The sequence below is a fragment of the Pinus tabuliformis genome, chromosome 4_2 (assembly GCF_031772625.1).
Source record: "Pinus tabuliformis cultivar Carrire ecotype Pingquan chromosome 4_2, CPIR1, whole genome shotgun sequence".
NCBI lineage: Eukaryota > Viridiplantae > Streptophyta > Pinopsida > Pinales > Pinaceae > Pinus > Pinus tabuliformis.
The window spans coordinates 397,179,083-397,445,815 of NC_142304.1; the positions used below are offsets into that span (position 1 = coordinate 397,179,083).

The window sequence follows — 266,733 nt, forward strand, 5'->3', positions numbered from 1 at the left end:
CCGTCGCATGCCGGGAAAGAGCCTGAGGTCCCCTCCAGCGCTCCTCCATCCAGTTCTGGTCCACTCCATATCGAGAGACCTAGCACTGAGACGCCCATCCGACCCCCTCCAAAAGGTGTACTCCGGAAATCTTCTTACAACCCTAATGCTCGTGCTGCCCAGCACTACAGCATCGTTGAGGACTTAGCTCAGGCTCCGTCTGCTATGTCCGCCCTAGAAGTACTCCAGAGCTGCCCCTCTCAAAGGAAGTCCTTGCTATCAGCCATCGGTGGCATAGACCCGGCCGACTCGGATCTGATTACTTTTGACCTGGAAAGCCATACACCGAGACTGCCTCACCAAATCGCCTTCCTCATACAGGTCATTATCAACACCAAAACGATTCATCGTACAGTCATTGATGAAGGTGCTTCAACTTGCATCATGTTTGTTGCCTGTTGGAAGGCTATTGGTTCTCCGACGCTGAGCCAGTCTCCTACAACCTTGGAAGCCTTTGACGGAAGAGAGTCTCGCCCTTATGGTATACTCCAACGTTTGCCCATTTCTTTGGAAGGGAAGACGGTCAAAGTGGAAGTTGAAGTTGTTGATGCTAATCTTACCTACAACCTCCTCCTCGGACGTAGCTGGACATACACCATGCAAGCCGTGGCTTCATCTCTTTTTCGTGTCATTCATTTCCCTCATCAGGGGAAGATTGTCACTGTAGACCAGCTCTCCTTCTTCGCCTCCTCTTCCGAAGGCAACGTGCCTTTTGTGGAGCATACCTCCAAATCATATGAGAGTGTGGGAGCTGGACTTTTTAAAGATCCTGCCCTGATGGGTGTCTTTTCCCTCCCACCTCCTAACCTCGCTCCTATTAATATGATTTTTGTTCGCTCTGATCCGTGGGTTCTTCCCCCCGCTGATCAGATAGAATCTTGGGGCGATATGATGCCGTTGAGTCCTGCCGAGCTCAACTACGTTGAAATCGTTGCTGCATCGGCTCCCCCTCCTGAACCTGCTCCTTCGAGCAGGGCTCCCGACTCGTATGTTCATTCCCCTTGGCTTGGAGATGACGCTTCTTCGGATCCTTTAAAGGAAATATTTCCTTCTGATGAAGCCATTATCGAGACCATGTCTCTCGAGGAACCTCCTTGGTCTGATTATCACCATCGTTCCTCGTTTCTCCCTGCCCATCAGGAAATGCTCACCTGTCTCGAGCGGTTTGCTCCTTGTCTCCCATCTCAACCCCTTCAAACACCTATTCAAGTTTATCAAGTGTCCTCTGAAGGAAATATGGGAAACATCATGCAGACCCAACCCATCGACATCTCTGCGAAACCAGGGATTGTCGAGCACATTCACATTGGAGTCACTTGCACTCCAGAGGAAATTCAGCTCTATACCGATCTTTTTTGCGAATTTCGTGATGTCTTCGCTTGGTCCTACGAAGAAATGCCTGGCATTGACCCTAGCATAGTGGTGCATGAGATACCTACGTATCCAGGTGCTAAGCCTGTTCGCCAACGTCTACGCCCCGTGCACCCCCGAAAGGCTGCAGCCATTAAAGCGGAAGTTGAAAAGCTTCTCAAGGCTGGTTTTATTTACCCCATTCCACTCACAGATTGGGTTTCCAATATCGTCCCTATGAATAAAAAACAGGGTACCATTCGAGTCTGTGTTGATTACCGTGACATTAACCGAGCCTGTCCTGAGGATAACTTCCCCACACCCTTCATTGATCAGCTCATTGATGAGTGTGCTGGGAGCAAAATGTATTCATTCATGGACGGTTTTTCTGGGTATAACCAGATCAATATTGTGCCCGCTGATCAGCATAAGACTGCCTTTATCTGTCCTTGGGGCACTTTTTCTTACAAAAAGCTCCCTTTCGGTTTGAAGAACGTCGGTGCTACCTTCCAACGTGAAATGTCCTATGCTTTCCATGACATCCGTCACATTGTACAACCGTACCTGGATGATCTACCAGCTCATTCAGTCAAACGCCAGGACCACCCCACCCATCTTCGTGAAATCTTTCTCCGCTGTCGACACTACCGCATTAGGCTTAATCCTCATAAATGTGTCTTCTGCGTTGAGTCAGGCAGACTGCTTGGGTTTATCGTCTCCCGAGAGGGCATCCGTTTGGATCCCCTTAAAGTCGAGGCTATTCTGAATCTTCCTCCCCCTGCTTCTTTGCAGCAATTGCAGAGCTTGCAGGGCAAAGCAAATTTCTTAAGGCGATTCGTTCCAAACTATGCCAAAGTGGCTAAAGGCTTTACATGGTTATTGAAGCGAGATACCCCTTTTCATTGGGATGCCATCACTCAAGAGTCCTTCGAGCGTCTCAAGGGTCTCCTTGTTTCTACTCCATTATTGCGTCCTCTGAATTACCATCGCGATTATACTCTGTATTTGGCCGCTGCCGATACCACTATCGGCATGGTTCTCGTGCAAGACGACGATGATGACACTGAGCATGTCATATATTACCTCAGCCGCAATCTTTTAGATACGGAAACTCGATATGCTTACGTCGAGAAGTTGGCATTGGCCGCTATTTGTGCCGTCCAACGTTTCCGGCATTATATCTTGTTGCATACTACGACCGTGATTTCTGATTGCAACCCGATGACGTACATTTTGTCACGTCAGTTGCTGGGGGGCAAGTACTCAAAGTGGATCGTCATCCTCCAAGAGTTTGACTTGGAATTCACCACTGCCAAGTCTAAGAAGTCCCTGGTCTTTGCTGAGTTACTTTGCTCTTTGCCATCCCCTACCGCGCCCTCTCGGTCAGAGGACCATATCCCGGACGAAACTCTATTCCTAATTAGCACCCTCGATCCCTGGTACGGGGATATCATTGTATATCTGCAGACGTCCTCTTTCCGTCCCGCTGTGTCCAAGGATGCTCGGCGACGGATCCGTCATCAGTCTCAGCCCTATCGTATTATTGGGGACACCCTGTACCATCTCGGCGCTGACTCTGTCCTCCGCCGATGTCTAACTCTCGAGGAAGCTGAGCGAGTTTTGAATGACTGCCATTCTGGTGCCTGTGGTGGTCACATGTCCGGATATGCCACTGCTCAAAAAATCCTCCGCGCCGGTTATTTCTGGCCCTCCATATTTAAGGATTGCATTCTTGTCGTCCGCTCCTGTCACGAGTGCCAGATATACCAGCGGAAGATGCATGCGCCTCCCGCTCCGTTGCACCCTGTTGTTACCGTTGGCCCTTTTGCAAAATGGGGCATTGATTATACGACCTGTAACCCTCGCTCGGCCGGGGGGCATGGGTATATTATCGTTGCCGTCGATTACTTTACAAAATGGGCTGAGGCGATGCCCACATTAACTGAAGACGGTCACACAACGGTGCAATTTTTGTTCAACCATGTTATTTCACGGTTCGGAGTTCCTCAGGCCATCGTCACGGATCACGGGAAGCATTTCCGTAATCACATGATGACCGAACTAACAACCCAACTAGGCTTACGACATGATAGTTCGACTCCATACTATCCTCAGTCCAATGGCCAGGTTGAAGCCGTCAACAAGGTTTTGGTTACGATGCTTCAACGTACCGTTGGCATGCATAAGTCTAATTGGCATTTGATGTTGTTCCCCGCCTTGTGGGCCTACCGAACCTCTGTGAAGGATGCCACCGGTTTCACTCCATTTCAATTAGTTTATGGACTGGAGGCTACCCTTCCTATCGAATGCGAGATCCCTTCGTTAAAATTGGCCGTCGAGTTGCTTCCCAACACTACTCCGGTAGAGGAACGCCTTCTTTACCTAGAACGGCTGGACGAGACCCATCGGCTAGCCTCTCTAGCTATCGAAGCACAGAAGAAGAGAGTGAAAACTCACTTCGACCATACCATCCACCCTCGTTCCTTTGTTGAGGGAGATTTAGTCCTGCTATATGATCAAGCGAATGATAAGCTGGGGGCAGGCAAACTCGAGCCCATGTGGCTAGGCCCTTATATTGTAAAGAGAGTTTTGCAGAAAGGGGCATATGAGCTAATTGACTACGAAGGTAATCCTCTCGATAAGCCCCGAAACGAGCTGTACTTGAAAAAGTACTACGCGTGAATTCCATGCACTTCAGTTTGTACATGCGTGTGTTTTAGCAGGTGTGTTGTGTGTGTGTGTTTTCATGTTTTTGGCTTGGTGTGAAGGCGTGATTGCCGCTTATTGTGTCTTTTGCTTCTTGTGCAGATGTCTGATGCACCTTATGTTGGTTTTGCTGATGGTGCCTGCTGCAGCACTCGCAATTTGTCTTCTGCGGCATGGGTGATCTACGATCCTCACGGTGAGTTGATAGATCTTCAAGGTGTGTGTTTAGGTTGCACCACAAACAATGTCGCCGAATATAGTGCTGTGATTGAATTACTGGCCGAGGCAATTAATCTCAATATTCGTACATTGGTTGTGAACCTAGACTCTCAACTTGTCGTCCACCAGCTCAATGGGCGATATTCCGTCAGAGACCATCGCATTTTAAGGTTGTATTTACGTGTTAAATTGTTAGAGAGGAATTTCGATTTCATTACATATCAGCATATTCCACGACGATTGAACACGTTATCTGATGCATTGGCTAATCATGTATTGGACAGACATTTGCGTAACATATAATCAAAACATCATACAAGCAAGCACATAAAGCACAATAATAGACCATAGGAATATGTATATATATATATATATATATATATATATATATATATATATATATATATCGTGTGGCGCACCGAGGCGCTCAAAAATAAGTGTACATGTCTAAATAGAGTCTGTGTTCTCTGTACATCTGAGACACGTGTCTCTCAAAAAATCACCAGTAGGAAATAAAGACCTAGGTATCTACTGCGGCGGGTTGTGCTCCCTATACTGCACAGCCGCTCGTGCCACCTGCCTCAACAGGCGGTGCATCCTGGGTTCTACTCCTACTGTATGGATCTAGGACGCTATGGGGACCTCCTCTATGCCCATGTAGTCTGGAATCCCTGTTAGCAGGCCCTCAAGGTTCCGGATCACTGTCTCCATCGTGTCATCTCCCAAAGGAGCCAGGGCTAGAGCTCCAATTCCCTGCGCGTCCCTCCGCGACTCTGGAGCCAGTCCAAGGGGTCTCGCCGGTCCTACATCTGCATACCATAGCGTTCATCATTAGAACATGTACATGAAAAAATCAAAAACATCATAAAAATCAAAAATCAAAAAATGAGATCAAGTGTCTTACCACCGTCATCCCACTGCTCTCCAGCAGGCAGCAGCATGTCAGGATCTCCGTGGAAGTCCAAGCCGGCATACGGCCAATCCTCCATGAAGATCGTCTGTCGCTCCAACCACTCTCAAAAATATGTCCCCCATGCCACTGGTCGGCCACCACCTCCTCGTGGCATAACGTGGGCCCATCGTGTGGCCCTCGTCTTGCGTGGCCTGGGTGGGTCCAAAACCATATCCTGCAACTGCAGTGCCGGCACCCACTCCAGCATGAGCGGGAGTAAGATCGATCCATAACCAAACTGTTTCGTCTCACAGCGACGACAGTTGGTCAGTTGCCTCTTCATGTTTGCCGCTACTGCCCCTGCCCAGTTAAACATGGTGGGATTTAGGCATTTGAGGGCCAATCGGAGATGAGTCTTCGAGGCCTCATGTTGGGCCTGGGAGCCCCGTGATACCATGAAAAGCATCGCACGAAGGATTATGTCCTCCACCGTTGGGATTGCCACCTTTCCACTCCTCGACTTGCGTGCTTGTGGGCACACCTGAGCCATCAACATATCTAAAGTATCACCCCCGGGTCGTTGCCCCTCCAGAATGGGCATCTCACCTCGACGGGACAGCCCGATCAAAAAATAGATGTCTATAGAATCGAACTCAATATCCCAGCCTGGGATGACAAATTTCCCATCTGTGGGATTCTAGGCCCTGATCAGTAGCTCCAGAAGGTCAGGTTGTGCCTGTAAGTGTGGAGTTAAGAAAAATTTGAGTAATCCGCACCCCCGCAATGCGTTTCGGCACCCGGCATTAGCAAAAGCCGCTATATCATCGTTATCATGAGCGCGTTCTTGCTAGACGAACGCCATTATAACCCTGCATGACCAAAAATCTCATTAGTGCCCTGCTTGCAAAGTTTCAAACGTAAATTTTATCAAAAATTTGTCGCGCGACATCATCGCGACTGTTTTTAAAACAGTCGCGCGACATCATCGCGACTGTTTTTAAAACAGTCGCGCTGACAATGGGTGCCTGTGTTATTTTTCCCGGGTCAGCGTGGAAGTACATCACTTTTCCGCGCTGATCCGGGCGCGGCTTGTGGAAATTTTTATCAGTCATCGCGAACCCGATAGCGAAATCCGCGATTACCAAGAGCGGAATGCAAATTCAAAAACCGCCCAAATAACCACATCCCGCCGTCAAAATGCAGTAAAAAGACATCAAAACAGAGCGTAGGGCAATGTGTGTCTACCTGGAACTGGTTTCGGGATGAATGATGCACGTACGGGGCTGAATTTCGTTCGCCAACCTCAATGCTCCAAGTCGCTCCACAAAGGCTCAATGGTAACAATGGTAAAAAATATGGTTTAACCCCCCCTATTTATGGTAATTTTGTGAAATTAAATATTATTTTCCATAAATGTTGGTTTTTATCATGGTTTTTACTATATGCATGGTCAAAATATGGTTTTTCACTATGTTTTTATGCGCATTGTTTATATTATCTTGAACGGGTTTACGTGTGCAGTGTTCTTTGTGCAGGATCTCAGATGGTGGAATTACGACAGTTTTATACGCACTTGGTCCCGAAAAGTCGTCTTTAAGCTCTTTTCCGACATGAAACATGAAAAGATAGCCGAGTTTCCCTCTCAACTCGTTAAAAGAAGCGAGAGGCGGTCGCCTTTAAGCTCTTTTTTCGACCGTTTAAACTTAAAAAGATCGTCGGGTTTGGCTACAAAACGACGTGCTTCTGACTTATTTTTTACTTTTTCGGGTCGAAGTCACTAATTATGAAAAATACTCCTCGATCGTAATGGTCGGGCGGTTCTTTCATGCATTGTTTTATACTTTTTTGGGCTCGAGAGACACAACTCTATGAAAAAGGACCCCCCCTGGAGTTTACTTTTCTGCTGTCTTTTCAGACTCTCTAAACATGAAAAGACGTCGAGTTCTTCCTTTGTCAGACTCGTTAAAACTTAATGACATCGGATTCCATCGAAATGACGCCTTTCAAGCATATGCTATCCCCGTCAAGCTTGTCATCAAAAAATAACCGGGGTACTCGCCAGCAATGGTGGGGAAAATGGAACCACACTCATTGTCGTGTCGGCAGTATGTCGCTCTTGAACATGGCACTTGTCTGCATCTGTGTCTGGGTAGGGACATCTCATCTTGTTTTTACACTTGTCTCCGTGGGTTTGGGTTATCCTGTTTGACCTCTCATTTGCTCATTGCCCTGTCACCATGACCCCTGATCATTTAATGTCAAATATTGCCAAGTTCACTGTCGTGCCGCCAATATGTTCAAGAGAAGTTGACCTCTGCAGAATACTCAACCTCCCTCTGATACCTCACACAAAACATCTTATCCTTCTCTGTCTCGTGTCGATGATGTGGGAAACATTATGGCCCACCTTCGATCAAGGTCACTTCCTGTCGACATCAGCTCATTATCCAGGAAGTTGACCTAGAGACTCCCTTCAGGTGCCTTGGAGCCTGCATGCCTCAATGGCATGTTCTTCATGTTCGACGCGAGGTTTTCATCATTGGCCTCCGATCGAATGATTCTACGGGTGTTCGATGCCGGCTCACTGATTCGCACGTCGTAGATTGTACCTATAGTACCTTGAGGACCATTGTCATTATTGGTGGCACCTCTCGCGTCTGTTAACAGTTTTCATCATTGACTGGTAATCAGACGATGTTCTTGCATGTTCGACTTCGACTCCCATATTCGCATGCTTGAACTTGTACTTTGTTCAGGTCGATATTGAGCGCAAGACCCTGGATTTTGTCTGTTGAGATCCAGGTTGCGATTTTGTGGATTATTATGATCATTACATTACTCATTGATGTATGGCTACAACCATACCTGAGTCTTCATGGATGGTTGCGACCATACCTTTGTTATCATCATGGTCTCATTAGCTGGGTGGCTGCATCCATACCACAGACCTATTTCGTATGTCTTTTGGATGGCTGCGCCCATGCTTAGACTACATGTAATTCAGAGATATCAGTTGTACTTGCGTGCAGGTTCTTCCAGGTGGTGTTCCAGTTCAGTCAGTTTCATAAAGCATTTCACCCCTCCCGCTCTCTCAGGCTTCATAATTTAGGGGGCATCTGTTACACAGTAATTTGTCACTGCCTTCATCCCAGTCTTCCTACTGTGTCATGAATACAAATCATTCATGCTCATGCTCTCTGATGTTGCCAAATGACCCACTTTGCCAAAGTTTCTGCATCATTGCGACTGTTGTCAAAATAAACGCGCTGATGAGCACTCCAAAACAGACCATACGCGCTGCCATCACGAAAGTACACGTGATTCCCGCGATGGTCGGATTTCATGAGACAGCGCGACTGTTGCTTATATTTGATCACGATGACATGACCTTCTCCGTTATGCAGTAGCGATGTCAGCGCTCCAGTATAGTTATGTACCCGCGATGATCCAGTCTAGGCGAGTTTGTTCTAACAGCCGGCCTTCCAGATGACTCCAGACCTGGTTGTTGGCCTTGTTTATGTCGCCCTCCCTTCTCTGGCATGACTGTTCCGTCATTTGAGCTACCTTTCTTGGAGATAAGCTCATCTTCCCACCATTCATGGAGACTCCTTCTCCTATTTAAGCTTTTGCCATTGCTATGAGCTGCTAGTTTGGAATTCTTAGTCTTTGGAGTGTTGTTGATAGTGTTGTGAGCTTGATAGGTCACTGGTGTGACAAGTGTGGGATTGTGTGAGAGCTTGAGGAAGTTTGTGAAGTGTTTTGATCTTGTGTGAACTTGTGAGTGAGAGAGATTTGTTTTGGGAGATCTATCTTCAAGGGTGAATGCTTGAGGAACTTACTGGCTGGACCCTCTTGAGAAGGATTTGACGCCAGAACTATGGTTGTATTCTTCTTTGTTTATCAATAATAGACGACTATCATTATGGTTCCACTCTTATTGTCTTTGTAATGATGATTGAGTTATATCCTTTCTGACTGATATATAGTTGCATCTATTGGATTTTATGCTTGTGTTTGTGTCATTCTTTGCATGTGCAGGTGTCTGTTCATGAGGATCGTAGGGATTGTGACCAGCCGGAGCAAAGGAACGGGAGCGACGACTCTTCTACAAGTACTAGCGTTGGAATCCAGGTAGGCCCTCATCATCGGTCTTTACTTTTCAATTAGGAACCTGCGTGTTAGCATTGTTTGATTGTTTCTAGACCCCATTTGGGCTAGTAGGGATTGCCTCTGTCCGTAGAGGGGATTTACCTCCACAACAATATATATTAGTGGCAGATTGGTGGAGGAAAGCATAACAAAAATCTTCAAGTAAACGAGCAAGCAAGAAGTGCGAGCTACAGTGATGCAAGAGCATAGAGCTCAATAATTTCATTATGTTCCAGTTAACTTAGGGGGTCTTGTGTTTTCAAGGAAGTTGTATTCCTATGTATGTAATTATTAATGTTTTGAGTGATTAGAATATGAATTAATTTGATATTTTGAGGATATTTGTAAATGTTCTCGAATGTAGGAGAACATGAGTGATGATGAGTGATGACGAGAGAGTTGGAAATCAATTATAAGTCTTAGACTAGGAAGTGGTGTCATGATTCGTGTAACCAGAGAGGATTCTTAGGGATTACTGGAGTTAAAAGTAGACTTAGAGGATATTCAGGATTTAGTTTAGCAGATTAAGGATCTGAACCAGAATTGGTTAAACATAACCTTTTGTATAAATGTAAGCCTAAAAGGCATAGTAGTGAGGTAGAGAGTAAGCCAGTCAGTCAAGAGTTAGAGAGTCAGTCATTTAGGCCTATGGGCAGGAAAGGAAAGGCCACTGATATTGAAAATCAGGTCGAGGAAGAAATTCTTGTGTAATGGTTGTTTATTAATACAGATAACTCGATTATGAGTTTGTGTGATGCGTATTTGAATTATAATTTGTGTGTGAACTTGAGTAATTCTGCGTAACGTAGATTGCAGGTGTGCAGAATCAGTGAAGAAGTGCAGAGAGGAGTGTTATTGTTTTACACACAGACAGTATTGGAGAAATCCTTTAATGTTACAACGAAGGTGAAGGAAGCATAAAGGTGTGAGCGGAGATCAAGATCAGAACAAGTGAAGATCATGAGGCGAAGACAAATACACAGGCAGAAAGCCGAATGGGTGATTATACATTAAGAACCAAAAGAACGTAACAGTGTTCAGGAACCATTGGATCCATCAGATCAACGGACGATTTGGTGTGCAATAGACGACTAATATTAAGTCGTGCAAAATAAAGTTAAGAAGATGAACGGCGAAGATTAAACCCACATGCTTGAAGAAGGATGAAGTGGTATTTGCAAGGGGTAAGCAGTTTCTCGCACGCTGTAAAGACTATCTATGATTCTATAATGATTTACTGAATTGTAAATATTGTAAAGAGTTTCTGTAGAGCTATCTATCCTAAACAGAGTATGAGACTTTAAGAAAACTAACTATTCTAAATTTATGCAAAAACTTCACATGACTAATTACTGGCTTGGATGATAAGTACTTACTTGGTCTGCTGGGAATGTCTGCTGCAGATGAAAAATGTTTCAGGACTCCTCTAGTTTGCTTCCGTTTACCAAATGACCGAAACCAACCAGCCAAACTGAGTAGAACCTCGCTACTCAGTCCAGTAAACTCCTCAGTTCGAGCAAACTATTTCCCCCATGCCCAGAAACCTTAGAACAAGCAAGGCCCAACTGTTCTTGATGATTAACTAACTCTGCATATAAGCTTTTCTCCCATTTCTCCCCCCTTTGCCTCCCACCGTCCCTTCCTTCTTATAATTTTCTATTTGCCGACATCCTCCATCGTCGTGTCAAAATTATGATACGTGTCGATTTTTATAAACAAAAATCTGATTTTATTTTATTTGCATATCTTAACTTGAAATAAAGTTTATTTATTTATTTTAATAATTTAATTTTAATTTATTTAATTTATAGTTTATTATTTTATTAGTTTTATTTAATTTCATAAATATTAATTTATGATAAGTGGGTCATTACACGCGCCCTAAAGGTGGTAAGCGGTCTTTCAAAATTTCACGCGATTACCTTTAGCGGCTAACATGTAGAAACCGCTGCAGAGAGAAAACCACTTTTCTTGCGTGCTTCCAATATGATATCGATCATGCAAATATCTGCGCGAGATTGCGCGATAGCCGTTGGATCAAGCGAGATTGATCAACGGTGGAGATCAGCCAAGCTGGTTGGCGATCGGGTGACGCGACAGCCGTTGGATCGGATGAGACAGATCAACGACGGAGATCAGCTAAGCTAATTAGCAATTAAGTGACGAGATAACCATCGGATCGAGGAAGGAGATCGACGACAGAGATTTAACATGCTAAGGAGAGCATTGATGTATGTGAAAAGGTCTGTGGAATGACGAAAAGGTAAAGTTTTAAGCGTGGTTATAAAATATATCTATTTTATGGGAATTATAATAGACATAAGCGGGATTAATGTATTATGGGTTAAGTTTGGGTTTTAACCAAACTCTAAAGACCATGGTATGGCTGACATGTGCGGTTAATAAAATCAATCGAAGGGTTGAGTTATAAGGATTAAGAGAGAACCGAATATATTTCCGCTTAAAGACTTAAACTTTGATAAAGTGGGTTTTCACCATTGATATTGGTGTTTATCTTGGGACACACATAGTGTGACATGCAATTGTATTTGCATACTGTGGGTATATGAGGCTTAGGCTACATCATTGGGGTATATGCAGATTAGGCTGGTGTCATTTGGTATCAGGGAAAAACAAGGAAATTTTGTATGTAAGAATTCTTTGAGAAAACTTAGAACAAAGTTATGTTTTGAAGGTGTGTATACAAGCAAGAGGAGATCAGATTTTAAATCTGACAAACAGTAGGCACACAGAGATAAAGTGTAGCAGAATTTTCAGATGCAAAAGAAACAGAGAACAATCCATTCAAAGTGCAGGTGAATGTGAAGACAAGATCATGCAGAGGTCATGAAGATAGTAGGTGAGAATATTGCAGCAACCTAGAGCAATGAGTGCTCAATTGGTTCCAGACGAGAAAACCAGAAATATGTTAAAAGACTAAGCTTAGAGGAGAGAAGCTTAGTGAGGTATTGTGTAGCAAGAAGGAGACTTGTCACTGCAGAAGTATTTTTGCAGCTCACAGAAAGATCATAAAGGAAAATCCATAGAGGATGTGGGTAGAATTGCTAAGGGATGAAGAAGCTGGTAAGAATTTCTGAGTGAAAGAAAAGGTGTTCAGAACCTAGTATTTCATTGTGATTGAAATACAAGAGGACAGTTGTGTTCTTAAAAGGTGCATATGAGTTGAAGCCTAGAAGGAACAAATAGAAGTGCTCAAAGAGGTTCAAGAGAATAGAGAACCAAGTGCTTGCCAAAAGACTAAGTACAGAGGAAAGCTTGGTGAGGTAAATGGAAATAGGGAGGACTTGCTGTTGCAGAGGCTTTAATGTAGCTCATAGTAAGTGAGTGAGGAACTCATGAAGATAGAGAAGAAGATGACTACTGATAGTCATAACAGAGGTAACAGAGGTTCTGAGGAAGACTGCGGTACAAGAAAAGTGAAGAAGGAGGATTCCAAGGCAAATGGCAAGAGAATGAGTCAAGAGGAGTGTGACAAGAAGATTGTAGAGTTAAAAGAACAACTTAATGTATTAAGGATGATACTAGAGAAAAACCAAAGACAAGGTTGGGTCTTGAGGAAAAAGGCAGTGAAGTGGTCTGAGTTATAGAGAAGGCTACAATAGAGGCAAGTAAAGTGGTTGGTGGAAGAACTCAGAGAAGCTGAGTTGGAAAAGGAAGTTTCCATTTGTGAAGCAGAATAGGGTGAAGTTCTGGGTGAAGATAAAGACTGGAGATCTATTGAAGATCTTATGAATTATTGTATTGCAGGAGAAAAGAAACTTTGTGAATATGTCTTCAGAATAGATACAAATCTTGAAGTAAAAGGTGACAAAGAAAATTTTTCAGAAGAGGAAGAATTTCACTGGTTACAATGAGAAGAGTCAATGGATGAGATACTTAATGGGAGATGACAATCGTTTGAAGTTGCCATAGAGGTGGAAAATTAGGATCTTATTCTGATGAAGAACGAAGAAATATTGTCTCAAAGAGGTAATCTAATGAATTTGATTAATGTTATTGATGAAGGACAAATGCAGATGATGAGACAAGGATAGCTCTGGAAGAAGGGTTACAGAGGGACAGCAAGGCAAAATGTATTGAAGAAGAAGGACATCTACTAAAAGATGTTAAGAAAGAATAAGTCTATGCTAAAGATTTAGCAAAGGGAGAAAGGACATTTGATGATTGGTCACTAACAAAGGAAGGTTTTGCAGAGGATAAGCAGCCTTTTGAAGCTGTCAAAAATATGGAAGAGTGTCTTTTAGAAGATAAATACTCTGAAGTAAAGAATGATGGAGAATGTCTCCTAAATGGAAAAAAAAAGTGAATTATTGCAACAGAAAGAATTTAGTAATACATTGATGTTTGAAGTTGTTACAATCTAGGAACAATTTCTTGTGAAAGAAGGAGATGAGAATCAGTCTGAAGCACTGATATGTGAAGCAATAGTTGATACTGTTGAACCTTGTAATTTTCAAATTGATAATTTGTGTATAAATGCAGGAATTATAAGTGATGATGAAGTACTTATGAAGTGTCAAAGAGAAATTGAATTGTTGGAATATTTGCTGGAAAAATCAGAGTATGAAAGTGTGATTGCAGAGGAAGGAGTTCACTAAAGTGGACAAGAGCAGAAAGACATCATTGAAGCAGATGGTGTGGAAAAGGCTGACAATTTCAAGAGTCCTTTAGATAATTCTTTAAAGAGGTTGAATCAGCACATTGATGTGCTGATAAAAGAGGAAAAATCAGAGCGACATACTGAGACATTGCCAAGGAAGGAAAATGTAATGAGACCTTATATTTTTAATTCTGATAATTATTTTATGATTATAGGATTTGATGGAAATGAGACAGACATGTTTCAAGTTGAAGAGTCAGTTTTAGAACTGAAGAAGACTGGAAGTTTCCAGGTCAGACATACTGATGAGGAAGATGAAATGCATGAAGATATTGTGCTTGAAGAAGTTAAATTGATTGTCAGAATCAGTCAAGGAAGCGAAGGAAAATTATTGAGGGTTGTCAAGGAAGAGAAAGGAAAATATGTTGGAATTGATGAACAACATAGTGATGTATATGAGGAGAATCAAGTACAAAGGAAATTGAAGTACAATTTACTTTTTGAAAGTAAATTTACAGATATTGAACAGAGGTTGTTTGGAAAGCAAAAAGAGGGTAAGGATCAAAGGGCGGTAGTAAGGATCCAACAACTTCAAAGAGAAGATAATAAACAATAATTTGAAGATGAGCGGACAGAGTACAACAACAAATGGAAAAGTAATTATCAGTCAAAAGATAAATTGGGCATATAGATTGAAATAATAATAAGATTGATGATGAAGGTGCCTCAGAAGAAAACACCAGTAAGAAGGTCAAGCAGCAGAAAGAGAAAGACGACAACAGACTATGAAAGCATAGCTAGTGGAGCAAAGCAACATAAAGTGTGGAAACCTAGAGAACAACAACAAACAACAGCAACAACTAAAGACAAATCGCAGAACAAAGTATGGGATCCAGGAAGACAAAGGTCGGAATGACATGATCAGGATATCATGATTATCTTAACCTTGGGAGTTTGATGAAAGAGCATACAACTCAAAAATTTCATTATGTTCTAGTTAACTTAGGGGGTCTTTTGTTTTCAAGGAAGTTGGATTCCTCTGTATGTAATTATTAATGTTTTGAGTGATTAGAATAGGAATTAATTAGATATTGTGAGGATATTTGTAAATGCTCTCGAATGTAGGAGAACATGAGCGATGATGAGTGATGACGAGAGAGTTGGAAATCAATTATAAGTCTTAGACTAGGAAGTGGTGTCATGATTCGTGGAACTAGAGAGGATTATTAGGGATTACTGGAGTTAAAAGTGGACTTAGAGATATTCAGGATTTAGTTTAGCAGATTAAGGATCTGAACCAAAATTGGTGAAACAGAACCTTTTGTATAAATGCAAGCCTAAAAGGAATAGTAGTGAGGTAGAGAGTAAGCCAGTTAGTCATGAGTTAGAGAGTTCGTCATTTAGGCCTACGGGCAAGAAAGGAAAGTCCATTGATATTGAAAATCATGTCGAGGAAGAAATTCCTGTGTAATGGTTGTTTATTAATACATATAACTCGATTATGAGTTTGTGTGATGTGTATCTGAATTATAAATTGTGTGTGAACTTGAGTAATTCTGCGTAACTTAGATTGCAGGTGTGTAGAATCAGTGAAGAAGTGCAGAGAGGAGTGTTATGGTTTTACACACAGACAGAGTGGAGAAAGCCTTTAATGTTATAGCGAAGGTGAAGGAAGCATAAAGGCGCGAGCGAAGATCGAGATCATAACAAGTGAAGATCGTGAGGCGAAGACAAATACACAGGCAGAAAGCCAAATGGGTGATTATACATTAAGAACCAAAATAACGTAACAGTGTTCAGGAACCGTTGGATCCATCAGATCAATGGACAAGTTGGTGTGTAATAGACGACTAAGATTAAGTTGCGCAAAATAAAGTTAAGAAGACGAACGACGAAGATTAAACCCATGTGCTTGAAGAAGGATGAAGTGGTATTTGCAAGGGGTAAGCAATTTCTTGCGTGCCCTAAAGGTGGTAAGTGGTCTTTCAAATTTTCATGCGATTACCTTTAGCGGCTCACATGTAGCAAATGATGGAGAGAGAAAACCACTTTTCTCGCGTGCTTCCAATCTGATATCGATCGTCCAAATATCTGCGTGAGATTGTGTGATAGTCGTTGGATCAAGTGGGATTGATCAATGGTGGAAATCAATAAAGCTGGTTGGCGATCAGGTGATGCGATAGCCGTTGGATCGGATGAGACAAATCAACGGTGGAGATCGGCTAAGCTAGTTAGCGATTGGGTGACGTGATAACCATCGGATCGAGGAACGAGATTGACGACGAAGATTTAACACGCTGAGGAGAGCATCGAAGTATGTGCAAAGGTTTGTGGAATGACAGAAAGGTAAAGTTTTAAGTGTGGTTATGAAACATTCTATTTTATGGGAATTATAATAGAAATAAGCGGGATTAATGTATTATGGGTTAAGTTTGGGTTTTAACCAAAGTTTGAAGACCATGGTATGGTTGACATGCGCGGTTAATAAAATCAATCGAAGGGTTGAGTTATAAGGATTAAGAGATAACCGAATATATTTCCGCTTAAAGACTTAAACTTTGATAAAGTGGGTTTTCACCATTGATATTGGTGTTTATCTTGGGACACACATAGTGTGACATGCAATTGTGGATATATGCGACTTAGGCTGCATCATTGGGTTATATGCAGCTTAGGCTGGCATCATACAGGCTTGGGTGAATTGGGTGAAGGGTGGAGTGCAAGCGGTGGCTAGACCAAAGCACATAGGCAAGGCAGGCGCAAATGTGTAGAACTGCAGGACGGCAGGAAAAGTTGAACGCAAGTCGGTGGGTGAGCGTGACCATAGTTCAGGCGAGCTAACCGCAGGTTGGGTGGACGGTTGAACGCGGACGTGCGGGCATACACGGAGGTGTGGATAGTTGAACAGAGGGCGCGCGATGAGTTGGGTAGGGCGACACCCCGGGCAGACGGTGCATCCACAACTCATGCACGCAATAGTTCGGCGAATGGGCAATAGTGCCCGAGGTAACAAACGGGCGACTCGCGAGTTGGTTGACATAGTAGTTCGGCGAGCGGGCAGGAGAACCCCGGGTGAAACAGGCGAGCGACCCACAAGTGGGGTGAAACGACGGTTGAAGCTCGAAGTTCAGGTTGGCATGGTGTAGGCAGGCCGCGGGGTGTGCGCCAGGTGGGCGACATGACCGGGCAGCGCTGCACGAGTCAGCTGAACAACGGGTGTGGGCGAACGAAGGTTGGCTGACGAGTTGTGACCGGTGAACAGTGGAGGGTGGTTGTGGGCACCTCTGCCCAGTGAAGGGCGAGGCTACACAGTGGTGCAACCTGGTTTGTAATATTTGGTGATTTTGAGAGTTGGAACTCGAGGTTCCTCTCCAACTGTGAATTTTATGTAAAATTGAGATTGTCATTATTATTGTGGGCAGATTCATATTGCAGGGAGTTGCCCCTCCTGTTATTTATCCGTTGTGCACTTATGTTGAAATGATAATGATGATGAATGTTTTATGAATGAATGTTTTCCACTGTGATTACTAAGATAATACTTGGAAATTGAAAAATAAACTAAGTATGGATTGTTAGGCGTAGTCCACACATGTGAGTATTGTTAAAAATAAAACAGGCAGTGGTGCCACACCCCCTTCGTGCAGTTGGATGAGTACCACCAAGGTAGGGGCGTGACAAATGGTATCAGAGGCTACTTATACGTGACGAAGAAGTCTGAATACTTGGCATTCGTGGAAGGTGGTTTAGGTTTGCAGGTGATAGTGGTTTATGGTTTATACTAGATCACAAAGAAGGCAGATGGCAGAGATGGCATAAGAACCTCAAGTTGTGACGAGTGAATCTGGCAAGGATGCTGGAGAAGCTTTCTTTGATAGGGTATTGGATCGTATGGAGGAGTTAGCTTCTGATATGGCTTCGATGAAGGCCAAGAACATGCAGGTTCAAGAAGGCTATGCGAAGGTGAAAGGGGAGCTTGAAGACCTCAAGGTCCGGTACAATTATACTGAATGGTAGTATACACAAATGGAAGAAGAAGTCAAGAAGATTGGTGAAGCAAGAGATCAAGGTTTGGCAGAAATCTTGAAATTGCAAAAAGATCTTGAGGATGCTCAGAATGAGATCACAGTTTTGAAGAGGGTTGTTGGGCACAACTCAGGTGGAGGTGTGGCTCATGTGAAAGTCAAAGAGACGGATTCTTATGACGGGACGAGGAGTGCGAAAACTCTTGGTAACTTTCTATGGGATATGGAACAGTACTTGGAGCGTTTGGGGATGTCCGATGAGGAAACCAAAGTCAAGGTAGCTACTCAATTCTTGATGAAAGATGCTAAGATGTGGTGGCGAAGAAGGATGGACCAGATTGCCAATGGCAATGCTGTAGACATTACTTCGTGGGATGAAATGAAGAAGGCTTTGCAAACTCATTTTAGTCCACAAGACGAAACATGGGATGCAAGGATGAAGATAAAATACATAAAGAAAACAAGGAGTCTACAAGCTTATCAGCAAGAGTTCTCAAGTGTAGTTTTGGAACTTCCAGACGTGTCAGAAAGGGACAAGGTGTTCAACTTTATCATAGGGCTGAAACATTGGGCGCGGAATGAAGTGAAGAGGCAAAAGATAAAAACACTTGAAGAAGAATTTGTTGTTGTGGATTGCTTGGTAGAACACTATGATGAAGGATCTGATGAGAAGAAGAAAAAGAATGACAAACCGAAAGAAAAGTCTACAAAAGAGGAGCCTTCGAGATCACATGATAAGACGAAGATGAAGAAACCGTTGAAGTGTTGGATTTGTGAGGAACCACATATAGTGAAGAATTGTCCTTCAATGCCAAAAGTGGCTACCTTAGCACAAGCCAATGCGAAGAAGAAAGAAGAAACTTTTGTAGGGATTATGCAGATTTTGGGAGCTGCAGTGGCTACGGAAGCTGTCTCACGAAGAGACCCGGAAAGAAACAAGTTAGAGTATGTCGAGATGAAAGTTGGGAGTGATGTTGTACTCACTATGGTGGATAGTGGGGCAACTCACAACTTTATGAGCGAGGATACTGCGAGAAGGATTGGACTGAAATTTGTACTAGTGCAGCACAAATAAAGGCAGTGAATTCTCCTCCAGATTCTGTGATCGGTGTAGTTGAGAGAGTGGATGTGACACTTGGTGAATGGACAAGGAAGGTCGATTTCACTATAGTGCGGATAGATGACTATGAGGCTATATTGGGCATGGAGTTTATGAAGCAATTTGAAGCTATGGTTGTTCCCCATATGAAGAAACTGTACATTTACAACAACGAGAGGATGTACCTATCAATGTTCCAATTGTAGGAGTAACTAGGGCCGAGTGTAAACTGACATCGATGAATATGGAGAATGAGAAGCGAGATGAAGAGGTCTATAAGCGGTTGTATTTTGCAGAGGCAAAGCCTATGGAGCAGTCACAGGTTATCAGGACATTGTCAGATCGCATCTTGGATCTATCTAGGAGGCCAGAGGCAGTGGATGATGATGATGATGATGATGAGGATGTTAGATTGAATTTTCAGACGGAGGATCGGGAAGCATACTTGCAGAGATTAGAAGTGGAGGATCTGAATAGGTGGATTGAGTTGATCAGTGAGGGAGAGACTTCACGCTCTACTCCCTCCTTATCTTCCTAGACTATCAGGGAGATGAGGCTCAATGTTAGTTGCTCACGGCAGTGAGTCTCCAACATTTTGAGCAGACATCTAGGGGTGAGATGACATAGATTGACAAGTAGCATGCAGTGGAGAGTCATGATGATGTAGGAGCATGAGTTCTTATGGAGGTGATGCATGGTTGGATTAGCTACCCAACTAATCACCGACATGAGGGGTACTAGCACATGATTCCTTGTAGAGCAGTGGCATATCTATGGCGTGAAGCAGGTCGAGAGGTGGACACATATGGATTACCCATACACACAGTTTGTGTGGTTTGATGATCTTGGTGACGGATGGTTGCTGGGATGGAGAATTGCCGAGGACGACAATGACTTTAGGTGGGGGAGGATGTAAACCCTCGAGTCATCATCACAAAGTTAGTGAGTCGGGCGTGTTGGGCGAGCGCGTTTAACCAACGAGTTGGCCGAGTTGGTGGGCACGCGACAGGCGAGACGAGTTGGTCACACATAACTAGCGAGTTGAGGGGCATGTTTGAACGACGAGTCGGGCCAACCGAATGAGCCAAGGAGCGTTGCACGAAGTCATGTGCAAAAATGACTAAGTGTTGGCGGGTGGCAAGTTTATATGGGTGGGTGGTCTCACACATGGGCGCCCCACACCATAGGCCGACGTTAGAAATGGTGAAACGGTGGAAATGGAGGGTTGACTTGGCAGTGGTCGAAGCCCCCACCATGGACGGGTGGCCAAATATATTAGCGGTGGATTGGTGGAGGAAAGAATAATGAAAATCTTCAAGTAAACGAGCAAGCAAGAAGTGAGAGCTACAGGCTTAGGTGAATTGGGCGAAGGGCGAAGTGTAGGCGGTGGCCAGGCCGAAGCATGGAGCCAAGGCAGGCGCAGACATGTAGAATCGCATGACGGTGGGCAAAGTCAAATGCAGATCAATGGGTGAGCGTGACCGCAGTTCGAGCAAGCTGACCGCAGGTTGGGTGAGCTGAACGCAGGCGGCGAGCGAGCTAACCGCAGGTCGAGCGGACAGTCAAACACGGACGTGCAAGCGTACAAGGAGGTATAGACAGTTGAATGGAGGGTGCGCAACGAACTGGGGCAGGGCAACACACCAAAAGGGGCAGTGCGCCCACAGCTCGTGCATGTAGTGGTTCAGAGAGCGGGCAGGAGCGCTTGAGGTAACAAATGGGCGGCCCACGAGTTGGTTGACACGGTAGTTCAGTGAGCGGGCAGGAGCACCCCGGTGAAATGGCCAGGTGACCAGCGAGTCGGATGAAATTGAAGCGTGGAGTTTGGGTTGGCAGGGTGTAGGCAGGTCGTGGGGTGTGCGCTAGGTGGGCGACACGACCAAGCATCGCTACATGAGTCGGTTGAACGACGGGCGCAAGCGAACAAAGGTTGACCAACGAGTTGTGAATGGTGAATGGTGGAGGGTGGCCATGGGCACCTCTGCCCGGTGAAGGGCAAGGCTACACGATGGTGCAGCCCGGTTTGTAAGATTTGTTGATTTTGAGAGTTGGAACTCGGGGTTCCTCTCCAACTGTGAATTTTATGTAAAATTGAGATTGTCATTATTATTGTGGGCAGACTCATATTGCAGGGAGTTGCCCCTCCCGTTATTTATCTGTTGTGCACTTATGTTGAAATGATAATAATGATGAATGTTTTATGAATGAATGTTTTCCGTTTTGCTTACGAAGATAGTACTTGGAAATTGAAAAATAAACTAAGTATAGAATGTTAGGCGTAGTCCACACTTGTGATTATTGTTAAAAAGAAAACGGGTGGTGTTGCACCCCCCTTCATGTTGTTGTTGGAAGAGTACTGCCAAGGTAGGGGCGTGACACATGAGGTGTAGTCCTCCCTCTAAAAGCTAAGTGCGAACCATCCTTGAGCCAAGGTGGTAATAGTCGGGAGCTCCTTGAGAATATTCCCCCAAATTTCCATGACCTAGAGGTGCAATTGGGCAACAATGTACGCTCTTCCTCTGACTCTGCCCACCAAAACCTTATTTGTTGTATCCACAACATCCCCCATTTGCACCCCTTCACCAAAACAGAGGGACAAATCCTTACGGGAGGCTTTGACACACTTCAATTTATTGTCTTTGCTGGGGTAGGGAGCTGTCGGTTGGTCCTGAAGGGGATCCTGTGTATGCGGGTATCCTTCTGAGATTGAGGGTTACAGGTCCGAGGGTTCACAACCGGAATGTTGAAGCACTCAGACAGGGAGGTAGATAGACCGGGCTCAATGAAAGAATGTAGGAATGGGGGAGAATTCGATGGGAGTGGTATGAAGTTTGCTACAGATACAAATCCTACCGATGAGGGAGAGCAGAGGAGGGAGCAGATGCGGAGAATCTAGAGGCAATGAATCAAAGGATGGAGAAGGTGGGATGCATGAAGCAAGGAGGTGTAGAGTGGTCGGAGAAAGGGGAGGGCAGTCAAGTCTCAGAGAAGCGATAGAGAGAGCGGAGAACGTAGACTGGGCACGGAAGGACCAGGGTTGGAATGGACATGCAACAATCCCGACTGCAACAGAAAGGGCATTCCTAGGGACCTAGTAATCGACACCTTCGACAAAGTGCTAGGGCTTGGCTAGATGGACTCGTAGGGATTTGGATCCGTCGAATAATTGACCACGTCCTCATGCATAGACAACATGCTACAGTCAATCCCGGGGACGGTAAGAACAGACCATGGAGCCAGATGACAGCGATATCGGAATGGATGCCCAACAGACTGTGACGGTGTAGTTGCTAATGCAGTGGGGGTGGTAGCGGTGCTGCAATAGTGTCTACAGTGAGGGCTGATAGGCAAACCCTAATCGTGCTCCTTCAGGGTTTCAGATGGACGCGCCATCCTTCCCCTTTATTAATTGGTTAATTAAGTATATGAAATATTTCATTAGGAAAACTTTTATAAACACTTTAAAATTATTATAATCATTCTTCAAGTGAATTAAAACATAAAAATAAAATCTACTTTTAGGTTACCATCATCTCTTAAAATTTATACTATTTCATATGACTTAAGCCAACTAAACTGAATATATTAAAAACATATTATTTTTTTGATAATAAAACAAAATATGTTTTTTCATCTCTCCATAGTCTCAAAATAATTTGTTTTTGTCACTCATATAATCTTTATCTTGACTAAAATTTATAATCTTGACTAAAATTGTGATTTTTTATTGTTTAAAATGTACCTTCATGTACAAGCTAAAAGTTTTATAAACGTTTTAGATTAAAATGTATTTTTGAATGTATAAATTGATTCAGCACAGTAAAAACTTTCTAAAATTCTTAGGAATCATCAAAACTTTAAAAATTGAACCACTGAAATCTATTTGCTTAAAAATCTCTACTAAATTTGCCCAAAATTAATGAGAAAAAATAAAAAAAAACATTTCATATATCAATTAATATATATATATATATATGAAGTTCAACCATATTCCAGTAATGATTTATTTCACAGTAGTACAATACTAGTAATACCAGTAAGAACACAAAAGAGAACAGAGTGATCAAATGGCTTGTATATTTCATATCACAAAATGATAATGTGCAGAAACAATTCCGGTACAGGCTTTTTGATATATTACTAGAACTACTGTATATATTCTATATTGAACGTTAACATGCGGTGTCCATCCTGTATAACTTGCAGAGGATCAGATATTCACAGAGTATACAAGCAAAACAGCTTTCTCAGACTATCTGATTCATGGACGGATTGACCCATCTCGCAGCAGAGGCGGAAGCATCCACGGCCTCCAAATTCGGGAAACGGGAAGTCGCAGCTGTTCTGGCGACCTTATGGACAGAAGGAAAAGGAGGAGGAGGATACGGTTGGTTCAGAGTTACAGCATTCAGTCGGAGAAAATCGTTCCAGGAGCCAGGCAAGGGACTCTGAAGCCCATAATACTGCGGAACAGCACTGTAATTACTGCAATTGTTATAATTAGGGGCCAAAGACAAAGACGGAACATTATAGTTATGAAAGTATTTAGAGTCCCCCTGAAGGGGCTCAGGAACAGAAGGGATCCCCGTGAATTCTTGCACCATGGAACGGAAATTGGAGGCGTCCGTTCTCAGGACGGTCGTGGGTGCGCGCCTAGAAGCCCTGGAGCGTTTTTTCCCCACCTTGCCCGATGAAGCCGAGGGCCCATAACCAGAACTATTAGAAGAAGGTGCAGGGTTAGGGCTCTGGACCCACTCTTGGCTGCTACTGGTGGGCATGCCGGAACAGGAGCTCGGAGGTAGCAGAGTCCCCATTTGCGCAGCTTCCTTCGCGGCCAAACTCTTCACCTCCATGTTTCTGATTGCCATTCTCATTTATCCCGGCTCTGCCACTACTTATGTGAAAAAAACGGAGGCACCAGGCAGGCCAGTCCTCTGTCCCAGTCGCCCAAAAGGTGGGCGCCGTTGAACGGCTTTTCCACGTCGCTGTCAGGTGACCGTCCAGTTGTACAATTCTAACTTTCTGGATTGATGAGAATTTAACTTTAAGTGCTTTTAAACTTTTAATAGTAGGAAAAATTTATTATAAATTAATTATCAAATTAGTAGTGGAGACGGTCATCATTGGCTGTTATTTATCAGCAGAGTTCGACTCATCATTGTTATTAGTACTTCAAAACAGGTATAGACAAGCTGAACTATGAGATTGGAAGACTAAGAAAACCCTATTTGGTATATTAGTGATGCTAGTTATCCTTTATGGTTGCGAAAAATGGGGGGCAACATGTCAAGCACAAATGTGAACAAATAGAAAGAATTCAAAAGCCCCTGATCACAAGTAGCCTCAAAATTAAATCAATGGTCCCATATGATATGCTTTCGCTGACGCTGGTATGTTTCTAATTGAGGCGCCATCGATCATTCATCTGTTTAGTTACCTGAAGAAGGTTGAAAATATGGATAAGCATTAGTGGCCCAAATTGGTTGTTGAAGAAGAGCTAAACCGCCGGAAAAAGACATGGATGAAACAAAACAGAAAGTGGTTAGGCAAATGGGACATAAATCTGCATGATTACCCTCATGCTAAGGAGGAGATAAAAAGGTGGGTGTTAGAAAAAATTAGGATTGCCATGTGGACAAACAGACATGCAAAAAGAAAGCATATTATGTCAAAGAATTTAATCCAACATGGAAACATGATGATAAAGAGTATTTTAGTTCCTCAATCAAAGGAACAACTAAACTTTTAATTGCTCAGCTGAGGACTAGCTCATATCATCTAACATGTGACAATGGTAGATGGGTAGTCCCTAAAAAAGATTAGGAAGAACGAACTTGCATTTTTTGCAACAAAGGGGTGGTAGAAACAGAATGACATTTTATCAAAGAGTGTGAAGTTATCCGTCGTCAATTTGATAGCAGCCTAAAGGTGAACAATCTTAGTGAGCTTTTTTAGGAGACTAGGCTTCACAAAACAACGAATTTCTTATTCAATATCCATTATAGCAGAGCTAGCCTAGAAAAAAATCTGAACATGGACTAAGTGATAGTGGGTGGTCCCTTAGACCGCGAGGTCTTGTAGATGCCATTAAAAACCATTTCATTTCATTTAATTTCATATGTTACTTATAATTACCCGTTGGTGGTCTATAAGAGACAGAGTTTTATTCGTGCCAGATCCCTGGAGGTTTTGGGCTGTTAACTTGTTTCCTTATGTCTAAGGAAGACTAGCTCTTAGCCAAGCAAAATCAGTTTTAAGGTATCCTCTTGGCCATTTAGTGTTGTCTTAACTATTATAAGGTTTGAACATTTTTCCCATAATTTGATGAAATTTTTTGGGTCAAATATTTATTTTTGTTGTTTAAAATATGGTTTTTTTAACTAAATATATAGATTGATAAATAGCCAATAAATTAAAGCTTCCCTACTAACTTATTGACCCTCTGTTATACAATTCTCTTTAAATCTATCAAAATTAAGCTTTTGAGAATGAAGTTGGAAATATGAAACCCCTTTAAATAAACCCGCCTAAAACCATTACTTAAAAAACAAATATATAAATTCAATACTTTGAAAAACGATTAGAAACTCAACTAAGGAAAAACAAATATATAAATTCAATACTTCGAAAAGATTAGAACCTCAACTAAAGAAAACCAAATATATATATTCAATACTTTGAAAAACTATTAGAAACTCAAACTCATAAGTCCAAATTTGGCAATTCCTTACATTAAATTGGGCAGACTTAAAATCTTCCGTTTGTCCGATTCTAACCGTTGAACATTCTATATTCATGGAAATCTGGCTTACTGTAATAAAGTTTGGGCTTCTGCGGAATTTAGGCCTGAGGTTGTTGCACGTCGAAATCGAGGTCGTGACAGACGAATCCCTGCACGCCACGTGCCCTGACGTAGACAAACGACCGACCCCTTCACTCCGCCCAACTCCCAACGGCGCGGCCCGTGGAGTGGGTCAAAGCGCGGGGCGTTGAATTTTGGCAAAAGCAGCGCATGTGCACTTTGCCCTGTGGGCTCCACCTACACTCAACTGCAAAAGACGACGAGAGTTACCCATCGAGTTGCGGGGAGGTTGTCGCCACGTTTCCAACACTATCGACGGAGCAAATCGAGGGTTGTGGGCCCGCCTTACCAACCACTAGTGCTTGTCGCTTGTTGGACTCGCATCTTCTAGAACAGATTATTTTATTATTTTTATTGAAAAATTAAATTCCATCTTTATATTAAAAGTTAATTGTGATCTTTTACGAATCTATGGGTCCTTTTCCTGTGTGCACATTACGCATGGATGTGGGATAATGTACACTCAAAGTATTCCTTTTTTAAAGTCATAATATTGTTTTGAATTTGGGTCGTTGTAATTTTTTCAGCATATGGGTCGCAATTTTAGCAATTTAAATTTGTAGTTTTATCCATGGTAAATTGTGATTAGATGTGATTGTGATGTAAGGGTGTTTTTTTGAATTTTCAATTGAATTAAAGAAAATTTAAAAAATAAAAATACATTTTTAATATCTTTACATAAGTTAAATTTATATTTCGTACATATTTCAAGTATCATTCAAATATATTAAATTTATAGCTTACTGTTTTAATCTCATGGCCTGAGTTTGTCTTTACCTTTGAGCTCTTTTCTTGTTCAACATCTCTTATCCCATGTCAACATAATTATTAATATTCACAACAAACCTTGTAGATATATTTACCATTAATATGTGCACACGTCAATAGTATTAGCATCCTTCTAAAAGATTATATTATTAGTTATGTTATTGACAATTCAATTTCAATGTGTATCTTCTTAACCATCTTGTACAACTTTAAGTATTAAACTTTCCTCTATCCATCCACCTTCCTCAAGCCTACACTATGCACTACCTTACACTATTCCTTGTTTTGGCTTCTTTTGTTTTGACTTCTCCATGTGCATCCTATCTATATCTTGTACAATGTTTCCACTTACATGCAGTTTTTCATATATGCACTTCTATGCATTGTTACCCTTCACAGGAACTTCTATTTACACACATGTTCACACATTCCTTCACAAATGTCCTTACCATATGTAAGCACATTATGACCTATGACCTTATGACCTTCGCACAATACCAAATATTCATAGGAATGGCTCCACCTTGATGTATTGCAATCACCAAGCAAGGGCACTCAACAATGAATGAACACATAAAGGAGGAAGCTAAACATGGCGCAAACACAACACATTTAGCACTATGGTGCTTCTAAAACTAAGTGCTTAGTTGTTTATGACCTCTTACACAAGGAACACATGTGCCTAATAACTCTAAATTTGCACAAGTTGGTACTTGTGCATGTTTCTTGAGTAGCCCATGGTATATGACTAACCATTCTTGCACTCTAAGAATATTTATATGGACATTCATTAAAACTATCATATGTAAAACAATTAAGGAAAAAAAATCATTTGTGCATAATGCTATAAAACTTAATTTTATTAAATTCAAAAATAATATTATCAAAACACCAATACCAATTTGCTTTATTAGATTTTCAAATAAAATCATTCATTGTGGATAATTTTATCTAAAAACCACTATCTCTTTTCCCAATTAAAATTTTAAATAAGAACATCCATTCTAATTCATCTTATTAAAATACCACTACCAATTTATTCAATTATATTAAAATACTACTACCAATTTACTCGATTAAATTTTTGAATAAAGTCATTCATTCTTTACTATCTAAAAAAAAAAAAAAAAACCTAACATTGAATAAAATTATTTTAAAAATCCATCTACCTGTATCAATCAACTTTTAGATCTTTCCAATTAAAACAACTTATTTTGTTGAATCCCTTAAAAAAAATACAAAAAACTATCTGAAACTATCTCTAAATTTTTAAATTTAAAAAACATAATAAAAAAATTCCACATTCCTCTATTTTTCTCCGTTAAAAAACAACCATTTCAGTGCATATTTGTGATTCTTACAAATCCATTTAATTATAAAAATTTATAAATTCTAAAATAACAAAAAAAAATTGCAAAATTTACATTAAACTAAAATTCTATATATATATATATATATATATATATATGATGATGATGATGATGGTGGTGGTGGTGGTTAACGTCCACTAAGACCAAACTTTGGTCTTTCAGACCTAAAGAAACGAATTATTTAGTTTTATTTAAGATTTTATTCTTATGCTCAAAAAGCTTGGAGAGAAACCTCCCGAGTTCACTATAATTTTGACAACGTAAAAGGCTAGGAAGGTCAATATTGCAACAAAGATTTTGAAATTGATATCTAATGTGGTTGTACGCGGGGCACTCTAAGAGGAAGTGATTTTCATCCTCGATGTTCATATTCTCACAAAGATGGCAGAACCTTTCCATCCATGGTGTTTTAGGAACTGCCCAATGACCCGTTTCACTATGGAGCTCATGAGAGTTCGTTCTAATCTTGGCTATATTAATTTTCTTCTTTGAGCTAGATAAAATAGAGAGATACTTTTGATCTTCTAGGGTGGGGTTGATGACCTCCTTATTGATATGTTTGAAAGTAGTAGTGATGCCAGAAAATTTGCTTTGAAGAACAAATTGAGTAGCATTCGAATGGGAAAGCATGAGCCCATTATTACATATCCATACAAGTTTTCACAAGTGAGGGATGCAGTTGGAGATGTTGGAGATACAGTTCCACCAACAGAGTTTGTGAGCCTTGATCTTCTTGGGCTTCACAAATCTTGGCATAGTTTCCAAGATGAAATGAATGGTAGAGATAAGCTCCCTAATTGGGAGAGACTGTGATCAGATCTTGTGAAGGAAGAGATAAGAAGGAACAAAAGGGATGGAGTATCATATGGGATAGAAGATGAGGAGAACTTTGCTTTACCTGGAAAAGGGAATAAATCCAAGGGTAAGAAGGCCCGAGGCAAAACCGAGTCTAGTCAAAATTAAGGCAAGGAAAAGAAGGATCTTATCAAGATTAAGTGTTTTCATTTCACGAGTTTGGAGATTATGCTATAAAATGTCCAAACAAGAAATATAGAAAGCATGTTTCATTAGCAGCAAGAGGTGAAGCACTCTCTTCTCATTTTGAATTGGATTTATACTTGATATCTTGCATGACAAGCTAAGTGCGAGGTAATGTGTGGCACATTGACTCAGGGGCTTCATTCCACATGATAGGGAAAAAAATATATCTTCAGCAGTTTGGAGGAGAAATACATGCAATTCCATATCGAGCTTGGAGATAATGGTATATACTTGACCAAAGGATTTGGTATAGTGAGCTTTAAGGGGGAGTCTGGTTCCATTCTCCATCTCAAGAATGTGATGTATGTTCCAATATTGAAGAAAATCCTTGTCTCAATAGCATCCATTGAAGACAAAGAGTATGATGTTATATTCAACAAAGGGGAGGCCTACCTCAAACATTTTTCTTCAAGACAAGTCAAGAAAATTGGGTTCAGGATTGAGAACCTATACAAATTGGAGGTTGATGCATGTGCAACATGAGTTCCCATAGTAGAGAATCTATGATGGTTGAGCAAGAGCATGATAGAGTTCTCAAGATGGAGCCTCATCTAGTATCTCAATTTCAGTCTAAGTTAATTGGTAGTTGGGTTGACAAACATGATGATGATGAGGACCATAGGCTAGGGTGAGTGGAGGCGTCCACTCAGTTAGAGACTTCTAGTATAGGGAAATCTCGAGCCAAGTGGGCAAAGGATTTGGTTAAGGAAGCTCGGAAGAGAGTTGATTATCCCAACACCAAGAAGAAGACACCTGACCGCAACAAAAGAGAACTTGCTAGAGTTGAAGACATATCCAGGTGGACGAGGTACTTTCAAGAAGCCTTTCCTCGCTAAGAAGGACTGTTGAAAATGTAGCAAGGAATAGATTCTTTGACTTGCGCCTTAGTCAAAGTTGCTAATTCGAATTCAATCTCATAGATATTTGAGTTAGTTATCAGTTAACATGTGTGATGTGGCCGATCACTAATTTATTGTCAATTAATTCGAGTTAGATGGCTTTCATTGTGTTGTGGACAAGTTGATGCCTAAAATTAGCTATCTATTGGAGTTATCTCTAGTGTCTATAAGTTAACTGATCTCGAGTTGTAGAATAGAGATAGATTTGAGTTTAGTTGAATAGTTGACTTTGTTTTAACTCAACTTACTCTCATTGAACTAGTTGCAGTTGCTAAAATTATCCCTAGTAGGTCATGCAATTCGAATTTTCTATTGAGATTGAAAGAAGGCACAAATTGTATTTATTATCATACACAAGTTTTTGTGTGCAAAGCTTGAGAATCAAGAAGAGAAATTATGTTGAGAATTGCACAAGGAAATAAGAGAAATTCCTATTTTTTAGGGGTAGATTTGTGCTAGGAAATAGAAGCTCGTAAAAGGCCTTATTTGCCTAAGTGTTGGAAAAGTCTTGTAGAGAGTTTATCAGTATTGCAGGAAGCTTCAGGCTTGAAGCAGTTTCTTTGTAATAGATCAGGTTTCTCGGTTAATTTAATATAAGAAATAGAGGCTTTTCCTAGTTGGGTTCCCCTGATAAATTATTGTGTTCTATGTTTGATTGTGTTTCTATTCATTGTTTTCTTTTTGAAAAAAATTTGGTAGAGAAATCTCATGTCTTTTGTGATCAACTTTCTCTCATTAGAAATTGCAAGGTTTTAAGGATTTTCTACATGGTGGGTGGAGGTAAGTTACCTCTCGAATCCTTGGACCAGCCTAAAATAAAATACTTTCATGACTACCTCTGAAATCCCTGGAAAAGCAGTTTGTTTGTGGTTGGGAGGAGAAATATACACCCTATCCTTGTGCCCATTAATTTGGATATTATAATGAAATAACTTTGTAGGAGAAACAATGCCTAAGCAAGTTTAGGTTTGCTATATTTGATGCAACCTTCTTCTACAACAAACAAATAATGATTGTACTGTAGTATGGATGTAGTATTCCCGAGTTTTGCATTCTTCTCATAATTCAAAGTGGATTAATTTCAGTTCTATCACCTTGGCACTGGTTCTTGTATTCCTTTTAATTCTTTAAGGGTTTGTTTTATTTATGATGAGGCACTTCTTACTGTAATAATACATAGAGATAGGTTGTAATTTTTTTATGAATGACAAACTTCGAATGCTAGATATGTTAACAATGCAGTTATGTTGATGCACTTGGGCGTTTACCCCCGCGGTCAGGACGGACGGCTTTCTGCCTCCCCACCCAGGTTCAAACCCACGCTGCATGCTTCCAACTGTGTCGCAACTATATGTTGACTATCTTGCTTTGCTGCTATGCAGCATATTTGTATCAATCAAGCTTCTGTATATATGTACATTGCGAATTCAATCAAGCTTCTGTAAATATATGTAAATTGTGAATTTCGGGTTAATACAGCTTCTTCTAGAGGGACTCACCCCCCTCATTTTTTATATTAATTAATTATACAAATAGACTTGAATGTATTAAAAGGACGCTCGATTGGACTATATGACTTGTAGCAGGGATATCAAGAATTATACGTTTGCAGTCATGGAAATTATGCATCGTCTCCTCTGGTGTGACACCAAAACTCTTCTCACAATCAATAAAATAATTGTGGCAGAGACTCTCTCTCTAAATGAGAAAAACGATAATGTTTCCCTTGAAAGACTGATTGCTCTGTTTGTAGCCATGAAAAGTATAAAAATACTTTTGTGTGATGTAGGGGAGTTTGAATGTTGGAAATACTACTTACCTCATCGTATGAGAGTAGGAAGACTCAAAGAATACACATAAAGGAAATTATGTTTGAAGGGTCTCATAATATCCACAAGATCGGTAATAATTGAAAACCTTGTCCTATTTTGACTACTAACGAAAAAGCAATTTTTCTTTATGATAAATATCTCATTAAATCTGAGTTATACACTTGAAGATAACTTTAATCAAGTATTGTCAAATTCTTGCAAAGTATTTTGGAGCACATTGCACTGGTGGCTATAAGTATTCTTATATGGTGATCGATCCTTAACTTATGTTTGAATACTTGGACTTGGATCCACCATAGAGTAGGGATCATGTATATGTAGTACGAGTATGGTTCCACCCGAATTTGATACTCACTATTCGACAACTAAGAAAAAAACCCTAACCCTATGATTCTTTGCACTAATGAAGTGATACCCTAAATTTAGTTCCTAAATTGATCAATTTTATCCATGTTGTAGTATCAATGTTGGAATCATATCATGTATGATTTCTTTAAATTGTTCTTTGCAATGATAAATGATTAAATTTCTCTACAAAGACTCATATTTAGGAGATGTGATGTATCTAAGAACAACGTTGTAGACATAAACCTTAAGAAGCAAGGAAGCCTTTGTCAATGTCATGAATTGTTATAGATAGGAAAAATCCACCTCTATTGTTCACATGTTGAATTCTATTAGAAGTTTGAAATATATGACTTTGGCATTTTATTTAAGATGACATTTAGAGAGGCTTCGTTCTACGTTTTGTTAACTTTGTCTTAAGCATAACTTGTGAAGAATTTTACATAAATTGGGGAAGTTTTAACTAAACTGAAAATATCCAATTCGATACTTCCATGATAAGAATCCTAATTTCAGATAGTCTGCCAACAATGGCATTTACACTTCATTGATTTTCTGGATTAAACTAGCAATTTAGGTTGTTCTAGTCTCTTTTTCGGTGCTGTAAAATTTCCTCTTTTGAGGTGGACTAGTGTTATCAAAAGTTGACAACAGAATCTAAAATTTTTATTGTCTAAGTTGCAAGGTAATCTTTACCAAGGTATAGATGTCGTCAAATTTAGTTAATGAATTATACAAAATGGAGAAGCATACACCCTCAACAAAAAAAATGGTCTAAAACCCTAAATACATCACGAATAAAAAGTCTAGCAAGAACCATAGTTGTTGAAGGTTTAATCATATACATGTTGAGTGTGGCATAAAGATGAGAGTCAACATTATTTGAAAAACTAAGATTAGTTTTCCAAATGCAGTATACCATGCATGTGTGCATGTTAATTTTTTAATATGTACATAGAGTTTAATCAATCCATGGTAACGATTATTTCCATTAATGGTTGTCAAATGTCAAGATTTTATTTTTCATCATTCGAATCTAAATATGTGTGTTTTATTGAGTGTGCATATTCCACCATGTGCATTAAGACTGAATTACATCAGAATTGTGTGCATGCATGACTATGTTTATGTTATACGCGCATGTCAAATATGATGAATACCTATTATAGTCACCTCAACCTTAGAAATGGTTTGTCAGAAGTGGTATTAGAGTCATGTTCCAAAATTGGACCTCACTGTGAAAAAAAATGATATATGATTGGTTGATCATACACATGCATAGACACACTAAAACCCTAATACTTTGAGCTAGTAACTATGAGTCTATAAAATAATTTGATGCATCTCTTTCTGATGTATCTAACAGTGATATGATGTTATTACATCACAGACACCCACAGATAAAAATGAGCAACCAAATGGTTGAGTATAGTTTTGAAAGATCCCATCATGAGCTAGAAGAAAGATCATTCTAATGGGAGAGGTCGTTGAGTAGCATGGGGAGGCAGACTCTCTCGATTGGGTAGACACACTTAGAAGTATGAAGGCCTAATTAAGAAGTTACAAAGTTGACAATGAAAAATTGGTCAAGGCATAAGAAAAGAAAGCGGATGTCAATGCTGCTATTTTGTAGATCCTTTTAGAATTGCAGAGGCATGGGCAACAAGTATTGGAACCTAATCTTGGAAGTAGGAAGAGACATAGGGAAACAAAGGAAGAGAAAAATGGAGCAGATGAAAGCTTATATAGGAAGAGACATAGATGGGAAAATGATGATATAGTGAGGGGAGGTATTCTAATGAGTTCCCTCGAGATGGGAGCTAGTACTTATAGACAACACTTTAATTATTCTCATGGGAGGCCTCATCATCAACAAAAAAAGGAGGAAAATTGCATAATAGAAGAATTTAAGAAGGATAAACAACCTACTTTTGATGGTGAAAGGAAAAGGTCTGAGGATGCAGGAGCTTGGTTACTAAGGATGAAGAATTCCTTCAAAATTCATATTTATTTTGAGAATATGAAGGCCAGGGTGGCCACATTCATCTTAAAAGGAAAATTTGATATATTGTTGGAGGACGTGAAAAATGTGAAAGGAATGCAAGAAGAAGATCTAACCTGGTGTGAATTCGAAGATGATAGTAAGATAAAGGAATTCTATGAGCTCATGATGGGATAAATGTGAGATGACAAATATGTCAACAAGTTCCTGGAGCTATTGTGATATGTACCCTACTTGAAAGATGAGAAAGAAAAATTCTAGAGGTTTGTTAGTGGGCTACCTTGGTCTTTCAAAGATCATATTGAATTTCATGAAACTCAGACACTAGAAGATGTCATTAGAAAATTAAAGCATTGCTATGAATAATTAAGACATGGACCAAAATTCAAAAATGGTTGGAAGTTAAGGGGTAGGGGGGAAAATAAAGAAGGATGGTGTGATAAAGGAAGGAAAATAAAAATTACAGGTAAAAAGGGAGTTGTACACTCAAGAAGTACAAGCCAACCTCAACCAAAATTCAAACCAACAAAAAAAGGACATGTATATCAACCTATAGAAGGACATAATAAAATGGAAAACAAGAATTCATTGAAATGTTGGACATGTGCTGAAAATCGCTACAAGATAGACTACCCACATCAAAAGGACATATGGCCATATATATAAAACACATAAGAAGCTCGTACGGTGGGGAAAGTAGTACGCAATATCCTTAGGATATATGTAGCCATGGACAATAGACAGTTCGACCATCAGGCCTCCATCATTGAGATGGAAGGTAAGATTTGTAATCAAGTTGTTTCCATTTTAATTGACCTTGGCTCTAACTATAGCTATATTAGTCCTAAAATTGTGGAACATAACCATTTAACTAAAGAAATTCATGCAGAAGCATGGCTAGTTTAATTAGCTACAGGGACAAAAGGAAGAGTAAGTCAATAAGGGAAATCATGTGCATTTGAGATTAATGGCATGCTAATAGTAGAAAATCTCAATTTTCTCCCTTCAGGTGTATATAATATGTTACTAGGTATGGATTAGCTATATGCCCATCAAACAAAAGTAGATTTCTACGAGAAAGTTATTGAATGCCTAGGGGAGACCGAGGTAAGAAGAATATTCCAAGGCAAAAATAAACCCACATCAGTGAGAACAATTGCAGCTATGCAAGCTAAGTGTAGCCTTAGAAAATGGTGTACCCTATTTGCACTATATAATTCTAGTGATGTCGGAGCTAACAATAGGGAAGGGAAGGAAGATAATGAGATCCTGAATAAATATCATGTTCTACAGCAATACCAAGATGTATTTCCTCCAGACATTCCTGGGTTACCCCTCATAGGGAGGTAGAATTTTCTATTGAGTTGATGCCAGGAACAACACTGACATCAAAGGAACCATATAGGATGAGTACTCTTGAATTGGTAGATCTAAATTTGCAATTAAAACATATGATTGATAAGGTCTACATAATACCAAGTGTATATTTGTGGGGAGTGTCAATTTTATTTGTAAAGAAAAAGGATGGGACAGTCAAATTATGCATTGATTAGAGGTAATTAAATAAGGTGACCATCAAAAATAGATACCCATTACTGCTCATTGATGAATTATTCGAATAGTTGAGGGGAGTGATGATATTATCCAAAATTGATCTAAGATCAGGGTATCATCAAGTGCACATCAAGGAGAAAGATATCTATAAAATGACCTTTTAAATAAGGTATGATCATTATGAGTTTGTAGTGTTTCCCTTTGGACTCACAAATTCCCCTGCCACGTTTATGTGTCTAATGAAAAACGTTTTATGCCCTTATCTGGATAAATTTGTGGTGATTTTTTTTGATGACATATTGGTTTATTCAAAAACCAAGGAAGAACATGAAGAACATTTATATGCATTACTATAACTATTAATTATTCGGGACAGATAGTCTCCAAGGATGGAATAGCAATGAACTCAAAGAAAATTAAAACCATAATAGAATGGCCAACACTAAAGAACATAATAGAAGTGAGATCATTCATGGGATTGGTTGGCTACTATAGGTAGTTTATCAAAAATTTCTCTAAGATAGGCCATCCAATCACCACCTTACAGAAAAAGGGAAATAAGTTCGAGTGGACAACTGAATGTGCTGTAAGTTTTGATCAGTGGAAGAAATTTCTTACCAATGCATCGGTCTTAAGGATTATTCATCCAGACAAGGACTTTGTGGTTTGTACTAATTCCTACAAATAAGGACTCGGTGGAGTCTTAATGCAAGAAGGGAAAGTGGTTTTCTATGAGTCACGAAAGTTGAATGAACATGAATTAAACTATGTGACTCATGATCTTGAGCTAGCCACCATTATCCATGCGTTAAATATGTGGAGGCATTACCTCCAGGGAAGAAGATTCACATTAGTGACTGATCATGGAGGTTTGAAGTACTTATTTGATCAGCCTAAATTGAAAGTGAGACAAACTAGGTGGCTGACAACACTTAGCGAATTTGACTTTGAAATCAAATATATAAAGGGAAAGGAAAATAATGTCACTGATGCACTTAGTAGAAAAGTGCAACTAAACCACCTAACAGGATTAAGATGTTATGGAACTGAACTTGGAGGATGAATTAAAAATATAGGACAATATGATGAACAATATCAGTATATAAAGGAAGAGTTACAACAAGCTAACAAGAGAGAAAATAACGAGGAATATGACCTTTCAAAAGATGGCTTGATTAGCTTTAGAGATAGAATCTATGTACCAAACAAAAGTGAATTGAAGAAGATCATACTAAAGGAGTTTCATACCAAAACATATTCTGGCCATCCTAGATATCAGAAGACCCTCATGAACATCAAGAAGTTTTGTTTCTGGCCTAATATGAAGAAGGAAGTAGAAGATTTTGTTGCAAAGTGCATGGAGTGCCAACAGGTGAAGGTTGAATGCAAACATATAACATGATTATTACAACTTATTCCCATTCCAGAATGGAAATGGGAAGTGATATCAATGTATTTTATTATAGGGTTCCCAAGGGCATCCAAACAACATAATGCGATTATGGTGATAATTGAAAAATTGAGCAAAGGGGCTCACTTTGTATCAGTCAAGTCCACCAATTCAGCCAATGAAGTAGCCTAAATATTCATCCAAGAGATTGTGAGACTACTTGTATTTCCCAAGAAAATCATCTCTGATAGAGGTGCTATGTTCACCTCAAGATTTTGGAAAGAACTCTTCACAGGAATAGGGATAGAATTAACCTCCAGTACAAATTATCATCCGCAAATGGATGGACAAACATAGAGAACAAACAAGATCCTCAAGGATATGTTGAGAAAGTATGTAATGCACCATCCAAAGAAATGGGAACAATACCTCCCCCTTGTAGAGTTTACATACAATAATGGGTACCAAGAATCTCTGAAGATGAGCCCATTTGAGGCACTGTAGGGGCGAAGTTGCAACAATCCTATTATTTGGAGCGATCCAGTGAGTAGGGTCCTAATTGGACCTGAAATGCTGAGAGAAATGGAATAGGAAGCACACACCATCAAGAGAAATTGAAAGGCGGCGTAGGATCGATAAAATAATTATGTGGACCAACATAGAGTGCATAAAAAGTTCCAATTTGGGGAGCGTGTATATTTTCACGTTAAACCCAAGAAAATCTCCTTGAGGATCGGGTCATTTCTTGGAACCACAATTTTGTGGACCTTTTGAAGTAATAGAAAGGATTGGACCAGTGGCTTACAGATTGGCCTTACCACCTTAAATAAAAATTCACGATTTTTTCCATGTTTCATTGCTTAAAATATATGTATGATATCCTAATCATGTCACTGATTGGTTTGTTCTAAAGGTGGAACTTGAGGGAGAGATCTAACCCAAGCCATTATGCATCTTAGAGTAGATGAGACTCACACCCCGGAATTGAGAAACAGAGCAAGTCAAAGTGCAGTGGAAACACTTTGGACCCGAGGAAGCCACATGGGAAGGAAATGATTAGTTGGAGGTGATATATCCTTTTTTTTTTGCTAGATAAAAATAAATATGAATAATGTTGAAATATTGTATAGAGCTATGTATATAAAGCTCCATGAACAATATGTCTAGATTTTACTTTAGTGTTTATGGTCATAGAACATCGAGGATAGTGTTCCCTTCAAGGGGGGAGGGTTGTAATGACCCCAACCATTTTGCAAGTATGTGGACATGATGATTGTTCTGGTCATAATGCACTCATATAAATAATATAAGCATTGCCCTGGTTACTTTACATTCACATAGCCTTGGTAAATGTTTTCATGGCTCTGTAAGATTAAGAGTAAACAATTATAAAGGTTTTCATGCTCAATTTCATAATTAAGGTTATATGTGTGTAAACTTTGGATAAGTAATGTTAACAATATTGTGAAGGTGACTCATGCATATAAGGGTTATTATAAAACATATAAAATAAATTAATTATATATATATATATGTGTGTGTGTGTGTGTGTGTGTGTGTGTGTGTGTGTGTGTGTGTGTGTGTGTGTATGTATGTATGATAAATAAATATATTGGATAGGTGATAAAAAAAGTAGGACTATTTTTGGTTGGGCCACAGCCTAATTAACTATAACTGAGACCTTAACTAACTATAGAGACCCTAACTACCTGCATACTATAACCAAATAGCATAAAATAGGGCGAGGGAGGCAAGTGATGGCATGAGGGAATGAAAGGAAAAGGAATAAGAGGAAGAAAAAAGGAGACAGATGCAACAAAGAGAAAGGTACCCGTAACAGAAGAACGAAAACTCAAGTTTGGTTGCAACTAAGGTATGCACTTAGCTCCATGATTTTTGGTTGAATTTTTGGTTTAATTGGCTCTTTCCTTGTCTTCAAGAGCTGGTTGAATTCAAAATTATTCTAGAAGTGGTGTTAAGCGTTGGTTCTATTGTTCTATGTTTCACTACAATTCTTATAATATAATTGGACTTGTTTCCCTTCCTACTACATTTTTTCTATAACCATGTATGAGAATGAAGTTCACAACTTTGTAGTGGGTGGAAGATTATGCCTATGGAGTCCCCTAATAGCTAGTGGATGGAGGTTTCAAACCTCTGGATACCTTGGAATATCTAATGTTGCAGTAAGCTTTGGACTCCCTACATTGGGTGGAGCTACTGATCTATCAACTACAAGGTGGAGGTTCCTACCTATGGAGTCCCTGCACTAAGTGAGGGTGGAGGTTCTCTCCTTTGGAGTCCCTCAATGGATACTGGGTGGAGGTTCCTACCTATGGAGTCCCTGCACTAAGTGAGGGTGGAGGTTCTCTCCTCTGGAGTCCCTCAATGGATACTGGGTGGAGGTAAGTTTTTTCTGGAATCCTTGGACTAGCCTACAATAAAATAGTTTAATGACTACCTATAAAACCCTTGACAAAGAGGGTCGTGGGACATTCTTTCAAAGCTTGGGGGTGACAACTTCCTGAAGAGTCCACTAGCAGTCTATTTATGGTTGGGAGGAGAACTATAAACCCTGTCTTTGTGCCCATTAATTTGGATATTATAATGAAATAAATTTGTAGGAGAAACAATGTCTGAACAAGTTTAGGTATACTATATTTGATGCAAGATTATTCTACAACAAAAAAATAATGATTGTAGTGTAGTATGGATGATAAGAATCTCTAAGAAATTATATTCCTAAGTTTTGTTCTTATCATAATTCAAAGTGGGTTACTTTCAGTTCTAACATCTTGACACCAGTTCCTATGTTACTTTTAAGTCTTTGAGGGTTTGTTTTTATTTATGATGAGGCACTTCTTACCATAATAATACATAAAAAGAGGTTGTAGTTCTTTTGATTAAGGCCAAACTTCAAATGCTAGATATGTTAACGATGCAGTTATGTTGATGTGTTAGTAATTAATTATACAAATAAACCTGGAGGTATTAAAAGGACACTCAACTGAACTATGTGACTTTTAACAGGGATGTCAAGAATTATATGTTTGCACTCATGGCCATTGTGCATCATCTCCTCTAGTATGACACCAAAACTCTTCTTACTGTTGATAAAATATTGTAGCCATGATAGAGTATACAAATACTTTTGTGTGTCGTAGGGGAGTTCAAATGTTAGAATCACTATTGACCTCATCGTATGAGAGTAGGAAGAGTCAAAGAATACACATAAAGGAAATTTCATGCAAAGGGTGTCTGATAATATCCACAAGAACTAGTAAGAATTGAAAACCCTGTCCTATTTTGAATACTGATGAAAGGGAGTCTTTTTTCTCTATGAGAAATCTCTCATTATATCTGATTTATACAGTTAAAGATATGTTTAATTAAGTATTGTCAAATTCTAGCAACTCTTGCAAATTATTTTGGAACACATTGCACTGATGGTTGTAAGTATTCTTATATCATGATCGATCCTTAACTTATATTTGAATTCTTGAACTCATATCCATTATAGAGTAGGGATCAGAAATACATAGTACGAGTATGGTTCCACCAGAATTTGATACTCGTTATTCCACAGTTAAAATGGATGCTAAACAAAATGCTGAACCTATGATTCTTTGCGCTAATGAAGTGATACCCTAAACTAAGTTCCTAAGTTGATTGATTCTTTCCATGTTGTAGTATCAATGTTGGAATCTTATCATTTGTTCTTGCTTTAAATTGTTTTCTGTAATGATAAGTGATTAAATTGCTCTACAGAGACTCATATTTAGGAGATGCGATGTAACTAAGAAAACAGTTGTAGAAATAAACCTTAAGAAGCAGAGGAGCCTCTGGCAATGTCATGAATTGCTATAGATTGGAAAACTCCACCTCCTACTATCAGAAGTTCAAAATCTTTGACTCTAGAATTTTATTTAAGACCACATATAGAGAGGATTCATTCATTAGAGAACTTTTGAGGTCTAAAATGGGCCTCCTAAGAAAAATGTACAACCAAAATAAACTTTATAAGAACTGAAAGGATTCAAGATGATGATCTCAACCATGGGGGATGATTCACTATTTTTGGGGTAAAAATGTAAAAAGATTAAAAAATAATAAAATAATAAAACTACTTTTTCAACTTAACTCACTAAGGTTTTACTCAAATTTTAAGTGGGAGCACTCATTGGATGCAAAATTTAATTTCTCATCCAAGAATTACCCAAGTTGCATACTTTTGATTGACCCTACTACATGAAAAAACGGGATTGCAATCGCGTTTTTCATGTATTTCTCATTTTTCGTGTAGAAGTGTCCATCAAAAGTATGCAACATGGGCAATCCTTGGATAAGATATCAAATTCTGCATCCAACGAGTGTTCCCGCTCAAAATTTGAGTAAAACCATAGGGAGATAAGTTGAAAATACGAGTTAAATGTAGTTAAATACGAGTTAAATGCATTTTTTTTTTTTTTTTTCCATCTAAAATTTGATGATGTAATCTAATCTTATTCTATTATTTCCACTATTATTTTATAGTTTCCTTAGGATGCCCATTTTAGAACTCAAAATTCCCCTAATGCTACATTTTGTTAAGCTTTGTCTTAAGCATAACTTATGAAGAATTTTGTATAAATTGGGGAAATTTTTACTAAATTGAACATATCCAATTCGATACTTGCATGATAAGAATCATAATTTCAGATAACCTACCAACAATGGAAGTTACACTTCATTGATTTTATATATTAGATCGGCAATTGAGGTTGTTCTAGTCTCTTTTTTTAATGCAACAACATTTCCTCTTTTGAGGTGGACTAGTGTTATCAAAAGTTGACAACAGAATCTGAAATGTTCATCGTCCTAGTTGCAAAGTAATCTTTACCAATGTATAGATGTCATCAAATTCAGTTAATGAATTATACAAAATGGAAAAGTATACACCCTAAACAAAAAAAATGGCCTAAAACCCTAAATGCATCACAAATAACAAGTTTGGAAAGCACCATAGTTGTTGAAGGTTTAATCATATGCATGCTGAGGGTGGCATAATGATGAGATTCAACATTATTTTCTAGAATAAAATTGATTTTCTAAATCGATTACACCATGCACATGTTCATGTCAAATGTCAAGATTTTATTTTTCATCATTCACATCTAAATATGTGTGTTTTATTGAGTGTTCGTATTACACCATGTGTATTAAGAGTAAATTACATCAGAATTGTGTGCATGCATGAATATGTTTATGCTATACGTGCATGGAAAATATGATAAACACATCTTATAATCACCTCAATATTAGAAAGGGTATGTCACGTGCTACCTCAAACCAATGAGGAAGAATCCTGGGGGACAACTAGTGACATGGAGTTGTAAGTTGGTGTAGTGCTTTAGCCTTGGGAGACTAGTAAGTCGGTAGCGTTGTTTTCCTCTCCACTTCTTTTCCTTCCTGAACAAATTTGAGTTTCATCTACAGTGCAAGGGAACCTATTTTCAACTAGTTTTAGTATGTCTACCCAAATTGTGTAAGTTGACCAAAATATAGGGTTTTTCTCAAGGAGATCTATTTTTGGGTGCTTTCTCAGGGGGTTTCACGGATTTCAAACAAACCCTAAGTGAGGAGGTGATGGATAGTAATGGGTTTTTCGAACCATCAGACCTTGTTAGAGGAAATACTATGGAAGGGTTTGTGTTTAGTCAAGGGTTAGGGCAAGATGTGGTGCCAATTTTTTCCCTAGGGTTTTCAGGGGATAACTCAAGGGAACCCTATATCCCTTTGGCTACTCTAGTAGCTGAATATGATAGGCTATATTGACTTGAGGAAGGGAAGGCTCATCCAGAAGAAGCCATAGAGGTGTAGAAAATCCCTAAAGGAACTCAACAATCGGGAAGGAAGCGGAAAAAAAAATAAAAAATAAAAAATAAAAAATAAAAAATAAAAAATAAAAAATAAAAAATAAAAAATAAAAAATAAAAAATAAAAAATAAAAATAAAAAATAAAAAAAAGTACCAATATTAATACTGAAGATGAGAATATGGTTCTAGGAGAAGAGGTTTAGATGGGAGAGGTTATGCAAGCATTCATAAAAGTTGTAGTTGGTTGGGCCAAAAGAAAAATATTCTTGGTTGAGCTCCTAAAGACATGGGTTGAAAATGAATAGGGAAAAGAGGTTAGGGAACTTCCCAAGGTTAGTAATCTTACTAAAGGAAGGTTCATGTTCAAGTTTCACTTAATAGAAAAGGCTCGATGGGTGATGCAAAAAAGATGGAGAATTGATTTGATGTTGGTTACTGAAAATGTCGAACCCTCTTTTTGATGCTAGATGGGAGAATTTGGGAAACACTCTAGCGTGGGTAAGACTCCCCGATTTACCCCCTTAATTTTGGTCAATGGTTGTCTTTAGACACATTGGGAACAAAATTAGCACTTTTTTAGATGCAGACAGATCTTATGCATCCCGTGACAGTTTTGGGATGGAAAGGATACTTGTTAATTTAGATGTGTGAGAGGGATTATATGTTGAATTCAATATCATACATCGAGGTTTGGAACTCAAGTGTATGTTGGATTACGAAGGTATTCCTTTTCAATGTCATTAGTGTCATAAGAATGACCATGTTCCGAGTGATTTCCCACTTCCTTTCAAGGGTAAAAAAGATCTGAATCTTTCCATGGGGGGAGTTGTTAGGAAGGAGGCAGGAGCCGATATAAAAGAAAAGTAGGCAAGGAACCCTCTTCCAAAACATCAATAATAAGATCCCGAGAAAGTGATGATGGATTGGGGAGAAACTCATATGGGTGATTTGGAGGAAATTATTGGGCAAAACACAACTCTAGAGGGAAATCCACCTTCATCTGGAGCCTTAGCACCGGGTATTTTATCTCCTCCCTTACCTGTTTCAAATATTATTATTTCTTTATTTTCACTTGCTATGAGGTTAGGTCATATGTTCAAGTCTTCTCCTTTAGCCTCTATAGCCCCTTTTCTATTCAAATTAGATTATGTATCTTGTTCTATTCCCTCTATCCCCCTATCATTCCCATATGTTATTCCATTATCTTCTAGGACATGGACTTCTTCCTTTAAGTTTTTTTCCTGATATAATGTTAGATCCCATAAGAAGAGTGAATTTGTTCTGGTGTCTTTGGGCGTTTCCTCCCCCATCAAGTCTAGTGGGAAAATGAGGGGAAAAAAATCAAATATTTCTAGATCCAAACAAAATGCCATCTTGGATATCAGAACTAGAATACAACAGTATATTATTGGGGTGCTTAGGCAACCACAAGCCCTTGGCCTCTCTCCCTCATGATTTTCTATTTTTCAACTGTAGGGGTCTAACTAGTCCCTTAAAAAAAGAGCTCTCGTGAAGTTGGTTCTCTATGAAGTATCGATATTATATTCATGTTGACGCGGTTTTTATGACCTTTTTCAACAAAGGAGAAGTGACCCAGACCGGAGCTCTTTAAATAGCCCAAGTTATTTTGGGTGGTCACTCTCGATGGGTTTTAAGGCTCCATTGGGCTTTCACCTCTTCCTCTTTGGAAGGAAAAGACAAGGGGTGTTATCCTATCACTATCCTATGGTTAATAAGCTATTGCTTATGGTAATTTAACTATTCTATTAATTAAATGATTGATAAAATATGTTACAAATTAGTATAGCGTATTAGAACATATTATACAAAATATAATACAAAAAAATAACCACTAGAAAACACTGTAACTAGCGATAATCTATAAAAATGAATGTATATTATGTTGAATGTTCAAATATAAACTGATTACTAATTCTAAACTTCAAATACAATAATAACTCTATGAAATGTTGATATTTCTTGATAGTATAAAAAATAAAATATGAAAACTACAAATAGGTAAGCCTTCAACTTTTTCAAACAAAGACAAATCAAAATAGTCTAATTTTAAATAATTAAACATCAATAATTATCATCAAATGCAATACTAAATGATTAACTAACTAATGCTAACTAGTTTGTAAGAGGAAAGATAACTATAACGATTTCCAAAGATTAAAAAATATTTTTATTATTTATTCATGAAGAAATTCAATAAATAAATAGTGAAATGTAACTACACATTACAAATTATAACTGCAATGCATATGTTAATTCAATTTATACAAAGATAACATCCTTTATAATCTGAATTCGTGGACATAATTCATAGGAACCTGGATTGAAATAATGTCCAGATCGGTGTCAACCTCAGGATACAAATCAATGAATGGAGATATGATCAATTATAAGCAAATGAAATTAAATTAACGAAGATGAAAATAAATGTAAATACTTTCATAGTTCGTTCACGGTTCCACGCCATTGAACAACAATTGTTTTGTCTCCCAAAACTTTTGAGAATCAAACCACAAAATATTAAGAAATACAATAAACGAAGTGACTATGGAAAGGAAAAGTCATATAAGTATAAATCAATTGAATAAAACCAAATCAACCACACTTACCTAAGGTTTTAAATTAAAAGTTCCAAAGTAACAAGAATACTATCCATCATTTCCTTTCAATATTCTCCTCCCCAAAACATTCAAAACTAGGGGTTTATATAGAATTACGTGAGCCTAACCATTGCCAAACTAAATCTATAAAATATAAACATTTTTACAAAAATACATATCATTGTTTTCTTAGCCTACTAACTGAATATGTGACTTATAAAAGAAATAGAAAAAATAACTAATAGGAGTTCCTCGTGGGATTTGCAACAGCTTCGTGTTTATCCAAACTAACTTCTTTCGTGAAAAGCCAGGCCAGACCACCATTTAGAAAATATGGAAAAACTATTACAAAGAAACAAAACAAAATTAATAATTGATATCATTGTCAAAAGAGGGATACTACAGAATTTCATATTCTATAACATCCTTTTAAATTTAGCAACCAAAATCATAAAAAGAAAAGGCCTTAAAATATAGATACTTGAAACATAGATAAAGGATATAATCTTTATTTAGCAAGACTCAAATCATCTAGATATGCAGAGATTATAAATTTAACTTTTGATGACTTAACAATAATATTTTCGTTGGTGGACTGTGTTTTCCTTTTTGGGCTATAATATTTTTGTTCCTTTTGCTTTTCCCTAACTTGATTTAGTGCTCTAAGCCGGTTATTCTCTTGAACAAGTTGATTAATGTGATGTTCCAAATGAGGAACTATCACTAAATATTGTTGATGCCAATACATGTTTAGCAAGTTTTCATTAGGATCAGCATTATCCTGAGAAACGCTTCCATAGTTACTATCAACACCATGAGTATTTACCATCATAAAAAAACAAAACTATCTTGAGTTTTAGATTTAGTATTCTTTGGTGAAGGCTCAATATTTGTTTCCAAATCAACAAAAACTTCTTTAATTGGGATTTTTTTTTCTTGTTACGCCTAAACCTGGATAGTTTTCTTTCTTTCTGTTTAATTTTATCTCTAGACTAAGGATTAAACTGACCATATTTCTCTTTTTATGTAGGTTCTGAGTGAGGGTTACAATCTGAGATATTTAACTCTTCTTTTTCCCTAAATTTTGGCTTCAATTATGCATAATGGAATTGAGTATTTTTATGCATACTCTTGGTGACACAAATAGGTGGGTTATTAGGGTTTTGAACTCTATCATTGACGTAAAAATCTAATTTTCCATCATGAACAGACTACTCATAGCTATTTTCCTCAATGACATGAAGACCAGATGAGGCCAGGTTGAGAGATGGAGGATTTTGTGAAACCCTTGGTGCTGCATCAAGTTGTTCAGAAGCCAGGGGTTTTTTATAACCATTTTGAAGAAGGAAAGTCTCCCATACATAGTTGGTCTTAGACAAACAATGTTTCAATAAAATGCATATGAGACCATGATGAAATGAATACTTGTCAGGGAATCTACACTCAACCTAGTATTTCTTTGCCATTTTGGCTAGGATTTTATATAAAAAAAATACGAGATATTGGGCTTATAACAATTGAAAGCCATTAATAAATGAATATGGTATAAATAACAGGCCATAACGACCTTTATAGGTTATATAGAGACGCAGAAAATACAACAAGTCTTGCCATTTAGGTTTAATATAAGATATTGACATGCCTTTAACACTGTAAGCATAATCCTTGTGTGCTAGGAATTTTTGCCATGGTATGTCACAGAAAGAGAAATTTTTTTTTCCAATGTTCACCGTCTATGGAGAGATGGGTGACCTTTTCCATAAAATTAACATCGACCAAAATTTCTAGATCGCCAAGCTTTGCTCATTTCCCATCGAAGGTGGAATGCCTTCACCACTCCTTCATTAAAACCTTGGAAAAGTTGGACAAACTGCCACTAACCAATTTTTTGGAAGAGAGATAGATGTTCATCGTAGGACTTGATAATGTCACTCCCTACGAGCTCAGTCCTAATTATAGGAGGCATGACCCAAACCCTAGTACAATTTTGACTAGAATTGAGTTTGACAAGAGGAGGACTAAGCAAACAGAGGTATGAAACCTAAAAAGTTTATAGAGTGAAATGGGAAATTAAGAATAGAAAATGAGATTGGAAAAAATATAGGGGCGAAACCCTATGGAATTATCACAATCAGAGGGTATTATGACCTACAGGTTTGAGTTATGGAAACAATCCTCAATGCAAATATATGTCACAAACCGTGGTTTCCAAGTCAAATGCATAGTACCATGTTAGTGAAAACAAATCCCATTGAATCTAATTCGTACTTCCATACATAATTTCATGGATAGTAAATCAAGAAACTTCAACATCAAAATCTAATCGCATACAAAGCCATATGTTATGTCATTGAATATGGTATAAATTAAACCATATACATGGATGTAATAGAACCATAGGTTTAATAATACAAATTTATGAAATGAATGAGTTTTTCATGGTGGGAAATAACCTTCGAATCACATGTTATGGCAAGACCTACAACCAACACATTAATCAATAAACCAAGGCGATATAAAAATTATGACTCATGTGCCAAAAACCATTGCAGGGGAACGTATAAATCATAATGAATATTAATATCAATACGTTGGCTAGGTTGAAGAGGTTAGGCCATATTATCATTATAGGAAAGAGAAAATAACTCCATATGATAGCAAGACTAGCAACCATAGTAAAAAAATTGAAAAAAATTGTTTTATATTCTTAATGATCATTGACACGTTAATCATCAAATAAAAATAAAATGATATCATAATGTCAAACAAGACATGTTCATAAACCATTATTGTTATTTCAGTTCAAATCTATAACCTCTGAAACTTGGAATGCTCCCCCTTGTCCTTGTGTGCCTTGTCCCATTTAAGAACTAGGTCTCCTACCTCAATGCTTCTGTCAGAAGAAGATCTTCCATCAAACCAGCGTTTTACAATCTACTGATGTTGATGCAGTTTGCATTTTAATTTTTCTCTTTATTTTTCCAATTTAACCAGGGCGTCAATTTGATTTTGCATAGCAGAGGATTTGACCTTTTTTACTTGCTGAGACAATTATAGAGAAGGTAAGAAAATATTAGGAGGTAAAATTGATTTTATGCCATAAAAAAGGAAAAATGGAGAATTCCCAATTACAGCTTTGGGAGTTACCCAATCAACACATAATGTGTTAAATAGGGAAACATGCTAGTTTTTGTGATGATCTGAAACTGTCCTTTTAAGGATTTTTATTAGGTTTTGTTTGAGGACTCAACAAGACCATTCCCCTGAAGGTAGTAGTTTTTTTAGTGCTCAATTTTAATCCCTTTATATGAGGCATAAAGATCTAATTCATGAGAAGAAAAATAAGACACATTATTAAACACTAATGATTCTATAATTCCAAAAAGAGTGACAATGTTAGAATCTAAAAATGATATTAACTGTTTGGAATTAACCACTCACGAAGGATTTACCTCCACCCATCTCATAAAATAATAAATAGTTTTCATTATATATTTATGTTTTTTAGAGTAAGGAGGATTCATGGGACCAACAATGTCTAAGCCCCATTGTTGAAATGGAGCTTCAATAGTAACAGGCTAAAGGGGCAACACTAGTTTTTTAATCCTACCAGCAATCTTTTGGGAAGTCTCACATTTTTGGACTAGGGCATGGGCATCTCTAAATAAGGTAGGTCAATAATATCCAACCCTCAATACCTTGTGAGAAGTGGTGTCTCTTCCAAAATGACCATCAACGAGACTAAAATGGAGCTTATGGAGTACATTATGAGAATCATCTTGTTCTAGACAATGAAGTAATACCCCATCGTAATTCTTATGAAACTGAATGCAATTTATCATTTGATAATGAGTAGATTTGAGCCTTAATGCTCTTCTCTTTTTAGCTTATAGATGGGGTGGTGCAGTACCATTCAGTAAATAAAACTTGATATCATAATTCCAAGAATTAGGGTCATTTGGTAAACACAAAACTTCATTTTCCATTAAAGATATTTTGTTATCAGAGCAATGATTCAGCTTGGGTGAGTTAACAGACTGAACGACCAAATTACAAAGACCTTGACCTTTCACTATTTTAGAAGGTTTGATTTCCAAGTCATACTCTTTGAGGGATTTCATCCAGCGGGTCCTTTTTCTCTTAATTCCTTTTGAACTAATAAATTTCTCACTACTGGATAGGGAACAACTACTTTAGTTTTAGATTTTACCAGATATGATCTGAAATGATTTACTACCTTAAAAACAACAAAAACTTGTTTATCTACCACTAGGTAATTTAGCTCAACTCCCTTAAAATAAAAGCTCATAAATGTAACAGGAATTTCACTATTAGGCTCTTTTTTCTATGTAAGAACAACAACATAAGCATAATCCAAAACAAAGATATAGTATGAAATCTCTAGAAAAATATGGGCTCATCAGAATGAGATCCTTAGAGATGGCTTGTTTCATAGTTACAAAATATTTTTTCTTAGTCTGTCCACTTATAGTTAGAACTATTTTTTACCAGACCTTAAGGTGGCTTAACGATTTGCGAAAAAATTGGGATGAATCATCTGACAAAATTGATTTTCCCAAGGAAAGACTGCATGGCCTTTTTAGAGTTGGGAGTGTTGGCATTATGATACAGGTATTGTCCTTGATGGCAACTCACTTATATGAAAGATCACAGTACAACAGGCTAACAGCAAAGAATTACAGATCAGTCTACATAGAATGAAGAAAGAGAAGTATATGCAGGTTCACCTTGACCAAGGTGTATATACACGGAGGTTCACTGACCACAAGTAACGTATACGTACACACACACTTTCACAAAAGTAAAAGCACGTATACCTTGGAAAACTAAGTTTCTGGTCTGAAGTATTTGGTCCATGATATTTTGATCCATGGTATTGGTCCAAGGTATCTGGTTCGAGGTATTGACCCTAGGTATTTGGTCCAAGGTATTGGTCCTAAGTGGTTTTGGTCCATGGTATTGAGAAAGGCCTAAAACTATAAAAGGAGGAGAAGATCATTAGGCCAATGTGTGCAAGTATCGAATATCTGATGAAGTATGAGATCTAGTATGCAGGTTATTGGCTTATGGTGCTGTGCTTGATCTAAACCAGGGATGAACCTTAGCGGTTGATGGAGGATAAGATCTAATGATGGATCGAGATCTTAAGGCTGAATTATATTTATATGCTTTGATCATGTTTATTCTAGATTTGTATACTGACACATGTGTTGTTCTGTAAATATTATGATCTAGGTATAATTGAAGTCTGGAATAGCTGCAGAATTATGAATTAATATTTGCAGATGTATACGCTAGTTGGCTTTGAGAAAAGTGCATATACACACAGGTTTGACACATGGAAGTAGCGGATACCTTATAAAATATGTTTCACTTGTTTCAGTTTGCTGTTGCAGAGTTCTAGGTTCTAGTGACAGTATTCTGAATGATCAGATTGATGGGTTGTCAAAGTGATTGATTGATTCGGTTGTGGTTGTTTCAGAAAGTGATTGATTGATGCAGATGTATTTGATTATTGAATTACAATAATAATGTTGTTGATGGATCCAGTCTGAAAATTTATGAAACGTGGTCCTTGGAGGAAGAAAGAAGGTCGTAGCCTTTTGTAGGTCGCAACCTACATACTAGTAAACATATCAGCCAGTACAAGAGTTAGGGGGCTGTAGCTCCCTTCCAGGAGAAGCTGGATAATGAGAGAAGGTTGTAACCTTCTGCGGGTAGAAGCCTACGTACTGGTATAAGTCTGCACCAGTACAAAATTGTAAACAGATTTTCTTATTATTAAAATAAGACAGAGACAATAGTAGTAGGTGGTTTTCACCCACATTATGTTTCCACCTTATATCTTGGTGTTCGTGTGTATTTCTTATGTTTGATGCTTTATTTCTGCTTTTACTGCACTGTCTAATAAATCTCTGATATACTGGTTAAAGTTCAATGCATGACAAATTAGGTAAATCAAAAGTTCTCTGCATATACGTTGGTTTCCTTAAGTACAGTCGCTTATACACGCTAGTTCACTTAGCTGAAGTAGCATATACAAATCTGTTTGAAAATTAAATTATTGATCTGATAATATTGATTCACCCACCCTCTCAGTTTTATTTCCAACAATTGGTATCAAAGCAAGTCCTTCATAAGAAGCTTGATCACTTGAAGGGGGATCCATCATCATGAGTAATCAAGAAAGTGTGGGATCCATCAAACTGCCAATCTTTGATGGGAGCAACTTTGTTTATTGGAAGATAAGAACCACATCCTATCTACAATCACTTGGAATAGATGTCTGGGAAATCGTGGAAGGAGGATATACATTTCCATTAGCAATTCCTACAGATACGGCAGGTAAAAAGCAATATGAAACCAATGCCAGGGCTGTCAATACATTATTGGGAAGTCTGTCACAATCAGAGTTTGTCAAAGTTATGCAGCTCAAATCAGCCAAAGAAATATGGGACAAAATCGTTCTAAGCTACGAAGGAGACTCTCAGGTAAAACGTGCTAAACTGCAAACTCTCAGAATTCAATATGAAACTCTTAAGATGCACAATGATGAAAGTATAGCTAGTTACTTCTTACGTATAGATGAGGTTGTTAATTGCATGAAGAATCTGGGTGAAGAGATAAAGAAATTTACCTTAGTTGAGAAAGTTTTAAGATCCTTGTCTGCTAAATTTGAATCAAAAGTATCTGCCATAGAAGAAAAACAGGATCTACAGACTATCACTATGACAAAACTTCACAGAATCTTAACTGCCTTTGAGATGAGAAAAGGAGGTCCATCAGATATGAGAGAAGCCACATTTAAAGCTTCAGCAAAAGGAAAGGAATAACTCAGTGAATAAGGACATATTTCAGAAGAAGAAGACGAAGTAAACTTTGTCAAGAAGCTTCAACGGGGTTCCAGAAGATTTAGAGGTAAACTACCTTTCAAATGTTTTTCCTGTGGTAGAGTTGGTCATTATACTGCCAAATGTCCTCATAAAGATAAATATGAGAAAGGGAAGGAATTTTCAAAATGGAATAGAAAACAAAGTGTAAGTAAAAGAGTTACTATACTCATGAAGATAGTGATGGTTTATCAAATAGTGATGAAGATGAAAATAGTAATGACTATAGATTTCTAATGGCTTATGATGATGATAATTTTTGGGATGCTTTAGAAGAAGATGACCTTCATGAAGAAATCTCTAAACTCAAAATATTTTTAGAAGAAAAGAATATGATTATAGATACCTTGACATACCAACTTGTTGAAAGAGAAAAACACAATGAAAAACTAGAATGTGAAATTGTGGGTCTAAGAAAGGATCTTGAGAAAACAAAATCTCTCAATCTTAGATTTGCTAAAGGATCAGAAACCTTAAATGAAATTATCAAAGTGCAGTGTTCTCCTCTGATAAAGACAGGTCTTGGATATACTAAAGAAGCATCTCAATCACAGAAGCTGACAACCTCCACTAAAAGCTATCTTGATGCAACAAAGAACAGTGAACAGTATGACAATCGTCAGCAAAGGCATAAAGCAAATCACCAGGTAAATTAGTCTCAATTTGCTTCATGGATGAACAGAAACCACAATCAACCTCAAGTAAATCATACTCAATTTTCTTCAAGGATGAATATCAATAGAAACTACAATCACCAGGTCAATAGACTCGATAATCGCAGGAACTTCTTTAATGGTCAATGTTTCTCATGTCATAATTTTGGACACAAAGCTGCTCAATTTGTTGCTTACAAAACCATCATGACTAGAGAAGCACGAAATCAAAGGAATGTGATAGGGATCAAGAAAAGTTCCTATAATAACTTTTCTCTTCTTGAAAATGAAACAGAATGTTCAATCTGTAACAACTTTAGCCATGAAGAATCTGAATGCAGGAGTAAATTTCGGCAAATATATCAAAAGGAGAAAACTCCATTAAATCCCAAAATATGGAGAAAGAAAGAACCTCAAACAAAAATATGTGGTATAGCCTTGTATGCAGAAGGACAAGAAAATCGGTGGTACATCGACAGTGGATGCTCAAAGCACATGACATGTGACAAAGAAAAACTTCACTCGTATAATGCCTTAGAAAAGGAAAAGAATGTATCATTTGGAAACGACACTTCTTCTATCATAAAAGGTAAAGGCTCTATTTTCTTGAAGGAAAAGGTTAAAGCTGGGAATGTTATGTATATAGATGGTCTAAAGCATAACTTATTGAGTTTCAGTCAAATGTGTGATCAAGGAAATGAAGTAGTGTTTCGATCAAATGGATGTCTTGTTCGTGAGCTTGATACAGGAGAAACTGTGATCAAAGGTACAAGAACTCCAAACAACTTATACATTCTCAAGGGAGGACAACAATAGTGCTATCTAAGCAAAAATAATGAAAACTAGCTATGGCACAGAAGATTGGGACATCTAAGCTTTTCTCAAATAAGAAAAGCATACAGATTCCAGGTTGTTTGTGATCTTCTAGATATCAACATTCCTGAAAATACAATGTGAAAACCATGTCAATTTGGTAAGAAAACCATATCTCACTTCATTGAAAAACAAGGGTCAGCTAGTAAGCCTCTTGAACTTGTTCATACTAATTTATGTGGACCATCAAGGAAAAAGTAACCTCGTGGAGAAGAATACTTTATATTGTTCATTGATGATTTTTCCAGAATGTGTTGGATAGGTCTTCTAAATCATAAAGATGAAGCATTTGAAAAGTTCAAAGCCTTCAAAGCTTTGGTTGAAAATGAATCAGATCACAAAATCAAATGCCTCAGATTTGATCGAGGAGGGGAATTTACCTTGGATGAATTCTTTGACTTTTGTGAAAAACATGGAATAAAAAGGTAGTTCTCCACCACAAGGACTCCTCAGCAAAATGGAGTGGTAGAAATAATGAGCAGAACTGTTCAACAAATGGCTCGAGCTATGCTAGATGATTCTAGAACTCCTGCAACCTTCTGGGGTGAAGCTTTATTTGCCATCGTCACTATTCTCAACCAAGCAAATGTTCAGGTAAACAACACTCAAACTTGACATGAAATTTGGTATGGTAAGACTCCCATTGTAAAATACTTTAAAGTTTTTGGAAGCAAATATTACATCAAAAGGACTGATGAAAAAATTGGTAAGTTTGAACCCAGAGTAGATGAAGGTATTCTTCTTGGTTACTCTTCCTGAAGTAAAGGATATAAATGTTATAATAAAAGACTTGGGAAAATTATTGAAAATATTGATGTTGTGGTTGATGAAGCATGCAAAAATAAAAAACAGATAAAAACCGAAGATTATGAGAATGAAGAAGATGGGGATTATTTTCCCACATCAAATCATACTGATTCTAAAGAAGAAACAAATGAAGCACTAGAAGAAGAGATAATGGTAGAAGAAAAGACTCAGTCCAGGTATGTTCAGAAAAATCATCTAGAAACTCAAATTTTAGGGGAAAAAGAGGCAAGTGTACAGACAAGAAGAACTATTACAGAAACCTCAAGATATCTAGCATTACTATCCTCCACTGAACCTCAAAATGTAAATGAAGCATGCAAAGGTGAATGTTGGGTCAAGGCCATGAATAAGAACTTGAGAAAATTGAAAAGAATAATACTTGGGAATTAGTTCCTAGATCTCATGATAAGAACATCATATGAACTAAATGGATATTCAAAAACAAGCTGAATGAAAATGGAGAAGTTATTAGCAACAAGGCCAGACTTGTTTGTAAAGGATATGCTCAACAAGAAGGTATAGATTTTGAAGAAACTTTTGCACCTATTGCTAGACTCGAAGCCATAAGGATGTTTCTTGCTCTTCTAGTTTTCAGAAATTCAAAGTATACCAAATGGATGTAAAATCTGCCTTCCTTAATTGAGACTTAGAAGAAGAAGTCTATATTGAACAACCAAAAGGATTCATTCTTGGAAATGATGCAAAACTTGTATGCAGACTCAGAAAGGCTCTCTATGGTCTAAAACAGCCTCCAAGGGCTTGGTATTACCGTCTTGACAAATATCTCCACCAACAAGGTTTTTCAAAGGGGCCAGCAGATAGCAATCTATATACAATGATTGACACTGATAAATTGCTAATAATTGTTGTTTATGTTGATGACATCATTTTTGGTAGCAAAGAAGTATCCATGAGTCAAAATTTTGCTTCAGTAATGCAGCAAGAATTTGAAATGTCCTTGCTTGGTGAGCTTACCTATTTTCTTGGTCTACAAATTCAACAAAATAAAGATGGTATTTTTCTTTCACAAACCAAATATCTCAAACGGATCTTGAAAAAGTATGGCATTGAAGATTCTAAACCAATATGTACCCCAATGGTAACAGGATGCAGTCTCAACTCAAATGATGAATCAACAACAGTACATCAACCAACTTACAGATCCATGATTGGCAGTCTGCTTTATCTAATAGGCACCTGACTTGACATCATGCATGCAGTAGAAATAGTTGGAAGATTCCAAGAAAATCCAAAGGAATCACACCTTCAGGCAGTCAAAAGGATTTTTAAATATCTTCAAGGAACACAAAACTTTGGTTTATGGTATCCTAGAGATACATATCTTACTCTTCATGCATATACAGATGCAGATTGGGCAAGAAGTGTTGATGACAGAAAAAGCACTAGTGGTGGTGCATTCTATATGGGTTCCAGGTTAGTGTCTTGGTTCAGCAAGAAACAAGGTTCAATTTAATTATCTACAACTGAAGCAGAATATGTGGCTGCTGCACACAACTACTTTGGATGATGCAAACCTTGCAAGACATTCAGATCACATGTACTCCACCCATCTCCATTCTATGTGATAATACAAGTGCCATCAGTATTTCAAAGAATCCAGTCATGCACTCCAAGACCAAGCACATACCCATCAAATATCATTTTCTACGTGAACAAGTGCTTGAACAAAAGGTCAAATTGGAGTATGTTCCCTCCAAAGAACAGGTTGTTGATATATTCACTAAACCACTGCCCATAGAGACATTTGAATATCTCAGACAAAATCTGGGAGTAGTTGCTGCATCATCCTGCTGTTAAATCCTATTCTTCATAGAAAGGTTGTTATACGCGAGTTTCATAAAGTGTAGTCACGTACATACATGGTTTTCTGTGGGAACAGTCGCGTATATGTTGGTATGAGGAAAATCAGTGGGCCAGACTCAGGAAAAAGGGGTTTGATGTGGTTCTATCAATTATCTGCTTTGTTTGATGATGGATACAATCTGCTGATAACATTTGGAAATATGTTGGTCCTCATAAGTTGTTGATAACTTGATATATATCTGATTGATGATGATGCCTTGATATTTCTTACTGATATATGCAATAATCAGATCTAATAGTGAACATCTGACACATGTTCAGGGGGAGCATATGCTTCTAATGCATTGTTGGCATTATCTTAGAATATCTTGGTACAGATCCGCCTAATTGTTTTGATTCAAGTGACTCTTTTGATGATGGAAATATACAGGTTGTTGATCTTGATGTTGCTGATGGTGCAGATCATATATGGTGTATGATAGTTGCTGATGACTATCATGGTATTGTTTAGATCAGTTGTCCTTATTATAAATGTCATGTATATCATTTAATGTAAAGGTCATGAAAAGACCTAATTTGTAACCCCACTATGCATGGGATGGATGATGTAATATTTCTTGTTTTTGTCATGTATAAACAATTGGTATATCCCCACTTGGTTGGGTGGATGAGTCAAATTTGGTATATCCCCACTTGGTTGGGTGGATGAGTCAAATTTGGTATATCCCCACTTGGTTGGGAGATGGATGTATGTATGAGTCATTGGTGATAGGAAGGTCATTAGTGATGTATGTATAGAGTCATGTTTATAGACTTTGCTTGTGCTCAAGGGGAGCATGGACTCAATCATGGGAGCTCAATTAGTACACTTCAGCATATCAGAGAAATCAACATGTACTCAGGGGGAGCATGACCCTTTGCCCTTGATGTCAAAGGGGGAGAGTGACTTGGTGTTCTTGTTGCCATCAAGTCCAAAGGGGGAGATTATTGGCATTATGATACAGGTATTGCCCTTGATGGCAACTCACTCAAATGAAAGATCACAGTACAGCGAGCTAATAGCAAAGAATTACAGATCAGTCTACACAGAATGAAGAAAGAGAAGTATACGCAGGTTCACCTTGACCAAGGTGCGTATACACGCAGGTTCACTGACCACAAGTAGCGTATATGTACACATGCACTTTCACAAAAGGAAAAGTGTGTATACCTTGGAAAACTAAGCTTTTGGTCCATGGTATTTTGATCCATGGTATTGGTCCAAGGTATTTGGTCCGAGGTATTGACCCTAGGTATTTGGTCCAAGGTATTGGTCCTAAGTGGTTTTGGTCCATGGTATTGAGAAAGGCCTAAAACTATAAAAGGAGGAGAAGATCATTAGGCCAATGTGTGCAAGTATCGAATATCTGATGAAGTGTGATATCTAGTATGCAGGTTATTGGCTTATGGTGCTATGCTTGATCTGAACCAGGGATGAACCTTAGCGGTTGATGGAGGATAAGATCTAATGATGGATTGAGATCTTAAGGATTGAAATGAATTATCTTTATATGGTTTGATAATTTTTATTCTAGATCTGTATATTGACACATGTGTTGTTCTGTAAATATTATAGTCTGGGTATAACTAAAGTCTGGAATAGCTGTAGAATTATGAATTAATATTTGCAGATGTATACGCTGGTTGGATTTGAGAAAAGCGCGTATACACGTAGGTTCGACACATGGAAGTAGCGTATACCTTATAAAATATGTTTCAGTTGTTTCAGTTTGTTGTTGCAGAGTTCTGGGTTCTGGTTATTGTATTCTGGTGACAGTGTTTTGAATGATCAGATTGATGGGTTGTCAAAGTGATTGATTGATTTGGTTGTGGTTGTTTCATAAAGTGATTGGTTGATGCAGATGTATTTGATGATTGAATTATAGTAATGATGTTGTTGATGGATCCAGTCTGAAAATTTATGAAACGTGGTCCTTGGAGGAAGAAAGAAGGTCGTAGCCTTCTGTAGGTCGCAACCTACGTACTAGTAAACATATCAGCTAGTACAAGAATTAGGGGGTTGTAGCTCCCTTCCAGGAGAAGCTGGAGAACGAGAGAAGGTTGTAACGTTTTGCAGGTAGAAGCCTGTGCATTGGTATAAGTCTGCACCAGTACAAAATTGTAAACATATTTTCTTATTATTAAAAGAAGACAGAGATGACAACAGCAGGTGGTTTTCACCCACATTGGGTTTCCACCTTATATATTGGTGTTCATGTGTGTTGCTTATGTTTGATGCTTTATTTCTACTTTTACTGCACTGTCTAATAAATCTCTGATATACTGGTTAAAGTTCAATGCATGATAAATTGGGTAAATCAAAAGTTCTCTGCATATACGTTGGTTTCCTTAAGTACATTTGCATATACGTGTTAGTTCACTTAGCTGAAGTAGCGTATACAAATCTGTTTCAAAATTAAATTATTGATCTGATAATAATGATTCACCCCCCCTCTCAGTGTTATTTCCAACTGGGAGGTGATAAGTTATCAATGGCCTCGATTCTTTTTGGGTCAATCATTATGCCATCTTTAGACATGATACACCCTAACAATTTTTCTTCAGTGACTGCAAAGATAGATTTCTTGGGATTTAAGTAAATGCCAAATTTCTATCATCATTCAAAAAGTTTCTGAGATGTGAAATATGGTCATATCTCTGTTTAGAATAAATAATGACATCATCAATATATATGACAACAAATTCGTTTATAAGCACCTAAAAGGAAATATCCATTTCCCTTTGGAAAGTTTCCCTAACATTAATAAAGTCGAAGGGCATGTTTCTGTAGGTGATTTTTTCCCATGGAGTTCTAAAAGAAACTTTGAGTTGGTTAGAAGGAGACACCATAACTTGGTTATAGCTTAAGAAACCATCCAAAAGAGACAACATCTCAGAGCCTGAAACCGATTGAAGGATTTTGTCCATGTCATGTACTAAGTAATTATCTTTGTCAGAGGCTTTGTTTAAGTTTTTGAAGTCTACACAGAGATGGATGTCTTGATTGTTTTTTCTCACCAGGACTAAATTCACAACCCATTTTGCATGGAAAACAGGGAAGATAATTTTTGTTGCTAACAGTTTGTTGAATTCACTCTTGACAATTGGCCCTAAACTTGGGTGGATTTTCCTCAACTTTTGTTAGAAAGGCTTGGTGTGGGGTTTTCTGGGATTAGTGTATTGCATGACATTGGGGTAAAAAGTTTTTTAGGTCCTCATAGTTCCAAGTAAATACACCCCCATATTCCCTAAAAAGACAGATACAATCCACCTTTTCCTGAGGGGTACAATTATTTCCTAGGTTAATATCGTATGGAGTCTTTTTTGTTCCCAAATTTATGAGTTTGTACTGCATAATTGGACTATTAGTTTTGTAATCAACAACTTTTTTAAATTTGTCTTCTAAGTCATAAAAATTCTCAAGCCTAACAACAAGTTTATGGATAGGGTTTACCAAGTAAATTGCTTCATCCACTTAATATTGGATTGGAATCTGAGACAAGGTGGAGAGGTACTCCTCGTGAGTTAGCTCATCAATTACAGTGTCATAGAAACTATCTTCAAAGTGTAGGAACTCAAGTGTTTGTTGATCATGATCAAAGACACATTAGTTAGTGACATGATTTGGTATTGATGGTATAAACATTAATTTAGCAAAAAACGAATTAGGCTGAAATCCTTTATCATGAATTAATCTAGATGCCACATTTGCTAGTAGACCAGCTTCTTGATTAAGAGATCTAGGAATAGAAGTAATATTAAATGCTGCAAATTTTGAAATTAAGTCCCATACCTTTGTTTGGTAATTTCTCAAGTGAGCTAAAATGCAGTGTATAACATTTCTTATCTACTTAATGATTATTTCAGAATCACCATAGACCCTTAAACATTGGATTCCAAGGTCTAGAGCTTTTCTAAGTCCTTATATGGGTGCCCCATATTCTGCATTATTATTACTACACTCAAACTCTAATCTACAAGCAATAAACACTTTATTACTTCTTGGATCTAAAAGCAAGCAACCTACACCTGTACCTTCTTTTGATTTTGATCCATCAAAATATAAAGACCAAAGTTCACATTTTGGAGAAGAATTAACATCAAATAGTATTTTATTAGTTATTACTAATTTATTAATAGTCAAAAGTTTAGATTGTTTCTCGCTGTTAGTAAAAGGAGAAATTCCGACAGGAAAGTTTCCAAAAACTGAATTTCTTCAACATGCTTCATATATTGTTCTCGATTGACTTTAATTTTATTGGGTTCCCCTTTCCAAGTTAGCCACAAGTGAGTTAAGTTTGTATCCATAGATGCTTTTAGATGCTGCATCCAATCCCGACCTAGAAATATACCATATGCTTGTGGCATGTCTACAATAACTATGTCAATGGTTTGGTGAACTCTATGATCTGAGGATAGTGTGATCAACACATCAATAGGTTCCTTGACCACTTTTACATTTGTCCTATCAAGTTGCACATTTTTTTCCTCGGATGGCTTCATTTAGACATTAAGTTTCTTGCATATAGAGAGAGGCATGACATTTGAGGAGGCTCTTGAATATATCTTGCAATTGTGAACATTGCAGTTAAAAATATTGAATGTAAGCAAGAAAGGAGGTGGTTTTTTTTTCTATATAGGGGAATTTTTTGAGGGAAGTTTTAAAGTATGCACATGATCATTTGAAGACCTTTCAAAACTGAAAATATTCATGTCTGGAGGAACTTTATTTTTAATATAATTTTCAACAAAACGTTGTTGAACTTTTTGTTGTATTAAGGGACTTTTAAGTAGCTCAAACAATGAAATGTTAGCTTTCTGTTTTTTCTTTTTAAATCTTCGATTGGATCATATTCTAAATTTAAAACAACGATTTTTTGGGTATTCTTTGGCTATGTTTTGGAGTTATTTACCTTATTCGAAGGAGGAGAATCTTGTTGGGTGATTTAATTGTGAGTTAAATCCCTGTCATTAATTGTCAACCCGGGGTTTGTAGAACTGACGAGGTATACATGTATTTTATGTACTAGGTAGTTATTTCTCATAATAGATTAATCAAATGCAATTAAAGCTAACTACAAAGTTAATTAAATAAATCCAATCCAAACCAAATGAAACATAAAGAAGTTGAAATCACACTTGCATAAATGAAATCACACCACACTTTCATAAATGAAATCACATTTGCAGAATTGAAATCACACCACACTTGCATAATTGAAATCACACTTGCTGGAAAGTAAATCACACCTACTGAAATGAAATCACACTTGTTGAAAGTAAAAGCACACTTGCATGAAAAGAAATGAAATAACAACACTATACTATGTTACCAATATATACAAATGTGTGCAAACTATGGTTGATGGGGGCCCTCCATTCCTCAGCAAGCACACTGAATCAAGTATCACATCTTGAAGATCAAAGTGGCAGTATGTATTTCATAAAATAAAGTTATAAGATATCACAAGAATTCTTTATCCTCACTTTACAAATTACATCTAGAAATTGGAACCTCTAACTAACAACTAACAACTAGAAAATAACACTCACAACTTCTAACTTGCATCTAACAACTTGATAACCCTTTGTATGAAGGGTGCACTCCTATTTATACAAAAATTGAGGATAACTATACAATAAATATAGATCCTTAGATCTCTCCCTGAATCCACATTTATCTCTTGTGGTTACAACCAATCTCGTAAAAATGTAAGATACAATTCTTCTCATCCATGATTTTTCTTCGTTGGATGTGCATAATTAATGATCGACATCTTCTACAATTATTCCACAAATCCTCATGAGTTGGAATATGAAATTCGAATTTGTGGTTGGATGGCCAAGTAGGACCCTTCTAGAATCTCCAAGTAGGCCTACAATTTCACAAAAATCATAACACTTTTAGATATATATGAAAATATGTTAATTTCCTAATATTTAATCACAAATTCACTTATAATACTTAAAATCAATGACTTGGAAAATAATACTTATAAACCCATGTAATGATGAAAATGGTTACTTAATGTAAGGTTATGAGGCTATAGAGTTACTGAATGAGGGTAAAATGATGGAAATGAAAGTGAAAGTGGATGAAATTTTGGAGACCCAACACTTGTTTTTCAATTAGGCCTTTGTCGTGTGCATTGTATTGGTGTTTGTTTACAACAATTTAATCATAATCATCTTCAAACAACATGTCTGAAAATGACCCATGGCAAAGGGTGGCTGATTATCATCTTCTTCAATATCATTTTCAGCCTCCTATGTATCATTATCATCAGAGGTAGAATCAACTATGATTTCCTGTAAAGTATCTAATAAGCCTTCAGTAGTAAGGCCTTCATTTGGGGAAACAAGTTTATTTTGAAATGACTTCCTATAAGGATTTTTAAATTTTTTTCTATTAGAAGTTCCTTTTTCTAATTTTTTTTAATATTAGATAATTTGTTAAGAGCTTTCTGAAGGCTTTCTAGATCAAAAGGTGATGTTTCCTTCTTTTTGGTAGGTTTCTTTATTGTTGATTGAGATTTTTCACTAGAAGATGGGGTTGGGTCACTTTGTTTATCAGAATTAGATTTCAAACTAAGAATATATTTCTATATAGATAGAGCTTCTTCAAAAGCTTCTTGTAAAGTTGCCTTTTGGGCCCTTCACCCACATAGCAATCTCGGTTTGTAAGGCTTTAACGTAGTAATCCACTATAAAAGTCCGAGTAGGCATAAAATCATTGGGAATTTTGTTTTTTAATTAAAGGAACCTTATGTTAAAATCCTTTACCTTTTCTTTGTTTTCCATTTTCATATTTAATAACTCCATGAATAGGACTTCTAGGGTCTTATCATCTCCAAATTTATCTATGGATGTAGTTTCAAATTATGCCCAAGAGGTAATGCTTTGAGGGGGATGCACGAAGTACCAAGTTGTAGCCTTTCTCTCAAATGTGTAGGGAAACAATCTACAAACTACATCTTGTGTCAGACACTTTTTTATCTAATAGCCATCATAGAAGCTTTAATATGATCTTTAATTAGTTTCTTAGCATCTGGGTCAAAATTGGGGAGAAAGTTGTGAGGGTTTTTGGGCAAAGGATGTTGCACATCAGGGACAACGATAACATGTTAATTAAGCAATGGAGAAACATGATTATTTGGTTGGTTACCTTGATTATTTCCTAGGTTTCCCTGATTATTAGCCACTCTTGGGTATCTCTCAGATTCAGATGACTCAGAAGAATCTTTTTCACTATAGCAATCTTTAAGAGAATATGGCGAGCTTGGTGGAGAAGGAGGAGGACTAGAATCTCCAAAAAGGGTAGGTTTCCTAGATTCACCAGCAGGTGTTTTAGATGTTGATTGATTAAGATCAATGATCCTACTAGTTATGATATCATGCAATATATCATTAATGAGAGCAACAATATAAGGATTATCTGGGCGGGGATCTAGTACTGAAGGTTCTTGTAAGTCAAAATCAAGAGGTGTATCAATATGTTGAGACAATCGCCTTTCAATAGACTTTTCTCGTTCCAATCTCTCTTGAGTTTTGAAAAGAACTTCATGAGACCTTTGTAGACACTCGTCTATCTCAAATATAACTTGTGAATGTGTTGGAGTTGAAGGTTATCTCTTTGTATTTTCAGGTTGAGGTTGAGAACTAGAGGAAGTCTCAGTAAGGGGAGGGTCCGAATGACTTCTCATGACAATAGGGGACTTAACAGTTTGTCTCTTATGGCTTCCCATAGTAATTTAAAGTCGAGTATGCCCTCCTTCTAGTGTCATTTTGTTGAAGTGGATTTTGTGACCTTTGTCAACAAAGGAGAAGTGACTCGAACTAGAGCTCTTTAAATAGCCCAAGATGTTTGGGTTGGTCACTCTTAACAGGTTTTAAGGCTCAGTTGATCTTTTGATTCTTCCTCTTTTGAAGGAAAAGACAAGGATTTTTGTCCTATCACCATCATATAGTTAATCTAAAACTATTGTTTACGTTAATTTACCTATTCTACTAATTAAATGATCAATAAAATATGTTACAAATTAGTATAGTATATGATATAAAATATACAAAAATATAATACAAAAAGAATAAGCACCAAAAAACATTGTAACTGGAAATAATATATAAAGATGAATGTATATTATATTGAATGTTCAAATATAAACTAATTACTAATTCTAAACTACAAATGCAATAATAAATCTATCAAATGTTGATAGTTCTTGATAATATAAAAAATAAAAGATGAAAACTACAAACATGTAAATTTTCAACTTTTTCAAACAAAGGCCAATCAAACTAGCCTTGTTTTAAATAATTAAACATCAAAAATTATAATAAAATGAAATACTAAAGGATTAACTAACTAATGCTAATTAGTCTATATTTTTTCGGCCGAAGTAAAAGAGGAAAGATAACTGTAATGATTTTCAAATGCATTTCAATAAATAAATAGTGAAACGTAATTACACATTAGAAATAGCTACATCACATATGTTAATTCAACTTATACAAAGATAACATCCTTTATAATCTAAATTCCTAGACAAAATTCACTAGAACCCAGATTGAAACAATGTCCAGATTGTGTCACCCATAGGATACAAATCACTGAAGGGAGATATGATCGATTATAACAAAAGAAATTGAATTAACAAAGATGAAAGGAAATGTAAATGCTTCCATTATTCGTTCAAGGGTCCAAACCACTGAACAACATTTACTATGTCTCCCAAAACTTCTGAAAATCAAACCAAAAAAAATTAAGAAAGATGATAAACAAAGTGACTATCGAAAGGAAAAGTAATATAATTACAAATAAGTTGAATAAAACCAAATAAACCACACTTACATAAGGTTTTAATTTAAACATTCCACATTCACAGTGATACTATTTAGCATTCCTTTCAGTGTCCTACTCGCAAAAAATTTCAAAACTAGGGGTTTATATAGAATTACGTGAGGCTAACCACGTTTGAACTAAATCTATAAAATATAAATTGTTTTAAAAAAATACATATCATTGTTTACTTTCCGTCTTGGTCGAATCTCTACTGATAAAGGAAATAGACAAAAGAACTAATAGGAGTTCTTCGCAGGATTTGCAACAACTACATGTTTATCCAAAGTAGCTTCTTTCGTGAAAAGAAAGAACACCATTTAGTAAATAGGAAAACCTAGTATGAACAAAGAAAAAAATTAATAATTGATTTCGTTGCCTAGTTATAGATTCTTAGATTGGGTAACAACATTTTAAACTTAGCAATCAAAATCATAATAAGAACATAACTTAAAATATTTGAACCTGAAACATAAATAACTGATAAAATATATTTAGAAAGACTTAAATCATATAGATCTAGAGAGATTATCACCTTTATTTTTTATGACTTAACAATAATATGGGTGTCGTTGGACTATGTTTTCCTTTTTGGGCTGTAATATTTCTAATCCTTTTGCTTTTCCCAACTTGATTTAGTGCTTTGAGCTAGTGCTTGTCTTGAACAAGTTGATTAATGTGATGTTCCAAACGAGGAACCACCACTAAATATTACTGATGACAATACATGTTTAGCATGTTTTCATTAGAACGAGCATTATCCCGAGAATCTTTTCCAGAGTTACTAAAAACATCATGAGTATTATTACCATCATGAGGGAAAACAAAACTATCCCGAGTATAAGGTTTATTATTCTTTGGTGAAGGCTCAGTATTTGTTTCAAATTCAAGAAAAACTTCTTTAACTAGGAAGTTTTTTCGCCTGTTACACCTAAGCTTGAATATTTATTTTTTCTATTTAATTTTAACTCTATACCAAGGATTTAACTGTCTATCTTGCTCTTGTTATGCAGGTTTTGAGTGAGGGTTATAATATGGGGTATTCAACTCTTATTTTTATCTAAATTTAGGTTTCAATTCTGCATAATGGAATTGCGTATTTTTAGCCATACTCTTGGTGACACGAATATGTGGAGTATTAGGGTTTTCAACTCTATCATTGTTAGAAAATCCAACTGTCCATCATGAACAAACTGCTCAAGGATGTTTTCCTCAATGACATGAAAATTAGGTGAAGCCAGGTCGAGAGATGGAGGATTTTTTGAAACGCTCGATGCCACATCAGGTTGGTCAGAAGCGAGGGGTTTTTGATAACCATTTCAAAGAAGTCTCCTAGACATTGTCAGTCTTAGACAAATAATGTTTCACTAAAATACATATGATATCATGATGAAATAAAGACATATCACGGTTTTTTTGCTCCTAAGTTATAAAGACCTTCACAGGTTATATAATGACATAGGAAATACAACAAGTCCTTCCACTTAGGTTTAAGATAGGATATCGACATAAATTTAACACAGTAAGCATACTCCTTGTGCACTAAGAATTTTCACCATGGTATGTCATGAATAGGGAAGTTTTTTTACCATGATTTTCTGTCTATGAAGAGATGTGTGGCCTCTACTATAAAATTAACATTGAATAACATTTCTAGATCACTGAGCTTTTCTCATTTCCCATTGAAGGTGGAAGCAAAGGAATTCACCACTCCTTCATTAAAACCTTGGAAAATATAGACGAACTACCACTAGCCAACCTGTTGGAAGAGAGACAGATGTTTGTCGTATGACTCAATAATGTCGCTTCCCACTAGCTCATTCCTAATTATAGGAGACATGACCCCAACCCTACCAGATTTTTGGCTAGAATCGAGTTTGACAGTAGGAATATTGGTAAAAAAGAGGTTTGAAGCCTAAAAGATTTGGAGAGTAGAATAAGAAAGTTAGAACAAAAAATGAGATTGGAGAAAATATAGGGACAAAACTCTATGGCATGACTTGGGTGACTGGTATGTGCGCTTCCAGAATGTACCAAAGAATAATAATCACAATTAGAGGGTATTACGAATTGTACGTTTGAGTTATGACCACAAAACCCGATGCAAACTAATGTCACAAATTGTGGTTTCCAAGTCAAATGTGCAATTCCATGTTACGAAAAACAAATCCCATTGAATCCAATTCACACTACCAAACATCATTTCATGCATAGTAAAGCAAGAAACTTCAACATCAAAATTTAGTCGTACAGAGAGCCATATGTTATGTCATTGAATATGGTATAAATTAAGCCATAGCCACAGATGTAATACCACCATAGGTTTAATAACCCAAAGTTATGAAATGATCGAGTTTTTCATGGTGGGGAATAACCTTTGAATCACATGTATTAACATGTTATGGCGAGACCTGCAACCATCACATTAATCGATAGACCAAGACAATATAAACATTATGACTTGTGCAACCAAAAACCATTGCAAGGGAACATATAAAACAAAAGAAAACTTAATATCAATAAGTTGGCTAGGTTGGAGAGGTTAGGTCATATTGTCATTATAAGAAAGAGAAATGACTTCATATGACAGCAAGACTAGCAACCATAGTAAAAAAATTGAAAACAAGTTTTCTAGCTTCTTAATGATCATCGACACATTTATCATAAAATAAAAATAAAGTGATATCGCAATCCAAAAAAATACTTGTTTAGAAACCATTATCATTATTTAAATTCAAAGTTGAGTGTTAAAATCAAAACAAACAAGAAAATAAAGGAGGGGCCCATTTCATTTGAAAAATGAGAGGGGCGTTTGTTGGGTAGCCAAAAATTCCTTGAAGAAACTTTGGACAATGGGGATGTGGTCATCTGGACTCTGGAATCTCTCCTTCTGAGGTGGAATTTTGTAGCTTTTGATGCGAAAGGCAAATATAAAGGCCTAGCGGTCGGTTTTAACCAAAAAATTAATAAGGTTATAGGTACCTAGGGGTCTGACTTAGTTCTAGGGGTTGATATATTCTCTTCAGAGGTTGGGAAGGAGCTTAAAGTTGTCAATATTTATGGACCATGTCAGGACAAGATTATTTTCTAAGATATGTTAATGTCTCGCTCTTTTATGAATGTAGATAATTTAATGGCTGGGGAGGCGGCTTAAATTTTTCTCTCAGTGAATTAAACATTTGGGGGCTGTGTGCCCATTTGGATCCTTTATCTGATTATTTTTTCCATCTTCTAGGGGATCGCCACTTATGCAATGCAGATTTGATAAGGTATAAGGCCAACTAGAGAAATAGGAGGACTAGACCGATGCAGGGGTAGCAAGAAGAATTGACCATTTTCTCATGGAAGACGAGGCTTATTGGAAAGGATTCCATTGTTTCAATAATGGATTGGGGTGGGGGGTGAATTGGATCACCATCCAATATTCTTGAATGTGAAGCAGTGGGGGCGGGTGGGGTAGGTGTATAGAAAACTTGGTAGTCCTTTCAAATTTAATGTTTCCTAGTTAAATGATGAAATTTTTCATAATATGGTGGCTGAAAATTGGTCTCCCTACAACCTTGATGGGGAGGAGTCGATAGTGGGTCAATTTTCCAAAAACCTCAAGAGGATGAAAAAAAGTACATTTGAATCGTCCATCCTTAAAAGACAAATAGAGGTTGAAGCATTAAAGGAAATGGAGGAGGAATTGGGGAATATGGAAGCCCCTTATGGTGGGAGGGGGATATTATTCTAAGGAAATAAAGCAGAGGATTATACAATTAAAAATTACCAAAAGGATAATTTTCGATGAAAAGGAGGAGATGTGGAGACCAAAAAGTCATGTTATATGGCTGAAAAGTGGAGGTGAAAACAAAAATTTCTTTTAATTCAAAGGGTCATTAAGCAGAGAACACCAATTGGGATCTGGATGATCCAAAATGAGGCATAGTTTCATATTTTTAAGACTCAATTAAGTAATTTATATGAGGCCCCTTCGGAGGTGACTATTGTGGAGTTTTAGTCTTTGGCCCTAGTTTTCCATAGGTTTTCTAAGCCTGAAGATAATATAATTTTGATGGAAATTGTATATGAGGATGAGTTATAGAAGGTCCTCCACCTTTTTTAGAAGGATAAAATCTTGTTAGTTTGTGTAGCTCAAATAGGTGTTCTAGTCTCAAGTGGTGGCAATGAGGCTAGGAACACAAGTGGATTAATTATCTCCAAGGGAAAATGTCTCAATTAGATTTATTAACCAATTTTTAATTATTTTCCTAAGTCTAACTTAGGGAAATGGGTTAATTAATCAATATTAGTTGAGACAAGTTGATTTCTCTCTAGTGACTTGATGGGGTTAAGATGATATTGGTCATCGATTGTGATTAGATCGTGGTCATTTATTCATTAGGGAGAGATTATAAGAGGAAAATGGGACACTTGGAAACAAAATTTGAGTAAGAGAGCAGTGACAATGTGGAAGACACCAACAATAAGGTTTAGTAGTGATTGAGATCAATTTTCTGGAGATAATTTCTTCACAATATTTCTAGTTTCTTAGTCAAAAAGGGAGATCACAATATTCTGCATAGGTAAAGTTTCTCCAGGTGGTACGAATTGACAGAGAAAGGCTGATTTGCTAGACATTAGAGAAATTTTGAGGTATAAAATGGACCTCCTAAGGAATATTATAAAATAATAGAGGAAATAATAAAATAAGATTAAATTACCTCATCAAGTTTTGGAGGGAAAAAAGAAAACAATACTTTTTCAACTCATATTTTTAGCTTATCTCCCTATGATTTTACTCAAATTTCGAGTGGAAGCACTCATTGGATGCAAAATTTAATTTTACATCCAAGAAGTACCTATGTTGCATACTTTCAATGGACCCTGCTACATGAAAAATGTGAAATACATGGAAAAACGTGATTGCAATCATGTTTTTCCATGTATTTCACATTTTTAGTGTAGTAGGGTCCATCGAAAGTATGTAACATGGGTATTCCTTGGGTGAAAAATTAAATTATGCATCCAACAAATGATCCCACTCAAAATTTGAGTAAAATCGCAGGGAGATAAGCTGAAAATATAAGTTCTAAAAAAAAAGTTTATTATTATTATTTTTTTATATTTTTACCTTTTTACTCCAAAAATGGTCACAATCATCCGCCATGGTTGAAATCATCATATTGAATCCTATTGGTTCTTATAAAGTTGATTTTTGTTGTACAATTTTGTTTTGAGGCCCATTTTTGACCTTAAATTTTCTCTATTGAAGAGGTCGAGTTTCTAGAGGAAGAGAGAATTTTCCAGAGTGATCAATTCGTAGGAGAAAAGTTGAGTTTTCCAGAGAGATTGATTTTCCAGTGGAAGCCAAATTATTCTGCTAGGGAGTTTGAGTTTCTAATGGATTCTCTAGACCGAACATGTGGCTCGATTCTGGGTTGTACAGGAGGGCCAGATTGATTCAACGAAGTCAAATATCTTCCAGGAGGTCAAAGTGGCTTGCAAAGTGAAGAAATTAATTTTTTGATGCTTTGCTAATTTACAACAAGTAGTTTATGTATTATTTCAATTAAAAATTTGTTGAAGAATAAATAATATAAACCCTCGTCTACAAAATTGGTTTTCCCCACCTTGGGGTTTTTTCTAGGGACAATTTGTCCAAAAATATTGGTGTTCATTTTATGTGTGATGTTTTCTTAGTTCCTGTGATTTATTATTTGGTGAAATTTGTAATTGTGTTTTTATTCAGTATTTGCAGAAAATTAATTTACTGGGACAAATACTCTAAAAGATAGGAGAATAATTACTAGATTAATTGCAATACAATTTTCACATGGTATCAGAGTAGATTTGAGGGTAGAAGAAGCTTTGCACAGGGTACAGGACGAGAATATTGAGGGCTTAGAAAACCCAATTTGATTTATTCCATATTTACTTGGGGTTTGCTTATATTTTCCAATGGTTTCAGATATGGCTTCAGTTGGATTAAGCAGTCATGATAGGCTTGATCGTGCATCAAACTTTGGTGTCTAGAAATATATAATTTTTTTGTTGCTAGAGGAGCATGGATTGGAGGAATATGCTATGATAGTTGTTGGCATACCAAATGATCCAAGGAGGATGCCAAGGCTAGGAATATTATCCAGGATGGGGTTAAATATCATATCATACCCCATATCACAAAGTTGGATACAACTAAGAAGATGTGGGATGCAATCCTAAAACTTTTCCAAACTTCTAATGTTAACAGGAACTATTCCTCAAAGTGAAGCTAAGAAACACTAGGATGAATAAGGGAAAAGATTTAGTCAGTTACCTCACTAGAGTCAGACTTTTCAAAGATGAGTTAGCAGTTGTTGGGGAAAATATAGAATATGATGATCTCGTGAAAACTTCCTTGAAAGAGTTCTCAAATTAATGGGGCATGTTTGCCAAAGTGATCAATGGATGATAAGAAATACTTAATTGGGATAATTTATGGAGCGATTTCATTGAGGAAGATCTTAGGTTAAGTTTTGTTAGTGCAACAATAGTGAACAAAAAAGTGAGGCAAAACTAGAAAATGTGGTTCTTTGTAGGGAAGAACAAAGAAAATAAGGGATCCAACAAAGGGTCCAACTCCAAGGGGGATAAGAAGAAGGGCCTTTCAAAGGTCAAGCGCTACGACTGTCAGAAGTTTGGCCACCATGTCAGAAATTTCTCACAAAGGAAGAAAGGTGAAAAGAAGGGAAAGAAGAAAATAATGGCTTCAACAAATGAAAATGAGCTTTCTAGCAGGATGGAACATGAGTTTGCACTAATAACTTGCCTAACTAGCTCAAACTCACTGGGTGTCTAGTATATACACAGTGGGGTATCATTACATATGACAAGAGTTAGGGAGTGCTTGTCTAGCTATAAGGAGGAGGACAACATATTCTAGATTGAGATTGGGAATAGGGCCAAGTACAATCTAGTTGGGAGGGAGACTATTCTATTTTTGAGGGAGTCTGGTAAGCCATTTCCCATCCATGATGTGTTGCATGTGCCTAGAATGGGGATGAATATGATTTTTATATCTATTCTTGAGGATAATGGGTAAAATGTACTCTTTAGAGGAAAATAGGTGTTAATAAAATACCAACAGTGGAAGTCGCCCATAGTTATTGGACTTAGGAGCAACCAACTTTACAGGTTGCAGTTAGATAATCCAAAGGCACTAGTGAGAAGCAATGATCCTAGAAATCAGGGAGAGCTATGGCATAAGAGGATGGGCCATATGAACAATGGGGCACTTAATTGTCTTTGGGAGACACTGATAGGTGTTCCATATGTGAGCACAAAGCACAATGATGTATGCAAGGGATGTGTGTTGAGGAAGTTTGCTAATGCATCTTTTCCAAGGAGTGACACCAGATGCAAAGGTGTTCTTAATCTAGTACATTTTGATATATGTAGTCTGATGTTGACAAAGTCTCTCAGAGGGTATGAGTACTTCATTACCTTTATTGGTGATTTCTCCAAGAAGACCTAGATATACTTCTTGAAGACCAAGGATGAGGCCTTCAGTCGCTTCCAAGAGTTCAAAGCCCTTGTGGAGAATTCGACAGGCAAAAAAGTGAAGGTTATTTAGTAACAAAATGAAGGTGAGTACATAAAGAATGTAGGTTTTAACCCTGTACAAAATTTACCCAAAAAATAATTCTTAAAAAACAGAAAATATAAAATGGCGAGAACATAAAACAAATATACACAGAGATTTTCCCTTAAATCCCAAAATCGAGATTACTAGATTGATTTTTCATTATGTTCATTTAAATGTTACAACACACACACACACACACACATATATGCCAAAGCATTCATAAACCCTCATCCATAAATCTTGGATTAGAACATAAGCGTAGTTCCCTTGACCGGATCCACAAAATTCCATGGGCAAAAAACCGTCATGCCCAAAACCATGAAAAAAACCATGGGTAGGTCCACCCCCCATCCTTGGATCCACATATATATAGGAAAAAAAATCCCGGGAAGTGGGGGGCTACCGTCCCCTTAAACCCCCCGACATGGGGGGCTTCTGCCCCCCTTGTGACCCCACTATTGTGCCCAATGCAATGAATAGGGGGGGTTTATTGCCCCCCCATGCATATGACTAGTTGTTGAAAAAATATAACACACACCCAACATTCTCTCACTTTTTGTTTTCTTTCCACACAGGGGTTCACATGAGAGATTTTCCATTGGTCCAATCCTACAATGTCCATTGTTTCTCTACACCAAGAAAACTTCTCAGTGCTCACAAACTTCATCAATTACATTTGCAACATTCTTCAAAGTGTCCACCTTTACCAACAACACCTTTTTGTCCTCAACCATATCTCTCACAAAGTGATACTGAACATGAATATGCTTTGTCTTCGAATGATAAGTAGGGTTCTTTGCCAAGAAAATTTCACTTTGGTTGTCACAATCTATCCTTATAGCTCGTTGTACCAACCACATACTTGAAAACAATCTCTGCAACCAAAATGCTTCCTTTCTTGCATGAATGGTTGCCCTGTATTCAACCTATGTAGTTGAAAGATCCACTACATACTATATTTTGTTCATCCAACTGATTGCTCCTCCAAATAGGTTAAACACATACCCACTTGTATATCTTCTCTTATCTATATCTCTATCATAGTTTGCATCAACAAAGCCACTTATGTCTAAAAATTTGTCTAATCCTCGTCTTCCTTGGTAGCACAAACCATAATCGCTAGTGCCACGAAAATACCTGAAAGCTTGCTTCACTGTTGTCCAATTCTCCTTCCCTAGTTTTGACATAAACCTACTCAATACTCCCACTACATGTGCAATGTCTGGTCTAGTACAAACCATTGCATACATCAAGCTACCGAATGCACTTGAATATGGAACACAGACTTTTCCTCTTCCTCTTCTTATGTCTTGGGACATTGTTCAACAGATAACATTACACCTATAGGAATAGGAACCTTCATTGGTTTACTATCCTTCATATTAAACCTTTGCAATATTGTCTCGACATACTTCCTCTGGTTTAACCATAACTTCCTCTTTGCTTGATCTCATTTACTTTCCATGCCTAAAATATAGTTTGCAGCACCAAGATCCTTCATGTTGAATTTGGAGGACAATTGGTTCTCCAAATCATGGATAATTTCTTTATCATTTCCAATCAGCAACATATGATCCACATATAAGACCAAATAAATATCATAGACACCAATTAATTTAAAATACACACAATGATTTTCTTTGCTTCTAGTGAATCCAAATCCCCGTATATATATTGTATCAAATTTTTGATACCACATCCATGGTGACTGTTTTAACCCATACAAAGAATTTTTTAACCTACATACCAGTTCGTTCTTACCCTTCACTGTAAAGCCTTCAGGTTGCTTCATGTAGATCTCTTCTTCCAAATCCCCATGAACAAATGTTGTCTTCACATCCATCTATTCTATTTCAAAATCAAAATAAGCAGCAAAAGATAAAAGTAATCTAATAGAAGCTAACTTGGCAACTGAAGAAAAAATATCACCAAAATAAATTCCCGACACCAAGGAATAACCTTTTTTTACCAACCGAGATTTGTATTTCTCCACCTTTCCTTCTGCATTCATCTTCTTCTTAAACAACCATTTTCTTCCAATGGGTTTCCTTCCAGCCAACAAGTCCACCAGATCCCAAGCCTCATTTTTATCCAAAGATTCCATTTCATCAACCATGGCCTCTTTCCATAGTGCCATCCTCTGAATCTATTGCCTCCCTGAAAGTTTCGAATCATCATAAGTAATATATAAAGAAAAATTTGAATATAAAGTAGATGGACTATACCTTTCTAGTTGCCTTCTATCTCAAACTGATGTTCTCAAAGCTAGAGTTTGTGGCTCTTCCTCTTCTGATTCTTGTTCTTTTATAGAGTCTGATTCTTCCTTCTTTAGCTCAAACTCTATATTCTCAGGTTGCTTTGGTAGGACCTCATGTTTAATAACATATTTCACCTCTTTAAACACCACATCTCGATTTTACACAAACTTCCTTGTTTCTGGGTTCCAAAGCTTATAACCTTTTAACCCATCCTTATACCCAATAAAGATGCACCTTTCAGATTTACTATCCAACTTGATTTTTTTCTCATTTGGAACATGTACATATGCATCACATCCAAAAACCGTCAGAAATGAAAGGGAGGTTTTCTTACCAATCCATACCTCATGTGGAGTCTTATCCTCCAACCCCGATGAAGGTGATTTGTTAACTAAGTAACATGCAGTCTCCACTACGTCTGCCCAGAATTCCTATCCTAACCCGACACCACTCAGCATGCTTCTTTCATTTTCCATCAATGTACTGCTCATTCTTTCTGCAACTACATTTTTTTGAGGTGTGTATGAGGTAGTCTTATGTCGTGCTATACCACACTTCTTATAGAACTCTTCAAATTCCTTCTTGCATAACTCTCCACCATTATCTGTCCTCAACACCTTGATCTTCTTCTCGTCTCATTTTCCACTAGAGCCTTAAATTATTTAAACCTATCAAAAACTTCAGATTTCTTCTTGAGGAAATATATCCATGTATTCCTCGAGAAGTCATCTATAAATGAGACATAGTACACAAATTTACCTAGTGATGGAACTGACGCAAGTCCAAACAAATCAATGTGCATAAGTTCTAATATCCCTTTCGCCCTCTTAGCACCAGGGGGGAAACTCACCTCATTCTGCTTCCCATATACACAATGTTCATAGAAATTGAAACACATAGAGTAATTAGACATACCTTCTACCATACCATTACCATGTAGTATTCAAAGGTCCTTCTCTCCAATATGTCTAAGCCTTTGATGCCATAACATGGTCTTTTCTCCAGAGACCACTAGATTTTCTACTCCACTTTCAGGAACCACGGAACTATTGCACCCATGAATAAAAGTGCTACCCAAAAGCTTGTATAGAGTTCCAATCCAAACTGCCCACATCAATACCAGTACTCCCTTAACCATCTTGTAGGTATCTTTCTCAAACACTGTTTTTACACCTGCATTGTCCATATTGCTTACAAAAATTATATTTCTGGCTAATGCAGGAATATGCAACCTTTTTTGGTCCAATGATTCTGGCCTTTCTATCATCCCCTAAGAAGACATCACCACCATCATATTTCTCATACTCGCAGAACCACTCCCTATGGGGAGTGAAGTGAAAGGATGCACCTGAGTCAATCAACCATGCCTCATGATATACATGTGTAATTGAAGAAGAATCCAAGTACACATCTCCACCTTCACCTGAGGTGGTTTTCGCCTCTGCAGAAGGAGAATCATCAGATCCCTTTCCTTTCATAGGAGCTTTATATCTACTGTCCTTTTCTTAGTGTCCTTCCTTTATGCATTTCCATCACACCCTTACAGGTTTTCTTGGAGATTTATATCTCCATCTAAATTTAGATCTCCCACTTGAGTACTTATTTGTGTTTCTGTTATGGGATCGTCCTCGTAGAGACAATGCATCTTCATTATGGCTCTCCATATTTTTCCATATCATCTCCTCCGACAACAAGGATGAGACTATTTCATCATATTTCAAGGTAGTTGTATTACTACCTATTGCAACAACTAGACTATCCCACAAATTAGGTAGAGAACATAGAAAACTAATGCACTTATCTTCTATTGAAATTTTTATATCAACAGATAACAATTGGCTTACCACAATATTAAAGGCATTCAAATTCTTTGTCATTGAGTCTCCATCCTTAATCCTCATTTTATATAACTTTTTTTGCAGGAACAATTTGTTCACTAGAGACTTAGATTGGTGCAAAGTCCCTAAATTGACCCACAAATCCTTCATCGTAGCTTACCCTGATACATTCAACAATATTGAATTTGAGACACACAATCGTATTGTTCTCTTTGCCTTCCAATCCAACTTCGCCCAGTCTCCTGTTGACATTGTCGTTGGTTTAGTACCCAGATCTATACCGATCCATTGATCTTTATCCACCAAAAGATCCTCCATATAGAACTTCCAAAACTCAAAACTTTGACCATTAAATTTTTCAATCTCTATCTTTTCATTTCTCGCCATCTTCTTTCACAGCAAGAATCGATCCTGCAGATCTCCCACTGAGCAGGGTCTACCACAAACCCAGGAAAAATCCCTCAAAAGCAAAGGTGTCCCCTTGAATTTGAAACAACTATGATACCAAATGTAGGTTTTAACCTTGTATAGAAATTACCTACAAATGAATTCTTAAAAAATAGAAAATATACAACAACGAGAACATAAAACAAATATACACAGAGATTTCCCCTGGATCCCAAAATTGGGACTACCAGATTGATTTTTCATTATTTTTCTTTCCATGTTAAAATACATATATATACATGTTTAAGCATTCATAAACCCCAATCTGTTATCCCTATGTTATAACATAACTGTAGTTCCCTTGTCCTAATATACAAAATACCATGGGAAGAAAATAATCATGCCAAAAACCATGTGCAAAACCCATGCACAAAACCATGGGTAGGTCCGCCCACCATCTTTGGGTCTGCCCCCCATCCTTGGGTCCACATATATATAGGAAAAAAAATAATTGGGGTAGCGGGGGGCTACCACCCCCTGAAACCCCCTGACAAGGGATGTTTACCCCCCCGTGATCCCCCGTGCAAGTGACTAGTCGTGGAAATAATATAACACACACCCAATAGGGAAAATGTTCCAAGAATTCTATACCAAGGAGGGGATCAAGAGAGAGTGGACGGTTCCTTACAACCCGTAATAGAATGGGGTTGTTGAGAGGAAGAGTCATTTAGTATCAGAAGAAATGAGGGTGATGTTGTATGACCAGGATATGCCACATTACGTCAACCACTAGTATTAGTGGATTATGTGGGTGTGCCAAAATGTGAACCATTTAACTACTCCAATCAATTATTGGCTTTTGTGGGTTAATCAACTACCCATCAAGTTTGATTGTGGTAATTTCTCTTGATTTGACTATCATCCTATTGACTTGATGTCAACTTGTCTTCTCATCAACTTGACTTTGACAATTCCATTGTCTCACTATCCCAGTCAATTGTTTCAATCTAAACTTGTTAAGGTTCATTCCTGGTCATATCACCCAACCAATTACTAAATATGGTAAATTTCAATTGGCTAAAATTACCTACAAAAAATACAACACCTCATCAATATTTTGTTTAAAACTTAATTAGATTTTAAAAATTTTGTGACCACCCCTCCCAAATCTACCCACTTTCACCAGCCTGCTAGAATAAACATGAGATGAGGGCTAATATGAAATGAATCAAACTCCTAAGTACAGTTAAGGAAGTGGAATCGACAAACCAAAACTTTGCTAACCTTCCTCGTGAGCTACAAGATCCCGAGGAGCTAAACCACCCCTCTAGGTGCCCAAAACTTGAGTTAACTTTCTTTTTCAATGATCTAGACTCCTATGTGTAGTAATAACACTGCAAAAATTTGATTGTATTCCTCAAGTCACATGCACAAGCCTGTAAGGTAGTGACTGCAGCCTCATTTTCCCAGTTTTGTGCCAACGACAGTGGAATCTGGGCCACCTTTTCAGGGCTAGGCTCCAGACCACTACCCAAAACTTGATGAGACTTTCCAGAACAATAAATGACATAACGACAAAGCCTTTCACACAAAAATTAATCAATAATTTGACCTCACCAATATTAACCATGGCAATCATTTCGTCAAACATATTGAGAACATGTAATCTACATATCATGAATGCATATATGAACATAGGGGTATGATACTTATCTGAGAATCATCAAAAAGGTCTAATGCCCTCTCATAGTAGTTGAAATAAAATTGATTAGCTCATGCATCCATTAACCATTCATCATCAAATCAGACATATAGATAACCATAACTAAAGTTTGTCATAAAACCATGCTTATAACTAGCATATAACCAGAATAATAACAATGATAGAACAACCATCAAAGCCACATCATAACAATTAAATTTACTCATGAAATACAAGAGGAAAAGAGCTCTTATTAACATATGAAAAACCAACGAGTCAGGGACTTCCACGTACCACCCAACTATAGATTGGGCTGAACCAAGTGTTTATTTCAGCCAATCACCCCCATGCCATATTCCAAGCATGAATGTGGGACTCACAACAAAACAACCAGGGTTTCTTTAGGCTTTACCACATATCCTACCATTATCGCTCAAGGGATTTCTTAGCCAGAAGCAAGAACCTACCCAACCAAGCTTTATTGCAATCCCACCATTACCGGTCAAGGGATTCCTAGGCCCAAACAAAGAAACATACACTACCAAGATCTACCACAATATTGCCAAAACTAGTCAAGGGATCACTAGGCCCTAAACAAGCTTAGTTGCCTCCAGATTTCTTCACCAATACCTTGAGGAATTTTCCCGTCTCCACCCTCAAGATTGACCATGTGTCCCACCATTATCGGTCAAGGGATTCTTAGGCCCTTGGGAATTTTCCTGAGACCACCTCACCCGATTCCATAACCATTCGATGATCCATAACTCAATGAAATGAAAGAACCCCATCACACCATGGCTATCCAAAAATGGCAAGGCAAAGTTGAAACCATTGTCACACTTGGAAAAACCCATGTCAATGACAACAAAAGAACCAAATACACACATGCATATACCATGCATGCCAAAACTAGCAAGGAAATCATACATGCAACTCAATACTTGCCAACCAATCCCACCGTAGCCGCTTGATCCAACTCTTCCTTACTTGATCCTTACTTTGTTTTTATAACTTTTCCTTCCTTTCTCCAATGCTAGAGTTATCCAAGAATGCTCTAAGTGTGCTAGAGTAAGAGAGAGAGAGAGCTCCAAAATGGAACTGAAAAAAGCCATGAACTGATCCTCATAATCCTTTTTATTATTGAGGCCTCTATTTTCTTCAATTTCCATTATTTTTCCTTCAATTTCCTCCTCACATACAACCTGTGACCTTTCACCTTCCTTTTCTCCTATTTTCCATTTTTTTAATAAATAAAATGCCAATTAATGCCTCTTTGCCTTTTCAATGCCTTTTCCATTTCCTTTGCCAATTTCCCCTTAGCCATAATAAACCAAATGAACACCCACTAGGATGTTTTTCCCAACATTCATCTTGGAATACATGTCACATGACCTTGGTCTTATTTTTCCTTTATTAACTTTATTACATGAAATTTTAACATAGGGTTGTTACATGCCCCTCCCCCTTAGGGGAACACTGTCCTTGGTATTCTATGACACCTATGACCAACAAACTGTTGAAAATAAAACATATTGCCTATGGAGATTTATAACCCATCTCGTTGTAGTATTTGCAATGACATCCTACTGAACACATGACAATCATACTATTTACTGGAGCTTTATAACACAACTCATTACAGTATTTATAATAAAAATCATACATAAATATGTACATATACCAAAACTCCTTTTCCTCAACCAGAAAATAGTGAAGGATGCATAGCCCACATCAACGACAAGGAATCCAAAGGCTCACACCCCTACCCTCAAAGTAATATCATGATTCACCTCCTTCCTAGGAAGTTCAGAATCCACTTCCAAAGTCAAAGTCCACATCGAATATCCAACGCTACGATCCTTGCACTACTTGTTCCCTCAGTGAACAGTTACTGACTCATTGTTCCATGGCACACTCCCAATGTGCATCTGATTCCATCTAGCAATGTTAATAACAAAAAAAAATCCATTCCCTAACCTTCCCTTCTCTGCTACACAGTCCCTCGAGTGAAATGGTCACCCCTTTTCATGAAGTCACTCACCTTCCAAGTTCCCTAAAATCCCCTTTCTGGTGAGATCCATCCCTTGGAAAGGTTTCCTTGCATCGAAAGGTCTAAAAACCAAGGCATATCCCTGCTTCAAAACTATCATAGTGGTCATAGAATGCTCATGGAAATCAATGGACACTATTGGGTACCAGTGTCCCATGATGGCCCTGCTCCTAAAGTGCTTTACCAACATATTGTTGCATGTTCCAATTCTTTTTTGTTGTTGTTGCTAATTCTCGTAGTTAGTTTCAACCACCAAAACTGGGCATTTCCCATGCTTTCTTGTACCAGGCACATAATTGTCATTAGACTCAAAATGAATTGAAATAAATTCAAATCATACCTCATTGGTAGCTCATCAATAAGGTACACCTGCAGCTTTTCTTACTTCTTGTCACAACAACTCAAACTAGTTCTTTGATCAAATCACCATGAATAAACATATCACATCCAGTTAGCTCAAAACACAACCATCATAGATCAAAATCATGAACTGCATGCAATCATCATAAACCATAATCATAGGTCACATGTAAGGATCATAAATCAGGTTCATAGATCAGATGAATAATAAAACTAAAGTAAAATACCAATATTTATCCTTTAATCAGTCCTTGCTTCTGCCTTTGTTATTTATGTACACACACCAGATCGGTTGCCACACCCATCATGAACCCAATGTCTTCGCTTCTCTTCAATCACATACACATACACATAGTGTACACCACACACATACAAAAACACATGGGATGAACACATACACCTACACCCAGCATACAACACAACACATACACCCACACCCGACATACAACACAACACATACACCTACACCCAGTGTACAACACCACACAATAAACGTAGACAAGCATGGACAGTGGGACAAGCATGGACTGCTTTCATTTCGTTGATGTATCCTTCAGCATTACCTATCCATAACATAAACATAGACATAGTATAAACACAAAATGTCAACCATATCCACATGATACCTCATAAACAAGGAACATGTTCATGCCATTCACCTGCATATGCAATCATTCATCCACAGGAATGATACCTGGTGACCCCATCAAATACCTACATACATACATATATATACATGTAAACACTATCATAAAACCATCGTAATATTTGACGACCCTATTAGCCAATGGAATACATACATATATATACATGTAATCATCAAAATAACCATGATCACAACATAATTACCAAATATCATAAGATCTAGGTTAATAGAACTCCATTCATCCATGCACAACATGCACAATATTGAGAACAAAAATTCCCAACATAGCCAAGGCATCTGACGCCTCAAATCTATTTACTTCACCTTTCCTGTTACATCTTTGATGATTTTCATGTCATCATCCATTTACCACAATGGACCCCACAAACGAAGTGGCATGATCATGTACCAGGCATAAACAAAACTGAAATTAAAGCACAAACAAATCACAAAAGGGTGAAAGCACAAAAATCTCAATAGACACCATGACTCAATCCCCATGTGTTCCCAATGCTTCCAAGGGAAAGCTCAACCTGAGCCTTCTTCAATATTTCATAGAAGTATCTTTTTCCATGCAATCCCCTACATCATATTTCCATAAACACATAACTATCAGTGTTTAAATAAATATAAAAATATACCAATGATCTTACCTTGTTGTGTAAAGAACGTTGCTTTGTAACTGAACACATCCATTCTGTCTCTCAAGGGACTCCAATTCCCAGACGAATCCAGCCATAGCTGGGAAATAACTATTATACCTGTCAAATACATGTTCAAAAATCTACCACATATCCATATAATGTTAGACAAAATAAAGGTTAATAAGATTTCTTATATTCATGCAAATCACTCATTAGTTTGGAGTTGTAGTTTCCAAACATATCCAAATGAATTCTCACCCAATTCCTTTCTTTTAAGTTTTACCTTACTGTAATTGAGTCTTATTAGTTGCTATCAAATCACCCAACTATTAGTTATATATACAAATCAATTGTTACCTTTTCATGCTAATACCAAGCATGTTGCCCTGACTCTGTTCATATATGTCAGTCACATGTTCCAAAGATAAGTAAATCATGTCTATTAATTTGAAATCAACATTTACCAATACTAACATCCATTTCATAATCAACTGACATTCATTATTCATGATACTATGACTAGCACCCACTTACACTCAAGTACATATCAGTTGTCTCAGCACATATTGAGTTAGTACAACCATCTTAAAACAAAATCATTCCTTCATGTAATATTATAGACACATACTCATATCATGCAATTAATCAAAAAATCAAACAACTTGTAAACACACCAGGTTAGATAAACCAAATAGATGACATAATCAAACTCATACCTCAATGTATCTCAGGGGAGGCTATCACATCTGCACAAGTCAGTCCAAATTAGTACGACACAATATCACAAATATATCGACTCATACCTGAATATCATAACCATGACCATCTACACAAACCAATCCAAATTAACATGATACATAATAACATCAAGATCCTAGCTGCAATGATCATAATCATCATGGATATGACCATAATGCATATAACAACAAGTTAACTACCATGCATGACTATCTACACATGTGCATATGACCGCATTGAACAACTAGCATTTATCATGCATGTAACCACAACAACAATAGAATGACAACCATGCATATAAAAACCATTAATCATCATACCTACATGCCAAACATACAATACCTTTATGACGATCTGATCTTACCCTGAGGTCCAGTGCCGCAACCTCGCTCTGATGATCTGCATCTCCTGCTCTATCTCAGCCAACATATCAACATCATAACATACCAATAACATCATGATGACATAACATTAATACAATGACTATCACAATGCATGTAACAATCACATAGACAACTAACTTGCATCCATTACAAACACATTACGCCCATCCAATCCAAGTATTGAACCATGCTCTAATACCACCTTATGGTATCAGATATCACCTAAAGAGAATGGAAAACCACTTTGATACCACTTTGTAACCACCCCTGTCATATCTACCCACTTTCACCAGCCTGCTAGGGTAAACATGAGCTAAGGGCTACTATGACATGAATCATCCTCCTAAGTACAATTAAGGAAGTGGAAATGACAATCCAAAACTTTACTGACCTTCCTGAGGAGTTACAGAACCCCCAAGAGCTAAACCACCCCTCCAGGTTCCCAAACCTTGAGTTAACTTTCTTTTTCAGTGATTTGGACTCTCAACTGCAGGCATAACACTACAAAAATTTGACTGTAGGCCTCCAGTTTCATGCACAAGCCTGCAAGGTAGCAGATGAAGTCTCATTTTCCCAGTTTCATGCCTGCGACCATGGAATCTGAGCCACCTTTTCAGGGCTAGTCTCCAGATCACTGCCCAAAACTTGATGAGACTTTGTAGAACAATAAATGACACAAAGAAAAAGCCTTTAACACAAAACTATTCAAGAATTTTACCTAATAAAGATTAACCATGACAGTCATTTCGTCAAACATATTGAGAAAATGTAATCTACAAGTCATGAATGCATATCTAAACATAGGGGCCTGATACTTATCTAAGAATCATTAAGAAGGTCTAATTCCCTCTCATAATAGTTGTAATAACATCTATTAGCTCATGCATTCATTAACCATTCATCATCAAATCAAACATATAGAGACATAACTAAAGTTTGTCATAAAACCATGCTTATAACCAGCATATAACCAAAATAATAATAGAGATAGAACAACCGTCAAAGCCACATCATAACAAGTACATTTACTCATGAAATACAAGAGGAAAAGAGCTCTTATTAACATATGCAAATCCAACCAAGTCATGGGATTCCATGTACCACTCGACCATAGATTGGGCTAAACCAAGTGTTTCTTTTAGCTAATCATCCCTGTGTCATATTCCAAGAAAGAATGCAGGACTCGCAAGAAAAAAACTAGAGCTTCCTCAAGCTTTACAACATATCTCACCATTATCAGTCAAGGGATTTCCAGGCCAAAAGCAAGCACCTACCCAACCAGGATTTATTGCAATCCTACCATTACCAGTCAAGGGATTCCTAGGCTAAACAAAGAAACATACATTCCCATACTTTACAACAATCCTACCAAAATTGGTAAGGGATCACTAGACCGTAAACAAGCTTGGATGCCTCCAAACTTCTTCACCAATAGCTTGAGAAATTTTCTCGTTTCCACCCTCAGCCTTTACCTTGTATCCTGCCATTATCGATCAAGGTATTTTTTAGGTCCATATAATACTAGTGTATCCCCCTTATTGTAATTTTTGTGCCCATGTAGCCCCCATATTGTTATTGTTGTGCCCCATAGAAGCCCACTATTGTTATGTCGTGCCTTTACATTATTATTTTTATGTAGGCTCCAATTATATTGTGACCCCTTAAACTCCTATATATACAAATTAGGTATTTTCATTTGTATCATCAAAGGAGGTTTCCCCCTTGAAGAGGATAATTTTTAAGTCGTTGATATATCTTTTCTGTGAGTTGGTTGCATAACATTTGGTATCAAAGCTTTGGATTCTAGGGTTTTGCTTCTTCAAATAGGACATCTTGGCATTTTCTCTATAATTGTTTTTCTATGAGGCTTCAGAAGCTGAAATTTTTACCACATGGAGCCGAAATATTGGTGAACTTCGTGTAAACATTTCAGAGCTTGGTTCACTATATTTTCGGAGATATGATCTGAGGAAATTAGGGTTTTTGCAGGCTCCAAAATTCAATCTCAAACAGGTGACCTAGGGAAAATCGTCATAACTTTCGTTTCAGGCATCAGATTTGAATTTTGTAAAAAGTGACTGAAAGTGTAAAAATTTTGGTTTTTCGTGTATCAATTTCAGAGCTGATGGTTGAAACAGTGACACTTGGCATCCCATACAACTTCGATCTACTGAACCATTCCATAATCAAGTCATCGTTGGAGATTTGGCATAACTCTCTCTTGAAGAATCTGATCTTGATTAGAATTGTGGGGTTGGAAAGAAGACTTGGAGAGATACCATAGGGAAAATTTTCAAAACTTGGAGATAAGAAATTTCAGAGTTAGAATGTTTCAACATTGAGAACCTAAAAGAAATAAAAAGGTGCGTATGTTTTTAAAAAATTACATAAATTTTTGTTTAAAAAATTAGTTTGAAGTGATTCCAAGGGCATATTGAAGCATAGATATTAGTATTGGGTTCTAAAATGCCTCCTATGAAAAATAATTCTACACCCATTAAGCCCTCAAAAATCTATTCTATGATGCATGAAGAGAAAAAATTGCAACATGATATATCAAAATTACGGGACCAAGTGCAACAAATTTCGCTCTCACAAAGAGCAACCAAAGATGAACTAAAAGGCGACATGGATGGTTTAATAGAAGACATGGAGGGTTTTAAGAATAACATGGAAGCTGAGATGGATGGCTTGAAAGCAGACATAGAAGGTTTGAAGGAAGGTTTGACAAAATTATTGCAAGAAAGGCTTCCCGGTGGTGACAAGGTAATCCGTGAAAATCATGATGAGGAAAAATTAATATGAATTACGATTTTAGAGACTACAATGTGGGGTTTAAGAACCACCACATTCCAAAGATAGATATGAGGAAGTTTGATGGCAAGGATCTGGTAACATGGATACTACATATGGAGAAATATTTTGATCTACAAGATGTGCAACCTTGACAAAAGGTATGTATTGCATCTTCATATTTAGAACCCAATCAGTTTGTATGGTATAGATGGATTTGTTCTCATAAACCACTTGTCACCTGGTGAACTTTTACGAAGGAAATGATAGCACATTATGAAGATACAAAGAGAAACACCCTCTTTATCCAATTGATAAATCTCAAACAAAAGGGTTCAACATTAAAGACTTCTAAAAATTGAATATTAGGGTAACTGATATTCGAGAAGAGCATATGATTGATGCCTTCATAGGGACTTTAAAAGATAACATCCAATATGAGGTTCGCCTTTGGGAACTTGATTCATTAGAGAATACATTTAGGGTGGTAAGAAAAGTTGAAAGAAAAATCATGGTAACAAGGAAGTCTACTACTCACAACTATAAATATGGAAGTGTTGTTTCCCCTAGTCTTCCACAATCTACAAGGTTGACACCACAACAATTGGAGGAAAAAATAACAAAATGGCTTTGTTACAGTTCTGATAGAAAATACACTAAAGGTCATAAGTGTTATGAGAATAATTTATTCTACTTAGACTGTGAAGAGGAGGAAGAAAAGGAACAAGAAACATCAAAAGAGGAGGATATACACTAGGAACCAACCCCAGAGAAAGAAGAAATGAACCCGACCATATCTTGTAATTCATTGGAAGGAATTACCACTCCTCAAACTTTCAAGATAGAAGGATATATCAAGAAGAAAAAGGTAATAATGCTGATTGAATAGGGTAATACCTATAATTTCATTCATTGTAAGATAACCAAGGAATTGAATTACTTCCTATATCCAGCACCAGAGTGTCAAGTGATGGTTGCAAATGGAGGAACTATAAATTGCTCTAGAAAATAATATCAAGCTAACCATGGGGAAATATTTATTAAATAGTCTAATGTTTTCCATTCCAATGGGTGGTGTCGATGTTGTACAAATATTTCAATGGTTACAATCTTTGGGGACGATATCCTTCAATTTTCAAGAACTTTTCTTGAAATATTTTTGGGAAGGAAAGGAAGTTTAATTAAGGGGTATTGCAAGGAAAATAGGAAAGATAATCAACTCTAATGGCCTAACAAAGCTTTTGAAGAAAGAACAATGGGGCGTAATTTCATAATTATGCTCTCTAGGGGTTCATACATCGAAATCATATATTTATCTAGATCTCCAAAAAATCTTGGACAATCATTCCAAGGTGTTTGAGAAGCCCAAAGTCCTCCCACTTATTCGTGATCATGATCATGTGATTCACTTGATTCTAGGAAGGGTTCCTCCAAACATCAGGCCTTACAGATATCCTTATGCCCAAAAGACTGAAATTGAACGTATAGTTGCAAAAATGCTATAGGTTGGTATAATTCAACCTAGTTAAAGTTCTTTCACTGCTCTAGTAGTATTGGTGCACAAGAAGGATGGATCATGGTGTATGTGTCTAGATTACATGGGGCTCAACAAGCTCACTATTAAAGATAAATTTCCCATTCCTGTCATTGATGAATTAAATGGAGCAATTTACTTCACCAAGCTAGATCTTCATTCAGGATATCATTAAATTAGAATGAAGACTAAAGAAATTCCAAAACCAACAATTAGAACTCAAGAGGGTCATTATGAATTTTTGGTCATGTCTTTTGGCTATCCACATTTCAAGGTTTGATGAGTTCCATTTTCAAACCCTTCCTTAGAAAATTTGTGTTAGTATTTTTTGATGATATACTAATTTACAACAAGTCTTGGAAGGATCATGCTCAACATGTTGACAAGGTGCTCAAAATATTAGAGGAGAAACAATTATATGCAAAAACCTCCAAATGTTTCTTTGGAGTACAAGAGTTGAAATATTTGGGTCATATTGTATCTCATGAGGGTGTTAAGGTAGACCATAACAGAATTAGAGCCATTAAGGAATGGAAATCCCCACAACCATAAAGCATCTTCGAGGATTTCTCGGGTTGACAGGGAATTATCCGAATTTTGTTAAGAATTATGGGAGAATATTGGCACCTCTAACTTCATTACTGAAGAAAGATGCATTTTCTTGGACTCCAGAAGAAATAAATGCCTTTGAACATGTTAAAGAGGCAATGTGCCAAGCATCGGTCTTAGCTACGCTAGACTTCACAAAAAACTTTAATTGTGGAATGTGATGCTTCATGAAATGGAATTGGTGCCATTTTAATACAAGAAGGAAGACCTGTTTCTTTTGAAAGTCGTCCAATCAAAGGAAAGTATTTACATAAACTTATTTATGAGAAGTAAATTTTGGCAATACTACATGCACTAAAACAATGGCGACCTTACCTAATGGGAAGACACTTCAAGGTAAAAAAATATCATGATAGTCTTAAATACTTTTTGGAACAAAGATTATCTTCATAAGAGCAAAAAAAATGGGTGACAAAGATGTTGGGTCGTGACTTTGAAATCATCTACAAAAAAGGGAAGCAAAACGTTGTTGTGGATGCACTCTCAAGAAAGGATGATGATGTTGAAGCATTTTGTTGAGCCTCGAACCTGCACTTTCCCATACACCCTCTCAGCCTTCTTTTCCACTCATTTTATCCACCAAGTTGATTGAATCATTGCATTTTAGTTTAAAAACGAGCTTTTGACATGGTTTTCTAACTACGCTGATGACTGTTGTTTGGTTTAGAATTTTGCTCAGATAGCTGCGGAAGCTTCTCAGTTTCTGCAGTCGATACAGGTTTCCGCAGCTGACCTAGGTTTCTGCAGCCAGCACAGGATTCTACAGCTGTTTTGTCAAACACCATGCTACAGGTGTCCTCTCAATAAATGAGCCACATGGGCAAGTTACAGGAGTCAAGGACATGGATCGTGTCCTTCTAGATCATCCGGCACAGCCATAAAAACCCACGGTCAAACAAGGGGCAAAGGATAGTCAACGGAAGTGTTCAGTGGTGGCACGGCTCTGCGTAGCTCTGTTTTTGAGCACATGAAGCTACGTGGCAAAATCCTTAGCCACGACGACATCCTGATAGCGTGAATCCAACAGCCATACCTCTCAGATTTAATAAACATGATGACAGTTACCTAGATCCGGGCTGAAGAGGATTTACGTGTCTCTGGCAGCATGGTTAATAGCGTAGATTTAGTTAATCTGTTTTAGCTTTCTTTCCTTATAAATAATGCGTCCATGAATGCTGTACAAGTTAATCTTTTTTTGGTAATGTAATCCGAAGCTGTTGTATTTCCCCACTGCACTTTTACATTGCTGTTTAATATATGAGAAGACTGGTTTAAATTTAAGCTTGTAGCTGTTGGTTGAATCGGTTGAAGTGGCAGAGGGCCCCTGCTTACTGAAGCCTTGTACAGTTGTCTTTTAACTCTTGCATTACTTTTTCATGTTCATGTATATTAGCTGTACAGTTGTCATTTAAATGCTGCGTTTTATTTCAACATGTATATTAGCTGTACATAACAAAGCTTTTGATTTCTGTTGATTTACATTTTCGTTGCTGCTCTTTTATGGTTACAACTGATCAGTGTTTTTGCAGGTGTTCTTAGGCAGCCCGGGGCAATTTTTCACCTTTTCTTTTCATAACTATTGGCATACGAGATCATCTTGTCTTTGTCGCTGACTCTTGTTTTCTGAAGTTTGATTTCCAGTACTGTCATTTCCTTAAGTTGTACATTTATTTTCTGCTCTTAGATATCATGCTATTCATCTGCTAACGGTTCCTTTCTATAATCAAATAACTTTATTAGGAACCAGAATATCACTCATTATAGCTTGATTTAGTTTGCTTTAGATCTCACATTGCTTGACTTGTTCATGACTGTTTCTCACAGGGTAAATTAAGCTGAAAGGCAAAAGGTCAAGAAAGTTAAAGTAGTGTGATTAGTTTAGTTTAACTTCTTTGAGATTTCACATTGCTTAACATTTCATGATATCTTCTCACAAGGAAGATTGAGTTGAAGAGTTGAACTAGTGTGGATTAGTTGTTCTTACTTTTAATTGAGTTTAGTGTAGATTTCACTTTCATTTTCAATCAGCAACAAAGATACTGGGCCGATGTCATAGTTCATTGTTTGATGTCTTTATTTCTTTTGAAGAATTGATTTCATTTCAGTTATTTTAAAGCTTTCTTTCTTTTAAGTTTTGAAAACCACTTAGAGATCACCATAATCATCCACATTTCACTTGCTTTATCACCTTTTCATCATCTCACAGTAGGGAAAGATAAATTTAAAAACAAACTTAAAAAAAACTAAAAACGACAAAAGACTAAGGAAATGGTTATCTAGTACATATAGTACACTTCATTTCGTCAGTTTACGAACCCCGGGTTGACATTATAAATAGCAATTTAGATCACACTAAATTGACCAAACATTTTGGCGCCGTTGCTGATGAGCCCCAATTTTTGGTACAATTTGGGCTCATTTGGCCTACTTGCTCTGCTCAAACCATTCATTTTTTATTGCTTATGCATTCATTTCTTGGTTTATTCGTGTTGTTTGTAGGAAGAAGGGTAGGCATTCTATCCACGTGACTAATACATGATGATTTCAGGTTTTGGCATTAAAAGGGAGCAAAGATCACGAAAAAGGAGACAAGGAGACAATGAGGTGGCACTGCTGGTTTTTAGGAGAGGATGTCCACAGTCTTGGGGACCTTCCTCGTGATTCCCACCATAGCTCCGAGCTCCAATCCATCTCCCCACCGAGCTTAGAGGCAGCCAACTGTTCTACAAGAACAACAGTTATAACTGTTCTACAGGAACAACAGTTATGACTGTCCTACAGGATCAGCAGTTTAAACTTCAGTTGGACAGCCGAGCTCCTCAAATCAAGGACACCTGTTGTATGATCATTTTGCATAAATACTGAGGCCGTAGCCTTGGATAGGATCTTTTTGAACTTTTGTATTGCTCTTGTAATTTGGAAGTACGAGCTACATCTCGGTTTTTGTAAGCCATTTTGGCATGTCATCAGACTTTCGTTTATGAATAAAGGCAGGCAGATTTTGATCTCATTCTGAGTTTCTAAGGGAGCTATAACTCTCAGGTTAGGGCCCAACCTGAGAGCAATAGATCTCCTCGGTGTTGTAATGTTATTTGCATTTCGTTCCAGCACTTTTAGTTTTTTTACTTTCACATGCAATTCGAATTTACAGTTTGTTAATTTAGTCTTTTTCATGAGCTTAGATAGGATTAGTTTATGGTGAATTTGTTTCAGTTGTTTAGATTCGATAGGAGGATAGTTATAAATTATTGGAGCTCCAACAAAAGGTTGTTAAGGCTCACTGCCATCTCTGTTAGGGATTGGGGTGCAGTCCATAACCAACCACCAAAAAGAAACGCAGTTCTTCTCACTTCCATGCAAGCTGCAACATAGACATTTTCGTTGAAGATCCATCCATGCATTTTTGACATTGAACCATACTTCTACTTTCCACTTCCACGCATAAGTTTCATTTCTTGGTTTTCCATTGCTGCTCATAGGTTTCATGGCACAGTTATCATAGGTTAATGAATTTCTCGTTTTTGGTGCATAAGTCATTTGTTTCATTTACGCTGCTCCTTATCAATCCACTTCCTTCTTCTTCTTCTTGATCTCTCCTCAAGCCCTACTCAGCCTCTGTCCAGCTCATTTACCTTCCAGCTCTCCCATTTCTCACATAGCTCCATCTACTTAAACTTTCGTTGATCCCATCCTTCCAACCATCAAACCACTGCATGCACTCATCCTCCCTCTGACTCCTCTGCTCCTGAGCCATCACCAGCTCCATCTCCATCTCACCTATCCTTCCACACCACTCCAACACTCCACCATCTCCCAAAACTTCCACGGCCAAACATCCTGTAGAATTGCACAGACTTCCTGTAGAAACCCCTGAGTTTCCTGTAGGATCCCCTGCAGACTTCCTGTAGAAACCTGCAAACTCGGTTGCTGAGCATCCGAACGTGGTAGGCTTCTGTGGACTGATGCTGGAGACCCTCTGGGACCTCCTTTAGCCATCCTGACCTTGCCCATGCTTTCCTTCCATTCCAACCGCTCCTGCACAACCAAACCCTAATCAAAAGCATCATCACAATAAATCCAACCACTTAATGAAAAAGTACAAAAACATGACTTTTCAGATGCAAGTAGCTTAGATGCATGTATTTCAGTTCACTGCAAGTAATGGCATTAGTGTTAATAGTTTCATTCACAGTTTTGCATTGTAAGGGTCTAGCTAGTCAAATTAGGGTTTACTAGGGTTTTCATGCTTTCAGTTTCTTTCTGCAGTTAGACTAGTCTCCTTTGAGTTAGCTTTCGTCCATCATTCATAAAGCTTCTTCTGTGAGCATATAGAAGTTGGCTTGAGCCCTAGCGGACTTGTGCCGGCTGACCAAGTGACAACTGCGACAAGAGCTAGTACTTGTGCATACAGCACCGTCGCTTCCAAGTTTGTACGAACTACCGGGTTGATAAAATTAGAGATAGGAAGCTCCAGGGGTTGTAGCATTATTGCTACAATACTGGAGCCCAAGGATAATTTTAGGGGCGAATGTTCGCCCTTTGGCGAAATTAAGGGGTTTTAAATTTTTAGTGGGCGAATATTTTGTATCATAGTACATTTTTACAAATCACCTCAAATAGCCCACCTTATTTTAAGGGAGAGGGTAAAAAAGGTAAATTTAGCCCTTGAAATTAGGACTTACAACCTTCCATTCGCCCATTTTCAAGAATAGGTTTTATTTAAGTGAATCCATTCGCCCATTTTCAAGAATAGGTTTTACTTAAGTGAATCCTATGGGCCAAATACCATATTTATAAAAGAGGTATGGTAAATTAATAAAAATATAAATAAATGAGAGGTATGGTAAATAAATAAAACATTTTTTATATTTACTCCATAAGTCACCTTATATACATGTAAGGGTGTAAACAAATAAAAATATAAGTAAAGTGGAGGTATGGTAAATAAATAAAACGTATTTTTATACTTACTCAAACGGTATGGTAAATAAATAAAAATATAAATAAACTAGACGTATCGTAAATAAATAAAACCTCTTTTTATATTTAGTCCATAGCCCTCGTTCTATTTATGAAGGCTCAAGAAAGAGGTTTTATTTAAGTGAATCCTATGGGCCAAATACCATATTTGTAAAAGAGGTATGGTAAATTAATAAAAATATAAATAAACGAGAGGTATGGTAAACAAATAAAACATTTTTTTATATTTACTCCATAAGTCACCTTATATTTACCAACACTCAAAAAATGGGTTATATTTAGGTGAAACCTATGGCTAAAATACTATGGGACAAATACCATGGACTAGATTGTTATTAATACCATGCAAAAAACCATTATTAACCCTAATATTAGAATTAATAAAAATAAAAATGGCATATGGTATTGACCCATGGTATTCACCAAAATGGCACATGGTATTGACCCATGGTATTCACCAAAATGGCACATGGTATTGACCCATGGTATTCACCAAAATAGCACATGGTATTGACCCATGGTATTCACCTGGAATGTAGCCTATTTAAATGGGGCAATTAAACCAGCATGTAGCCTATGCTAAGATTCACTAGGACTTTACGAAGTTTTATTATTTAGTAAAAGACTCGCGAAAATCTTACAAGATTTTATAATTGAGTAAAATATTCGCCTGGTGAGAGATTCGCCAAAAAATTATATATACATATTATATTTTTGATAAAATCGCCTTCCGTTTTTCCTATATACCATGGAGATTCGCCCATTTATTATATTTATAAATTTAGGGGGGGTTCTTAAAATTTTCCCTGCTGGAGCCCACCATCTTTTTGGCGCCGTTGCCGGGGAAGCGTCAGAGTATTAGTAATTGTTGCTTTTCTTCTACTTCCTTACTCTTGCCTTCTGCTAAGTAGTTTACTTCATTTCCGTTCTGCAAAAGTAGCATAGACATTTCCTGCTTTCATAGATTAGCATTTCCTGCTTTCATAGATTAGCATTTCCTACTTTCATAGATTAGCATTTCCTTTCTGCAAGCGTAGACTAGCATTTCCATTCTTGCAATTTCCTTTGAGCAACGTAGATTAGTTCTTTCCTGCTTTCAGTTTAATTTCGCATCTTTCATAGTTAGTTGTAGATCAATCTGTCTCAGTTTTGCAGGTACCAAAAGAAAAGCAAAGCACAAGCAATCAAAAGAAAAAGAAAGTCTTTTCCATTTCATGCCTCGTAGGAACCGAGATAGATCAGGCAAATTCCTACCAAACACCCCCACCACATCACTGAGTCACCCTTCTCTCTTCTTTGGTGACAGTGACCCAGAAGAACCTATAGGTGAACATCCTGAGATATCCAAAGACCCTATAGTAGAAGAAGAGTTAGAGACCACTCCATCTGAAGCTATGGCTGACAATAGAAGAGAAGATGAGAGAATAGAAGGTGCCTTTCCCATCCGAGAGACCAATGGAGAGATGAAAATGAAGAACATTAGCCCCTCCGCCTTACCTCACTTCCATGGGCTGACCACTGAAGATCCAGATACCTTCCTGTTTGAGTTTGCTGTCCTTTGTAGAACCTATGACTATACTGAAGATGAACAAAAGTTGAAACTTTTCCCTTCCACTCTTAAGGATGCAGCACTACGCTGGTTCATGGGCTTACCTGGGAATAGTATCACCACTTGGGCTCAGATGCAGCAAGCTTTCAACACCAAGTACCGGGATTACTGTAGGTCCAAGGAAACAAAGGGGGAAATCTTTCGGATGTCCATGGGAAATGATGAGTCCTTAGAGGATTATGAGGAGAGGTTCCAACTAAGCTATAAGCGGGCCAGGTGCACACTTGACCCTGAATCCCTCAAGTTGGTCCTGCTCCAAGGAGTCCCTGAAGACCTCTTAGATACCCTTCACATGTTAGCTGGGGGGGACATTTACCAACTGCCTTATGAGGACATCAAGACTGTGTTTAGAAACCACTCCAGGGCAGCTCGGAAACGAGGTAGAGGAAACCACCTCTCAACTAGTGTCCCTTTCTCCAAACATGAGCTTACAAATCAATTAGAAGATCTTAAGAGTGAGGTGAGACAAACCATTGCCATGCAGCTTAACACATTCAGGATTCAGCAAAAGAAAGAAGAGGTTGAGAGAGCCTTGCCTGTCTTCTGCCCTAGGTGCACAAGGAGGCACCCTAAGAACGAATGTCCATTACATTCGGTTGAAGTGTGTTTCATTTGTGAGGAGGACCATCCTACAAATCAGTGTCCAACCTTACCTGGGTTTAAAGCCATGTACCAAGGGACAGAAGCTCCCACAGAGCCTCTCTATTACCTCAACCAAAGGAGGCCACAGGGATCTAGACCGTATCAGCAGGGGATGCAAGGGGCATCTCAAGCTTATTACAGCCCCAACCAATCGACTCCTATGCCTTCCTGGGGTCCCCCTGCTCATCCTTCATGGTCCATGCCTCCTCCATGGTCTTATCCACCTCAGTACCCCACTCAACCTACTTCTCATTCATATCACTCACATGCCCAGCCACAGCCTCAATGGAATGCACCTCAGTCGGGGTGGAGGCCCCAATACAACACTCCTCCTGCCATCTTGCCTCCACCACCAGTTCAACCTCAGCCATTACCTCCTGCTCCTCCAAGGCAACCTCAAATGCCTACTCAACCGAATCCGAACCCCAACAATAGACAGGCCCAGCAGGTATACACTGGGGAAACCTCATGCCCTACCTATGCTGTGGAGATCCAGGAGATCAATCTTCGATCTGGAAAGACTCTACCAGATCGCCAGCCTCCTCCCCCAGAGGATGAGGAAGATAAACAGGAAAGTGAACCAAAGGCTATTCCACCCTTTCCTGAGAGACTAACAGCCACCACACAACCCAACCCAGAGGAGGATGAGCTTCTGGGTGAGCTCAAGCAGTTGTGTGTAAAAATACCACTTCTCCAAGCCATCAAGGATGTGTCAATATACAACAAGCTGGTTAAGGAGAAGTGTTTCAAACACCCAGGAAGACGGAAGAAAGATGCCTCAACTATCAATGTCATAGGACAACTGTCTGACCTTATGTTAGGACAAGTCATCTGCCCAAAGTACCTAGATCCTGGGAGTCCTGTAGTAGATGTTCACATCAATGGCACCATTACACCTCACACCTTGATTGATTTGGGTGCTGCCATTAATGTGATGACCAGGGATACCATGCTTAAGCTTAATCTTCAGGGTTCCTTGAGGAAGACCTCGACAGTACTGCAATTAGCAGATCGCTCCACCGTGGCTCCCGAAGGGATTGTGGAGGATGTCTTGGTCTCTATTGACTCTTGGGAATACCCTGCAGACTTCCTGGTTCTGCAACCAAAGGCCAAGCTTACTGGATATCCTCTCATTTTGGGAAGGCCTTGGTTAGCTACTGCAGATGCTTACATAAGTTGTCGTGCAGGAAACATGACCATCAAAAATGGTCCCATGTCCAAGCAGCTAGTCCTATACCCTCCTGCCCAACCCTCCTTGGAGCATGACTTACCACTCTGGTTGGAAGAAGGAGAGGAAGACGAGGTGTACTCAGCACCTCTGTGCACCTTAGATACCACTAGAAGAGACCCCCCAACCGAGGATGACTTGATCGAGACCTTGATCCAGAATCCACCTTCCAGTGCACTACCCTTAGAGAAATTGGTGGAGGATGCCCAAGCTAGCACCCTAGTGGATCTTTGTACAACCAACCCTGTTACTCCCAGAGTCAAGAATGTGGAGTTCGGCCCTGAGAAAGCATTGAAGATCAGCTCCTCCCTATCTCCTTCCCAGGAAAAGGAGCTGTGTAGTCTGTTGGCCAACCACCTAGATGCTTTTGCTTGGAGCTATAAGGAAATGAAAGGAGTCCATCCTTCGGTCTGTACCCATCATATATACATCAAAGAGGATTGTAAACCAGTTAGGCAACCTCAGAGGAGAATGAATCCAGTCCTTAAGGACATTGTCAAGGAAGAATTGCAAAAGCTGTTGGATGCCGAATTCATCTACCCCATCTCAGATAGTGAATGGGTGTCTCCTCTAGTGTTGGTTCCCAAGAAAAATGGGAAATGGAGAATCTGTGTGGACTACCGAGAACTGAACAAAGCTACCAAGAAGGACCATTTCCCTCTACCTTTCATAGATCAAGTGTTGGATGGACTGGCAGGAAAGAAGTTCTTCTCTTTCCTGGATGGGTTTAGCGGGTACAACCAAATCCAAATCAGCCCGGAAGACCAAGATAAGACCACCTTCACTTGTTCTTGGGGTACCTTTGCCTATCGAGTCCTTCCCTTTGGGCTATGCAATGCTCCTGCTACCTTTCAGAGAGCTGTTTTGAGCATCTTCTCGGAGCTGGTCCATGATGCAGTAGAAATCTATATGGATGACTTTACTCCTTATGGGGCCAACTTCCAGGAAGCATTGTCCAACCTGGGAAAAGTCCTAACCAAATGCACCGAGATGAACTTGTCCCTTAGTCCTGAAAAATGTGAATTCCTAATGACTGAAGGGACCGTGCTAGGCCATACCATTTCTTGCCAAGGATTGCAGGTGGATCCTAACAAAATTGCTCTCATCAAGAGGGTTCCACCTCCTCAAAAGGTCAGGGATGTCCGGAGTTTCTTGGGATTAGCAGGATACTACCGGAGATTCATTAAAGATTTCAGCAAGCTAGCCTCGCCATTGTTTGGCCTGTTGGCAAAAGATGTGGAGTTTAATTGGACTGACGATTGTCAGAGGGCTTTAAATGAATTAAAGGACAAGTTGGTGTCAGCCCCAATCCTGAGAGGTCCAAACTGGGCCCTACCTTTCCACATCCACACTGATGCCTCGAACAAAGCCATAGGTGCAGCTTTAGGACAAGTTGAGCAGAAACTTCCATATGCCATTTACTTTGTTAGCAAAAACTTGTCCAAAGCTGAGCTGAATTACACTGTAACCGAGAAAGAATTCTTGGCTGTGGTCCATGCATTGAACAAGTTCCGACATTATATTACTGGTTACCAGACCTTTGTACATACTGACCATGCTGCTATTAGATATTTAATGAATAAACCAGATGTGAATGCTCGTATTATTAGATGGTTACTTTTATTGCAGCAGTTTGATTTGACCATTGTTGACAAACCAGGTAGAGAAAATGTTGTTGCTGACTTTTTATCTAGATTGGATTTGTCTGCAGATGAGGATGGAACAGTGGACGACCAGATGCCTGATGAACATCTGTTTGCTATTTCAATACTCTCTCCATGGTTTGCTGATATAGCAAACTATCTTGTTTCAGCACAGTTCCCTCCACACCTATCTTCCAGAGAGAAGAGCAGAATCATCAGAAAAAGTGCCTCATTCACTTGGATCGGGGGCAATCTGTTCAAGCTTGGCCCCGATCAGATCTTAAGGCGTTGTGTAAGGGAGGAGGAAGTCTTTGATATCCTCCTCACTTGTCATGATGGGCCTTGTGGAGGACATTTTGCAGCAAAGAGAACTGCCTTCAAAATCCTGCAGGCAGGCTACTATTGGCCCACACTTCATCAAGATGTCAGAAGATATGTCAATCAGTGTGACCAATGCAGAAGAATGGGGAAACCGACCCAAAGGGATGAGATGCCTCTCCAACCTCAAGTGACTCTTGAGCCATTTGAGAAGTGGGGCATGGACTTTGTGGGCCCAATCAACCCCTCTTCGAGGCAAAGGACTTACATCATTGTGTGTACTGACTATTTGACAAAGTGGGCAGAGACCAAAGCAATCAAAGCAGCAACAGAAGAAAAGGTGGCCGAGTTCCTAAGAGAAAACATCTTCTACAAGTTTGGCTATCCAAGAGAGCTGGTCACCGATCAAGGGAGCCAGTTCACCTCCAACCTGGTTGAAGATCTCCTGGCTCATCACAAGATCAAGCATAGGACTTCCACCCCTTATCACCCTCAAGCAAATGGGCAGGTGGAAGTCACCAATAGAGCATTAGAAGGGATCTTGACTAAAGTGGTGAGCAGCAATAGAAAGGACTGGACAGATCGCCTGGTTGAAGCCACATGGGCTTACAACACCACTTGGAAGACCACCACCGGCTTCACACCGTATGAGCTGGTCTATGGGAAGAGAGCTTTGCTGTCCATTGAGTTTGAATACAACACTTTGAGGATGGCAGCTCAGCTGGACCTAGATCTCAGCCATGCACAACAAGAAAGGCTACTGCAGCTGAATGGCCTGGATGAGCACCGAATGCAGGCCCTCCTTCACTCAGAAGTGGTTCAACTTCAGAGAAAGGTGTGGCATGACCAACATCTCCATGACAAGCAATTTTAGCCGGGAGATTGGACTTTGTTGTATGACTCCAGATACAAAGATTTCAAGGGGAAGCTGAGAACCAGATGGCTAGGACCATATGCAGTGGAGAAATGCCATGACAATGGATCTGTCCTCATTCGAACCATTGATGAGGAAGCCATTCCCATGCTTGTCAATGGGCATCGTTTGAAGATCTACAGGAGACCTCTCTCAAGACAAGAGTTCATCAAAACTATAGAGAAATCTGTATTGGTCATAGAGAAGGGTTCTGCCTCTGCCTCTGGCATACCCTGAAGGAAAAAATACAAAAAAAAAAAAAAAAAAAAAAAAAAAAAAAAAAAAAAAAAGGAAAAATAAATAAAGATCCTTGGGTGAAAACCTCTCTGAGGCGCCCAAGGCAGGTAGTAGGGGTGAAAACCTCATTGAGGCGCCCCTATTGTCTTTCAAAAAAAAAAAAGAGAAAAGGTGAAAAAGATCCTTGAGTGAAAACCTCTCTGAGGCGCTCAGGGCAGATGGCATGGGTGAAAACCTCTTTGAGGCGCCCTTGTTATCTTTCAAAAAAAAAAAAAAACAATAAGCAAAATATGGTAAAATTGCATGCAGGTTGCAGATGTTCTATGGAGGAGAGGAAGCCCTTCAACTCAAAGCCAAGGGTCCTTACCATGCTGTCAAGGAACCTCACCAGCACCTCCTCCAAGAGTACCCATGTTTTTTCAAGGTATGTGCAATTTTATCATGGTTTGAATCTTCTACAGGAAGGCGCGGATTTTCTACAGGAAAGTACAGACTTTCTACAGGAAGGTCGAACTTTCTACAGGAAGCTCTGTGTTCTACAGGAAACTTCCTGTAGGAGTTTTGGACGGCCATAATTAATCTTAAAAGGAGATTTAGCGACTATGGATTGGTTTGGATGCATGCAAGCCTCTGTTGGCACCCTTGCACATTGCTGTCACCCTGCTCCACCATCCTTGTCGACATGTGACCAAGTTCCCTGCACCAACAAAGAAGATCGATGAGTTCTCGCGGGAAAAGCCATTTTCAAAGTTAAACAAATGCTGGGATCTCATACCGCAGGCATCAAGAGCTCCGGGAACGTGATTGAAACGCCAGAACCTCCGTCGTGCAGCATGCACCCAAGGAGAAAGGACTGTTACGAGACACCTCGCGGGAATCCTGTAGCAGTTCAACCTGCTCGAGTGGATACCATTCACAACACCGCCATCTGAAATGAAACGCGGGCGCATGCAAGCAAAAAATCCACTCCATCATTGGCAGCCTGTAACCACGAGCCTCCGGGTCTGTGTAAGTCGCATGCAGCAGGTAGATCCACTCACCATCGTCCAAGAACTGGAAAAATCGTGTGCAGCCACGCAGGTAAGTGTCTCAACCCTTCCTTCCATAAAATCGCATGAATTTTACTTTGAAATTGTTTGCATAGCGTAAAATTGAATGGTTGAGCGGCCGTATGGCCAGTCGACTGGCCACGTCGGCTAGTTAAAGTGTAATTGGATGTTTGGGTGGCGGCCACGACAAAGAGAATGAACGGCACGCACGTGAGAACACTCTCGTCAGAAGCATGAGTTTATCAGGAAAAGGCGACGGCAAATCTGTGGGAATGGATGCGGCAGCAAGTGAATACGCAGGCGGATGATGGATGACGTTGCCCAACGGTCCGGCGGGGACAGCTCATCCCCCGCGCCATGGATTGCGCCGATTCAAAATCTAATCGGCTAGATCATGCGCATGCATTTATCATCCAACACTTCAAACTCGGGTAGCTATTCTGATCTCCTCTGCACTTTGATACGCCGAGCTGTTGGCTACCAGAATGTCGGTAAAGCACACCTCGAGCGCGGGCCAACTACAGTCCTCCTCGAGAATTGCGCACTGCTTCTACAGGAACGCAGTTCTACAGGAACGCAGTTCTACAGGAATGCAGTCTACAGGAACGCAGTCTTCTACAGGGAAGCGGGTGCCTCACGAAAAAGGTGGCCAATTAAAGAGGTAACCCTGAACTCTTCATGCAACTGGTTAGTAAAAGTGGCAAGACCATCGTCCACAGTCGGGTCATAAAGATATTGGTGGAATTGTTGTTCGTTGTGCCTATGCTTTCGTTCTACAGGATGTCAGTTTAGGTAGACTGTGTTGAATTTTGTGGATTATGTGCATGCTCTGTCTTAATAGACCAAGTCTCTTTTGCATTTTCCACCTTTAATTAAAACAACCGTGTTCATCATGCCGGATGGGTTTATAAGACGGGAACCTACTGATTCAACCAAATTAAGGGAAAACCCGGTAGTGGTAGAGCTCTTCACCAGAGCACAATGGATGCCTTTTTGTGATAAGCTGCAGGGCTACGATGATGAAGTGGCCGAAGAATTCTTGCAGGCTCTGAAGCCTAAATCCCAGACACTGGCCACAGTAAACTTCAGAGGGCTAAGCCTCAAGCTCACCCCAGAACATATCAGCCGGATCACAGAACTTCCTATGGGTTTGCCATGGGATAAGGAAGAAAGAAAGCTGAGCCAGCAGGCAAAGAAAGAATTCTTTCCACCTGAGGAAGAATTCTCAGAGGACAAAAATGGGGTGCGAAGAACGAGCCTGTCGCCACCATGGAACGAAGTCAGTTTGCAAATCATGAAATATATTACTTGTGAAGGCCGTTTCAGCATCGTGTATGCATATCACTTTTGGCTGCTCACTGAGTTGAGGCACCGAATTGACCTTCCTGTAGAACAAAAACTGAGCATCCCTTATTACCTACTGTAGTCTCTAATGGAGTGTGCCACAAAGCTGAAAGAGGGTCTACCAGATCAGATAGCCCACCATGGGTTGATCAAGCTTCTTGTGGAAGATGCATTGCACTCATATAAGGTCCCCCTCTCATGGGAATCCTTCCGGAATTTAACAAAAGATGGGGACATTAAGATGTTGATCGAAGAAACGGGTTCCTCCAGCAGTGAGGAACAAGAAGAAGTGGCCGAGGGACAGAGAGAAGAAGGCCAAGAGACCCCGACAACAGTACAGAAGAAAGAACAAAGGAAGAAGCATGAGGAAAAAGAGGACAAAGAAAAAGGTGGCACACCTATCCTGTCAGCGAGGGAAAAGAGGATGAAGAGCAGAATGGACAAAGCTGAGGTGGTCCACGTCAGCCCAAGTACCTCAACAGCACCTGCAACCAAAGCAAAAAGCAAAACTCAGGCAGGCAAGCAAGCAGAGGTGGAGACACCTGTGTCTACAGGAAAGCAAAAACAGGCTTCTACAGGAAGCCCAAAAACAAAAACAAAGGCTTCTACAGGAAGCCCAAAGATCATTGAGAAGCAGGCTTCTACAGGTAGCTCAAAATCAAAGACCAAGGCTTCTACAGGAAGCCCAAAAATCGTTGGAGAACAGGCTTCTATAGGAAGCCCGAAAACAAAGACAGAGGCTTCTACAGGAAGCCCGAAATTGCAGAAACAGGCTTCTACAGGAAGCCCCGAAAAGGTGAAACCCAAGGAGAGAAAGGTGGATATTCTGGCACGGGAGGCAGCGGCTGTATTAGCTAGCCTCAGCACGCCACCTAAGCCAAAAGGAAGGAGGAAGAGGGAGACCCCTCTATACTTTAAGGCTCGAAGAAGTGTTAGGATAAAGACGGGCAAGCCACAGGCCCAATCCAGCAGCCCGATCGTCATCGAAGATACACCTGCTTCTCCCAAAGAAAAGTCACCCTCCAGGATCACAGTCACCTACGAGAAGGGGAGTCCAAAGAAAAATACGTGGCAAGAAAGGTTAGACTTGTTGACTGAACAAACGCGGCTACAGGAAGCTGAAAATGTTCTACAGGATACTCTGGCCCGGCTACAGGAAACAGAAAAGAAGGAAGGGGAAGGACCCTCATCACCACCAAGGGAGGGTGAGGTAGAACCACCTGAAGAGATAGAAAGAGAACATATACCAGAACCTAGCCCTTCACCTAATCTGAATTCATACTACGCCTTTTTAGAAGCGGGCAAAATCATACCGCAGAAATTTACTGTGCCTCTATTTTTTGAACTAGAGAAAGAAAAAGTCCGTTCCCACACATGGATGCAGATCGCCAAATCAAAGGGTGTGGCAGACATAGGCCCTTTACAAGATCAACTCAAGGAGGTCAGGAGTGAATTCACCATGGCTAAACATGTGGCTAATTGCCAACGTGTGCTTCTACAGGAAGAAAATCAGAAACTGAGATTGCAGCTACAGGAACTAAAGGCAGGGGCAGGAACATCCTCCAAGGACATCACAAATGAACAACAAGGCAAAAAGGAGCTGACCACCAGCCTTGAAGGACCAATGACACTTCTACAGGAAGCAGAACAACAAACAAAAATTGAAGTGCAAGCCCTAAGAGAACAGCTGCAACAAAAGGAAGCACAATTGGCCTGCATGGCCAGTTGGGCCATGGAGGCAATTCAGTGCAGAACACCTGCAAAATCCTATGGATTTTTCTTACAATATCAATGGTTGCAATTCCAAATAAACACCTTGGCACAAAGAGGTATTTCACATATCCAAAACCCACAACAATTTTCTGAATTGTGCAGTATTAGTTCGTCTGAGGACAAAGCCAAATTAGCAGAGTTTTACCTCCACAATTTGGCTTTGCCTAATGAAGTCTCCTGGGATCCCAATGTTGCCTTGGGTGATATGCAATTGATGGCGTTCGCCTCATGGTTAAACCATGAGGATCAGAGAGCAGCTGAAGCAAAATCGGTCATGAACCGAGAAGTGAGTGAACCACTGTTCATTCGACCAGAACTAGAGGACCCAGTGGCACTCATCTCAGCCCACCAACAGTTGGCTACAGATCCCACAGCTTCCTTGAGATTTATGGACCAACAGGCCCAAGCCATAGCCCACTTTGAAGACATGGAAAGGTTGTTGGGAGAAAGTGCTGCCCAAGCATGTGCACGCAGATGGAATACCCTGGCACACAGCTTGAAAATCAGAGAATACCACACCCCCATTCGGATGAGGGAAGCTTTGGCAAGGGTTGAACTTTACAAGAAATCCATGCAAAGCCTCCAGGCCAGCTGGATTTGCCTTAAACTCAGCCCACCACTACTGCTAGGACTGACTGAAGGCAATACAAAGGAAGATGACAGTCAACAATGGGAAGAGGTGAACAGGAAAGCAGGGTTTCATATCCACAGAGAAGACACCACCACAGAGCCTTGGGATACAAGGGAAGCAGTGAAAGCAATGAAGGATGAAGATTTGGACTAAGTTGCTCAAGGATGAGCAAATAGTTTAGCTGGGGGGTGATGATGAGCCCCAATTTTTGGTACAATTTGGGCTCATTTGGCCTACTTGCTCTGCTCAAACCATTCATTTTTTATTGCTTATGCATTCATTTCTTGGTTTATTCGTGTTGTTTGTAGGAAGAAGGGTAGGCATTCTATCCACGTGACTAATACATGATGATTTCAGGTTTTGGCATTAAAAGGGAGCAAAGATCACGAAAAAGGAGACAAGGAGACAATGAGGTGGCACTGCTGGTTTTTAGGAGAGGATGTCCACAGTCTTGGGGACCTTCCTCGTGATTCCCACCATAGCTCCGAGCTCCAATCCATCTCCCCACCGAGCTTAGAGGCAGCCAACTGTTCTACAGGAACAGCAGTTATAACTGTTCTACAGGAACAACAGTTATGACTGTCCTACAGGATCAGCAGTTTAAACTTCAGTTGGACAGCCGAGCTCCTCAAATCAAGGACACCTGTTGGATGATCATTTTGCATAAATATTGAGGCCGTAGCCTTGGATAGGAGCTTTTTGAACTTTTGTATTGCTCTTGTAATTTGGAAGTACGAGCTACAGCTCGGTTTTTGTAAGCCATTTTGGCATGTCATCAGACTTTCGTTTATGAATAAAGGCAGGCAGATTTTGATCTCATTCTGAGTTTCTAAGGGAGCTATAGCTCTCAGGTTAGGGCCCAACCTGAGAGCAATAGATCTCCTCGGCGTTGTAATATTATTTGCATTTCGTTCCAGCACTTTGAGTTTTTTTACTTTCACATGCAATTCGAATTTACAGTTTGTTAATTTAGTCTTTTTCATGATCTTAGATAGGATTAGTTTATGGTGAATTTGTTTCAGTTGTTTAGATTCGATAGGAGGATAGTTATAAATTATTGGAGCTCCAGTAAAAGGTTGTTAAGGCTCACTGCCATCTCTGTTAGGGATTGGGGTGCAGTCCATAACCAACCACCAAAAAGAAACACAGTTCTTCTCACTTCCATGCAAGCTACAACATAGACATTTTCGTTGAAGATCCATCCATGCATTTTTGACATTGAACCATACTTCTACATTCCACTTCCACGCATAAGTTTCATTTCTTGGTTTTCCATTGCTGCTCATAGGTTTCATGGCACAGTTATCATAGGTTAATGAATTTCTCGTTTTTGGTGCATAAGTCATTTGTTTCATTTACGCTGCTCCTTATCAATCCACTTCCTTCTTCTTCTTCTTGATCTCTCCTCAAGCCCTACTCGGTCTCTGTCCAGCTCATTTACCTTCCAGCTCTCCCATTTCTCACATAGCTCCATCTACTTAAACTTTTGTTGATCCCATCCTTCCAACCATCAAACCACTGCATGCACTCGTCCTCCCTCTGACTCCTCTGCTCCTGAGCCATCACCAGCTCCATCTCCATCTCACCTATCCTTCCACACCACTCCAACACTCCACCATCTCCCAAAACTTCCACGGTCAAACATCCTATAGAATTGCACAGACTTCCTGTAGAAACCCCTGAGTTTCCTGTAGGATCCCCTGCAGACTTCCTGTAGAAACCTGCAAACTCGGTTGCTGAGCATCCGAACGTGGTAGGCTTCTGTGGACTGATGCTGGAGACCCTCTGGGACCTCCCTTAGCCATCCTGACCTTGCCCATGCTTTCCTTCCATTCCAACCGCTCCTGCACAACCAAACCCTAATCAAAAGCATCATCACAATAAATCCAACCACTTAATGAAAAAGTACAAAAACATGACTTTTCAGATGCAAGTAGCTTAGATGCATGTATTTTAGTTCACTGCAAGTAATGGCATTAGTGGTAGTAGTTTCATTCACAGTTTTGCATTGTAAGGGTCTAACTAGTCAAATTAGGGTTTACTAGGGTTTTCATGCTTTCAGTTTCTTTCTGCAGTTAGACTAGTCTCCTTTGAGTTAGCTTTCGTCCATCATTCATAAAGCTTCTTCTGTGAGCATATAGAAGTTGGCTTGAGCCCTAGCGGACTTGTGCCAGCTGACCAAGTGACAGCTGCGACAAGAGCTAGTACTTGTGCATACAACACCGTCGCTTCCAAGTTTGTACGAACTACCGGGTTGATAAAATTAGAGATAGGAAGCTCCAGGAGTTGTAGCATTATTGCTACAATACTGGAGCCCACCAACTTTTTGGCGCCGTTGCCGGGGAAGCGTCAGAGTATTAGTAATTGTTGCTTTTCTTCTACTTCCTTACTCTTGCCTTCTGCTAAGTAGTTTACTTCATTTCCGTTCTGCAAAAGTAGCATAGACATTTCCTGCTTTCATAGATTAGCATTTCCTGCTTTCATAGATTAGCATTTCCTGCTTTCATAGATTAGCATTTCCTTTCTGCAAGCGTAGACTAGCATTTCCATTCTTGCAATTTCCTTTGAGCAACGTAGATTAGTTCTTTCCTGCTTTCAGTTTAATTTCGCATCTTTCATAGTTAGTTGTAGATCAATCTGTCTCAGTTTTGCAGGTACCAAAAGAAAAGCAAAGCAAAAGCAATCAAAAGAAAAAGAAAGTCTTTTCCATTTCATGCCTCGTAGGAACCGAGATAGATCAGGCAAATTCCTACCAAACACCCCCACCACATCACTGAGTCACCCTTCTCTCTTCTTTGGTGACAGTGACCCAGAAGAACCTATAGGTGAACATCCTGAGATATCCAAAGACCCTATAGTAGAAGAAGAGTTAGAGACCACTCCATCTGAAGCTATGGCTGACAATAGAAGAGAAGATGAGAGAATAGAAGGTGCCTTTCCCATCCGAGAGACCAATGGAGAGATGAAAATGAAGAACATTAGCCCCTCCGCCTTACCTCACTTCCATGGGCTGACCACTGAAGATCCAGATACCTTCCTGTTTGAGTTTGTTGTCCTTTGTAGAACCTATGACTATACTGAAGATGAGCAAAAGTTGAAACTTTTCCCTTCCACTCTTAAGGATGCAGCACTACGCTGGTTCATGGGCTTACCTGGGAATAGTATCACCACTTGGGCTCAGATGCAGCAAGCTTTCAACACCAAGTACCGGGATTACTGTAGGTCCAAGGAAACAAAGGGGGAAATCTTTCGGATGTCCATGGGAAATGATGAGTCCTAAGAGGATTATGAGGAGAGGTTCCAACTAAGCTATAAGCGGGCCAGGTGCACACTTGACCCTGAATCCCTCAAGTTGGTCCTGCTCCGAGGAGTCCCTGAAGACCTCTTAGATACCCTTCACATGTTAGCTGGGGGGGACATTTACCAACTGCCTTATGAGGACATCAAGACTGTGTTTAGAAACCACTCCAGGGCAGCTCGGAAACGAGGTAGAGGAAACCACCTCTCAACTAGTGTCCCTTTCTCCAAACATGAGCTTGCAAATCAATTAGAAGATCTTAAGAGTGAGGTGAGACAAACCATTGCCATGCAGCTTGACACATTCAGGATTCAGCAAAAGAAAGAAGAGGCTGAGAGAGCCTTGGCTGTCTTCTGCCCTAGGTGCACAAGGAGGCACCCTAAGAACGAATGTCCATTACATTCGGTTGAAGTGTGTTTCGTTTGTGAGGAGGACCATCCTACAAATCAGTGTCCAACCTTACCTGGGTTTAAAGCCATGTACCAAGGGACAGAAGCTCCCACAGAGCCTCTCTATTACCTCAACCAAAGGAGGCCACAGGGATCTAGACCGTATCAGCAGGGGATGCAAGGGGCATCTCAAGCTTATTACAGCCCCAACCAATCGACTCCTATGCCTTCCTGGGGTCCCCCTGCTCATCCTTCATGGTCCATGCCTCCTCCATGGTCTTATCCACCTCAGTACCCCACTCAACCTACTTCTCATTCATATCACTCACATGCCCAGCCACAGCCTCAATGGAATGCACCTCAGTCGGGGTGGAGGCCCCAATACAACACTCCTCCTGCCATCTTGCCTCCACCACCAGTTCAACCTCAGCCATTACCTCCTGCTCCTCCAAGGCAACCTCAAATGCCTGCTCAACCGAATCCGAACCCCAACAATAGACAGGCCCAGCAGGTATACACTGGGGAAACCTCATGCCCTACCTATGCTGTGGAGATCCAGGAGATCAATCTTCGATCTGGAAAGACTCTACCAGATCGCCAGCCTCCTCCCCCAGAGGATGAGGAAGATAAACAGGAAAGTGAACCAAAGGCTATTCCACCCTTTCCTGAGAGACTAACAGCCACCACACAACCCAACCCAGAGGAGGATGAGCTTCTGGGTGAGCTCAAGCAGTTGTGTGTAAAAATACCACTTCTCCAAGCCATCAAGGATGTGCCAATATACAACAAGCTGGTTAAGGAGAAGTGTTTCAAACACCTAGGCAGACGAAAGAAAGATGCCTCAACTATCAATGTCATAGGACAACTATCTGACCTTATGTTAGGACAAGTCATCTGCCCAAAGTACCTAGATCCTGGGAGTCCTGTAGTAGATGTTCACATCAATGGCACCATTATACCTCACACCTTGATTGATTTGGGTGCTGCCATTAATGTGATGACCAGGGATACCATGCTTAAGCTTAATCTTCAGGGTTCCTTGAGGAAGACCTCGACAGTACTGCAATTAGCAGATCGCTCCACTGTGGCTCCCGAAGGGATTGTGGAGGATGTCTTGGTCTCTATTGACTCTTGGGAATACCTTGCAGACTTCCTGGTTCTGCAACCAAAGGCCAAGCTTACTGGATATCCTCTCATTTTGGGAAGGCCTTGGTTAGCTACTGCAGATGCTTACATAAGTTGTCGTGCAGGAAACATGACCATCAAAAATGGTCCCATGTCCAAGCAGCTAGTCCTATACCCTCCTGCCCAACCCTCCTTGGAGCATGACTTACCACTCTGGTTGGAAGAAGGAGAGGAAGACGAGGTGTACTCAGCACCTCTGTGCACCTTAGATACCACTAGAAGAGACCCCCCAACCGAGGATGACTTGATCGAGACCTTGATCCAGAATCCACCTTCCAGTGCACTACCCTTAGAGAAATTGGTGGGGGATGCCCAAGCTAGCACCCTAGTGGATCTTTGTACAACCAACCCTGTTACTCCCAGAGTCAAGAATGTGGAGTTCGGCCCTGAGAAAGCATTGAAGATCAGCTCCTCCCTATCTCCTTCCCAGGAAAAGGAGCTGTGTAGTCTGTTGGCCAACCACCTAGATGCTTTTGCTTGGAGCTATAAGGAAATGAAAGGAGTCCATCCTTCGGTCTGTACCCATCATATATACATCAAAGAGGATTGTAAACCGGTTAGGCAACCTCAGAGGAGAATGAATCCAGCCCTTAAGGACATTGTCAAGGAAGAACTGCAAAAGCTGTTGGATGCCGGATTCATCTACCCCATCTCAGATAGTGAATGGGTGTCTCCTCTAGTGTTGGTTCCCAACAAAAATGGGAAATGGAGAATCTATGTGGACTACCGAGAACTGAACAAAGCTACCAAGAAGGACCATTTCCCTCTACCTTTCATAGATCAAGTGTTGGATGGACTGGCAGGAAAGAAGTTCTTCTCTTTCCTGGATGGGTTTAGCGGGTACAACCAAATCCAAATCAGCCTGGAAGACCAAGATAAGACCACCTTCACTTGTCCTTGGGGTACCTTTGCCTATCGAGTCCTTCCCTTTGGGCTATGCAATGCTCCTGCTACCTTTCAGAGAGCTGTTTTGAGCATCTTCTCGGAGCTGGTCCATGATGCAGTAGAAATCTATATGGATGACTTTACTCCTTATGGGGCCAACTTCCAGGAAGCATTGTCCAACCTGGGAAAAGTCCTAACCAAATGCACCGAGATGAACTTGTCCCTTAGTCCTGAAAAATGTGAATTCTTAATGACTGAAGGGATCGTGCTAGGCCATACCATTTCTTGCCAAGGATTGCAGGTGGATCCCAACGAAATTGCTCTCATCAAGAGGGTTCCACCTCCTCAAAAGGTCAGGGATGTCCGGAGTTTCTTGGGATTAGCAGGATACTACCGGAGATTCATTAAAGATTTCAGTAAGCTAGCCTCGCCATTGTTTGGCCTGTTGGCAAAAGATGTGGAGTTTAATTGGACTGACGATTGTCAGAGGGCTTTAAATGAATTAAAGGACAAGTTGGTGTCAGCCCCAATCCTGAGAGGTCCAAACTGGGCCCTACCTTTCCACATCCACACTGATGCCTCGAACAAAGCCATAGGTGCAGCTTTAGGACAAGTTGAGCAGAAACTTCCATATGCCATTTACTTTGTTAGCAAAAACTTGTCCAAAGCTGAGCTGAATTACACTGTAACCGAGAAAGAATTCTTGGCTGTGGTCCATGCATTGAACAAGTTTCGACATTATATTACTGGTTACCAGACCTTTGTACATACTGACCATGCTGTTATTAGATATTTAATGAATAAACCAGATGTGAATGCTCGTATTATTAGATGGTTACTTTTATTGCAGCAGTTTGATTTGACCATTGTTGACAAACCAGGTAGAGAAAATGTTGTTGCTGACTTTTTATCTAGATTGGATTTGTCTGCAGATGAGGATGGAACAGTGGACGACCAGATGCCTGATGAACATCTGTTTGCTATTTCAGTACTCTCTCCATGGTTTGCTGATATAGCAAACTATCTTGTTTCAGCACAGTTCCCTCCACACCTATCTTCCAGAGAGAAGAGCAGAATCATCAGAAAAAGTGCCTCATTCACTTGGATCGGGGGCAATCTGTTCAAGCTTGGCCCCGATCAGATCTTAAGGCGTTGTGTAAGGGAGGAGGAAGTCTTTGATATCCTCCTCACTTGTCATGATGGGCCTTGTGGAGGACATTTTGCAGCAAAGAGAACTGCCTTCAAAATCTTGCAGGCAGGCTACTATTGGCCCACACTTCATCAAGATGTCAGAAGATATGTCAATCAGTGTGACCAATGCCAAAGAATGGGGAAACCGACCCAAAGGGATGAGATGCCTCTCCAACCTCAAGTGACTCTTGAGCCATTTGAGAAGTGGGGCATGGACTTTGTGGGCCCAATCAACCCCTCTTCGAGGCAAAGGACTTACATCATTGTGTGTACTGACTATTTGACAAAGTGGGCAAAGACCAAAGCAATCAAAGCAGCAACAGAAGAAAAGGTGGCCGAGTTCCTAAGAGAAAACATCTTCTACAAGTTTGGCTATCCAAGAGAGCTGGTCACCGATCAAGGGAGCCAGTTCACCTCCAACCTGGTTGAAGATCTCCTGGCTCATCACAAGATCAAGCATAGGACTTCCACCCCTTATCACCCTCAAGCAAATGGGCAGGTGGAAGTCACCAATAGAGCATTAGAAGGGATCTTGACTAAAGTGGTGAGCAGCAGCAGAAAGGACTGGGCAGATCGCCTGGTTGAAGCCACATGGGCTTACAACACCACTTGGAAGACCACCACCGGCTTCACACCGTATGAGCTGGTCTATGGGAAGAGAGCTTTGTTGTCCATTGAGTTTGAATACAACACTTTGAGGATGGCAGCTCAGCTGGACCTAGATCTCAGCCATGCACAACAAGAAAGGCTACTGCAGCTGAATGGCCTGGATGAGCACCGAATGCAGGCCCTCCTTCACTCAGAAGTGGTTCAACTTCAGAGAAAGGTGTGGCATGACCAACATCTCCATGACAAGCAATTTCAGCCGGGAGATTGGGCTTTGTTGTATGACTCCAGATACAAAGATTTCAAGGGGAAGCTGAGAACCAGATGGCTAGGACCATATGCAGTGGAGAAATGCCATGACAATGGATCTGTCCTCATTCGAACCATTGATGAGGAAGCCATTCCCATGCTTGTCAATGGGCATCGTTTGAAGATCTACAGGAGACCTCTCTCAAGACAAGAGTTCATCAAAACTATAGAGAAATCTGTATTGGTCATAGAGAAGGGTTCTGCCTCTGCCTCTGGCATACCCTGAAGGAAAAAATACAAAAAAAAAGAAAAAAAAAAAAAAAAGGAAAAATAAATAAAGATCCTTGGGTGAAAACCTCTCTGAGGCGCCCAAGGCAGGTAGTAGGGGTGAAAACCTCATTGAGGCGCCCCTATTGTCTTTCAAAAAAAAAAAGAGAAAAGGTGAAAAAGATCCTTGAGTGAAAACCTCTCTGAGGCGCTCAGGGCAGATGGCACGGGTGAAAACCTCTTTGAGGCGCCCCTGTTATCTTTCAAAAAAAAAAAAAAAAACAATAAGCAAAATATGGTAAAATTGCATGCAGGTTGCAGATGTTCTATGGAGGAGAGGAAGCCCTTCAACTCAAAGCCAAGGGTCCTTACCATGCTGTCAAGGAACCTCACCAGCACCTCCTCCAAGAGTACCCATGTTTTTTCAAGGTATGTGCAATTTTATCATGGTTTGAATCTTCTACAGGAAGATGCTGTCTTTCTACAGGAAGATGCAGTCTTTCTACAGGAAGGCGCGGATTTTCTACAGGAAAGTACAGACTTTCGACAGGAAGGCCGAACTTTCTACAAGAAGCTCTGTGTTCTACAGGAAACTTCCTGTAGGAGTTTTGGACGGCCAGAATTCATCTTAAAAGGAGATTTAGAGACTATGGATTGGTTTGGATGCATGCAAGCCTCTGTTGGCACCCTTGCACATTGCTGTCACCCTGCTCCACCATCCTTGTCGACATACGACCAAGTTCCCTGCACCAACAAAGAAGATCGATGAGTTCTCGCGGGAAAAGCCATTTTCAAAGTTAAACAAATGCTGGGATCTCATACCGCAGGCATCAAGAGCTCCGGGAACGTGATTGAAACGCCAGAACCTCCGTCGTGCAGCATGCACCCAAGGAGAAAGGACTGTTACGAGACACCTCGCGGGAATCCATTAACAATTCAACCTGCTCGAGTGGATACCATTCACAACACCGCCATCTGAAATGAAACGCGGGCGCATGCAAGCAAAACATCCACTCCATCGTTGGCAGCCTGTAACCACGAGCCTCCGGGTCTGTGTAAGTCGCATGCAGCAGGTAGATCCACTCACCATCGTCCAAGAACTGGAAAAATCGTGTGCAGCCACGCAGGTAAGTGTCTCAACCCTTCCTTCCATAAAATCGCATGAATTTTACTTTGAAATTGTTTGCATAGCGTAAAATTGAATGGTTGAGCGGCCGTATGGCCAGTCGACTGGCCACGTCGGCTAGTTAAAGTGTAATTGGATGTTTGGGTGGCGGCCACGACAAAGAGAATGAACGGCACGCACGTGAGAACGCTCTCGTCAGAAGCATGAGTTTATCAGGAAAAGGCGGCGGAAAATCTGTGGGAATGGATGCGGCAGCAAGTGAATACGCAGGCGGATGATGGATGACGTCGCCCAACGGTCCGGCGGGGACAGCTGATCCCCCGCGCCACGGATTGCGCCGATTCAAAATCTAATCGGCTAGATCATGTGCATGCATTTATCATCCAACACTTCAAACTCGGGTGGCTATTCTGATCTCCTCTGCACTTTGATACGCTGAGCTGTTGGCTACCAGAACGCCGGTAAAGCACACCTCGAGCACGGGCCAACTACAGTCCTCCCCGAGAATTGCGCACTACTTCTACAGGAACGCAGTTCTACAGGAACGCAGTTCTACAGGAACGCAGTCTACAGGAACGCAGTCTTCTACAGGGAAGTGGGTGCCTCACGAAAAAGGTGGCCAATTAAAGAGGTAACCCTGAACTCTTCATGCAACTGGTTAGTAAAAGTGGCAAGACCATCGTCCACAGTCGGGTCATAAAGATATTGGTGGAATTGTTGTTTGCTGTGCCTATGCTGTCGTTCTACAGGATGTCAGTTTAGGTAGACTGTGTTGAATTTTGTGGATTATGTGCATGCTCTGTCTTAATAGACCAAGTCTCTTTTGCATTTGCCACCTTTAATTAAAACAACCGTGTTCATCATGCCGGGTGGGTTTATAAGACGGGAACCTACTGATTCAACCAAATTAAGGGAAAACCCGGCAGTGGTAGAGCTCTTCACCAGAGCACAATGGATGCCTTTTTGTGATAAGCTGCAGGGCTACGATGATGAACTGGCCGAAGAATTCTTGCAGGCTCTGAAGCCTAAATCCCAGACACTGGCCACAGTAAACTTCAGAGGGCTAAGCCTCAAGCTCACCCCAGAACATATCAACCGGATCACAGAACTTCCTATGGGTTTGCCGTGGGATAAGGAAGAAAGAAAGCTGAGCCAGCAGGCAAAGAAAGAATTCTTTCCACCTGAGGAAGAATTCTCGGAGGACAAAAATGGGGTGCGAAGAACGAGCCTGTCGCCACCATGGAACGAAGTCAGTTTGCAAATCATGAAATATATTACTTGTGAAGGCCGTTTCAGCATCGTGTATGCATATCACTTTCGGCTGCTCACTGAGTTGAGGCACCGAATTGACCTTCCTATAGAACAGAAAATGAGCATCCCTTATTACCTACTGCAGTCTCTAATGGAGTGTGCCACAAAGCTGAAAGAGGGTCTACCAGATCAGATAGCCCACCATGGGTTGATCAAGCTTCTTATGGAAGATGCATTGCACTCATATAAGGTCCCCCTCTCATGGGAATCCTTCCGGAATTTAACAAAAGATGGGGACATTAAGATGTTGATCGAAGAAACGGGTTCCTCCAGCAGTGAGGAACAAGAAGCAGTGGCCGAGGGACAGAGAGAAGAAGGCCAAGAGACCCCGACAACAGTACAGAAGAAAGAACAAAGGAAGAAGCATGAGGAAAAAGAGGACAAAGAAAAAGGTGGCACACCTATCCTGTCAGCGAGGGAAAAGAGGATGAAGAGCAGAATGGACAAAGCTGAGGTGGTCCACGTCAGCCCAAGTACCTCAACAGCACCTGCAACCAAAGCAAAAAGCAAAACTCAGGCAGGCAAGCAAGCAGAGGTGGAGACACCTGTGTCTACAGGAAAGCAAAAACAAGCTTCTACAGGAAGCCCAAAAACAAAAACAAAGGCTTCTACAGGAAGGCCGAAGATTATTGAGAAGCAGGCTTCTACAGGTAGCCCAAAAGCAAAGACCAAGGCTTCTACAGGAAGCCCGAAAATCGTTGGAGAACAGGCTTCTACAGGAAGCCTGAAAACAGAGACAGAGGCTTCTACAGGAAGCCCGAAATTGCAGAAACAGGCTTCTACAGGAAGCCCCGAAAAGGTGAAACCCAAGGAGAGAAAGGTGGATATTCTGGCACGGGAGGCAGCAACTGTATTAGCTAGCCTCAGCACGCCACCTAAGCCAAAAGGAAAGAGGAAGAGGGAGACCCCTCTATACTTTAAGGCTCGAAGAAGTGTTAGGATAAAGACGGGCAAGCCACAGGCCCAATCCAGCAGCCTGATCGTCATCGAAGATACACCTGCTTCTCCCAAAGAAAAGTCACCCTCCAGGATCACAGTCACCTACGAGAAGGGGAGTCCAAAGAAAAATATGTGGCAAGAAAGGTTAGACTTGTTGACTAAACAAACGCGGCTACAGGAAGCTGAAAATGTTCTACAGGATACTCTGGCCCCGCTACAGGAAACGGAAAAGAAGGAAGGGGAAGGACCCTCATCACCACCAAGGGAGGGTGAGGTAGAACCACCTGAAGAGATAGAAAGAGAACATATACCAAAACCTAACCCTTCACCTAATCTGAATTCATACTACGCCTTTTTAGAAGCGGGCAAAATCATACCGCAGAAATTTACTGTGCCTCTATTTTTTGAACTAGAGAAAGAAAGAGTCCATTCCCACACATGGATGCAGATCGCCAAATCAAAGGGTGTGGCGGACATAGGCCATTTACAAGAGAAACTCAAGGAGGTCAGGAGTGAATTCACCATGGCTAAACATGTGGCTAATTGCCAACGTGTGCTTCTACAGGAAGAAAATCAGAAACTGAGATTGCAGCTACAGGAACTAAAGGCAGGGGCAGGAACATCCTCCAAGGACATCACAAATGAACAACAAGGCAAAAAGGAGCTGACCACCAGCCTTGAAGGACCAATGACACTTCTACAGGAAGCAGAACAGCAAACAAAAATTGAAGTGCAAGCCCTAAGAGAACAGCTGCAACAAAAGGAAGCACAATTGGCCTGCATGGCCAGTTGGGCCATGGAGGCAATTCAGTGTAGAACACCTGCAAAATCCTATGGATTGTTCTTAAAAGATCAATGGTTGCAGTTCCAAATAAACACCTTGGCACAAAGAGGTATTTCACATATCCAAAACCCACAACAATTTTCTGAATTGTGCAGTACTAGTTCGTCTGAGGACAAAGCCAAATTAGCAGAGTTTTACCTCCACAATTTGGCTTTGCCTAATGAAGTCTCCTGGGATCCCAATGTTGCCTTGGGTGATATGCAATTGATGGCGTTCGCCTCATGGTTAAACCATGAGGATCAGAGAGCAGCTGAAGCAAAATCGGTCATGAACCGAGAAGTGAGTGAACCACTGTTCATTCGACCAGAACTAGAGGACCCGGTGGCACTCATCTCAGCCCACCAACAGTTGGCTACAGATCCCACAGCTTCCTTGAGATTTATGGACCAACAGGCCCAAGCCATAGCCCACTTTGAAGACATGGAAAGGTTGTTGGGAGAAAATGCTGCCCAAGCATGTGCACGCAGATGGAATACCCTGGCACACAGCTTGAAAATCAGAGAATACCACACCCCCATTCGGATGAGGGAAGCTTTGGCAAGGGTTGAACTTTACAAGAAATCCATGCAAAGCCTCTAGGCCAGCTGGATTGGCCTTAAACTCAGCCCACCACTACTGCTAGGACTGACTGAAGGCAATACAGAGGAAGATGACAGTCAACAATGGGAAGAGGTGAACAGGAAAGCAGGGTTTCATATCCACAGAGAAGACACCACCACAGAGCCTTGGGATACAAGGGAAGCAGTGAAAGCAATGAAGGATGAAGATTTGGACTAAGTTGCTCAAGGATGAGCAAATAGTTTAGCTGGGGGGTGATGATGAGCCCCAATTTTTGGTACAATTTGGGCTCATTTGGCCTACTTGCTCTGCTCAAACCATTCATTTTTTATTGCTTATGCATTCATTTCTTGGTTTATTCGTGTTGTTTGTAGGAAGAAGGGTAGGCATTCTATCCACGTGACTAATACATGATGATTTCAGGTTTTGGCATTAAAAGGGAGCAAAGATCACGAAAAAGGAGACAAGGAGACAATGAGGTGGCACTGCTGGTTTTTAGGAGAGGATGTCCACAGTCTTGGGGACCTTCCTCGTGATTCCCACCATAGCTCCGAGCTCCAATCCATCTCCCCACCGAGCTTAGAGGCAGCCAACTGTTCTACAGGAACAGCAGTTATAACTGTTCTACAGGAACAACAGTTATGACTGTCCTACAGGATCAGCAGTTTAAGCTTCAGTTGGACAGCCGAGCTCCTCAAATCAAGGACACCTGTTGGATGATCATTTTGCATAAATACTGAGGCCGTAGCCTTGGATAGGAGCTTTTTGAACTTTTGTATTGCTCTTGTAATTTGGAAGTACGAGCTACAGCTCGGTTTTTGTAACCCATTTTGGCATGTCATCAGACTTTCGTTTATGAATAAAGGCAGGCAGATTTTGATCTCATTCTGAGTTTCTAAGGGAGCTATAGCTCTCAGGTTAGGGCCCAACCTGAAAGCAATAGATCTCCTCGGTGTTGTAATGTTATTTGCATTTCGTTCCAGAACTTTGAGTTTTTTTACTTTCACATGCAATTCGAATTTACAGTTTGTTAATTTAGTCTTTTTCATGAGCTTAGATAGGATTAGTTTATGGTGAATTTGTTTCAATTGTTTAGATTCGATAGGAGGATAGTTATAAATTATTGGAGCTCCAGAAAAAGGTTGTTAAGGCTCACTGCCATCTCTGTTAGGGATTGGGGTGCAGTCCATAACCAACCACCAAAAAGAAACGCAGTTCTTCTCACTTCCATGCAAGCTGCAACATAGACATTTTCGTTGAAGATCCATCCATGCATTTTTGACATTGAACCATACTTCTACATTCCACTTCCACGCATAAGTTTCATTTCTTGGTTTTCCATTGCTGCTCATAGGTTTCATGGCACAGTTATCATAGGTTAATGAATTTCTCGTTTTTGGTGCATAAGTCATTTGTTTCATTTACGCTGCTCCTTATCAATCCACTTCCTTCTTCTTCTTCTTGATCTCTCCTCAAGCCCTACTCGGCCTCTGTCCAGCTCATTTACCTTCCAGCTCTCCCATTTCTCACATAGCTCCATCTACTTAAACTTTCGTTGATCCCATCCTTCCAACCATCAAACCACTGCATGCACTCGTCCTCCCTCTGACTCCTCTGCTCCTGAGCCATCACCAGCTCCATCTCCATCTCACCTATCCTTCCACACCACTCCAACACTCCACCATCTCCCAAAAATTTCACGGCCAAACATCCTGTAGAATTGCACAGACTTCCTGTAGAAACCCCTGAGTTTCCTGTAGGATCCCCTGCAGACTTCCTGTAGAAACCTGCAAACTCGGTTGATGAGCATCCGAACGTGGTAGGCTTCTGTGGACTGATGCTGGAGACCCTCTGGGACCTCCCTTAGCCATCCTGACCTTGCCCATGCTTTCCTTCCATTCCAACCGCTCCTGCGCAACCAAACCCTAATCAAAAGCATCATCACAATAAATCCAACCACTTAATGAAAAAGTACAAAAACATGACTTTTCAGATGCAAGTAGCTTAGATGCATGTATTTCAGTTCACTGCAAGTAATGGCATTAGTGGTAGTAGTTTCATTCACAGTTTTGCATTGTAAGGGTCTAGCTAGTCAAATTAGGGTTTACTAGGGTTTTCATGCTTTCAGTTTCTTTCTGCAGTTAGACTAGTCTCCTTTGAGTTAGCTTTCGTCCATCATTCATAAAGCTTCTTCTGTGAGCATATAGAAGTTGGCTTGAGCCCTAGCGGACTTGTGCCAGCTGACCAAGTGACAGCTGCGACAAGAGCTAGTACTTGTGCATACAGCACCATCGCTTCCAAGTTTGTACGAACTACCGGGTTGATAAAATTAGAGATAGGAAGCTCCAGGAGTTGTAGCATTATTGCTACAATACTGGAGCCCACCAGTTGCCGGGGAAGTGAAATTAGGTAGCCAAATTCTTAAAAAAAAAAAAAACAAGAAAATTTCAAGGAAGGAAAATTGATAACCTCTCAAAGTATGCTCTCCTCTTGCACTTAATGTGATCTGGAGGATCAGAAAAGAGAAAGTTATTTGTTTAATAGTTTCTTGAGTATGCTCTCTTCTTGCACCTAGAGTGACCTGGAAGATCAGAAAGAGAATTATTACCCCGACTTGAAGAAAAATAAAAAATGACATGCATAGAGCAAGAGATTCTAGGGGAAGGTTTTTAGTTAGAGCCAAGAGTTAGATTTTTACAAGTCCATCTACTTCAAGGAATAGACAAGAGACACCTCCATCATCTCCAACTTACACTCCTAGCCCTAGGATTCCTGGAATTCAAGAGGCAGGAGTCGACTCTCCCACACCTTCCATCGAATCTGAATTAGAAAGACAAATTGTAATTAGAAAGACAAATTGTAATTGAATAAGTAGAGTCATCTGAAGAAGAAGAGGGAGAAATTCCTTCTCGTTCACCCTTAGTAGAAGAACCAGAAGACTCTAAAGTCTCCAGGGAAACTACCATGACAGAGGAAGGAGCAACTGGATTTGGTAGAGGTAGAGGTAGAGGAGGAGGAGGAGGAGGAAACAATGGAGGAGGTAGAGGTAACATTGGGGGAAATAGGGATGGAGATAACTCATTCGTATTTCCTATAGTCGATGAGGACTCCCGAGCCACCATGAAAAACATCTCACCATCTGTCCTCCCAAACTTCCATGGGTTAAGGAATGAGGACCCTGAAACATTTCTATTTGAGTTTGAAGTCGTGTGTCGAACTAATGATCATCTGGAAGACTCTCAAAAACTCAAACTGTTTCCTTCAACATTGAAAGGAGTAGCCTTGAAATGGTTCATGGGATTACTCACTCAATCCATTAGGTCTTGGAATGATATGAAACAAACATTTTTGGATAGGTACCTGGACTATTGTATGCCCACCAATCACAAGGATGAGGTATTCAAAATGATGCAAAGAGAAGATGAAAACTTGGAGGATTTACTTGAAAGATTTCAATATAACCTGAAAAGAGAAAAAATGAGTAAATTAGATGAGGAGACCTTGAAAGCCCTTCTATTAAAAGCCATTAGAGATGAATGGATAGATATTTTGAACATGATGGGGAAGGGAGATATATCTCAACTTTCACTCAATGATATAGCAGAGCTATGTGTCTATCTCTCAAGAGGGAAATCTAAAACTCAAAAAGGGCCTAGAGATCCTTCTCTCATCAGAGCAAATAAATCTGCAACTGGATCAGTAAGTAGGGCTGAGATTGGCAACATGCTTGATGAATTCAAAACTAACATCTTAGGGAGTCTTAGTGAGCAACTGGACACCCTTAAGATTCACAATAAGCAGAAAGCAGAAGCTGAGGCTTTGGCCATCTTTTGCCCAAAGTGTAGGAAGAAACATGCTCTAAGGGAATGTCCCTTGGATGCAAAAGTTGTAGAAACATGTGTAATTTGTTCAGAGAATCATGAGACCAAGGATTGTCCTTCAATTCCTGGGCTCAAAACTGTCTTTCAAGAAGATCCAAATACAATCGAATCTCTCTGTTTTGTTGCAAGGAGACCTTGGCAGGGGCAACAAAATCAAGGGTTTAACAACTCTATGAATTTTCAACCCTCACCAAATTGGAATCCTTGGCAACAACCTTGGTCCCAACCTCAAAATCCTTTTCAATCATGGGTACAAGGTATGCAAAATCCTTATGGGAGATTTGCTCAATTTTACCAATATCCCCCATCTTTTCAAAACCAACAAGCTCCACAACTTCCAAATCAAAATCCACAACTATCATTTCCGTTTCCAACACAACAACAACCTTCTCAACAGAATCCAAATTCTCAACTCTTGCTTCCATTCCAACAGAAGTCAAATCAACTTCCTTCTCAGCCATTGCCAAACCCCAATAATAAAAACCCTCAAAATGCTTACATGATGGAAGGTCAACAATTTCCTACCTATATGATTGTTCCTCTCAATGAAGTACAACTCATATCAGGTAGAGTCCTAGATAAGCCTTCTATAAATGCTCAAAAGAAAAGCATTTTTGAGGAAGAGTCTCTTGAAGCCAATAAGGGTTCTGAAGCATCTCTTCAAAACCCAAACACTCAAAAAGAAAAAGAAAAAGAATTAACCCCCACAACTCCCATAGTTGAGCAACCTGCATCTTTATCCACACCTCCTTTTCCTGAAAGATTACAAATTGATAAAGGGGTGGAAAAACAAATTTGGTTGCCTAACTATAATTTTCTAGATGAATTGAAGAATGTATGTATCAAGATTCCCTTGTTACAAGCCATTAAAGAGATTCCTATTCTAGCAAAAACAATAAAGGAGTTGAGTCTTAAAAGACCAGGAAGGAAACCAAGAGATACCAGAAGAATCCACCTGGTAGGAAAAATTGCAGATATCATGATGGGAAAAATTACTATGCAGAAATATGTAGATCCCGGTAGTCCAATTGTCAAAACACATATCAATGGGGTAGAAATACCAAATACTTTGATTGATTTAGGGGCTGCTATCAACATCATGAGTAGACAGACTATGGAACAGCTAAAACTTCCTAATCTTCTTTTTACACCTACTTTATTGCAACTTGCAGATTGATCAATTATTAAACCAGATGGTGTATTAGAAGACATTCCGGTCTCCTTAGACTCTTGGGAATATCCAGTAGATTTCATGATTTTAACTCCCAAGAGTAATCTAGGAGGACATCCTCTTATTTTAGGAAGACCTTGGCTAGCCACAGTTGATGCTTTCATAAGTTGTAGGTCTGGGGATATGTATATTTCTGATGGTAATTCGACAAAGAAGTTCAATCTGTATCCTCCAGCAAAAGCAATTACAGAAATAGGAGATAATGAGTGGGTTGATGATGAAGATACTATACAACCTGTCTTTACCATTTCTGAGATCAGTGAAGATAGTCAAATTCTGAACACATTAGAAAACTTTGAAACATCTTCAGAATATGACCACACACAATTTCAGTTGGATTCTGACATTGAGTGTCTATCGTCTAGACAAATGTCTCTTTTCTCTATGGAAGAGTTTGGTAGTTCTGCCATTGAGATTTTTCCAGGAAAAACATTGAATATCAACAGAAACTTGGAAAAATCACAACAAGAGGAGCTAACCAAAATCTTGCAAAAACATTCTACTGCATTTGCATGGGAGTATACTGATATGAAAGGTATTGACCCTAAGACTTGTATTCATCACATCTACATTAAGGAAAATAGTAGACCAATTAGACAACCTCAAAGAAGGATGAATCCAAACCTTAGGGAGATAGTGAAAGAAGAGCTCCAAAAGTTACTTAATGTAAACTTCATTTACCCCATTTCAGATAGCCGGTGGGTTTCTCCTTTGGTTATAGTACCTAAAAAGAATGGTAAATGGAGGGTTTGCATTGATTACAGGGAATTGAACAAAGCAACCTTGAAGGATCACTTTCCTTTACCCTTTATTGATCAAGTATTAGATACTTTAGTAGGCAAAAAGTATTTCTCATTTTTGGATGGTTTTAGTGGTTACAATCAGATTCAGGTAGCGCCTGAAGATCAGGACAAGACCACATTTACCTGTCCATGGGGAAATTTTGCTTACTGAGTACTTCCTTTTGGATTATGTAATGCACCCGCAACATTTCAAAGGGCGGTACTAGGAATCTTTTCTGATCTAATTCATGATTGTGTAGAGGTCTATATGGATGATTTTACAGTTTATGGTAATTCATTTGAAGAGGCATTAGAAAATTTGGAAAAAGTCCTTATAAGATGTAAAGAAACAAATCTTTCATTAAGTCATGAAAAATGTTTTATGATGTTTACTGAAGGGATTGTTTTAGGACATCATATTTCGGGAGATGGGATTAAAGTTGATAGATCAAAAGTTGAAGTCATCTCCAAGTTACCTATTCCAAATTGTCAAAAAGATGTTAGAAGTTTTCTTGGATTTACTGGATATTATAGAAGGTTTATTGAAAACTTCACCAAAATAACATCTCCACTCTTCAAATTACTTACAAAAGACTGTGAATTCAAGTGGGACCCTGACTGTCAATCTGCATTTGAAACTTTGAAAACAAGAATATCTGAAGCACCCATTTTGAGAGGGCCAAATTGGAAACTTCCTTTCCATATTTCTACAGATGCTTCAGATACAGCTCTAGGAGCTGTGTTGGGTCAAAAGGATTTAGTTCCTTATGCTATTTACTACACCAGTAAAAATTTGACTCCTACTGAGTTAAATTATACTGTGACTGAAAAAGAGTTCTTAGCCGTTGTTCATGCAATCAACAAGTTTAGACATTATATAACAGGCTATGAAACTTTTGTCCATACTGATCATTCTGCAATTAGATATCTCATGAAAAAACCTGTTACTAATGGCAGAGTTACAAGATGGCTTTTACTTTTACAAGAATTCAATATTACTGTGTTAGATAGACCAGGAAAAGAAAATGCAGTAGCTGATTTCTTGTCTAGAATCCAAAATATTAATGAAGATTCTCCTGTAGAGGATAAGTTTCCAGATGAATATTTGTTTGCAGTAACTACTAAAACTCCTTGGTATGCAGATATTGCTAACTATTTGGTTACAGGGAAGCTACCTCCACACTTATTTCCTAATGAGAAAAGGAAAATCATTCAGGAGAGTTCAAATTATTCATGGATTTCTAATGAATTGTTCAAAACAAGGCTAGATTGTGTGATCAGAAGATGTGTTCGGGAAGATGAAATGCCTGACATCCTGAAGGCATGTCATGATGAACCATGTGGTGGACACTTTGCTGACAAGAGGACAGCCTATAAAATCCTTTCTTTAGGATATTATTGGCCTTCTCTCTTCAAAGATGCAAAACAATATGTTAGAAGGTGTGACAGCTGCCAAAGAGTTGGGAGACCAACTCTTTCAAATGAAATGCCATTACAGCCACAGGTACTCATCGAACCCTTTGAAAAATGGGCTTTAGATTTCATTGGACCCATTAATCCACCATCTAAACAAAAGAAGTATATATTGGTTTGCACTGATTATGTTACTAAATGGGTAGAAGCCAAGGCATTGCCTTCTGCCACTGAAAATTCAGTTGTTCAATTTCTTTTTGAGGATATTTTTACTCGTTTTGGTGTCCCAAGAGAAATTGTGACAGATCAGGGAAGTCAATTTACATCTAACTTGATGGAGAAGCTGATGGAAGAATACAAAATCAAGCACAGAAAGGAGCAGCTGAATGAGCTAGATGAAATAAGACAAGATGCAATTTTAAGGACTGATCTAGTTCAGCACCAAAGAACTAAGTGGCATGACAGATATATCAAAGAGAGAAAGTTTCAAAAGGGAGATTGGGCGTTACTGTTTGATTCCAAGTTTAAAGACTTCAAAGGAAAATTTCAGACTCATTGGCTTGGACCATATGAGATTGATGAAGTCTTTAACAATGGAGCAGTTCGAGTCAAGACTATTGATGAGTTTCAAACTACTCTCATTGTGAATGGCCACCGATTGAAAATTTATCATAAACCACTCTCAAAAGAGGACTTTGTCAAAATGTTTCAAGAAAATTCTGCAATGAGGCTGGTGGAGAGGAATCCTTCTCCTCCATCAGCCTAGTCTTTGTTTCTTTCAGTTGAAAAAAAAAAAAAAAAAAGAAAAAAAAATCTTTTGTATAAGCCTGAAAACCAATCATGGATTGGCAGTCTTATACAAAAAATGTAGAGTGAAAATCAGGGGCACCTGACACTCTATATTTTCCAAAAAAAAAATCTCTCTTTCTTTCCACCTCCATCTCATTTTCACTTGTCATTTCACTTCACCTCCATCTCATTTTCATCTCCATTCCACTTCACTCCACTCCATTTCCATCTCATTCCGCTCATTTCATCTCATTCCATCAATAAAAGTCCCTCTCAGGACTATTTTATTCAGTTGGTTCTTCTCTAACTATCTTTGTGCAGTTAAAGGGGTGTTGTCTTAGTTTCCGCAGCTGGAAACCGTTTCCGCAGCTAGAACCAGTTTCCGCAGCCAGAAACGATTTCCGCAGCCAGCATCACTCTGTCTCCACAGCCGGCATCACTCTGTTTTCAAAAAAAAAAATCACAGTCAAAGGTTAGTGTCATCATCACCAAGTGCAGCAAAGACATGGGGCATCTTCAAGATCAAAGAACAACCATGGGTCAGAAGCTTTAATCAAAGAAATGATAAACTTCCAAAGGTATGATAAAAAATCTCTACCAAATAACAATTCAATGTCATTATTATGCATAGTTATTTAAACCATGGCAAGTTCCACTAAATGCAATGATTTGATACGACAAGCCCCATACCACTCCTCTTCCACCGACGTTATTCCACACACCCTATTCATTTCTAACGGTTCCATGATCATTCTAAATTTATGAACTGCTCTTCCATTTATTGGCCGTACTTTGAGACGTGACCTACTGTACCACGACTCTCCTTCACCATAATTCCCGCAGCCGTCTGCTGAGACGTGTGCGCAAGACATCCGATTCAAAAGGACTCAGTCGTTATTCTGCCCATTTATCACTTCACTCCCGCATGCGTTCGGTGTTGCACTCGTTACTGTTGCTTACCTCGGTACTCATACCATTCTCTGCTCTCCATTTCCGCTGCATGCACTACAATTTGCTCCAAACCCTGGCTCCAGTCACCACATACATCCTGAACTCCGATTACGGCTACTCCAGTTACCTTAAGAATCCCGTAATCAGCCCATTTTTTCCTGAACTTTCATACGCAGTAGAATTCTCAGTCGGAATTTAAAGCCGAGAATGGGAAAGCTACTAAGAGCTGAACCAGAGGGGCCAAAGTACCTGGAGGGTTATCCTCAAACGAAGGAGTCGTTAAAGAAAGCAAGGTGGCTGAGATTCATTCAAAAGTTCACGGGCTATAATAAAGAAGTGACTAAAGCTTTTTCCAGGTCCTTCAATGGACAAACAGTGGAGGTTGGAGACTTGAAATTTACAGTGACCGAGGCCACAATAGCAGCTGCAACAAGTCTCCCACAAGAAGGCGAAAGGTGGTTCAAAAACAGAAGTGTGGACGATCAAGGATGGAAAATCATGCTCAAAAACCCAGGTATGGATACCTCTATATTTACCAAAGGAATCCCTGTGCATGCAATAAAAGAAGAATGGTCCACTCTGTTATTACTTGTCCAGAAATTTATCACATGCGAGGGTCGTTTTGGTATCATGTATATGTATCATGCCAGGATAATGATGAATTTAATGGAAGGTTGTACCCTTAACTTGCCTTATTTTCTGTTATCAAGCTTGAAGAAAATGAGCTCTACTGTTCAAAAACACGTAGGTAGTATTGAATTCCATCTTTACCATCACGGGTTCATAAAAATCCTTATTGAAGATCAGTTGAAAAACACTAAGGATACTTGGGAAAAGTTTTTGACAAGAAATCACTTCCAAGAACTGACTGAAGCCTCTGCAAGCAGTTCCCCAAAAATTCCAAAGAGAAGTAGGAGAAAAGAAAAGAATATTACAGCCCAAGACTCTCCTACAGTAGACATTCAGGAAACTGTTCAGAAAGAAGAAGAGGAGGGAACTAAAAACAAGAAACAGAAGAAGGACAAAGGCAAGATAACCATTCAAGAAACCTATCCATCACCTGAACAATCTGTAGAAGAAGATTATCAACCTCTGTCAGAGAGGTTAATAGATCTTCAAGCTGCTGCCATAACCAAGAAAAAGCAAAGAGGAAAACAGGCTGCACAAGAGAAAAGTACTAGTTCCTACCTAAGAAGGAGCACTAGGCTAAAAGGGAAGGGGAATAAAACCAAAGAAAAACAGTCTCATTTTATTGATTTAGATAAAGAGACACTTGAGAAATCCCCAACTCAGCCAAGTATTGAGCCAAGTCCTCCATGAGAGGAAAGCCCTTTTCAGCCGGAAAGAGAAAGCAATCCTCCTTCACCAGAATTTGAGTTCAGGCCGAGAAAAAAACCTGAGGTAGATTCCACCCAGCAAGAAGCATATAACTACTTAGAGTCCTTGGAACAATCAGCTGCAGGACCAAGCACCACCTTGCCACTTGATGCACAAGTACAGTCTTTAAAACAGGAAGTGTTTGAACTGGAAGTCCTAAATAGGCACATCAAACAGGAAAACGAAGCACTCAAAGAGCAGAGTAAGGTAGACAAGATTGTCCATGACAACACTATGCTCCATTTAGGACTGTGGCAGAAGAAGAACAGGAAGCTGAAGAAGAAGTGTAAAAAGTTGAGCAGGGCATTGATTAATCTTAAGTTCAAATGTCTAGTCAGGAAACCAAGGACCATTTTAGCATCAAAGAGAAAGAGAAGAGGGCTAGATGTTCTTGCAGAAGCCTCAGAGCATATGGATTGAGGGAAAATAACTAAGTTTTGGTTGCATGAGGACATGCAACACCTTCAGGGTGGGGGTGTGTTGAGCCTCGAACCTGCACTTTCCCATACACCCTCTCAGCCTTCTTTTCCACTCATTTTATCCACCAAGTTGATTGAATCATTGCATTTTAGTTTAAAAACGAGCTTTTGACATGGTTTTCTAACTACGCTGATGACTGTTGTTTGGTTTAGAATTTTGCTCAGACAGCTGCGGAAGCTTCTCAGTTTCCGCAGCCGATACAGGTTTCCGTAGCTGACCCAGGTTTCTGCAGCCAGCACAGGATTCTGCAGCTGTTTTGTCAAACACCATGCTACAAGTGTCCTCTCAAGAAATGAGCCACATGGGCAAGTTACAGGAGTCAAGGACATGGATCGTGTCCTTCTAGATCATCCGGCACGGCCATAAAAACCCACGGTCAAACAAGGGGCAAAGGATAGTCAACGGAAGTGTTCAGTGGTGGCACGGCTCTGCGTAGCTCTGTTTTTGAGCACGTGAAGCTACGTGGAAAAATCCTTAGCCACGAAGACATCCTGATAGCGTGAATCCAACAGCCATACCTCTCAGATTTAATAAACATGATGACAGTTACCTAGATCCGGGCTGAAGAGGATTTACGTGTCTCTGGCAGCATGGTTAATAGCGTAGATTTAGTTAATCTGTTTTAGCTTTCTTTCCTTATAAATAATGCGTCCATGAACACTGTACAAGTTAATCTTTTTGGTAATGTAATCCGAAGCTGTTGTATTTCCCCACTGCACTTTTACGTTGCTGTTTAATATATGAGAAGACTGGTTTAAATTTAAGCTTGTAGCTGTTTGTTGAATCGGTTGAAGTGGCAGAGGGCCCCTGCTTACTGAAGCCTTGTACAGTTGTCTTTTAACTCTTGCATTACTTTTTCATGTTCATGTATATTAGCTGTACAGTTGTCATTTAAATGCTGCGTTTTATTTCAACATGTATATTAGCTGTACATAACAAAGCTTTTGATTTCTGTTGATTTACATTTTCGTTGCTGCTCCTTTATGGTTACAACTGATCAGTGTTTTTGCAGGTGTTCTTAGGCAGCCCGGGGCAATTTTTCACCTTTTCTTTTCATAACTATTGGCATACGAGATCATCTTGTCTTTGTCGCTGACTCTTGTTTTCTGAAGTTTGATTTCCAGTACTGTCATTTCCTTAAGTTGTACATTTATTTTCTGCTCTTAGATATCATGCTATTCATCTGCTAACGGTTCCTTTCTATAATCAAATAACTTTATTAGGAACCAGAATATCACTCATTATAGCTTGATTTAGTTTGCTTTAGATCTCACATTGCTTGACTTGTTCATGACTGTTTCTCACAGGGTAAATTAAGCTGAAAGGCAAAAGGTCAAGAAAGTTAAAGTAGTGTGATTAGTTTAGTTTAACTTCTTTGAGATTTCACATTGCTTAACATTTCATGATATCTTCTCACAAGGAAGATTGAGTTGAAGAGTTGAACTAGTGTGGATTAGTTGTTCTTACTTTTAATTGAGTTTAGTGTAGATTTCACTTTCATTTTCAATCAGCAACAAAGATACTGGGCCGATGTCATAGTTCATTGTTTGATGTCTTTATTTCTTTTGAAGAATTGATTTCATTTCAGTTATTTTAAAGCTTTCTTTCTTTTAAGTTTTGAAAACCACTTAGAGATCACCATAATCATCCACATTTCACTTGCTTTATCACCTTTTCATCATCTCACAGTAGGGAAAGATAAATTCAAAAACAAACTTAAAAAAAACTAAAAACGACAAAAGACTAAGGAAATGGTTATCTAGTACATATAGTACACTTCGCTTCGTCAGTTTACGAACCCCGGGTTGACATTATAAATAGCAATTTAGATCACACTAAATTGACAAAACACATTTCTTTGTGCCATTTCTATTATCCACCCTGAGTGGATAATCGAAGCAAGGGATGAATGGAAGAATGATGAAGAGACATGGTCACTCATTCAAAAGTTGCAAAAAGATCCCAGTACATCTGAAACATTTAGCTGGAAAAATGATTCATTATGGTACAATGATTGCTTATATCTTTGTAAGAATTCTCAACTCAAACAAAAGATTATTTTGGAATTCACACCTCTCCCTTAGGAGGTCACTCAAGAATTTTAAAAACTTACCACATGGTCAAGAAGGATTTTTTTTGGGATGGCCTTAAATCTGATATTCAGAAGTTTGGGGCAGACTATTTGGTTTACCAACAAAATAAAGTTGAGACAATTAAGACCCCAAGTATATTACAACCTTTATCCATTCCAAGTTAGCATTGGGAGGAGGTCTCAATGGATTTTATCATAGGTTTACCCAAGTATTAAGGAAAAGGCGTCATCATGGTGGTAGTTGATATACTTACTAAGTATGCACACTTTTGTGCATTATCTCATCCATTTAAAGCCAATACAGTTGCTACTTCATTTATGGAAACAATTCAAAAGATTCATGGAAATCCAAATATTACAGTAAGTGACATAGATCCCATTTTCACTAGAAATTTTTGGACATAATTATTTTCTTCTCTTGGTTCTCAATTAGCTCATAGCTCATCTTATCATGCTCAATCTGATGGGAAAACTGAGATAGTGAACAAATGTTTGGAAGGATATCTTCGTTTATTTGTATCTGATAAACAAACACAATGGGTTAAGTGGTTACCTCTAGCTGAATGGTGGTATAACACTTCCTTCCATACTGCAGAAAAAATGACCCCATTTATGGCACTTTATGGATATCATCCACCATCCATCACATCATCTTTAAGAGAAAAATCTAATGTTCAAGCAGTGGAAGATCACATCAAGCATCAACAACAAGTTCTCCAACTCTTAAAGGATAACCTCACTCTAGTGCAGAATCAAATGAAACAACAGGCATATCAACATCGCAGTGAAATAAGTTTTGATGTAGGTGACTAGGTATGTTTAGGACTACAACCAAATAAACAAATGTCTCTCAAGCAAGCTAAAAAGGATAATAAATTATCACCCAAGTACTACGCTCCTTACAAGGTATTGCAAAAGATTGGTACTATGAAATACAAATTGGAGATGCTTGTATCTTCCCGAGTACACCCACTTTTCCATGTTTCATGCTTAAAGAAGGTTATCATTGACAAGTTGCCTATTCAAACAATGTTTCCAGAACTTGACGAAGAAGGAAAAATCATATTTGAGCTTGAAGCAATCACAGAGACAAGAACCCGACAACTACAAAATCGATCAATTTCAGAGTATCTCATTAAGTGGAAGAACTTACCTGCTGAAGATTCCACATGGGAGGATGAGAATTTTATACAGAAGCTTCCAAAACTACTCAAATGTTGAGGTCAACACTTTTTTGAAGGAGAGGGGCATGTTAGGTCCCTATAATATTAGTGTACCCCCCTTATTGTTATTGTTATGCCCATGTAGCCCCCATATTGTTATTGTTGGGTCCCATAGAAGCCCACTATTTTTATGTTGTGCCCTTACATTATTATTGTTATGTAGGCTCTGATTATATTGTCTACCCTTAGACTCCTATATATACAAATGAGTTCTTGTCATTTGTATCCTCAAAGAATTATTCATTTATGTAATGTAAAGGAGGTTTCCTCCTCGAAGAGGATAATTTTGAAGTCATTGATCTATCTTTTCTATGAGCTAGTTGTGTAACATAGGTATTCCTAGGGGCTTGGGGAATTTCCAGAGACCACCTCACTCGGTTCCAAAACCATCTCGCAAATCCAAAGCTCAACCAAATGAAAGAACCCCATCACACCATGGCTATCCGAAAATGACAAGGCAAAACTGAAAACATTGTCACATTTGGCAAACTCCATGACAATGAGAGTAAAAGAATCAAATACACACATGCATATACCATGCATGCCAAAACTAACAAGGAAATCATACACGCAACTCAATACCTGCCAAAGCAATCGAGTCATAGATGCTTGATCCAACTCTTCCTTGCTTGATCCTTACTTCCCTTTTCTTTCTTGTCATTCCTTTGCCTTCCTTTCTCTAATGCTAGAGTGCTCTATGAATGCTCTAACTGTGCAAGAGTATGAGAGAGAGAGAATAGAGAGAGCTCCAAAATTGAATTGACAAAAGCTCACACACTGAAAAAGGCCATGAACTAATCCTCAAAAACCTTTTATTATTGAAGCTTCTATTTTCTCTAATTTCCTCCTCACATGCAACTTGTGACCTTTCACCTTCATTTTCTCCTATTTTCTATTTTTTTTCATAAATAAAATGTCAATTAATGTCTCTTTGTCTTTTCAATGCCTTTGTCAATTTCCCCTTAACCATAATAAACCAAATAAACACCCACTAAAATGTTTTACCCAATATTCAACTTAGAATAAGTATCTCATGCCCTTGATCTTACTTTACTTTTATTACATAAACTTTTAACCTACCACCATTACAAAATTTAAAACAACATATAAAAAAATTTAAAAATTTAAAAAATCTTATTAAAATTTTTATAAAAGATATTGGTGGACATTCTGCAAGCCACATAAAACGAGTTGTACATTACATATACATTAACAAATTTTCTTTGGGATACGAAACATGTTTAAAATGTCAACCTACAAAGTTACAAAATTATACTCATTTTTTTAACATAAAGAGCCAAAAAGAAATTCAAACACAACTTTCCAATTGGAATAACAATAACCCCCCACTTTAACAATGACTACCGAATCTCATGAACTAAAGGTGTACTCGTTTGTTAGGTTATTAAGGAACCTATTGGATAACATGGGAAAGAGAAACCATTTAATTGGAGCCAATTAAAACTCGTGCAAAACCTTACCAATTACTATTATTGTCATTGCTGGTGTCGATGATATTCCCGGTTGCTCCTCAGCGGTTGTGTTCAAACTAATCACTATTGCAATTGCGCTTTACATTAGGACACTTCCTCATTTTACATGTGTATGACCAATTTGATTTAAAATATATTTCAAGCAGTTGGAGTGTGGGAACAAATGTTCCCAAATGAATTTTTTTAATAGTGATTGATATTTTTTTAACAATGGTATGTTAATGTTATTTAATACCATTATTTGAAAGAGTGTTTAATATGATTATAATAAAAAGTATTAAGATTACTTTTATATATAAAAAATACAATTTTATTTATTTAAATTTAAATTTTAATAAAAAAATATTAAATGAAATTTCAGCGAATATAAGAAATTTAAGTTATTGTTAAATTGACTATTTTTTTTTAATAATTAAAATAAAAAATAATATAATATTATTAATAAATATAGTTCACAAGGTATATAATAAACAATGATAGGGTGTACTGTTAAGGTATTTTGTGATGTGAAAGTCATTAGTTTGAAATTTTATTTGAAAAAATCTAGCCATGTTAAAGGTTGGTGTGGCCTTGGCCGGAATCCCTGAGTGAGTATAACGACTTAATGCTCTTGAGTCACAATTTCTAAAACCAAAAATTAAGATTGTACTCATCTCAAGAATCAAATAAAAATAATAATAATGATAATAATAATAATAATAATAATACATTTAACTTATAAATTAATTAAAAATATATATAATAATAATAAATTAATCAAATTCAATAAATTACCTAAAAAGTAATATTTTATATGACGAGATAAATATGATGATTTTATTGTGTTTAGAGGTGTTGTTCAGTCCAATATGGAAGAGATGTTGTAATGCCTTATCTTGTCCTATCATGTTATGTAAACAATTTGACTTGATCAAATTCCATAAAAATAAAAATTAAAATAAATTTAAAAAAATAAAATTGACAATTAAAACTAGTTTAGATCTATCTTAACTCTGGATCTACCAAGTGCTAAGAAAGATCAAATCTCTTTAAACTCTAAAAAAAGTTTAAATGTCATGATATTTGATCCCTCTTGACACTTGATAAATCCAAAATTCAAATAAATCTAAACTATTTTTTAATCAATTAAAAAAACATAATAAAAAAATTGATTATTGATTATTTAAAAACTATATTTATTTAAGTGTGTTGTTTTTTAAAAATTATAATTTTATTAAAATATAAAAAATTAAAATTAAAAAATATTTTTAAATTTAAAAATAATAATAAAATAAAAATATAATGTTTAAATAAATATATATATATATCTATATATATATAGGGTTTCCATAAATTATATATATAGTTTCCATAAACTTAAAAAAAATTTGAGACCAATTTTGTCCATCTAACCATTATAGAGTTTAAAATTAAACCTATTTTTCTCTCAAAATCGAGAGTAATCAATCTCTAATAATAATCTTGTACGTCATTCACTATAAGCCATTAACTTTTCGTAAGGCATAAAACTATATTTCGACAAGAAAAAGAACCCTCGATCTTTTTGGGTGTTATTCGAGAGTTATGAAATACTTGTAATTTTCAAACATTATTTCTAGTAATAAGAATGCTAATTTTAAAGCCATTGGTTTTGTTAAGTTGTTTGACCCGCTTGCTTTGAATTAAAAAAAATGGGAACGTGACAAATAAATTACACGTCATGTTGCACTCATGAGTGGAATACTTTGTGTTTGTCATCAAAAAAAAATCCAAGAGCCAAGCTTTTCTATAATTTCTTTTATAATACTGCTGGGAGGTTTAATGGCTTTTTGAGATGTAAAAAAATAGTGTATTTTAACTCCATTTAACATTAGTATGTCTTCAAATAAACTAACATGTCTTGAAAACTAAATTTCTCAATAATAAGTAATGACTTATACTTCTTTATTAAAAATATTTCACAATTCACATTACCTTTTAAGGCATTTTCCAGTAGAATTGACGCCTTACCCATTAGGTTTATTTTTTTTAAGTTTAAATTTGTATTGCTTCAAAAATTCAAAAGATCAACCTACATGTGCTATATGATTTCAAACATTTGCCATATATCCATGCTTTCAAAGTTGTTCGAAGGAGGTTTTAATTTGTCTCTAGGAAAAATAGATTTATTGATCACCTTCTAATAAAAAGACATACTAATACAAAATTATCTGAAAAGTCAAACATCCTATTAACTAGAGTACTGAAAAGGAAAATATTTTTGAAAGCCATAAGAGCTCAAGTATTCAAGGAGGTCACATGTTTGGGATATTTGGTGCTAAATATTGAAGGAGCTAAAGGCTTAAGCTCGCATTGGAGGTGGCTCTCAAGATGAGCTAGCTAGGCATCCAAACTTTCTAGATATGAACATTGAAGTGTTTGAGCATGTTTGACGTTGCTGAAGGCAACACAAATATTGTATTGTTCCTATTACTTCTCCTTTAATACTCTGCCAATAAGAGTTTTGAGTTACCAATGGAGAGTTATAGAGTTAAGATATTGTTTATGTCTCCCCCTAGTATGACCAGGGTCAAGAACCCAATGGGAAATATCTTCAATGATATAAGAGTACAAATAAACAAGACTTTCATCAGTAGGCAAGATATTGAGACATCTAATCTTAGCTCGAACCTCAATTGGAACAACTGCATGATAGATGTCCACAACCTCATGAGCCTATGCTTAGGCATGGATTCTAATCTAAGTACCATGGCCACCCTCACTTTCATGTCTTCCCCACGCACCTTGGCAACTACAGATGCATTGTTTAGGTTAGGCACTCATTCTGTGCAATAACAAGTGATGTACAACAATAATAGAATAACCAACAATGTAAGATAAGACAAAAGGGTAAACTAGAGGCTTGTACAAGAGACAAAGGAGATCCAGACTACAAATAAAGAGCTACCAATAGGTGGAGCTACTTTGGATTAACTATTCAACCAGTGTTAACTATTTCACATAATGATGAGGAAAATCAATTAATGAATTTCATGAATAATCATGATTTTTCTTCACACTGTGAGCAAAATCATTGTGTACATATGTTAGATCAAAGTTTTTAGAATTGTGGATTTGAATATTTCTCATCTCGACAATCCAAAATATCATTAAACTCTATGGAAAAGTTTGACAATTATTTGGTAGAAATTTATCCAGATAAAACATTAAATATTAATAATAACCTGGAGGACTTTCAAAAGAAACAGTTGATATAGATGCTACAAAAACATTCCTTTGCATCTGCATGGGAATAAACTGGCATAAAAGGAATTGATCCAAATACATATGTATCACATTTATATACAAGAGAATGCCAAACCGATAAGACAATATTAGAGAAGGATGAATCATAATCTGAGGGAAATTGTTAAAGAAAAGTTACAAAAATTGCTTAATGTGAATTTTATTTACCCAGTTTCAAATAGCGAATCAATTACACCCTTGGTGATTGTGCCTAAGAAATATGGAAAGCTAAGAGTGTGCATAGATTACTGAGAATGTAGCAACCCCACTCTAGTTGACTGACCTTGATATGACATTAAAATTGATTTAGCCTTAAGGTTCACACAATATTCTTTGAGGACCTCAGGTTGACGATCCAGACACTTTATCAATGGTTGTGATGGTTATGTTTGTTTCCTAATTGATGTTATGATGATGATAACTTTGATGGATATGTATGTTTTCTACTGATGTTACGATGATGATATCTTTGATGGATATGTATGTTTTCTACTAATGTTATGATGACAATAGCTTTGATGTATATGTATGTTTTCTATTGATGTTATGATGATAATAGATATGTTGAATATGTATGTTTTCTACTGATGTTATGATGATGATAGTTGTGATGGATGCATTCATGATGTTGGCTCCTTACATTAGTTCTAGTTCATGATGAACAATGATGTGGATGACTATGTCATGTTGATGGTTTAACATATTCTATTATGTCAATGACTAACACTATGAAACATTGTTACTGATGATTATTGAGTATGACAGGAAACCACTAGATGCACTCGCATGTGATGAGTCGATGACATCTGGTTTGATGGAATTGAATATTTTGTCTTTGACATTTTAAAGTTCATTTTGAATCTGACTATAACTTCTAATGACATGTTAGTGGTTGCAAGCACATGTTAGTTGCTTGGAAAAATGACCCACACATGGGTGATGGGGCTGTACAAATAAATGGAACTGTATGGGAGGGGTGGGACAATGTCCCTGATTCCACTTACTAGTACTCTCGTCATGACTTGGGCTAGAAGGGTTGGGACACCTTCGCCTTGAATATCACAATGTTGTGGGGATGGGTCCCAAAATGGGTCGCTCATGAGTATTTCATTGGGGGGCATGCATCAAGGAAGATTCCTTGATCCCCAACACTATTAGTCTCACTATAGAGGGAAACACAAGAGATAATAGCGGTCTCTGTCGTTGCACTTATATTTCCCCCCTCATAGCCACTAAATGTTTGAATGGAAAGCAATGTGACACCCTTGGAACTTCAAGGGAAGTTCTTGAAGGGCACGACCAACTTGGAACCCTTAGCATCAAGAAGAAATTGTTAGGCATGGCACCCTTGGAACTTCAATAGGAAGTTCTTGAAGGGCACGACCAACTTGACATCCTTGGCATAAAAAAGAAACTACTAAGTATAATCAAGATATGAAAATACTACTAATTCACATCAGGTGGTAAATGAGGTTAGAACCAAGGAAATCAAATCAAGAAGAAAACCTAAGGTAAAGGGAGAATAGGAAGAGATAAAATATTGTACCTTGAGAACCGTATCTTTCCCATGTTGGAAAATATTAGGTAGATAATGTACATAAGTATTTTAATAGGTAAAAGGGGGGAAGAGGGACATAGAGTTAATTATAAATATTAATCCTAAAATAGTTAAACTTGATTAAGAAAAGAGAGTGTTAAACTAAAATAAAGATTAATAAATTAAAATTGGAGAAATTTAGAGAGCCTCCATGTGGCAAGAGCCAACAAAAGAATATCCACTTAAGAGGCAATTTGAGTTAAATTAGGAGGTAGTTAGGGGAAAAAATGTGAGACTTATCAGTTGACTTCAGTAATGAACGTAAATTAAGGAGAAGAAAGGGGGGATCAAGTGACAACTAGGAGAAAAAATAGGGAGTCTTGTTGGGGTGAGGAAAAATAATATATTTGAATTAAAATTCAAGTGAATAATTTTAGAGAGCCTTGGTGAGAGAATGACACATGGGTGGGTGAATAATCAAACCTTTAGATTAATAAAAATAATTAATTATGCATGAAGTGACAAGTGTCACCTATAAAGTCTCCTATAAAAGAAGGGGCAAGCCATGGGAGAGGTGACTTTTTGCTCACCTTATTGTTGGATGGATGAGATTATGTCATTGCCAATGGCTATGAGCTATAGTGAGTTTGGTAAGGTGGAGGTCTTTAGAGAGGGGACTCTTGAGCCAAGGAGTGCTCACCTCTATCAGCTAGCACACTTCCTCTTTTATACAACCCCATTGCAGCTTGAGGGTCCACAGGAAGAAAGAATACCCAAGGAGTAGGTTGGGTGGTCAACTAATGGGTCACTAACATTTGGTCGGAGCACATCAACATTCACACTTGGGCGCAGACGACAACAAGGGAGTGCAAGTAGTGGCAAGGCCAAAATTGAATCTCCTCTTTGGGTGAATGATACCTGTTGTATTCATGATGTTCTATTACATGATTTTGTTGTATCTATGGTTAATAGAATGTAAAAACATATGATATGTGGAATGATTTGTAATTCATGGATGTTGATGTAAATGTCTTAATATCTCTACGTTTCAAATGTTAGTGGATGTTTAAGGTGTTTCATGACCTTGGTATGGATGTTGCTAGCTAATGATTAGTTAAATTGAAATTTCTTATTTGCTTAAGGTTGAAATCTAAGCTTAACTGCATTGTTTATTTTTTTTGTTTAATATATATATATATATATATATATATATATATATATATATATATATATATATAGCGAGGGTCTCTACCCCTGGTATCAGAGCTAAGTTCAACCTTTAGGACCTAGGGCCCCTTGAATTTGAACTATTTCATGATTACCATAGTGATAAAATTACATTAACTGCATAGTTGTTCTTTTTTTACTTTAATCCATGAGAGGATATCTCTGATGTAAACCATGATGTGTATTGACACAATTCAAAAAAATAAAATCTGGGGATGAAAGAAACTAAAACTCAACCAAAACCAAAAAAACCATCTACAAATAATTTTGAAAGACAACCCATCAGAAAATTATAAGACACGGAAATTCCAACCTTGAAAAAGGCTTAGCAAGGAAATAAGAACCAAAATTAGGAGGTTTTCTTGGATGAGAATTTAATCTAGGTGCCAATACTCGATATAGATTCTTGAGGTCCTGTAAATTTTGTCGACACGGGTACCATGTCTTCTAATCAATGGACACTGGCCGATAGAACATCACTTAGTTGAGGTATATTTTTCGATCCCGGTATAATATTTTGATCAAGCGAGAATGGATGATGGTATAAAAGTAAAATAAATATATTAGTTAAATATACTTTTTTTATACATACTTTCAGGGGGGTCCATAGATGGTCAAACTGTAGAGGCACGGTTAGAAAACATGGCTATCTCCTTTACCCTAAGAGGCTACACCTCAAACCTGAAGGCCAAGATGGGTATATTTCAGTTAAAGGGAAACACACTACTTTGGTGGAAGACATTATTACCTCAGTTGGGGATGGATATCTTAGAAGTAACTTGGGAATTATTTGAAGAAAAATTTAGATAACGCTACATGTCAGAAGATTATCTTGAGAGACAATTGAATTAATTCAATGCACTAAAGTAGGGGAGTCACTCAATGTTGGAGTATGAGGCTTGTTTCATCGAACTACTTTGCTATGCCCCTCACTTAAACACAGAGAAGCTCAAGGTGAACAAATTTGTGTATGGGATAAATTTTAACATCTGGGCCAAGGTTAGGATCTTAATGCCTTGCACCTTGCACAAAGCAGTTCAGTAAGTGATCATTGCAAAGGAGGAGATCATGAACAACAAACCTAGTAGGACAGCGAAGCACGCAGGATCAGGTGTGTCGAATGGAATAGTATGGAATGCAAAAATTTTCAAACGGGGGTGATTCTTAATCATCAAAAGTGGTCAATGGGAATAAAAAAACAACATATAGGCATCCATATTAGCAGCCACATAGGGTACCTCAACATACTTGTCAAGCGAAATATCACCTTTCTATGTGACAACACTAAGCCATGCCACCTCAACACCAATCCCAACAGTTTGGCTCTTACTAGTAGAGTTCCATGCCAACTCCGAATTCAGTCAGTAGTAGGAGCCAAGATTTTAAGAAGGGGTGTTGGACCTGTGGAGGACCACACTACAAGAGGGAATTCCCTCAAAAAACAAGTAATACAAACTCAACTCAGAAAGTAGCTATTGTGGGGGATTTGGGGAAAGCTCATCACATCCATGCAGTGGTGAACAATCGCCAGGTTAAACACCAGTCCACTATGTTGGAAACATCAAGTAATATTGATGGTATGAGTTTTGTCATTTTAATAGATCTAGGAGCTACTGATTCTTTTATTTCTCTAAATGCATTATCAAAGATTAAACATGAAGCAATTGCACAACATGATTTTAGACATGTAGAAATGGCATGTGGTATGAAAAGAAATGTAGGAAGGATGGTAAGGGATTGTGAGGTGGATCTGGGAGTATGTAAGACCAAGGTATCCTTGTACTCTATGATCTTAGGAGTCTATGATGTAGTCATAGGAATGGATTGGTTGGAATGACATGAGGCAGTTCTAGATTACAAGGACAAGATACTGCATTTCACCAACGATGACAGCCAAAGAAAAACATTGAGGGGAAGAACCAAGGGGTAACCCTAAGGTTAATCTCCTTAGTGCAATTGATAAATTGTAGACGAAAGGGATGTTAAATGTTCATGGTGGTAGCTCTAAATGATAAGGGTGATTTTGAAAACCTCGATAATCATCCAATTCTTGTTAAATTTAAGGATGTATTTCCTCAAGAACTACCTAGGATGCCCCCAAAAAGGGAAATTGATTTCACCATCAACCTTAAACTAGGCACTAAGCCTATTACAAAGGCACCCTATCATATGTCAACTCCCGAGCTAAAGGAATTACAAACCCAATTAAATAAATTATTGGAATTGAGGTTCATACGACTCAACATATCTCAGTGGGGAGCCCCTGTCATTTTTGTTAAGAAGAAGGATGGGTCTTGGCGATTATGCATTGACCATCTCCAATTGAACAAGGTAACGATAAAAAATCAATAACCTCTACCAAGGATAGATGACTTGTTCGATCAAATGAGGGGAGAAGCGATGTTTTCAAAGATCAATCTAAGGTTAGGATATCATCAATTGAGAACCAAGGAAGAAGATATCCCAAAGACAACCTTTAAGACAATATTTGGGTATTATGAATTTTTAGTTTTACCCTTTGGACTGACAAATTCCCTGGTTGTTTTCATGAGTTTGATGAATGAAATAATTTAGGATTACTTAGACAAATTTTTACAAGTCTTTATCGATGAAGTTTTGAACTACTCAAAAACCCCATAAGGGCATGATGAACACTTGAGGCTAGTTCTACAATGTCTAAGAGAGAACCAATTGTATGGGACACTATCACAATGTTCCTTTTACCAATACAAGATACATTATCTTGGGCACATTATCTCTAGGGAGGGTATTGTAGTGGACCCAACAAATATTGAGGCCATCATGGAATGGCCAACACAACCTGATGTTCATGAAATACAAAGTTTAATGGGCATGGTAGGGTATTATAGCATATTTTTCAAAGGGTTTTTGAAGATATGCATCCCCATTATGGAGATCCAAAGAAAAAAAAGAAGTTCATTTGGACTGAAGATGTGAAGATTCGTTCCAAAGGTTAAAGGTATTATTAACAATGACGCCAACTTTGAAGGCACCAAATATGGATCAATAATTTTTGGTTTGCATAGATGCCTCCAAGGAAAGGTTGGGTTGCGTATTGATGTAAGAAGGAAGAGTAATAACATATACATCAATAAAACTTAGAACCCACGAAGAGAGTTATGCGATCTATGGTCTTGAAATGGAAGCAATTATTTATGCCCTAAAGATTTAGAGACACTACCTTCTAGGAAGGAAGTTTGGAGTTAGGACTGACCATTGTGTGCTACAACACATATTCACTCAAGACCACTTAAATGCAAGATAGAGACGATGGTCTGAGCTAACCATTAAATATGATTTTGATATTACTTACATAAAAGGAATGGTAAATAGGGTGGCTAATGCTTTAAGTAGGAGGACTCAGATATTTTCAGTGATTCCCCTAAAGACCAACTAGAGGGAGAAGTTGATTGACTTACAAATTGAGGACACCTGGTACCAGGAGGTTCGCAAGAGTTTACAGGAAAACGAAATGATGATCCCAAAGAATGAAGGATACTCCCCTGATAGTGATGGACTACTACAATTTTAGGGGAGGATATATGTGCCACCAAATTAAGATATATGCCAATTAATATTGAGTGAAGCACATCGAGCAGTATACATGGCACACCCTAGTGTTAATAAAATGAGTGCGGATTTGAAACCACTCTTCTTTTGGCAAGGGATGAAGAAGGAAATTGTAAACTTTTTAGTGAGATGCTTAGAGTGTCAACGAGTAAAAGATGAACACAGACATCCAACAGGGTTACTACAACCCAATGAGATACCATAATCTAAATGGGAAGTTATATCAATCGATTTCATTTTGGGACTACCAATGACCACAAGAAGGTGTGATGCCATATTTGTAGTGGTAGACACGTTGACCAAGAGTGCCCATTTTGTACCATTTAAGACTACATATAAGGCATCAAAGATAGAGTTTTTATTGATGAGAATGTGAGCTTACATGGAGTGCTTAGGAAGATCATATCAAATAGGGGACCATTTTTTACAAGAAGGTTTTGGACTAGTTTCCACGAAGCCTTAGCAACCCAGATGAACTTTAGAACTTCTTATCAACTTGAGACAAATGGTCAAACAGAGAGTACTAATCAAATCCTCGAGGACATGCTAAGAATGTGTTTGATGGATAAAAAAAAAATGATGGGAATAATTTTTACCTCTAGTATAATTTTCTTACAACAAAATATCATATAGCGTCATTTGAGTTCTTGTATGGGAGACCTTGCAAAACACCTCTCATTCGGGGCTGATTAGAGGACCGAGTATTAATAGGACCAGAAATGGTGCAACGGATGTAAGAACAAATGACTATGATTAGGGGGATGCTAAAAGAAGCACAAAACCAAAAAAAGAGCTATGTTGATGCTCATTGGATAGACTAAAGTTATCAAATGGGAGATAGGGTGTTTTTGCGAGTAAGGCCTCAAAAGAGCTCTATAAGATTTTGGAAGGAAGAAAAATTGTCTCCATGGTTTGTGGGACCCTTAGAAATCTTAGAAAGAGAAGGGTTGGTGGCATATTGGCTTGATCTAACTCCATCGCTAGCATATATGCATGATGTGTTCCATGTTTTTTTATTGCATCATTATATTTCAGATCCCTCGCATGTTATTGACTTGGGCCATTTGCAGGTTTTAGACAATGGCACAGTGATGGCCGAACATATTTTCATACTGGACTAGTGAACTTTGGAGCTTAAATGATGATTAGTGGACCAGGTTAAGGTACAATGGGACAATTATAGTCCCAGTTCAACCACTTGGGAGGACATCGAGGAGATGTGTAACCACTTTCCTTACCTATTATGAGGACTTTGGGATGAAGTCTATTATTAAGAAGGGGTGTATGTAGTTCCCTAATCTAGTTTACTAACCTTGATATGACATTAACATTGCTTTAGCCTAAAGTCTCACACATTATTCTTTGAAGACCTCAGGTTGAGGATATACACTCGACTCTATTATTAGTGGATTTGATGGTTATGTTTGTTTCCTAGTTGATGTTATGATGATGATAACTTTGATGGATATGCATTTTTTCTACTGATGTTATGATGGTGATAGATTTGATGGATATATATGTTTTCTATTGATGTTATGATGACAATATCTTTGACAGATATGTATGTTTTCTATTGATTTTATTATGATGATAATTTTTATGGATATGTATGTTTTCTATTGATGTTATGATGATGATAGTTGTGATGGATGCATTCATTATGTTGGATCCTTACATTAGTTCTAGCTCATGATGAACAACAATGAGGATGACTATGTCATGTTGATGGTTTAACATTTTCTATTATGTTAATGACTAACACTATGAAACATTGTTATTGATGATTGTTGAGTATGACAGGAAACCACTGAATGCACTCGCATGTGATGAGTCGACGACATTCAGTTTAATGGAATTGAATATTTTGTCTTCGAAATTTTAAATTTCAGTTTAAATATTTTGCTATAACTTATAATGACATGTTAGTGGTTGCAGGCACATGTTAGTTTCTTGGCCAAATGACTCACACATGGGTGATAAGGTTGTACAAATAGATGGAACTGCATGGGAGTGGTGGGACAATGTCCTTGATTCCACTCACTAGCACTCTCATCATCACTTGGACTAGAAGGGTTGGGACACCTTCACCTTGAAGATCACAATGTTGTGGGTGAAGGTCCCAAATTGGGTCGCTCACAAGGATCTCACTGGTGACTTTGCATCAAGGTGGATTCCTTGATGCTCAACACCATTAGTCTCACTATAATGGGCAACATGAGAGATTATAGTGGTCTTTGTCATTGCACCTATATTTTCCCCTTTGTAGTCACTAGATGCTTGAAGTGAAAGTGATGTGGAACCCTTGCAACTTCAAGGGAAGTTCTTGAAGGACACGAATGACTTGGCACCCTTGGCATCAAGAAGAGACTGTTAGGTGTGGAACCCATGTAACTTCAAAAGGAAGTTCTTGAAGGGCGTGACTGACTTGGCACCCTTGGCATAAAAAAAACTACTAAATATAATCAAGATATGAAAATCCTACTAATTCACATCAGGTGGTAAATGAGGTTAGAACCAAGGCAATTAAATCAAGAATAAAACTTGGGGTAAAGGGAGAATAGGAAGAAATAAAAATATTGTACCTTGAGAACTCTACCCTTCCCATATTGGAAAATATTAGGTAGATAATGTACATAAGTATTTTAATAGGTAAAGGGGGGAAGAGGGACATAGAGTTAATTATAAATATTAATCCTAAAATAGTTAAACTTCATTAAGAAAAGAGGGTGGTGAATTAAAATAAAGATTAATAAATTAAAATTAGAGAAATTTAGAGAACCTCCATGTGGCAAGAGCCAACATAAGAATATCCATCTAAGAAGAAAGTTGAGTTAAATTAGGAGGTAGTTAGGGGACCAAATTTGAGACTTATTAGTTGACTTCAGTAATGAACACAAATTAAGGAGTAGAAATGATCGATCAAGAGATAAATAGGAGAAAAATAGGGAGCCTTATTGCGGTGAGGAAAAATATTATTTTTGAATTAAAATTTAGGTGAATAATTTTGGAGAGCCTTGGTGAGAGGGTGACACATGGGTGAGGTCATAATAAAAATTTTGGATTCATAAAAAAATTAATTATGCATGAAGTGCCAAGGGTCACCTACGAAGCCTCCTATAAAAGAAGCAACAAGCCATGGGAGGGGACTTTTTTCTTACCCTATTGTTGGGTGGGTGAGATTATGTCATTGTCTATGACTATGAGCTATAGTGAATTTAGTGAGGTGGAGGTATTTAGAGAGGGACCTCTTGAGCCAAGGAGTGCTCACCTCTATAAGCTAGCACACTTCCTCTTTTGTACAACCCCATTGCAACTCGAGGGTATACAAGGAAGAATAGTACCCAAGGAGTAGGTTGGGTGGTCAATCGATGGGTCACTAACATTCAATCAGAGCACATAAATATTCATAGTTGGACACGGATGACAACAAGGGAGTGAAAATAGAAATAAGGCCAAGATTTAATCTCCTCTTTGGGTGAACGATACCTATTGTATTCATGATTCTATTACATTATTTTGTTGTATCTATGGTTAATAGAATGCAAAAAAAAAATTGATATGTGAAATGCTTTGTAATTCATGGACATTGATGTAAATGCCTTAATATCTCTACATTTCAAATGGAAGTGGGTGTTTAAGGTGTTTTGTGACCTTGGTATGGATGTTGATAGATAATGATTAGTTAAATTGAAATTTCTTATTTTCTTAATGTTGAAATCTAAGCTTAAAATTTAAAAAAAGCATATATATATATATATATATATAGTGTCATAGTGAGGGTCTCTAAAGATAATTATATAAAAAAACTCTAGAATATTATTTCCCACTACCTTTTATTGATCAAGTATTAGATACTCTAGAAGGGAAGAAATATTTCTCATTTCTTGATGGTTTTAGTGGATATAACCAAATTCAACATGCACCTGAATATCAAGACAAAACAATTTTTACATGTCCATGAAGTACATATTCTTACAAGGTAGTTCCTTTTGGGTTATGATATGCAACTACTACATTTCAAAGAGTATTATTACGTATATTTTCTGACTTGATCCATGATTGCGTAGAGTTTATATGGATGAATTTACTATTTATGGGAACACTTTTGAAGAAGCTAAGTAAAAATTATAAAAAGTCCTAGTTAGAGTAAAGAAGTTAATCTTTCATTGATTCATGAAAAATTCTTTATGATGTTTAACAAAATAATTGTTTTGGGCCATCATAGTTTAGGTTATGGAATCAAAGTGGATTCATCAAAAGTTGAAGTTATCATCAAAATTTCAATACCAACATGCCAAAGAGATGTTAGAAGTTTTCTTAGATTCATAAGTTACTATAGAAGGTTTATAGAAAACTTAACAAAGATAGCTTCACCACTTTTCAAATTACTCACTAAGGACTGTGAATTTTATTGAAATTCTAAGTATTAAAAATCTTTTGAGATGTTAAAACAAAAAAATTATGATGCACCAATTTTAAGAGGACTAAATTGGTCCCTCCCATTTCATATTTCTATTGATGCTTCAGATAAAACTTTAGGAGTTGTAATGGGACAAAAATACTTAACTCCTGATATATATATATATATATGACTCTTTCAGAGTTAAATTTCATAGTGATAGAAAATGAGTTTTTAGCTTGTGTTCATGCCATTAATAATTTTAGACATTATATCACTCGTTATGGGACTTTCATTCATATAAATCATTCTACTATAAGATATCTTATGAGAAAACCAATTACTGATGATATAATTACTAGATGGATTTTATTGTTGTAGGAATTCAATATTACCATTTTAGATAGGCCAAGAAAAGAGAACACAGTTGTTGACTTCCTTTCCAGGATGCAAAATGATAATAATGATACTCTTGTAGTAGACAGTTTTCCTAACGAATATATTTTTTCAATATCTACTAAAAGAACTTGGTTTATTTGTATTTCTAACTATTTGGCTACAAGGAAAGTTCCTCCACAATTATCATCTAGAGGGAAACAAAAAGTCAACAAAGCCAATGCACCCTATTTTTGGATAGAAGGACAATTGTACTGAGAAGGACTTGTTTTGATCATTTGAAGATGTGTTTGAGAAGATGAAGTACCTGAGATACTAAAAGCATGTCATGATGGACCATGTGGAGGACACTTTGCTGACAAAAGAACTACATATAAAGTACTTCTTTTGGGATATTATTGGCCTTCCCTTTTCAAGGATGCCAAGGAATATGTCAAAATATGTGATAGTTATCAGAGAATGGGGAGACCTATTCAATCAGATGAGATGCCTCTACAACCATAAGTACTAATAAAGCCTTTTGAAAAATGGGCTCTAGATTTTGTTGGACCCATCAATCCTTCATCCAAGAAAAAGAGGTATATACTTGTTTGCATTGATTATGTTACCAAATGGGTAGAAGCTAAGCCACTTAATTTTTCTACTAAAAATGTTGTTGTTACATCTCTTTTTGATGATATTTTCACTCAATTTAGTGTTCCAAGAGAAATGTAATAGATCAAGGTGCTCAATTTACATCTAAGTTGGTGTAGAAGATTATGGAGCAATACAAGATCAGATATCATAAATCAACTCCATATCATCTAAAAGCCAATGGGTAAGTGGAATCCACCAACAAAGTACTTGAAGCTATATGAACCAAGACTATACATCTACATAGAAGGGACTAGGAAGATAGGCTTCCAAAATCACTCTAGGCATACAATACCAAATGGATAAATACTACTATACATACTCCTTATGAGCTTATCTATGGGAAGCAAGTTTTGCTTCCTATTGAATTCCAAGTGGAGACCTTCAAGACAACAATAAAGTTGGGGCTATATCTCTTTAAAACCTGAAAACAAAGGATGGAAGTATTGAATGAATTAGATTAGTGTCACGTAACCAAATCACAAAAGAAGAAGAAAAGATGGATCAACGACTTTAAAATAAACCTCTTCGAAGTGGAAACCTCCTTTTACATCACATAAATAAAAAATTATTGGATGATATAAATGAAAAGACCTCATTGTTATATATAGGAGTCTAAAGGGTCACAATATAATCAGGGCCTAAATAATAATTATAATATAAGGGATCAACAATAACAATAGTGGACTTCTATGGGGCAGAAAAATAACAATATGGGGGCTACACTAGTATTATAGGGACCTAACATGCCCCTATCCTTAAAAAAAGTGGTGCCCTCAATGCTCAAGTAGTTTTGGATGCCTCTATATAACATTATCATCCTCCCATGTGGAATCACGAACTAGTAAGTTCTTCCACTTAATGAGATACTCTGAAATTCATTGATTATGTAGTTGTCAAGTTCTTGTTTCCGTGACTACTTCAAGATCCAATATGATTTTTCTTTCCTCTTCAAGTTCTAACAATATTATTTGAATTGGGAGATTTTCACCTATAACCTTCTTTAAGCATGAAACATGGAAAACTAGGTGTGCTCGGGAAGAAGTAGGCAACTCCAATTTGTATGCCATTGTACCAATATTTTGCAACACCTTGTAAGGACCATAGTACTTGGGTGATAATTTATTATCCTTCTTAGCATGCTTGAGGAACATTTGTTTGTATGGTTGTAGTCATAAAAATGGCCAATCACCTACATCAAAACTTCTTTCATTGTGGTGTTTATTTGCCTGTTGTTTCATTTGATTATGTGCCAGAGTCAGGTTATCTTTTAAGAGTTGGAGAACTTGTTGTTGATGCTCGATGTGATGTAGCCATAAATGGGGTCATTTTTTCCATAGTATGGAAGGAAGTGTTATACCACCATTCTACCAAAGGTAACCACTTGACCCATTATGTTTATTTATCATATACAAAGCGACGAAGATATCCTTCCAAACATTTTTTCACTATCTCATTTTTCTCATCAAATTGAGAATGATAAAATGAGCTATGAGTTAATTCAGTACCAAGGCAAGAAAATAACTCTGTCTAAAAATTTCCACTGAAAATGGGATCTTTGTCACTTACAATAATCTTTGGGTTTCCATGTATCTTTTGAAGTATTTCCAGAAATGTAGTATCAATTTTAATGGCTTTAAAGATAGTGCAAAAATGTCTGCATACTTGGTAAGTCTATCAACTACCATAATGATGACACACTTTCCTTCAAACTTGGGTAAATCTATGATAAAATCCATAGAGACATCCTCCCAACGCTGACTTGGAATGGGTAAAGGTTGTAACAAACCTAGGTTTTTAATTGTCTCAACTTTATTTTGTTGGAAAACCAAACATTTTTCCACAAACTTTTGAATATTGGATTTAAGACCATCCCAAAAAAAATCCTTCTTGACCCTATGGTAAGTTTTTAAAAATCTTGAGTGGCCTCCTAAAGGAAAGAAGTTGTTATCACCAAAAAATTGATCATCTAGCCTAATTTACTAGATGGATCGAAGTACACCATGTAAAGCCAATTTTACCATAGTAAAATTGCTTTCACTATGAGAAATTACCTAATAAACCACCTTTATTGAGTAATTTATAGTTAAATCCATGAAGAATAATTAAATAAATTACTATTTGATTTTCTTATATGAATAATTAATTAAGCCATTCTTTTATTATTATTCCTCGTTAAATTTGACCCAATCATGAAAATAAATATATAAATCATTTATTTATTTATTATTTCTAAATAAAGTTTAAATACTTTTTCCCTCCTAAACAAATATAATAAAATATTCCAAGTGGTAATTCCAAGAATGGGATCAATAATATTTTATTATTGCTAATTATTCGAAGATAACTCAATATTTTGTTATAAATAGAAGGGTTTTCCATTCATTATTCACTTTTGTTTATTTTCATTATTGCACTCACTGTTGTAACTCTGATTATTTTCATTATTGCACACCATTTTGCTGGGTTTATGCATTATAGAAGAGAGAGACTCTACAAAAGCTGAAAGCATTTGAGGATTGCCAAGAACCCATCTCATAGAGGGGGGCTGGTAACATATATTTGTTCCCTTCACAGGTGTTATAATAAAATTATTCTTTACAAATCTAGTTTCCATTGGATGTTTTGGGGTTATTACTCTTCATTTTACTATTTAAGTATGATTGCAGCGTAGATCATTTGGCAGGTTTTGTTTCTATCAATAGCTGCATATCTACAATGTTTAGCAGTCATTTCTATTGTTGAGATCGTTTTTCATCCACGATCTTAAGTGGGTTCTTTTCGTACATCATTGAGAAGAAAACACTACAACAAATTGGCGACTTTGCTGGGTTTTATACTTTAGATCCAGAAACCTGGGTGACCTTTGGTTTTCAACTTAGGATTTCCTCTTTTTTCTATTCTATTAATGTTTCCTAGTGTTATAACCCTAGATATGATAAATTTTTGACTTCTGCAAACTTTCTGGTCGTTTCTGCAGGTCATAGGTACCAACAGTGGCAAAGGCGACATTTTTTTCTGAAATTTGTAGACCAAAATTCTTGGAGCAAGAATCATAGTTTTCAGCCCAAAAGGTGTGATTTGGGCTCTAGAATGCAACTTTCTGCCCAAAAAGTGTGATTTCATAAAAAAACAGGTCAAAACTTGCGATTTCTAGGTTTTACGGTTTTTCTCAAATCTATTTCCAGGTTTTGCTGAGAGTTGTTTGCGAGGTGTCTGACCTTTGTATCATCCTTCTTAGGCCTTGATCCATTATGTTTTACTCATCAAAGTAGAATTTAGCCTCCCTTAGGGCTAGTAGTACACTTCCGCCTTTCTAGGAGGAGTTTAGTTGAGTGAGAAGTCTGAGTTTTTGTAGCACTTTCAGCCAAATTTTCCAGATATGTAACCTTTTGTTTTAGATCTGATAAGATAGGTTGTTACCATCCATAGTTTCACATTCAAACTTGTTTGGTCATTCCCTTAGGGTCCCATCGGTTGCCCTAGGTGTTTCACCCATCTCCCTATCTTTTTGCAGCAATCTTCCTCTCTGGTTTTTTTGTTGTTGCTGCACCATTCAGATCTCTTGACCGTTTCAGTGTATTTTCCATCGGTTTAGCCACCTAGTAGTACAGTGTTTACAAACCCAGTTTCGGTGGGGTTTAGTTAATTGTTTTGCTGTTTATTTTCTATTATTTATTTCAGTTTATTTATAATATCCTTTTTTCATTTTTACAAACACGATCTGGGCTTAATCAATTAATACACTTGCACACACTTGCACACCTTAAGCGAAGGGCACTTGGCTTACACCGCCAAGCCAAGACTTAACATAATAAATTTATCTCACCGCATCAGAGACAAAAGATATATTGTTGATCTCCCTTCACCATTTCTGTGTTCCGTGTGTCCTTCCATCATTGCGTCACCAAGGTGTGAGTCACAGAGACTATTAGGCCTTCAACCTTAGTTTTCATTTGGGTGTATTACTCCTCCCCGCCGGGTTAGAGTTCATAGCCCTCCGAGTCCCCATCTTGACTCTTCTCTTGATTCCTCATCTAATTCTGAACCTCCTTCACCGCATATTTTCACCATGTCAGGACCCACAGTTGGTGCAGGACCCCAATCTAGTGATGGCTCCTGTGCTATATCGGTGGTCACATCAGGTGGAACAGTCTCAGGAACCCTTATTGCAACCCCCATGCTCCCTTTTATGGCTGGGTTAAGTCTGCCGGATCTTAACTACTTGATAAACGACCCCATACACCATGATGATTGTTGTCCCTCTACGCTGACTAAGCTTCCCTCAGACATCCCAAAGTTTGAGGGTATTGATGGAGAGGATCCTACCAACCATGTCCGATCCTTTCACATGTGGTTTTCGTCCAACTCCATAACCAATGACTCCATTTGTCTTCGGCTTTTCCAACGCACGCTCACTGGAGACGCTGCAAAATGGTATGTAGACCAGCCCGCCGCCTCTCATTCTGTTTTCGCTACACTTTCTCAAGCGTTCTTGTCCTATTTCCAGTTACCTCTCTAGTACGACACTGGTACTAAGATTTTGACCACATTCTGTCAATCCTCTGTTACTCGCCTTTCTGACCATGTTCAAGAGTGGTACCGAAGGAGGAGCACATGTTGTGCCCCGCCTTTTGAAGACTGTGTTTATCTAGATTAGCTTCTCAAGAGCCTTTAATCCCCCATTGGGAAAGATGTCGTGTCCCATTTTCCTCAAACTAAGGAGGAAGCTCTCCAGACTTCTTTGAGATATGATTTGATTTATGCTCAATTAGGTTATGTCAATACCATTATTCCAAACCTCCCTTGTCCTAGTAGTGCTAATGCATCGGGGGCATCTCATGCTGCTGACGGTATCATTGGATCCATTTCACACTCTTTTCCATATTCTCAGTAGAGTTATGGCTACCCGCAGGGGGGCACCAGTTCCTCCAACATTTATGCCCCTTCTGCTAGCATCATGTTTCGAGGGCCCCAACCCATTTACCAAACTTTTTCTCCTTCTTATACATAGCTTGGCACTCCAGCGCCTCAAGCATTAGCACCGCACCCTCCCATGCATCCTCAGCCCCAGTAGTGACCACCCCCTTAGGGTCAAGTGTTTGCACAATAGAGTGATACCAATCCCCATAATTTGAAGAAAAAGAATAAGGGGAAGGGTAACAAGGGTAACCAGGATAACCAAGGTAACCAGCCTAATGAAGCCTAGGGGAATTAGCATAACACCAACAACCAACAACAATGCGTCCAACCCAAGAAAAACAAGGCTATTCGTACGAATAAACCTTGTGCATGTTGTGGTGTACATGGCCACTACACACATGAGTGCCCCCTTTTACCCCAGATGTGCCAACTATGGGAAGCTCAAGCATCTTCTCGAGGTCAAAAATCGCCTCAGAATCCTGTGCTACCTCAACGACCATGCTCACAAATCCTTTCCCTCACCAAGGATTTGTGGCTGCTCAACCCCAGCCAGGTCAAGCAACACACCTCCCCCAACCTTCTGGTCCTGGTGACTACCAAATCCTGATAATGAACTCTGATGAGGTTAACCCCTCCCATATCAACGTACAAACTCGGTCGCGTCAATATGAGAAGCCCTCCACTTCGTCAGCTATGAAGTCCAAAACCAAAGTGTTCGCTGAGACTCTTACGACACCCAATGGTCCCTTATAGATCCCTCAACCCAAAGTTGAGGCCATTCTCAAGATCTCAAAAGGACCATTACATAGTAATGTGGCTTCTAATAAAGCTGCCCATACATACAATATAGTGGATGACTTGGTGCAATCACCTACCACCATGTCGACACTAGAAGTCCTCCAGTTGTGCTCTTCCCAAAAGAAGGCCCTAATAACTGCTTTGGGTGCAGTGGATCCTTCCAACAATCGTTTGATTTTCTTCTCGGTTGATACATCAGAGCACCCCCCATTGCCTTCATATGTTGCTTTGCAGATACCAGTTAGAGTCTGTAATGCCATCATATCCAGATGCATTATTAACGAAGGTTCATCCACCTGTGTGATGTCCTTTACAGTTTGGAAACAACTCAAGTCACCTGAGTTGTTCCCATCCACCATCACCTTGCGTGCTTGATATGGACACTCCTCCCAGCCCCTTGGCATGTGCCGCAATTATCTAGTGACCCTTGCGGGCAAGACCGTCCATGTCAATATCGAAGACATAGATGCCCCTTTGGATTACAACATCCTCTTAGGTCGTAGTTACACATATGCCATGTTAGTTTTCACGTTTGTGGTGTTTTGCAAGATGTGCTTCCCCCATGAAGGGAAGATCGTTACCATTGATCAGTTGACTTACTATGAGTTGAAGTCCGTGACCTCCCCCGAGTCCATCATCTCGTCGGTATCCGATAAACAGCTGTCCACTCCTTATACTAGTGTCTCACCCAGAGTCTATAAAGATTCCTCATTGTTAGGTGCCTTCCCTGGTCCTCCCCCTCCCATTTCTGAACCTACTTCCATGAGTGTTTGCATGTTACAAGCATCATGGACCACCCTTAAGTAGTCCAGTACACCTGATCAACAGCTAGCTCCCCAACATCCTATTGTTTCTCTTCTAGCTGAACCCTCTAGACCCACTCCCCCGGGACCTCCTCCGTTTGTGGGTGCCTCTCCTATGTTCCTTCCAGGAACTGTTCCTCCATGTCTCAACCATCTAGGAGCTATTCCACCGGGGCATTATCCTGCCGGTGGGATACCTTTCTTATTCCCCCCTTCGGGAGTTTGTTCTGTACCTGTCATGGCTTCGCTAGTCCTTCCTAACATGACTCTCAGGATCCCAATATGGTACATCAACCCCCCTGCAAACATTCCGGCAAACATTCCACTTGGTCATCCACGACCATATCATGCTTTGACCCCGGTTCAATCGGTCCCCATGACTCCTGTCATTGCTTCAGTACCATCACAACCTCAACATGAACCAACTCCTGTTGTGAAAGCAACTGGCCAGGGGGTCAAAGCCAAAAAGAAATATTCGAAGGACAAGGATCCCCAAGCTCCTCTAGCCCCTAAGGCCCTAAAGCCATGTGCTTTGTGTGAAGTTGTTGGGCATGCTACCAACAATTGTCTGAGCTACCTCAACTCAAACATTTGGTTCAAGAAGCATTCCCTAAGTCAAATATTCTAGAAGTCCACGTTAACATACCGATCCCACCTAAGAAACCCGAAATGATTCGCACAAAACATCCTTGTGCCCTTTGTGATCTTCATGGTCACTATTCCCATTTTTTGCCTCGTCTCAACGAGTTTCGTGATTGCCTTGGGGCGATTCGTGAATACAAGGCCACTCGTAGTAGAGCCGCTACTCCTATACCTGTGGATTCTGGTACCACCAGTCAACTAGAATAGGGAAACTCTGACCCCTCTATTGTGATCCCCTCCCCCGAGGTCGAGATGACGGACAACACAGGCCCCATTCTTTACCTGTTGTCATCCTTGAGTTCCTCGCCAACAAACCTTCCTCAGGTTGTTGCTCACATTTCTATCAAACCTTTTTCGATAGAATCCCAGGTCTCAACATCAGTAGATCGTTCATCTACCAGCCCGTTGTTTGGCATTCATGACGATGCATATGTGAACCTTCTTTCTCACGTTGATGCACCAGGTAATGCCACTGCATCGTGTAGTCAGACTTCCTCCTGTCTGCCCATCTCCCAACCTGATGAGGACACCATGGAAGCTATGTCTACCCCTGATTACCCCTACACTTGAGTAAGGGGGAATTCCTTCACGAGATTTCGAAGGCCATCTCCTTCCTAATTCTCCCAATGCGCTCTACCTCCAGAAATGTAGCTCACAATACATCCCTTTGATTTTCGTGTCTTTATTTCTGCCATATAGTTAGGTAGATTGCATCATCTCATCCATCATCTACCTTCCAGTGATGTGGTGGAACACCTGGCTGCCCAAGACCCGTAGCATAGTTGTGGCAACAACCTACGTCTCTGGCCACTCTAGATCTACAAGTGGGATAGTCGTGCCCTTGACACAAACACCCCATTGACAATGGTGCTCCACGAACTCAGTAATGTTCCTCCCACGAGGTAACACCGGATGAATATCCCCCACCAGTCTGAGGGGAGGAAGTCTGATCAAGAAGTAAATATCCTATAATGTGAGATTGATCTTGTGCCCCTGCATGACAAAGACCTCCTGGTCTGGATCCCAATAGTTCACAATTCTCGATAGAAAGGGCTCACACAAGAACAATTTGTTTGAGTTGGGAGTTCTTACATATATATAAGTGATCTTTGTACCATAATGAATCATTTTTCTAGATAAATGTATTAGATTTATTGGGATATTGTTGCAACTTTTGAATGAGTGTCAACACATCATCATCATTCTTCCATTCATCCCTTGCTTCAATTATCCAATTAGATTGGATAATATAATGACATAGAGCAATGCTTCCACTTCCTCATCCCTTCACAACATTTTGCTTCCCTTTTTGTAGATAATTTCAAAGTCATAATACAACATCTTTGTGACCCATTTTCACTTCACTTTTGAAGATAATCTTTGTTTCAAGAAGTATTTAAGACTATAGTGATATTTTTTTTACCTTGAAGAGCCTTCCCATTAGGTAAGGGAATCATTTCTTCAGTGCATGTAGGATTTCTAACATTTCCTTCTCATAAATAGCTTTATGTAAATAATTTCTCTTGATTGGAAAACTTTCAAAAGCAATGGGTTTTCCTTCTTGCATTAAAACAACAATAATCTTGTTTCCTAAGGCATTACATTCCACAATAAAGGATTTTGTGAACTCTAATGTAGCTAATACTAAAGCTTGACACATTGCCTCTTTAATATGTTCAAAGGCCTTAGTTGCTTCTGGAGTCCAAGAAAATGCATATTTCTTCAATAATGTTGTTAGAGGTGTTGCTATCTTCCCATAATTCTTAACAAACTTGTGATAGTACCTTGTCAACTCAAGAAATCCTTGAAGATGCCTTATGTTTGTGGGGAATTTCCATTCTTTGATGGCTCTAAATTTTTTAGGGTCTACCTTAACACCATCATGGGATACAATATGACCAAAATATTCCACTTCTTGTACCCCAAAGAAACATTTGGAGAGTTTTTCATAGAATTGCTTTTCCTCCTCTAGTTTGAGCACCCTGTCAACATGTTGAACACTGTCGTTCCAAGATTTGTTATAAATTAGTATAAAAAATACTAACATAATTTTTTAAGGGTTTGAAAGTGGAATTCATCAAAGCATGAAATGTGGAAGGTGCATTAGTATGGCCAAAAGGCATGACCAAAAATTCATAATGACCTTCATGAGTTCTAAATGTTGTTTATGTCATTTGTCTTCATTCTAATTTCATGATATCTTGAAAGAAGATCCAACATGACGAAGTAAATTTTTCCATGTAGTTTATCCAACAATTCATCAATAACAAGAATGGGAAACTCATCTTGAATAGTAAGCTTGTTGAGCTCTCTATAATCTGGACACATATGCCATGACCCATCCTTCATGTGCACCAATACTAATGGAGAAGAAAAAGAACTTTGTCTAGGTTGAACTATACATGTCTCTAGCATTTTTGCAACCATACATTCAATTTCACTCTTTTGGGCATAGGGGTATCTATAAGTTATAATGTTTGGAGGAACACTTCATGGAATCAAGTGAATAGCATGATCATGATCACGAATAGGTAGGAGATTTGTTGGGGGTATCAAATACCTTAGAATGATTGTTAGGGAGTCTTTAGATATCTGGAGAAATTGACGACATAGATGTTTGAACATCTAGGAAACATAATTGTGCAATTTCCACTCATTATTCCTTCTTAAAAGGCTTTGTCATGCCAATAGAACTTATTATCTTTCCAGGTTTCCCTATGATACACCTTAATTCAATTTCCTTTCTTTCCAAGAAATTCCAAGAAAAGTTCTTGAAAATTAAAATTTATCATCCCCAATGGTTGTAGCCAATGAACTCCTAATACAACATCTACACCACCCATTGGAATGAAAAGCATTGGACTATTCAATACATATTCCCCAATGGTTAGATTGACATTATGGAACTTCTGTTAGGTCCCTATACTACTAGTGTAACCCCTTATTGTTATTACTGCAACCCCCTTATTATATTGTTGTGACCATTTAGTCCCCATATTGTTATTATTGTGCCCTATAGAAGCCAACTCTTGTTATTATTGTGCCCTTACATTATTATTGTTATGTTGTCTCTGATTGTATTATGACCCCTTAGACTCCTATATATAGAAAGGAGGTCTTGTCATTTGTATCATCCAAGGATTGTTAATTTGTGTAATGTAAAGGAGGTTGCCCCCTCGAAGAGGCTTATTTCTAAGGCATTGATATTTATTTTCTATCTTTTTATGATTTGGTTTCATAAAATTTGGTATCAGGGCTTTGGATTCTAGGGTTTCACTGCTCCAAACAGGTCATCGTGGAATTTTCACTATAACATTTTCTCTACGTAGTTTCAAAAGTTCAAAAAAAACCCATTTGAGCTGAAATCGGTCTGAACCTCGGGTTTGAATTTCAGAGCTTGTCTCGCTATATTTTGGAGATATGATCTGAGGAAGTTAGGGTTTTTGCAAGCTCCATAATTCCATCTCAAACAGGTCATTGTGGAATGTTCGCTATAACTTGTTTTCTTCGAAGGTTTCAACTCTAAAATTAAAACCCATTTGAGATGAAATCTCACTAAAGCTTGGGTCCGAATGTCAAATCTTATATCACTATATTTTTGTAGATATGGTCCAAGGAAGTTAGGGTGTTTGCAGGCTCCCGAATTACATCCCAAACAGGTGACCTCGGGAAAATCATCATAACTTTCTCTATGAGTATCATATTTCACTTTTGTAAGAAGTTATAGAAAGAGGACAACCTATAGTTTTCTGTATATTAGTTTTAGGTCCGAAAGTATAAACAGTGACACGTGGAACTTCGTACAAGTTCTCTCTACTGAAAAAGTATATACTCAGGTCAGCTTGGGAGATTGGGCATAACTCTTTCTTGGTGAATCCAATTTCGATCAGACTAGTGGAATTGGAAAGAGGACTCAGAGAGCTACCACAGGCCGCAATTTCATAAATGGGAGATCTGAAATTACAGAGTTACAGTCATTTCAAGACGGAGCTCGTAAAATCAAGAAAACGCGATATGAGGAAGTTTGATGGCAAGGATCCGATAAATTCGATACTAAAGATGGATGAATATTTTGATCTACATGAGGTGAAACTATTACAAAAGGTATGTATTTCATCTTCATATTTAGAACCAGATCAATTTTTATGGTAAAAAGGGATTTGTTCTCGTAAACCACTTGTTACGTGATCAATTTTCATGGAGGAAATGATAACACATTATGAGGATACAAAGAGCAACACCTTCTTTAGCCAATTGATAAATCTCAAACAAAAGTGTTCAGTGGCAGAGCACATTGAGGACTTTCAAAAATTAAATATAAGGGAAAATGATATTCTAGAGAAGCATAGGATTGATGTCTCCATAGGGATTTTAAAGGATAACATTCAACATGAGGTTCATCTTTGGGAGCCTGATTCATTGGAGAAGGCATTCAGGTTGGAAAGAAAAGTGGAAAGAAAAAGTATGGCAACAAGGAAGTCTACCCCTCATAACTATAAATATGGAAGTGTTGTTTCTCCTAGCCTTCCACAACCTACAAGGTTGACACCACAAAAATTGGAAGAAAAAAGAGCAAAAGGGCTTTGTTACAATTGTGATAACAAATAAATTAAAGGTCATAAGTGTGCTGAGAAGAAATTATTTTACATTGATTTTTAAGAGGAGGAAGAAGAGGATCAAGAAACGTTAAAAGAAGAAGATATACACCAAGGACCAACCATAGAGAAAGAAGAAATGAATCTGACCATACCTTGTAAAGCATTGACAAGAATTAGCACTCCTCAAACTCTCAAGATAGAAGGACATATCAAGAAGAAAAATGTTCAAGAAGTGACAGATCACATCGAGAATCAAGAAATGAATCCAACCATATCTTGTAATGCATTGGCAGAAATTACCATTCCTCAAACTCTCAAGATAGAAGGAAATATCAAGAAGAAAAAGGTTCAAGCAGTGAAATATCACATCGAGCATCAACAACAAGTTCTCCAACTTATAAAGGATAACGCCACTTTGGTGCAGAATCAAATGAAACAACAGACAGATCAACATCAGAGTGAAAGAAGTTTTGATGTAGGCGATTGGGCATTTTTATGGCTACATCCATACAAACAAATGTCCCTCAAGCAATCTATTTATGAGAAGGAAATGTTGGCAATACTACATGTACTTAAGAAATGGTGACCTTACTTAATGGGAAGACACTTCAAGGTAAAAACAGATCATGATAGTCTTAAATAATTTTTAGAACAAAGATTATCTTCAAAAGAATAGAAAAAATGGGTCACAAATATGTTGGGTCGTGACTTTGAAATCATCTACAAAAAAGGGAAGCAAAATGTCGTTGCAAATGCACTCTCAAGAAAGGATGAGGATGTGGAAGTATTGATTTGAGCTATTTCTATTATCCAATAAGATTGGATAAATGAAGCAAGGGATGAATGGAAGAATGACGAAGAAGTGTGGTCACTCATTCAAAAGTTGCAGAAGATCCTAGTTCAAACAATATTGCCAGAACTTGACGAGGAAGGAAAAATCATATTGGAACCTGGAGCAGTCACAAAAACAAGAACTCGACAACTACGAAATCAATCAACTTCAGAGTATCTCATCAAGTGGAAGAACTTACCTGCTGAAGATTCCACATGGGAGGACAAGAATTTTATGCAGAAGCATCCATAACTACTCAAGCGTTGAGGACAACACTTTTTGAAGGAGAGGGGCATGTTAGGTCCCTATACTACTTGTGTAACCCCTTATTGTTATTAGTGCAACCCCCTTATTATATTCTTGTTCCCATTTAGTCCCCATATTATTATTATTGTGCCCCATAGAAGCCCACTATTGTTATTATTGTGCCCTTACATTATTATTGTTATGTCAGCTCTGATTTTATTATGACCCCTTAGACTCCTATCTAGAAAGGAGGTCTTGTATTTGTATCATCCAAGAATTGTTAATTTGTGTAATGTAAAGGAGGTTGCCCCATCGAAGAGGCTTATTTCTAAGGCATTGATATTTTTTTTCTATCTTTTTGTGAGCTAGTTTCATAACAACTTCCTTAAGGATTTTATAGTTCCTCCATTTGCAATCATTACTTGCACTCTGGTGTTGGATATAGAAATCAATTCAAATACTTGACCATCTTACAATGAATAAAATTATGAGTACTGGATGAATCAATTAACATTGTTACCTTTTTTTAATATATATCCTTCTATCTTGAGAGTTTGAGGAGTGGTAATTCCCGCCAATGCATTACAATATATGGTTGGATTTTTTTTTTTTAACCCCTGTAGTTGGTTCCTGGCATATATCTTCTTCTTTTTATGTTTGTTGTTCCTTTTCGTCCTCCTCTTCACAATCTATGTAAAACAGTTTATTCTCAACACACTTATGACCCTTGGTGTATTTGTTATCACGATTGTAACACAACGCTTTTGCTCTTTTTTCTTCCAGTTGTTGTGGAATCAAATTTGTAGGTTTTTGGAAGCTAGGAGCAACAATACTTCCATATTTATAGTTGTGAGTGGTAGAATTCCTTGTTTCCGTAATTTTTCTTTCAACTTTTCTTTCCACCCTGAATGCATTCTCCAATGACTTGGGTTCCTAAAGACGAACCTCATGTTGGATGTTATCCTTTAAAGTCCCTAAGAAGACATCAATCGAATACTCCTCTCGAACATCAGTTACCTTGATATTCAATCTTTGGAAGTGCTCAATGTCCACACCAACTGAGCCGTTTTATTTGAGATTTATCATTTGGCTAAAGAAGGTATTACTCTTTGTATCCTCATAATGTGTTATCAATTCCTCTGTAAAATTTTTGCAAGTGACTAGTGCTTTACGAGAAAAAAGCCATTGATACCATACAAATTGATTCAATTCTAAATATAAAGATGTAATGTGTACCTTTTGTGTGTGTTGCAAATCATGTAGATTAAAGAACTACACCATATGCATTATCCATGTTACTGGATCCTTACCATCAAACTTATACATATCGATCTTTGGAATATGGTTGGTCTTCATCCCAAAGTTGGAGTCTCTACAATCATGATTCACATTATGTTTGTTCTCTTCCTGAGTTTTATGAAATATCTTATCGCCACTAGGAAGCCTTTCTTTTAGCAACTTTTTCAAACCTTCCATGTCTACTTTTAAACCATTCATGTCATCTTTTATTTCCGCTTTTAAACCATCCATGTCACCTTTTATTTCTTCTTTTAAACCATACATTTTCCCTTTTAGTTCATCGTTGGTTGCTATTTGTGAGAGTGAAATATGTTGCACTTGGTCTCGTAATTTTGATATGTCATGTCCCAATTCTTCCTCTTCATGTGTCATAATAGAGATTTGTGAGGGCTTAATGGGTGTGGATTTTTTTGTTTGGGAGACATTTTAGAACCAAATATTGATTTCTATGCTTTAATATGCCCTTTAAATCAATTCAAACTGAATTTTCAAACAAAACTTATGCAATTTAACAAAATAATACACACTTTTTTATTGTTTTTAGGAGATTGATCTTAAGACTACTGTATCTATGTATTTTCAGCCTTTAAAGATATGAAAATCCGTACTAATGTCGTTTTCTATGTCCTATTTCCAACTCTACAACTTAGACCAAAATTGGATTCTTCAAGATCAAGTTATACCAATTCTCCCACGATATCCTGATTATGGACTGGTTCAGTATAGTGAACTTGTACAAATGCCCAAGTGTCACTATTTCGACCTTCGGCACTGAAATTCATCCTCAAGAAACTACAGTTCATGCAATCTCAGGAATTTATTATGAAATTCAAATATGATGCTTGAATATAAAGTTATGACAATTTTTCCTAGGTCACATGTTTGAGACTAAATTCTGGAACATTCAAAAACCCTAACTTCTTTGGATCATATCTCAGAAAATATAGTGAACCAAGATCTGAAGTTTTTACACAAAGTTCACCAAGATTTCGGATCCATGTGGTCAAAATTTTAGCTTCTGAAGCTTCATATAAATTTCTTTTAGCAAAATTCCAAGATGAACTATTTGAAGCAGCAAAACCCTAGAATCCAAAGCTTTGATACCAAATGCTATGTAACCAAATCACAAAAAGAGAGGAAAAGATAAATCAATGACTTGAAAATAAGCCTCTTCAAGGGGGAAGCTCCTTTTACATCACATAAATGAACAATTCTTGGATGACATAAATGAAAATACCTTCTTGGTGTATATAGGAGTCTAAAGGGTCACAATATAATCAAGTCCTACATAAAAATGATAATGTAAAGGCTCAACAATAACAATAGTGGGCTTTTATGGAGCACAACAATAAAAATATGGGGGTTACATGGGGCACAACAATAATGATATGGGGGCCACACTAGTATTATAGGGATCTAACAATGAGATCCCACAAGATGCCCTACAAAAAATAAGCATAATCCAGCAACAACAAACAAAGTGACATGATAAATTCAACAAAGTCAAGAAATTTCAGCTAGGTGATTGGGCCTTTCTCTTTGATTCCAAGTTTAAATATTTTTCAAGGGAATTTCAAACACATTGGCTTGGTCCCTATGAGATAGAAACTATTTCTAACAATGGAGTAGTTATAATTAAGAATATTGATGAAGAAGGGATCACTTTCCTTGTGAATGGGCATAGATTAAAATTATATCATACGTCTTTGAAAAGAGAATAGTTCGTTCAAAATATGCAAGAAAATTTTGATTTAAAGTTGGTAGGAAAATGAGATCCTTCTCCTTTACTACCAAAACAAATTTTATTTCTTTTCTCCAAAATTAAAAATGAAAAAATAAAATTAAACAAATAAATAAATAAAGAAAAGAAAAAAAATAATAAAATCATAGTTATGAAAACCAACATTGTTGGCATTCTTATGCAGAAAATATTTACAACTTATATTTTCTCTTTCCTTTCCTTTTTCCCATTTTTCTCTTCCCTTTCTTCTTTGCAAAACAAATTTTCAAGTTCAAAATAATTGCTTTGAAGAATTTGTTTCTCTTTTAAAGAGAACTCATCAGGATACATTAGCATCATTAGTGATTATTAGGATCTAGCATAATCAAGTCTTAAGCAAAAACCAACATCTAAAGGATTGAAGATAAAATTTCAAAACTATCAACATTTTGTAGTTGGTCCAACATTCCATAGCTAAATCTTTTGAGATACACCTTGGACCTGCAGGCAAGAAAAACAAGGCTTAAAGGTGAGATAGCAGCGAAAAGGTAACTATGTGGGTAGTTCGTCAGTTTCAATAAAGTAAAAATTGTAGGTTTTTGAATTGATGGATTTATTATAACATTTAGATTGAATTTCAAATTAATGGTTCACATTTATTTCATTGATGACCTTAACCATAACCCACTCCCTATCATTTGATAGTCCCTATTATTTCATTCCATCATATCTACAAATATCCTTATTGCATACAAACAACTCAAATCCCAATATACATGATGATACTAATGGATTAGATCCAAACAAATCATGGGTAATTATGAATTAAAAATGGGAATACTACTCTAATACTTCCACCTTTTGCCATTCATATCATCTAAACCTCACCACTATGAAATTTCATCCATTTCACCACTCACTGTTCCATTGATACACCATCGAAACGAACAATTTGGAGGTGAGATGTGTTCAAAGCGATATGGTTTATTATTCGTCATGAGCCTGTGGGAGCAAATTTCCTGATTTCTTACCCTTAAGTCTAAGAACAATTGTAGAAGGTGGGATGATTCAAATTATTTAAAAAGTTTAGTGGACATGAAATTGAGGTAACGGGAGCAATTTTCTAGGCCTTTGATGGAGTAGAAGAGGAAATTTGGGACATTAAGTTGAAATTTATTGAGTCCATCTCTAAGGGAAAAGAACTTCCAAGGAGAAGTGAAATTTGGTTCAAGAATCAGAGGTTAAAAGACGAATAGGGGAAGTCCTTTCTCCATAATCCAGGTATGGACATCCCAGCCTTCAAGAAGGGTATTCTTGTCTTTTCACTAAAATCCAATTGGAAAAATTTGTTGTTCGTGTTACAAAAATTCCTCACTTATGAAGGGAGGTATGGAACTCTACTCTTCTATCATGATAGGCTTTTAGTGCAGTTTATTAGAGGAAAATAACTCAATTTTCCCTACTATCTTATGTGGAGTTTGAAGAAGATGGCGTTCAACATCCAGAGAGACTCTAGAAACACAGGTCGGGCCTTATATCATCATGGTTTGGTAAAAATTATTTTATAATCACAATTGAAGATTATTGGTGACAATTGGTAGGATTTCTTTGTAAGGAATCATTTTGTGGAAAGTGCAGAGGAAGATGAGATCAAGAAAATTAAGAGGAGTCATAGGAGGGTTTCTACAAACTCTCAGGTTAAACATAAAACCAAAGAAAATGAGAATTTGGCCAACAAAAAGGAAGAAAAAAAGGAGGTCCAAGATACAAAGGATACAAAGGATAACATTCCACTCAGCGAGTTGATGATGCACACAAAATGTTCAAAGGGTAAACCAAAGAGGAAGCACCAAAATCAAATACAACTTTTTTCCTACATGTGAATTTTGGATCCTACTGAGGATATAATAATATATTCGTTCCATGATTAATGAATGTTATGCTAAAGTATTCTTCTTAGTTTCTGAGTGTTGAAGTCACTTCAATACAGATGTTCAATCTGTAACAAGTTCATGAGCGCATTATTTTACGCAAGCTTGAACAGGCATAGCCTAGTCCATCAAGACAATGTTTGTGCAATGTTCAACCCATGATGACATCCAATTTTCACTTTCAATTGATAGTCTCCCACTTTTGGTTGCGATTAGACTTCTATTTCGGTGAGTTTTTCCAACTGTTGCTTTTTTGACCTCCGCTTTCGCAAATATCGCTTTCATGTTTATGACTATCTCTTATGCTTGCTTTCACTTTAATAAGTGTCATTTCCACGTTATCTTTTCTCTGGCACATGCACTTTTAATGTCATTCACATTTTGCAAGTATCATTTTCACTTTTCTCCTATCGTTGCAAATTTCGTCTTTTGGCATGGGAAGTGTCGCATATCACATTAGCTCAGTTATGGTTCATTTCAAGGGATAAATTTGGTGCCAATGAGTCTTGTTTATCATATATATGTGTGTTACACTCATTCCCAAAGTTTTATGCACTATCACAAAAGTGTCGTCATTGTCGTCGCAAAGTGTATCTTAAGTGTCACACTTAGAGGAAGTTGTCATATTATCATCGCATTGAGGGGATTATGCCATTCATGTTTTCTGAGAGATCGATTCTGAGTCATTGATTGTTCTTAGTGTGTGATCATGTTCAATTCTTTTCCTTGTTCACTTTGAGCTCAATGATTCCGCACTTAGCCAAATTCTGAAAAATTCTTGCCTGCACAGTAGTCCTTCACTCAGCCCTCCTAAACTATACACTGCCTAGTCTCATCCCTCAAGCTCAACTCTTGCCTCTTGGAAATGCACAATACGTAGTTCCTACCTTCCAGAACTACAGACTATGCAGTCTTATTGCTCAACCTTGGCCCATGGAGCTCTAGAATTGTGTAGCTTAGCCTCCAACCAGTCCTCTTCTATGCAAAGTGTAGTCTCAAGCCTCAAGCTTCCATCTTGACTCCTTGAACTACATAACTCCACAAGCCCTATGTATCTATCTCTCCAGAACTACACAGCGGGAAACTTCAAGCCTCAAGCTTGCCTCCTTGAAACCCTTAACTACGGAGTAGCCTTGCCCTGGCCTTCTTGACCTACATTAAGGAGTCTCAAGCCTAAGTCCTTTCTCCTAACCTCTTGATCTGCACAACTATGCAATCCCTGAGCTAGTCTCTCAATCCAACACCTAGTTCTAGTTCAATCAGATATTTTTATGAAGCATGTTAGAATAGGAGTTTTCAAACTAATGTCATCTTTTCATGAGTGGATTTCAGTTGCAGGTATCTTGTTATGATATGATGATGATAAAGGAGATGAAGAAGGATACCATCCTAGAACAAAACTACGCAGTTGCATAGACAAGTTGATATTTGAATAGGAAGGAGAAGGGACGCTAGCATCTGACAGAAGATCAAAGATCATGATCTCATGAAGACTCCATATCAATCAACCCCTTGGAGGATGAATACAAAGCACATCCAAGATCCATCATGAATATGAAAAGAAAGCAACAAAAAGAGCAGCTTGGTAATGCCATATCATCATGAAGTTCCATGTCATCATTGTCAAGAGTCATCTCAAGAGTCACATATGTCATAGTGTCTTGCCACATCAATTGTGGAATGTAATTATGTAATTCTCCAAAATGAGCAAATGTAAAATATGTCGAGGACCAAGAGTCCCACATGGAATTTGAAGAGTCACTATTGAGTTTGAAAGTCATATAGAACCTCAAAGGTCATGTAAGAATTCAAAAAGTCATTATAGAAGCTCAAGAGTCATGAGGGAGGTTAAGAGTCACCTCATTTGTTATAAATACACCCTCATAAGTCAAGCAAAAGGACTTTTGGGACTTGAAATTTCACCTTGGATTCTCTAGCATTGACATAGGAGAGTAGATCTTTCTTTGGAGAAGCAAGTGGTGACTTAATGTTCCACTATTGGGTTTAGTGTGGTAGCATTGTACTTCACATTGTACTTGTATAGCTTGGAAATTCCACTTAATATATGAAGCTCGATGATCCAACACATTTTCATGCACATATCGTAAATATAGTAAGACTATTCTTTATATGTTTGTGGTATATGTTTTTTTCACATGTACTAAGGAAATTGAACTATTTTGGTGGCTTTGGTACTTATCTTGTTGAAGGTGTGTTGTATTTGGCTTTATGATAGTGTTTGGCTTGTGAACTACTTTGCAGGCTAACTTGTGATCCTCTTATGCTCTTGTGTGTCTCTTTTAGGATGGTACTATTACTTTTCTTCTAGAGGCTCACTCTCTTTCTCCCTGCGTGAAAGTGTTAGATGATCCAAAAATAATTTATTATCATAGGTTATAAAATTGAAATAAAATAATTATTAATTTAAGAAATTAAATTAATAATTATTATTCTAGAATGATTAATTATTTAATGGAGACTGTTAGTGTCGGTCTTGAAAGCCCTCCATTAGTGATCAAAAAGCTCTTTGCATTTGCATTAGTAGGTGTCTCATCAGTGTCAAATCTTGCATTCCGTTAGGCATGCCATAAACCTGATGGAGGAGTTGGTCCATTATACCCCTCTTGGCTTTGCTGGATCAGGTCATATCAATTGTTAAGTTTTTTCAAGCTTGTCTTGTTTTGTCTTGGGGTCCAAGGTCCTAGGTCTAGGGTTTTGGTCATTTATCTCTGCAAGGTCATGTCTTTGGAAATCCATGAGTACTCAGCAAGCCAGAGGGAGGATTGTAAACATGTTTCTTTGATATTTTTATCTTGTACAGTGAATTTTCACCTTGGATTTAAAAACTCTATTTTTAAAGCCAAGGTCATTTTTTCGGTTTTTGTAAATAAATGATGAAATTTCAAAAATCTTCAGTGGACAAAATGCAACCCTGGTCCCCTTGTCAAGGTCCCTCAGATGATCTACCTGCAAAAAGAATCAAGTCAAAGTACTCAATGAGTTAAATTCAGGATAAAGGAAACCAAAGAATCAGTGTTTTAAAAAGTGTCAAAAATAAACTTTATAAAGTGGGTTTATGGATGAAATTTTTTCAAATGGAGTTTATAAAGGTTCAACTTCCCTCCTTTTACTCTCATTGTGCATCCCAACGCTTGAAAGAGAGGTTTGAGAGAGTGATTGGAGAAAGGAGCAAAATTACAGTGATTTCGGGCAGCAGAGTGGTGCGCGACCCGTCAAAGGAGGTGCGCGACCTGTTGGGCGGTGCACGACCCGTCCAGAACTCCTCCGCAGTTCAAAATTACTACGGGTGCGACCCGTTGAACCGCTTGCCTGCAAACTTCAACAAAATTTCTCAATCTCCCTTCAAATCATCTAAATTGGTCGAGCATAGAGTTCAACACTTTTTGCAGGCAGAGACAGCAGTTCAGTTTGTCCACTTTGCTCCAAAACCATGTCAGAAACTGAAACTTATGAGCAAAGTGATGACCATTCATCATCTACAGAAGCTAAGGTACAGAGGAGGCCTCGTAGAGGGGGTAAGGGAGGACATCATAAGCGGGAGGAGCCTACTTCTTTGGCAGACTTACAGGCCTGTCCTATGGCAGTGACTTGCTTTCAGTACATGTCTTGCTATCAGTTTTGTGAGAAGATCTCTCGGATTCAGCACCATAGAGAGTTGGCCCGCCTCTTTGTTTTACATTTGCATGATGGACATGTCAACCTGGCAGGGGTAGATTTTACATTGACTCCCGAGGTGATCTCACAGGCTACAGGGATACCGAATGTGGGTGAGGTGTGGCCTAAGCGCAGATTGCTAGATTTTGTTCACTTTGAGCCCTATGTCCGGCCATCATTCATGAGACATGTGTCGGGTGTTTTTCCATTCAGGTTTCTCCGGAGCGAGTATGCTCCCATCATGAGGCTTATTATGCACTATTTTACCTATGAGGGCAGATTTTCACAGGTGTACTCTTATCACATTCGCCTTTTGATGCATTTCACTCGAGTGAGGATGATGAACATCCTGGTCTTCTTCTTTCATAACATTCAGAGGATGGTGCCCATGTTGCAGAAGAAGACCCCGGTCCAGCAGTACAGGAGCTTATATCATTATGGTTTGATTCAGCTCATAGTTTTGCATCAGTTGACTCAGCAGGGCATCTCATGGGAGGAGTTCATTTCCCGTGAGATTTTCACAGCATCATCCCAGCCACATCCTGAGGTCATTCGGGAGGAGGGAGGACCATCTCAGCAGCCCGATATTCCGGTCACTCGACATGTCAGTTCTTCACCTCAGCTTACCTATCAGAAAGGCCCGAGGGCCTTATTTGCAGCAGCCAGGCGAGTACTATCTCCACAGCAGGTGGAAGGGGTCTCGCCTTCATCGTCAGCACAGCGAGTGTTATCTCCACATCAGGTGGAAGGGGCCTCGCTTTCTTCACCAGCACAGGTACCAGAGAGGGGCAAGCAGCCCATGATTCATGAGGGTCCATCAGGAGTTCCGGACACCGAGGTGATTGATCTTGAGGCCAGTTCTCCTAGCCGAGAGGCAAAGGAGATCATTCAGCATCTCAGGGCCGAGAATGATGTTTTGCAGAGGAGACTTGAGGGTGCCCAATGGACCATCACCTACCTGGAGCAGCGGAACAAACAGCTAGAGGAGGAGAAAGTTCTTGATGAGCTATGGAGGATTCGTAGTGACCGAGTCCTAAACCAAAGGAGGCCCGATGATACTTTGCCTGCTGACCGTGAGTCTATGCTTATCCAGGTCAATGCACATTTAGAGAGGCTGTTGGCTAAGGCCAACCAAGAGAAGAAGCTGCTGAGAAACATGAAAAATCACTATTGGGCAAGGATGCATGTCTGCAAGGCTAAAACGAAAGTTTTTCAAAGGAGGTTGACCGAGGCACTAAAATGGAGAAGAAGGCCAAATCCCCTCCGTATCTTGGCTGTGGCTTCACTCAAGGATCATGGCACTCAATAGCCTAGCCACATCACAAATCCCAAAAAATTCTGAGAATTTTGGGTAATTTTGGCAATTTTTGGTAATTTACAGGTTTTGGCTCTTTAACGGGTCTCACCCCCGGTGAGACCCTTTGTCATGGCAACTCCTTTTCAAAAAAACTCAGCATTTTTGGATTTTTCATGAAAAATTACATATGCCCATGGATGGACTTGAGTTTTTATGGAGTTTTTGGCCTCCAAAAGGTCAAAATACATGCAAAATTTGACTTTCTGCCCCTTTTTTGAGTTGCAGAAAGCAGTCTTGGGAGAATTGAGTTTTGACTGGGCAAATGACCTCCAAACTCAAAAATTCCAGTTGGGTTGGAAAGTAGACTCACAGACCTTTCCAACAAGCCCACTTTGTCGCAATTCTGATACCGGGAAGGCCTCCAAACAGAGCTGCCAATGTGCGCGACCCGTTGAGGAAATTTTGCCAGATTTGACCAGTTCAGCCCAGAAAACGCAGTTTGGCTCCAGTTTGACTTTTTGAGGTTGATGGTGGTCTTCTTGGATGTAATTGTGAAACTTTTTGGATACTTTTACTCTTGTTTAACTCTTCTAGAAGATTATCTCATGTAAAGGGTAAAAATTGAATGTATGAACTGGTTTCCAAGTTTATAGAGGCAAGTTGTTTTGACTGCCTATTTTGTAGTGCTTAGTTTAGAAGTGGTTCAAACAGCTCCTAGGATAGTGAACTCGACCCATGGAGGCAGGGAAAGAGGTTAGATCATCTATATTATGTACTTTCTTGCTCATTTTCATGGTTGGACTCTTGAGGGAGCAGCTATCATTGTATATTTTCACTGTATCTCTGCAATTTTTGGCTAAGGAAGACCAGGGTTTTGCAGTCATCTTTGGGATTCTTGTGGACTCATGTGTTGATGGTGTGTTTCTCCATGTTATTGTAAGCTTTGTTATGTGATTCATTTCCTTTCTATACTTCTGCATATTAAACAAATGAAGTGTTAGAGTAAGAATTCATGCTTGCCATGCTCTGCTTTTAAGTTTGTTTAATTTCGATGTTTTCTACTGTCTAAAGAGAATTCAAATTCATTGTTTGCTCTCTTTAGCCTTCTTATCTTTCATTCCTAACCATCCACTTCAGTCAAAGACATCAGCACTGTCTCCTACCTCGCCCCAAGGAAACCCCTGCAGAAACTGTGTCCCATCCCCGCACCCAAAATTGCCCTCTCCTCAATTTGCCACCAAAAAACCCAAAAACCCCAAAATCAATCTTTCTGATCAGTTTACTAGCCTAATATCAGTGTTACCTTGTTGGTCATCTCATCCCATTGAAGATCTGCCGAGATTGACCGGAGAGAGCCTTCTCCTGCCCCGTAGGGCTAGCTACGAGGCTGAATGGTTTGATGTAGCTTTGAGGTTTGCCTTTTTCAGCCTGAGGTGAAATTTCAAGTGCTAACAGAGACAATTAGAAATTAGTATATTGTTGTAACAAGATATGACTCTCCAAATGTGTCGTATCTTAGGCTCTATTTTAGGAGATTAGTTAGCTAGTTGGTTTGAATAGCATTTAATGTAAATGGACACTTGTTATTTAATAGGTGATCCATAATTAGAGGTAGTTAGGACATGGAGCTTATAAATAACTCATTGCAAGAGTGTTTGGTTGTTCGGGTGTAAACTCTTGCAAATCAATTATGTAATTGTTTTTCTGATTAATAAAATTATGTGTCTGAGGACACTTCTGCCATTATTGTGGTATCGGAGCTCCAGTAATGCTGCAGTGGAAGTGAGGAGGACATTCCAGCTCAACAAAGTCCTGGAAAACTCCATTCAATTGACCGGCAAATGATTGGTATGGAAATTGTCCAGTTTTTGTTTAAAAAAGAAAATAAATTTTATCATTGATTTTAGATTTTTAAAATCTAAAAATCATTTTTTAGTATTATCAAAAATTGCCCCTGTTTTTTGGAATTTTTGTTACTGCTCCGCTTCAACACTGTTTGGCCTGAAACTCGCGACTGGATATAGAAGCGACCATGATATTGTTGTTTCTTCTTGTATTGTTGTCCACAATGGCGGTGTCGTCGGTTCTGCCATTATTGAACATTGTCCGTTGCATCTGGTTTCTCTGCACGCAGCACAACTAATTGGAATACAATCTCCTAAAGAGATGTTTGTTTTTGTAAGCTGGACAGGAAATAGTGGGTCAAAAAGGCCATCCTAGTGTCGAGATGTGAATTAAAATGAAATAAATTTTGTTGGTCAAAGAGATATATTTCTTTAGGTTGAGTGAGATAAATTTTGTGGTTGGCCAAGCCAAAGTTGGTATACAAGACTGTTCTTGTGCCCTAGGTTAACGGGCTACCATTTCGACTGCCTGGTTATTTAAACTTAGTTCAGCCGACAGCCTCTCTTGTACTGTATTACTGATGTATAATGTTTAGTAAAGAATCGCACTGCAGCGTGTGGGCCTTTGTTTGCACAAATTATTCTAGTATGCATGTTGCAGGGCCTTGGACTATCTGATGTCTTGCAGCGAGGAACATTAGATAGTGGGAAAAGATTGCATTGATACTGTGAGAGGATCTACACAGATCACAATTCCAAATAACTGCTTCACTGACCACGACTGCAGCTCCGAATGGTCTCTTTACAAGCACATTGACACGCCCCATGTTTCTGCATTTAATGAATCTGTGGTAGGAAGTGTAAAGTCTATTTTCAAAAGCTAGGAACAACGTTTGGATAATTCATCTGAGTTTTTGGAGAGCAATGATGGTGATCCAGAGCTAATTGTTTTTATACCATTCACGTCTGATGTAAAGATAAAAAGTATTTCTGTTATTGGTGGTACTGGAGGAACGAGTCCTTCAAGAATGCAAGTGTTCATAAATCGGGATGGCATTGATTTTTAAGTTGCTCAAGAAATAACACCAGTTCAGGAATGGGAATTGGCAAAAAACACTCAAGGAGAACTTGAATATCAAACAAAGTATTCTCAATTTCAGGGTGTGGCAAGTCTCACTTTGCATTTTCCTGAAAATTTTGGAGCTGAAACAACCCAAATATATTATATCGGCTTAAGGGGCGAAGCTACTCAAATAAAGAGGGATACTGTAGCCAATATTGTTTATGAAGCCAGAGTGAAGCCTGTTAGCCTATCAATGTAAAGCCAGAAGAAGCCAGAGTGATGCCTGTCAACTTGGATCATAAAGTTTTTTTTGTAATATAATGCATATTGTATTTTGGAGAAATCTCATGATTTTTTAATTTTGGAGTTTATGTTTTGTGGAGTAATAAGGGATATTTGTAAATGTTAAGGATTGTAAATTTTGGAGTAATAAGGAGACTTTAGTTGTAATTTGTTTTTGGAGAGATTGTAACTCAAAGTAATTTTACTTTGAGGGGGGGTAATTTATTTTTTACCATATTGTGCAAAAGCACCATTGTAAAAAGTCAAATTTTGAAAGTTGCCTTGTAAAAAGTTGAGAAATTGACTAGAGCCATGTGCAAAGCTCAGTCAATTGTCTCCTGTTTTGACGACTATTTGAGGGTAAAGGCCAAGCCCCGATAGATCGTGTTTTTTTTGCGTAGTGTGTTGTGTTGACTATCTTGTCATTTCTGTTCTGATTCTTGGTGCGACGCTTCAACGCTAAAATGTCTATGTTGATTAATTTGTTTTCTGATTCCAACAAACTAGAAGGCACCAAATCTTATAAAACATGGCATCGACTCATCGAAAGCACACTCATTTAAAATGAATTATGGCAGGGAATATGTGATGGATATGTTAAGCCGAATAAACCCACAGATGCAGCTGCACTAGCAAAATGGGAAATCAAGAATGCTAAAGCCTTAGCTCTTATTAAATCGTCTGTGAATGATGAAATGTATGTCCATATAGAAAATGCTTTAGATGCATGGACTGCTTTGAAAACTTTTAAAGACCTCTTTGATACTCAACCTGAATCAAAGAAAGTCGATCTACAATTAAAATTGTTGCAACAAAAATTAACTGAAGGCGGTGATGTTCTTGAATATCTCTCAAGACTTAAGAATATCAGGCAAGAAATTATTAATGTTGGTTTTCCCGCAATTGATGATAGCTTTATGGTCACAATTGTAATTGTTGGGCTTCCTTCTTCCTATACACATTTTTTAGAGACTCTACAAGTAACTGGGAAATTAGAGAAACTAAAGTTTGATGAGCTTTGTGAAATGTTGAGTCAACATGATAAAACTTTTGGGAAGAAGAAAGTTGGTGAAGATGTTTTTCTCACAGAGGCCAGCACTAGTAAGTCATCAGCAGATAGTTCTCGAGGAAGAGGCAGATGGAATCAGAATCAAACAGCACATAATCGAGGTCGAAGCCAAAGCAGAGGAAACAATTTTAACAGAGGAGGAAGAAATAATTTTCAAGGTAGAGGAAACAACCAAGGAAGAGGCAATTTTCAAGGACAAGGATATAATAATCAAGGTAGAGGACAATCTCAAAATAGAGGTCAAAGCAGAGGCAGAGGACAATCTTCAGGAAGAGGAAGAGACTTAAGTCAAATTGTGTGTCGAAGATGTAACAAAGTTGGCCATTATGCTGAAGATTGTCGAACATCACTTAATAAAATTCCCAAGTTTCAGCAGCATTCAACACAATTTGCAAATGATCAAGATGAAGATAACTCAGAATATGTTTTTACTTCCTCACCAACATCACAAATTTCATCCCATCTTAGAAGTGACTATGAAGATGCCTGGATCTTGGATTCCGGGGCAACTCAGCACATGACTTGTCGACGTGATTTTTTCTGGAATTTTCAAGATTGCCAACTTAATTCCATTTTTCTTGCTGATGATACAAAACATACTCCTTATGGAAAAGGAGTAGTAAAAGTTTTTCTCCCTGGTATTGGAGAAAAAATGATTTCCAATGTATGGTATGTACCCAGTTTCAAGAAAAATTTGCTCTCTTTAGTCACGATTCGACAAGCAGGACATCAGGTGATTATGGAAGATGGTTTAGTGAAGATTAATTCAGTGAAACAGAACTTGAAAACAGTCATGACAGGTTATGAAGATGGAAAACTGTTACAGATGAAAGGGACAGTTATTCCAAGGCATTCTGATTTTGCAGGGGCAGTGACTACAAGTATTTCACCTATAAGACTATGGCATGTAAGATATGGACATTTGAATTTTGAGAGTCTTTCTCAATTGCAGAAACAAGGAATGGTTAAAGGACTTCCCACATTCAAAGGGAAAATGCAAAATGTGAAGCTTGCATTTATGGAAAACAAAATCGAGAAAGTTTTCCAACAAGTTCATGGCGTGCAAACAGGCGGCTACAACTAGTTCACAGTGATGTTTGTGGTCCACTACAAACTTCATTTGGTGGTTGCAAATATTTCTTATTATTCATTGATGATTTTAGCAGAATGACTTGGGTTTACTTCTTGAAGAACAAGTCAAAAGCATTTGATAAGTTTAAAATTTTTCGCCAACTTGTTGAAAATGAAGTCAAAGAAAAGATAGGTGCTCTCAGGACAGATAATGGGGGAGAATTCACTTCAAATGAATTCAAAACTTATTGCAGTGAAAATGGCATCAAACGACATCTTACTACTGTTTACACTCCACAGCAAAATGGAGTAGTCGAAAGAATGAATCGCACTTTGTTAGGCATGGCGAGATCCATGTTAACTTTCAAAAGGTTAAGTCCAACATATTGGGCAGAAGCAATATATGCAATTGTCTACTTAAGAAACAGATCTCCAACTGCTTCTTTAGACGGAATCACACCTTATGAAGCTTGGTTTGGTTTCAAACCTCGAGTTAAACATCTTAGAGTTTTTGGGTCAGTGTGTTATGCCTTAGTTCCGAAAGAAAAACGAACTAAGCTTGACTCGAGAAGTTTAAAATGCACAATGATTGGCTATTCTGATGAGAAGAAAGGGTATCGTCTTTTGACCAATGGAAAATTCATTGTGAGCAGGGATGTCATTTTTGATGAAACAGAGAGTAAGAGTGCTGAAGAAATTGAAAATCTTCTTCACAAGTTAGAAACTAAAGGAAGTAAAAGAAATGGAAAAATGCAAAGTCAACCAACTTCACCAAATTGGTATGAACTTGATTTTCCTTCCTCTGAAGATGAGTCATCCAGTCAATCTACATCAACAACATCATCTGGGTCTTCTAGCAGTTCATCCGCATCTCCAAGCAGCAGCAGTTCTTCTGACAGTGATTCTCCACATTCTTCACCTGAACGACGAACATCAGTTTATATTAATCCTCTTTACAATGATGGGGACTTTACAGAAGCACAAACAAGTGAGCACCAACTTCCGAAATGGGCAGTTCAACTTTTGAAAGACGTCAAGCCTGATGAACAGAATAAAAATGGCACCAGAAGGGCACATAGAAGTGAAGGCAATTTTGCCTTGATAGCAAATGATTTTACTGAACCTTCCACATACAAAGAGGCAGTAAAACATAAAGAATGGCAATAGGCTATGGTTGAAGAATATCAAGCAGTAATTGATAACAACACTTGGAAACTTGTTGATTGTCCAGCAAATGTTAAACCCATAGGATGTAAATGGGTTTACAGAATTAAGTATAATCAGAAGGGTGAACTTGAAAAGTATAAAGCACGACTTGTCGCAAAGGGTTTTGCGCAGCAAGAAGGCATTGATTATGAAGAAACTTTTGCTCCAACAGCGAAATGGAACACCATTCGATTAACACTTGCATTGGTCGCTCAAAAAGGATGGAAAGTTCATCAAATGGATGTGAAAAGTGCTTTTCTCAATGGGGATTTACAGGAGGAAGTGTATATGACCCAACCACCAGGTTTTGAAGTTGAAGGACAAGAACATAAAGTCTGCAAATTGATCAAGGCTTTATATGGACTAAAACAAGCTCCCCGAGCTTGGTATGCAAAGATGGATGAATACCTTAAGAAAGTTGGTTTTCAACGAAGTGAATCTGATGATACTTTGTATGTGCGACAACAGGGCAAATATCTGGTAATTCTTGTTATGTATGTAGATGATTTGATCATCACTGGAAATCATGATGATCATATTTCACAGGTAAAAGAGGAGTTACATGCAGGTTTTAAGATGATAGATTTGGGATTACTTCACTACTATCTTGGAGTTGAAGTCTTCCAACGTCCACATCATATTTTCATTTCTCAGAGTAAGTATGCAGCAGAGGTTCTTTAGCGTTTTGGCATGCAGGATTGCAAGCCCGTTCTTACCCCCATGGAGCAAAACTTGAAACTTTCAAAATTTGAAGGGGGGGAAAGGTGGACAGTACAACTTACAGACAGTTGATTGGCAGCTTGATTTATTTGACAAATACTCATCTTGATCTATCTTATGCAGTTAGTATTCTTTCACGTTTTATGTAGGAACCACAAGACAGCCACTGGAATGCAGCCAAAAGAGTTCTTCGATATATCCAAGGAACAAAAGATTTTGGTCTTCTTTACACAAAGACTAAAAATTTTGTACTTGGTGGATATTCTGATGCCGAATTTGCTCGGAGTATTGATGATCGAGCATCAACATCAGGTTATTTAATGAACATGGGATCAGAAGCAGTATCTTGGAGTTGTAAGAAACAAGCTACAGTGGCCACTTCTTCAGCAGAAGCAGAGTACATTTCAGCATGGGAAGCAGCATGTGAAATTGTTTGGTTGCACAGAATTTTGCAGGACTTGGGCATTTCTCAGGCAGAAGCTACATCATTATTCAATGACAGCCAGTCCGCCATCAAACTTGCCAAGAACCCAGTTTTTCATTCAAAGACAAAGCATGTGGACACCAAGTCTCATCATATCAGATCTCTCATTGCCAAAGATGTCCTCAAGCCAGTTTATTGTCCTTCCGAAGATCAGATCTTCGACATTTTCACGAAACCGCTTGGCAGAATAAAATTTACTAAGTTCAGGGATGAACTTGGTATCTGTTGTAATGTATCTTTGGATCATAGGGGGGAATGTTAGATGATCCAAAAATAATTTATTATCATAGGTTATAAAATTGAAATAAAATAATTATTAATTTAAGAAATTAAATTAATAATTATTATTCTAGAATGATTAATTATTTAATGGAGACAATTAGAAATTAGTATATTGTTGTAACAAGATATGACTCTCCAAATGTGTCGTATCTTAGGCTCTATTTTAGGAGATTAGTTAGCTAGTTGGTTTGAATAGCATTTAATGTAAATGGACACTTGTTATTTAATAAGTGATCCATAATTAGAGGTAGTTAGGACATGGAGCTTATAAATAGCTCATTGCAAGAGTGTTTGGTTGTTCGGGTGTAAACTCTTGCAAATCAATTATGTAATTTTTTTTCTGATTAATAAAATTATGTGTCTGAGGACACTTCTGCCATTAGAAAGTACCTTGTATACATTTCAATTGCATGCCTCGCAGTGTCAACTTACTTTCTTGTTTCAAATAATGTTTTTATAACCCATTATGTTGATAATGGTAGCCAAGGAAAATCCCTAAGGATAATGGAAACTGATAATATTTCTAGTTGGAGCTCTTAGTCCAAATAGTGGGAGGTCTAATTAAGACTTCACATCGGGGAGGACCCCTTGGTTGATGGATTTCTAGCATCGTCAATAAAAGGATGAACTAAAGAAACCCAAAAAAGAAACAAAACAAGTAGAACAACCAAGGGAAGGCATAGAAAAATCTCAGGGACAAAAAAGTACAAAAAGGAAAAAGATAGTGTAAATTGTACAACTAGAGCGGAAGAGTAGAAGAATGACAAGGAGAATGACCAAACAAGACATCAATAATCCACCAGAGACTATATATATTAACAACAAGGTACCCGAATTTTCAATAAAGACTCTAGATGTGCACTTTGTTCAACAACAAGCTTATGACTATTTTGAAACATTGGAGAAAGAAGCACAAAAATAAAAGGTAAATTCACCTTTTGAGCCAGAAGTCCATCATGGTATTTTGCATACTGATAGTCCAGTCTTTAATCAACATGGTTTAGAGAAAAGTGTTCCTTCTCCAAAGGAAGAATAAGACATTAAAACATTACAGCAATAAATACTTGAATTGGAGATTCTAAATAATCATATCAAGGGTGAAAATCAATTGGTAAAAGATCATAATGAAACTATGCTTATTAAAATGTGTTAATGATATAACAAAAATCAAAAGCTTAAGGAGAACAATAAGATGCTCAAATAGAAGATCAAAGGGATACAAACTAAACTATTGATGAGAAAGGAAAGGTGGATAGAACATGTTAAAAGCAAGTAAAAGCACACTAATCTTGATGCTTTGATTTAATCCACAGAGGCATTCCTCTGAAAGACATCACTGAAAGTTTTGAAATTTTGTCACTCTCAAATGCATGAGGACATGCAACACCTTTGGTGTGGGGGAATGTTGAGCCTTCGATTTGTCCTCTTTTTGACAGTTTATCTTCCCCTTCATCCACTTATTTTCTCACATATTTCCATTTAATTTCATCTTCTCCATTGATTAAGAGCCATCCAGGTCATACAATTACATTGAAAAGGTAAATTTCTGTCATTAGCTCAAATATATACATTTTTATTTGTGAAATTAGTTTAACTAGACAATAGCTACAAAAATGTGCATCTTTTGTAGTTAACCTAATATTTTGCAGTCAAATCCAAATTTCTATAGGTTTGCATGTGCTAGAGATTAGCCAGAACATATGAGTAGCTTCCAAATGTTGTCAATATGGAGCTCCACCTATTGGTTACATATGAAAGTTCACAGGCTGGGTGTTTCTTGTCAGTCAAACTTATGGTTAACGTGGCTATGGCACACTTGTAATATGCAGAATATCAAACGACTGGTTTTGTAATCAAGTGATCAAGGATTATTAGCAAGCAATAAAAGTTGAAGTTGACGATGTGTTAAGAATTGTCTTCTCATTATTCGCTCCTTCAGTAGTGAATCATGAGAAGAAAAAATCCTATTTCAATTCAGACACTTATATATCGATTTCAAATCTAATTTCTAGGAAACAACTTCTCAAGTTGTTTAATTTTGAAAAATTATAAAAAAAACTTCATTTGTAAGTGAAACAAAATTCAATGTTTTTTTTTTGTCGATAAAAGCACTGATTTTATATTACTTATGATAAAATAAGTACATATTGATGGTCATCAGCTCATCCTACCTCACTCTGACAAGATTTGTTGGTGAGGAGAGTTGGAATATACAACTTAAGATTTCTCAGCTTGCACCTTATTTCTTGAGGGCTTCTCAGCCATACAAGCCAAAAACTAACAAAATTAAGAAACAACATATCACATCCATTTTAGGGTGGTGAATGTGATGAATGCATATATGCATGAGATGGATTTTCCCTTTGAATTTGTTAGTCCTGCTGGTGAAATTCAATGTGCTCTAGTCGATCTTCAATCTGATGCATTCGATCATGAATCATGTGCTGGCTTTGATAGACATATGCTAATTGCTATAGAATTTCCTCTTGGTTAAACTGAATGTTATTCCAATAGGCAAAATTATTGTTGCAGTCCTTTTTCCTATGTACCAGAGGATGTCTAGGTTGGCCTGGATCCTCCTTAGTTGATCAACAATGGAGTTTAACGAGGTGTCCTAGAATACTCAGTCGGGAGGAATCATAGGAATCCGAGTGAGCTCCTCCTCTCTATCGAAGATGGCTTAATGTGCCTCATTGGAGGAAGAGGCACCACCACCTCTATTATCGATATGTCCATGTTGGCCACCCCCTCATCGGGTTCTTCCTTGTTATTTTTTCATAACTGCAGGTAGAACAACGTCACACTCCCATAGGCATTGGAACTCACCACTTCCTTTCTCAATCCCTTCCACCCACAACCAGACTACACAACTTCCTGGAATCAGGTAATGGGTATTTCCCAACCAATTCCAAGCCGCCCCTGACCACCCAACACCACAGAGATGATTCAACCCCTCACATACATCTAATCGCAACAACTAGACAATATAATGGCCACAGTTCAATAATGAAGCCCCCTAAAGTTGTAGGAGATCTTCAGCCTTTGACACTCCCACCCTCATAACATGCAGAGGCTCTATTCCTCTTCCATTTGAGACCCAACTTCACAGTAGCCCCTAGACCTGGTGAGACTACTATTGGAGGGGCGAAATACAAGTGCTCACCAATGGAAACTGAAAGGCTCAAAATTCTCCTCACAAGGGGAATAGACACCAGGAAGATTACACCAATTACCTACCCACCCTGGTAATACCTATAAAAACTCACACAAGACACAGACTTCCTCACCGAGTGATTGGCTAGCTTGGCCCAACAAAGCCACCATTCCCCTTGACTGATGACCCAAAAAAACTAACAACAAAGCATAAATTGAAAAGAATCCACATACACTAGACAAGGAAATAAAGCATTACCCAAACTTTTCGGATGTTGAATTTCACTGATGTAGCATGTGGGTAGCCAGCAGGTGAAGACACCATAGACCAAAGAATATGCAGACAAATACCAACAAAAAATTATCTTCTTATTGCTCCCCTGGATCACAAACGAATTCTTAGACACACAACCAAACACATAGGTTGATTGCAACCACTAGCAGCTTACCACCCTAGCCTTTCAACTTTCGTCGGAGACCTGGCTAGTGAACATAACCGTTACCCTTCTACTCCTCGTTCATTCTCATCACCCACCACAGACACACTAAGGTCTTCCTCCTCTAGAGCGAGCAATAAAACCTACCTCTCTCCCAAGATTTCCATTGACGCATCGAGAGCCCCCCATATTGTCACATTAAACCACGCATGGTGAACAGTTGGATGAGGGTGGGGATCCCAAGGCCCCCTATATTGCTTGTCGATCACCCCTGTTGGTGGAAACACAATTCAAACATTATTATTATTTTTGATGTTTATCTTTGTGAAGACTCTATTTATATGTTTTGAATAATATAACATTTTTTCATGGTAATCTCATAATTTTTAATCACAATTTTATTCTTGTGATATGAGCTTTCAATACCTCACACTCTTAGGAGGGTCCCTTGAAGACGTGTGAGAATAATGCATATGTTTTTCATTCTTTCCATTTTATTTCTTTATCCTTTGTGTTTAGATTAAAACTTGGTTTCATTAAGATGCTTTGTTCTTAGTTAGAATTTATCTTTCATTTTTACTCATTTTCCTTTGCTTTTCTACAGGTTAAGCGCTTGATAAAAGATCAAAAACGACCAAAAAGATTTAATTTAATTTTCTTTTCTAGCTTAGTCTCAAATTTATGTTTGATAAATTATGATTAGTTCTGGTTCAAGTACGCACACACTAATAATCTCTTAGGCCTTCAATTCATTTACCTGCTTTCAATTTAGTATACATTTCATCACTCCTACTTTCTAGAATAGTTTTGCTTTCAAAAGTATAATAATCTAGATTTACTTTCAAAGCTTTGTAGATTGGAATTGTCTTTAATTCATAGATTAAATTTTATTTTTAAACTCAATAGATTAAGATAATTTTTGAATTCAATAGATTAGATTTGGCTTCAAGCACAATAGATTAAATTTAATTTCAAGGTTCATAAATTAAGAATAAATTTGATTTTAAAGTCTTGTAGATTAGAATTTGCTTTTATGTTTGATAGCATAGAATTTCAAAAGCTTTCATAGTTCATAATTAGCATAGTTTTCTTTGAATTCCTTTATATTTCAAGTCTTGGATTTGAGGTTTTCTTAGAAATAGTCTTTGAGAAAGAATGTGTGTGTGTGTTCACTAGGATATTTTCATATATAGGTATTTATTTTCAAATTACAATTCATTTCCATAGAATAGTTTTCTTTATAAATGAAATTCGATAAACTAGATATATAGTGCAAGTATACTTCACAAGTTCACGAACCTTAGATTGATAATTTAATGCAAGTAATTTAACCAACAATTAAATTACACAACAAGTATAATACCCATATTTTTCCTAGGTAAGCAAATGTGAATGTTAATGTAAATGTAAAAGATTTATATATATATAAAGCTCATTGTATAAGTATGTGTTTGGATGTAGAACACCGAGGATGGTGTTCCTCTAACGGGGTGGGGTTTGTAACAACCTTTCTTGGTTGCCCCTCATGTAAATACTTTCATGTGCAATTGTAAATAATTGTGAAAAACATAAAAATGACTGGATTGAGGAGAGGACATAGATTTATAGCTTGAGTGGAGAAGTTGCTCAGGAATTGCTTGGGGAAATGACCAAACTCAAAAGTTTGTGTTTAATGGCCACCCATATCCCTGTTGAATTAAATACAAGCATGCACATGCATTAAAATGGAGTATGGCCGCTTGAGTAAAAGGAAGAGCATGTTTACCGTCGTGGGACATGTTTTGGTTAACACGCAACAACAAGCCATGGGGAAAGAGAGACACAGAAGACGAGAACACACCAGGAAGGGTTATGCGGAGGGGACAATGAATTTAGAAAAGAGCTACGAAATAAAACATTACAGTTTGGTATGAAAAAAATAATCAAAGACCCTATGAAATTAATTAGGTGGAGCACTAGAGAGTTCTCTAGATTCATGTGTGTGTTGTTTAATAGGTGGAGCCCAAGATCTCTAGATCACCATGGAGCCTCTCAGATGGAGTTGTAGTGTGCTTTGGATTGTTGAAGGAGATAGGTGGAGGCACTGTGGACTATGGAATCTTGAAGTGTGAAGCAGGTGGAGATGATTTGGAACTCTCGATTCCTTTAATGATTGATTGGGTGGAGAATTGTGTGCTTTGGATTCCGTAGAGTGTTTTTTGAGTGGAGTCACTGTGTACTCTAGACTTATGGTTGTTAGATGGAAGCACTTTGTACTTTGGATTCCAATGCGATGTGTTAATTGGACTGGTGTGAAATTCCCTTGAGCACATTATTGGACATTGGATAAACCAATGCTCCCCGTGTGTTTTGTGACATGGACTAACCGCCTCTCATGGATTATTATCTTTGGCGATGTGATCGTTGAATAACACCTATAGGCTTTGGTCTAACGATAATCATGATTCCCAACAAGTGGTATGAGAGCATAGGTCACGAGTTCGATACACAAGGGGTATCAAAGCATAGGTCAAGAGTTCGACACACAAGTGGTATCAGAGCGTAGGTCACGAGTTCGATACACACCAGGCTCGCGTTGGGGGAGAGATTGTTGGACATTGGATAAACCAATGCTCCCCATGTGTTTTGTAACATGGACTAACTACCTCTCGTGGATCCTTATCTCTGGCGATGCAGTCGTTGACTAACACCTACAGGTTTTGGTCTAATGGCAATCGTGATTCCCAACATTCACTCCTCAGGCTCTAAATCTGGATTAGGGGTGGTCATTTGCAAGAAATATGGTAGTGTAGTTGACCTATGGTTTGGAGGAGAGCTGAAGTCCCTCTCTTAGTTTCCAATCACTCAGTTATTAATATAAGTTTTTTATTTATATCTTTGTGTATGCCTATTGCACTTGAATGATAAATATTGTTGTTATATGTCAATGGAGTATTAGAACTATTAAGGAGGAATATGTATTATTGTATGTTTGCAATGATAAATATGTAATCATGGGTGTTACAAAGTGATCCTTTATGTGTGTATTTCTCATGGTTGTGAGGGATTGCAAATTCTTGCGCTGCTAATGTGCTCTTGAAATATAGAGTTAGTTATATGTTGGTATATGAATGTTTGATATGCATAGCTAATTGTTATTGATTGTGATTTCCACTAAATGATGTGTATAGATGTCATGAATAGTAGTTTCTTAAGGTTGTTGAGAGCATGCACCAATACTGTGGATGTGTAATAAACCTAGATAAACGATGGTGTATGTAATGTCACAATTTGGGTGTTATATTGTTAAGAAGTCTAAGAATTTAGGAGCTTGTTGTTTAAGTGTTGTAGATGGTATGCTAGATGTTAGCATAGATACCAATTATACTTGACTGGTTGTTGCTTGCTTTATTTTTGGATGGGTATCTATTTCTTAAGAAATGTGAATGTTTGAGGCTAGTACCATGTATGGTTTGATATATCTATAGATATGAAGGAGTCCACAAGAATTCATTGTGTGGATATGTTGTGTTGTACAAAAACCCCCATTTATGGTGGAAACACTTTAGATAATAAATTGGGGCCCTTTAGAAAATAATTTGGTTTAAATTCATTAAAATCCAAATAAAAAATTCATATACCATGCTACATAGTGAATCGAATTTCGCATTTAGCAAAGTCTTGTATGCAACACTTAACGTTACCATTTGAACATCACAATTTGTGATATGCGAAGAATACAGGAATATTCCTTTCCAGTCAAATCATGTCACACTTTTCGCATCACAGAAAAGAAGCAAAGCATGTTAAACCTTCCTTTACATATTGTGATATGATGATGGACTCGACAAACGAATTAACCCTAATATCAAAACATGTTCGCATCTGAAAGATCGCAATCTTGCAAATCGCAAAACTAGAAATCAAACTATTATGTGACATTTTGAATAACCGATTTGTGAGAGAACCTGGACCCAACAACACATCATTAAATCACATTTCATTCTAAGGATGGTACGATAACAAGTTTTAATGATCTGCTCCAAAAAGATCATTTTCCATAGACCACATTAATGTGAGTTAATCTGGATCTTACGCAAATATTGTTTCAGGTTATGGATATTTATGACTCCATGGCCCAAAAATTTTGATGTCTTCTCACCATTACAGGTGCATTTAAGTGTTTTAGTTCCATTAATTTGAAAAAGATTTTCATATCTGCATGTCATTATATTTCTATTTTTCATCCTCCGCACTATCATTCTTATCTTCTTTGTGGTGACAGGACTATAATAGATACTCAGTTACTTGGTTTGATGGTCAATATGAATAAAGGAAAGGTTACACAGTCCATAGCTAAAGATGTACTGGAATCATCACCTCTATTTTTTTATACAAATTGTTCACCAGAGTGCGGCGTTGACTCCTCAGAGAATGTTTCTAATATATTCAAGAAGGAAATATATAAGGAAGCGATGATAGATGATATTCAATCCTTAGACGCTTCTTATCTTGAGTTCGCATGCTCTATTTTGCATAAGGTAGCAGCCAGGCCAAAATTATTTCCCTACAGTGATATGGTGAAATAGGTTATTGAAAATGTGAACATTGAATACAGATAATTTGTAACCTCAAGGCAAGTGGTCATCGGCTCTTTTAAACCATAGGATATCAGGAGGATCATTTACCACAACCACATAAGGTTTCTGATAAAGTATTTGTTGAGCAATTTGCTACTGAAAATGAAGAACCATCGGAAGTTATAAAGAAATGGAGGTCAAAACCTAGCAAGCGCAAGATGGATAGAACTGGTATGTATTCGGTAGCCTGTCTTGTCGCTCCTCATTTATATATTATCGTAATGTTATGTAAATTATTTGGATATGCAGACACTACCAAGTTTTGAGTTGAATGGATGCCTCTCATTGATGCTTATTCTAATTTTATAATAATGGATTGGGCCACAATATTGTAAAATAACTTAGTCCACCACATCATAGAATATAGGAAGAACCATTTTTTCACTACAAGAACCATTCCTTTGTTTTATATGTGTGCCTACATCATGGACGTTGTGCATTTAATTTTTCCTTTTCCGATTATAGGATGGAAGTGGACACCTTCAAATCCCACACCAATTCATGTATACCATAAAGCTATTTGGAAATCTTGGTTCAATGAATGTTTCTATCAGATTTGTCACGGGGTTATGCTTCCTATTCATCAGGTTGTCTTTGACAAGAAAGCGCCAAGGTTATATGAAGAAACCAAGGTCGATATTCAACCTGTGGTGAGATGGTTTGGGGAGGAATTATTCACATATATTAGTTTTTGGAATCACCGCTCCATGGTATGTCTCTGATAAATTATTAGCCAAAGAAATTGCATACCAGACAGTTATCAAGGGTGTAACCAGGTCTCTCAAAGAGTCTAAAAAATCTTTGGCCCACTTTTCCGCTTCAATGTGGTGTTTATTGTTTAAACGACTTCAAACATGTACAGGTTGAAGTCAAACACATTTACAGTTTAAATATTGTTGAGTTTCGCGAAAGGAAGTATGACCCTATTAAGGTCGTGTATGATTTTACCTCAGCTATTAAAGTCAAGGCGTTTATTCATGAGGACGATTGTTTTGATGATATTTTTGAAGCAGCTAAACAATTTTCACAAGTAAAGAGCTTATCGTCCCTTAGACTGAATCCAATTGAATTAGCATAATTTAAGGATTACAGAAATCAAAGGTTAATGCAAGTGCCTTTAAATCTACTTCAAATAATGTTGCAGGAATCTTAGGAAGAAAGGGCTTCTACTAATGACTCAGGGAAGGATGCCAAGAAAGCATCCAAAGATGCTGAATCACCAAAGGAGTCTGATATAGAGAAGAATGTAGAAGAACCTTCCAACAAAAAGAATATCGAGAAGGGACTTGATCAGGAGAAAATGCAGAAAGAATGGGGATAGTTTGAATAGATAATTAATGAGCCATAGGGGGTACGAATCAAACACAAACTTTTCTCGAAACACCAAAAATTCCCAAGAAATCTTCGAAAATATCTCTCACTACTTCAGAAGATATCAAAGTTATTCCTTCTTTTCCCTCTTCAGAGATTGTTTTGAAAGAAGAGGAAATTCCTCCTTTAGATATTTTCTATAGTCCCAAACATCGGGCAGTCATGAAGAGACAAAGGAAAAAGAGAAAAATTGATCATACTATTATTTTTCCAGGTAACGAGCCAATGGACGTTGTCTAGAAAGATACACCTATAGATCCATCTGAAAACTTGAACAAATTATCTCAATTTTCAAGAGCTTATGCTTCTGCAACGATTGAAAAAGCAGAAGAAGTGAGAAATTTGATCAGAGAAAAGGAGGAAAGAATAAGGCAGTTGGAAGACCAACTCACAAGAGAAAAGGTGAACGCATAGGAACTGGTTAAATCACAGCTTGAACAAATGTAACAGAGTTTTGAGAGCCTAAAACTTCAAATCCAATTAGAATTAAATTCCAAATACGTTGAAATCACACAAATGCGATTTACTATAGATCAAATGAAGGATTACCGAAAAGTTGATGAATTCATCAAAGAGGATTTAGAAACCAATTTGTTGCCTTCAAAGAAATAGCCAATCTTTTGTAAGAAATTAGTAGAGATTAGCCCATTGTGCCAGGAAGATGATGCATTAGTGAATCAATTCATAGATGTTAAAATCAACTTTGAGGAAATAGATGAAAAGATTTCAAACTTGATCACATGGTAGGACAATTCAAAGGGAAAAACAACATAGATGCCAAGGATCAAAGAATCTCACAAGGACATTCTCTTTACTGATTGGGAAATCCAGATAAAATAGGCTGAAAGGGCAGTTTCTAGCGTAAGTGAAGCATCAAACAATATGATAAAATTTTTAATGATAGTCTTTGGTATGCAAGGTTTATTAAAAAATGTTCACCAGGTAATCTGCCCGAGATCAAGGATTTGCAATCAAGTTGGCACGAAAGTCTTGCAACAAACAAACAACGGATCAAACAACTATCACATTTTAATTGGGAAGCTTATTGGTCATACTTGGTAAAACCACATATCCAATTGATGGCCCTATGACACTTAACCAATTCTATCATCCATATGACGTTGTCATTATCAGATACAGTTTATGTGGGACAAGTGTAGATAAGCATTAGGCAGCCTCTAGGATTTTAGGCAATGATAGATATCTACAAGAAGAGGAAACAAATTAGAAGCCAACACAAGTCAAAATCATATTTTTGAATTTTAGATCAATTTTATTTTTGCATTTTTGGCACTGATTCTAAGGAGATTTGTTTCACTCCTTAGAATTTTGCGCTTAGCTATTTTTGTAATATTTTTATTATTTAAACCCCTTTTCATGTATTTAGAAAGGGGTCTGACAATTTTATTTGAGACTTTTTAAAAAAACATACACTTATGTACTTTTTAAAGTCTTTCTTTAATTTTGAAGATCTAGTCCATGGAGTTTATTTAAGAAAGTTTGCTAAGAATCATACTTTTGTTTTTCTGTGATCAATCTTGGAGAAAACACATGGATTGAAGCTTTATTGTCTATGGAGCAATCATCTCTCATTGGGTACTTTAATCATTGTGTAGTGATTATTTTATGAACTTTTAGGTTGTTTCTTCTATATGTATGTTGTTTGTTAATTATGTTTTAATACAGCCTGTTATTCCTTCACTTTTGAAATATATCTGAGTTGTCATCCTCTTTACTTTTAATAAGCAAAATTCTGTTAAGTATTTGATGGATACATTTTACAGTCAATAATTTCAATTAACTATTTAATCGAAATAGTTGTTTTTATGAAAGTTTTATACTTCTTGTATGAATAATCTTCATTATCATTCAAGGTAGTCATTTATCTAGATTGCACAAATATTGATTTAAGCCCGGGTAATAGTAATATATATAGATAGTTTGATTTTTTTGTTGAAACCACCCTCATCTACCAAATCAGCTTTGATAATCAAACACATACCCCATCCTATCATCTTTCAAATTGGGAAATTGGTCCCATAATTCCAGTCAGAGCCACCAACCCAAACGGATAAGGGATGGTATTCAAGTCCCTGACTGGGTGGTTATCCCCCATGTTGTCGCAGCGAATTTCGAGGCTTCAACATTTTGGCACTAGAAGGAGGGCTAGGGCTATGAATGGAAAGTAAATCTAAATCGGAAAGCCATTCTAAGAGTAAAACTCCCTCACCGTCACCTTCCAATTTCCGATCACATTCTAGATCTCCAAATCCCAGACGTGAAGTTGTGAAAAAATCTCTAAAATCCACTAGTGTTTCCCCAAAGAAATCAGATCAATCTTCGTCTGCAGAAACTCCTGAAGTACAATCTTTAATTCAAAAATTAGAAGAGATTTATTTGTCTCAATAGGGATCTAATTCATTTGAAGTCAGCATTTCATCATCTTTTCCTTCCTCTCGAAGATTAACCAGATCGCAGAGTGAAATTTTTGGAATACCTCCATTTGAATTTCCTCTACCTCCTCCTTAAAGGAAAACCAAGAAATTTGAGTCTGAAACTTATAGTGAGATTTTCTCACCATCACCACAAACTCCTTCATTTATTCAATCATCTTCATTGCAAACTCACTCTATCCAATCATCCACTTCACAATCTCAAATAGTCATTTACATCGGTATAGGAGCATAAGCTTCCTCCACCCAATCACCTTCTACTACTGGTGCATCTTCTTCCACACAGATACCCATAATGGCTCACAAACCATGGAAAAATCTAGGAGCCATTCAAATACCAGGGCCATTACATCCATTACCTGCCCATCTGGAAAAATGGTTGCCAAAATTTAACCTCGATGATGGTCTTCCTACCGAGGAGCATGTTAGAGTCGGTCTAGTAGCCCTCCACCAGAGATCAAAACTCTTTGCATTTCATAATTAGGTGTCTCATCAGTGTGGTCATGTTGCATCCCGTTAGGCATGCCATAACCCTGGTGGAGAAGCTTATGTCTTTTATTCCCCTCTTGTTTGGCACTACTGGATCATGTTTTCCTGAGTAAATAAAATCTTCACAAGGTCATTTCCCTATTTTCAATGTCAAGGTCTTAGGTCTAGGGTTGAGTCAAGCTTTGTCTTGAGATGTCATAAAGGACCAGCAGGCCAGAGGGATGTTCGTCATAAAGCATCAGTTTTATAACTCTTATCATTGTACAACTAATTTTTACCTTGTTTTCAAAAACCCTGTTTTTGAAGACAAAGGTCATTATCTCATTTTTGTAAAAATTTGTAAAAAGTTCAAATTCTCCGAAAGTTGGCATGCAGCCTTGGTCTCCTTTGCCAAGACATCTCCGAAGCTATCCCTGCAAAAATTTTCAAGAGAAATCATCATTTCAACCAATCTATTTTGAAAAAGGAAACCAGAAGTCAGCAACAATTAATTCAAAAAGTGTCATTTCAAAAACATTATAAAGTGGGTTTTGGGCAAATTAAATTCAAAAGTGAGCCTATAAAAGCCCCTCCCTCCTCATTGGTAACTCATTTTCCTCTCAACACTTCAAGAGAATACTTGTCAAGTCGATTTCAAAGTTCATTGGGCGAATTGGGCAATTACAGTGGCGCGCTACGCATCAGAGGAGGCGCGCTACGCGTTGGGGGCGCGCTACGCATCAGTGCGCATTTTCCAGTGCTAAATAACTCAGGCACTACGCGTTGGAGGCGCACTACGCATCAGGCTGGGCGTGCTACGCGTTGGGTTTCTTGCTCAGGAAATCGCCAGCAAGCCACCAAAACTACTTCTCTCTCAAAATCTTTTCAGAAACCGAAATAGATTATGAGCAAAGTGATGACCGTGAAACAACACTAGAGGTAGAGGTGCCAAGGGGGCATCACAGGGGTGGTAAAGGTGGTCAACATGTTAGGGAGGAGCCCACCTCTTTGGCTTATCTACAAGCTTGTCCATTTGCAGTGTCATGTTTCCGATATCAATCATGCTATGAATATTGTGAGAGAATCTCCCAAATTCAACACCACAAGGAATTGGCCCGCTTGTTTGTCCTACATTTGCACAATGGGCATGTGAATCTTGCAGGAGTGGACTTCACATTGTCACCCGAGATTGTTGCTCAAGCAACAGGGATACCCAATATTGGAGAAGAGTGGAACAAGCGCCAGCAGTTGGACAGATTTCATTATGAGCCATATATCAAACCTGTATATATGAGGCACCTAACTGGTGTTTTTCCCTTCAGATTCTTAAGAGACGAGTATGCACCTTTGATGAGGATCATCATTCGCTATTTCACTTGCGAGGGAAGATTTTCACGTTTATATTCGTACCATATCCGTTTGTTGATGCATTTCACACGGGTACGAATGATGAACATTCCATTCTTCATGTGCCGAAATATAGAGAGGATGGTGCCCTTGGTGCAAAGAAAGAGCCCAGCACAACAACACAAGAGCATCTATCATTATGCACTGGTCAAGATTGTGGTCATGCATCAGTTGGCACAACAGGGTATTCCATGGGAGGATTTCATTTCTCGTGACTTGTTCACAGTGCCACAGCCACCTCCTGAGGTTGTTCGCGATGAGGGAGGGCCTTCACATCAGTTTGATATTCCAGAGCCCGAGCACGTCAGCACTCCTCCTTATGTTACATATCAGAGAGGCCACAGGGTCTTATTTGCATCTGCACGGCGAGTATTATCTCCACATCAGGTGGAAGGGGTCTCGCCTTCTTCATCAGCACAGCGAGTGTTATCTCCACATCAGGTGGAAGGGGCCTCGCTTTCGACAGCAGCATAGGTACCAGAGAGAGGCAAGCAGCCCAAGATTGATGAGGGGCCATCAGGTGTTCCAGGCATAGATGTTGTTGACCTTGATATCATTTCTCCTAGCCTAGAGTCAAAGGAGATCATCCAGCAACTAAGGGCTGAAAATGACTTGTTGCAGCAAAAATTGGAGATGGAAAATTGGACAATTACTTATTTAGAGCAGTGCAACAAGCAATTAGAGGATGAACACTCTCTTGATGAGTTGCGGAGGATCCATGAAGACCGCAACTTGGCTCGCAAGAGACCCGGTGATTTGACACCCATTGAGCGAGAGGCTATGCTCATCCAGGTCAATACTCATTTGGAAAAGTTGCTGGCCAAGGCAAACACGGAAAAAGACATGCTCCGACACATGAAGAATCATTATTGGGCTCGAATGCATGTGTGTAAAGCAAGAATGAAGGTGCTCAAAGGACGGTTGGCCAAGGCACTAAAACGGAGGAAAAGGCCCGATCCCCTTCATATTTTGGCTGAGGCTTCCTTGGAGGAGCATGGTACAAAATGACACACCTTCAGCTCAAATTTCAGATAATTTGGAGCAATTTTGGTCATTTTTGAATTTTTTGGTCAAAAAGCAGGTTTTTGCTCTCAACGCGTAGCGTGCTGCGTGCTACCCTGAAGATGGGCAAGTCCATTTCTCAAAAACTCAGCATTTTTGGATTTGTCATGACAAATTACACTTTCTCAGCAATTTCCAAGACAAGACATTTCATCAGGTTTTGAGCCCTCAGAAGGTCAAAAAACATGCAAAAAATGACTTTCTGCTACTTTTTGGACACACAGGAAGCAGTATTGGGAGATTGCAATTTTGGAGGGGCAAATGGACACCAAATTGAGAAATTCCACTTGGGTTGGAAATTAGACATCCAGAAATTTCCAACAAGCCTACTTTTGCCTCATTTGGATTCCGGGAAGTTCCTCAAAAGTTGGCTCAAAGGTGCGCTACGCGTTGAGAATTGGGGCGCTACGCATTAGGGAAATTTGCCAGATTTTCACCTACAGCTCAGCAAAACGCAGATTTGACTACTTTTGACTTTTTGGAGTGATTTTTCATCCTCCTTGATGTAATTGATGTAATTTTATGATGTCATGGCACTTATTTATCTCTTCTAGAAGATTCATTCATAAAAAGTAAAAAATTTAATGAATGAATTGGTTTCCTAGCTTATAGAGGCAAGTTGTTTTGATTGCCTAGATTGTAGTGCTCAGTTTAGAATTGGTTGAAACAGCTCCTAGAAGGATGAACTCGACCCCTAGAGGCAAGGAAAGGTGTTAGCTTGCCTATATTATGTATTTTCTTAGTCATTTTCATGGTTGGACTCTTGAGGGATAAGCTTCTATTGTATTACACTTTGTATCTCTGCAATTTTGGCAAAGGAAAGACCAGGGTTTTGCAGCACTATTTGGGATTCCTGTGGTTATTTGTGTTGATGGTGTGCTTCTCTCATGTACTTGTAAGTGTGTTATGTGTATCATTTTCCCACTTCTCTTTTCTGCACATTAAGTAAATGAAGTGTTAAGGTAGAATTCATAATTTATATGCTCTGCCTTTAAGTTTGCTTAATATCTATGTTTTCCTCTGTCTAAAGAGAACTCTCAAAATTTTCTTGCTCTCTTTAGCTCCTCACCGGTCATTCCTATCCATTCACTTAAATCAAAGGCATCAAGACAATCTCCTACCTTGCCCCAAAAAGACCTCTGCAAAAGCTGTGTCCCATCCCCGAACCCAAAATTGCTCTCCCCCTGTTTTCCACCAAAACCCTAAAAATCTGAAATCAAATCTTCTCAATCAGTTTACTAGCCTAAAATTAGTGTTCTTTATTGGTCATCTCCGCCCTTTGAAGACCTTTTGCCGAGATAGACCCGGAGAGAGCCCTCTCCTGCCCCGTAGGGCTAGCTACGAGGCTAAGTGGTTTGATGTTGCCTTGGATTTTGCCTTCCTCAGCCTGAGGCAAAGTCGAGCGCTAACAGAGCATATAAAAAACTTCATATTATCTATAAATCTAAATGGAGTTGTAGAAGAAGATGTTGGTGTATGATTATTTCCTTATACTTTCGAAGGATCAATAGGATCCTGGTACTTTTCATTACCATCTAGTTCCATTGATAATTGGAACGTGTTCCAAGAACAATTCCTAACCAAGTTTGGAGATGACCGCTCAACAACTACTCTTCTTAATGATCTCTCCAACTTAAAAGTTGAATCAAAAGAACCCATTAAGGATTTCAATTCACGTTTCAACAAATTGTTAAATAAAACCCCAGCTGCATCCAGACCAACTGCCAAAGTACAAAATGAATGGTACATTTCTGCTCTCCCTTCAAATACAACTATTTTTGTTGATAGAGTTATTAAGCCAACCTTGGCTGAAAACATGAAAGAAGCTATATCTGTAGAGAAACGAATTTTAGCCTTAGAAAATAAAAATTCATTAGAAGAAAGGAAATCCAAAAAGGTCACCTTCAAAGACGAATCTAAGAAGAAAACACCTAAAGACCCTTTTGATCTTGAAGGTATGCAAAAAGTGCTTAAAACCATGTCCAATGAAATGCTTGAGATAAAGAAGCAAGTAGCTAAAACTTATTCTAGAAGCCTTTTAGACCTTTAAAAAAAAATCCAATCTCTTATCCTAAACCTCCAAATACCATATCAAATGCCGAATCATATTTGGAAGAAGAAGAAATATCAACAGCTAATGAAAAAATTAATGATGAAGAGCTAGTTGAAGTACATGGGATGTGGGATTTCATTCTCCCTTTTTTAGACAATGAGGAATAAGAAGCTTTACATGTTACCACCACAAGCAAGAGCACTATTGATTCACCGTAGTCAATGTTGGCATTATGATACATATGTTGTACTTGATGGCAACCCACTCATCTCAGATAATAAATTATAGTGTAGAGAAAATTTCACGCACTTATATGCAGAGAAAATTTTGTTTCATGTAGAGAAAAGTTCACGCACTTTTATGCAGAGAAAAGTTTATTTCATGTAGAGAAACATTCACGCACTTTTATGCAGAGAAAAAATTATTTCATGTAGAGAAAAAGTTCACGCACTTTCATGCAAGGAAAAGCGCGTATATGTTGGAGAACTTACCTTTGGTCCATGGTAGTTAGTCCTTGGTATTTGAACCTATGAGGAAAAGCATGTATATGTTGGAGAACTTACCTTTGGTCCATGGTAGTTAGTCCTTGGTATTTGAACCTATGGTTTTGGACCATGGTACGCACTTTCATGCAAGGAAAAGCGCGTATATGTTGGAGAACTTACCTTTGGTCCATGGTAGTTAGTCCTTGGTATTTGAACCTATGGTTTTGGACCATGGTACCTCGTCAAAAGTGTTGATCTCACGCAATTTCATGGTTGGTTCATGGTATTAGTCCGACAGTTTTTGATCCTATGGTTTTGGCCCGTGGTATTGCATCCAAAAGTGTTGATCTCACGTACTTTCATGGTTGGTTCATGGTATTAGTCCAACAGTTTTTTTGATCCTATGGTTTTGGCCCGTGGTATTGTGAAAGGCCTAAGACTATAAAAGAGGAAGGAGATCATTTGGCAAAGCATCTTCTGAATTATCGAATATCTGATAAAGTGCTAGATCTGGAATATTGTGATTGGGTTTTGGTGCAGATCTGGATCTGAATGAAGAAGGAACCTGAGCGTAAGGAGAAGGATAAGTTCTATTGATGGGTCAAAATCTTAAGGCTGGAATAGTGGTATCTCTATATGATTTTGATATGTGATATGTGGCATACGCTTGATCTATAAATCTAATAATCTGGGTCTGAATTATTGATGCATGTTTTATTTTACACATGTTATGATCTGGGTATGTTTGATGTAACAACTGCAAAAGCTATAAGGAAAATTTGCAGATCTGTATGCGGGTTGGCTTTGGTGAAATCAGAGATTGATGATGCAAGTGTAGTTGATGGGTTTTTGATGTTCTTGGTCCTTGAAAGAAAAGAAGTAGGGGGTTGTAGCTCCCTTCGAGGAGAGACTGGAAAACGAGAGAGAGTTGTAGCTCTCTGCAGGTTGTAGCCTGCGTACTGGTAAAGGACTGCACCAGTACAAAACCATTGTAAAAGGAGTTTCTAATTTGAAAGAAGATAGAGACATATTGCAGCAGGTGGTTTTCACCCACATTGGGTTTCCACCTTACATCTTGTGTTCTTTGGTGTGACTATCTGTTTTCTTTGTTCATGCTCATTATTTTATGGTACTGACATTCAGAAATAATTCAAAGAATAAATAAGGAAGATTTATTAAAAGAACTTGATAATACTGATTCACCCCCCCTCTCAGTATTAGTTCCAACAATTGGTATCAGAGCAGGTCCTTCAGAGAAGCTTGATCGCTTGAAGGAAGATCATTCATCATGAGCAACTACGAGAGGGAAGCATCAATCAGGCCACCAATTTTTGATGGGACAAACTTCAATTATTGGAAGGTAAGAGTTACTGCCTATCTTCAATCTCTTGGTACAGAAGTTTGGGATATCATAGATACAGGCTACACTTTTCCTTCAGCTACTCCTACAGGTACGACCGAAAAGAAGAAATATGAAACAAATGCTAAAGCAGTCAATACTTTGCTGGGATGCTTATCTCAAACAGAATTCGTGAAGGTTATGCAATATAAATCCGCAAAAGAAATATGGGACAAGATTGTCTTGAGCTACGAAGGAGATGAACAGGTAAAGCGTGCTAAACTTCAAACCCTCAGGATTCAGTATGAGAATCTCAGAATGTATAATGATGAAAGTGTGGCTAACTATTTCCTTCGGGTAGATGAGATTGTTAATTGCATGAAAAACTTGGGTGAAGAAATAAAAGAGGCTATTGTGGTTGAAAAAGTTCTAAGATCATTGTCCCCCAAGTTTGAATCTAAAGTGTCTGAAATAGAAGAAAATGAAAATCTACGAATTCTTACTATGTCTCAGCTACACGGAATTCTAACTGCTTATGAAATGAGAAAGGGAGGTCCATCAGACAGAAGAGAAGCTGCTTTCAAGGCTTCAGGCAAAGGAGACTATTATGAAGCAAGTCACGTGCCAGAAGAAGAAGAAGAAGAATCAAATTCTGTCAGAAATCTTCAAAGGGGAACTGGAAGGTTCAGAGGTAAGTTACCTTTTAAATGCTTTGCTTGTGGAAGAGTAGGTCATTATGCTGCAAAATGTCCTCATAAGGATAAAGGAAAGGAACCTGCTAGATGGAACAAGAAACAGATGGCAAATAAGAAAAGCTACTACACTCATGAAGATAGTGATGGTCTATCAAATAGTGACGAAGATGAACGAGGTAATGACTATAAACTCTTAATGGCATTTGAAGATGATGATTACATGGATGCTATAGATGTGGATAGCTTTTGTGAAGAAATTTCTAGACTCAAGACATGTATAGAAGAAAAGAATAAGATCATTGATACTCTACAACTTCAAATTGATGAAAAAGAAAAATATCTTGAAAAGTTAGAAGGCAAAATTGTTGGTCTTAGAAAAGAAATTGAGAAAACAAAGGCTATTAATCTTAAGTTTGTCAAAGGATCTGAAACTCTGGATGAGATCATCAATGTACAACGCTCTCCTCTAAACAAGACAGGTCTGGGCTATAATGGAGAAACTTCTCAAGCATCCACCTCAAAGAGTTATCTTGATGCAGTAAGAAGGAATGAGCAAAAGCACAATGGAGATCACTAAGTAAAGCAGGTACCAATTACAAACAAAGACTATCAGGCAAATCATGGGCAATCTGTCTTAAGGATGAACAAAAGCTACAACCAGCCACATGTAAAATCCTCTCAATTTGCTTCAAGAATGAATGACAATAGAAATTACAATCGTTTGGCCGGAAGATTTGATAACCGCAGAAATTTCTTCAATGGACAATGCTTTTCTTGCCATAACTTTGGTCACAAAGCAGCTCAATGTGTTGCATATAAAACGATCATGACTAGAGAAGATAAAAAAAAAAGAAGTATGACCGGGATTACAAAAAGGACCTATAACAACTTTTCGATTCTTGAAAATGAAGTTGAATGTTCTATTTGCAATAACTTTGGTCATGAAGATTCTGAATGCAGGAGCAGGTTTCAGCAGACAAAGGAACAAGCCTCAAGCACCAAAACATGGAGAATAAAGGAACCACAAACAGAAAGATGTGGGATAGCATTTTATGTAGAGGGACAGGAAAATCTATGGTACATTGATAGTGGATGTTCGAAGCATATGACAGGTGATAAAGAAAAACTTGAATCATATTCTGCTCTAGAAAAAGGAAATAAAGTTTCTTTTGGAAATGATACTCCTGCAACTATAAAAGGAAAAGGCACTGCTCAGTTAAAAGAAAAGGTCAAAGCTGGAAATGTTTTGTATGTTGATGGATTGAAACATAATCTTCTAAGTGTCAGCCAGATGTGTGATCAAAGAACCGAGGTGATATTCAGATCAAATCGATGTCTTGTTCGTGATCTTGATACAGGTAAAACAGTGATCAAAGGTAAAAGAACTCCAAATAATCTATACATATTTGAAGAAGGACAACAACAATGCTATTTGAGCAAGGATGATGAGCACTGGTTATGGCACCGGAGGTTGGGGCATCTAAGCTTTTCACAAATAAGGAAAGCATGAATATATCAGGCAGTTCGTGGTCTTCCAGATATCAAAGTTCCAGACAACACCATATGCAAATCATGTCAGTTTGGAAAGCAAACCAGAACTACCTTTCCGGAAAAGGAAGGATCAGCTAGCATGCCTCTTGAGCTAGTACATACAAATACATGTGGTCCATTCAGGAAAAGGACACCTCGAGGAGAAGAATACTTGATATTATTCATTGACGATTTCTCCAGGTTTGTCTGGTTAGGACTTATGAAGCACAAAGATGAAGCATTCGAAAAATTCAAATCCTTTAAAGCCTTGGTTGAAAATGAATCAGGATACAAAATTAAGTGTCTTAGATCCGACAGAGGTGGGGAGTTTACCTCAAATGAATTTTTCGATTTCTGTGAAGAACATGGGATAAGAAGAGAATTCTCTACAGCTAGAACTCCTCAGCAAAATGGAGTGGTGGAAAGAATGAACAGAACTGTCCAACAAATGGCTCATGCTATGCTTGATGAATCTGGAACTCCCGCAACTTTCTGGGGTGAAGCAGCACATGCTACGATTATTATTCTCAACAAAACAAATGTCCGAGTGAACAGCACTCAAACCCCTCATGAGCTCTGGTATGGTGAGACTCCTTCGGTAAAGCACTTCAAAATATTTCGGAGCAAATGCTATATTAAAAATACTGATGAGCAACTTGGCAAACTTGAACCTAGAGCAGATGAAGGCATCCTTCTTGGTTATTCTCCACACAGCAAAGCATACAAGTGCTATAATAAAAGACTTGGAAGAATTGTTGACAGCATTGATGTAGTGGTTGATGAGAAGGGATACATTCCTAGGCAAGTAAATCATGAAGATATCGAAGAAGATGAAGGCCATCCTCAAAGACAGAATGATGAAGAAGAAGAACCTCAAGAAGAACCAGAGGAGCAGATAAGGATAGAAGAGAAGACTCCATCCAGATATGTTCAGAAGAATCATCCAGAATCTCAGATTTTGGGACAGAAAGAAGCAAGTGTACAAACAAGAAGAACAATTGCAGAAGCTTCAAGCTATTTGGCATTACTCTCTTCCACTGAACCACAAAATGTGAAAGAGGCATGCAAAGATGAATGTTGGGTCAAAGCAATGGATGAAGAACTTGAGCAGATCGAAAAGAACAACACTTGGGAGCTGGTTCCTAGACCAAAGGATAAGAATGTTATAGGAACAAAATGGGTCTTCAAAAATAAATTGAATGAAATTGGAGAAGTAATTAGAAACAAGGCCAGACTTGTTTGTAAAGGGTATGTGCAGCAAGAAGGAATAGATTTTGAAGAAACTTTTGCTCTTGTTGCAAGACTTGAGGCCATCCGAATGTTCCTTGCTCTCTCAAGCTTTCAAAACTTCAAAGTATTTCAAATGGACGTGAAATCAGCCTTTCTGAATGGAGACTTGGAAGAAGAAGTATACATTGAGCAGCCAGATGGTTTCATTCTTGGAAATGATCCAAATCTTGTATGCAGATTGAAAAAGGCTCTCTATGGCCTCAAACAAGCTCCAAGGGCTTGGTACTATCGTTTGGACAAATATCTTCATCAACAAGGTTTTTCAAAAGGATCAGCAGACAACAATCTTTATATAAAAGTTGAAAATGACAAATTGCTGATACTTGTTGTGTATGTAGATGACATTATCTTTGGCAGCAATGAAGAAGCTATGAGTCAAAGCTTTTCCTTGGTGATGCAGAAAGAATTCGAAATGTCCTTGCTGGGAGAACTGACATATTTTCTTGGTTTGCAAATCCAACAAAATGAAGGAGGGATCTTCTTGTCTCAAACCAAGTATCTCAAGCAGATTTTGAAGAAATATGGTATGGAAGAAGCAAAACCAGTATGTGTTGGGTATACGACCAAAGTCCCACATTGACTAGAGGTGGGGAGGATCATGGATATATAAGGATGGACAAATATCTCCATTGGTATGAGGCCTTTTGGGGTAAGTCCAAAAGCAAATCCATGAGGGCTTAGGCCCAAAGTGGACAATATCATACCATTGTGGAGATATGTGGTGTCCAGAGTCCTTACAAGTGGTATCAGAGCCATGCCCCGAAGTTAGCCAAGTGGATGAATCCTCGGAATACCGAACGAAGGTGGTGGGCCCCGGTAATATCACGATGGGATCCGTGGATGAGCTCGGTTAGACAGGCGGTGTGCTCCGGATTCTTCATGGACGTGTCTTGGTCCCAACACGGTGAAGAGGAGTTGACCTGGGATAGAGCAAGCTCTCGAGGCAGGTGGTGCTCCATGTAAGGCGTGTGCTTCCAACGCATTGGAGCGGAGAATCCTGGTTGGTAGAGAGTGGACGGATGGATAATCGTTTGAGGGGAGGCTCGATGGTCCTTGGGTATACGATCAAAGTCCCACATTGACTAGAGGTGGGGAGGATCATGGATATATAAGGATGGAAAAATATCTCCATTGGTTATGAGGCCTTTTGGGGTAAGTCCAAAAGCAAATCCATGAGGGCTTAGGCCCAAAGTGGACAATATCATACCATTGTGGAGATATGTGGTGTCCAGAGTCCTAACAGTATGTACACCCATGGTCACAGGATGTAACCTCAGTGCAAATGATGAATCAGCAACAGTGCATCAACCAACTTACAGATCTATGATTGGAAGTCTACTTTATTTGACAGGTACCCGACCAGACATCATGCATGCAGTGGGAATAGTTGGAAGATTTCAGGCAAACCCAAAGGAAACTCATCTTCAGGCAGTAAAGAGAATCTTCAAATATCTTCAAGGGACTCAAAACTATGGTTTATGGTATCCTAGAGATACAGATCTCACACTTCATGCTTATACAGATGCAGATTGGGCTGGAAGCATGGATGACAGGAAAAGCACAAGTGGTGGTGCATTCTTTATGGGTTCCAGATTAGTATCTTGGTTCAGCAAGAAACAGAGTTCGATTTCCTTGTCTACAGCTGAAGCAGAATATGTTGCTGCTGCATCTTGCTGCACTCAACTCCTTTGGATGATGCAGACCTTGCAGGATTTTCAAATCACTTGTACACCACCCATCTCCATATTATGTGATAATACAAGTGCAATCAACATTTCAAAGAACCCAGTCATGCATTCAAAAACCAAGCACATACCAATCAAGTATCACTTTCTCCAGGAACAAGTGCTTGAACAAAAGGTCAAGTTGGAGTATGTTCCTTCTAAGGAACAGGTTGCTGATATACTCACCAAACCATTGCCTAGAGAGACCTTTGAATACCTCAGGCAAAAGCTGGGAGTTGTTGATGCATCATCTTGTTGTTGAATCTCTTCTTATTGTTGGTTGTACGCAAGGTTCATCTGAAGTATATGCGTACATGTGCTGGGTTGCGGATTGGTCAAAGATCGAATGGCACAGATTCAGGGGGAGCATATCATGCATTGTTGGCATTATGGAGGAAGTACAGAAGGAGATCATGGATGTTGGTCTGAATATTGCTGCAATACGTCTCTATCTCTTTCATGGTCATGGATTATGGTTCATCTTTGCAAATATGGTTTATAGTCAGGGGGAGCATGTTCTTAGGGGGAGCATAACCCTTTGCACTTGATGTCAAAGGGGGAGAGTGATTGGTTGTTGTTGCCATCAAGTCCAAAGGGTGAGATTGTTGGCATTATGATACATATGTTGTACTTGATGGCAACCCACTCATCTCAGATAATAAATTATAGTGTAGAGAAAAGTTCACACACTTATATGCAGAGAAAATTTTATTTCATGTAGAGAAAAGTTCACGCGCTTTTATGCAGAGAAAAGTTTATTTCATGTAGAGAAAAGTTCACGCACTTTTATGCAGAGAAAAGTTTATTTCATGTAGAGAAAAAGTTCACGCACTTTCATGCAAGGAAAAGCGCGTATATGTTGGAGAACTTACCTTTGGTCCATGGTAGTTAGTCCTTGGTATTTGAACCTATGAGGAAAAGCACGTATATGTTGGAGAACTTACCTTTGGTCCATGGTAGTTAGTCCTTGGTATTTGAACCTATGAGGAAAAGCGCGTATATGTTGGAGAACTTACCTTTGGTCCATGGTAGTTAGTCCTTGGTATTTGAACCTATGGTTTTGGACCATGGTACGCACTTTCATGCAAGGAAAAGCGCGTATATGTTGGAGAACTTACCTTTGGTCCATGGTAGTTAGTCCTTGGTATTTGAACCTATGGTTTTGGACCATGGTACCTCGTCAAAAGTGTTGATCTCACGCAATTTCATGGTTGGTTCATGGTATTAGTCCGAAAGTTTTTGATCCTATGGTTTTGGCCAGTGGTATTACATCCAAAAGTGTTGATCTCACGTACTTTCATGGTTGGTTCATGGTATTAGTCCAACAGTTTTTTTGATCCTATGGTTTTGGCCCATGGTATTGTGAAAGGCCTAAGACTATAAAAGAGGAAGGAGATCATTTGGCAAAGCATCTTTTGAATTATCGAATATCTGATAAAGTGCTAGATCCGGAATATTGTGATTGGGTTTTGGTGCAGATCTAGATCTGAATGAAGAAGGAACCTGAGCATAAGGAGAAGGATAAGTTCTATTGATGGGTCAAAATCTTAAGGCTGGAATAGTGGTATCTCTATATGATTTTGATCTGTGATATGTGGCATATGCTTGATCTATAAATCTAATAATCTGGGTCTGAATTATTGATGCATGTTTTATTTTACACATGTTATGATCTGGGTATGTCTGATGTAACAACTGCAAAAGTTATAAGGAAATATTTGCAGACCTGTATGCGGGTTGGCTTTGGTGAAATCAAAGATTGATGGTGCAAGTGTAGTTGATGGGTTTTTGATGTTCTTGGTCCTTGAAAGAAAAGAAGTAGGGGGTTGTAGCTCCCTTCCAGGAGAGACTGGAAAACGAGAGAGAGTTGTAGCTCTCTGCAGGTTGTAGCCTGCGTACTGGTAAAGGACTGAACCAGTACAAAACCATTGTAAAAGGAGTTTATAATTTGAAAGAAGATAGAGACATATTGCAGCAGGTGGTTTTCACCCACATTGGGTTTCCACCTTACATCTTGTGTTCTTTGGTGTGACTTTCTGTTTTCTTTGTTCATGCTCATTATTTTATGGTACTGACATGCAGAAATAATTCAAAGAATAAATAAGGAAGATTTATTAAAAGAACTTGATAATACTGATTCACCCCCCCTCTCAGTATTATTTCCAATAGTCAAGTCAAAAATAGAAACCATAAACTCTTGTTGTCAAAGAAAAATCAATCGGTAAGAAATATTCTGCCAAGTCTAATCAAACATTCCCACCTCAATCTAATCCTTTGCCTTCAGCCAAAACCTTGTTAATTTCTGATGATATGGAATACAACATAGTTGAAGACATGAAGAAGACCAGAGCTAATATTACGCTATATGAGCTTAGAAAGTTGAAACATCAGCAGAAGTTATTTCTCAAGGAATTAAATGCAGTTCCCACTTCTCCTCTTCCTGTTGTTGTAATTTCTCAAGTTGCTCAAGGAATGGGTAATCCCCCATTAATTCATCGGATAAAGTCAAATCAACTGATGTTTTTTTAATTGGTGGTAGATCTAATTCTCATACTCCTCCTTTTCTTTTGACTTTTGAAATATTTAATAAGAATTTTCACAATTGTTTAGTTGATTGAGGGGCTTCATCCAACATTATGCCAAAAACAATTTGCGTGAAATTAAATGTTTTACCCCAGAAATCTATTGTTCACATTGTACAGTTTGATTGGACACAAGTCAAAGTCATAGGAGAAATTAATTTGGTCACCATCGGACTCTCTTCAAATCTGAGAGTATGTCAAGTAATTGACATATTAGCTCTTGATATTCCTGAATTTTACTTCTTGATCCTCAGTAGAGATTGGTCCGAAAAACTTCATGGCTATTTCGCAAGAGACTGGTCTCATATGTGGCTTCCTTACAAAGGAAAGCCAAATCAAATAAGAGTCGACCATGAGAAGCATTTAAAGTACACTATGAATGAATTGGAAGGAGAAAATGAGCCTGTTGCATACAACAATAATATCATTGGAAATTATTCTGTTGAATCATTTTTGGGAAACTTTAATGCAAAAAATTCACCTTTTCTGGAGAATTTTATTACCTCACCGATTGAAAATTATTCGCAAACAGATTCTTCCAAATGTATCAATTTTATAGATAAACTAGTAGTTAATTCTTTGTGTTGGAAATTTATTTTTGATGGGTCTAAATCTAACGATGGGGCAGGAGCAGGTTTTATACTATTTAGCCCTTAAGGAGAGAAAACTATATTAGCATGCAAGCTTGAATTTGAATGCACAAATAACACTGCTGAGTATGAGGCATTAATTCAAGGATTGTACAAAGTCATAGGCCTTGATATAAAATACCTCCAAGTTTTGGGAGACTCTGAAATTGTGATCAAACAGGTAAGGAACACTATTCACTGCCTTTCTGGACATTTAAAGCATTATAAATCATTAGTCCAGGACTGTACCTCGCATTTCTTGGCATTTAATATCTCTCCAATACCAAGACTTCAGAATGCAATTGTTGATCTCTTGGCTAACATTGCTTCCAAACTCATACCATCAAAAGATTATAGTCCTGACCAATTTTCTACAGAGTCAATTTTTAGACCTTCTGTTCCTGATAATATCACTAATTAGAGAGTTTTTAATGAAAATCAGGATATTATAAACTTCTTAACATCCGAGGGCTCATACAATGACCAAATAATAGATGAAGACCAACATGATAGTCAGCTTAAACAAAAGATAAATGAAAATCCCATACCCAAATCTGTAGTAAAGTTGGAAGATTTGTATCATCTTAAAGGTAGATTCAAGAAACCAACTAATTCAAAACTTCAAAGTTCAACATTGAGGTTTGAATTAGTGAATCTTGGAACTGATCTAAAACCACATAATATTAATCTAGGTCTTGGTCTTGCACCTGACGAAAGGCTAGCCTTCATTCATTTGTTGAGAAGATATAAAAACGTTTTTTCTTGGAATTATGATGATCTTAAAACGTATGATACTTCTATCATACAACTCACTATTCCTATGATATCCGATGAAAAGCTTGTACAACAAAAGTTGAGAAAGATTCATCCAAATTTATAGAATCAAATCAAATCTAAATTAAACAAACTTCTTAAAGCCAAAATCATTTTTCCTGTTAGACATTCAAGGTGGGTTTCTAACCTAGTACTAGTCAAGAAAAAGAATGGTGATATTCGTATTTGGATAGACTTCCGCAATCTCAACAAGGCTTGCCAAAAGGACAAATTTCCACTTCCTCCTATGGAACATGTACTGCAGTCAGTTGCAGGTTCATAATTAATGTCTTTTCTGGATGGATTTTCAGGTTACAATCAAATTCTTGTACATCCAAATGATCGACTGAAAACCACATTTAGAACCAAATGGGGAAGATATGCCTATAAAAAGATGTCATTTGGATTAATCAATGTCGGTGCGACTTTCCAGAGAGCCATGGATATAGCTTTCAAAGTTCTGGTAAATAAAGCAGTGGTCATTTATTTAGATGATATAACAGTATATTCAGTCCTCACAACAAAAAATCCTTGCAGTCCTTCCTAGGTCAGATAAATTTTGTTAAAATATTTGTCCTCGACTTTTCACAAATTGTTTTACCCTTGCAATCCATGATCAAGAAAAATTTGGTTTTTAAATGGGGACATAGTGAGTGAGAAGCTTTCAATCTTATCAAACAAGCAAATATAAAAGCTCCCTCTTTAGCAAACCTGAAATTTTCTAATCATTTTATTTTATATACTTTTTCCTCTGAAACATCATATGCAGCCATTTTGACACAAATCAATGATGAGAAAATTGAAGCACCAATCTCTTTCTTTAGCTCCAATTTGCAAGGCGTTGAATTGAATTAATCAGATGTTGAAAAAAAGGGTTTTGTTGTTTTCAAATCTATAAATCATTTTAGACCTTTTATTCTTAAAACACATACTAAAGTAACAGTCCCATTCTCATCTGTGATAAATTTACCAGTGCAAAAAGAATTAGGAGAGAAAAGGGAAAATTGGGTGACAACACTGCAGGATTGTGACATCGAAATTAAACCAGCTAAAATTGTCAAAGGACCAGGTTTTTGTAGGATGTTAGCAGGAGCTTCCAACATATCAACAACCGAAGATTCAGGTAATATTGTGCAAATATCTGAGGTAAATCTAAATGAGCCCAAATCCCAATTTAATTTTCTATTTGAGGAATGGATTTTCTCCCCTTGAACTCAATAATAAAAGGAACAGAGCTTTAAGGCTAAAAGATAATCAATATCAAATCATTGATAATGTGTTATTTTTAAAAAATTATGATCCCATTTTACTAAGATGCCTTGAAAAATCTGAAGCAGAAAAAGTTTTGTAAGAACTCCATGATGGCCCAACTAGGGGACATTTTGGAGGAGATACAACAACGCACAAAATTCTTCATGTCGGTTATTATTGGCCAACACTATTCAAGGACACTCATGAGTATGTGCAAAAATGCAAAGTATGTCAAACAGCTGCTGGAAGACAAAGGAAACTAGCATTTACCTTACAACTAATCAACATTGAACAACCTTTCGAACAATGGGGATTGGATGTTATACGTGATAGTATTCCTAACTCTTCAAAACAACAAAAATACATTCTTACTGATACAAATTATTTTACAAAGTGGGTGGAAGAAAATCCACTAAGAGTAGTCAATTCTGATGCAATTATTGAATTCAATGATCAATTTATAATAACCAGATTTGGCTTACCTAATGCACTCATGTTTGACAACGCATCTTATTTTTCTGGAAACAATATGACTGAATTCACACTGAACAGAGGTTTGATATTAATGTATTCTGCCAATTAATATCCTCAAGGGAACAGGTTAGTAGTGTCAACTAACAAAAATCTCATTAGAATCATTAAACAAACTGTTGACCAAAGCCAAAATAATTGGCACAAATATTTAACATTTGCTATGTGGGCAGACAAAATCACTGAGAAGGCCTCAAGAGGTACTTATCCATTTAATTTGGTTTATGGGAAAGAAGTTGTCATTCCATCAAATCTAGTTATTCCCTCTCTGGCCCTAGTGCAATTTATTGAAGAAAATCCTTCTTCTTCATTACAATTAAGGCAAGATCAAATTCTCAAATTAGAAGAGGAAAGAGAGAAAGAAAAAATCACACATGCGTATCATCAACAGTTAGTTAAAACTTCTTTTGATGCAATTTCAGTTTCTACCAAGTCATTTCAAATCAAAGATCTTGTCTTGAAATGGGACAAAGCACACGAGGAAAAAGGTAAACACAACAAATTACAAATACTATGGTTAGGACCATTCAGATTGTTGAGAAAGTAGGCCCATCGACCTTCATATTACAAGATTTATCATGAAGAAGAGACTCTCTTGCTATTAATGGGCTTATCTTGAAGAAATTATTTTCTTAGGAGATAACCTCTACTAATTGTAACATTATCGCATTTATCTTCTTTAATTTTTATGCTTTCTAGGAAAATAACGTTAAATAGAATTTACTTTTGGCTCCACAATAAATCTTTTAGAAATATTTTGATATTTTTCTTTCAGGAGTGGAGATTGTTAACGAAATAATTATAACATTTTGAAAACTAGCTATGTTCCATGAATCTATGAAATTTTATTTTCCACCAAAATTATTTATTCTTTGAGAAACCTCCAACTTTCTAAAAAAACTTTTGTTCAACTCTATAATTGTCATCCAAAACTCTTAAGGAGTCAATGCTTCACCCCATTCAGTGATTTTTTCTCTTTTTAGAGTGTAATTCTAAAATATACTAAAACTTAAAAGATAAGAGGTCTCATCAAGAGCATGCTTACCATGTTCATAGGGAAATAATAGACTAACATTGCAAATACTGCATACCAAAATAGGGTAATGGCTTGAGATTATAGTCCCAGTTCAGCCACTTGGGAGGACATCGAGGAGATGTGTAACCACTTTCCTTACCTAATCTGAGGACTTCAGGATAAAGTCTATTATTACGAAGGGGTGTATGTAGTTCCCTACTCTAGTTGACTAACCTTGATATGATATTAACATTGTTTTAGACTTAAGTCTCACACATTATTCTTTGAAGACCTCAGGTTGAGGATATAGACACTTGACTCTATTATTAGTGGATGTGATGGTTATGTTTGTTTCTAGTTGATGTTATGATGATGATAACTTTGATGGACATGTATTTTTTCTACTGATGTTATGATGCTGATAGATTTGATGGATATGTATGTTTTCTATTGATGTTATGATGACAATATCTTTGACAGATATGTATGTTTTATATTGACATTATTATGATGATAACTTTGATGGATATGTATGTTTTCTATTGATGTTATGATGATGATAGTTGTGATGGATGTGTTCATTATGTTGGATCCTTACATTAGTTCTGGTTCACAATGAACAACAATGTGGGTGATTATGTCATGTTGATGGTTTAACCTTTGCTATTATGTTAATGACTAACACTATGAAACATTGTTACTGATGATTGTTGAGTATGATAGGAAACCATCAGATGCACTCGCATTTGATGAGTCAACGACATCTAGTTCAAGGGAATTGAATATTTTGTCTTCGAAATTTTAAAGTTCAGTTTGAATCTTCCTATAACTTCTAATGACATGTTAGCGGTTACAAGCACATGTTAGGTTCTTAGCCAAATGACTCACAAATGGGTGACTTGGACTAGAAGGGTTGGGACAACTTCACCTTGAAGATCACAATGTCGCGGGGGAAGGTCCCAAATTGGGTCGCTCACAAGGATTTCATTGGGGAATGTGCATCAAGGTGGATTCCTTGATGCTCAGCACCATTAATCTCACTATAGAGGGCAACATGAGAGATGATAGTGGTCTTTGTCATTGCACCTATATTTTCCCCTTCGTAGTCACTAGATGCTTGAAGTGAAAGCAACGTGGCACCCTTGGAAATTCAAGGGAAGTTCTTGAAGGACACAAACGACTTGGAACCCTTGGCACCCTTGGAATCAAGAAGAGACTGTTAGGTGGTACCCTTGTAACTTCAAAAGGAAGTTCTTGAAGGGCATAACTAACTTGGCACCCTTGGCATAATTTTTTTTTTCTAAATATGATTAAGATATGAAAATCCTACTAATTCACATCATGTGGTAAATGAGGTTAGAACCAAGGCAATTGAATAAGAATAAAACTTGGGGTAAAGGAAGAATATGAAGAAATAAAAATATTGTACCTTGAGAACTCTACCCTTCCCACCTTTGAAAATATTAGGTAGATAGTGTACATAAGTATTTTAATAGGTAAAATGGGGGAAGAGGGACATAGAGTTAATTATAAATATTAATCCTAAAATATTTAAACTTCATTAAGAAAAGAGGGTGGTGAATTAAAATATAAATTAATAAAATAAAATTAGAGAAATTTAGAGAACCTCCTGTGGCAAGAGCCAAAAAAATAATATCCATCTAAGAAGCAAATTGAGTCAAATTAGGAGGTAGTTAGGGGACCAAATCTGAGACTTATTAGTTGACTTCAGTAATGAACACAAATTAAGGAGTAGAAATGAGGGATCAAGAGACAACTAGGAGAAAAATAGGTAGCCTTGTTGCGGTGAGGAAAAATATTGTTTTTGAATTAAAATTTAAGTGAATAGTTTTAGAGAGCCTTGGTGAGAGCGTGACACATGGGTGGATGAATAATCAAACTTTTGGATTAATAAAAATAAGTAATTATGCAAGAAGTTCCAAGGGTCACCTACAAAGCCTCCTATAAAATAAGAAACAAGCCATGGGAAAGGGGATGTTTTTCTTACCCTATTGTTGGGTGTGTGAGATTATGTCATTGTCTATGGCTATGAGCTATAGTGAGTTTGTGAGGTGGAGGTCTTCACTGAGGGACCTCTTGAGCCAAGGAGTGCTCACCTCTATCAGCTAGCACACTTCCTCTTTTGTACAACCCCATTGCAGCTCGAAGGTATGCAGGGAAGAATAGTACCCAAGGAGTAGGTTGGGTGGTCAATCGATGGGTCACTAACATTCGGTCGGAGCACATAAATATTCACACTTGGACGCATATGAAAACAAGGGAGTGGAAATAGAAATAAGGCCAAGATTGAATCTCCTCTTTGGGTGAATGGTTCCTATTGTATTCATGATTCTATTACATTATTTAGTTGTATCTATGGTTAATAGAATGTAAAAAATATATATATATGATATGTGGAATGCTTTGTAATTCATGCACATTGATCTAAATGCCTTAATATCTCTACGTTTCAAATGGAAGTGGGTGTTTAAGGTGTTTTGTGACCTTGGTATGGATTTTGATAGCCAATGATTAGTTAAATTGAGATTTCTTATCTGCTTAAGGTTGAAATCTAAGCTTAAAATTTAAAAAAAGAAGATATGTATATATATATATATATATATATATACATATAATTAAATAAAGAAACTCTAAAATATCATTTCCCACTACCTTTTATTAATCAAGTATTAGATACTCTAGAAGGGAATAAATATTTCTCATTTCTTGATGGTTTCAATGGATATAATGAAATTCAACTTGCACCTGAATATCAAGACAAAACAATTTTTACATGTCCATGAAGTACACATTCTTACATGGTAGTTCCTTTTGGGTTATGATATGCAACTACTACATTTCAAAGAGTATTATTAGGTATATTTTGTGACTTGATCCATGATTGTGTAGAATTTATATGGACGGCTTTACTATTTATGGGAACACTTTTGAAGAAGCTATGGAAAAATTAGAAAAAGTCCTATTTAGATGTAAAGAAGTTAATATTTCATTGATTCATGAAAAATTATTTATGATGTTTAACAAAATAATTGTTTTGGGCCATTATATTTTAGGTTTTGGAATCAAAGTGGATTCATCAAAAGTTGAAGTTATCACCAAAATTTCAATACCAACATGCCAAAGAGATGTTAGAAGTTTTCTTGGATTCATAAGTTACTATAGAAGGCTTATAGAAAACTTAACAAAGATAGCTTCACCACGTTTCAAACTACTCGCTAAGGACTATGAATTTTATTGGAATTTTGACTATCAAAAATCTTTTGAGATGTTAAAACAAAAAAAATTCAAGGCACCAATTTTAATAGGACCAAACTGGTCCCTCTCATTTCATATTTCTATTGATACTTTAGATACAACTTTAGGAGTTGTATTAGGACAAAAAGGCTTAAATCCTTATATATATATATATATATATATATATATATATATATATATAGATATAGATATAGATATAGATATATTTGACTCTTGCATAGTTAAATTGCATAGTTTTAGAAAATGAGACTTTAGCTGGTGTTCATGCCATTAATAAGTTTAGACATTATATCACTGGTTATGAGACTTTCATTCATATAGATCATTATACTATTAGATATTTTATGAAAAAACCAATTACTGATGGTAGAATTACTAGATGGATTTTATTGTTGTAGGAATTCAATATTACCATTTTAGATAGGCCAAGAAAAGAGAACACAGTTGTTGACTTCCTTTCTAGGATGCAAAATGATAATAATGATACTCTTGTAGTAGACAATTTTCCTAACGAATATATTTTTGCAATATCTACTAAAACAACTTGGTTTATTTATATTGCTAACTATTTGGCTACAAGGAAATTTCCTCCACAATTATCATCCAGAGGGAAACAAAATGTCAACAAAGCCAATTCACCCTATTCTTTGATAGAAGGAGAATTGTAGCGAAAAGGACTTGTTTTGATCATTCGAAGGTTTGTTTGAGAAGATGAAGTACCTGAGATACTAAAAGCATGTCATGATGGACCATGTGGAGGACACTTTGCTGAAAAAATAACTGCATATAAAGTACTTCTTTTGGGATATTATTGACCTTCCCTTTTCAAGGATGCCAAGGAATATGTCAAAATATGTGATAGCTATCAGAGAATGGGGAGACCTATTCAATCATATGAGATTCCTCTACAACCATAACTACTAATAGAGCCTTTTGAAAAATGGGCTCTAGATTTTGTTGGACCCATCAATCCTCCATCCAAGAAAAATAGGTATATACTTGTTTGCATTGATTATATTACCATATGGGTAGAAGCTAAGCCACCTTTTTTTCTACTAAAAATGTTGTTGTTACATTTCTTTTTGAGGATATTTTCACTCAATTTAGTGTTCCAAGAGAAATTGTAACAGATCAAGGTGCTCAATTTACATCTAAGCTGGTGTAGAAGATTATGGAGCAATACAAGATCAAACATCATAAATCCACTCCATATCATCCACAAGCCAATGGGAAACTGGAATCCACCAACAAAGTACTTGAAGCTATACTAACCAAGACTATACATCTACATAGAAGGGATTGGAAAGATAGGTTTCCAAAATCACTCTAGGCATACCATACCAAATGGATAAATACTACTAGACATACTCCTTATGAGCTTATCTATGGGAAGCAAGTTTTGCTTCCTATTGAATTCCAAGTGGAGACCTTCAAGACAACAACAAAGTTGGGACTATATCTCTTTAAATCTCAGAAACAAAGGATGGAAATATTGAATGAATTATATGATTGTTATGTAACCAGATCACAAAAGCATAAGAAAAGATAGATCAATGACTTGAAAATAAGACTCTTCAAGGGGGAAACCTCCTTTTACATCACATAAATCAACAATTATTGGATGATACAAATGACAAAACCTCATTGTTATATATAGGAGTCTAAAGGGTCACAATATAATCAGGGCCTACATAATAATTATATTATAAGGGATCAACAATAACAATAGTGGACTTCTATGGGGCACAACAATAACAATATGGGGTCTACACTAGTATTATAGGGACCTAACATGCCCCTCTCTTTCAAAAAAGTGGTGTCCTCAATGCTCGAGTAGTTTTGAATGCTTCTATATAAAATTATCATCCTCCCATGTGGAATCTTCAACTGGAAAGTTCTTCCACTTAATGAGATACTATAAAATTGATTGATTATTTAGTTGTCAAGTTCTTGTTTCCGTGACTGCTTCAAGCTCCAATATGATTTTTCTTTCCTCGTCAAGTTCTAACAATATTATTTGAACTAGGAACTTTTCTCCTATAACCTTCTTTAAGCATGAAACATGGAAAACTGGGTGTACTCAAGAAGATGTAGGCAACTCCAATTTGTATGCCATAACACCATTCTTTTGCAACACCTTGTAAGGACCATAGTACTTGGGTGATAATTTATTATACTTCTTATCACGCTTGAGGAACATTTGTTTGTATGGTTGTAGTCATAAAAATTCCCAATCACCTACATCAAAACTTCTTTCACCGCTGTGTTTATTTGCATGTTGTTTCATTTGATTACGTGCTAGAGTCAAGTTATTTTTTAAGAGTTTGAGAACTTGTTGTTGATGCTCGATCTGATCTTCCATTGCTTGAATCTTAGAATTTTCTCTTAAATATGATGTGATGGATGATGGATGATATCCACAAAGTGCCATAAATGGGGTCATTTTTTCTGCAGTATGGAAGGAAGTGTTATACCACCATTCTACCAAAGGTAACCACTTGATCCATTATGTTTATTTATCATATAAAAAGCAACGAAGATATCCTTCCAAACATTTGTTCACTATCTCAGTTTTCTCATCAAATTGAGAATGATAAGATGAGCAATGAGTTAATTCAGTACCAAGACAAGAAAATAACTCTGTCCAAAACTTCCCAGTGAAAATAGGATCTTTGTCACTTACAATAACATTTAGGTTTTCATTTATCTTTTGAACTATTTCCAGAAATGTAATAGCAATTTTAATGGCTTTGAAGATAGTGCAAAAATGTCTGCATACTTGGTAAGTCTACCAACTACCATCATGATGACACACTTTCCTTCAAACTTGGGTAAATATATGATAAAATCCATAGAGAAGTCCTCCCAATGCTGACTTGGAATGGGTAAAGGTTGTAACAAACCTTGGTTTTTAATTGTCTCAACTTTATATTGTTGGAAAAGAAAACATTCTGCCACAAACTTCTAAATATTGGATTTAAGACCATCCCAAAAAAAATCCTTCTTGACACTATGGTAAGCTTTTAAAAATCTTGAGTGGCCTCCTAAAGGAAAGGTGTGAAATTCACAAAGAATAATTTATTTTAGTTGGGAGTTCTTACATATATATAAGTGATCTTTGTACCATAATGAATCATTTTTCCCAATAAATGTATCAGATTTACTAGGATCTTGTTGCAACTTTTGAATGAGTGTCGACACCTCTTCATCATTCTTCCATTCATCCCTTTCTTCAGTTATCCAATTAGATTGGATAATAGAAATGACATATAGCATGCTTCCACATCCTCATTGAGAATAAATATGCAACAACATTTTGCTTCCATTTTTTGTAGATAATTTCAAAGTCATAATGCAACATATTTGTAACCCATTTTTGCTTCACTTCTGAAGATAATCTTTGTTCCAAGAAGTATTTAAGACTATCGTGATAATTTTTTACCTTGAATAGCCTTCCCATTAGGTAAGGGCACCATTTCTTCAGTGCATCTAGGACTTCCAACATTTCCTTCTCATAAATAGCTTTCTGTAAATACTTTCCCTTGATTGGATGACTTTCAAAAGAAATGGGTTTTCCTTGTTTCATTAAAACAAAAATAATCTTGTTTCATGAGGAATTACATTCCACAATAAAGGATTTTGTGAAGTCTGTTGTAGCTAATACTGAAGCTTGACACATTGCCTCTTTAAGATATTCAAAGGCCTTAGTTGCTTCTGGAGTCCAAGAAAATGCATCTTTCTTCAGTATTGTTGCTAGAGGTGTTGTTCTCTTCCCATAATTCTTAACAAACTTGTGATAATACCTTCTCAACATGAGAAATCCTCGAAGATGCCTTATTTCTGTGGGGAATTTCCATTCTTTTATGGCTCTAATTTTGTTAGGGTCTACCTTAAAACCCTCATGGGATACAATATGCCCCAAATATTCCACTTCTTGTACCCCAAAGAAACATTTGGAGAGTTAGAATTGCTTCTCCTCCACTAGTTTGAGCACCCTGTCAACATGTTGAACACAGTCTTTCCAAGACTTGTTATAGATTAGTATAAAAAATACTAACACAATTTTTTAAGGGTTTGAAAGTGGAATTCATCGAAGCATGAAATGTGGAAGGTGCATTAGCATGGAAAAAAGGCATGACCAAAAATTCATAATGACCTTCATGAGTTCTAAATGTTGTTTATGTCATTTGTCTTCATTCTAATTTCATGATATCTTGAACGAAGATCCAACATGGTGAAGTAAATTTCTCCATGTATTTTATCCAACAATTCATCAATGACAGGAATGGGAAACTTATCTTTAATAGTGATCTTGTTGATCTCTCTATAATCTGGACACATATGCCATGACCCATCCTTCTTATGCACCAATACTAATGGAGAAGAGAAAGAACTTTGCCTAGGTTGAATTATACCTATTTCTAGAATTTTTGCAACCATACGTTCAATTTCACTCTTTTGGGCATCGAGATATTTGTAAGGTATAATGTTTGGAGGAACACTTTGTGGAATCAAGTGAATAGAATTATCATGATCGTGAATAGGTGGGAGACTTGTTGGGGGTATCATATACCTCAGAATGATTATCAAGGAGTCTTTGGAGATCTACAAAAATTGATGACTTAGATGTTTGAACATCTAGAAAACATAATTATGCAGTTTCCCCTCGTTATTCCTTCTTCAAAAGATTTGTCATGCCAATATAACTTATTATCTTTCCAGGTTTCCCTATGATACCCCTCAATTCAATTTCTTTTCTTTCCGAGAAAAATTTCAAGAAAAGTTCTTGAAAATTAAAAGTTATCATCCCCAATGATTATAACCATTAGACTCCTAATACAAGACTCCTAATACAACATCTACACCACCCATTGGAATGACAAGAATTGGACTATTCAATACATATTCCCCATGGTTAGATTGATATTATGGCACTTCCTTGAGCAATTTATATTTCCTCCATTTGCAACCATTACTTGACACACTGGTGTTGGATATAAAAATCAATTCAAATCCTTGGCCATCTTACAATGAGTAAATTATGAGTACTGGATGAATCAATCAACATTGTTACCTTTTCTTTTTTTATATATCCTTCTATCTTGAGAGTTTGAGGAGTGGTAATTCCCACCAATGCATTACAATATATGGTTGGATTCATTTTTTTTAGCTCTTGGAGCTATTTCCTCGCATATATCTTCTTCTTTTGATGTTTGTTGTTCCTTTTCATCCTCCTCTTCACAATCTATGTAAAACAATCTATTCTCAACACACTTATGACCCTTTGTGTATTTGGTTTCATGATTGTAACACAACCCTTTTTCTCTTTTTTTCTTCCAGTTGTTGTGGAGTTAACCTTGTAGGTTTTGGGAAGCTAGGAGCAACAATACTTCCATCTTTATAGTTGTGAGTGGTAGAATTCCTTGTTTCCCTAATTTTTCTTTCAACTTTTCTTTCCACCCTGAATGCATTCTCCAATGACTTAGGTTCCTAAATACGAACCTCGTGTTGGATGTTATCCTTTAAAGTCCCTAAGAAGACATCAATTAGATAGTCCTCTCGAATATCAGTTACCTTGATATTCAATCTTTGGAAGTCCTCAATGTGCACACCAACTGAGCCCTTTTCTTTGACATTTATCATTTGGCTAAAGAAGGTATTACTCTTTGTATCCTCATAATGTGTTATCAATTCCTTTGTAAAAAATTTCCAAGTGACTAGTGCTTTACGAGAACAAAGCCATCAATACCATACAAATTGATTCAGTTCTAAATATAAAGATGCAATGTGTACCTTTTGTGTGTGTTGCACATCATGTAGATCAAAGAACTGCTCCATATGCATTATCCATTTTACTGGATCCTTACCATCAAACTTATACATATCGATCTTTGGAATATGGTTGGTATTCATCCCAAAGTTGGAGTCTCTAAAATCATGATTCACATTATGTTTTTTCTCTTCATGAGTTTCATGAAATACCTTATTGCCACTAGGAAGCGTTTCTTTTAGCAACTTTGTCAAACCTTCCATGTCTACTTTTAAACCATTCATGTCGTCTTTTATTTCCACTTCTAAACCATCCGTGTCACCTTTCATTTCTTCTTTTAAACCATACATTTCCCCTTTTATTTCATCTTTGGTTGCTCTTTGTGAGAGTGAAATATGTTGCACTTGGTCCCGTAATTTTGATATATCATGTTGCAAATATTCCTCTTCATGCGTCATAATAGAGCTTTCTGAGGGCTTAATGGGTGTGGAATTTTTGGTTTGGAATACATTTTAGAACCAAATATTGATTTCTATGCTTTAATATGCCCTTTAAATCAATTCAAACTGATTTTCAAACAAAACTTATGCAATTTAAAAAACAAATACACACATTTTTTCTTTTTTTAGGAGATTGATCTTAAGGCTACTGTATCTATGTAATTTAAGCCTTCCAATATCTAAAACTCCATACTAAGGTAGTTTCCTATGTCCTCTTTCCAACCCCACAAGTTAGACCAAAATTGGATTCTTCAAGGTCAAGTTATACCAATTCTCCCACGCTGTCCTGATTATGGACTAGTTCAGTATAGTGAACTTGTACAGACTCCCAAGTGTCACTATTTCGACCTTCGGTGCTGAAATTCATCCTCAAGAAACTACATTCCATCCAATTTCAAGAATTTATTATGAAATTCAAATCTGATGCTTGAATATAAAGTTATGACCATTTTTCCTAGGTCACATGTTTGAGACTAAATTCTGGAACATGCAAAAACCCTAACTTCTTCAGACCATATCTCAGAAAATATAGCAAACCAAGATCTGAATTTTTTACATGAAGTTCACCCAGATTTCGGATCCACGTGGTCAAAACTTCAGCTTCTGAAGCTTCATATAAAAAATTTATAGCAAAAATTCCAAGATGAACTATTTGAAGTAGCGAAACCCTAGAATCCAAAGCTCTTATACCAAATATTATGTAACCATATCACAAAAAGAGAGGAAAATATAGATCAATGACTTGAAAATAAGCCTCTTCAAGGAGGAAACCTCCTTTTACATCACATAAATGAACAATTCTTGGATGACACAAATGAAAAGACCTTCTTGGTATATATAGGAGTCTAAAGGGTCACAATATAATCAAGTCCTACATAACAATGATAATGTAAGGGCTCAACAATAAAAATAGTGGTCTTCTATGGAGCACAACAATAACAATATGGGGGTTACATGGGGCAAAACAATAACAATATGGAGGTTACACTAGTATTATAGGGACCTAACAATGAGATCCCACAAGATGCCCTACAAAAAATAAGAATAATAGAACAATAGAAGACAAAGTGGCATGATAAATTCATCAAAGTCAAGAAATTTCAGCCAGGTGATTGGGCCTTTCTCTTTGATTCCAAGTTTAAATATTTTCAAGGGAAATTTCAAACACATTGGCTTGGTCCCTATGAGATAGAAACTATTTTTGACAATGGAGCAGTTAGAATTAAGACTATTGATGAAGAAGGGATCACTTTCCTTGTCAATGGGCATATATTAAAATTATATCATAAGCCTTTGACAAGAGAATAGTTTGTTCAAAATATGCAAGAAAAATTTGATCTAAAGTTGGTAGGAAAATAAGATCCTTCTCCTCTACTACCAAAATAAGTTTGATTTCTTTTTCTCCAAAATTAATAAAGAAAAAAAGAAAATTAAACAAATAAATAAATAAAGAAAAGAAAAGAAATAATAATAAAAGCATAGTTATGAAAACCAACATTGTTGGCATTTTTAATGCAGAAAATCTTGACAATTTAGATTTTCTCCTTTCCTCTCCTTTTTCCCATTTCTTCTCTTCCCTTTCTTCTTTTTCAAAACAAATTTTCAAGTTCAAAATAATTTCTTTGAACAATTTGTTTCTCTTTTAAAGAGAACTCATTAGCATACATTAGCATCATTAGTGATTACTAGCATCTAGCATCATCAAGTCTTAAGCAACAACCAACATTTGAAGGATTGACAATAAAATTTCAAAACTGTCAACATTTTGTAGTTGGTTCAACATTCCATAGCTAATTCTTCTCAGATGCACCTTGGACCTGCAAGCAAGAAAAATCAAGGCTTAAAAGTGAGATAGCAACAGAAAGGTAACTATGTGGGTAGTTAGTTAGTTTCGATAAAGTAAAAATTGTAGATTCTTGAGCTGATGGATTTATTGTAACATTTAGATTGAATTTTACATTAATGGTTCACATTTATTTCATTGATGACCTTAACCATAACCCACTCCCTATCATTTGAAAGTCCCTATTATTTCATTCCATCATATCTACAAATATCCTTATTGCATATAAACAACTCAAATTACAATATCCATGATGATATTAATGGATTAGATCTAAAAAAATCATGGGTAATTATGAGTTAAAAAGGAGAATACTACTCTAATTCTTCCACCTTAATCCATTCATATCATCTAAACCTCACCACTGAAAAATTTCATCCATTTCACCACTCATTTTTCCATTGATACACCATCAAAAGGGACAATTTGGAGGTGAGACATGTTCAAAGCAATATGGGTTATTATTCCTCATGAGCTTGTGGGAGCGAATTTCCTGATTTCTTACCCTTAAGTCTAAGAACAATTGCAGAAGGTGGGATGACTCAAATTATTTACAAAGTTTAGTGGACATGAAATTGAGGTAACGAGAGCATTTGTCTAGGCCTTTGATGGAGTAGAGGCAGAAATTTGGGACATTAAGTTGAAATTGATTGAGTCCTTCATCGTTGAGGGAAAAGAACTTCCAAGGAGAAGTGAAAGTTGGTTCAAGAATTAGAGGTTAAAAGACAAACAGGGGAATTCCTTTCTCCATAATCCAGGTATGGACATCTCAGCCTTTAAGAAGGTTATTCTTGTCTTTTCACTAAAATCCAAGTGGAAAAATTGATTGTTCGTGCTACAAAAATCCTCTCCTGTGAAGGGAGGTATGGAACCCTACTCTTCTATCATGCTAGGTTGTTAATGCACTTTATTAGAGGAAAATAACTCAATTTTCCCTACTATCTTATGTGGAGTCTGAAGAAGATGGCATTCAACATCCAGAGAGACTCTAGAAACATAGATTGGGCCTTATATCATCATGGTTTTGTAAAAATTATTGTAGAAGAACAATTGAAGATTACTGGTGACAATTGGCAGGATTTATTTGTAAGGAATCATTTTGTGGAAAGTGCAGAGGAAGATGAGATCAGGAAAATTAAGAGGAGTCATAGGAGGGTTTCTACAAACTCTCAGGTTAAACATAAAACCAAAGAAAATGAGAATATGGCCAACAAAAAGGAAGAAAAAAAGGAGGTCAAAGATACAAAGGATACAAAGGATAACATTCCAGTCAGCGAGTTAATGAAGAAAGCAAAATCAAATACAAATTTTTTCCTACACGTGAATTTTGGATCCTACCTAGGATCTAATGATATACGCTCCATGATCAATGAATGTTATGCTAAAGTCTTCTTCTCAGTTTCTGAGTGTTGAAGTCACTTCAATATAGATGTTCAGTCCGTAATAAGTTCATGAGCACATTCTTTTATGCAAGCTTGAATAAGCATAGCACAGTCCATCAAGACAATGTTTGTGCAATGTTAAACCTACGAAAACATCCAATGTGCACTTTCAATTGACATTCTCCCACTTTTGGTTGTGATTAGACTTCTATTTCGGTGAGTTTTTCCAACTGTTTCTTTTTCACACCTCCGCTTTTGCAAATATCGCTTTCATGTTTACGATTGTCGCTTATGCTTGCGTTCACTTTAATAAGTGTTGTTTCCATGTTATCTTTTCTCTGGCACATGTCACTTTCAATGTCGTTCGCATTTTTCAAGTATCGTTTTCACTTTTCTCCTATCATTGCAAATGTTGTCTTTTGGCATGGGAAGTGTCGCATATCACATTAGCTTATTTATGGCTCATTTCAAGGGGTAAATTTAGTGCCAATGAGTCTTGTTTACCATATATACATGTGTTACACTCATTCCCAAAGTTTTATGCACTATCACAAAAGTGTCATCATTGTTGTCGCAAAGTGTATCTTAAGTGTCACACTTGGAGGATGTTGTCATATTATCGTCGCATTGATGGGATTATGTCATTCATGTGTTCTGAGTGATCGATTTTGAGTCATTGATTGTTTTGAGTGTGTGATCATGTTCAATTCTTATCCTTGTTCACTTTGATCTCATTGATCTCGCACTTAGTCATATTCTGAAAAATTCCTTCCTGAGCAATAGTCCTTCACTTAGCCCTCCTGAACTTTGCATTGCCCAGTCTCAACCCTCAATCTCAACTCTTGCCTCTTGGAACTTCACAATACACAATTCTTGCCTTCCAGAACTACGCACCATGCAGTCTTAGTGCTCAACCTTGGCCCCTTGAGCTCCAACACTGTGCAGATCAGCCTCCAATCAGTCTTCTTCTTCGCAAAGTGTAGTCTCAAGCCTCAAGCTTCCATCTTGACTCCTTGAACTACACAACTGCACAATCCCTATGTCTCTATCTCTCCAGAACTACATAGTGGGAAACTTCAAGCCTCAATCCTGCCTCCTTGAAACCCTTAACTGTGGAGTCACCCTGCCCTGGCCTTCTTGACTTGCACTGAGCAGTCTCAAGCCTAAGTCCTTTTTCCTAACCTCTTGAGCTACACAACTATGCAATCCCTTGTTCAACAATCTAGGGCATGCATAATTACATTAATTCTTTGTTACATGATAGCAATTTGTGACGTATTTAAACAATTTATATTAGATTGGTGTTTACTTCATTATTAGCATGTGTATGTTAACTTCATCAAACTGCTATAAAAAACAAAAGAGACAAGAAAACAAATGTTTGGCTTTCTATTAGGGCCAAAACCTCTCCCTCTTGGAGAGGAAAACCCATGGTAAATTCTTCTTATAGAGATTCCATTGATGAATACCAAGACCATGAACCTTGACATAATCTACCTCTCCAAGACCAATCCATCAATCCTCTTCCTCAAGCACTGCTGAGATCATCATCTTATTGCTCCTCCAGCTAGGTCATTGCTACACCATGATTTCTTTATTAAGATATTATTTACGGTTGTAGCCTTCATAGAGGTTATGATCTACAGGAATAAGATCATAATTGAAGTAGTATCATGGTTGTACATTAATCTAGATTGAGATAATATTATACTATGATGAGATCCTTTAATCATCATGTTTAGCCACCAAGACCTTGACACTGCTTCTTTTCATTATGGCGAGGTTGCTCCTTCTCATTACATCGAAACTGAGATCATTGATCTAGAAGATTAATATCCATCACTTCTCTTTGTGGTACGTCAAGACTGTATCACATTTAATCCGAATGTTATGTAAACCAATGAGATTGTGTGTCTATTCTCACAGGTATCCTGAGGGTTTCTTCCATCATGGAAACTTACCGAGATAGTAAAGATATACACCACTATAGTTGCTACCAACATGATCTTTATTGAGACAAGATAAAGTGAGGATAGTCCATCTACTATGTCCTCATTCGAAGTTGGTTTCCTCATCTATAGATATGCCGATAATGAAACAGTGACATTACTTCATCATTTTCATATGCCTTGATCTCATACATCCCTTCTCAATTTATCTGAATCCATCTCCTCCAGATCATAGATATGTCGAGAAGGGATAGGACTTAGTTTTGCTTCTCCTTATACCCATCCGAGGAGGCAGATAAACCCTTAGACCTATTTAAATTAGAGCAGATCTGACCGTAGCTTCTTTCTCCTTGACGGTCTCCTTGATTGCGGATCCTTGTATGTGAAAATATCAGAGGCATCCGAAATTATGTTGTTTCATTTTTGCTGACCCCTCCTACATATTTATAGTAGTGAGCCACCTATATGAGTCGACATATGTTTATGAACTGACATGTCTATTTCTTCAAGCCGACATGACATGTATTTATTTAATTCATTTATTTGGAGCCGACATGATCATCTCCTTATCATTTTTCTTGCAAAATTTGATAGGATTTCTTTTGAGGCATTGATCTTGGTCTTGGAGGGTTGTTAGACAACTTTGAATACTTGTACATATTTACATAAACTCATGAAGATTTTCTATACACATGACATGACTCTTTGACAAATAAATAAATCCTAAAGACATCAAGAAGAAGTCCTTCACCTAGTGACACTTCTTCCTCATGAAACCCATGTAGCAAGATTACAAAAGTAATTTATTTCCCTTCATTACATCAAATAAAAAGATCATGTCATTATGAAGACCGAACCTAGTTACACTTTCTTCAACATCCGTGAGCCAGTCTCTCAGTCCCACACCAAGTTCTAGTTCAGTCAGATATTTTTATGAAGCATGTTATAATAGGAGTTTTCAGACTAATGTCATCTTGTCATGAGTGGATTTCAGCTGCAGATATCTTTTTATGATATGACGATGATGAAGGAGATGAAGAAGTATACCATCCTAGAAGACACCTACGTAGTTGCAAAGACAAGTTGATCTTTGAATAGGAAGGAGAAGGGACACCTGCTTCCAACAGAAGATCAAATATCATGATCACATGGAGACTCCATATCAATCAACCCCTTGGAGGATGAATACGAAGCACATCCAAGATACATCATGAAGATGCAAAGAAAACAACAAAAAGAGCAGCTTGGTAATGCCACATCATCATGAAGCTCCATGTCCTCATTGTCAAGAGTCATCTCAAGAGTCATAGTGTCTTGCCACATCATTTGTGGAATGCAGTTATGTAATTCTCCAAAATGAGCCAATGTAAAATATGTCAAGGACTAAGAGTCCCGCATGGAATGTGAAGAGTCACGATTGAGTTGTAAAGTCATATAGAAGCTCAAAGATCATGTAAGAATTTGAAAAGTCATTATAGAAGCTCAAGATTCATGAGGGAGGTTAAGGGTCACATGGGAGGTGAAAAGTCACCTCATTTTTTATAAATACACCCTCATAAGTCAAGCAAAAGGACTTTTGGGACTTGAACTTTCACCTTGGGTTCTTTAGCATTGACATAGGAGAGTAGATATTTCTTTGGAGAAGCAAGTGGTGACTTAATGTTCCACTATAGGGGTTAGTATGGTAGCATTGTACTTGTATATCTTGGAAATTCCACTTAATATATGAAGCTCGATGAGCCAACACATTTTCATGCACATATCATAAATATAGTAAGACTATCTTTATATGTTTGTGGTATATGTTTTGTTCACATGTACTAAGTAAATTGAACTATTTCAATGGCTTTGGTACTTATCTTGTTGAAGGTGTGTTGTATTTGGTTTTATGATTGTGGTTGGCTTGTGAACTACTTTGCAGGCTAACTTGTGATCCTCTTATGCTCTTGTGTGTCTCTTTTAGGATGGTACTATTACTTTTCTTATAGAGGCTCACTCTCTTTCTCCCTGCCGTGAAAGTACCTTGAATACATTGCAATTGCATGCCTCACAGTGTCAGCTTACTTTCTTGTTTCAAATAATGTTTGTATAACCTATTATGTTAATAACGACAGCCAAAGAAAATCCCTAAGAATAATGGCAACCAATCATATTTCTAGTTGAAGCTCTTACTCCAAATAATGGGAGGTCTAATTAGGAATTCACATCAGGGAGGACCCCTTGGTTGATAGATTTCCAACATTGTCAATATAAGGATGAACTAAAGAAAGCTAAAAAAGAAACAAAACAAGCAAAACAACCAAGGGAAGGCATAAAAAAAACTCAAGGACAAAGTACAGAAAGGAAAAAGACAATGTAAATTATACAACTAGAGCGGAAGAGTAGAAGAATGACAAGGAGAATGACCAAACAAGTCAGCGATAATCCACCAAATACTATATAGATTGATGATAAGGTACCTCAATTTTCAAGAAAGACTCCAATTGTGGACTTTGTTCAACAACAAGCTTATCAGTATTTTGAAACATTGGAGAAAGAAGCACAAAAATAAAAGGTAAATTCACCTTTTGAGCCAAAAGTCCATTAGGGTATTTTTCATACCAATAGTCCAACCCTTAATCAACTTGATTTATAGAAAAGTGTTCCTTCTCCAAAGGAAGAATAAGACATTAAAACATTAAGCAAATAAATACTTGAACTGGAGATTCTAAATAATCATATCAAGGATGAAAATCAATTGGTCAAAGACCAGGATGAAACTATGCTTATTAGAATGTGTTATTGGTATAACAAAAATCAGAATCTTAAGGAGAACAACAAGATGCTCAAATAGAAGATCAAAGGGATACAAACTAAACTGTTGATGAGAAAGTCAAGGAGGATAGCACATGTTAAAAGCAAGTAAAAGCACACTAATCTTGATTTTTTGATTGAATCCACATAGGTAGTCCTTTGGAAGGCATCACTGCAAGTTTTGAAATTTTTTCACTCTCAAATGCATGAGGACATGCAACACCTTCGGCGTGGGAGAATGTTGAGCCTTTGATTTGTCCTCTTTTTGACAGTTTATCTTCCCCTTTATCCACTTATTTTCTCACATATTTCCATTTAATTTCATCTTCTCCATCGATTAAGAGCCATCCAGGTCATACAATTACATTGAAAAGGTAAATTTCCATCATTAGCTCAAATATATATAACATTTTGTTTGTGAAATTAGTTTAACTAGACAATAGCTACAGAAATGTGCATTTTATGTAGCTAACCTAATATTTTGCAACCGAATCCAAAGTTCTATACGATTTCATGTGCTAGAGATTAGCCAGAGCATATGAGCAACTACCAAATGTTGTCAATATGGAGCTCCACCTATTGGTTACATATGAAAGTTCATAGGTTGGGCGTATCTTGTCAGTGAAACTTATGGTCAACGTGGATATGGCACACCTGTAATATGCAGAATATCAAGTGACTGATTTTATAATCAAGTGAGCGAGGATTATTAGCAAGCGAGAAAAATTGAAGTTGATGATGTGTTAAGAAGTGTCTTCTCATGATTCACTCCTTCAGTAGTTAATCATGAGAATAAAAAATCATATTTGAATTCAAACACTTAGATATCGATTTCAAATCTAATTTCTAGGCGACAACTTCTCTTGTTTAATTTTGAAAAATTATAAAAACAGTTCATTTGTAGGAGAAACACAGTTCAAAGTTTTTTTTGTCGTTCAAAGCACTAATTTTATATTACTTATGATAAAACAAGTACATATTGATGGTCATCAACTCATCCTACCTCACTTCGACCAGATTTGTTGGCGAGGAGAGTTGGAATATACAACATAATATTTCTTAATTTGCACCTTATTTCCAGAGGGCTTCTCAGCCATACAAGCCAAAAAACTAAAAAAATTAAGACACAGCCTATCACATTCATTTCAGGGTGGTGGACGTGATGAATGCATATCTGCATGAGTTGGATGCTCCCTTTGAATTTGTTGGTCATGCTGGTGAAATTCAATGTGCTCCAGTTGATCTTCAATCTGATGCAGACGATCATGAATCATGTGTTGTCTTTGACAGACATGCTAATTTCTCTATAATTTCCTCTTGGGTAAATTGAATGCCATTCTAGTAGGAAACATTATTGTTACGATCCTTTTTCCTATGTACCAGAGGATGTCCAGGCTGGCCTGGATCCTCCTTAGTTGATCAACAATGGAGTCTAAGGAGGTGGCCTGGAATACTCGACCGGGAGGAATCATAGGAATCCAAGTGAGCTCCTCCTCTCTATCAAGCTGGCTGAATTTGCCTCACTGGAGGAAAAGGTACCACCACCTTTATTATCAATACGTCCGTGTTGGCCACCCCCTCATCCGGGTCTTCCTTGCTATCTTTGCATACATGTAGGTAGAACAACACCACACTCCCACAAGCATTGGAACTCACCACTTCCTTTCTCAGCCTATCCCACCCACAACCAAACTACACACCTTCCTGGAATCAGGTGATAGGTATTTCCCGACCAATTCCAAGCCGCCCCTGACCACCCAACACCACAGAGATGATTCAACCCCTCACATACATCTAATCGCAACGACTAGACAATATAATGGCCACAATTGTAGGAGTTCTTCAGCCTTGGCACTCCCACCCTCATAACACGCAGAGGCTCTATTCCGCTTCCATTAGATACCCCAATTCACAGTAGCCCCTAGACCGGGTGAGACTACTATCGGAGGGGTAAGATACAAGTGCTCACCAATGGAAACCTAAAGGAAAAAATTTCTCCTCACAAGGGGCGTAGACACCAGGAAGATTGCACCAATTACCTCCCCATCCCGGTAATACCCATAACAACTCACACAGAACGCAAACTTCCTCACCGAGGGATCGGCTAGCTTGGCCCAACAAAGCCACCATTCCCCTTGATTGATAACCCAAAAACTAACAACAGAGCATAAAACAAAACAATCCACATACACTAGACCAGGCAATAGAGCATTACCAAAAAAAAATTGGATGGTGAATTTCCATTGATGCAGCATGCAGGTAGCCAACAGGTGAAGACGCCATAGACCAAAGAATATGCAGACAAATACCAGCAAAAATTTCTCTTCTTATGGCTCCCCTGGATCCCAAATGAATTCTTAGACACACAACTAAACACATAGGTTCATTGCAACCACTGGCATCTTATCGCCCTGGCCTTTTAGCTTCCATCAGAGACCTGGTAAGTGAACATAACGTTACCCTTTTTCTCCTCGTTCATTCTCATCGCCCGCCACAGACACACTAAGGTCTTCCTCCTCTAGAGCAACCAATAAAGCCTCCCTCTCTCCTGAGAGTTCCATTGACGCGCCAAGAGCCCCCCATCTGGTCACATTACACCACGCATGGTGAATAGTTGGATGAGGGTGGGGATCCCAGGACCCCCCTCTATTGTTTGTCGATCAGCCCCGTCGGAGGAAACACAGTTCAAAGATTATTATTATTTTTGTGAAGACTTTGTATGTATGTTGTGAATAATATAACATTTGTTCATGGTATTCTCATAATTTTTAATCGCAATTTTGTTCTTGTGATATGAGCTTTCAATACCTCGCACTCCTTAGGAGGGCCCCCTAAAGATGTGTGAGAATAATGCCTATGTTTTTCATTCTTTCCATTTAATTTCTTTATCCTTTGCGTTTAGATTACAACTTGCTTTTATTAAGATGACTTGTTCTTAGTTAGAATTTATCTTTCATTTTAACTCAATTTCCTTTGCTTTTTCTACAGGTTGAGCGCTTGATAAAAGATCAAAAACAACAAAAAAAAATTACTTTGATTTTCTTTTCTAGCTTAGTCTCAAATTTATGTTTGATAAATTATGATTAGTTTTGATTCCAGTACACATACACTAATAATTTCTTAGGCCTTCAATTCATGTTCTTGCTTTCAATTTTAGTATACATTTCATCACTCCTACTTTCTAGAATAGTTTTTTCTTTCAGAAGTATAATAATCTAGATTTACTTTCAAATCTTTGTAGATTAGAATTGTCTTTAATTCATATATTAAAATTTCCTTTTAAAATCAATAGATTAAGATTTTCTTTGAATTCAATAGATTAGATTTGGTTTCAAGAACAATAGATTAAATTTAATTTCAAGGTTCATAAATTAAGAATAAATTTGATTTCAAAGTCTTGTAGATTAAAACTTGTTTTTATCTTTAATAGCATAGAATTTCAAAAGCTTTCATAGTTCAGAATTAGCATAGTTTTCTTTGATTTCCCTTATATTTCAAGTCTTGGATTTGAGGTTTTCTTATAAATAGTCTTTGAAAAAGAATGTGTGTGTGTGTGTTCACTAAAATCTTTTCATATATAGGTATTTATTTTCAAATTTCAATTCATTTCCATAGAATAGTTTACTTTATAATTGAAAGTCGATAACCTAACTATATAGTGAAAGTATACTTCGCAAGTTCACAAACCTCATATTGATAGTTTAATGCAAGTAATTTAACCAACAATTAAATTACACAACAGGTATAATACCCACATTTTTCCTGGGTAAGAAAATGTGAATGTAAAAGAACTATATATATAATCTCATTGTATAAGTATGTGTTTGGATGTAGAACACCGAGGATGGTGTTCCTCTAACGAGGTGTGGTTTGTAACAACCTTTCTTGGTTGCCCCTCATGTAAATACTTTCATGTGCAATTGTAAATAATTGTGAAAAACATAAAAATGATTGGATTGAGGAGAGGACATGAAATCATAGCTTGAGTGGAGAATTTGCTTAGGACTTGCTTGGGGAAATGACCAAACTCAAAAGTTTGTGTTTAATGGCCACCCATATCCTTATTGAGTTAAAGACAAGCATGCACATGCATTAAAATAGAGTATGTCCACTTGAGCAAAAGGAAGAGCCCGTTTACCCTCGTGGGACATGTTTTGGTTAACACACAAAAAGAAGCCTGTTATAGCTCCAAACCTCACTCTTATGGTTTGTGATGCTGTACTCATGGCCTAGGGCAACCCCTCCTTCCAGACCTGGTCCTAAAATTTAAAAAACAATGTTTTATTCCTTATACGCAACATTGCCCTGAGTTAAACGCGTGTATACGCGGCTCTGTGTATATCCAACCTGCGTGTATGTATTAAAACACTTAAAAAAATATAAAATTCCTTCTTTTCGGGCGGAGATCGTGGGTTTTACCTGCTGATCACCTGTTAGTGCCCGTGGCCCAACTGTTCCCAACCAACTCCTAACTAAAAAAACTACTTTGGAGATGGTATAAAAAGACCTCAAAGGGAAGGCCTAAGGGAAGAGAGAATAGAGAGAAAGGTTATTATGCTGAGATTTTCCCCTTGACCAGGTCTGAAGTCCCTTGTGCCTTCTGCACTTCCCCCATTTTGTACAGGAAACCTTTGTTTCCTTGTGTGTTGATGTTCATCCACCATTTATGACATCATGGAGAGAGTCGTGGAAGGAGTTTTGTTAGAGGCTTGAGGCTGGAACGGATCCGGAAGGAAGCTTTGCTTGGAGCCTGCTAAAGGTGACTCAGGTGAACATATTCCTTTTTATGTACTTTATTTGTCTATAATAAAAGAAACACATGTCTTGGTTCCCAAATTGAATCCTCTTTATGTTAATGATATTCATGTTTTGAATTCATGTGTAAATGGTTGTTTGGATTTCATAACTAACTACCTTTCTTTGTAACATGAAGATGGTTTCTTTATAAGTTTTTGTCCATGTACTGTTGTGTTCTTTGAATTGTTTGTTTTGCAGGACAAAAGAGAAGAAGGGAACTCCAAGAAGGGTTTGGACCCTAAAGGCCTTCTCAAATGTAGGACTAAAGGTACGTACCCTTATCATAGAATTTGCTTATAATAGCATAATGGCTGTATGAATGCATGTTTCTTTGAATAGACAACTTTCAGTCTGCTAGGGTTTCACCCAAAAAGCCCTAGGGGAGTTTTTCCCTCTACCAGAATTGGCGACTCCACTGGGGACAACACTCTTGTTGTTCCTAGTTTGGGTGTTTTTCAAGCCAATCAGGGCTCAGCTGCCTTGTCTGCTTGCTGTTACTATCTGGTCTGTTCTTGAACTTTAAGCTTTGCCAGTTTCTTCAGTTTGTCTTTTTTATTTTTCTTGAAGCTTTTCATATACGCTATTTTTATTAGATACAGAAGCGTATATACGCTTGTTTCTTTGAGTGAACCCGCGTATACGCAGGTTTCCTCAAACACGGTCGCATATACACGCAATCTATACTACAGTACAGTTGCGTATATATTCTAATTTTCAAGATTTGTAAATATTTTTGGCCTCTGAAGGTTTGTCTGGTGGTTTGAGTCAGTCTGAAACAGTCATTTTCCAGTATCAGTTATTTGTTTTACAGCGAGCATCTCGTTCTGAATTCTCTCTGATTATAAGGAGTGTTGGTTTGTTTTTTTGTTGATTGTAAGCGTCATCGTTTTTGGCTAAAGCACGCAAGATTTCTTGCTAGGAATCTTGGCTGCTCTGTTTCATCAGGGTAGGAAGATTGAATTCGATCTTTGTGTTAATTTTGCTTTTGGTGACTTTTTTGTTTGCTTGACAAAATCGCTTTTTGTGACCATCTGCTTCTTTGTTTCATGAAAGTTGTTGTTTGACACTTTCTTGGAATTTGTCTTTTTGATCTTTTGGTTTTCATTGCCAAGGCTTTCATTACTGCTTTTGATTGTTAAGAGCGATTTCAAACACATTTATTTTTGTTGGGTTTTCATCCATTAGGTGGTGTTGATTCGCAAAAGTGTTCAATTGCCTATTCTTCAATCACAAGTTTCAATGTTGTTGAGAGCATTTTTTGAAAAGACTTTTTGTTTGTTGCTTTGAAGAAAATCTTAGTTTTGCTTTCTTGAACTTGTTTTTCATTTGGTTTCCTTTTAGAGAAGTGAAAGTGCTTTATGTTTGTCTTAGAACTTGTTTTTAGTGTTTAGACGAAATAAATGGAAACATCTCATACTCCATCTAGGCATCTTAAGTGGCAAGATAACATTTGATAAACAAGCAACTTTCATTTTTGTTTTTAGAATGGTTTTGAATCTTGCATCCACATATAGTTGTTGCATTAGGATAGATTTGCATCCCCTTTTAGGCATATATAGCTTTGTTAACTTTTGTGAGTGTGGAGTGTGCATTAATGAAAAGAAAAGAAAAATTTGTTTTATTGGAAGTACCTCTGAACCCTGTAGAAATTGCTCTTCATCGAAAAACGAAAAAGTGCATGCGCATGTAGTTAAGTTTTTATTAATTTCTTTTGCGTCAAAAAACACCACTAGTTTCACTTCCGTCATCTTGTGACTTAAAGAACAGCCTAATAAAATCAAGCGCTAACTAAAATTCACTAGAACTTTTTGTTTTAGTCAGTTACACCAACAAGATTAGGATTTTAGGGCCTTGGATTAGGCGAGTGGAGAGTTAACTCTCCAAGGCCATATAAACATCAAACGTAGGAGTCTGAATAACGAGAGAAAATCCAATAGCGTTAGGAAGACCAGAAAATCTCCGGATCTGGGAGTTAAGCACGAGGGTCTGTGAAGACAAGGAAGAGAGATACCCCCTCTCCTACTTGTCCGAACTTACCTCACGACTGTTCCGCCTGGCTTCTGCGACGAGTTGGTATCCATAGTTGCTTCTCCTAGGGAACTACACAGGTGGCTGCGGAGGGGAATCCCGTGGCACCTGAGGTCGACGTTGCATCACTCTCGACAGTACTACTGGAGGGCACCCTTGCGAAGCTTGGGGGCTTGCACCGGCGCAGGCTGTTGTTAGGAGGTCAGCGTAACTTCCTCTGATACCTTCGCTGATAGGACTGGGCCCTCATCATCCCAGACTATCTTCGGAAGGCCCCTTATTTCACTTTCTCGTATTTTGGTGTCCGGTCTTAATCACCCGGAGCGGAAATACTTGGAAGTTGTTTGACTGGCTGTATCTTTAGGGACTTTATAGTGTGTGCTCTATGCTCCTAGTTGGCTTAGCTTTCAATTTTTTGAGTCTTTAATTAGATCATAACAAAAAATTCAAAGTGGCTGACCGATCTCCAAGACGGTCTCGAAGACTTCGTGGTCTCTCGCCACCAAGTTTAGAGCCTTCTCCTAGAAGGCACAGAGGAAATACTACCGGTGGGTTCCGTCCCACAGCGGTTGACACATCGGGGATTGATCCTCCTCTCGGGGACATTAGCGGCCAAGCAAGGCCTGGCACTTCTGAGCAAGAGAGGGACACTCCAGTCCTTTCTGGAGTTCGCTTTCAAGCGGAGAATAACATAGAGGTAGAAGAACTTTCAGAGTCATTAGTGGCTCCAAATTCTCCACTACCATCTAGTCATCTAGACGTATTGCAATACGTCGGGACTCCAATGCATAGACCGTCAAGTCTAGGTTACGCTACGCGCTTACCATCGATGACCACTACTGGAAGCATAGCTTCTACGAGTGCTACGACTATGCAAACCCCAACGTCGGTGCAAGGGGGAGGAACCATTTCCATCCCCTCCGCTTCCTTGTTCGGATCTTTTGCTAGCACATCTTTAGTTGGGTCTACCTCCATTCTATCCACGAGTGGAAATACCCAAACCAATGCTTTTGGTACTGGACTCTTCCCTTTTGGCACCCAATCACAGGGTATTCCATCGGTTCCGTTTAGTGCCGCTACGTCCATGATGGGCGGATTGGCTTCATTCCAGGGTTTTCCTTTCGGAAGTGGTCATATACCACATTCCAACCCAACGATAGGATCCATGCCTTTTTCTTCTGTAGGACAAAGCAGCAATCCTTTCCAAGGTTGGAATAACCCTGGGGTTAGTAGCGCGGGAACTGGGAATTCGTTTATCGGCCAACAAGGGAATAGGCCGTACTCCACGGTTAGCATGTTTCAAAGTATTCCTCCCCTTGCTTCAGCTTGGAATCCGTATCAGGGGTTATCAACTCCCTACAATCTTTTAGGAGGAAACTTTGCTGGTTATGGAGGTTATACGGCCGAAGTTGGTCAAACTCCGAATTTTGCTGGACCACAAGGCTTGCCTTTTGGTTCAACCAGTTCTACTAGTCACTTCGAGCAACCTGGTGCCTCCCAAATTCGAGGACAATCTTTTCAGAGCTTTGGGAGTTCTGCCCAGTCTGGGTGGAATCCCCAAGGTCCTCCTAGGCTTTCGTTTCTGGCAATGTTAAACTTGCCAGATCTCATTAAGTTAACAAATGACCCAATCAGGTACAATCCGGCCTCGCCTCCGGTCCCAACCAAACTCCCTTCGGACATTCCAAAATTCGAAGGGAAGAGTGGTGAAGACCCAGGCGACCATGTAACCACATTCCATTTGTGGTGCTCATCTAACTCCCTTATCGATGACTCGATTAGGTTGAGACTCTTTCAGCGCACCTTGACTGGCAATGCGGCCAAATGGTATATAGAGTTGCCAGGGGGTAGCTTTACATCGTTCACTGACTTAGCCAATATTTTCTTAAATCACTTCCAATTGCCTGTCCGCTATGATGCCGGAACTGAACTTCTGGCCACCTTTCGTCAGGATAAGGCAACCCACATTTCTGATCATATTCAGGAATGGAGACGGAGAAAGAGGCTCATTAAAGCCGAAATCCCTCCGGAGTACCGTCTCGAGTGGTTTTTGAAGTCTTTACAACCCGAGATCTCCAAGGATGTCTCCATGTCTGGGGTCTATTCTGAGGAGCAAGCCATTTTTAGGGCCCAACAATTAGAATTGATCTACTCTCAGTCTGGGATCCTACAAAAGTACTTGCCAGATGCTCCTGGATCTAAGGTTGATGTAGCTAAGTCGAAGCCAGGTCCGCACGCGGATGGTATCGTCGGGTCAGTAGACACAACTACCGTGAACTTGTTGAATCAATTGCAGCAGTTGTCCTTGCAAACTGCTTCTAACAACCAAGTCACATCGTCTAATCCCCCCGCTTCCCAAACTTCTTCAATAAATGCTGTCCAATCTGATAATTCCAATGGAAATCAAAATTCCAATGGGAAAAAGAAAGGACGAGGTAAGAAAAAGAATCAGGATGGGAAGCCTGATGCAAATAAATCCGGCAACAATTCTGGTGGTGGTAGAAATGAGTCGAGAAAGAAAGTCAAGTTTCCATGTAAGTTGTGCAGTGGAGACCATCTAACTCATCTCTGCCCTAAGATTGAAGACGCTCAGCGCTTGTTAGGACAGCAAGGGACTTCTAGTTCTCAAGCTGTGTTAACCAACCCGTTTCCCCAAGGGCAGCAACTTCTTGCTGGCGCGAGTTCGAACCCTGGAACCTCCGCTGGGGGCAACCAAGAAGGGGAAAAATTGTCAAATGTTTTCATGATGGGTTCTAACGTCCATGTGGCTACTCGGTCACGTGATTATGGTGAAGCCGAAACTTCCAAGGACAAGACTGTTCCTGGAAGTACTGACCTTCATATCGAGCGACCCTCTGTCGAGACTATACCACGGATACCGAAAGGTTCTGCTAAACGCACGACGATTAATCCTAATGCTAGGGCCGCCCATAATTACTCCATTGTGGAGGATCTGGCTCAGAGTCCGTGCGCCATGTCCGCTTTAGAGGTTCTCCAGTCGTGTCCAACTCAGAGAAGCGCTTTACTCTCCGTAATTGGAGCAGTCGATCCAGCTAACTCTTTAGTGCTCACTTTTGACATGTTAAATGTCAAAAAGTGACTCCCTCATCATATGGCTTTTCAAATAAAGTCAACATACCAGAAAATCAATATTTTTCGCACCGTAGTAGATGAAGGAGCTTCCACATGCGTTATGTCGATGTCATGTTGGAAGGCTATTAGATCACCTTCGGCTGTTCCTTCACTCACCGTCTTGACTGCATTTGACGGTCATTCTCACAAGCCGCATGGGATTATCCCGGCCTTTCCTATATGTGTTGGGGGAAAGGTCGTCAATATTGAAGTAGAGGTCATAGACGCTAACCTAGACTATAATCTCCTATTAGGAAGGAACTGGGTATATGAGATGGATGCCGTTGTTTCGACTCTGTTTCGTGTAATTTGCTTTCCTCATGAGGGGAAAATCGTTAAGGTTGATCAATTGGACTATTGTCCAGTTGATCCTCAAGCAAGCTCTGACTCTACTGTCCCTTTAGTGGATAACCCTCGCCCGCCGACTGAGAATTTAGGAGTAGGGATGTATTCCTCATTGATGGGTACATTTGATATTCCCTCTCCTTTCGCTAAAATTAATGCTATTTCATCATCTAAGGAGTCTCCTCGAGAAGAGTTCTTCCGAACTCATTATTTTTCAAACCCTTGGACCTTGCCTTCACCTACGACCACATTAGTTGAAGGACAAGTAAATGGAATGGCATTCCCTATATCTGCAGCTGAGCTTAGATATCAGTCTATCGTAGACTCTGTAGACAACCATTCTACTCCTTTTTCCGAAGAGGAGTTAGATGGTCATGTGGCCCCGGCTTGGAGCCTTGATTCTACCTCTGCCTTGGACTGCTTAGATTCGGTTCTGCCTTCTGAAGAAGAAATCCTCGAAGTAATGATGGGTATAGATCGACCTTGGGAAGACTTACACCATCGTTCATACTTTCTTCCTCCATTGCAGGAAGTAGAATCTAGATTCTCCGAGCTCCTCGCTAGTGATGTTTGTACGGTGTCGAACCCTTTGGCTCCAACACGCGTTCGTGTCGAAGGTAATATGTCGGTAATTTCAAAAACGATACCTATAAACATCTCTAGGGACCCTAACGTCATCGAGAATATCTTCATCGGAATTGAGTGTTCCCCTGAAGAAATTCAAATTTACACCGACCTATTCAAAGAATATCGTGATTTATTTGCTTGGTCTTATGAGGAAATGTCTGGCATTGATCCTTCTATAGTTCAACATGAGATCAAGACATACGAAAACGCAAAACCAGTTCGTCAAAGGCTTCAGCCGGTCAACCCTAGGAAAGCAACGGCTATCAAAGCTGAGGTTGAGAAGCTGCTAAGGGCGGGTTTTATATACCCTGTTCCTCTTACTGATTGGGTTTCTAATCCAGTCCCTGTGGACAAAAAGCAAGGAACAATACGAGTATGCATTGATTTTAGGGACCTAAATAAGGCTTGTCCAAAAGACAATTACCCCACGCCATTCATTGATCAGATTATCGACGAGTGTGCGAGTAATGAAATTTTTTCCTTCATGGATGGTTTTTCGGGTTATAATCAAATCTCTATCCGTCTTGAAGATCAACATAAGACAACTTTTATATGTCCCTGGGGTACATTTGCATATAGAAAGATGCCTTTTGGTCTCAAAAATGCTGGAGCCACTTTTCAGCGGGCCATGTCATACGCTTTCCACGATATCAAACATGTCATCGAGGCATACTTGGATGATCTCGCTGCTCGTTCTCGAAACAGAACTGATCATCCTAGTCATCTTCGATTGGTTTTTGAACGTTGTCGTTTTTATAAAATCCGGTTGAATCCCAACAAGTGCGTTTTTGCGGTTACATCCGGTCGGTTGTTAGGGTTCATAGTGTCCAATGAAGGGATTCGAGTTGATCCTTTCAAGGTTGAGGCAATAGTTCAGTTGCCTCCCCCGTCCTCAATTCGTCAACTTCAAAGTCTTCAAGGGAAGGCTAATTTCTTAAGACGGTTTATAGCAAACTATGCCGAGATCACTAAAGGGTTCATGCGTTTGCTACAAAAAGGAGTTCCATTTGTATGGGACGACTTTGCGCAGCGGTCGTTTGATGTTTTGAAAAAGGCATTAGTCTCTGCCCCGCTTTTGAGTCCATCGGATTATGGTAGAGACTTCCTTTTATATCTCGCTGCAGCAGAATCAACCATTGGTATGGTTCTAGTTTAGGAAGACGATGCTATGGCCGAGCACGTGATTTATTATTTGAGCCGAGGCTTAATAGGTCCTGAACTCCGCTATTCTCTGGTTGAAAAGTTGGCCTTGGCAGCTGTCCACGCTGTCCAGAGGCTCCGTCATTATATCTTGCTTCGCAAAACTTTTGTCTTAGCGACGGTCAATCCATTTCAATTTGTCCTCAGTAGGCGAGTGATTGGGGGCAAATATAATAGATGGATAGTCATTTTGCAAGAATTCGATCTCGAGTTCTTGTCAGCCAAGTCTAAGAAATCTATGGTTTTCGCGGAGCTAATTTCTGAGCTTCCTTGTGGAGAGGATACTGTTTATGAGGAAAGTTTTCCCGACGAACATTTATTCCTCATCTCTTCACTCGACCCTTGGTATGGAGATATCATTGTTTATCTCTAGACTTCGAAGTTTCCCTCTACTTTCTCCAAGGATGAACGTCGCAAATTACGTCACCTGGCTAAAAACTATGTTATCATTGGTGACACATTATACCGTTGAGGGATTGATTCAATCCTTCGGCGCTGTTTAACCTTAGAGGAAGCAGAGTCTGTGCTCAATGATTGCCACAGTGGAGCTTGTGGTGGTCATCTATCAGGGCTTGCTACAGCCTAGCGCATCTTACATGCTGGCTATTTTTGGCCTTCACTTTTTAAGGACTGTGTGGAAGCGGTAAAACGCTGTCACCCATGTCAAATTTTTACTCGCAAGATGTGCGTGCATCCAGCTCCCCTTTTTCCCGTTGTCACCGCCGGTCCCTTTACTAAGTGGGGTATTGATTTTACAACTTGTAATCCGCCTTCAGCGACGAATCACAAGTACATTATTGTGGTTGTAGACTACTTTACGAAGTGGGCTGAGGCCATGCCTACTTATAAGAACGACAGTGACACGGCAGCTTTGTTTCTTTTCAATCAGGTTATCTCAAGATTCGGTATCCCAAGAGAGATTGTCACTGACCATGGCAGTCATTTTCAGAATCAATTAATGTCCGAATTGGCTCTTAAATTAGGTTTCCGTCAGGAGCATTCGTCCCCTTATTATCCTCAGGCCAATGGACAGGTCGAGGCAGTCAATAAAACTCTTAAGACGATACTCCAACGGACAATCGATAAAAATCGGTCCAATTGGCACATTATGTTGTATTCGGCTCTTTGGGCATATCGAACCTTCGTCAAAACGGCTACTGGTTTTACTCCTTTTCAGTTGGTTTATGGGATGGAATCTATCTTTCCGGTCGAATGTGAAATTCCATCTCTTAAGTTGGCTGTTGAGCTTCTTCCTGAGACTTCGAGTCTCGAAGAGCACCTAGTTCACTTGGAACATCTCGATGAGCAGTGTCAAGATGCTGCCACGATGAATGAGGCCCATAAGAAAAGGGTTAAAACTCAGTATGATAAGTCTGTCTGTCCTCGAGTCTTTTCTGAAGGTGACCTTGTCCTGGTCTATGACCAAGATAAGGATGCCTTGGGGGTAGGCAAATTTAAGCCTATGTGGTACGGTCCTTTCATCATTAAATGAGTTTTAGAAAAAGGATCATATGAGTTAATTGATTTCGAAGGAAACAAGCTGGCGGAGCCCCGAAATGGGCTCTACCTAAAGAAGTACTTTGCTTAGTTTTACCAGGCAATGGCTTCTTTGTATTTTATGTATATTCGTACATATATCATTGAGAGTTTTTTGATATCAGCACTTTTTAGTCTGCTTTGGCAGGTGTTGATGGATGATTTGGTTTATTTTGGGTTCGTCGATGGTGCTAGTCGGCACACTCGGAATCTTGCTTCCGCAGCTTGGGTACTCTATTATCCAACTGGTCAATTGATGGCATCAAGAGGCGTGTGCATCGGTCCTACTTCAAACAATATGGCCGAGTATACTGCTGTTATTAATTTATTATCCGAGGCAATCTCTCATGGGATCGACTCGTTGGTAGTTTATCTTGATTCTCAATTGATAGTGTCTCAATTAAATAACATTTATCGGGTACGGGATCCATCTTTATATCGCCAGTATTTAAGGGTGAGGTTGTTGCAAAGATCATTTACTTATATTAATTATTTGCATATTCCAAGATCTCATAATTGGTTAGCTAATTCTATCGCTAATCAAGCATTAGGCTGGCATATTAATCATTCATCACAATAAAATCACGCATCAAAAAGTCAAACTATATATATATATATATATATATATATATATATATATATATATATATATATATATATATATATATATATATATATATATATATATATATATCGCAAAGCGTCTCGAGTGTACACATGTGTGTCCAAAAAATATACAAAATTGGGACTCAAATGCCCATAATCATATCCGACATATCTAATGCCTCGGCTCAGGATGAGCGTCTAAGTATGTCACTATAGCAGTGGCCACGCGCCGAAAGATGCGAACCCAGTCACGTGGCATGCCGACCACATGACGCTGCATATCCGAAGGAAGGTCCTCTATGACGACCATTGGTACTCGGCAGCTCAGTCTCGCCAAGTGTCGCTGGACATTGTTTAGAGTCTATTCTGTATCAGCAGCCGCCTCTTCGGCTCCTCGGCCACGTCGTCCATGCCGCGGGAATCCATCTGGTCGTACAGGCCCAATGTCTGGAACATGATCATCATATCAGTCATTTGAATCTCATCAAAAAATATTTTTCAAAATTTATCATTATATTTGAAAAATCCAAAAAAAATCATAAAATCAAAAAAATCTTACCGATCTCGCCCCATGCTGCATTTGGTGGCAACGCTAAATCAGGATCTCCTCGGAAATCCAGTCCAACATAGGGGTAGTCGTCCACGGCGATGATCTGCTGATCCCACCAGGTGAAGAAGTCATCGTCAAATGCAGTCCTTGGGACCTCCCCACCCCCCAGAAGTTTCATCAGATCAGCCCACTGGCCCATGCGTGGATCGTGTGGGGTGCTGATGGAAACTGCTACCCTGGGGCGGAGTGCGGGAACCTTCTCAAAAAAGAAAGTGCACAAGATTCTTCCATAGCTAAAGTTTTTAGTCAAACCCTTCTGATAGAAGTGAGCTGGCTCTTCATGTTGGCCAGAAGAGGAGTACACCAGTCAAACACAGTAGTAAGACAGTCAACTGCCACGCTCATGTTTTGCCGTGACGCCTGATGCAGAGAGGATGATCCGTTCACCCGAGCCATGGTAAATAGGATTATCCTAAGTGACAAACTTGCCACATGTGTAATGGAAATCTGGCTCCCAACCTTCTTGGGATGTCCAGGGCAGTATATCTGTACATAGTCCTCTATCGAGAGGGCACTTCGTGACCTGCCCCAGGACTGTACTACCTCTCCCCTTCGGGAAAGGCCCATGATAAAATAGATGTCCTCCACTTCTACCCTGAGTGGCATCTGATCGATCACAAAAGCTTCCTCATTGACATCCCAATAATCAATGAGCATCTCGAGCAATCGCATGTTCGCTTTCATATTTGGCAATTTGAAAAATTTAAGCAAACCGCATCCCTGGAGCGCATCCAATGCTTCTGGACTGTTCATAACTTCATTGTCTACCACTGCATGTTCTCTTTCACGCCACGTGATAGGCATCCTGAGAAAAAAATTGAGTTTAAACCGTTAGTTTTTGTTTAAAATGATTCACGGCATATACGCGGGTCCCTTTGCACACAGTCACGTGTAGGGCTCGCGTATACACGGGTTCAATATTACCAACCCGCGTATACGCCACGAGCGAATTTTTGACAAAAGTTCAACGGTGAAACCTCAATCATAAATCTTAAAAACTGTCACAATCAATTGCAAGCTAAGTATAAGGGTTACTTGGAGGTATTCGACGAATTTGAACGGTTGAATCTGGCTGTGGGAAGATTGCTCCTTGTGCTCCAAATCTTTTGCTCTCAAACTCAAATGGTAAATGGTGAGTCCAAAATGATTTTTATAAGTTTTGAAAATGCAAAATTTTTTCAAAATTTTATTTTTTTTGGCCTCATGTGACTTTTAACTTGGGAGCTTGGAATGTCGAGATTGGTTTGTTTTTTCAGGACATTTTGGATGTTTTTCGACAGTTCAAGACGGTTCCATGACTGCTAACCCGCCATGGCAGGTATCGTGTTCTCACTGGCATATAGGTTAGGGACACCATTTTTCCATTGCATTATGCATACTAGCCTCCATTTGACCGATACATCTGCCATAGGGTCGATCCCATCGTGTTCTGGTTCGCAAGCCATCTTCACTTGCCGATTCTTTAAATCATGACACGATGGTAGAGCCATCCTTTACATGGGCATCCTAGTTAGCACCTCACTGGCATTTGTTGCCCATGCTGCTCCGATTTGAGTAGGCTCGGGAGTCCTCTGTAGTCCCACCATGACTTATGCGTTGAAGACTCATTCCTCTTAGCTTCTCCGCTTTGTTTTGGCCTTATACCCTAGAGGCTCCTTTGTGTTGAGTTGTATTACTGCATTGCATGTTGACCACTTGCACCTTTTGGCCTAAAGCCGGCTTCACTTGGAATCGTGTTTAAGCCAACTTTTGACCATGACCTCTGCAAAATCAACCTTGCATACCTTTGACTTCTGCAGCTTGACACACCTTGACCCGTGGAAGGAACATACCTTTGAGTGTCACTGACCAGTGTTCACCTCCCTGCATTGAGCATAGGAACGTTCCTGTCCCGGGAACTAGATCATCTGTTTCACTGACACTCGCTCTTTCCACTGTACCATAGCATTCTTTTATTCTTTTTCCGGCTTAACAGAAAAAGACAAAAAAATTAAATATTCCAAAAAAAGAGCGGGAACAGGGACATTAATTCCATTTATTGTTGGCAGCTAGAGTCAGTCGTGTCGTCCTTGAACAAAGCACTCAAAACAAAGTCTCCTCTGCATCGGTGGGATTTAGTTTGACTTAGGTATGCCATAACCTTGTTATTGAGTCAGTTCTCCCCCGATTGGTTATCTCTTCCAATCATATGGAGGGTTCGTTCGTGCCTCTTGCATGGAGAACTTATACAGAGTCATCATATGCTGCCACATAGTCACATTGAGTCATGCTTTTGTTCAAGGGAAGTTAGCCTGAGTCAGCCTCTCTGCGGTGTCTCTTGACTCATTTTTCAGTCGGCCATCCCTGGTTGTCAGTGTCATGTCTATCATCACATCAGTTATATTGGTCCTTTACTCGTGCCGGTTTGAGAAGGTCCCCATTGACTTCTTGCTGGCGGGTCTTGTCCTTATCGACGACGACACCTTGCTCCGAGGACAGGCCTAGAGTCGCACCCTGGCCCTATTTTCATTATTGATAGGTCACCTTGTGCTCAGCATCGATCAGTATTATGGGTCTTTGACTGAGTGGTTTCCCTTGTGTTCGACATCAGCTTACATTATCACACATTAGGATTCGTGCAGTACCTTGGTTTCCATTTGACCCTATTGGTGGATACCTCGCCTCTGTGTCGGCTTTCATTATTGGTTGGTTCAGAGGGTTTCTGCCGTGCGCTAGCCACATCTTGTGTACGCCGGAAACGTACTTCGGTTGGGTTACTACATCTTTTTCGTCCGATTCCTTCCACATTATTGGCCTACGGGTTACACTCGCGCTAGATTGATGGAGGATGCCTTAATGCCTTCCTTCTAGTGGATCTTTCCCTATCAACTTCGACTCATTGCTCTGGGGCAAAGATCTAGAGTCCATTTGGCAGTACCTTGGGTTTGCAGTCATTAGTGGCAGATCCTTCGCTATCGACAGTGGGAAACCATCATTGTTTTCCTGATCGATAGATTCTTACAGGTGTTCGACTCCAGCTCATCTATTCACACTTGTTAGATTGTACTGGGTACCTTGACGCTCATTATCATTATCGGTGAGTAGTCTCACATTTGTTAACAGTATACATCAATGACCAGTAATCAAATGATTTCTCACATGGTCGACTTCAGATCATTTATTCCCATGGTGTAGAAATGTACCACGGCGGTCGGTGAAGACCTCAGGTTGTATCAGCATTCATTGGTTCACTTGACAGTTGCTCCTGTTGCTGCTAGTTGATACCACTCCACTTTATATGTTGCAGTCAGTCATGGAGACATTCTATATGCTGGCACCTGAGTTTGCAGTGTAGTACCATCCTATTTCATCATGTTCAGTTGGTACCTTGTAGGATCAGTCTTTGATATCAGTGATCCGTTGCATCTTTCAGCATCATTGACAGTTTTATATGTGATATTCAGACATGTACTTGCTCATTATGATCAGATGATCCATTATGTATCTTTCAGTCATTTATACTTGTATACTTAGTGGATCCGCTTGTACTTGATATGCGGACATGCTTTACTTTTTCTGAGCATGGGTATGCCCGCCTCAGACAGTGTTTCTTTCTGATCTCTTTTGGTGGCTTGGCAGGCTGAATTCTGGTGAAGTCCTCCTCGGTTTTTGACAGACTTCCTTTCCATGTACTCGCATAATATATTTCGGCCATCATGTACCCCTTCTGACCTCATATATTAGGGGGCATCTGTTATAGCTCCAAACCTCACTCTTATGGTTTGTGATGTTGTACTCATGGCCTAGGGCAACCCCTCCTTCCAGACCTGGTCCTAAAATTTAAAAAACAGTGTTTTATTCCTTATACGCGACATTGCCCTGAGTTAAACGCGTGTATACGTGGGTCTGTGTATATCCAACCCGCGTGTATGTATTAAAACACTTAAAAAAATATAAAATTCCTTCTTTTCGGGCGGAGATCGCGGGTTTTACCTGCTGATCACCTGTTAGTGCCCGTGGCCCAACTGTTCCCAACCAACTCCTAACTAAAAAAACTACTTTGGAGATGGTATAAAAAGACCTCAAAGGGAAGGCCTAAGGGAAGAGAGAATAGAGAGAAAGGTTATTATGCTGAGATTTTCCCCTTGACCAGGTCTGAAGTCCCTTGTGCCTTCTGTACTTCCCCCATTTTGTACAAGAAACCTTTGTTTCCTTGTGTGTTGATGTTCATCCACCATTTATGACATCATGAAGAGTGTCGTGGAAGGAGTTTTGTTAGAGGCTTGAGGCTGGAGCGGATCCGGAAGGAAGCTTTGCTTGGAGCCTGTTGAAGGTGACTCAGGTGAACATATTCCTTTTTATGTACTTTATTTGTCTATAATAAAAGAAACACATGTCTTGGTTCCCGAATTGAATCCTCTTTATGTTAATGATATTCATGTTTTGAATTCATGTGTAAATGGTTGTTTGGATTTCATAACTAACTACCTTTCTTTGTAACATGAAGATGGTTTCTTTATAAGTTTTTGTCCATGTACTATTGTGTTCTTTGAATTGTTTGTTTTGCAGGACAAAAGAGAAGAAGGGAACTCCAAGAAGGGTTTGGACCCTAAAGGCCTTCTCAAACGTAGGACTAAAGGTACGTACCCTTATCATAGAATTTGCTTATAATAGCATAATGGTTGTATGAACGCATGTTTCTTTGAATAGACAACTTTCAGTCTACTAGGGTTTCACCCAAAAAGCCCTAGGGGAGTTTTTCCCTCTACCAAAGCCAGGGGAAAAGAGAGACACAGAAGACAGGAACACACTGGGAGGGGTTATGCAAAGGGGACAATGAATTTATAAAAGAGCTACGAAAGAAAACATTACAATGTGGTATGCACAAAATAATCAAAGACCCTGTCAAATTAATTAGGTGGAGCACTAGAAACTGTTCTAGATTCATGTGTGTGTTGTTTAACAGGTGGAGCCCAAGATCTCTCGATCCCCATGGAGCCTATCAGGTGGAGTTGTAGTTTTCTTTGGCTTGTTTTAGGAGATAGGTGGAGGCAATATCAACTATGGAATCTTGAAGTGTGAAGTAGGTGGAGATAATTTGGAACTATAGATTCCTATAATGATTGATTGGGTGAAGCGTTGTGTGCTCTTAATTCCCTAAAGTGCTTTTTGGGTGGAGACACTGTGTACTCTAGACTCCTGGTTGTTAGATGGAAGCATTGTGTACTTTCGATTCCAATGCGATGTGTTAATTAGACTAGTGTGAAATTCCCTTGAGCACATTGTTGGACATTAGATAAACCAATTCTTCTCATGTGTTTCATGGCATGGACTAATCGCCTCTCATAGATTCTTATCTCTGGTGATGCAATCGTTGACTAACACATGTGGGTTTTGGTCTAACGACAATCATGATTCCCAACAAGTGGTATCAGAGCGTAGGTCATGAGTTCGATACACAAGTGGTATTAGAGCATAGGTCACGAGTTCAATACACAAGTGGTATCAGAGCATAGGTCATGAGTTCGATACACAACCGGCTCGCATTGGGGGTGAGATTATTGGACATTGGATAAACCAATGCTCCCCATGTGTTTCGTGGCATGGACTAACCACCTCTCGTGGATCCTTATCTCTGGTGATGCAATCATTGACTAACACCTGCAGGTTTTGGTCTAATGGAAATCGTGATTCCCAACATTCACTCCCCAGGCTCTAAATCTGGCTCGGGGTAGTCATTTGCAAGAAATATGGCAATGTAGTAGACCTACGTTTGGGAGGAGAGCTGAAGTCCCTCTCTATTTTCCAATCACTTAGTTATTAATATAAGTTTTTTATTTATATCTTTGTGTATGTCCATTTCACTTGAATGATAAATATTGTTGTTATATGTCAATGGAGTATTAGCACTATTAAGGATGAATATGTATTATTGTATGTTTTCAATGATCCTTTATGTGTATATTTCTCATAGTTGTGATGGATTGCAGATTCTTGTGCTACTAATGTGCTCTTGAACTATAGAGTTAGTTATATGTTGGTATATAAAAGTTTTACATGCATAGCTAACTATTATTGATTGTGACTTCCACTAAATGATGTGTATGGATATCATGACTAGTTGTTTCTTAAGGTTGTTGAGAACATGCACCAATATTGCATATGGATGTCTAATAAACCTAGATAAATGGTGGTGTATGTAATGTCACAGTTTGGGTGTTATATTGTTAAGGAGTCTAAGAATTTAGGAGCTTTTTGTTTAAGTGTTGTAGATGGTATGCTAGAGATTAGCATGGATACCAATTATACTTGACTTGTTGTTGCTTGCTTTATTTCTGGATGGGTATCTATTGCTTAAGAAATGTGAATGTTTGAGGCTAGTACCATGTATGGTTTTATATATCTATAGATATGAAGGAGTCCACAAGAATTAATTGTGTGGATATTTGTGTTGTACAACAACCCCCATTTATGGTGAAACCCTTTAGATAATAAATGGGGACCCTTTAGAAAATAATTTGGTTTAAATTCATTAAAATCCAAATAAAAAATTCATATACCATGCTACATAGTGAAATCGCATTTTGCATTTCGCAAAGTCTTGTGTACAACACTTAACGTTACCATTTGAACATAACTGATTTGAGATATGCGGAGAATACATGAATATTACTTACCGGTCAAATCATGTCAAACTTTTCGCATCACAAAAAAGCAACAAAACATGTTAAACCTTCCTTTACGTATTGCGATATGGCGATGGACCCGACAAACGAATTAATTGTAATATCAAAACATGTTTGCATCTGACGGATTGCAAAATCGCAAAACTGGCAATCAAACTATTATGTGACATTGCAAATAGCCGATTTGCGAGAGAACTAGACCCACCAACACGTCATTAAATCACATTTCACGTTCTAAGGATGGTACGATAATAAGTTTTAATGATCTGCTTTGAAAAGATCATTTGCAATAGACTACATTAATGTGAGTTAATCTGAATCTTACACAGATATTGTTTTAGGTTATGGATATTTATGACTCCGCAGCCCAAAAAGTTTGATGTCTTCTCACCATTATGGGTGCATTTAAGTGTTTCAGTTCCATTAATTTGAAAAAGGTTTTCATAACTGCATGTCATTATATTTCTTTTTTTCATCCTCCGCATTATCATTCTAGTCTTCTTTGTGGTGACAGGACTATAACAGAGACTCGATCACTCAGCTTGCTGGTCAAGATGAATAAGGGAAAGGTTACACAGTCCACAACTGAAGATGTACTGGAATCATCACCTCTATTTTCTGATATAACCTGTTCACCAAAGTGCAACACTGGCTCCTTGGAGAATGTTTATAATATATTCAAGAAGGAAATACAGAAGGAAGTGATGACAGATGATATTCAATCCTCAGACGCTTCTTATCCTGAGGTCGCATGCTCTGTTTTGCATAAGGTAGCAGCCAGGAAAAAATTATTACCCTACATTGATATGGTGAAATGGGTTATTGAAAATGTGAACATTGAAGGCAAATAATTTGTAACCTCAAGACAAGTGGTCATCGAATATTTTAAACTAGAGGATATCATGAGGATTTATCATTTACCACAACTACACAAGGTTTATGATGAAGCATTTGTTGAGCAATTTGCTATTGAAAATGAAGAACAGTCTGAAGTTATGAAGCAATGGAGGTCAAATCCTATCAAACACAAGATGGATAGAACTGGTATGTATTCGGTAGCATCTCTTGTCGCTTCTTATTTATACATTGCCGCAATGCTATGTAGATTATTTCGATACGCAGACGCTACCAAGTTTTTAGTTGAATGGGTGCCTCTCATTGATGCTACTTCTAATTCTATAATAATGGATTGGGCCACAATATTGTCAAATAACTTAGCCCACCACATCATAGAATATAGGAAGAACTATTTTGTCACTACAAGAACCATTCCTCTGTTTTATATGTGTGCCTACATCATGGACGCTGTGTGTTTCATTTTTCCTTTTCCGATTATGGGATGGAAGTGGACGCCTCAGGATCCCACACCAATTCATGTATATCATAAATCTCTTTGGAAATCTTGTTTCAATGAACGTTTCTATCAGATTTGTCAGGGGGTTATGCTCCCTATTCATCATGTTGTCTTTGACAAGAAAGCCCCAAGGTTATCTGAAGAAGCCAGCATCGATATTAAACCTGTGGTGAGATGGTTTGGGGAGGAATTATTCACATGTATTAGAGTTTTTGGGAGCACCACTCCACCACCTGTACTTCCGTGGCATGTCTCTAATAAATTATTATCCATAGAAATTGCATACCATACAGTTAGGAAGGGTGTAACCATGTCTCTCAAAGAGTCTAAAAAATATCTCTAGCCCACTTTTCCTCTTCAGTGTAGTGTTTATTGTTTAAACGACTTCAGACATGCATCAGACATGCACAGGTTGAAGTCAAACACATTTAGAGTTTAAACCTTATTGAGTTTCATGAAAGGCAGTGTGACCCTATTAAGGTAGTGTATGATTTTACCTTGGTTATTAAAGTCAAGGCATTTATTCATGAGGACGGTTGTTTTGACGATCTTTTTGAAGCAGTTGAACAATTTTCACAAGTAAAGAGCTTAGTTACCCTCAGAATGAATCCAACTGAACTAGCAAAATTTAAGGAGTACAGAAATCAAAGGATAATGCAAGTGCCATTAAATCTACTTCAAATAATCCTGCAGGAATCTCAGGAAGAAAGGGTTTCTATTAATGTCTTAGGGAAGGATGTTGAATCACTAAAGGAGTTTGCTATAGAGAAAAATCTAGAAGAACCTTCCAACAAAAAGAATGCCAAGAAGGGACTTGATCAGGAGAAAATGCAGAAACAATGGGGACAATTTGAAAAGATAATTAATGAACCATGGGGGGTACAAATCAAACAAGCGATTTTTCTCAAAACATGAAAACCTCCCAAGAAATCTTCGGAAATATCTCTCACTACTTAAGAAGAGATCGAAGTTATTCCTGTTTTTCCCTCTTCAGATATTGTTTTGAAAGAAGAGGAAATTCCTCCTTCAGATATTTTCTATAGCCCCAAACGTCGAGCAGTCATGAAGAGACAAAGGAAAAAGAGAAAAATTGATCATACTACTACTTTTCCATGTAACTAGCCAATGGACGTTGTCTGGAAAGATACACCTATAGATCCATCCGAAAACTTGACCAAATTATCCTAGTTTGCAGGAGCTTATGCTTCTACAACGATTGACAAACCAGAAGAAGTGAGAAATTTGATCAGAGTAAAGGAGGAAAGAATAAGGCAGTTGGAAGACCAACTCACAAGAGAAAAGGTGAATGCACAGCAACAGGTTAAATCATAGCTTGAACAAATGCAACAGAGTTTCGAGAGCCTAAAACTTCAAAGCCAATCAGAATTAAATGCCAAAGCCGCTGAAGTGGCACAACTGCAATTTATTGTAGATAAAATGAAGGATTACCCAAAAGTTGATGAATTCATCAGAGGCTTTAGAAATCAATTCGTTGCTTTCAAAGAAACAATCAATCTTTTGCAAGCGATTAGTAGAGATTAGCTCATTGTGAAAGGACAGTGATGCATTAGTGAATCAATTCACAGATGCTAAAATCAACTTTAAGGAAATAGATGAAAATATTTCAGACTTGATCACATGGCAATCAAAGAATCTCACAAGGAAATTCTCTTTATTGATTGGGAAATCCAGATAAAACAGGCTGAAAAGGAAGTTTCTAGCTCATGTGAAACATTAAACAATATGATAGAAAATGTTAATGATAATCTTTGGTATGCAAGGTTTATTTAGAAATTTTCACCAGGTAATCTGCCCAATATTGAGGATTTTCAATCAAGTTGACACGAAAGTCTTGCAGCTAAAGAAAAATGGATCAGACAGCTGTCACATTTGAATTGGGAAGCTTATTGGTCATACCTAGTAAAACCACATAATCAATTGATGGCCCTATAATGCTTAATAAATTCTATCATCCATATGACGCCATCATTATCATATACAGTTTATGTGGGACAAGTAAAGATAAGCATTAGGCAACCTCCAGGAGTTCAGGCAATGATAGATATCTACAAGAATAGGAAACAAATTAGAAGCCAACACCAGTCAAGATCAGATTTTTGAATTTTAGATCAATTTTATTTTTGCATTTTTGGCACTAATTCTAAGGAGAGTCGTTTCACTCCTCAAAATTTGGCACTTAGCTTTTTTTGTAATATTTTTATTATTTAAACCCCTATTCATGTATTTAGAAAGGGGTCTGACAATTTTATTCGAGACTCTTTAAAAAACATACACTTTTGTACTTTTTAAAGTCTTTCTTTAATTTTGAAGATCTAGTCCATGGAGTTTATTTAAGAAAGTTTACTAAGAATCACACTTCTGTTTTTCTGTGATCGATCTTGGAGAAAACGCATGGATTGTAGATTTATTGTATATGGATCAATCATCTCACACCAAGTGCTTTTATCATTGCGTAGTGATTATTTTATGAACTATTAAGTTGTTTCTTCTATATCTACATTGTTTGTCAATTATGTTTTAATACAGCCTATTATTCCTTCACTTTTGAAATATAGCTGAGTTGTCATCCTCTTTATTTTTGATAAGAAAAATTATGTTAAGTATTTGATGTGATACATTTTACAGTCAATCATTTCGATTAACTATTTAATTGAAATAGTTGTTTTTATGAAAGTTTTATACTTCTTGTATGAATAATCTTCATTATCATTCAAGGTAGTCATTTATCTAGATTGTACAAATATTAATTTAAGCCCGGATAATAGATATATATCTATCTATCTATATATATATATATATATATATATATATATATATATATATATATATATATATATATATATAGATAGTTTTATTTTTCTGTTGAAACCACCCTCATCTACCAAATCAGCTTTGATAATCAAATGCATACCCCATCCTATCATCTTTCAAATTGGGAAACTAGTCCCATAATTCCAGTCTGAGCTACCAACCCAAACAGATAAGGGACAATATTCAAGTCCCCGACCGGGTGGTTATCCCCCATGTTGTTGCAACGAATTTCGAGGCTTCAACAGGATAGTATGTTGTTGTGGTTGTTGAATTTGCAATGGAATAATGACTATGGTGGAGACGTTGCATTGCACATTTGCAAGCTTGATTGATTAATCTGTTGAATGTATTTAGTCATGCATATTACCTTGAAATATTTGTATTAGAAAAGGTTTTACCCCTTTAATTGTATGACATTCAAGTTGACTTTTGAATTGGAGCAAGGCTAGGATTGGCCACCTGAATGCTCAGGACTTCAAGCCTGGATTTCACTGAGCAATGGTCTACAATTGGGTTGGTTAGGCTTTGTTAATTTATGAAAGAAAATGGGAAATCCACAAAAGCACAAAGAAAATCGTACAAGTATTTAATCAGAGGCTAGTCACAGTTATGCCACTTAATCACATAGGTTAGAGGAATATTATATGTTATTCTCAGGATTAGTACTTAACCCTGAGTCGTGCCCCATTATCAAGTGGTGACTTGTTGAAGAATGGGTTTTATAACCAAAAGCACAAAAAAAAAATCTCGTCTCTTAGCATGGGAATTACCGACGTCCCTCATCCATCATTAGGTAGAACTTGTTGAAGAATGGGCACTATAACAGAAAGCATGTGATGGAATGTTTTTCTATCACATGATAGGAAGATTTTCATTGCGTTGTGCCCCGTTGCGGTATAGGTATCCCTCATGTCTCAGCATGATGGCACTAGGCACATTAACATGGAGGTAAGGATGGTGTGTTAAGTGTGGACCCCTCAAAAATTCTTATAATGTGAAATTGTTAATGTGCAGAGGGTCAGGACCCGATGGTACCCAAGATTGGGTTGAGATGGACCAATGATGTTGATAGACTTTTGACATGGAACCTATGTGGCATGACATGTGGCATGTGGAATTGGTTAAGTTGGATAGCCAAATGACCGATTTTTGGCTGACAAGTAGCACCCTCAAAGGATACCACATGGCACAATAACATCAACAGGCTGTGACCTGTGTGTTTGGGTGAGGTTAATATAAGACGCAATAGGTCTTCATCTGTTAGTTGATGACTTTGCGCCTCCCGTCTAGTGTCGAGATCAGTTGTGCCCTTCTCGAGTTTGGTTGCAACCAACAGAGAGTGTGGATGGCAATTTGTTCGTCAATTTTTGTCTTGCAATTGACGAGTGTGGACCCCCCCCCTCATTATCTACCGAAAGGTAGGGGGCATCACAATTTATATAGGCCACCGGTTTAATGAGGTGGCCACATGGAGGAGAGCAAGCATGGAGGAGTTGCTCAGTGTTTATTCATGTATGCGGCAAAGTGTGAGCCCCCACGCTAACTATCGAAAGCAATAGGGGAGTTTTGAGGTCTAAAATGGGCCTCGTAAGGAAATTATAAAATAATAGTGGAAATAATAAAGTAAGATTAGATTACATCATCAAATTTTAGAGGGAGAAAAGAAATAACTATTTTTTCAACTCGTATTTTCAACTTATCTCCCTGTGGGTTTACTCAAATTGCGAGCGACAACACTTGTTGGATGCAGAAATTGATTCCTCATCCAAGGAGTACCCATGTTTCATATTTTCGATGGACCCTTCTACACTAAAAATGAGAAATACATGAAAAACATGACTGCAATCATGTTTTTGATGTATTTCTCATTTTTCGTGTAGCAGGGTCCATCAAAAGTATGTAACATGGGTAATCCTTGGATGAGGAATTAAATTTTTCATCCAACGAGTACTCCCGATCGAAATTTGAGTAAAACCTTAGGGAGATAAGTTGAAAATATGAGTTGAAAAAACAGTTTTATTATTTTATTATTTTTTAATCTTTTTACTTTTTTACTCCAAAAGTGGTGAATCATCCCCCATGGTTGACATCATCATCTTGAATCCTATTGGTTCTTATAAAATTTATTTTGGTTGTACATTTTTCTTAGGAGGCCCATTTTAGACCTCAAAATTCCCTAATGGCAAGGGGGCCTTGCACTTAACGTGAACTATCAATGAGTTTTGTTACATTCAACCTATGTTGCACTAAGAAGAGAAGTTGTGAGAGGTTTAACCCAAAGCTCTTATAAAAATGATTATCAGTAAAAGATTGTTTTTACACACTAAGGGTTGGGGTTGTGGGGCCTTTGGGTTAGGTGATGTGGTAGGTGCCACATGGACTTAACCATGGCCATGATTAGTGCCAAGGATGATGTGGAGCCACTTAGCTGAGGTGGTGGAACCACATAGGTGTCACGAGGGTGACACATGGGTGTCACATGGTAGGTCCTTACTTATGTGGCATGGATAAAATGACTAAACTTTGAAAGGGGATAACTTTTGATCCAGACATCAAATTGAGATAAAATTTATATCTACGAGCCCGATCCAACAATGGTATTAGAATTTGATTATGAGCACTTTTAGAATTAAGGATTTTTTAAACCACATCTCCATAAGGAGGCGATGGGAGTCATGTTAATTTGAAGGTAACACCTCCCATTCATCCCGAAGGACTCCAGGGGGGTGGGAGGGAGCATTATAGGTATGACTTGGAAAACCCTTAAAAGAGAAAACCCAATTGGAAGGTGAGGTTGCTTTGGTTTCTCTTCCCTAAATGGAATTGGTTGAAATACAAAGGAGTGAAACTTGTGGCCCGTGGGATGCTACAGAACACAAACCTTCTATGTTCTTCCTCTCTCTATCCACCCTCATTTACTCTACTATATTATGGTAAAATGTGCACTAAAATAGAATCAAACCTCTTTTCCTCCAAGTGGTTGGTTATAACACAACTTGAGATCCAACTAGAAGTTAAATTTGACCATTCAACCCTCCAAAAGAATTACAAATCGAACCTTTTAGAGTAATCTTCATAGTGACCCTGTGGTTAGCCCCTTTTCCATTAGTAACAAGGGCTTACATGGCATCCTTTTGAATTATGGTAGACAATCACAATAGATCAATTTTGAGAGTCATAATTTTTGCATCTAAACCCCAATTAATACAATCCTTGCACGGTTGGAAAGGTATTCAAATGTAGAATAGTGCTAGGGAGTGTTATGCTTAAGTGGAATTTTTTTACCTTGAAAAAATGATGTTTAAGCCCTAAAATTGGCCCTAAAATTTTTTTGACCCTAATTCTCCAAAGTAGGTCCCACCACTAAAGCTGCTCCTATAAGTTGATTTCCCTAATTTTTCCACCCTAAAAGCATCAAGATGGATGAAAAACAATATATTGATCGAATCCATATCACTAACATACATAAGATGTGAGATATGCTCTTCCTAGGAAGATACATAATCTAATATATCATCAAAGTACGATATTACAAATTAGTCTAGAAAGGGTCACAACATCATTAGTCAAACAAACAAATGTAGCTAGTGCATTGCATAAACCAAATGGCATTATGAGCCATTTATATAGACCCTTCATTGTCTTGAAGGTTTCCATCCACGTGTCTTCTTCTTTAACTCAAGCCTAGTGGTATCCCAATTTTGAGATTCAACTTCATGAAGTGCTTGGCACACTATAATTAATCTAGCAACATTGGTCCCATCCAAAAGGTGTCAATTTTTAAGGGTGATATTATTCAAATATTTGTAATTGATACACATTCTCCATGTTCCATCCTTCTTGTGTAGTGTGACAATAAGTGTTCTACAATGTAAGGTACTTGGTCAAATGATAACCCTGCTCCAGTAAATGTTGCTACAATTATTTCTTTATCATCTACTTACAAGATGGACTCCTTGAGACCAGGAGTCATTTTACACATCCTAAAGTAATCCACAAGTACATAAAAAAACAATATACGAATTAGAAAACATTTTTTCTAGGGTCCAAGGGTTTTTATCAAGCAAATTAGGTTTTCACACCCAACAACCTCAACAAGGTTAAGCACCTCCCTTAAGCACACTGTAGTGGAAATACCAACTCCCTCTTACACCTAGAGTGATCTTAGCAATCTAATTTCTAATATTACATATAGAAATTTCAAGGTCAAGGAAATTAATGGAAGTTCAAAAAATTCACTACTTTCCTAAAGGTTTTATCAAATCTTAACCTTATTAATTATTTAGCTTTAGGGATATTATTAAATATAATAAAAATGATGACAACAAATGACAGTTCAGCACTTAACAACCCCAATTAACAAGGCAATAAAAAAAAAGGATAATCATGTGTGCCAAAACAATTCAACCCTCTAGGGAAATATTATCATGCCTAAACCATATATAAAAATCACTTTATAATAGTAGTGATTATAGCAATAAATATGTCCTATCTTCTCCAAGATTAATGTTAAATCATTGAACAATTTTATCCTTAACTTATGCCAAATCAATAAGACATAATAGCAACAAGAATCACTGAACAATGGGGAAATGAATAATTGAAAATTAAATAAGAGAACTTTGGACTATTGATTATGAAAATCATCTAGCTCTACACAAACTAACTAGGGAAAACCATAAAAGCATAGCTCCACCAAATATACTCCATAAACTAGTTTGAACACTAACAACCCTCCTTTGCAAGACAACTCCTCTTCTTGTCCACTTCAATACATATAACCTAGAGTGTAATGACACAACCTAGTGCCAATATCTTCAAAGGAAAATGTAACAGTAAAAAAAAAAAAAATTCATAATTAAAAAAATATGCTGACAAATAATTTCATATCTATATTACCTGTGACCAAGGTTTGCCAGATGACAACAAGGTTTTGGGGATGACTCTCCACCCAATCGTAGGCTCAATTGTGCAAGGATTCTGCTACAACTGGTCACCCCCGAGCCCTCAATCAACATACTACTGCCAGTGACTCCTAAGTCTTAGTATACCATTCTCCCCAAGAGAATGAAAGATAGAATCTCGGAATGATAGAATACCTCCCATCCTCCTCACCATCTATTAAATAGAACAAACATTGGAAGGGGAACCATATGCACACACTCCATGTGTCTGCATGCAACTTTTTTTCTTGTTTTATTTCTTTACTTTTCTTTTGATTTTTAGCTTTCTTGTTCTATTTCCTTCTTTTTGATAGTTTTCTTGTTTTATTTCTATTTATTCTTATTTAGAGCTTTAATATGGTTATTACTATTTTTTATTTTTATTATTTTTTATTTATTTCTTTGTATATATTTTTAATATCATTTATTATTTAACATTTATGATTTATGATTTTTATTATTTATTATTAAGTGATTTATTTATTATTATTCATTATTTTTATTATTAATTATTATTATTGTATTATTTTTATTATTTATTATTTATTAATTTTATTATTTATTATTTTATTTGCTTCATGTTGCCAACACCCTCTGCTGAACTAGTATAACCAGCAAGCATCGAAAGTCCCCAACACCCCGGGAAATCTCAAGGAATCTCTGTCCTTTTTCCCACTTTCGGCACCAAGCATAAGCCTAACCCAGTCTATATCCTAGTCCAAGGCTGGCCCCAAGGCTTGCGCCTGACTCAGACCTCATCTGCCCCAAGGCAGGCATCTGGTCCGGTACTCAATGACCTCGAGCATCTCGCAAGGCTGGCCCACTCCCTCCACAACTACTAAGGCGCAGAACCCCAGGCATCGAAGTCCTTTACATCCCTTCCAGACTTTAGCATCTCAATCCAATACTAGGCACCTAGCCTAGAACATCAGGCACTTGGCCTCCTCAAGATGGTCCCATAGCTCTTCTAGAGCTATCCATCAAGAGCTATACACAAGACAAAGGAACCACTGGCATATGTAGTGTTGATTGAGTTTGTCCCCAGCCCATATGGTGTTACTTATTCTCCCTCGTGCGTATGGGCTCGCACGAGATCATCAAATAAACCGGCCCTCTCGACCCATTTGTGGAGTCCTGTCAATCATCACACCTCAACATGCAACCAATGCATTAGCTATACCATCATAGTATCTTAAAAATATAATCCACATGCCAAGTCTTGCATGTCATCATGAGAACATTCATCCTTGTTAATCGCAACATTATGAATAATGACGAACTGCATGCTCATGCATGTCATAAATTTGTATGCATATCACATGCTTCACCTCATGAAATACCATCATAAGTTATAACATCAACATATTGGCATCAAAGACATATCATGGCTTCACCCTCATACCATCATATCATGAAACATCATCAATATGAGAACATCTCAATACTCTAGAATAATACTCTATAAGCATTCTTATCATGGCTCATAAAAAAAATCAATTTCATTTACTTTACAAACATTCAACTATGAACTACGATTATTCAACATCCATCTAGGATCTATGTTATCTCATCAGTGTTATTAGTGTTATGTTTTCATCAAGATACCAACTACTTTTCAATAATCATTTCCACATTTTTTCAACTAGGAAGTTTACCATTTACACCATAGGTATAATAATCTAAGTGCATCGTTAAATTTCACATGAGCCTCATCATCTTGAGTCTTAATCTCTCGTCATATATTCTTCCTTCCCCAAGGAAATTCTGGTGAAATTCATTGTTAAGATATTACTAGCTAAAATCCCTTGGTTTTACATCCACTCATCAATACCCTTAAAAGAACTTTCTTCTTGATAGAACATCCCTTCATTTATTCTTCCTTGCCCAAGGAAATTCTGGTGAAATTCATTGTTAAGATATTACTAGCTAAAATCCCTTGGTTTTACATCCACTCATCAATACCCTTAAAAGAACTTTGTTCTTGATAGAACATCCCTTCATTTCTTCCTACCCGATATTCATAGATATATTTTATTTTTCTCCTAGTCTTAATTTCCTAATGTTACTAGCTTCAGAAATGGAAACTTATTCTCTTCATTCTATTTTATTAAATTGACTTTAATTTCTCACCTCCAATCATTGTGGTTTATTTTCCTCCTCTCTTACAAGCATAGCATTGATACACTTTGGAAATGTTGTTACTATTTCCCAACTTGGGTAATACCCTATAAATAAATTCATTAAAATGGCTACCAAATGTAATCCACTTATCATTTCCCGTTTTAAGACATCAACATAATAAAATCGTCTAATCATACATCTTGTTATCCGTAATTCATCCATATAATTAGTCACCTATGGAGAACTTTACAATGTGGCCCTCCCATTAGAGGGAAAAACTATTATAAATATTCATGGTGGATATCTTACAATTAAAAAATTATCCTTTTTAGAAACAAATTAATAATAAAAATTCATTTATAACCATCACACATCTTAAGCATTCAACAAACACTATAATAATAATTCTTTACGATCTAATTAAATTTATATAATACATCTTCTTTAATCTTCCCTTATCATGGTTGTTCAATCACATCAATATGTATAAGAGTAAGTAGGACATGGACTTTAATTTATCTTCTATTGTATTCGTGGTCTTTTATATGCTCTCCATAAGATATGTCACACTTAAATATAGTTTTCCCTCACAAGTGAAATATTAATATTATATTAATATTATATTTTTGAAAGCTAACTAATATAATTTATATTAATATTAGTCAATGCTAAAATATTCTCAACATACAAATTCATTGAAATGATAGCCCAAGGACTAAAAGTTTTGGTACTTACCGCCCATTAAAGTGTTCATGAACTCATAAATAATACCAGTTGATGACTTTTGGTAATCCATTATTTATACACATAATGCTGGGTTGGCTACGAAATATGCCATTTCTCTGATATGAGTTATTTTTGTGAATTTTAATTTTAAGAGTTTTTTGAAAAAGTTAACCAAAAAAACCACTAATGAAATGTTTAAACATCATGGTATAAATATTATAATTGAATCTATAAATTATGACAGAAAATCAATTAAATAGTTATTCACAAAGCATTACATCCTACGAATGATGCAATATTAAGGCTTTCAAGTTGTAACTTACTTAAATGTTAGTAAATGTTTATTTTCAGCGTTAAACATAATAACGCAGTAATATAAATATATCTAACCTTTAACAGTGAAAAGAATATAACAACACACTAATTTATGAAGTTAATGGAATGGTTTTCACATATAACTAGGAATAGCGATCTCCTGGATATAATAACAAACTGTCTATATAGAAAACCAATACTTTTAACCATCAAATAATATAAATAAGTAAGAATTACATACTCGAACCATCAATAAGATATTTGATAAAATTCCATTTCTTAAGTTTATCAATTTTAGATGTTTTATGGGAAAAGCTCTTTATAATCTGAATGTTTTTGTTAGATGTTTTATGGGAAAAGCTCTTTATAATCTGAATGCTTTTACAAAATTATCTCTGAAAGTTTTAAGATTTTTAAATGTTTTAAAGGTATTATTCAATGAATAATGATAGCCATGCAGAGACACTCAGTCAAGTCGTAAGAAATGAATTTTTCTCGTCTTACACCATGCCATAACGCTAAATAAAATAAAAAGTAAAGTACTAGAATTGAGAGGATGGATTCTAAAAATGAACAACGATAAGCAATTCAAAATTCTTGTGTTGTATTGTACTTTTGTTAGCACAATACAATATACAGTGTTGACCTCCAAAAGAATCTAAATCACAAATTTTCCTCACCCATGATGACCATAAAATAATTTCTATTACGCCCGTATTTCTGTGCTCTGCAAGATGCTACTTGTTCGACAATCATTGGTCCAAAGAGGCATCAATTCAAACGGAAAATAATTGACAAAGCCAAGTGCAACAAAATATTCACACGGCAGAGAAACGCCCTAAATTTAAACTGATACCCATCGGCAGGTTTTATGCTAAGGAAAATTCCAGGAACGATGCTAGATTTCCGACTTTAAAAATAAACTTAAATTTACCAAACGGATTATTGAGTGGAATATTGAAACTATGGAATTTGAATATGTTACAGCAACATGAGTTTCCTCAATGCCCAGTGACAGTTGAGTCAATTTTTATGGCCACAGTGCGTTTTGAAAAAATAAAATGGACCAACCCGAGTCTATCAAGGTTTAGGTAGAAAGAAGAAAAAGCAAACCAAAAACAAGTTTCTGGCACTATAAAATCCCCGCTCTTCTACCTTCCATGAAACAAGTTTCGAGCAACTATCGGCTACAACGAGGGTTCGACCTCCGAACTATCGCGATGGATTTCAAATTGGTGGTAATTCCTTGCAAACAATGTTTGTGATTTCTAATTTTCTGTGCGTGAAAAAATTACGAGTCGTTTTGAACAAATAAATTATGTGCAGACTACATTCGCTTCAGTTGTTGCTATTATGGCTCTGTTAATGGTGGATTCAAGTTGGGCTACTCATAGAAAGGTGCTGAGCAAAAGTGATTCCAGTGCTTCACTGATATTCAATGTCATGGACTACGGTGCACATGCCGGCGGTTTAAAAGATGATCATCCTTACCTTAATATTCCCTTTTAAGATTTTTGGGTAAACTGAAGGTCCGTAATTCGATTGTAATAACTGTTACCTACGTGATGGCTAGAATTAAAACGATTACCAACAGTGACAAATACCCCCTAAGCTCACTGTGTGCAAGCAAATCCCAAAATATTTAAAACAACAATCATAAACTTTAATAATGATAGAAAGGCCAATTCAGGATAGAAGTTATTAGCAGAGCTCGGGGTCCCGAAAAACATGCACACATGCAGCACAGATATAATTTATCATATTCCCTTCGAATAAAAGATTTTAAGTGTGTATCCATCATTACTTTAGACTTCCGCTTGAAGAAGCCCGCACAATATCCGACAAAAACAAATTTTCAATATACCTCTGACTCTTGACTCGTGGTATGGTTTGACGATGAAGTTTGGAAAACAAAATTTGGTGAACAAGAAAATATACATTTTGGAAGACCTATCCAACAAACTTTGCACAGTAAAGAAATGGAAATCTCAAAAATCAAATTACAGCCAACAGAAAATATTTTTGTGAGTTTGTAAGCTGTCCACCAGAGCTTACAGTCTATATGTTAAAGTAGTTGGCGCCACTTATATAGCGAAGAACAAGTCTAGAGGGATTTAATATGATTTCCTGACAAACTGTTTTAAGACTTTCATGCTCTATATGAATCAATCATGGCAAAATCCGAATGGAAGCTTGGGTTCCAAGAGCCAAATGGCTTCGTATGATACAAAAATCAATGCAATTTCTTTTACATTCACGTGTCTCTCCTGATTGGTTCTATACCAAGAAATGTGCATAGCCTTACCAAAATGAGCCGAATATATGGTATTTCGTTATAGTCTCTGTTATCAATTTTCAAAAGGTATAGTAAGCACACAGTTCAGTTATATATAGTTTGCAAAAGGCTTTCGAATAAATATTATGTTACAGCAGAATCACTAAGAGTGTAGTTCTCTTGGAAATTTCAGTTAGTTCTTCAGTAATCTCCTTCATAGGGTAGTAAAGATGTGAAGTTAGCTTTAATTAATATGCCAAGTCTTGCATGTCATCATGAGAACATTCATCCTTGTTAATCGCAACATTATGAATAATGATGAACTGCATGCTCATGCATGTCATAAATTTGTATGCATATCACATGCTTCACCTCATGAAATACCATCATAAGTTATAACATCAACATATTGGCATCAAAGACATATCATGGCTTCACATAATAAATGAACCACATGTGCATGATCACCCTCATACCATCATATCATGAAACATCATCAATATCATAAAATAACGAACAACAAAAAAACAAATTTATCATAAAATCGAAGGTTTCTACTTTAAAATCTCTATAGGCCCTAATTACATGACACGAATATCATTTTAATAACCACAGCAATTTCGGAATAATTCAACACATAGGATCATAGGATCGGAATGACAAAGTCCTATAGACCCACCATATATGCGATGAGCCATGGATGTAGCTGCTATTAAATATAGATGAAATATTAATCTATCAAATAACCTTATCAGATAAAGGTACGAACGATTATATATATTAAATCGATAATGAATACCAAGGTAGATATATGTATGAGGAAAACACTATATTGTAAATCCATAATGAATACCAAGGTACCAACACGACGATATTGAATGATTTGTGCATATTTGATATAGAATTAAGAAAAGCGTTAACAGGACTAAAGGCAAAGTTTGGATCTGTTCTTCAGTCGACGGCCATTGTTGAATTGCGGAATCTTTAAAGAAGGCGATCAGATGCTTTTAGAAAATACCAAAACCAGTAGTTGTATTTAATTATTTGAATAGAATTTGCCGCTATGAAGTAAATGTGGAATCGTTAAAGAGATGATCATGTATTTTACGAAATAAGCAAGATGGCAAAAATTCTCGGTTATATTTATGTTAATTACGCATAACTTTTCGTTGCGAATGTATTCAGATAAGATAACCTTGGGTATTCCAAAACTTACCTACCACTTTTAATAGTTAAATATCGAAGTAAATTGTCCTAGATATTTTCAAATAAATCAATTCCGGTACTGAAAGGCAAAACCTTTAAAAGAGGTGATCAGCAACTCTACAGAAAATGGGAATATGGTAGCCTATTAGTAATCATGTTAATGACATGAAGCATGATGAAAAATGCAGAGCCATAAAAGATATTGCAAAAATTAAAATGAATCATGCAACGAACGTTAGCTGAAGTGAATCACTGGCCATTAAAGAATGGTGGTAACACAACATCCAAAACCCTAATACAACCCTGGTGAATCTTAACCATCAATATAGAAAACAACACTAAAATTGCTATCAATCAAAATCTCCACAGCAAATGAGGAAAAATCACGGTATTCTAAAAGGTGCGATCAGCATGTTATAGTATTCCATTTGTATTCTAAGTTTAAAATATATAAAGAAAAGTAATCACCAAAAACCAATCAAAATATAACTATGCAGTAAGTATACATTGAATAAAAAAAAATTTACGTGCATAGTGAGGGTTTGTAGAAAAATATGCGGCCTCAAATATGCGGCCTTCTGGAAGTAATCATCCTGTAACTTTAAAACAAGTCAAGTTAAAAATTCCAACAAAATAAATTTTTCGGATGCCCATAGGCCCTAAGGGTTAAACTTAAGCTCTGATACAATAAAAAAATAAATTAATTTCTTAATTAAAAAAATATGCTGACAAATAATTTCATATCTATATTACCTGTGACTAAGGTTTGCCAGATGACAACAAGGTTTTGGGGACGACTCTCCACCCAACCGTAGGCTCAATTGTGCAAGGATTCTGCTACAACTGACCACCCTCGAGCCATCAATCAACGTACTACTGCTAGTGACTCCTAAGTCTTAGTATACCATTTTCCCCAAGAGAATGAAAGATAGAATCTCGGAATGATGGAATACCTCCCATCCTCCTCACCATCTATTAAATAGAACAAACATTGGAAGGGGAACCACATGCACACACTCCATGTGTCTGCATGCAACTTTTTTTCTTGTTTTATTTCTTTACTTTTCTTTTGATTTTTAGCTTTCTTGTTTTATTTCCTTCT

The 266,733-nt window shown here is 38.1% G+C and overlaps 1 pseudogene; it reads left to right on the forward strand.

Moving 5' to 3' along the window:
* The first annotated feature begins 25,895 nt into the window (after positions 1–25,895).
* Positions 25,896–175,038, forward strand: LOC149169625 (uncharacterized; annotated as a pseudogene).
* Positions 175,039–266,733: the final 91,695 nt, after the last annotated feature.